At 42.7% G+C, this 216,252-nt stretch overlaps 1 protein-coding gene across 3 annotated transcripts; it reads left to right on the top strand.

Annotated features, from left to right (window-relative positions):
* Positions 1–26,088: 26,088 nt before the first annotated feature.
* Positions 26,089–170,561, top strand: DAPK2 (death associated protein kinase 2). 3 transcript variants are annotated; one of them, XM_073619163.1, is made up of 12 exons: positions 26,090–26,241; positions 32,559–32,652; positions 78,251–78,472; positions 94,770–94,908; positions 99,323–99,452; positions 105,672–105,720; positions 105,808–105,834; positions 110,661–110,813; positions 113,791–113,836; positions 151,995–152,084; positions 165,883–165,966; positions 168,471–170,561. In XM_073619163.1, exons 2-12 carry the CDS (start codon positions 32,591–32,593, stop codon positions 168,549–168,551), a joined length of 1,083 nt encoding a protein of 360 aa, XP_073475264.1. In that variant the 5' UTR covers positions 26,090–26,241; positions 32,559–32,590; the 3' UTR covers positions 168,552–170,561. The 3 variants fall into 3 exon arrangements, with proteins under 3 accessions (XP_073475262.1, XP_073475264.1, XP_073475263.1); XM_073619161.1 differs by lacking the exons at positions 151,995–152,084; positions 165,883–165,966; positions 168,471–170,561 and adding an exon at positions 118,793–120,789 and having other exon boundaries at positions 26,089–26,241; XM_073619162.1 differs by lacking the exons at positions 26,090–26,241; positions 151,995–152,084; positions 165,883–165,966; positions 168,471–170,561 and adding exons at positions 26,810–26,951; positions 118,793–120,789.
* The last annotated feature ends 45,691 nt before the right edge of the window (positions 170,562–216,252 follow it).

Here is a 216,252-nt window from a genome sequence, read left to right as displayed (position 1 = left end):
GCCCCACTGCAAGGGATGACTTTCAGTCTCCCCGGAGTTCAGCTTTAAAGGTAAAGCAAGGTAAGAATTGCTGAGAAAGGTAATATCAGGTTCTGTTTCCTGTGGATGCAAATTTTCTGCACCAATAGCATTTAGTCTTTTGTGGCATGTAACAGACATTCAACAAAAATATCAAAATTGTACACGAATTAAACACTGATATTTTGTTTTATGTGCTCTTTAGGAAATGCAATCAAAGGAGTGTCAATTGCATCTAACGTTTTCACTGAGCCTCTTTCATTTCACGATGAACAGAGTTTATAAAGGATTTTCTCTAGCTATGCAAAAATTAAAAGTCAGCAGCTACAAATACTGCAGTTGCTGACTTTTAAAAAAAACATACTTACTAGCCCAAAAAGTCCAGCTCTGTGTTGCGAGAACCCACAGTTTCCATTGCTGTTTTAATTTCTGTGCCACTATCTTGGATTCGGGAGCCAGCTATGACTCCCAGATCACCCACAGCCAGCTCCCCTACTGTGCATGCACAAGATCCACCAACTGGAAAGAGACTGTGCTGAAGCTCCCTGGGATGTGTGACGTGTATTTCAGGAGGCTGCAAAATGGAGGGACAGACCAAGAGCTACATCATCCTTTGCCAAGGAAAGGAATGAGGAAGTGTAAGGAGGTACCATGAAAAAAATGTACTTCCTAACCAAAAAAACTTCCAATCGGATAATGTGATGTCTTAAGTGTGAGTAAAGGTCCACTTTAAATGTCCTTGCTTTAACAGATATCCAAGCTGCAAAACAGAAATGTAATTTATTGAAACTTATCAGTCCTTAGATATGGTGGCCGTATTAGTTTTCACTTTTTAGGCTAAATACATTTTCTGCAAGTACAGAAAAAAAACCTGTTGATCTTACAAGAATTCAAATGACCTTGTAAGCTCCTGTGCACTGAACTGATATCTCAAATAATGTTATCAGCTTTCCCAGCTATCTTCTATGAACTACAGAACACCTTATCCCTATTTAATGATGATGGGGACGTGTTTGTAGTCCAAATCAGGAGAGCAGATTAGGGTTACAACATTACTTCTACATGAAGTGCAGTGAGTTAAAGAGGTTGTAAACCTCAGGGAAATACTTACCTTAGAACGATGCCCTTGATTGGCGTTGGCCCTCCGAGTTCAGCGTAGACATCTTCCACCTGAGTTACTTCCGGGTTCGCGGCTCTGTCACTGTGATTGGCCAGAGCCGTGATGACGTCGCTCCCGCACATGCTACTGGTCACAGCATGACTCCTGAAGAAACGGCACCAGTGGCCCGTTTCTTCAGTGCACATGTGCCGATGACGGCAGCAGCGCATATACTGAATGTCTCCTAAACTGTGCAAGTTTGGGAGATATTCAAGGTACCTAGAGGTAAGCCTTGTTATAGGCTTACCTGTAGGTAAAAGTGATGTAATTGGGGTTTACAACCATTTTAAGTGTTGTCAAGACAGGAAGTGTATGACTTGCAGAGTAAATAGGTGCAAGAAAAGAAAAAAAAAATCCTAAAAAAGGGAAACCAATGCAGTCACAGCATATATGGCTGGTAATTTGTAATATATGACGGGAATGTGGAGGGTATGACAGTGGGCACTATGTACATGAGAGAAGTGTGAAGGGTATGACAAAGGGCAGTGTATGTACAGGAGAGGAGTGTGGAGGGTATGACAGCTGGCACTATGTACAGGTGAGGAGGATGAGGAATCCGGGAAGGTAAAATGTAAAGGTTTGTGGAAGAATGTTTAGGGACTGCGTAGTGGTTTAGTGGGCCATACATGGATTGAAATTAGGCCAATTAAGCAGAGACCAGCCATAGATGATCTATGTAAGGGCTAGCTGGTTGTACTCAAGTCAATCTATTAATCCAGTGGTCATCAACTCCTGTCCTCAGGGCCCACTAACAGGCCAGGTTTGCAAGAGAACTAAAATACATCACAGGTGATATCATTTGCTGCTCAGTGATTGCAGTATTCTAGTCTGCATCTCCCCAAGGCAATACATAAAACCTGGGCCTGTTAGTGGGCCCAGAGGACAGGGTTGATGACCACTGTATTAATTGACTTGAGTACAACTAGCCTGTCAGGTTTTTCCCAAAACAATCAGTACTGCCACCTATAGTTAGCAGCACTGATCTTTGTATTCCGTGGGTAGGGAAGGCTCCCCACTGGCAGAACACAATAACACTGCAGGAGTGATTTCCCCATCCACAGGTCAGCAGGTGTGTGGGGACAGGCTGGAGAGAGAGGTTTGTCAGCAGGGGGGGGGGGGTGTGAGGTGGTCATGGAGGGATATCAATCAGTGGGTGGGGGGAGTAACTGGGAGTGATATCTTTTGGAGTAGGGTCTGTCATTTGAAGGTTGGGAAATTGTCACCTGTGATATAAGTTGAAGGGAGATGGCTAACATGGGAAGTGGCTGGGGAGTGACCTGGTTGGTGGTGAGTATGAAATGGATGATGTGTTTCAAGTTTCTTTCACATTTGCAGTAATGCTTTCTGCCCTCTGAAAAGTGGTGGATTGTTGATTTTCAATGAGTGGTATAGCAGCAGCTGACAGGCGTTCATGAGATGCTACTGCTGCCTCCTTGTGTTTTTTTTTGTTTTTTTTTTTTTTTTTTTTACATTGCTGGACTATGATGCTACTGCGAGCGAGTTTGACTTGCAGTTGCAGAGTGGTCCCATTGAAATCAAAATCAGTAGGCGAGTTTGACAGGCAGTGCTGTCTGTCAAACTCTGCAGACTGCATGCTGTCCATTGAGCTCAGTGCCTCTGACAAGAAGTGAGAGGCACTGTGAGCTCTTCCTCTCAGTCTGCTATGAACAGAGTGTGCCAGCTTGTTTAAACTGGCTGCTCTGTATGTAGCTTCTGACAGGCTGCACAAGGAGCCCTGTATCCCTGGAACCATGAATGATAGGAGCCCCTGTGGTGGGATAGGTATTTAGCTACCTAACCCCCAAATTTGGGGTCTCTGTGACCCCTGGTCGCCGAGCCACGACCCTTGCAGTCAATTGTTTTTTGTTTTTTTTTTTGTGATTTTTTTTTTTTTTTTTTTTTTGCAAATGGGCCTATCTTAAGATAAGGGGCCTGGAGCTTCAGCTCCAGTAGCCCCTATGTTAATCCGGCCCTGACCATTACAGTACATTTGTTTTGATACAAGTAGGTAATTTGTGTAATACACAAGATAAAATGTCTGTTATATAATCCGCCCAGACAATGAAAAAGTCTCACACGTGTGGTAGCGCCGTACTCAGCAGTAGCAGAATGTGTTTTGGGGTGTAATAGTAAGTATGCCCATGCTGCGTGTGAGAAATATCTTATTACGTTGCCAACTAAAAAAAAAATAATTTTCATTTTCTTTACACTTTTTCCAAAATCCTGTGGCAAAAGACTCCCTATGCCTCTTTAAAAATACATTGGGGTGTTTACTTTCCAAAATGGTGGTCATTTTGTGGGGGTTTCCTGGTGCTCCAGGTCTTCCAAAGATATAAAAGGTAGTCCGGAAATTAGATGTGTAATTTATGCCCTTAGAGCATCTGAAGGTGCTTCCTTGGATCTTGGGCCCCTCTCTCTGGCTAGGCTGTGAAAAAGTCTCATAAGTGGTATCACCGTACGAGGGAGAAGTAACAGAATGTGGGGGTGGGGTGTAATTCTAATTGTAATAAAACATAAGTGGCAACTTAAATTGATTGTAAAGTCTCTTTTTTTTTTTTTCTATTAAAATAAACATGTTATACTTATCTGCCCTGTATAGTGGTTTTGCACAGATTAGCCCGGATCCTCCTCTTCTGGGGTTTGACAGCAGCGGGAGCCAATGGAGCTGCTTTGTCTCAGCCAGTCAGGAGGGAGAGTCCCAGATGACTGAGGCATTTGTGGACATCGCTCGATTGAGAGGGGGCTCAGGTAAGTATTAGGAGTGCTGCTGCACACAGAAGGCTTTTTATCTTAATGCATAGAATGTATTCAGAAAAAATAATCTTCTGCCTTTACAATCACTTTAAAAACACTCTAGTAGCGCTCCATCAATAATGTAAACATTACTTAAAAACACCCAATAGTGAGCTGTGACCCTATCAAGTCTATTACTCAAACAGGTGAAAGTGTCTCTGGGAGAGTTACATCCATAGGGTGATAATTGATCTCTTGATGCTCTGTGAATCCCAGAAATACGCCAAGTGAGTCCCCCCCTTTAACTCAACACTCACCAAAAGGCATGGTATAGTAAGCCGTTGATCAATGTCACACTCAAGATGTCATTCAGGGACTGGTAATCTGCAATCACAGGATCTACATCAAGTGCTGTAAAAACAAGGAGTGTTTACAATAAATCCACATATGAAGCAGTCAGATATCCACCACATGTCTAACTGGCATCTCACCACACGTCACATCCAGCGGCGTGCTGATGTCACTTCCTGCCTCCGTATGGTCTCCATACTGTTGCATTTCATCATTACAACTTCGTCTGAGTATGTGGCTATACAGCACGGCAGACCTATATTTGTAAGACACCAATCACAGCCCTTAACTCTTTATGGTACAATGCGCTCGGGGTTCAGAACCTTGGCAACATCCACCGGAGCTGCCTGAAGCACAACTGTGTCCTTGCAGTACAATCAAACATAGTGGCTAAATGAGTAATTGTCACAAAATGTGTCAGGGCTAAAATAGGAAAATTGGCTTGGGCGGGATGGGGGTGAAAGTGTGCAGTATTGAAGTGGTTAAGGTAGGGATATACACAGTGTAAATGTTTTGTACATTATATATATATTATATGTGTAGAAAAACATTTGTAATACATTTGGGGTAGGACCACATTAGTACTCCTGTTCCCTCAGCTTGTTTTATGTTAGACTGGTGTAAAATGTGCCACCAACCAGGTTTTTTTCTTTGCTCTTCGTAATGTGTGTTAGACAATGTGCACTAAATATGCCGTTGGAGTTTAGATAAAGCGGAGGTGTTTGTTGTTTTGCTGAGTTAGCGGTTTGTTGCACTCGTTTGCATACAGTAATCACGTGACCAAATAACTGCCAAGTCTTCTGCTGCCAAATCGAAATTGACCTAATTCCATAGCTGCGTGCTTACTAATTTTTTTGTGTTTGTGCAGACAACCACCATCTTTGCAAATCTATCTTGCCCTCATTTCCTACTTGTTGCTAAGCATACTGTGATTCTTCACCAACTAAACCACAAATTTCACTATTATTATACAGGATTCATATAGCACTAACAGTTTGTGCAGTGATTTACAACGTTAGGTCAGACAATACAATACAATTCAATACAGGAGGAATCAGAGGACCCTGCTCGTTAGAGCTTACAATCTTAGAGGGAGGGACAAGTTATACAAAAGTTAATAACTATGGGGGATGAGCAGGTGAAGAAAAGCAAAGTACAGGTGTTAGGAGGAGGCAGGATAGGCTTTTTTGAAGAGAAACGTTTGCAGGGATCGCCTAAAAGTGGATAGAGTTGGAGATAGACAGATTGGGGTAGGGAATTCCAAAGGATGGGAGAGGCTCTGGTGAAGTCCTGGAGGTGAGTATGGTGGGAGGTGAAGAGGGAGCTAGAGAGTACGAGGTCTTGGGAGGAATTAAAAAGACGATTTGGGGGGAGCTGAGGGGTGGAGCCAAGTGGAGCAGACATACCTGCCTGAAGCTCTGTTCTCTGAGAGAAAGATAAAGCGTTCGCCGAACACCTGCACATAAAATATATCAATTAGTGCCCACAGCACTCCTGAATTCAGGGGTCTCGGTCCTGGTGTCGCTGGACAGAATATGGGTCCCAAAATCAACAAAACGGCACAGCCAAAATGGCGCTGCAGCGGTTTGTCTCAGGTACCTCCAGCGGTAATTATATCAACTTAAAGGCATATACTGTCACATAGACTGCACCATATGATTCTGAATTACACTGTGAGTATTTGGAAGATTCACCACAGAATGAAATTACCTCACCAGTTACACTGAAACAAATAGAAAAACTGCTTCAAAAAGCATTGAAAAGCATCTCTGACCATATTACTACTAGCCTTACCAAAGGAAATAAGAGAGCAGGGTAAGCGCTTATCCACACTTGAAACCAGAGTAGATGACTTAGAAATTAACAATGTAGAATGCTATAATGAAATTGACGACCTTAAAGAGGAAAATGCAACATTACAGACAAGATTGGAAGACTACGAAAATCGTGATAGACGCTCTAATTTGCGTATTAGAGGTGTTCCCAAAACTGTAATTGACTTACAAGCTACAATGACAGCACTTTTTCAGGAACTACAACCAGCCATCCTGATAGACCAGGAATCTTCAAACTATGGCCCTCCAGCTGTTGCAGAACTACATGTCCCATGAGCCATTGTAAAACTCTGACTTTCACAGACATGACAAGGCATGATGGGAATTGTAGTTCCTGAACAACTGGAGGGCCATAGTTTAAAGACCCCTGCGATAGACTGGAAATGGACAGGGTTCATAGAGCCCTAACACCTAAAAAAATCTGATGGTCCTCCCCGCGATATCATTGCAAAGTTTCATTTCTACAGAACAAAAGAACAACTACTATCTGCAGCAAGGAATAAAGAAACTCTTAACTTCCAAGGACATAATTACCAGCTTTTTGCAGACTTGTCCCAACTTACAATAAATAAAAGAAGGGCCTTAAAACCCTTACTACAAGTATTACAACGTAATCAAATTACATATGAATGGGGATTCCCCTTTTCAGTCCGTTTCGCATTTCAAGGCTCTAAATTTACATGTTGTTCTGCTAACGAACTCCAAACAACCCTTTAAGACATGCATCTGCTGAACTCGACACAGAATCACGAAACCACTCGATGAAGACTGACATCATCTTCTCCAAATAAATCTTTTGCGTTGCCAAAGGGAAATGAACACCAGAGCTCACATAAAAGGGGCCGATATTGATCATCTGAACAAGTCCCTGACTCTATGGACTGAAGATTACTATATACTCATATTTCTCTCTATACTCGATGGATAAGTTCACCAATCCTTACTATTTCACATTTTGCATCTAATTAATTCTTATTATATTTAGACACACTCCGTTATGATAATGTGAAAATTAGCTATCTTTTACATTTTCAGAACTTCATACTTCTAGGATCCATTCTTCATCTATCTCTTGATTAACCACTTGCCGACCGCCGCACGACGATGTACGTCCAAACTTTGAAGGGGGATATCATTGTTATGGCCGCAGCTAGCTGCCATAACCCCGGTATCCCCGTTTTTGTGCGGCGGCCGGCTTTCAGATAAAAGTGGTCCCTGCGGCGGATTTGCCGCGAGATCACTTTTATCGGTGGTGGGAGAGGGGCCCCCCCTCCCGCCGCGATCCGGTGCCCTCCGACGCTTACCGGAGCCGTCGGTAGCGGCGGAGGCGATCGCATCCGTCTCCGTCCTGTGCCTGGAGACGAGTAAGGCTAAGATGGCACCCACTCATCTCCATGACACTGGAGCGACATCAAAACCTCTTAAAGGCATATTTTTTCAAATGTCATTTTTTTAAATGACTTTTTTTTTTTTTATTGCATTTTAGTGTAAATATGAGATCTGAGGTCTTTTTGACCCCAGATCTCATATTTAAGAGGTCCTGTCATGCTTTTTTCTATTACAAGAGATGTTTACATTCTTTGTAATAGGAATAAAAGTGACACAATTTAAAAAAAAAAAATAAACAGTGTAAAAATAAATAAAATAATGTAAAATAAATAATAAAAATAAAAAAAAATTTTAACCCCCCCCCCCCTGTCCCGACGAGCTCGCGCACAGAAGCGAACGCATACGTGAGTAGCGCCCGCATATGAAAACGGCGTTCAAACTACACATGTGAGGTATCGCCACGACCAGTAGAGCGAGAGCAATAATTTTAGCCCTAGACCTCCTCTGTACCACAAAATATGCAACCTGTGGAATTTTTTAAACGTCGCCTATGGAGATTTTTGTGGTTAAAAGTTTGACGCCATTCCACAAGCGGGCGCAATTTTGAAGCATGACATGTTGGGTATCAATTTACTTGGCGTAAAATTATATTTCACAATATAAAAAAAATTGGGCTAACTTTACTGTTGTCTTATTTTTTTTTTTTTCAAAAAAGTGAATTTTTTCCAAAAAAAGTGCGCTTTTAAGACCGGTGCAAAAAAAAGTATTGCAACGACAGCCATTTTATTCTCTAGGGTGTTAGAAGAAAAACCATATATAATGTTTGGGGGTTCTAAGTAATTTTCTAGCAAAAAAACCTGTATTAAACATGTAAACAGGGCGTGGCCTGACACAGCATGGAGTAGGACGTGTGGACTCAGAGCTCCGTCCATTACTCCTGTTTTATTATTAATCCTGGACTGCAGTGGATTGCACTTGGTCGCCGGCTGGATTGTCCCCCTGGGACACCTGGGACAGAAGAATCTGGTTCCTGAAGAGGGGGAGCGCACGGCGGCCCGAACGGAGCGGCGATCTCCCGCTCGGCAGGCAAAATAACTTTAGACCGCGGCTTCGGCCTACAAACGGAGGTGGCGGCCATCTTGGTCCTCTCACCTGCGGCCCTGCCTGAGACCTGCTGTATTATACAGGTACCCTGCTCCTGGGTAGCTTCCTGGGTGAGCTGGACTGCACTTCTCCCTGAGATACCTGGGACAGAAGAATCTGGTTCCTGAAGAGGGGGAGCGCGCGGCGGCCCGAACGGAGCGGCGATCTCCCGCTCGGCGGGCAAAATAAATTTAGACCGCGGCTTCGGCCTACAAACGGAGGTCGTGGCCATCTTGGTCCTCCTCACCTGCGGCCCTGCCTGAGACCTGCTGTATTATACAGGTACCCTGCTCCTGGGTAGCTTCCTGGCTGAGCTGGACTGCACTTCTCCCCCTGTTTACTGGCTTATTTACACATCAGAGACCCAGGGAGACTGACGACTATAACCGGCCTAGATTGCGGCCTGGGCCCACATGTATTGAATGGCGGCCATCTTGGTACACCTACCTCCTTTGCCTGTGCTATGAACACTGACTGTGGCTCTGCTATTCCCCCCTAAACAGTGCCTACTTGGTCCCCTGTGTCTTGCAGGATACGGCTTCAGACTGCCAGTGCCTCCGAGAAGGGAGGGGTGGCACCTCACACATTAACTTTACAAGATCAGCTCCTGTCCCCGGGCACCTGGGTGAATATTAAAAATAGGACTGCACCCTTTTCTGATTACCAAGCACGTCAGTCTGCTATCTTGAGTTGGGAGCTATCAGAGTTTTTCAGGATCTTTACAGTATGTCACCAACTAAAGCACAAAAAGCAGCGGCAGCAAAACTTGATCAATACCGCCGGCACGAAATGGAGGATGGGGTTGCTGAGGGGGCCGGGGAGGGAGAGCGCGCTGCGAGTGACACCGACAAACTCCTTGAAGCAATCACCTTTTGTAGAACTTCTCTCACGGCGCAGATAGAGGAGGTCAAGATGGATATTTCCCTCATTAAACAGGACTTTCAGAAACTCAGAGAAAGAGTGAAAGAAACCGAGACCAGATTGAGCGAGGTGGAGGATGCTATTCCACCCTTACAAACATCCTCAGACCGCGTGCAAAGACAAATACAACAACTCCTTATAAAGCAAGATGATATGGAGAACAGGTTGCGAAGATGTAATATACGCCTGATAGGCTTGCCGGAGGGGTCTGAAGGTAAGGACACTACCACATTTTTGGAACAACTCCTGATTGCTACCTATGGGAGAGAAGTCTTCTCCCCTATGTTTGCGGTGGAACGGGCACATCGCATGCCGGCAAGACCCCCCCCGCAGGGCGCTCCTCCCCGCACGTTCATAGCTAAACTCCTTAACTATAAAGATCGGGACACTGCTTTACGAATGGCAAGGGAGAAGGGCAACATCCCAGTGGGGAACGTGAAAGTGGCCATCTTCCCGGATTTCTCCGCAGAGGTGCAGCGTCGTCGCCAGAGCTTTACAGAAGCGTAAGCTAAGAAATCTGCAATACAAGTATTCAATGCTCTTCCCAGCTCGTCTCAGGGTGGAGCATGACGGACGTGCGGTCTTCTTTGAGGATCCAGAGGAGGTGATCTCTTGGTTGGAAAGACGAGCTAATCCTCAACAAGCTGATTGATCAAGAGTCACTTTTAATACAGTCGTGACCAGGAAATGTTTCTAGCCGGCGCAAGTTTACAGCATAAATCCTGGATACCCACAGTGCAAGAGTCAAAGTACCTTTCGGGGCTCCGGAGAAGACAAAGTCCTACAGATAACATGCACCGTGCAGCGAGACTTTACCCCACATAGTCCTGGGAAACAGCACCATGAGCATTGGAACACTCTTCGGAACATTGTTGTTACAGCCAAACGGAAACAAGAAGATCGAGAAATCATACTACACCTTCTGCGAGCGATATGGCTGATATTACCCATGCTATTTAGCTTCCGAAGACTCAACCAACTGTTCTACATTCTATTGATTAATAAGAAGTTAGAATGTTTCCCAGTTCACAACCAGTTAAGGGATTATGACCACACAAGTTTGGGTCAGTGTATGGCAGGGAGGGGGGTGGGTGTTAGAAGGTTTACGGTTCGGTTACACTCTGTTGTGCATATTTGTGATAGAAAACAGGTAACATTACATGTGTCCTACTTTGTTCCTCCCTCATCTTTTACAGGTAATCAAATCACATAACATAGGAACGTTACTTTTATGTGCAGATTCCAATCTAACTCTCTTGCCCTTCCTAGACAAATCACCTATATCTCAAATGTCCCTTATAGATACTCTTTTTCACAACTTATTACAAAACATAATTTAGTAGACTCCTGGCATGAACTGAATCCAATTAAAAGACCATTTACCCATTATTCATATCCCCATCACTCATTCTCAGGAATAGACCACATATTCCTAATTACTGGTATGGTGCCTGAAATCTTAACATCCAAAACTTTACCAATCCCATGGTCGGATCATAATGCAATATTTACCACTATAGCCTCTACCATTTCAAAAGAACATGATCCGACTTGGCTTCTTGGAGATTACTTACTTAACCACTTGCTTACAGGGCACTTAAACCCCCCTCCTACCCAGACCAATTTTCAGCTTTCCGCACTGACGCACTTTGAATGACAATTGCACGGTCATACAACACTGTACCCAAATGAAATTTTTATCATTTTTTTCACCACAAATAGAGCTTTCTTTTGGTGGTATTTGATCACCTCTGCAGTTTTTACTTTTTGTTAAAAAAATGTAAAAAACTGAATTTTTAAAAAAAAAATTTTTTTCTATTTTTTTATATTTTGTTATAAAAAATTTAAAACGGGTAATTTTTCTCCTTCATTGATGTACACTGATGAGGCGGCAGTGATGGGCACTGATGGGTGGCAGTGATGGGCACTGATGGGTGGCAGTGATGGGCAGCACTGCCAGGTGGCACTGATTGGCATTACAGGTGGGCATTGATAGGTGGCACTTGTGGGCATTGATAGGTGGCACTGTGGGCACTGTTAGGTGGCACTGTGGACTATTATGGTGGCACTGATGAGGCAGATGTGCCTCTTCCACTTGGGGACCGATGTCCCTCACATCTGAGCTGGTGATCGGCTTTTTTTTCTACTCACGCTGTCAGCGTGAGTAGAAAAAAAAAACGATTACCAATCTTTTGTTTACATCATGTGATCAGCTGTCATTGGCTGACAGCTGATCACATGGTAAGGGGATGTGTAGTGGTTAAAAACCCAACACATAAACTTAATATTGAACTTGCACTGAAAGAATACATTGTAGACAACTATACCCCTGATATATCCCCGCTCACTCTGTGGGAAGCTCACAAACCAGTTTTACGTGGTATATGTATGAGACAAGTGGCTCTTTTTAATCGAGAACGTAGAGCTTTATATAACAAATTAGAAACAAACTTTAACACTTGCTACATGGCATTTCAATCCAATCCTTCCCCTTTGTTACAATTGCAATTGGATAAGGCTAAACTTTTATTTGACCTGTTTCTCACAGAATCAGCAAATAAAACTATCAATCGATCACGCCACAATTCTTACATGAAAGCTAATAAACCAGAAACTCTATTATCCCGCACGTTCAAATCTCACAACTCTCCCACTAAACCGATTCACCTCAAAATATCTAAAGATGTATACTCCAATAACCCAAGGAAAATACTTCAAAAGTTTAAAACACATTTAAACACTTTATATTCTTCTGGCACTGAGCTGGATACATCCAAAGCAGATGAGTTATTTTCCCACATTTCCTTCCCTCATTATCCACAACACAGTTAGAGCTACTAGAGAAACCTGTATCGGTTGAAGAGGTGTCCAGTGCTATCAAAACACTGAAAAAAAACAAAAGACCTGGCCCTGATGGATTTTCTGCACTATATTATCGTACGTATATTGAAACATTATAACCCACCTTAACTGATGTCTTCAACTCTATACTATCAGGTCACTCATTTAGACAGGAAACGTTAACAGCAATTATTTGTATGCTTCCCAAACCAAACTCTGACGATAGCATCTGTTCAAACTATCGTCCTATCTCTTTACTAAATGTAGATATTAAAATATTAGCCAAAATCTTTGCTACTAGACTTAATACATTAATTGGTAAAATTACACATAAAGACCAAGCAGGATTTATCCCTATCCGACAAGCATGTGATAATATTAGACGTGCCACCCTTCTATCACATGCTGCGAAATTACACCGCATCCCAGCCTGTTTCCTCTCATTAGATATAAAAAAGGCATTTGATTTCATTTCATGGTTCTATATGCACTATACTCTTAGTAAATGGGGATTTGGCCCTCATTTCTTACAATGGATCTCAGCACTTTACTGCAAACCGAAAGCGTACATTAAATAGGCAGGTTACAAATCTGAAACATTCAACATAGAAAGGGGCACACGTCAAGGATACCCGCTCTCACCTTTCACCTTTATTATTTGCTTTGCTTATTGAGCCTTTAGCACAAAGAATAATAATGGAACCTTCTATAACAGGCATAGAAATGGGAGGCTGTCACCACAAGATATGTTTATTTGCAGATGAAATCCTTCTATTTTTATCTTCACCTCAAATGTCAGCTCCTAACCTTATGAATATACTAAAAAACTATTCGATCATCTCAGGCCTTACGGTTAATACTCAAAAATCTACAGCACTGAACATCTCGTTAACCACAGCAGAAAAATTAATTGTACAAGAATCATTACCTTTTAAATGGGCTACACATAGCATTCCTTTTTTGGGTATCCAGCTCACTGCCAGCCACTTGGATTTGTTTTCCGCCAACTATCCTTCTTTACTAAAATTAACTACAAACTTGCTTTTAAAATGGTCATCCATACCGACTTCATGGGTTGGGAAAATAAATATAATAAAGATGGCCATACTTCCTAAATTCCTGTACCTTTTCAGAGTTCTCCCAATATACATCCCGGCCTATTTCCTTAGAATAACACAACAAAAATTTATAAAATTTACTTGGGGGAAACTCAAACCACGAATATCTAGAGAAACCTTATTTCTTCCCAAAATCCACGGTGGCCTAGGATTTCCAAACATTTCATTATATTATAAAGCCGCTCAACTAGCACAATCCATAAAATTTCACTCCAAAACAGAGATTGTTGGTTACCATTGAAGCAATAGATTGTGACCCTCTCTCCATACACAATATTTTATGGTTACGTCCCATAGATCATAAAACTTTAAAAAACCCAATCACTAAACATTCTCTAGCTATCTGGGATAGACTCAAAAACTCTCATGGTCTGCAATCCAAACATAGTCCACTTCTATCTTTTCTCAAAAACCCAGCTTTCTATCTAGCATGGACTTATCCCAGATCTTATTGGGCTTGGTCCAAAGCAGGTATAACATGTTTACATTACATGATCCTAAATACAACAATCTGTCCCTTCCCAGACTTATGCAAGTCTTTTGGGCTCCCCGATCAGAAATATTTTGTTACCTTCAAATTAAAAACTTTTGTATTCCTTTCCTAAGCATTGACGACTCTGTAGATGATTTTACTAAGTTTGAAAATATATGCATGAAAGACCCTCATGCCAGAGGTCTCATATCAACAATATACTCCACATTGCTAGTTAAATCAGATGTTAAATTACCATCTTATGTGGGAAAAAGATCTTGATCGAACTATAGATAAAACAGAATGGTCTGCAATCTGGTCCAATATCAAATCATTTTCTCCTAATGTGACAGATATTGAAACCACCTACAATGTACTCTCACGCTGGTATTTGGTTCCTGCTACAATAGCTAAATTTGCGCCTGATTACTCAGGTCTCTGCTGTGGTGGAATTGTTCTATTATAAACAAATCTAGAAAAAAGGGTTTTTTACTCGCTTCAGAAATGTTTGAAATAACAATAATACCAGATCCAGAAATTGCACTTTTAAATATAAAACCTGAATACGTGACTCGTAATTAATTCAAGCTATTCATACAACTTATGACGGCCATGAAACAGACAATAACTAAAGCATGGAAAAATCCCTTACTAAACATAGCAGAAACCAAGCACAGAATCAATCGGTCATTGTTGCATGCAAAAATGGAAGCCCTAGATAGAGCAAATCTGAAAGCATATGAAGGTCTATGGAAACCATGGATCACACATTGTTTACCTATAAACTTTGACCAAAAGGTACTCCAGTCATGGTAACTAACATTTTATATACAACAATGATAAAACTATAAGAATAATTAATGCTTTTGGAACACCCCATGCCCTCTGTCCCCCCACCTTTCCTTACCCTTATGTTCTACCTTTCTTTTTTCTTCTCTTCCTTATTTCTCTCTTATTATCATTTCATAAGGTACCTAACAGCAACAGGTGATATTGAATATATTTAAAATATCACACTCAGTAGTTTGATACATATACTTTATTCAACTGTTTAACAAACATCAGAACTCAGACACAAATAGACCTAATTGTCTTTCATTAACTGATAATGATCCTCTAAATATTAATGTAAGCTAATATTGAAACAGTCTGAAAACTCTATCATTTTGATAAAAAGTGAACTTATCTAACATTAATTTTACCATCCGTGTGTTATATTAATACAATGCCGTAACCTGCTTCTTTAATTTACATGTAACTACTAAAATAACTTTAATTCATACACTTGTTACTATATGTTGATCTTTCAATAAAAACCTTTCAACGAGAAAAGGACGATTTGGTTGTTATTTAGAGACTAGGTTAATGAAGTAACTCACTAGACCTCAGTTGCACCTTACAGACATACAAGGAAATCTTCCACATTTGCACGTTATTGCATTACCTTCTCTTTGTTCATAAAAATTGAAATTGACAGTGATGCACTCGGTCTTATTATTGGAATACCAAAATCATAGAAATTGGAATTGGCAATTATGCGCTTCACCAAAACACACATCTTCACCCACTGGACAATGAAACCTAACCTTATGGATAATTCTAAAAATCTTCTATAACCCTCAGAAATCACTTCTATAATTGTCTACCAAAACAAATATTCACCACTTCAAAGCGGAGTTCCAGACGTTTTTTTGTGTTTAATAAAAGTCAGCAGCTGCAAAAAGTGTAGCTGCTGACTTTTAAGAAACACACACTCGCTTGTTCCATGATCCAGCGATGCGGCTGCCTGAACCCTCGGTTCTCTGCTTCTCCTCTCCCTGGAGTCACCATGTCAATCCTGATGTCACTGCTTGGCTGGAGCAGCGGGTCTTCGGGAGACCCAGACACATTTGCTGAAGCTAATGGCATCCTTTTTTTTTCCCCCTCTGTCTACCTTTGTGGAGTCATCCTCTCATCTTCTTGTGAAAGCGCTTGTTTGGGACCCCTTCTGTGTACCCCTAGGAGGGACTGAGGCTTTTTGGTTTGTATTCAAGCAGCTCACTCTGTTCAGGTTGTTTTTCTAATGGTATTTGATGTCAGCAAGACGGTATGTCGATGAAAGTCTCCCCTTAGCCTGAACACATCTGATGCTCCATTTAGAGACTTTTTGAGTCAGACACGGAGAATGAAGCCCTGAAGAAGAAGCCTGTGCCATGAAACATGTAGGCAAGCTCCAAGTGGTACACCTATGCCACGTCTGACTGCTTCTAATACACGTGTATTCTTTTATCCATACGTGGGCTTGTCTATGCCCCTTTTTTGAACTCCTGTCTTTTATGTAATAATGAAAAACATTTTCTACTACTTAACCACTTCAATACCAGGCACTTTCCCCCCTTCCTGCCCAGGACAATTTTCAGCTTTCAGCGTTGTCACAATTTGAATGACAATTGCGTGGTCATGCAACACTGTACTCAAACTGAATTTTTATCACGTTCTTCCCACAAATTGAGCTTTCTTTTGGTGGTATTTGATCACCACTAGGGTTTTTATTCTTTGCTAAACAAACTAAAAAAAACAAAATTTTTGAAAAAAAACAGTTTTTCTTCGTTTCTGTTATAAAATTTTGTTTTCTCCTTCACTGACAGGCACTGATGAGGCGTCACTGATGAGGAGGCACTGATATGTAGAATTGATGGGCACTGATAGGCAGCACAGATATGCAGCACTGATGGGCACCGATAGGCTGCACTGATATGTAGAATTGATGGGCACAGATAGGCTGTACTGATATGCAGCACTGATGGGCACTGGGAGGCGGAACTGATGGGCACTGACAGGCGGCACTGATTGGCACTGACGCACACTAATAAATGGCACTGATGGGCAGCACTGATGATGAGGTACTGACAGGTCTTTCTGATTGGCACTGTGATGGGCACTGATTTGCACTGTGGTGGGCACTGATTGGCACTGTTATGGGCACTGACAGGCATTCCCGATGGGCACTGACTGGCAACTGATTGGCATTGTTGTGGCACCTCTTCCTTTCTCTGACAGGGAGAGCCGCCGATTGGCTCTCCCTGTCAGCACGAACCGATGAAAGCCGTTTACCGTCACTTCCTGGTTCATGCTGTGATCAGCTGTGATTGGTCACAGCTGATCACATCATAAGGAGCCTCCATCAGAGGCTCCTTTCCACGATCGGAGATGCAGTGTGTCAGCGCAGGCGCACGCCTGCATGTTATCCTGTTGGACTTCATGTGATGCCAAGTCAGGATAACTGAACCACCGCCCGGCCAACATTCTGCTATAGTTCGGGCAGGAAGTGGTTAATATATGTGTATATATGTGATATTTACTATCCAGGGAACTACCATTTAACGCCCATTCTACCACTTCTCCCCTCTTTTGATGTTATTTAGGTCGCTTTTCTTTTTCACTGATATGCACTGATGAGGCTGCACTGATGGGCACTAATAGGTTGTAATGATGGGTACTGATAGGCTGCTCTGATGAGGCAGCACTAATGGTCATTGATGGGCACTGATAGGTTCCATTGGTTGGCACTGATGAGGCTGCACTGATAGGTGGCACTGATGGGCACTGATAGATGACACTGATGGGCACTGATTCGCGGCTTAGATTGGCAGCACTGGTGGGCACTGATTTGCAGCAGTGATGGGCACAGATTGGCAGAACTGGTGGACACTGATGGGACTTCACTGATAATTGGGACATTGATAATCAGTGCCCTGATTATCAGTGTACATGTCACTTTTACACAAGCAAGTTATCGGAAAGGAGTGCCAAGAACCGTCTTCTGTTTACCTCCATGATCAGCTACTGATTGGACACAGCTGATCACAGCTGACCACTGATTGTCTCTTTACCTCAATCTGTTATCAGCAGTGTCTGGAGGACACTGTGATCACAGAGCGTGCCCCCCGCAGTGGGCGCGATCACAGGAAGACTTCATGTGACAGCCTCCCGGAACTGGACCCCCGCGCTGTAGTTGTCATTCGCCTATAACTTGCAAATGGAGGGAGACAACAAGAAATCTACTTCTAGGAAGGGAAATTTACTCCTGTAATGCCCCGTACACACGGTCGGATTTTCCGATGGACAATGTCCGATCGGAGCGTGTTGTCGGAAATTCCGACCGTGTGTGGGCGCCATCGGACATTTTCCATCGGATTTTCCGACACACAAAGTTGGAGAGCAGGAGATAAAATTTTCCGACAACAAAATCCGATCGCGTCAATTCCGACCGTGTGTGGCCTGTTCCGACGCACAAAGTGCCACGTATGCTCAGAAGAAATTCCGACACGGGACAGCTCGTTCTGGTAAACTTAGCGTTCGCAATGGATACAGCACTTTCGTCACGCTGCAATGTTAAAAATGGTTTAATACAGCACACTCTCTTCTTCTTTATAATGTGACAAGAATTAAGTAGTTTTGCTGCTCATATTCACACACACTTCTCACAAACTTTTATTTGTGTTTTTTTAGTGGGATTCCCTGAATATATTGTTATTAGTTGTCACATCTGACAGTTTTATATTTTTTTTATATTTTTTTTTTTGGATTTTCAGCCTTCTTTTTTCTTTAATATTTGGATTTTTTCCAAGGCTGATCTTTGTTCAATGTTATTTTTATTTTTACTCCAGAATATTTTTGTCTGTGTTTTGTGTGTCAAGTTACCCCAACACTATTGATATCTTTTATTATTTAATCTCAAGGAGATTGTTTGGTGTTGGTGACCCTTGTTCATTTCACATTGTATATTTGAAATGTACCTGAATCCTCACAAACAAACTGTCATTTTTGAAGTAAAACACATAGGAGAGTATAATTCAAAACAAAAATCCTTTATTAAGGGATCAGAACCAAACAAAGAGGAAGGCAACACTGGATCAACAGGAGAAATTAGTGAAGCCTGGGACCCCCACGGCAGACATCAATTCTTGAACATCAAAATTGGTGGCCTGAGGAGTCCATATGTAAGGGAGGGCAGTCTGGTCCGGGATTCGCAGAGATCTGGATAGCAGCAGATGACATCTGTGTCCCCAGGCTGTGGCACCACAAGAGGCTGCATCTTTTGGCCGACCAGACTGGATCCAGGGCAATCACTGTCTGGTCTTCCTTCCACGCTTCCTTCCGGGCTGTGGCTGTGCAGTTGGAGATGTGGCAGGAGGAGGAGTAGGACCTGGAGGAGGAGGAGGACTGGGGGGACCTGGAGGAGGACTGGGAGGACCTGGAGGAGAGGGAGGAGGAGGAGGAGGACCTGCAGGAGGAGGAGGACCATCCCAAAGATGTGTGTGAGGTGTAATTTGGCCCCTCATACCTTTCTCCAGAGCCTCCGATATGAGGGCCTCACACAAGACTTTTTGGCCCTCCTCCATCCTCTGCATTTTATAGGCTATGAAGGCAGCAATGTTCTCCTCCATGGTGTGGGGTGCTCCCAGGACCTCTGTAGCCCTCCAAAAGAATGCTATAGCAGCCTCCTCTAGGGTACTCCTCCTACTGCCACTTTCTATTTTCAGGGGGGGGTGGAGGGACCTTGATATCAGCCAGCCGGCTCGGCCCGGCCACCTCCTGGCTGAGACTTCCCTGTGTATGAAAAAGGGACATAGTTGTAATGTTTTGCATCATCAATCACAATCCTAAATTAGTACTCCCAACTAACATCTAGTTAACATCATTGATTGTACAAGCAGAAATATTTAGAGGAATGCTATACCTGGCTCAATCTGGGCTCCTCCACATATCGCCTGGAAGGCCCAGGTTGGGCATCAGAAGCCTCAGCCGGGGGGGAAGGAAGCGTGGAAGGAAGACTGGAGAGTGCTGGCCTGGGTTCAGTCTGGCCTGCCAGAAAGTGCAGCCTGTCGTAGTACAACATCCTGGGAACATAGATGTCATCTGCTGCTCCGGATCTCTGCGAATCCTGGACTTTCTTGCGCTCCCTCAGATATGTGCTCCTCAGGCCACCAATGAAAATCTTTAAATAAGTGATGTCTGCCGTGGGGATCACCTGCTTCACAATTTCACACAATTGCTCCAGTGCTGCCTTCCTCTTTGCTTGGTTCTTGAAATGGGGGTGGGTAATCTCCCACAGACAGGGCAGCTCACTTAGCATATCTACGAATACTGACATGACGTCATTGTCTTTCATTAAGATATCCATGTTCACTGCAAGACACAACACAAGACAAAGCCTAATGTCAGACAAAACTCTCCTAATCTTGTTACAATATAGGCCTCAATCTAGAAGCAGTATAGGCACAAGTTTGTCTCTTACCTTCGTTCTTACGATCAGCGCGTCCAATGCTCCTTCCTCCGCTCACAGATCGTACGTAATACGCACGCGTGTTATGCTTTATACACACTGCGCATGCGTGTAACTCCGCCCGCCCCTGACGTTCTTTCTAGTCTATTCCCCGCCCCTTTTCGTTCGGCGCAGTGGGTGAAGAGCATGATGGCGGAGTTACAGCAGGTGCATGCTAATTCTAGCAACGAGGAGGAGGAGGAGGAAAGGCCGGATCCAGGCATGTCCCGATCCAGAAGGAGACGTTTTAAGGCCACAAATATGTCATTTGGGGAGATGTTGGAGATGGTCGACATCATGAGGAAGTCCGACTATGACGGAAAATATGGGCCTTACCCCCACCCCAACATCCGAAAGGCCAAGATCATGGCGAAAGTGGTCAGGAGTCTTGAGAGGAATTTCGGGGTACGAAGATCGAAAGATCAGCTCAGGAAGCGGTGGTCGGACCTGAAGTTGAGAGAGCCAGAGCAGTACCGAAAGATCCGGAGAGTGCTGCAAAAAAGTAAGTAGTTGTGCTGTGTTCCTATTCTTTCTGTCTTTATTCCGTTCGTTCTGCTCCATATGCTTTTATTAATTGTAACGTTTAAAAGGGCAACTTTAATGTTCATGGGCCCATTATTCGTTCGTATCAAACATTTTTCTTTCGGCCTCTAGAACACCATTGTTTAGGCCATATGCATTTTCCCACATTTTTTGGGGCCTACTTGGATGCCAAATATTTGTTTGTGTAGATGGGTTTGTTACTAGAATGAAATGCCAACTAGATTGTGTGTAAGGAGAAGACACTGAGCAGCTGTTTTCACATCTGGACACTGGAGCACTAGTGTGGGACACAAGAACACCATTTTTATTAGGGGGGGCACACAGGTGCTCCAGTGTATACTATAGGGGGGTCTCCATCTGTGAAGCTTGTACCAAACAGGTAAAGTATTGCAGCTTGACAAAGGGCAATAAAAAATATACATCTTGGAACTCGGCCAAAATAGACAATTGTACCCCACTTCCAAGCAATGTTTCCTAGTTCTAGTTCTGCCATCAAATATCTGTGTGCTTAGTATACCATTTTTGTTTTACATAGGGGAGAAAAGACTCGGAGGACACCCCTCATCCCAGGAGAACACAGACCCCCCACCTCTGAAAGAAGGGGAAATACCGCAAACACAAGAAGCTGAGCAGGAGGAAGAAGAAGATGTGGTGGAGATTGGCACCACAACAGGTGAGTGTCTGCGACCACAGGCTCAGGTAAAAGAGATGGATGGTGGCAGATTTTTGAGACCTTGTTTTTTGTTCTTTATCTCTTTTTAGGTGATCGTGATGTGAGGGAGAGAGAACGTTTCACATCTGAAAGTGCCCAGATACTGATCGGGGAGATCATGGGGTGTAATCTCGAATTGCACAACATACAGCAACAAATCAGTGATGTTATTAAAACAAATAATAACATCATTGATGTTTTGGGGCTAATTTAAACCCCACAAAATCACCTGTTTTATTGTGGTCCAATCTTCCAAAAATTTTTTCAATGTTTAGAAAAACCAAATTTGGAGGATGCACACAGTGTGCCAACATGTGCTATCTACCATCACAGGAGATCAATGGACGCGTTTTGGGGGTGCAACCCCTTCCTCAATTATAAAGTCGCGTTGAGGAAGGGCTTGCTCCCCCAAAACATGTCCCTTGATCCCCCCTGATGGCAGATAGCACATGTTGACATTCGTAAATTGGTGTGCATCTTCCAAATTTGGCTTTTCCAGGGGTGATTTCCCCCCATCTGAACGCTATATCAAACACAGTTCCTAAATACTCATGTCTGATATAGCCTTCAGGTTTTACCATATGTGAACTTTGTAAGTTCAAGTTTTTTGGCTTTCTTGTTGGTTTTACACAGGCCTGTTTTATCTGAAATGGATATTTCGATTTTTGATAATGCTACTGCAAAAATTGTTATACAACAAACATGTTGGTTTGTTTTAAAAACCTTTGGTAAATGCACATGTGATTGTGCAGGTATAAAAAAGTGCCTTACTCAAGAATGTGTGGATTATTGTCTCAACACTACAACACTTTGGGGTGATGTAATTGCTGTTTTATGCAAAAATGGGGGTTATTTCCTAAGGGCAAATACACTTTGCACTACAAGTGCAGGTTCAGTGCAGTTGCAAGTGCACTTGTAGTGAAATGTGTTTTTGCATTTATGAAGTAGCAGCCAACACTGTTTTTTATAAGGTTACCCAATCACGACATTTTCTGCACTCAACACATTTCTGTCAGGGTCAGCTAAAACAAACACAAGCAGTAAATGTCCACAAAGAATTTCTTTTGGTTGTTTTTTATTTGAAAAAGGTTTCACAGATTGTCTGGCATATTGATAGCCCCCCTACCCGCAAAGAACTCCAGGTAGCGTAACCGGACATCACGGACATCACGGGCACTCAGGGAGGGCAAGCCAGGACGGCCACTTTCAAGCGCCGTCAGTGTTGATGGATTTGGGATTCCGGCCTCAGGCCCAACTGAGCCAGCATAGTTGGCTGAATGTTTTCTTAAAAAATTATGGAGAACACAGCAGGCAAGTATTATATGGTTCAGTTTATACTCCGCCATATGGATGGGTGTCAGAAATAATCGGAACCGACTGGCCAGGATTCCAAATGTGTTCTCCACCACTCTTCGGGCTCTGGCCAGCCGGTAATTAAAAACCCTCTGTTCCGGGGTGAGGGTCCTCATCGGGAATGGCCGCATCAGGTGGTCCCCCAGCGCAAATGCTTCATCAGCAACGAACACAAATGGGAGAACTTCAACATTGTTCTCTGGAGGTGGCAAGTCCAAGCTGCCATTCTGGAGACGCCTGTAGAACTCCGTCTGGGCGATCACTCCACCATCGGACATCCGGCCATTCTTCCCCATGTCCACATACAAGAACTCGTAATTAGCCGACACCACCGCCAACATCACTATACTATTAAACCCCTTGTAATTATAATAGTACGACCCCGAGTTGGGTGGTGGGACGATGTGGATGTGTTTCCCATCAATTGCCCCTCCGCAGTTAGGAAAGTCCCACCGCTGGGCAAAGTGGGAGGCCACAGTCTGCCATTCCTGTGGCGTTGAAGGAAACTTGAGGAAAAAACAATAAACATTACTATTTTTTCACAGAAACATGGCAAGCAGATTAGACACAAACATTATGGGGCAACCTCCAGATAGCATTTATTAAGGGGAATTTAACAACAACAAAGTATAAGGTACACCTATCATATTCCCCCTCCCCCCCTCATGGGCCATTTCTAACATTATAGGGGGGGGAACTCTTGGACAGGTAACCCTCTTCACTTCATTGAGAGATGAATGCCTAAATACAGGGTATTACTTGGAACAGACCCTCCTTAGTTACACTATTGGCAGACCACTGGACAGGTAAGAAGTGTCATAATACAAAGATATAAATACACACTGTACACATTTGAGCACATTTGAACATTCTGTTATTACCTATCAAGATAATAATAGGATACAAAAACTTTAAACAGTACCATTGGAAAGTATACAGGCAGGCCCTTGCACTACATGCTTTGGGGAATTCATCCATAAATCTGACCAGTAAAGAGGTGGGTATAGTGTGTATGGGTTTGGCAAAGTCAGCAGATAGATGATTGATGATAGAGAATTGGGATCAGCTGACTTAGCAGTTGGGGGAGGGAGGGTTACGAAAAATTTGGGGACACCACAAAAAAAACTCTCTGGCACTCTGCCTGAATTTAAATAAAAAATAACATTTCCAAACATTTTAGGGGGTGTTTGGGGTAAAGCACTACTATGGAGCTGATAAAATACATTGTTAAGTGACTACATGAGGTGAATATAGGGCAGGAGACACCATGCTGGGGAGGTTATTGAAGGGCAAATATGTATGAAGGACCTAAAATAATAATTACATAAAAATCCAGCATGCATGAGGACAAAGGGGACATTCACAGCATATTACAATCATGGTAATTAGGGAATGAGGAAAGAAATACCATATATTATCAAACATTAAATACAATAAAATGTGATATAAAAGGATAAAAATCTTACCTTCATATACTCCTTCTGCAGGACCTGGATGATGGCAGAACAGGTCTCTGGGATAATGATCCCCAGAGCCTGGGGGGAGATGCCTGTCGAGAACTTGAGGTCCTGCAGGCTTCTCCCTGTGGCCAAATACCGCAAGGTAGCGACCAACCTCTGCTCCGCAGTGATGGCTTGCCTCATGCAGGTATCCTGCCTGCTGATATAGGGGGTCAGCGAAGCCAACAGACGGTGAAACACGGGGTCCGTCATCCTGAGAAAGTTCCTGAAATCATCAGGATTATTCTCACGGATCTCACGGAGCAAAGGCATATGACAGAACTGGTCACGCTGAAGCAACCAATTCTTGGTCCATGAACTCCTCCTCACCCTGTTCATGGACTGGACTTGTGTCAAGGTCAGGACCCCAACACCAAGCCCCCGCACAGCACGAACTCTACGAGGAGTACGCATACGAAACATGGCTAGAAAACGGTCGGCTGCTCAGAACGAAGTAACAGAACGCACTGAAGAACAGCAAGGCCTGTGAAGAGCGACCTGAAATCCAGTAACGAACGAACAAGAATACAATGACTACCTAAAGTCACGCGGAACTTGCTTGCACGCACTGAAGAGCAGATACAAACCCACAAGCACAAACTGAACGGCAGAAAATGATCTGAAAGCCACGAGTCTGAAAAAGCGCGAATCGTCTCTCACCAAACTTTTACTAACACGAGATTAGCAAAAGGAGCCCAAAGGGTGCCGCGCTTGGTTCTGAACCGGCCTTTTCTAGTCTCGTCGTACGTGGTGTACGTTACCGCGTGGTTGTCGATCGGAAATTCCGACAACTTTGTGCGACCGTGTGTAGGCAAAACAAGTTTGAGCCAACATCCGTCGGAAAAAATCCTAGGATTTTGTTGTCGGAATGTCCGAACAAAGTCCGACCGTGTGTACGCCCTATAAGAGTTATTATGGGAAGAAGGTGTCTCCACAGAAGCTTTATCACCAATCCTTGTTTCCACAACAACCCAATTTTTTTAAATGCAATTGTCATTGGGACAGAAATTAAGGTGAAATCTTCTGAACAGGAGCACAGACAGCAAAATAAACATTACAGGGGTGGTAACCCTTTCCTATGCTATCCTAACAAACATAATAATTATTTTTTTGGCTGGAGCTACACTTAAAAAATGTACCTGTTCCAACTTACATACACATTCAACTTAAGAACAAACCTACAGACCCTAACTTGTTTGTAATCCGGGGAATGTCTGCATTTTGAAAAAATCCTTTTTAGGTATACCGAGTGAATTGGAACACATAACAAAAATAAGGCGGGGGTTACTCAAACTTGACTGCAAAGGTGGAGATCCACTTTATGGGGGTGCGGGGCGTTAGTGATGGGCACCAAAGTGTGCTCATCCTGAATTTGAATTCCAGAGGTCGCTTCCATTCATCATTACACATATATACTCACAATTTCTTGTCCCATAGTTTTATTAGGTGTAGAAATCAAAGTGGAGCTGTGAAAAGTCCCATTATTATTCCTGAGTCAGTTTGGAATAGAGATGGCACTATGAATAATCAAATCTAGTGTCAGAACTGTACTCCCTGGGCTGGTACTGCAACCATTGGTCACACTGCCTTGCTTTTCCTTTTCCTTTTTAGTCTGAGCAAACATTGGTCACATATATGAATATGGAATGATGTGTTTTGCATAGCAGGGAGGAATTCCTGTGCTCACCCAGATCTGGTGATGAGAGAGAGCCCCATTCAGTATTGCTCAGGCACCAGAGGTTCATTTCCCTAAATGTCCGCTAGGTGTCGCCTGGGCCGCATCATTCAGCTCCCTTGGCTGAATGCATTAGGAGAGCAATCATAGAAGGGTTTCCCTTGTGGGGGAGGGAGTACTAAGTCTCTGCAAGTTCTCTAAACTCTCCGGACCATCCTGACAGCTCTCCCAGGTAAGACATCTGTCCAGATCCATCCCCAGTGAGCTCCTTGTGTCTGGATCTGGTACAGACTCAGATCATTTAGCTGATCGATCATTTATAATGTGGGTGATGGGAGGTGGGTGATAACCTTCATATACTGAGCTGGGTGATCTCATATAACCAACAAGGAAGGACATAAGTCATCTGTATACTGGGGTATCTTACTTCTATGTACTATAAACTTTATCCTACTGTACAAAAAAAAGTATATATATATATATATATATATATATATATATATATATATATATATATATATTTTTTTTTTTAATTAATTATTATTTTTTTGGGGAAGGCTGTATTATTACTATTGAGCACCTTCACTTCTATTGCATATTGTTATTTTCTGCATGCCGAGATCTCACTTATTGATCCACAAAGATGACACCTTACTACAAATCAGATGGGGGAACTTCAGCATTGCAGAGTTTGGTTTGAAGAATTATTTGTATTTGTTCCTTCTCTTATGTTGTGTGACTTTGTTGTGTTCTGTTTAATGAAATGTGTTCATATAACAGCTGACTTTCCCCACCCAAATGATCCTCTGGCCACACCAAGCTGCACCGTGGTAAATTCTGCAATCCTTTGCACCTTTAATCATAACCGGGGTGGAGGACGGTACGCGTCCCATGAGCCGTGATGATTATGATCCCATTATCAGAGAGAGTTTGCAAAGGAACGTGAGCAGTTTTTTTATGTATAGAGCTCTGTTATTAAATGTGTGATCTACCTACAAAAAGAAATATATTATGCAAAAAAAATTCCTTAACTAGTATAATGGAATAGTCTAATAACAGTGTCAGGGAGTTTAACTGATATTTTTCTTTTGGGTTTATTCTTCAAGATGTGGATACCTGGGGCTGTGGTAGATGGGGGTGATCCTTGTCCTGTATACTATATGCTATAAAATGCTGCTCTATACCTTATTGACAAGGTACGGAGGTATGGAGTATGTTTTTTTCTGTAATCCAGAAGTAGAGTTTTAACCCTGTTTAATGTTCAAAGAAAGCCTAGAGATTGTGTGCTGGACATCTCATAGTCAAAAGCCTTTGTCAGCCAGGGTTCCTCCAGAGGGTAATAGGGGTCCCTTCGGCATTCAGCTAAGGGGACACAATAGTGACCACCAATATAACAAAGAATTCTTCCAACTTACCCCCAATACAAGAACCATTCTTCCCACTGACCACCAATGCAAGAACCATTCTTCCCACTGAACACCAATCTAAGGACCATTCTTCCCACTGAACACCAATCTAAGGACCATTCTTCCCACGGAACACCAATCTAAGGACCATTCTTCCCACTGAACACCAATCTAAGGACCATTCTTCCCACTGAACACCAATCTAAGGACCATTCTTCCCACTGACCACCAATCTAAGGATCATTCTTTCCACTGACCACCAATGTAAGGATCATTATTTCCACTGACCACCAATGTAAGGATCATTCATTTCACTGATCACCAATGTAAGGATCATTCTTTCCACTAACCATCAATGTAAGGATCATTCTTTCCACTGACCATCAATGTAAGGATCATTCTTTCCACTGATCACCAATGTAAGGATCATTCTTTTCACTGATAACCAATGTAAGGATCATTCTTTCCACTGACCACCAATGTAAGGATCATTCATTTTTTCCACTGACCACCAATGTAAGGATCCTTCTTTCCACTGACCATCAATGTAAGGATCATTCTTTTTACTGACCATCAATGTAAGGATCATTCTTTCCACTAACCATCAATGTAAAGATCATTCTTTCCACTGACCATCAATGTAAGGATCATTCTTTCCACTGACCACCAATGTAAGGATCCTTCTTTCCACTGACCACCAATGTAAGGATCATTCTTTCCACTGACCGCCAGTATAAGAGTCATTCTTTCCACCGACCCCCAATGTAAGGATCTTTTTTCCACTGATCACCAATGTAAGGAACATTCTTTCCACTGACCACCAATGTAAGGATCCTTCTTTCCACTGACCATCAATGTAAGGATAATTCTTCCCACTGAACACCAATGTAAGGATCATTCTTCCCACTGACCACCAGTGTAAGGGTCATTCTTGTCACTGACCACCAATGTAAGAGAGCATTTATGAGTGCAGATATTATATCATACAGAACATCACAAAGGAGGAGAGTGTTTGCAGGCTGCAGCTGGGCCACCCATAAAAGGTATACAAGTTGACCATATGAGAAGAGATATATATTTCCTGAGGATGTTGTCATTCTTTCATTTTGTGATAAATAGCCTTTCTAGTCTGGCCAGTTGATTGTTTATGCAGATTGTAACTGGCCAGAAGGATCCAGGACCAAGTGGAGGGTGTAGGGTTCCTCTAGAGACCTCTCACTTGATGGCGCCTGCAAAGTTTTGGGGCCAATGCGTGACACCAATGATCTTTTTGATCTTTTTACCTGCCTGTATGTGTGGCATTTTGACCATTACTGTAATAAAAATGGGGGTGGCATTCTCACTGGCCACAAATGAATTGATTTTAGCAGGGGTTCCCCAAAAACTGAAAATGAGTTCAAGGGTTCCTCTGGGGTAACAAGGTTGAGAAAGGCTGACCTGGAGACATGAGATCATTGAACAATATGTGGGGAAACCTTTATGTCATCTAAAGAAAAGGATCATAATTTAATTTCAGTTGTTTTGCTGTTGTGTTGGTGACACTGTGTATGGTGTGCCTGGTTTATTATCCGTATTGCTCAAACTGGAAATCCAGCCAAAATTGTATTTTAGCTTTGAATAAAGAGGGTAAGGGTCAGAAATCTTACATTCTTATCAGCATCGGTTTTCCCAGGAAGAGATTTTCTTCATTTTCTGTCCCAGTGACCACAAAGGAAGTGGGGGGCATCTTCTCAGCGGGGACACACACAACAGTGAAATCCTAAAACTTTCCACACTTCACCCCAAAATGATGTCTTATTCCTTTTCACTAGCCAGATAAAAGTGGTGTACAGTCAGTCTGACGTTCCTGGTAGGCTTTCTAGGGTTAGATAGAAATCCTTTTACAAACATGGATATTGATATTAGTCAGTGAACTGCAACACTGGGCGTCAACGTAATGGTCCCTTTATCTGTAGATATAGCAGGGATGGACTTTCACTATGGCATACATACAGGCCAAAGGAAAATACTTCTCGCCTGTTAAATGCCAGGTGAAATGCTGACTCATACATATAATAAAAAGAATGAATATTTTGTTAGCTTAGTATGTGAATTTAACCTGTTATGAGCCTCTTGCAATCCACTGTATAGCGGAGCTGGAGTATGAGAGGAAATCTATATAGATTGTATACAGATTGTACGGTCAAATTACAATTTTGTATGTTGCGATCTTAAAACAATCACTGTTTCATGATGAGCCGGTATTCTTTTAACACAAGCTACTTTTTCAAGACAATTTTGAACCATGATATTTATGCACTTTATACATTGCTTGGATAAGTGACTCTAACCTTTGTGGTCATTAAAGGAGATTCAACCTTTGGGGGTCAAAGAGGAAAAGGCCCCAGGTGCGAACTCAAGCTGCATTTACATGCGTAAATTTACATTTGCGTGTGTGCATGCGCATTTACAGTGCGTTTGCGGTGCATTCTAGTGCAAAAAAATACGCAGCACCATAAAAATACTGCAGTGGTGTAAACTTAGCTCATTGAAATACATTCTTTTTTTTTTTTTGCTTATGTGTTCGTACTAAGTTTATGCTGCATTTAAAAATACCCCTGACTGCATCTGATGTAAACGAGCCATTAGGGTTCAGGAGCAGTGCCCTCTATACTTTTGTTGTGGTCATTAGAGTCCGCTGGGTTGGGATTGAACTGTTTCATACCCACAGGGCTGCTAATAGGAGGAGACCACCAGTCCTCTTGTAGTGGGCCTGAGCACACAGGGGAGCCCACGCAGGGAGGGGGATTAGTGATGTACAATGAGAGAGAGAGATGATTCCTGCATTGTAGCCATTTGGGAGGATGTACTGATCTGTACAATCTGTTATCTGGGAAAAACACTTCTAAACGAAAACGCTCATGAACGCCGTTAATCGCAGCATGTAAAAGTGGCCAACCTGTTAATTTTTTTCATCTCATCTTCATTTTTATTTATTAAAGTGATTGTAAAGTCTAATTTTTTTTGTTTTTTTAAAAATAACAGACATGTTATACTTATCTCCTCTGTGCAGTTGGTTTTGCACAGAGCGGCCCCGATCCTCCTCTTCTCAGGTCCCTCTTTGCTGCTCCTGGCCCCTCCCTCCTATCGAGTGCCCCCACAGTCAGCAGCTTCCTGTGAGGACACTGGAGCCGAGTCACAGCTCCGTGTATCTCTCCACTGACTGGCTCAGTGACTTTGACAGCCGTAGGAGCCAATGGCGCTGCTGCTGTGTCTCAGCCAATCAGGAGGAGTCTCCCGGATGGTTTAGACATTCATGGATGTCGCTGAAGAGAGATGGAGCTTAGGTAAGTAATTAGAGCGTGCTGGGGAGGCTGCTACACACAAAAGGTTTTGCATATGCATAAAGATAAAAAAACCTTCTGCCTTTACAACTCCTTTAACTCAGTTTTATCTTTTAGATTTAGCAGGAATTCTGTGAGTTATGTTGTATTAGTGTCTGCTAATAATTTTATTGTATTTTTAGCGAAATATAACTTTAATATTTTCTTGGGAGGGGGCACTGTCTGGTAATCTGTACGGGGCCCTACAATTTTTATCAGCAGCCCTGCATACTCATAGGTATTTAGGAATGTGGGTACAAGGGGCAAGTATAGGACTTTGGAAAGTAAAACTCCCTGCATATCATCCCAGGATATATTTGAGACCATCCCTTAATTTTTCACCACGGAGCGCATAACTGATCTCCCTTGTGGATATCATAGCAATGTATTAGTTTAACCGTAAGAAGGAAAACAAAGAGGAACTTGAATATATAAAGACATAATTTATTGAATGTACATTCATTTTGCTGCCCAATTGGGTTCACACATAAAGGGGTTGATTTATACATTGAGTAATATATAGTATATAATATATAATATATAGTAAAAAAAAACTAAAAGAAGAATAACAGAAGAGAACAGTATTCTTTAAGCCCCCGTTCACACCTGTGCGAATTAGATGCGGCTTCCACCGCATCCAATTCGCAGGACATTTTAAAATACGTTCATTTGAATGCATCTGGTTCACATATGTGCGTTGCATTCGCATTGCGCATTGCACAAAAAACGTGTGCGTTTTCTGGGCATTGCGGTGCGAATTACAAGCCCATTATCTTCTATGGGAACGCATCTGATTCACAGATGCATTCCGTTCTGAACACAAATTCTCTCCTTCTCCTCACTACACCTCCTCCCTCTCCCCCCGCTCCCTGCTCACTGATCCACAGCTAAAACGCAGAGAAACCTCTGAACAACTGATTTTTATCTTCCCAGTGAAACCGGAGCTTCAATTCGCAACGCACATGTGTGAACCCGGACTTAATATTTGTTTATACAGACCTAGTCATCAACTCTAAATGCATACCTCCCAACATTTTGAGATGAGAATGAGGGACACCTACTAGCAAACGTATGTAGGCATAGGACACGGCCCCCTGCCACACCCCATTAAAGGAGAATAAACTAAAAAAAAAAGGGTAATTAAATCCACAAGGGATTTTTTTTGCCACTACTATTCCTTTATATTGGCTTTTAAAATTTACAAATGCAGCAATTTAGAATTTGGATGAAAGGTTTAGCACTGGGAAACTCTTTTTGAAAGATAAAAAGTGCATTTTATATACAACTCTATAAAGCAGACCAAATGAGGGACAAATGAGGGGGAAAGAGGGACAGAGGGACATTGCTCCTAATCAGGGACAGTCCCTCGAAATCAGGGACAGTTGGAAGCTATTTAAATGATAGAAAAAAGGGGTAGTTGGGAGCTGTGATGACATGAGCGATGGTAGGGCATTACCCTTGATTATTCCACATGCACAGTTTCATTCATTATAAGCCTTATGAGGAGTTATGGAGTTATGTGGTGCACACGTAGCGACATGATATAACTTGACTGATGAGAAGAAAACATGTGAGATATGTGCTCAGTGATGAGCGACACATTATGATTCAAGTTTGTGCTGGTAATATTAAGGAGAGGGCAGTTTTTGTGCACTGTATGCCAGCCAGAAGCTCCCAGGGTACCAACTCCTGTGCCCCGGAATCTGCTTGTCATATGTGGAGATTGAGTGTTACCAACCCTGTTCCTATCCGTACTATATACTCTTCTCTGATCTCTGCAGATCTCTCCAATGATGTCCTTGTGAGAGCCAGCATGGCTGTATTCAAACAGCAGAAGGTGGAAGACCTGTACGTCATATCAGATGAACTTGGAAGGTAACCTGAAGCTTATTTACTATGATTATAGAGTCTAAAAAAATAACCTGACTCATCTGACTGCTTCACATATTGCTTCTGTAGTTAAATGGGGTCTGATCTCTAAAGGATGAAAAACACGTTTTCCTGCATTCAACAGTTGCACAGAATATATATTAAAGGGATTTTCTTTTATTTGATTTGCAAATTCTTGCTTGGGATTGTTCCTTGTAGCATTGTAGGACACTTACCAAAATTAACCACTTAAGGGCCAGGTCTATTTTTCCAGACTTGGTGTTTACAAGTTAAAATCATTTTTTTTTTTTCTAGAAAATTACTTAGAACCCCCAAACATTATTAGACACCCTAGAGAATAAAGTGGAGGTCGTTGCAATACTTTATGTCACACCGTATTTGCACAGCGGTCTTACAAGCGCAATTTTCTTTGAATAAATACACTTTTTTCAATTAAATTAAGACAACAGTAAAGTTAAAGTTTTATATTGTGAAAGATAATGTTACGCCGAGTAAATTGATACCCAGCATGTCACTATTCAAAATTGCACCCCCTCATGGAAAGGCGACCAACTTTTACCCTTAAAAATCTAGTGCCAGGAAGCTAGCTGTTAGGTAATTTGGACAGGGTAAAATCCCCAAATCCTCACTAAATTTAATAGGTACGATGCCCGGCGGGTGTGGAGAGGCGACTCTTTGTACATCTTGCTGCATGTATGCATTCCTTTATCATCCGATCGAGGGCGAATACTGCTGTGCAAAATGTAAGCACATTGTTTCCCTGGAAGCCCAGGTTCTGAATCTGGGGAAGCTACTGTCAGCACTGAGAAGTCCCTCCATACTAAAGGAGAGCCAGGAACGTACACGGCAGGTGCTGGCAGGGGCCAACACAGAGGCAGGTGGAGACAAAGAGGTGCAGGCACTAGCAAAGAGTAGATGGGTGACAGTCAGGAGGGGTAGAGGGGGAAGTGCCAGGGAGGCCGATCCAGGACTGGAGCATCCCAATAAGTACATTGGTGAAACCAGTCAGGGACCAGCACTGCTGGAGCTGAGGGACTCTCCTAGCTGCCGGGGGAAGAACTCCTCCAGTGAGAGTGGGAGGGCAGCAAAGGGAAAGGAAAGACAGATTCTGGTGGTAGGGGACTCAATTCTTAGAAGGACAGAGAGGGCAATCTGTAACAAGACCTGAAGCACCGAGCAGTATGTTGTCTACCGGGCGCTCGGGTTCGGCACATCACGATCTTGTGGACAGATTACTGGGAGGGGCTGTGGAAGACCCGGCTGTCGTGGTGCACGTTGGCACCAATGACAAAGTCAGAGGCAGATGGAGTGTCCTAAAGAACGATTTTAGGGACTTAGGAGCTAAATTGAGGAAAAGGACCTCCAAGGTAGTATTCTCAGGAATACTACCGGTACATGAGCCACACCAGAAAGGCAGAGGGAGGTTAGGGAAGTAAACAAGTGGCTGAAGAGCTGGTGTAGTAAGGAGGGGTTTGGGGTCCTGGAGGACTGGGCTGACTTCTCAGTCGGTAACCGGTACTATAGAAGGGACGGACTGCACCTAAATGAGGAGGGTGCAGATCTGCTGGGAATGAAGATGGCCAAAAAGTTAGAGGGGTTTTTAAACTAGGCGATGGGGGGGAGGGTCCAGAGACAGAGATAGCCAGCGCGGAAGATATTCCAGAGGGTAGTATTGGGGGCATTAGTGGTAGGTTAACCAAAGCACAAAAACACAAGGTGAGTATAGTAGCAAGTCCTAGTTGCAATCTCGAAACACCCAATACGAGGACAATATGCGACTGGTCTAAACTATGTGGCATGTTCACCAATGCCAGGAGCATGGCGGACAAGATGGGTGAATTAGAGATACTGTTGTACAAGGAGGATTTGGATTTTGTGGGAATTTCAGAGACCTGGTTCAACAGCTCTCATGATTGGCTGGCAAACATTCAAGGGTATACCCTATACCGCAAGGATAGAGAGGGTAGAAAAGGGGGAGGGGTATGCCTATATATCAAGAATAATGTACAAGTGAATGTGAGAGATGACATCACTGAGGGAGCTAGAGAGGAGGTGGAATCCTTATGGGTAGAGCTCCAAAGGGATGAAGCTAAGGGGAAAATAATACTGGGAGTATGCTATAGGCCCTCTAACCTGAGGGAGGAAGTGGAGACGGATCTCCTATCACAAATTGGATTAGCAGCAAGGATGGGAAGTGTTATCATAATGGGGGATTTTAATTATCCAGACATAGACTGGGCGGAGGGAACCGCGCATTCATTTAAGGCTCGCCAGTTCCTTAATGTCTTGCAGGACAATTTTATGGGTCAGATGGTAGACGCACCAACTAGAAATAAAACATTACTGGATCTACTGATTACCAACAATACAGACCTGATCACGGATGTGGAAATATGGGGCAATTTAGGTAACAGCGATCACAGGTCAATTAGTTTCAGTATAAATCACACAAATAGGAAACATAAAGGGAATACAAAGACACTGAATTTCAAAAGAGCCAACTTCCCTAAACTACAAACCTTGCTAAAAGGCATAAATTGGGATAAAATATTAGGAACAAAGAATACGGAGGAGAGATGGGTTTGCTTTAAGAGCATATTAAATAAGGACATTAGCCAATGTATCCCATTAGGTAATAAATTTAAAAGAGCGAACAAAAATCCTGGATGGCTTAACTCCAATGTAAAAATGCATATAAAAGCAAAGGAGAAGGCCTTCAAAAAATACAAGGTTGAGGGATCATTCTCAGCATTCAGACTTTATAAAGAATGCAACAAGAAATGTAAGGGTGCAATTAGGACGGCTAAGATAGAACATGAAAGACAAATAGCAGGGGAGAGCAAAAAAAATCCCAAGAAATTCTTTAAGTATGTAAACAGTAAAAAAGGGAGGACAGACCATATTGGCCCCATAAAGAATGAGGAAGGACATCTGGTTACAAAGGATGGGGAGATGGCGAAGGTATTGAATTTATTCTTCTCCTCAGTCTTCACGAGGGAATCAGGGGGCTTCAGTAACCAAAACTGCAGTGTTTATCCTCATGACACAACACAGGAAGCACCTCCATGGTTAACAGAGGACAGAATTAAAATTAGACTTGAGAAACTTACCATTAATAAATCACTTACTTAGGAAACTCAGTCAAGTGATTGCCCGACCGTTGTTCCTAATTTTTACAGATAGTCTACTGACTGGAATGGTACCAGCTGATTGGAGAAAAGCCAATGTAGCACCAATATTTAAAAAGGGCCCAAAATACATCCCTGGGAATTACAGACCAGTTAGCCTAACATCAATAGTATGTAAACTCTTGGAGGGGACGATAAGGGACTATATACAAGATTTTAGTAATAAGAACAGTATCATTAGCAGTAATCAGCATGGATTCATGAAGAATCGTTCTTGCCAAACCAATCTATTAACCTTCTATGAGGAGGTGAGTTGCCATCTAGATAAAGGAAGGCCCGTAGATGTGGTGTATCTGGATTTTGCAAAAGCATTTGACACAGTTCCCCATAAACGTTTACTGTACAAAATAAGGTCCATTGGCTAGTGGGTAGTGGAGTTCCCCAGGGTTCTGTGCTGGGACCAATCCTATTTAATTTGTTCATAAACGACCTGGAGGATGGGATAAACAGTTCAATCTCTGTATTTGCAGACGATCCTAAGCTAAGCAGGGCAATAACTTCTCCGCAGGATGTGGAAACCTTGTAAAAAGGCCTGAACAAATTAATGGGGTGGGCGACTACATGGCAAATGAGGTTCAATGCAGAAAAATGTAAAATAATGCATTTGGGTGGCAAAAATATGAATGCAATCTATACACTGGGGGGAGAACCTCTGGGGGAATCTAGGGTGGAAAAGGACCTGAGGGTCCTAGTAGATGATAGGCTCAGCAATGGCATGCAATGCCAAGCTGCTGCTAACAAAGCAAACAGAATATTGGCATGCATTAAAAGGGGGATCAACGCCAGAGATAAAATGATAATTCTCCCACTCTACAAGGCTCTGGTCCAGCCGCACCTAGAGTATGCTGTCCAGTTCTGGGCACCAGTCCTCAGGAAGGATGTACTGGAAATGGAGCGAGTACAAAGAAGGGCAACAAAGCTAATAAAGGGTCTGGAGGATATTAGTTATGAGGAAAGGTTGCGAGCACTGAACTTAATCTCTCTGGAGAAGAGAGGCTTGAGAGGGGATATGATTTCAATTTACAAATACTGTACTGGTGACCCCACAATAGGGATAAAACTTTTTCGCAGAAGAGAGTTTAATAAGACTCGTAGCCACTCATTACAATTAGAAGAAAAGAGGTTTAACCTTAAACTACGTAGAGGGTTCTTTACTGTAAGAGCGGCAAGGATGTGGAATTCCCTTCCACAGGCGGTGGTCTCAGCGGGGAGCATTGGTAGCTTCAAGAAACTATTAGGTAATCACCTGAATGACCGCACCATACAGGGATATACAATGTAATACTGACATATAATCACACACATAGGTTGGACTTGATGGACTTGTGTCTTTTTTCAACCTCACCTACTATGTAACTATCTCCATCTGCGACGTTTAAAAATTTCTACAGGCTACCAGTTTTGAGTTACAGGGGAGGTCTAGAGCTAGAATTATTGCTCTGATGATCACGGCGATACCTCACATGTGTGGTTTGAACAACGTTTTCATATGCGGGCGCGACTTACGTATGCGTTCACTTCTGCATGCGAGCTCGGCGGGAAGGGAGGCTTTAATTTTTAATTTTTTTTCTTATTTATATTACTTTTTATTTTTTATTTTGCCACTGCCCTATGTAAACATCCCTTGTATTAGAAAAAAAGCATGACAAGACCTCTTAAATGTGAGATCTGGGGTCAAAAAGACCTCAGATCTAACATTTACACTAAAATGCAAAAAAAAAAAAAAATTCCCCTTTAAGACTATTGGGCGGAAGTGACGTTTGACGTCGCTTCCACCTTCCAATGATGTGGAGCTGAATAGGAGCCATCTTTCCCTCACTCAGCTCCATTCCTGTCAAGGAAGAGGACCCAATCGTCTCTGCCGCTACTGGCAGGTCCACCGGAGCGCGGCAATAAAAGTGATCTTGTAGTGAATCCGCCACAGAGACCACTTTTATCTGAAAGAGGACTGCCGGCTGATGGAGAGGATACCGGTGTTTTGGCAGCTATCTGCTGCTATAACAATGTTATTTCTCTTCAAACAGTCGAAGTAAAACGACGGCGGGCGGTCCACAAGTTCCTCTGCCCTTAGCTCAAGCATGCATTCAGGAGAGTGTGCTTAGCTGAGAAAACCCCTCCTCTCCTCCTCCTCTCTTCCCCTCCTGAAGACTCCTGGGATGTATGACATCATTTGCCTAGGCAAGAAACAGGGAAGTAAATGAAGAAATTTAAAAAGAAAAAGATTAAAACTAGTAAATATGATCTACTTTTCTATCTATTTACTAATGGCAGCAGCATAAGGAAGAAAAATAATCAATGTTAATTGAGAGAGTGAAGTTCCACTTTAAATATACAATTAAAATTCATATTAGGTAGCTGTATTATATTTCAATTAATTATTTCTGGCCATCTAGTCCTGAGGTTTACAGAACAGTGGATAGCCTGTCTGAAGTTCAGCTTTAGAGCAGGGAGAGCTGGAGTTATGCCTGCGTCAGATAGCAGTCATGTTGACACTGCCAATAGGGTTCAGTGAACTCAATAGTTGAATTTGACAGACAGCGCTGCAGCTCAAACTCTGCAGTCTGAGTTTAAAACACCATGGCAAAGCAATGCAGTTGTGGCTTGTGTGAGTGCTGGTGGGGGGGACAGGTTTCTGCTCACGGAGAACTGAGAACCGAGCGATCAGCGGTCTTTGATCACTCAGTTCTCAGTCTTAGAGCCGGGGGGGGGGGGGGGGGGGGGGGTTGAAAGATGCAGCATCAGACCTAGGTAAGTATGATTTCTCAAAAAAAAAAAACTTTTTTAAGCGCTTGTCTATGCTAGTCTAATTTTGTTGAGTTCATTTCCTGTAATTATTTTCTCTCATAAAGTAATTATTATAAAGCATTATGTTTTCAGACTTATGTGGCACATAAACATGTAGGTAGTAAGGCTACTTTCACACTGAGGGGCTTTACTGGCTCTACAGCGCTAAAAATAGCACCTGTATAGCGCCTGTAAAGAGCCTGACCTGTGTCTCCAGTGTGAAAGCCCGAGCGCCGCTGCAGGCGGTTTTAACCCTTTTCCGGTCGCTCGCGGGGGGGTTAAAACCGCCCCCCGCTAGCGCCCGAATAGCGCTGCTAAAACAACGGTAAAGGACTTTCACACTGGAGCGGTGCACTGGCAGGACGCTAAAAAAAGTCCTGCTAGCATCTTTCCTTCACCGCTCCTGCCCATTGAAATCAATGGGGCAGCCCGGGTATACTGCCAGCATAGCACTGCTGCAGCAGCGCTTTGCAGTGGTTTTAACGCTTTCTCGGCCGCTAGTGGGGGGGTAAAAGTGCCCCGCTAGCGGCCGAATAGCGCCACGAAATTGACGGTAAAGCACCGCTAAAAATAGCGGCGTTTTATCGCCAACGCACCCACCGCCCCAGTGTGAAAAGGGTCTTATTGTTGTATTTGATCATGAAACCTTGAAGAAGGGGACATACCCCGAAAGCTTGTCCTGAAAAATTGTATGTTAGACCCCTTTCACACTGAGGCGCTTTTCAGGCGTTTTCACACTAAATAAAGTGCCTGAAAGGCTCACGAAAACCTATTTTCATTAAAATCAATGAATGCTTTCACACTGGGGCAGTGCGCTGGCAGGGTGGTGAAAAAACGCCCCTCTCCATTCAAATGAATAGAAAGCGCTTCCAAAGCGCCTGAAAAGCTCTTCCAAAGCGCCTGAAAAGCTCTTCCAAAGCGCCTGAAAAGCTCTTCAAAAGCGACTGAAAAGCTCTTCAGAAGTGCTCAGTGTTTTACTGGCAGTTTAAGCGCCTCAGTGTGAAAGGGGCCAGCTATTCAGTCACTAGTAGGGCGGTTTTAACCCCCGCTAGCGGCCGAAAAAGGGTTAAAACCGCCGGCAAAGCGGCGGTGCTGCCCCATTGTTTTCAATGGGCAGGGACGCTTTAGGAGCGGTGAATACACCTACAGCGCTGCAAAGATGCGGCTTGCAGGACCTGCACTCGGGCTTTCACACTGGAGAGACAGGAGAGGCTCTTTACAGGCGCTATGCAGGCGCTATTTTTAGCGCTGTAGCGCCATTAAAGCGCCTTGGTGTGAAAGTAGCCTAAGGCCCCTTTCACACTTATACGACTTTCCCACGATTTTGTACTGCAAAATCCTATGACAGTTCATTCTCCATGATTTTCAATGACTACCATTCATATTGGCAAGACTTTAAGTCGTGCCGACTTGAAAGTAGTCCCTGCACTACTTTGGTCCAACTTCTATGCGAGTTGTACTCCATAGACCTCAATGTTAATCCCTCAAGTAGCATGCAAATCGTGCCTGAATAATATAGACAAGATTTCAGTACGACTTTGTAAACACAAGCCTGGCTCTCTGAACGGGAAAGGAAAACTTTTTTTTCCTTTCGCGATGAGTGACAGGCAGTGCTGACAGCTGTCTGGTATGAATCCTGAGGGGGAACCCCCGCCTGCAGACCCCGACAACCAACGGCCAGGGTTGTCGGGAAGAGGCCCTTGTCCTCATCAACATGGGGACAAGGTGCTTTGGGGTGGGTGGGCCCGCAGGGCGCCCCCCATGCCCCAAAGCACCCACCCCCCATGTTGAGGGCATGCGGCCTGGTACGGTCCAGGAGGGGGCGCTCGCTCGTCCCCACCCCCATTCCTGACCGGCCGGGCTGCGTGCTCGGATAAGGGTCTGGTATAGATTTTGGGGGGACCCCCACGTCGATTTTTCGTCGTAGGGGGTTCCCGTTACAATCCATACCAGACCTAAGGGCCTGGTATGCCCCTGGGGGGGAACCCACACCAGTTTTTTTATTTAAAACTTGGCGTGGAGTTCCCCCTTATGATTCATACCAACTACTGTATGTTTTCATTTGTTAATGCCAAAAATGTGACAAAGTCGTACAGAGTAGTACTGCTCCCAAAACGCGGTAAAACGCGGCAAATCATGGTAAAATCACGGCGAAATTGCGGTAAAATTGCGCGACTTTGAAGTCGTATAAGTGTGAAATAGGCCTAAGTGTTAATAACAAAAGTATCATGGACAGTACTCAATTGTTTCTATCATGAAAGGGAAACTAAACCCATTGCATTCAGTTCTAATCACTACAGCAGCATTGAGATGTGGGAATTTGCTTCACAACATGCTGCGCAGAAAGAATGTCCTGCATGTAATACTTTTTTTAAAGCGCATATCACCACAATGCAATAGTGTGTACTGGCTCCTTAGAAAGCAAGGCAAATTGCCTTGTCTTTGTGTTGGTTGCCTTACCCAGCACAAATCAATGCAAATGGTGTAAACAGAACCTAAAGGCGGAATTCCCCTAACTTTGGGATATTTCTCTTAACTTCCTGTTTTAACTCTGGAATAGGAAGTGAAGGGAAATTGACTCAATGGTACAGAGACAGCAAAAAAAAATATCCTGGAAGGTGTTTGAACTCTTCCCTACTTTATTTACCACTTAAAGAAAAGTTTTAGCTACACTTTGTTTATATATTCAATATACTGAATATATGACCAAGTATCATTAGAAAAGAGATTCATAGAGTGACATGTTTGCACATAACTAGGCAATTATTCCATAGAACGGATTGTTTGATATAGTCAGGTAGAGGCCTAGAGATAATGGTGGCAGTACAGGTTATGTACTGAGAGAACTATATGCCAGGTTTACATTTCCATCTGAAAACCCTAATTTCTTGGCTGTCATGCTAGCCCAGTGTGCAGATCAGAACTCATGACATGCATGATTGTTCTGGGTCAGTGACTCAAAGTATTAAACCAGGCATAGCAAGGGGACTAGTATTTTTGAAAGGGGGTCAGTAATGGCCACAACTTAAATCTCTGGGTCAGCCATTTTAACCAGGGTTCTTTGGAAACCTAAGGTGCCTCCGGAGGTTGCCAGGGGTTCTACATAGTTCCAGTCAGCGGCATGACACCAATGATCTTTTTAGCTATCTGAAAGGGGGGAAGAGAGGGCAGTCTGACCAATGACCACCAATGTAAGGAGCATTCTTCCCACTGACAATTAATACAATGGGTATTCTATCCACTGACCACCAATGTAGGGGGGTATTCTTCCCACTAGCTAACAATTTAATGGTCATTCTTCCCACTGGCTACCAATGTAGGGGTAGTTTCCCCAATGATCACCAATGTAAGGGGGCATGCTTCCGACTCACCATCAATGTAAGAAGTAGCCTTCCCACTGACCCTCAATGTAAGGAGCATTCTTCTCACTGACCCCCAATCAGTGTTAATTTTGGCAGCAAATTTCGATTTAGTTTTAGTCTTAGTCTTAGGACTAAAATGGCATTTTAGTTTTAGTCTTCTGCAATTGTTATAGTTTTAGTCATATTTAGTCGACTAAATCTCCAGTACATTTTAGTCGACTAAAACTCATTTTAGTCATCTAAAATCTAATGAGTGTAATTAAATTGTAATGCATTCGTTAAAATTTCTCTACAATTTCCAAACTCATTATATACTGCTGGAGTGAAAAATCTCATATATTATTTAAAGTATTGAGGTATGAACATGCACTACAGACCAGTGTTCATTTTGAAGTAAAATTTCAATTCAGTTTTAGTCTTAGTCTTTTGACTAAAATGCCATTTTAGTTTTAGTTGTATTTTAGTCATCTCAATTGTTTTTGTTTCAGTTGTATTTTTATTCAACTAAAATAGTATTCATTAAGTCGACTAAAATGTTTTAGTCGTTTTAGTTGACAAAATTAACACTGCCCCCAATGTAAGGGGTATTCTTCCCACTGACCCCCAATGTAAGGGGTATTCTTCCCACTGACCACCAATGTAAGGGGTATTCTTCCCACTGACCACCAATGTAAGGGGTATTCTTCCCACTGACCGCCAATGTAAGGGGTATTCTTCCCACTGACCACCAATGTAAGGGGTATTCTTCCCACTGACCACCAACGTAAGGGGGCATGCTTCCTATCCACCATTATTGTAAGGAATAGTCTTCCCACTGATCCCCAATGTAAGTAGTATTCTTTTCACCGAGCACCAAGTAAGGGTATTCTTTCCACTGACCACCAATATAAGGGGACATTCTTCCCACTGACCACCATTGTATGGATCATTCTTTATTCTTCCCACTGACCACCAATGTAAGGAGCATTCTTCGCACTGTCCACCAATATAAAGGGACATTCATCCCACTGACCAACAATATAAAGGAATATTCTTCCCACTGATCACCAATGTAGGGATCATTCTTCCCACTGACCACCAATGTAAGGAACATTCTTCCCACTGACCACCAATATACAGGGACATTCTTCCCACTGACCACCAATGTAAGGAACATTCTTCCCACTGACCACCAATATACAGGGACATTCTTTCCACTGACCACCAATATAAAGGGACATTTTTCCCACTGACCACCAATATTAAGGGATATTCTTCCCACTGACCACCAACGTAGGGATCATTCTTCCCACTGACCACCAACATAGGGATCATTCTTCCCACTGACCACCAATGTAGGGATCATTCTTCCCACTGACCAAGAATGTAGGGATCATTCTTCCCACTGACCACCAATGTAAGGAGCATTCTTCCCACGGACACCAGATGAATTGGTTTTAGCAGGGTTTCCCCAAGACCTGAAAATTATTTCAAAGGTTCCTCTGGGGTAAAACGTTTAGAAATGCTGCTCTAGGTAATATGGATGGCATTTTCATGGTTAAATGTCCTTGTAAATAAAGTCACAATGATGTCATCACACTAACTGGATTTGTTTTTGTGTTAGGCAGGTGAAAGCTACACTTCTGTTTCCATCTCTGCTTTGTGGCAGTCGTTTTTTTATTTTTTTATTTCTAGAAGCATACTGAGGATTATAGATATTACTAAGAAGTACATTAGTTGCTGATCCTTATGCTTTGCAGCTGTGGTTATCCCACAAGCTTAGAACACGATGTTTCAATGAGTTCCTGTGTTGTTGATGTCAAGGCTGTCTTTCCTGTCTTTTGGATCCTCCGCTCAGTCTTTGTGTATGATTCATATGGAGCATTCAAAGCACACCAGACCACACACGGGCTTAATGGCTTATGTGAATGAGCTCTTAAGTGAGGACACCAATAAATGCAAAAATCTGAGCTGATAAGCAGGCAGCTGACATTACAACGTGTTTTTTTTTTTTTTTCTATTTTCTAAAATATGAAGGTGTGACGCGAAACTGCTGTGGTTTGAAATCGCTCCGATGAAGTTGCTGATACTAGAAATCCCCTTTTAGGAGAACATTTAAAGAGATAGCGAGTGTTTGTCATCATTGTCCCTGTGCCATGAGACTGTGGTCACCATGATTTATAGACGTCTGTATTACATCAGATAGTGTGCTTGTTGGACAAGAGGAAAGAAAAGCCAGTGCCCCGGCTACAGGAGGAAGATGTGCAAGAATGTGGTAAATGCTGAGATAATTTACATCAGGGCTGCGACTAATCTAAGGAGCCACATTTGACCCTTGTCCTGTCACCCTCTAATTTAGAAATAGCAGAGTATGACCTTTTCTGAGCTTGCAATAGCGAGGGGACTTTCCATACTCACTAACTCATTAACCTATCTTTTCTGTCTGCTGTTATATTTCAGTCTTATCTAAATACATGTGACTTTAGAAGTCCTATGGCAACCTGGTATTAACCTCCTGCTGCCCAAGTATCGCATACGGCGGCAGAGAGGGTGGGCTTTTGCCACACATATGTATCCATGGATGAGCGAGGTTTCTGCACTGGGAGCATGGTCACTGCATGTTACTACATGTTACTGCATGTTACTACATCTCTAAAATTTGCCCCTTTTTAACAAATGAAACCACCAAGCTCCTCATTCACTTCCTTGTTATCTCTCGCCTTGACTATTGCAGCTCCCTTTCCATTGGCCTACCTCTCCATAGGCTATCCCCTCTTCAGTCTATCATGAATGCTGCTGCTAGACTTATACACCTTACCAACCGCTCAGTGTCTGCCAACCCTCTCCTCCAATTCCTACACTGGCTCCCAATCACCCAGCGAAATAAATTCAAAATACTAACCACAGCATACAAAGCCATTCACAGCTCTGCCCTGGGCTACATCACCAATCTGGTCTCCAAATATCACCCAAATCGTCCTCTCCACTCTTCTCAAGACCTCCTGCTCTCAAGCTCTCTCATCTTCTCCTCCCATGCTCGTCTCCAGGATTTCTCCAGAGCATCTCCCATCCTCTGGAACTCCCTACCTCAACCTATCTGGCTATCCCCTACTCTTGCTACCTTCAGGCGATCCCTGAAAACTCATCTCTTCAGGAAAGCCGATCAGGTCTCCAACTAATCTTCTACCACTTCCAACAGCTCATTCCCCACAGTTACAACCTTTTGTACCACCTGCCCCACTCTATTAGATTGTAAGCTCTTCTGAGCAGGGCCCTCTTAATCCTCTTGTATTTTATTGTATTATAACTGTATTGTCTCCCTTTTATATTGTAAAGCGCTGCGTAAACTGTTGGCGCTATATAAATCCTGTATAATAATAATGTTCCCAGGGCAGCGACTAAGCTGTCAAAGACTCCAGTAATAATTGGGAGCTGACGGGGCGGGCTCCCGATTCTGTAATCACTATGCCAACCAGTCATGATGGTCACGTGATTGGGCAGTCCATCCCACCACCTGGGCTTAAAGACCTACTTAAATTAAACCAGGCTGGGCGGGAAGAGGTTAAGGAAAAGAATGCTACAGAATCTGTTTTATCTAGTGGCTGCTATGGTAAGTGGACCGTTAAAGAGGATCTTTCTCCACTTTTGCCAATATTTATGTAGCTCTGCATGCTAATGTGAAATTATCTAACAGTTATGCTGCGTACACACGAGCGGATTTTCCGTCTGAAAAACCATCCAAGAATTCCGCTCAAGCTTGGCTTGCATACACACGGTCACACAAAACTTCTCTGAACTTTCGACCGTCAAGAACGCGGTGACGTACAACACTACGATGAGCTGAGAAAATTAAGTTCAATGCTTCCGAGCATGCGTCGAATTGTTTCCAAGCATGCGTGATTTTTTGCGTGTCCGAATTGCATACAGACGAACACATTTTCGGATAGGAACTTTTTGCGACTGAAAAATAGAGAACCTGACTCTCAATCTTTTGCTGGCTGGAATTCTGCCAGCAAAAGTCCGGTGAAGCATACACACGGTCGGAATTTCTGACCAAAAGCTCACATCCGACTTTTGCTGGCGGAATTTCTGATCATGTGTACGGGGCATAACTTTAAAATATTCTTCTTATGCCCTGTACATATGACCATTTTTCCCGTCGGAATAAACTCTGAAGGTTTTTCCGACGGAGTTCCGATGGAATTCCGCTGAAACTGTCTTTCCTACACACGATCACACCAAAGTGCAACTGTCAAGAACGCGGTGATGTACAACACGTACGACGGGACTAGAAAAAGGAAGATCAATAGCCAGTAGCCAATAGCTTCCGTCTCGTGCTTGCTTCAGAGCATGTGTCGTTTTTGGTAAGTCGGAACAGCATACAGACGAGCGGTTTTCCCGATAGGAATTGGTTCCGTCGGAAATATTTAGAACATTTTAGAACAGTTCTCTTTCTAGGTCCGTCAGAATTTTCAACGTAAAAAGTCCGATGAGGCATACACACGATCGGAATATACTATGAAAAGCTCCCGTTGGACTTTTTCTGTCGGACATTCCGCTCGTGTGTACGGGGCATTAGGCTCTGGTGATGTAGCCAGAGTCTCTCAGATGCCCTCTGGGAAGGCTACGTGACCAGTGCCTTCCAGGAAGATCTTTTTCCTAAACTTTGGGAAGGGAAAGACTTTTTCAAAAGATGAGTTCAATATTGTAAAGCCATGCTGGCATTATTGTGCAAGCTGCCCATTCCATAGGCACTAATGCACCCCCATACCATCCGAGATGCAGGCTTTTGAACTTAATGCTGATAACAACTCAGAAGGTCCCTCTCCTCTTTAGTCCGGAGGATGCGGTGCTCATGGTTGCCAAAAAGAATGTCAAATTTAGATTCGTCTGACTACAGAATGGTTTTCTACTTTACAACAGACTCTTTTAAATGAGCTTTGGCCCAGAGAAGATGGCAGCGTTTCTGCGTCACGTATGACTTTTTCTTTCCATGATAGAGTTTTACCTTGAATATTGGAAGGCACGGCGAACTGTGTTCACAGACAGTGATTTTTGGAAGTATTCCTGAGCCCCCCGCAGTGATGTCCATCACAGAATCATGCCTATTTTTAATGCAGTGCCATCCGAGGGCCAGAAAATCACGGCATCCAATATTGTGTTTCACCGTTTGCCTTGTACCTTGCGCACAGAGATTTCTCCAGATTCTCAGAATCTTTTTATGATAATATGTACTGTAGGTGATGATACATTTAAAGTCTTTGCAATTTTACCTTGAGGAACATTTTTCTAAATTTGTCAGTTGTTAGACGCAGCTTTTTACAGATTGGTGAACCTCTGCCCATCTTTACTTCTGAGACACTGACTCTGGTGCTCTTTTTATACCCAATCATATTACTGGCCTGTTGCCAACTAACCTAATTAGTTGCAAAATGTTCTTCCAGCTCTGTCTTGTAGCACCACTTACTTTGCCACCTTTTTGTTGCCCAACATTTTTTTTTTATGTTGCTGCCATCAATTTCAAATTTACTTAAATTCTTAAAATGGTACATTTTCTCAGTGTAAATATATAATAGGCTTTCTATTTTCTATTGTGGAAAAAAATGGCTTTATGAGATTTGCAAATGATTGTATTCTGTTTTTATGTAGATTTTATACAATGTCACAACTTTTGGAATTGGAGTTGTACAACCCATATAATCAGTAAAGTAAAACAAACGTTTGGAATGTATTACACTATATTGCTGTGCTTATATGGTTGGGTTTAATGTATAGACAGTCTGCCTCCAATTGGCAGAATTCACACAGGCGCAGAGGCCCATCCAGTATGCAAGAGTCCTTTGTTAAAGTATATGTAAAGCCACAACTTATAAAACAATCCATTCAGTTTAAAATATAAGGGAAGGGCAAAACATTTGTGTATAGATACATTTAGAACATTATAAACATATTTTTTCCCCTTTTATAAGGGAGCACACACCCTCTGATCTCAGCTGCATAAGAGCTAGGGGAGGAGAAACAGCAGTACACGGGTCTTCCCATTGAATGGCTATGCGGGGGGGGGGGGGTTAGGCCAAGCCTCATCATTGGAAGAGTTCCCAGCATAACTAGAGAACTGACAATGTTGTGCTCTCATGCCCTGACGTGGTCAGATTTAATAGGAACGCAAAGGAACTGGCAGGAACACCAGGGATTTCACATAAAGGAAGCAATAAAAAGAGAACAGGATACTGTTCCATACAAGTACATGGTACAGTAGCCACATATCAGGAATATGAAATGTTGGATTTACATATTCTTTAATCTGTTCACAGTTTGACAGGCCATATTAATTGTTGTTAGAATGACAAATGCAGTAAAGAAACCCTGCCTGAGATTCAAGCTTAGTATGTTTTTCAACTGTGTGTCTTTCCATGCATAAAAATGCACATCTTGCATGTCACTTTTGGGATGCCCTTAACAGTGAATGGCCCCCAAGTGCAAAATTTTTTGCGCAGTTTGTGAACGCGCGATTTTGCGCATGTCCACAATCTACATCGGTGTGAATGAAGCCTTGTGTACATATACTATATTACCAAAAGTATTGGGATGCCTACATTTACATGCACATGAACTTTAATGGCATCCCAGACTTAGTCCGTAGGGTTCTATAACAGCTTCAACTCTTCTGGGAAGGCTGTCCACAAGGTTTAGGAGTGTGTCTATGGGAATGTTTGACCATTCTTTCAGAAGCGCATTTGTGAGGTCAGGCACTGATGTTGGACAAGAAGGCCTGGCTTGCAGTCTCCACTCTAAATCAACCCAAAGGTGTTTTATTTGGCTGAGGTCCGGACTCTGTGCAGGCCAGTGAAGTTCTTCCACCCCAAACTCGCTCATCCATGTCTTTATGGACCATGTTTTGTGCACTGGTGCGCAGTCATGTTGGAACAGAAAGGGGCCATCCCCAATCTGTTCCCACAAAGTTGGGAGCATGAAATTGTCCAAAATGTTTTGTTATTCTGACGCCTTAAGAGTTCCCTTCACTGGGGCCATGCCCAACCCCTGAAAAACAACCCCACACCATAATTCCCCCTCCACCAAATGATTTGGACCAGTGCACAAAGCAAGGTCCATAAAGACATGGATGAGCAAGTTTGGGGTGGATGGAATTGACTGGCCTGCACAGAGTCCTGACCTCAACCTGATAGAACACCTTTGGGATAAATTAGATTGGAGTCTGCGAGCCAGGCATTCTCGTCCACATCAGTGCCTGACCTCACAAATGCGCTTCTGGAAGAATGGTCAAACATTCCCATAGACACACTCCTAAACCTTGTGGACAGCCTCCCCAGAAGAGTTGAAGCTGTTATAGCTACAAAGGGTGGCCAACTCAATATTGAACCCTACGGACTAAGACTGGGATGCCATTAAAGTTAATGTATGTGTAAAGGCAGGTGTCACAATACTTTTGGTACTATAGTGTACCTTCAGCCATTTGCTTTTTGTTTTTTCACAACGCAGTCTCTTTACAATAAGTATTTTTAGCAAGGAACCCATTTGATTGAGATTTGTTTCTGATCATCCCTCTGCACCAGAAGTTTCACGTGGCTTTTTCATTTTGTGACCCGAGCCATTTTCTTTACATATGCAAAATGTGCATGTAGTAAGTTTGTACTTCTCCAAGACCCAAACTCAGCAGCAGTTGTGAGCCAAAATGCTGATGCTGTGTCCAGCGCAGACACATGATAACCCTGCCATGTCAGCTTATGTAACCTACATACCACTCATAGCAGTGCTACTATATTAGGATACCCATAATCCTTTTGGGATTTGGAAATTGGTTACTAACTAAACACTGTAGTAACCATTTTGTCATTGAAATCCATAAGCTGCTTCCTGGTAAAGTGGATGTGATTTAGTCTCTTTTACCTAACTTGGTATGAACAACTGCTACCTATTAATACACAGAGGAGATAGAAGAGACTGACAAGGGGACAGCCAGGGGACACATTATTTTCACATCCTGAATTTATCCTGGCTACAGAAGTCACAGGGAAGGGTGAGATCAGCTTATCATATTGGAGATCACTCATTACCACAATAGTTAAAGAAGAACTCTGGTCTAAATAAAAACCTTGGAGTTAGTTTGTTAGCAGGAGGAAAGTAGCTATTATAGAAAATAGTTGATCATACTTATATAGAATCATTTTAATTACACAATCAGCTAATAAAGAAATAAAACTGGAAATCAACCCCCCCTCCCCAATATATTGTGAGTGCAACATGGCCACAAACAAGAACAAGAACTTTACATTTCTGCCAATGTGTCTGGTAGATGAAGCTGGACACATAAACTTCAATCTAATGTGTAATTCAAGGTCATCCCTAACTAGCTTTGAAACTGCCAACCCCACCAAACACCTATCCTAACTAACTGCAGCTCACTGAGAGGCTGAGCCGGGTGCTGGTGCAGGCATGTGGGCAGATCCCGACTTCATCATCGCGATCTTGCCCGAGCCTGGACCTGCTCTGTGGCATCAGCTGACAGCGGACTTCAGCCCACTGTCAGCTATAAAAGGGGTCACAGGTGTGCAGAACGGACTGCACTCCTGTGATCCACAGGAGAAGTACAGCCAAATGATCTTTAGCTGTACTTCTCCTTTAAAACACTTGAAGACCAGGCCTTTCCTGATACTTTGTGTTTACATGTGAAATTCAGTATTTTTTGCTAGAAAATTACTTAGGACCCCCAAACATTACATATTTTTTTTAAGCAGAGGCCCTAGAGAATAAAATGGTGAGTGCTGCAACTTTTTATGTCACACGGTATTTGCGCAGCAGTTTTTCAAACTCAATGTTTTTTGAAAAATACACGTTAATGAATTCTAATGTACAAAAACACAATATAATACCAAATTGTTTAGTAAAATATAAAGGATGATGTAACGCTGAGTAAATAGATACCAAACTTGTCATGCTTTAAAACTGCACATATACCAGATCAATGGTAACAAACTACATAAATATTATTATCCATTGGCAACACTTTAGCAAATGCTTTACAGGTTACTACTTTAGATATACAAAGGAAGTCTGGGGCTAGACATATTGCTCTGGATCTTATATTCGTGGTGATACCTCACATATGTGATGTGATCGCTGTTTACCTATACACGTGGGGCCGATGCGTGCGTTCGTCTTTAGGGGGAAAGGGGCGCTTTAAATTTTTTAATATTATTTTTTACTTTTTACACTGTCCCATTTATGTAAATATCCTTTGCAATAGCAATAGGCAGTGGCAGGTCCTCTTCACTGAGAGATCCATATTTATCGGCATATAACACGCAATTTTTTCCCCCCTGAAAATAGGGGGCAAATCATGGGTGCGTGTTATACGCCGATAGTGTACCTCGGAGGGGAAGGAGGTGGACAAGCACCACCGGAATTCACAGAGCCATCATTTCCTGTTTACTTGGCTGTGACGTCACACACACAGTCCCGCCTCCATCACCGGCATTGGACCAGTGTTCTGTCTATCACAGAAGCTGGTCCAATGCCGATGGCGGGACTGTGTATGTGCCTCTGAGAGCCGAGTAAACAGGAGGTGACGGCTCGGTGATTTCCTGCACTGCATTGATGAGAGATGGTGAGCCTGCAGATGGGCATTAATCAGGCAGCTGCATTGATGGGAGATGGGCTGCAGATGGGCGCAGATCAGGCTGCAGATGGGCACAGATCAGGCTGCAGATGGGCACAGATCAGGCTGCATTTAAGCTGCAGATGGGAACAGATTAGGCTGCATTTAAGCTGCAGATGGGCACTAATCAGGCTGCATTGAGGTTGCAGATGGGCACTAATCAGGCTGCATTGAGGTTGCAGATGGGCACTAATCAGGCTGCATTGATGGGCACTGACCATTATTTTGCTTCAAAGTGGTTTATTTAAAAAAGAAAAAAAACGTTTTTTCCCCTGAAACTTCCCTCTTAAATTGAAGGTGCGTGTTATACGCTGATAAATACGGTAATTCCCATGGGCAATAAGTTTAAAAGGCTAAAAAAATAAAAACTATGTGGCTCACGGCCAAAGTTATAAGCTATAAATAATAAGAAAATAGCTTTTAAAAAAATATAAAATGAAAGAACACAAGAACACTATCATCGTTTAAATGTTACAAAGAATATATCAGAAAATGTAAAAAGGAAATCAAGGCTGCAAAAATTCAAAATGAACAACAGATTGCAAAAGATAGTAGGACAAACCCCAAAAAATCGTTTACATATTTTAATAGTAAAAAGGTCCGGTTTGAGCATGTGTGCCTTTTACAAAAAAAAAAAAAAACTAGAGTGGGTGACTGGGGACAAAGAGAAGGCAAATTTATCAAATAATTTCTTCAGCTCCGTGTATACAAAGGAGCATGGGGGAGCTCATGTCCATAATGGGGATGGTATTGACACAGCCCCAAATGATCCACAATGACTCAAAATTGATATGGTCCAGATATATTTAGACAAAATAAAGGTGGATAAAGCACCCTGGACCAGATAACTTACATGCACAGATCCTAAAAGAATTGAACTTTGTCATTTCAAAGCCATTGTTTCTAATTTTTTGGGACTCTTTAACCACCTCAGCCCCGGAAGAATTTACCCCCTTCCTGACCAGAGCACTTTTTGCGATTCGGCACTGCGTTGCTTTAACTGACAATTGCGCGGTCATGCGAAGTGGCTCCCAAACAAAATTGACATCTTTTTTTCCCCACAAATAGAGCTTTCTTTTGGTGGTATTTGATCACTCCTGTGGTTTTACTTTTTTTGCGCTATAAACAAAAAAAGAGCGACAATTTTGAAAAAAAGGCATTATTTTTTACATTTTGCTATAATAAATATCCCCCAAAAATATATAAAAAAACATTTTTTTTTTCCTCAGTTTGGGCCGATATGTATTCTTCTACATATTTTTGGTAAAAAAAATCGCTATAAGTGTTTATTGATTGGTTTGCGCAAAAGTTATAGAGTTTACAAAATAGGGGATAGTTTTATGGCATTTTTATTAATATATTTTTTTTACTAGTAATGGTGGCGATCATCGATTTTTATTATTGACTGCGACATTATGGCGGACACATCGGACATTTTTTACACATTTTTGGGACCATTGTCTTTTTTACAGCAATCAGTGCTATATAAATGCACTGATTCCTGTGTAAATGACACTGGCAGTGAAGGGGTTAACCACTAGGTGGCAGTGTAGGGGTTAAGTATATCCTGGGGAGTGTTTCTAACTATGGGGGGGGGGCTGTGTGTGGCACGTCACAGATCTCTGCTCCCGATCACAGGGAGCAGAGATCAGTGACACTGTCACTAGGCAGAACGGGGAGATGCTTGTTTACATTATCATCTCCCCATTCTTCCTCCTGTGAGACATCGAGTCCGCGGGACCCGCGACCCGACTCACGGAGCTTGCCGTGGGTGCGTGCGCCCACAGGCCGCCTCTTGAAGGACAACGTACAGATACGTGATTCTGCCTGTACGTGCCCTTCTGCCACAGTATATCTGCGTGAGGCAGTCGGCAAGCGGTTAATGACTGTCATAGTACCACTGGATTGGCATAAGGCCAAAGTGGTGCCTATATTATATTTAAAAAGGGATCAAAGTCTTTACCAAGTAACTTTAGACCTGTTAGTTTAACTTCTATAGTTGGGAAGATACTGGATAGATGAATTCTTGCTGGAAGAAAATATTCTAAGCAACAGACAGCATGGAGTCATGAAAGACAGAAGTTGTCAAACAAATCTGATTTCTTTTTATGAAGTGGTAAGTAAAACCTTAAACAGAGGGGTGGCGGTGGACGTGGTGTACTTGGATTTTGCAAAAGCATTTGACACAGTTCCCTACACACAGCTAATGTGTAAAGTAAAGTCTACAAGCTTGGACAAGGTTCAGTGTTGGGTCCCTTCCTATTTAAAACAATTATAAATAATATAGGGTCTGGGATTAAAAGTACAATTTCAGTCTTTGTAGATGACACCAAGTTATGTAATGGAATAACGTCCTTACAGGATGTCTCCAACTTACAAGCCAACCTCAATGCACTGTTTAACTGGGAAACTGTGGCAAATGAGGTTTAATGTTAAAGTGTAAAGATGTAAACGTGAAAAAAATTTTTAATTAAGGCTTGTAACTTGTACAGTATATGATTTCATATTATATGTGCCCAGTCTTGCCACAAAGAGTTAATCCAGCTCTGAGCAATCCTCTTATCTTTTTTCAGTGGGAAAACTGACAGACAGAGAAATAGGAGTCAGTTCTTCCCCCCTTGCTGTGAGTGACAGGTGATTTACATATCTCATGCATGAGCCTTAGAGAGGCATTATGTGTAATTCTCATCCCCTCCTCCTGTTTTCTCCAGCTCTCCCAGGATTGGCTGCTCCACACCTCAGCATGATTGGGCATGCTGAAGTCATGTGGTGACTTTTCTGGGTTTTGACTGGATATTAGTGATCATAGCAGAAGTTCAGTGTAAGAAATACACAGGAGAAAATTCATGTTGACAAGGGAAGTGTAGAGGTGGGCGGGGAGTCTACTGACATCACGACTCCACCCACCAGAATCTGCAGTTTTTCGAGTCTCATAACAGACAGAGGGGAGACATTTGACAGGTAAAGATACATGCAGGAGGCATGTATATCCTTATAGATAACCCCTATGGCAGTAGTTTAGAAAGGATGAGAGTGGGTTTACATCCACTTTAATAAATGTAAAGTTATGCACTTGGGGGGGGGGGGGGGGGCTAGGAGTATGCATGAATCATACATGAGCAAGATTAGAGGAACTGAATTTATTCTTGAGAAGAGATTAAGGGGGGGAATGATCAATATGTATAAATATATAATTGGTCCATATAGTGAACTTAGTGTTGAGTTATTCACTTTATGGCCATCAGAGGACAAGGGGGCACTCTTTATGTCAGAAGAAATATGGAAAGGTTTCTTCCCAGGAAGAGCTATGAAAATGTGGAATAGACTCCCTCAGGAGCTGGTTCTGTCCAGCTCAGTAGAAAGGCCTGAATTCTTTCCTAAATGTACATAATATAACTGGATACTAACTTTTCAAGGTAAAGTTGACCCAGTGAATATCTGATTGCCTCTCAAGGGTTCAGGAAGGATTTTTTTCTCCCACTGGAGAGAATTGGATCGTGCTTTGCTGGGGTCTTTTGCCCTCTATGTATCAACTGTGGGGATAGGATTGTGTATATAGAATTGTATAATTAATTTTTTTACCTTTTATTGGTTGAACTGGATGCACTTTTTTCAACAAGACTAACGATGTAACTATGATCAGGGCAGTTCCAGTCCCCATTCAGGTCTATGGTCAGCCACATTCGGGTCTCCCAATGGAGCAGTGGAAGGTGGCGGGAGGGGGGGAACATCCCCTCCGCCTCTTGTAAAAGCAATCCAGTGCCTAATTAGCCACTAGGATAGTTTTTACAAGTAAGCCAGCTAAAAAAAAATAGCAGGATGAGGCCTGCAGCTGTAGGTGTCATTCCGGTATAACCACTCAAAGTCCATCAACCTACCTGTACGTCGTGGGGGTCGAAGTGGTTTTGAATGCATGCCTCATTAGTCACAAATAGTATAACTATAATTGTGGGAGGGACCCTCTGCAGGCTGCTTGCAAAACAATACGGGAGGGTGCAGATAAAAGACCAGTCACCCTGCACAAGTAGAGAGAGCTGAGGTGACTGGTTTTTATTACAGGAAGTTCCTAAGAGGCAAAGTTTCATACTGTATTACTGCACAAGTAAGAAGAATTACACAAAGCACACCAAGATTCAGGTAAGAATATAGATGTTCCTTGTATTTAGACAGTTTTGACTTATCCCAGAGTTCAGTTTTAAAGTGGTATTAGATCCAAAAATAAAAATAAAAATGTATTATATTGCAGCTTATCAATCCTAAGCTATGATGGTTGCATCTGTTTTCTTTTTTGGGGGGGCTTTTTTTTCTTTCACCTGGTGTTTCAGCCAGTAAGTCTGTTATTTTCCAACTTCCTTTAACAAACCACGCTGACCACTGGACAAGAGCTGGTCCTTAGACTGTTACTGTTGAACAGAGATGAGTTCACATGTACTGTATGTGTATACTGAGCTTTATTGTGCTTTACTCTTTCTCAGCAAGCTCTGAGCTTTCTCAATAGGCTTTCTGAAACAGAATCCAATGATCAGGAAACATGTTCTATCTCTCCACAGTCATTCAGTGTAAAAAGAGCTTACACTATGATGCAGGAATTCCATAGATTTGGAGAACTTAGTCATTTTAAACTTAATATGTCCAAGACAGAGGCCCTCAATATATCCTTACCACCCACTACCCTTACTCAAGTACAGACCAATTTCCCATTCTAGTTGGGATCCAAGGGCATTTACTACCTTGGAATCACAATCCCATCCAACTTATCAGATCTATATAACCTGACCTCAACTATCTCCCTTTACTATCCCAACTCTGGAAGGAACTAAACACTTGGAACACGACACCATTGCCCTGGTTTGGCCGCATTAACACACTCAAAATGGACACCCTTCCCAAATTACTTTACTTATTCCAGACAGTCCCTAAACAATTCTTTAACTCCCTAAGAACCGTGTCCATACACTTTATCTGGCCCCAAGGGATGTCCCGTATCCGCCATACCTTGTTAACACACCCCAAAATACGAGGCGGAGCAGGTCTCCCGGACTTTAAATTGTACCACAGGGCTGTCATACTCTCCAGGATCCTGGAATGGTTCCCCCGACCCTTCCCCAAGGCATCCACCATTATAGAACAAGATCTCTCCACCCCCAACCTCTGGGCTTTGCTATGGGGATATGGACAAAAACTGTTCCTCCTATCAAATTCCTCCCAGTTAACAGTTGCAGCACTACACCTATGGTACAAAAAAGGGACTGTCATTGCTATTATCCACAGACCCTTCACCACTCACTTCACTATTTGACCACCCTACCCTCCCCCAGGGTATGGGATCCAACACGGTGGGCCCATATCTCCGTTCTACATGGCCTATAGCAAGCTCATCTATACACCCATCCTTGGGCACACCCATTGTACCAGGAGAACAGGGTAACTGGCTTACAGCTCCCTGCATATCTTCCTTCTATTCGGACCTATTCTCATCTTCTCAAATACACAGGCCCTTAACGGGCTACGAACAGCTGTGCACTCTCTCAGAAACACCCAAACATCTACTCTCCACCATTTACAAATTACAACACTCACTGCCGCAGACCTTTGAAGGGATCTCTCTCTGGCTGACTGGCAAAAGTCATTCCACTTCACGCATAAATCCTCCATCTCTTGTTACACACAAGAGAAGAACGTTAAACTCTTATCTAGGTGGTACAAGGACCCGCAATCACTCCATAGAATCCTACCCTCTACCCCCACTTCATGTTGGAGATGCGGGGACACAGAGGGAAGCTATCTCCACATATGGTGGGAGTGTAGAGCCATTCAACCCCTCTGGTCCCAGGTTTTCACCATCTACAGTAGCTTGTACGATCGACCAACAACACCCACACCAGAGGTAGCTCTATTGTCTATGCTCCTGGGCTCCATACCCTCGCAAAAACGTACTCTGCTCCGATTTTTCCTATTGGCGACCAGACAACTTATACCCCTTTTTTGGAAAACCACTACCACACCTCCCCTGTCCTCCTGGGTTTCAGTGGTCAATGACATCATGCGTATGGAAGAGATGATAGCCTTAGACAATGATACCTTCGATAAATTTAAAACTCTGTGGCTCATCTGGATCGAATACTCTGCCTCTGATGCCCTGAAAACCCTATTGACCCCCCTTAACTGAACTAACTATATCCTGTCCCCTTGACCCCCCGGCATGTTGCACCAAGGTCTGCTCATCCCCCTAACATCCCCTCCCCCCCTACTACTTCCAGACCTTTTGATTTCTCCCCCTTCTTTCTTCTCCCCTCAATCTTATGTTATAATGACTTAGACCTGGAGGTTCTAATTTTTTTTCTCCACCAGATGTTCTGCAATACATGGCGGGCTAACCGACCCATACTAGCATATGGTTATATATATAAATTTCATCGGTTTATATTCAAAAATATACCTACTATGTTTTGTACTACCCCTGTATTGAACATCCAGTTGTAATGTACATTGTATTGTTTCACCCTGTTAAACGCAATAAAAATATATTTGACTCTAAAAAGAGCTTACAAATTCACATATCAATCATTGTAACACAGCAAGAATATAAAATACAAACATTCGAGAATTACTTTTGGGTACATTTTATAATAGTTTAGAACCTGAAATGTCTGAAAATGTAAGCTCATTTAAAGTGATACTAAAGTCTTTTTTTTGTTTAAAAATAACAAACATGTCATACTTACCTGCACTGTGAAGTGGTTTTGCACAGTGTGGCCCTGATCCTACTCTTGTCGGGTCCCTCGTCGGAGCTCCTAGCCCCTCCCTCCTGCCCCATAACAAGCAGCTTGCTACCCAAGCCGAGCCGCTGCTCTGTGTGTCCATTACATAGTTACATAGTAGGCGAGGTTGAAAAAAGACACAAGTCCATCAAGTCCAACCTATGTATGTGCTTATATGTCAGTATTACATTGTATATCCCTGTATGTTGTGGTCGCTTATCTAATAGTGCTTATCTAATAGTTTTTTGAAACTATCGATGCTCCCCGCTGAGACCACGGCCTGTGGAAGGGAATTTCACATCATTGCCGCTCTCACAGTAAAGAACCCTCTACGTAGTTTAAGGTTAAACCTCTTTTCTTCTAATTTTAATGAGTGGCCACAAGTCTTGTTAAACTCCCTTCCGCAAAAAAGTTTTATCCCTATTGCGGGTCACCAGTACGGTATTTATAAATTGAAATCATATCCCCTCTCAAGCGTCTCTTCTCCAGAGAGAATAAGTTCAGTGCTCGCAACCTTTCCCCATGTTTAACAGGGGCTTGTTATTCCAAATCTTGATATAATATTTCACAGCAGGGCCCGTTCCTGCATCCAACAAGATTAACTGTGAGGGCTTACAGTGTTCTGGTACCACCACCACCACCAAAGGCCCAATTTTTTTACCCCTGTTTAACAGGGGCATGTAATTACAATTTTTGATATAGTATTTCACAGCAGGGCCTGTTCCTCTGCTCACCAAGAGTAACTGTGAGGGCTTACAGTGTTCTGGTACCACCAACACCTAAGGCCCAATTTTCTGCAGAGTAGATAGGGCAGGCCGTATAGTATATATACTGCTGTTCAGAGTATATAGAGCCTGGGGGACCCCACAACATTTTTTTTTAATTTGGGGGCGGGGTTCCCCTTAATATCCATACCAGACCCAAAGGGCCTGATAATGGACTGGGGGGGGGGGGGAATCCATGCTGTTTTTTTCAATTTTCATCTATATTGCCGGGACCCGACAATACATTATAGCTGCGATCAGTTTTAAATTCCTTTAGAAATGTAATTTTGCTGTGGTATTTTTCTAAACATGGGAAAACTGCGCCACTTTACAGGCATACTATAGACACCCCCAGGCACGATATTTGAAGGATTATTTAATTTGTATTGTTTCACTTTAAGTATTATTAAAATCACTGCTCCCGAAAAAACGTTAGTTTTTAAACCTTTTTTTTTGCATTGATACATGTCCCCTGGGGCAGGACCCGGGTCCCCAAGCACTTTTTATGGCAATAACTTGCATATAAGCCTTTAAATCTAGCACTTTTGATTTTTCATGTTCGTGTCCCATAGACTTTAATGGTGTTCACGTGTTCGAACAAATTTTTTGCTTGTTCGCATGTTCTGCCGCAAACTGAACTGGGGGGTATTCGGCTTATCCCTATTCTTTACTTCTTTGAAAAATGTGATCTGGCTTTGAAGTTTTTTTTTCCAGTAATCTGTTCAAATATTGGTTTATTTTTTTCCACCAATGACGTGTTTAGCTTATCCTGAGATTATTATTATACAGGATCTCTATAGCGCCAACAGTTTGCGCAGCACTTTACAAAATGAGGACAGACAGTACAGTTGCAATACAATTCAATACAGGAGGAATCAGAGGGCCCTGCTCGTTAGAGCTTACAATCTAAAACAGAGGGTCAAGTGATACAAAAGGTAATAAATGTGGGGGATCGAGCTGATGGAGACAATAAAAGTACAGTTAGGTGGACGCAGGATAGGATTCTCTGAAGAGAAGGGTTTTCAAGGATTGCCTAAAAGATACTCTGGACTCCCTACCAGGGCGCTCATCTCTAGAACTCATTGGCCAAAAGTGCACATTGTATGGGCTTCCAGGTTAACTATTTCAGCTTAAAAGTAGAACATCTTTTTTTACCTGGGATTCTTTGAAAAGTGATGGAAAATATAAACTAATTACTGGAGACCAAGTTCAGAAACATGAAGCGGGGCTATATATTTAGACTAAATTTAGATAACATTCTAGATGAGGATTTGCGGCTTACCTATTGTTTATTTTATGTTACATGTAAAATCTGATGTGAAAATGTTGGATTTGTTCAGGGCCTGACTTCTGCTTGAATTAGATTTCTGTAATTTCCATAGTTACATTGTTAAACTGAAATGCCTTACAAACTGTTTATCTGCCAAGGGTTTCAATCATGTGATTCACATTCTACTGTCACTGTGAATAGGCAGCCATGTCCTGGTTCAGTAATGGCAATGCGCTTCACCTCTAGCCATTGCTGAGGAATCTGCTGAGGAAGCTGCCAGGCTGAGAGAGGTACACTGACAGATGTCCATGTGGAGAGCTGCAAGAACTGGAAGGAGAGAGCCTGATCAGTACAGCAGGGAGGCTTAGTTCTGTTGTTAGAACATTGGCTAGGAGATGTCCCCGATGCTCTCCCGCCACTCTGCTACCCGGCCAAGTTCTACCAGTGTTAATGCCGGGACAAGGTCATCTAGAGCCCAGGACAAACATGTCAAACTGCGCCACCCACCCTCCTTCTCCAGATTATATATGAGCATTACGTGTCAGCAAAAATCCCCCACAAAAACATTGAGCACTAATTACCCCCTAAACATAAATTCCCCCTCCTCCCAGTACAAATCTACCCCCTGCTGAAATCCCCCCTTTCAGCACAAATGTTTTGCCCCCCCATTCCCCAAATGCCCCCCCCCCCTGCAAAAAAAAAAAAAATTCACCCCTCCTAGCACAAATCCTTTACCCCTAAAATTTCCCCTCCTAGTACACATCTACCCCCCCCCCCCCACACACACACACACACACACACATCAAAACCCCCATTCCCAGCAAATTCCCCCCTCCAAGCACAAATCTTCTTCCTCCATCCCTACACAAATCCCCCTAAATCACCTCTCTTCACCCCCCGCTAAGGCACCCCTCCCCCACCAAATATTGCCTCCTAGAACAATACTTACCCCCACCCCCCAATTACTCCTTCCAACACAAATCCAACCCGTTCTGCCGACCCCTTATCCCGCTACTGGTGCCTGCACACTGCAAAACCCAGGAGCCGAGCACCTGTTCTTCACACAGGTCAGGATCTGCAGAAATCCTTGCTTTATCTATCTCAGGCTCTCTCCTTCCAGTCACATTGCTTGCAGGCCATCCCCCTGAGCCTGCCAGTCTCACATTGGGACTCAGAACAGAAGATCAGTTAAAATGGTTCTAAAGCCTTGTTTTTTTTTTCTTTAAAAAAAAAATTAACACATCATACTTACCTGCTCTGTGTAATGGTTTTGCACAGGGCAGCCCCAATCCTCCTCTTCCCGGGTCCCCTGTCGGCACTTCTGGCCCTTCCCCCTTGCCAAGTGCCCCCAGAGCAAGCTGCTCGCTCTGGGGGCACTGGTGTGTGCTCACTCCCGAGCTGCCTCTAAGTATCTATGGGACACACAGAGTGGGGCTCAGTCCTGCCCACCACTCCGTCCCCACTGGCTGTGATTGACATTGGCTCCCGCTGCTGTGTCTCAGCCAATCAGGAGAGAGAGTCCAGAGAGAACTTCAGCTGTTGTGCACATCGCTGGATCAGGCTCAGGTATTAGGGGGGCTGTCAGGGGAGCTGCACCTGAAGGTTTCTAACTTCATGCAAAGAATGCACGAAGGTAAAAAATCTTTAGCCTTCACAACCACTTTAGTCAACCCCTGGGCCTGTCGACTCCCTCGCTGCTTTTGCTGGCCTGCTCTACACCAACATTGTGACCAGCAGAAGACATTTCTTCTCTACTGCTTCTAATACTTGTGAGTGTGCACACTATTTCATGAGCAGTTGTATCTATTATTCCCAGTGCCATTTTTTGTTTTCTTTATGGTTACATACTTACTGACCTTCCCAGTCCAATGTTTTTCACCTAAGGCTGCTGATTAAGGGTCGGTTCACACCACATGCAGTCCAGTGCGTCTTTTTTTCTGCATCAAGAACACATGGATAGTAGGTTATATGGTTTCCAGTGGTATAGTTCACACCAACATGGTCCATTCCAGTACATTACAGTTCCAGAAAAAAAAGTGGAACATGCTGCATTTTTTTCTGCACTGAACTGTACTGGAACATGGTAAAATGCATAAAAAACAAACCAGACTGCACCTAAACGCTCCTAAAATGCACCAGACCACACATGACCTTATTTAAGATGAAGAAAAAAAAAGAGGGGAAAAAATACACTGGAACGCCTCGAAAATGCACCGGAACACATCAAACAAACGCATAAAAAACGCACTTGCAGAAACGCATCTGGACTGCGTTATTATGGTATGAACCGCCCCTAAACAAAATATTTTTTACTACACAATTAACTTTGCTTTGGTCCTCCACAACAGTCCCAGTTTCTCATGTGGCCCCTTGGGAAAATGAATTGCCCATGCCTGAATTAGAAGATTAAGCCATTATAGGATAAAAACTTTTTTTTTTTCCCTTGCTTTTTCCTTGAAAATGATGTTATTGAAACAAATTATTGGAATTTGCTAAATAAAGCGTTTATTTTTGAACACTTTGTATTCCTTTTACATCATGTTTCTTTTTGAAAAGGATCAAAAGAGAAAAGCAACCTTTACTAGGAACAGTGTTGCAATTGTATGAAAAGTTCAATAAATAATGCATGACACAAACCAGGTCACTTTCATAAAGCTGTTTTGTCCATGTTCATATCTGATCTTGTACACATAATTTCATGAAGAGTCATGGAAGATACTAGGGTTGTGAACAGACTTTTTAGTACATTACCAATCAGCTTTTTCTAATAAAAAAAAAAAGACAAACACCTGTTTAAATCTGTGGAATTTTTCAGCTGTAACCAAGGTGGTAATTACACTGCTATGGAAGAAAACACACAGTGATTTACAGCTAGATATCTACCAGCAAGGACAGTGAAATAGCGAGGAACCCAAATAGACTCGTTTTAACTAGAAAGGACCTTTACATAAATAGAATGTGACAGAGAGGCAATTTAAATGCTTTGGGTGAATCCAACCCCATGCACTGGTGTTATTGCCAAATTTATGACTGAGCTGAAGCTTTATGTTTAACCACCTCAATACCGGGCACTTTCACCCCCTTCCTGCCCAGCCCATTTTTTAGCTTTTAGCGCTTTGAATGACAATTGCGTGGTCACGCTACACTGTAACCATGTGACATTTTTATCATTTTCTTCACACAAATAGAACTTTCTTTTGGTGGTATTTAATCACTTCAGTTTTTTTTTCCAAAAAAACACAAAAATTTGAAAAAAAAAAAGTTTTTCTTAGTTTCTGTCAGTAAATTTTGTAAATAAGTAATTTTTCTCCTTCGCTGATGGGCGCTGATGAGGTGGCACTGATGGGCACTAATGAGGCAGCACTTATGGGCACTAATGAGGCAGCATTCATGGGCACTGATTAGGTGGCACTGATGAGGAGGCACAAATATGCCGCACCTATGGGCACTGATATGTGGCACTGATGAGCACTGATAGGCGGCACTGATGGGTGGCACTGGTGGGCACTGATAGGTGGAACTGATGGGCACTGATCGGAGGCACTGGTGGGCACTCATTGCTGACAATGTGGGGAGCTGCGGCCGCCGCGATATCACTTTCATCAGGGACAGGAGGGGGCCCCCTACCCGCCGCACTCCGGTCGTCTCCGCCACTTACCTGAGCCGTCGGTAGCGGCAGAGACAATTGGGTCCTCTCCCCTCAACAGCCTGGAGCCAAGTGAGGGAAAGATGGCCCCCACTCAGCTCCATACCATTGGATGGTGGAAGTGACGTCAAATGTCACTTCCGCCCAATGGTCTTAAAGAGGAATATATTTTATTTTTTTTGTTTATTTTATTGCATTTTAGTGTAAATATGAGATCTGAGGTCTTTTTGACCCCAGATCTCACATTAAAGAGGTCCTGTCATGCTTTTTTTCTATTACAAGGGATGTTTACATCCCTTGTAATAGGAATAAAAGTGACCCAATTTTTTTTTTTTTAAAAAAGGACAGTGTAAAAAAAAAAAGTAAAATAAATAGGAAAAAAAAATATTTTACGCGCCCCGTCCCGCCGAGCTCGCACGCAGAAGCGAACGCATACATAAGTCACGCCCGCATATGAAAACGGTGTTCAAACCACACATGTGAGGTATCGCCGCGATCGTTAGAGCGAGAGTAACACGAAATTGGTAACCTGTAGAAATGTATGAATCCGCCTATGGAGATTTTTCAGGGTCAAAGTTTGTCGCCATTCCACGAGCGGGCACAATTTTGAACCGTGACATGTTGGGTATAAATTTACTCAGCGTAACATCATCTTTCACAATATAAAAAAAAAATTTGGGCTAACTTTACTGCTGTCTTTTATTTTTTAATTAAAAAAAGTGTATTTTTAAAAAAAATTTGCGCTTGTAAGACCGTTGCGCAAATACAGTGTGACATAAAATATTGCAACGACCGTCATTTTATTCTCCAGGATGTCAGAAAAAAAATATATGTATATATATATATATATAATATATATGTATATATATATATATATATATATATAATATGTTTGGGGGTTCTAAGTAATTTTCTAGCAAAAAAAATTGTGATTTTAACTTGTAAACACCAAGTAAACACCAAATAGGCCCAGTCCTTAAGTAGTTAAACTGCCCTCATCTACAGACAGACGTTCATTCCTTTGATCTAAAGAACAAAATGTTAGAATGTTTCTCTTTATCTCGCCTGAGCGGTGCCTGGTTTTTTTTTTTTTTGTTTGTTTTCTTTGACAGCTGTTGGCTTGAGCAGAGAACTCTCTGCACTGAAAATGCTGTGTCAAGATCGCGAGGGGGGTAGAATTGTGATCTTGATTCTTTAATAATTAATCATGCAGCTCTACTACATGCTAATATTTGAACACAAACAGAAACTGCTGACACAGGAATGCTAAGATTTACTCTACTACAGGCTGTGCATACATGGAACCAAATGACACAATGAAACTACAAAATAAATGCACATCCTGTGCAGATAAAAAACACAAGGTGTAGGTAGGATGGATTATAATGCCTTTAAATGGAAAGCCTATAGCTGATTCCTATTTGACATTAGACAAAGCTGGGTCAGTTTGCATAAAGAGATAACTAAGGCACATGCTTTAGGCCAGATTTATGCTTTTGTGTTGCGGTAACATGTCTTACCTCAAAGTGGAAACCCAACTACGATGCAGTCTTGCAGCTGCAGATGAGCGGGTCCCGGCACCGCCATCCTAGGTAAGGGAAACAGGCAGTGGAGCCTTGTGGCTTCACTGCCAGTTACCTATTGTGCACGCGTGAGCGGCGCTCTGTGAATGGCCCCGTGGTGTTCTGGGAACACACGCAGTTCCCAGAAGACAATGGGGCCGCTCACCGAGGAGCTGAACACGCCGCGGAAAAGGAAGAGGCAGATTAGGAAGACTGCCTAGCAACAAGGGTTTAGGGAAGTTTAAATTTTATTTTTTTCAAATGTTTTTTTTTTTATTTATTTTAGGATTTTTGGTGAATTTTTTTTTCAGGGTGGCCCTCCACTTTAAGAACATCATGGGCCTGGTGCTGAGGATTTTGGTGGGATAAAAGTGGGAAGCATGTGCAGGTGAAGGAGAGAAATGTGGAGGGTATAACAATGGGCACTGGGTACAGGAGAGGAGTGTGGAGGATATGGCAGTAGGCACTATGTACAGGAGAGGAGTGTGGAGGGTATGACAGTGGGCAGTATGTACAAGAGAAGAGTGTGGTGGGTATGACAGTGGGCAGTATGTACAGAAGAGGAGTGTGGAGGGTATGACAGAGGGCAGTGTGTACAGGAGAGGAGTGTGGACAGTTTGATACTGAGCAGTATGTACAGGAGACGATGTGGAGGGTAAGACAGTGAGCAGTATGTACAGGAGAGGAGTGTGGAGGGTATGACAGTGGGCAGTATGTACAGGAGAGGAGTGTGGAGGGTATGAAAGTGAGCAGTATGTAAAGAAGATGAGTGTGGAGAGTATGACAGTGGCCAGTATGTACAGGAGAGGAATGTGGAGGGTATGACAGTGAGCAGTATGTACAGGAGAGGAGTGTGGAGGGTATGACAGTGAGCAGCATGTACAGGAGAGGAATGTGGAGGTTATGACAGCAGGCACTATGTACAGGAGAGAAGTGTGGAGGATATGACAGTGGGCACTATGTATAGGAGAGAGGTGTGGAGGGTATGACAGTGTGCACTATGTATAGGAGAGGAGTGTGGAGGGTATGACAGCGGGCACTATGTATAGTAGAGAAGTGTGGAGGGTATAACAGAGGGCAGTATGTACAGGAGAGGAGTGTGGAGGGTATGACAGTGGGCAGTATGTACAGAAGAGGAGTGTGGAGGGTATGACAGAGGGCAGTGTGTACAGGAGAGGAGTGTGGACAGTTTGATACTGAGCAGTATGTACAGGAGACGATGTGGAGGGTAAGACAGTGAGCAGTATGTACAGGAGAGGAGTGTGGAGGGTATGACAGTGGGCAGTATGTACAGGAGAGGAGTGTGGAGGGTATGAAAGTGAGCAGTATGTAAAGAAGATGAGTGTGGAGAGTATGACACTGGCCAGTATGTACAGGAGAGGAATGTGGAGGGTATAACAGTGAGCAGTATGTACAGGTGAGGAGTGTGGAGGATATGACAGTGAGCAGTATGTACAGGAGAGGAGTGTGGAGGGTATGAAAATGGGCAGTATGTATAGGAGAGGAGTGTGGAGGGTATGACAGTGGCCAGTATGTACAGGAGAGTAGTGTGGAGGGTATGACAGTGGGCAGTATGTACAGAAGAGTAGTGTGGAGGGTATAACAGTGGGCAGTATGTAGAGGAAAGTAGTGTGGAGGGTATGACAGTGGGCAGCATGTACGCATGTACAGGAGAGGAGTGTGGGGGGTATGACAGTGGGCAGTATGTACAGGGGAGGAATGTGGAGGGTATGACAGTGAGCAATATGTACAGGAGAGGAGTGTGGAGGGTATGACAGTGAGCAGCATGTACAGGAGAGGAATGTGGAGGTTATGACAGCAGGCACTATGTACAGGAGAGAAGTGTGGAGGGTATGACAGTGGGCACTATGTATAGGAGAGAGGTGTGGAGGGTATGACAGTGTGCACTATGTATAGTAGAGGAGTGTGGAGGGTATGACAGCGGGCACTATGTATAGTAGAGAAGTGTGGAGGGTATAACAGAGGGCAGTATGTACAGGAGAGGAGTGTGGAGGGTATGACAGTGGGCACTATGTACAGGAGAGGAATGTGGAGGGTATGACAGTGGGCACTATGTATAGGAGAGAGGTGTGGAGGGTATGACAGTGGGCACTATGTAATGGAGAGGAGTGTGGAGGGTATGACAGCGGGCACTATGTATAGTAGAGAAGTGTGGAGGGTATGACAGTGAGCAGTATGTACAGGAGAGAAGTGTGGAGGGTATGACAGTGAGCACTATGTACAGGAGAGAAGTGTGGAGGGTATGACAGTGGGCACGATGTACATGAGAGAAGTGTGGAGGGTATGACAAAGGGAATGATAGCTGGCACTATGTACAGGTGAGGAGGATGAAGGAATCTGGGAAGGAAAAATATAAAGGTTTGTGGAAGGATGTTTAGGGACTGCGTAGAGGTTAAGCGGGCCATGCATGAATTGAAATTAAGCCAAGTAAGCTGGTTGTACACAAGTCAATCTATTAATCGACTTGAGTACAACCAGCCTGTCAGGTTTTTCCCAAAACAATCAGTACTGCCAGCTATAGTTAGCAACACTGATCTTTGTATTCTGTGGGTAGGGAAGGCTCCCCACTGGCAGAACACAATAACACTGCGGGAGTGATTTCCCCATCCACAGGTCAGCAGGTGAGAGGGTGTGTGGGGACAGGCTGGAGAGAGAGGTCTGTCAGCAGGGGGGGGTGTGAGGTGGTCATGGAGGGATATCAATCAGTGGGTGGGGGGGGTAACTGGGAGTGATATCTTTTGGAGTAGGGTCTGTCATCTGAAGGTTGGGAAATGTTCACCTGTGATATAATTTGAAGGGAGATGGCTAACATGGGAAGTGGCTGGGGAGTGACCTGGTTGGTAGTGAGTGTGAAATGGATGATGTGTTTCAAGTTTCTTTCACATTTGAGGTAATGCTTAATGCCCTCTGAAAAGTGATCTGTGGTGGATTACTTTTAAACGAGTGGTATAGCAGCAACTGACAGGTGTTCATGAGGTGCTACTGCTGCCTCCTTGTTTTTTTTTTTACATTGCGGAATGGTAGTTTTACATTGTTGGACTATGCTGCTATTGCGAGCAAGTTTGGCTTGCAGTTGCAGAGTGGCCCCATTGAAATCAATAGGCAAGTTTGACAGGTGGTGCGGCCTGTCAAACTCTGCAGGCTCCAAGCTGTCCATTGAGCTCAGTGCTTCTGACAAGAAGTGAGAGGCACTGTGAGCTCATCCTCTGTCTGCTGCAAACAGAGTGTGCCAGCTTGTATTTAAACTGGCCGCTCTGTATGTAGCTTCTGACAGGCTGCACAAGGAGACCTGTATCTTCGGAACCATGGCTGATAGGAGCCCCAAATTTTGACCAGTGGTGGGGTAGGTAGCTTAATATCTACCCCACCACTGGTCAAAATGTGGGGCTCCTATCATCTATGGTTACAGAGATACAGGGCTCCTTGTGCAGCCTATCAGAAGCTACATACCCCTGGTCGCTGAGCCACAACCCTCAAAGTCGATCGTTTTCCTTTTTTTTTTTTTTTTTTTTGGAAAATGGGCCTATCTAAAGCTAAGGGGCCTGGAGCTCCACTAGCCCCTATGTTAATCCAGCCCTGTTTGTGTATTGCAGTGTCCTGGAAAAATAAGGTGCATTAAATGTTTAGTCCCATTTTAGTGTACTGACAGCCCATTTAATATAAACCGCCATACTAAAAAACATTTTTAAGCTGGCCATACATTTTACAATTTTCTTGTTCAATTTCCTTTAGATTTACCATCAACTATGTAGTACAAGAGCCTGCCTGATTGCATACATATTCAAAGTGTTTAGGTTTGACCTCCAATTATATGGTTTGGTCAATCTACAGGAAAATTGTACAAGAAAATGATATAATGTATGGCCAGCCTAACTCAAGCACAATGGTCTGCCCCCAGCATTTGAGTTTGAGTGCTGATCACCTAAGAGGCTGATGCACATTGAGGTAGATTTAATAAAACTGGAGCACTCAGAATCTGGTGCAGCTGTGCATGGTAGCCAATCAGCTTCTAACTTCAACTTGTTCAATTAATCTTTGGCAATAAAACTTAGAAGCTGATTGGTTTCTATGCAGGTGTGAGCCTGATTTTACACTCTCTAGCTTTAGTAAATAAACCACATTGTGTCTTTGTGTAAAGAAAATACAGAATTCTCTAAGCCTGGGTTTACACTGACAACGGGAATGAAATCATGCGAGTTCAGCTGAACTTGCACGATTTCATTCCCGCATGTTAGTCTGACTTCGGGGGTGATTTCAGAGACATCTGCGCGGGTTTCCCCGAAGTCGCCAAAAGTAGTACAGAGACTACGTTTGGGAACCAGTATGTCAGCAGGTGCAAAGAATGCAAGAAAAAAAACATTCAAACCTAAATCAGCACCTACTTACAGAGCAACATTCCATAAGTGTGAAGGAAATACTTGTTTCTATATTAAACCAATAAGGAAAAGTCATCACAGATAAAACTATGTTCATTGGTGGTGTATAGACAGCAAAAAGTTTCAAGTAATACTTCATCACAGGTGTTGATCCATGTCAGGCATTTGTTGTTCACCTATGAAAAACACTAATTTCAAGTATCAATGTTGTACGCTCTCAGCTACTGACAGAGAGGTACTCAACCTAAAATACCTGACCAAGGTGACAAAGCATTATCAAAGCTACAGGAAACAAAAACAAAAAGACAACTGTAATTCCAAAGGCCTGCCTATGTTTCTTTAGTAAAAATCAATCTAGCTATTTTTTTGTTAGGGGGTGGTGTTGTGTTAGGAAGTTTTTGTTTTATTTAAAGTGGAACTTTAGTCAGAAAATTGAGTCCTGCTAGATCACTTCATGCTGGCACCTTTTTCAGGTATAGCTATGTAAAACATTAACAATAAGTGTGTACAGGGCTTTTTTTCTCAAACAATAGGTGCTGGAACTCATCCTTGACCCCCAAAACCCCTCAACCCACACACACCCTCCAAATCACATCAAATAGTGGGTGTGGTCAGTCAAATTTCACAAACAGTAGGAGGGTCTTAAAGGGGCATTTACCAGGATTGCATTACATAAAGAGCGCAGAGCTGTCACTTGTAAACACAGAAACCAGACTTCTGTGTTTACAAGTGATTGTGGTGAGCAGGCCCCCCACAAGGGTCTGAGCCAGAGGTGGTGGAACTGAAAAAAAGCCCTGAGTGTGTATACTGTTCAAAATCCAGTAATACACGGTCTCACCCTGCTCTGCACATGCTCAATTGCTCTGTATTTTTAGGCACTGTGCCGAATTTGTAGAGGTCGATCTGCTGACAGCCTAAAGATTTAATGTTTAGGGGCTATGGGCTTCAGCAAAATGGTAGCCTCCTGCAAGAAGGAAGAGTAACAATGCTGAAGGCAATTTACAGCACTAACTCATTTTGGTAGTAGAATTATTAATGTAGAATATACAGTATGTTCCTTGCTAAAAAACATTATTTTTAAGTTGTTATGAGTAAAGTTCCACTTGTGCTATCCCTGGAGGAGCCACTTTATTGTCTGGGTCCTCTTGTCCTGCTGCTTTATTAACAGGAAAGGCCATGAAAAGATGGGGAGGGGTTAGACAGTTGTACTGTATAACAGCAATGCATATTCAGTTTGACATGTGACACAGATTGCCAATCAGCTCATTCCCCACCTATGAAGTAACCGGTCAAAATAATATACACTAGGGAATGATACTTTCCTCAGCACTGTTGAACAGTATGGTCACTGATGGCAAATACAAATACCAGCAGCAATAATAATACAGTCTACCTCATACTTTACAACCCTGCCTACTTCACTTGCTAGTGGAACATGATCTTAGTCCTGCCCCTACTGGGGCCCTTTCCTCACAATGGAGCCCTAACTGCCCAACTGGGAGATTTGTTATCCACACAGTAAAATAAAAATTCAACAGTTCCTTCAAGCATGCTGCATATTGCCTTCTCGGTGGGTAATAGGCCATTCACCACTCTTGTGTAGGGATGAAGGATGAAGTCCTCCCTGATGCAGTTCGATCCGGCCATGCCCATGCCCACATTCAGGACCAGGCTGCAGCTCCTGAGTATAATTAGGCAAAAGGTATTGTGCCTGGCCTTGGGCCTACCACTCAAGTCTGTGCATCTATTTCTCTGCAGTCTGCTCCTCACTGTAAAGCAGCTACAGTAGAACTAGAACAGTAGTATAGCACATGGATCAGATACAGAAACACAGTCCCTGAATGATCAACTTACAGCACGGTCCCGGATACCAACCTCTGGGTCCAACATAGTTACATAGTTAGTAAGGTTGAATAAAGACACCAGTCCATCCAGTTCAACCTGAGTGAGTGTGGGTGTGTGTCTACAATTGTCCCTATCCCTATACATTGTGTCCCATTAAGATGCTCATCTATTATATTATTATTTATTTAAGGTACCCATATAGAGCTGTCAATTTACACAGCGATCCACACATACATCACACACTCACATCGGTCCCTACCCTCAAGGAGCCCACAATCCAAGGTCCCCAACTCACATTCATATACTAGGGCTAATCTTTGGACAGAAGCCAATTAACCTACCAGCATGTCTTTGGAGTGTGGGAGGAAACCGGAATACCCGGAGTAACCTGGGAGGAAACCGGAGTACCCGGAGGAAACGCACGCAGGCACAGGGAGAACATACAAAATCCAGGCAGGTAGTGTCGTGGTTGGGATTCGAACCAGCGACCCTTTTTACTGCTAAGTGAGAGTGCTACCCACTACACCACTGTGCCGCCTCTACATTTAACAGGCTCCCAGCCCTGTGTTTCCTGGGCTCACTGCTCAGTCCTTAGCTCCCTCACCTGGTATCCTCTAGGTGTTTTTTTTATAATCTTGGATAAAATTGGTGAAGTAACTAATTTGTGTTTCCAGGTTTATGGAATGGCGTTGTTAGGGCAGCATTTCCCCAATGGTTGGAGCGCCCTCATGCCACACTCCTAATGTCAGATCCAGTGTTTGAACGGTTGAGCCACAATGCCTAACTTGACAACCGCAAAATGTCCATGGTCAGATCAGTGGGAAGCTTTTGGCAAAGGTCAGAATCACTTGCCAAGGCCCTTATTTAAATGTAAGTTTGAACATTGGTTTCATGCAGCAATAGGTGATATAGTTGCAACATCATTGTCTCTGATGTGGAATAAGTATGGAGTTTAGAAGTTCAGAGTGAAATCAGAACTCCTGGTCTGCATACTTGTTCCAGGTCAATGATCCAAAAGTTTTGAAGCCATTTGATGAGAATTGATGACAGAGAGCTACCAAAAGAAGACATCAATGGTAGCTTCCAGAGTTTTTTAGTATAGTTTTCCTTTATGTATCGCTTTCTCCTGAAGGAGCCGCTTTTTTCTAGGGTTCTCTGTTTCCAGAGCCCATGACTCTGTAAGCAGCATCAAGCTCTCTGACACATCTGGGCTGAAGAGGGTTCTTTATGTGAAAATATACTGTATATATATATGTAGCAACCAGAGAAATTAAAATGGCAATAACCCCTCAAACAAATATATAAAACAGCTGCAAATAGAGTATACAGTTGGTAAACAAAAATATGTATAGAGTAGCTCAATGTATACAGTTGGTTAAGAAAATGGACCACAGAAATTACCCCTAATATCTATACTAGGGAGGGTCCTGCCTAAGCGAAAATTTTGCAATAATAGTCTGTCAGTGTGTATTAAACCCTTTCCCTGCTGGTCAGCATGCTGGGGCCCAGTTCCGGTGTGGGAGTGCTCAATATAAGTTCCTCCTAACCAGAGTACAGGCACCTGATGCAATAACGAATAATGTTCTGTGGTGGCTGGGGCTTTCCTCTGCTCTCTCTGTGGCTGCATACATTCCTTAAAGTGGTATTAAAGCTTTGGTTTTGCACAGAGCAGCTCTGAACCTCTTATTTTTGGGTCCTCCGCCGGCGCTCCTGGCTTCTCCCCCTCGAGCAGTGCCCCCAGAAAAAGCTGCTTGCCCTGGGGGCACCGCTCCGTGCTCGCTCCTGCTCATGTTTGCTTGCTGTATGTGTCCATAAGACAGAGCCGTGCCCCCCACACTCTTTGCTTAGTGGATCACTGGCCTCATTGGCTCCCACTGCTGTCTCGCCCAATGAGGAGAAGAGTCCCAAGGCAGCTGAGGCTATTGTGAACATTGATGGATCGGCGGAAGCTTAGGTAAGGATTTGGAGGGGCTGGGGTAGCTCTGCATATTTATGTCTCCAACATCTACCAGAAACTGAAGGAAAGGGTTTAAATAAATTGACTCTTGAAGAGTAAACCCCATTTATATGCAAGCAGTTATCCTGCATGTGTGAGATCTTCAGTTAAAATCATCATATTGTAGTTCCAATGTCCTCTCTTGCCCTAGCTGGCCAGAATCTGCATAATTCAAGATGAGGCCTGTACTCTGAAAGAGCATACATGGACTTTTAAATTTGACACATTGATCATGTTGATTGTTTACGTGTTCAATACTTTGTGTTCTGGCAGCTTTTATCAGCCTCTTTTTCAACAGGATAGGTCTGTAGATGCTAATCAGTGATACCGAAACCCAAACAGCCTTGCATACCTTGCATTTTAACCTCCATAAGCAAAGAGATTGGTGATAGCAATCTTCATGATTTTGTTCTTTTTGAAACACAACTTGAGTAAAACTGCATAAGGCCCATGCACAAGGGCATATTAAAAAAAAAACTATCTATGCTGTATTTTTCTGCCAAGTGATGCCATTAAATTTAAGTGTAAAAATGCTTGTTTTGGTGTGTAATTATGCATGTTTATACACATTTAAAGGAGTATGGTGTTTAGAATTATACTGGCCTGACTATTCATTTATTCTAGCTACTGGAATAAATTAATGCGTCTAAACATGCGTAAATTATGCTTATAAGCTTCTTTCTGAAAACAGCTTTGGGGCATTTTTTTAATGCCCTAAATGCCACATTTCTTCCTACTTAAGCCGGCCATAGACGGTTTGAACCATGTATGGGAAGGCTGATTGTATCCAAGTTGATCAATCCATCAGCTTGGGTACAACCAGCATGTCGTATTTTTCTACATACAGTTACTACCAGCGGCTGTATTCTGATGGCCTGTGACCCCTGCTGGCAGAATACAATAGCATAGCGGGAGGAATTCGCCCATCAACACTGACTGTGTTAATGGGGGTTATCGGGCGTTTTCCTTCGTATCATCTATGGTCAGCGTTAGACTAACTTTTAGGTCCACCACAATGACATCTGGACTCTAACTGGTTACTATAGACAGCATCTGCATCTGCTTTCTTAGGCTGGCCATAGATTATACAATTTTCTTGTACAATTTTCCTTTAGATTTACCAAAACCACATAATATGAGGTCCAACCTAAACACTTCCATATTGTTTGCAGTCAGGCAGGCCCTTGCACGACATAGTTGAAGGTAAATCTAAAGGAAAGTGAACAAGAACATTGTATAATGTATGGCTAGCTTTAGTTTCTTTCTTGTTTTCATAAATAAATAGTCCTTTTGACTACACTCTATAGTAAAGGAGCACCATATAAAAGCAGTAACAGGTGCCTCTATCTGTTAGGTGAAAGGTGATATGGTTGGGGAACTGTTTGCTACGTGACGACACACCTGTTGTTGGGCAAACAAAGTAAATAAGTATTGTGAATAATACTTTATGAGCACACAGTACAGTACATCTAGACATCATACTACTTTATTGTACATACTATAGTCTAATCTTGCAGCAATTATCTTGTTACTGATTACAGAAAAGTTTCGGAAAGGACAGACAGCTGCATGATTTGGAGAAATATTAAATACACACCAAGAGCATTATACATATTACATGAGAAATGTGTATTCTGCAACGCTGCATTCCAGGCAACAGTGAAATGCACAATATAATACATATAAGGAAGCTGTTTTCCTCCCAAAAGATGTTTTTGCTTTGTCCGGTCAGTCCTGAGATTTACAAAACAGCACAAGCCAATATTGTGCTTTTTTTTTTTACTGCACTTAAAGTTGAGCTTTTAAATACATGTCCAAACGTCTTGTGTTCTGCACTAAGCCTGCTGCTATAGACGATCCAGACACACTTGTGTTGTGATGGGCACTATGCTTGCTACTATAGATGAGCCATAGACATTTCCTGTGTTGTGATCTACACTGCGCCTGCTGTCATAGACGAGTGCCGGAACCACTCTTCTCTTCTGTGTGCGCTGTCTGTCACCGCCCCCTCTCATCTGTTAGTACTGTCACTCAGACCTCATTAAAACGTAGTCTCCTTCTGAGCAATGTGGTCAAACAGCCAGGGGAGAGGAGGGGGCGCTGTTGATCACCCTGGCTCAGCAACGCAGTACAGATCAGTACGGAACCAAGCTACATGGAGTATTTGATAACGATTTTGTACTTATGGTGATTCTTCTTCTTTAATGTCCCAATAACCAACTGTCCATCCAGAACTAACGGTTTAAAGCACCGATATAGCTGTTTATCTAACTTCATGCTAAAAACAAAAATCCAGGCGCACAGACCAGAGGCCAAGCAAAAAGTCAAAAAGAAAAATTAAATGTAGCTGTGGCCGCTGCTGTCCAAAACTCATAGACAAATGAGGACAGAAGATATAATCAAAGGGGTGAACAGCGCTGATCAGCAGACATAAATAGGACCCTAAGTAAAAACTTTTTATTATTGTTAAAAAAATATTATACAAAATACACATATATATTTGAAAGATTTTTTTATGCATGTGTATTATTAGGATTATTATTATTGTTGTTTTTAGTTTTATTATTTTTTTTATTATTATTATTAATATTGTTACTTTTTAACAGTACATTTTTAAGATATGCAATTATTGATAAAGTATTGTGCACTGGGTATTGTTACTATCCACTCGGATGGGTGGGGCCATACGGATGACAGGGGCTGCTAGCTCCTCCCCCTCCCACACTTATACTTCGGGTCATTTTTCCTATTTAATCTTCACACTCAGCCGATTAACCAGTAAACCTGAAGAAGGGGCATGTCCCCGAAACATGTAGTGTCTACAGTCGGCGATGTGTGACTCTCTTTGGTCCCTTGGCATTGGCAGTTCCTAATTGGCTCCAGCAGCAGGGTTTGCCCATACTCTTCGGATTCCTTTGGCCGACTTCTGCCAGGCTGTGACATCACTTCCGGGCTTCGTACACAGTGCGAGCGGCCGCTGTATACTGGCCCCAACAGTTCCTGTGCCTGCAGCTTGGTTGCCCCTTCATCGCACCCCTGGCCTTACGGTCCTGGATGACCCCCCGCCCCCCCCACCAGCGAGATGCTCCTGTGTTCTTTGTCCAACGGCTTTGTGCTGGGTTTCCCTAAGCTCCTGTGTCATCCATGCGGCTCCAGCCTCCAGGTACTGTCAGTTTTTTAATTCAAGTCTCTGTATGACCACCAATTGACTGCTGTATGCCTTGATGAACATTTTATTATTTTTTTAACAATAATTAAAAGTTTTTACTTTGCCTCTGAGGGTCCTATTTATGTCTGCTGATCAGCGCTGTTCACCCCTTTGATTATATCTAACTTCATACAATTGTTTCAGCCCATTGTCCCTCATCATGAATACTGATGAGGAGTAAAAAGATAGCCTAGCTGTTAATAATATTGATACATGCTCAAATTTGTAATCCAGAACTGAAGGTTATACCTAAATAGACTGCAATATGTTCTCATCTAGGATAAGGACAAGGTGCACCAGTGCAGTATTTAGGTATTCATTTAATCAGAAAAACAAGCCAAATGGCTACTCATTAAAGGAAAATGATATCAGGCACATAAGTAAGGGGTCCGGGGTACGGGGTCACTCTGCGGTCCGTTTAGCAGTCCGTGTGATGGATAAACGGCTTGGTCCCAATGATGCAGATCTGAAGAAACAGCAGAGGCTGTGAAACGTGTCATCTGATTGGTTGCCCAAAAACATCACTTCCGGTCCTTGATGCTTGCGTTCCACGCTGACACGCATTTCCGGTTCCAGGTCCCTGTTTCTGGATGTCACAGAGAGCTACAGCATGCTGGTTATCCAAGCCTTCCGGACATCCATAGAGGCTTCACCTCTACTCCATCTCCTAGCGGCTTACCATCTACATCATTGGGACCAAGCCGTTTCTCCATCACACGGACTGCTTCACGGACCACAGAGTGACCCCGTACCCTGGACCCCTTACTTATATGCCTGATATCATTTTCCTTTTGTGAGTAGCCATTTGGCTTGTTTTTCTTATTAAATGAATACCTAAATACTACACTGAGTCTGGCGCACCTTGTCCTGTTTTGTCTTCCAGAGTTGTGCTTCTACTCTCAAGGTTGCTGCCGCCATTGTATATTGGAACTGAATATACCTGAACTGATTTTTTTATAAATATCCCCTTTCGCCTTTTCCTCTTCCCTCTATATTTATTGTATTTCATTGGGGACCTTTTAAACATTTATATAGCTATTACCCAGTTGGTTGTTGCGCCATCTTTCTCTTATCTACTGATATGTTGTAATCTAACCTCCCCTCTGCATAGCTCTGGACTTACAGCTTGTTTTCTGTTTCCCCAGTGGGCAATTTGCCATAGTAAAGAGGTGCAGAGAGAAGAAGACTGGCATAGAATACGCTGCAAAATTCATCAAGAAGAGACAGAGCCAGATTAGTCGTAGAGGTGTAACTCGGGAGGAGATTGAAAGGGAGGTGAACATACTACGTGGTATCCAGCATCCTAACATCGTCACCCTTCAGGATGTATATGAGAACAAGACTGATGTGGTTCTCATCCTGGAGCTGTAAGTTTCATGGGTTAACGAAGAGAGAATGTCCAGTACACCGACAGTACAATGTGACCTAGTGACATTGTTTTATGTAATGGGGTAGTAGAAAAAGTATGTAAAATCTGATGACCATGGCATGTTTGACGGAGCCCAAGACTAAGTAATTAAATGGTAATGCCACATAGGAAAACCATATTTAGGCATATAAAAGCTGTCAAGGAAGGGAATAATAATGCTAAAATGAAGGAAACATTAAACACAGAGACAGGAAGCACTACTGGACAAGTCATAGTGCAGAAGGAAATGAAATAATTCTTCCTTCCTTTAGCTTCCTCCTCATCTTCCTATGTGATGTCTTTCACATAATATCTTTTGTACAGAGGCCCAAGGATCACTGGGGGAGGGTGCGTTTCATGAAAGGACTTTGCTTACAGAATGTCAGGATGTTGATGAGGTTATTTTCATGATGTTCCCTTGTTAAGGTCATAGAACCACTTAAACTGGTATTTACCAAGCTGCAAAGATAATGGTCATACAGTATCAGTGCTGTAGCAGAATTTGACACTTTGTGAACAGAAAACCATCTTTCTGCTAATTAATATTTGTTTTGCAAATAGGACATTGTATGAAAAGCTCCTAGATCTTCTAAGGCCTCGTGCACACTGCAGCTGTCAATCACCCCTCTTACAAGCGTTTGACTTTTTTTTTTTTGCCTTTAAATGCCCTATTATATTAGCCAATGTGTCCACGCACACATAGGCGTTTACAGGTGTTTAGAGGCAGGGGCGTTTAGGGGCACAAATCTGAATGCACCAAAATCACATTGAGAGAGGAACATTTGGTGAGAAGAAATGCCCAGCACGCCTAAACATGTCTAAACACGCCTAAACGCCAGGCTCATTGGGCACTTGAGTGTTCATTCACTTCAGTGGCCAGAATAAATGAATATTCTGCCCAATGAAATGAATAAATGCCTGAACACGTCTAAACTCACCTAAATGCATTTTAAAAATGCAGCTTTAGACGCGTTTTTAACTCTGCCTTTCTCCTATCAGGAGAAAGACGTTCAGAAGAGCCTAGTGTGCATGATGCCTGAGGCGTATACATAGAAAATCAAACATGTTTTTGTGACACTTATGCCGCGTACACACGATCGCACATTCCGACAACAAAATCCGACAACAGATTTTGTTGTCGCAAAATTTGAGATCCAGATCTCAAATTTTGTTGATCGGAAATTCCGACGGAAAATGTCCGATGGAGCCTACACAGTGTCGGAATTTCCGACAACAAGCTCCTATGGAACATTTCCCATCAGAAAATCCGACCGTGTGTACGTGGCATTAGGGCTCCTTCAGGCCATACCTGCATGAAAACTCATGGGAAAGCCGTGCAGATTTCACTTGCAGAGACATCAGTTTTCAAGCGTGTTTCAGTTAGTTTTTATGCACATTGACATCAGTTTTCATGCGTGTCAGTTATGTGCCCTGTTTGTTCATACCAATGTTGATGTCACGTCTTTTTTTTTTCTTATGCAGAAAACTGCATACACGTTGCAGATTCCTGCGCAGAAAAAATCTGCACGTTGTGGTGTAAAGAGGGCACCAGTGTTGTTTTGGCAGCAAATTTCTATTTAGTTTTAATCTTGACTAAAATGCCATTTTAGTTTTAGTCGTATTTTAATCGTCTGAATTGTTTTAGTTTTAGTTATATTTTAGTCAACTAAAATCTGCAGTACATTTTAGTCTACTAAAATCTAATATATTTTAGTCAACTAAAATCTAATGGGTTTAGGTAAATTGTAATACCTTATTTAAACATTTCTCTAAATTTTCCAAACTCATTACAGTGTCTCACATAAGTTTTCATGTGACAACACTGAAGAAATTATACTGTGATACAATGTAAAGTTGTGAGTGTACAGCTTGTATAACAGTGTAAATTTGCTGTCCCATCAAAATAACTCAACACACAGCCATTAATGCCTAAACCGCTGGCAACAAAAGTGACTACACCCCTAAGTGAAAGTCTCCAAATTGGGCCCAAAGTGTCAATATTTTTTGTGGCCACCATTATTTTCCAGCACTGCCTTAACCCTCTTGGGCATGGAGTTCACCAGAGCTTCACAGGTTGCCACTGGAGTCCTCTTCCACTCCTCCATGACGACATCATGGAGATGGTGGATGTTAGAGACCCTGCGCTCCTCCACCTTCCGTTTGAGGATGCCCCACAGATGCTCAATAGGGTTTAGGTCTGGAGACATGCTTGGCCAGTCCATCACCTTTACCCTCAGCTTCTTTAGCAAGGCAGTTGTTGTCTTGGAGGTGTGTTTGGGGTCGTTATCATTTTGGAATACTGCCCTGCGGCCCAGTCTCCAAAGGGAGGGGATCATGCTCTGCTTCAGTATGTCACAGTACATGGTGGCATTCATGGTTCCCTCAATGAACTGTAGCTCCCCAGTGCTGGCAGCACTCATGCAGCCCCAAACCATGGCACTCCCACCACCATGCTTGACTGTAGGCAAGACACACTTGTCTTTGTACTCCTCACCTGGTTGCCGCCATACACGCTTGACACCATCTGAACCAAATACGTTTATCTTGGTTTCATCACACCACAGGACATGGTTCCAGTAATCCATGTCCTTAGTCTGCTTTTCTTCAGCAAACTGTTTGTGGGCTTTCTTGTGCATCATCTTTAGAAGAGGCTTCCTTCTGGGACGACAGCCATGCAGACCAATTTGATGCAGTGTGAGGGGTATGGGCTGAGCACCCACAGGCTGACCCCCCACCCCTTCAACTACTACAACTCTAGTGTTGGCTGTGTGTTAAGTTATTTTGAGGGGGCAGCAAATTTACACTGTTATACAAGCTGTACACTCACTACTTTACATTGTAGCAAAGTGTAATTTCTTCAGTGTTGTCACATGAAAAGTTATAATAAAATATTTACAAAAATGTGAGGGGTGTACTCACTTTTGTGAGATACTGTATATACTCTTGGAGTAAAAATTGAGTAATATGTTATTGTTTATGGCATTAAGGTTTGAACATGCACTACAGACACAGATTTAGCCTTTGTGATATATAATGTCTTTATAAATTAAACCAGTTTTATAAACAAACAAAAATATTGTTTTTTGACAAACCTGAAGTGTAACTTTAAAATACAAAAAAACCTAAAAAACTGTAAACTCTATTGGCTGTAATGCCATTGCACATTCTATCTTTTCATGTGACAACACTGAAGAAATGACACTTTGCTACAATGTAAAGTAGTGAGTGTACAGCTTGTATAACAGTGTAAATTTGCTGTCCCTTCAAAATAACTCAACACACAGCCATTAATGTCTAAACCGCTGGCAACAAAAGTGAGTACACCCCTAAGTGAAAATGTCCAGATTGGGCCCAAAGTGTCAATATTTTGTGTGGCCACCATTATTTTCCAGCACTGCCTTAACCCTCTTGGGCATGGAGTTCACCAGAGCTTCACAGGTTGCCACTGGAGACATGTTTCCTAGGTCTGGAGACATGCTTGGCCAGTTCATCACCTTTACCCTCAGCTTCTTTAGCAAGGCAGTGATCATCTTGGAGGTGTGTTTGGGGTCATTATTATGCTGGAATACTGCCCTTCTGCCCAGTCTCTGAAGGGAGGGGATCATGCTCTGCTTCAGTATGTCACAATCAGGGGCGGATCCAGGGGGGGGCAATGGGGCAATTGCCCCTCCGAGAATGTGGGTCAGTAAATGTGCTGGCAGGCGTCGCTGTGGGTGAGAGAGCCGGCGGGTGGCTCCGAGGCTGAAAGACAGCGGTGGGGAGAGAGAGACAGCTGGTCTGGGCGGCTCCGGTGGGGACTGGGGAGAGACAGCAGGCGGCACCGGTGGGGACTTGGGAGAGACAGCAGGCGGCTCTGGACGGTGGGGACTGGGGAGAGACAACAGGCGGCTCCGGTGGGGACTGGAGAGAGACAGTGGGCTGCACTGTTGGTGAGCAGCTGTGTGGCTCGGTGACAGCGTGAGCAGCTGCTGGCCAATCAGGGAGCCGGCGGGCGGAGGAGCAGAGAGATAACACCATCTCTCACCACCTAGCGCCCGCCCTGCATCCCTGCAGTTCCACCCTCCTCACTGTGTGTGCAGTGTGCAGGCAGCCGCGGCAGCAGAGAGATTACATCATCTCTCTGCTGCTTGACTGGGACACAGCAAGAAATGATTACAGCAGGCAAGTAACAATCCGCAACGTGTGGCATGGGACGTGGCAAGTAACAATCCGCAATGTGTGGCATGGGACGTGGCAAGTAACAATCTGCAACGTGTGGCATGGGACGTGGCAAGTAACAATCCGCAATGTGTGGCATGGGACGTGGCAAGTAACAATCTGCAATGTGTGGCATGGGACGTGGCAAGTGACAATCCGCAACGTGTGGCAAGTGACAATCCGCAACGTGTGGCATGGGACGTGGCAAGTAACAATCCGCAACGTGTGGCATGGGACGTGGCAAGTGACAATCCGCAACGTGTGGCATGGGACGTGGCAAGTGACAATCCGCAATGTGTGGCATTGGATGTGGCAAGTGACAATCTGCAACATGTGGCATGGGACATGGCAAGTGACAATCTGCAATGTGTGGCATGGGACGTGGCAAGTGACAATCTGCAACGTGTGGCATGGGACGTGGCAAGTGACAATCTGCAACGTGTGGCAAGTGACATTCTGCAACGTGTGGCATGGGACGTGGCAAGTGACAATCTGCAACGTGTGGCATGGGACGTGGCAAGTGACAATCTGCAACATGTGGCATGGGACGTGGCAAGTGACAATCTGCAACGTGTGGCATGGGACGTGGCAAGTGACAATCTGCATCTAGTGACAGGCGACATGGCAAGTGGCAATCTGCATCTAGTGACAGGCGACATGGCAAGTGGCAATCCGCAACGTGTGGCAGGTGACAGTGGCAAGTGACACGCTCGGGGCTCCCACTGATTCTGCATTATGGTGAGTTGAACTATTTCTTTTTTTATAACAATGTAATAATAGTAACAATGCGCTTCAATTATCCTGACACCATAACAACCATGGTGCCGTGATGATTGAAGCGCTAACACCAACCATTTCCCCATTAAATTTACCCCCAAAAAAGTATTCTCTGGCAGTGCCCCTCCCGAGACTAGGCTCTGGATCCGCCCCTGGTCACAGTACATGTTGGCATTTATGGTTCCCTAAATGAACTGTAGTTCCCCAGTGCCGGCAACACTCGTGCAACACCAGACTATGACACTCCCACCACCATGATTGACTGTAGGCAAGACACACTTGTCTTTGTACTCCTCACCTGGTTGCCGCGACACACGCTTGACACCATCTGAACCAAATAAGTTTATCATAAGACCACAGGACATGGTTCCAGTAATAGATGTCCTTAGTCTGCTCGTCTTCAGCAAACTGTCTGCGGGTTTTGTTGTGCGTCATGTTTAGAAGAGGCTTCCTTCAGGGATGACAGCCATGCAGGCCAATTTGATGCAGTGTGCGGCATATGGTCTGAGCACTGACAGGCTGACCCCCACAACCCTTCAAGCTCTGCAGCAATGCTGGGAGCACTCATACGTCTATTTCCCAAAGACGATCTCTGGATATGACGCCAAGCACGTGCACTCAACTTCTTGGTCGACCATGGCAAGGCCTGTTCTGAGTCCTGTTAAACTGCTGTATGGTCTTGGCTACCCTGCTGCAGCTCAATTTCAGGGTCTTAGCAATTTTCTTATAGCCTAGGCCATCTTTATGTAGAGCAACAATTCTTTTTTTCAGATCCTCAGAGAGTTCTTTGCCATGAGGTGCCATGTTGAACTTCCAGTGACCAATATGAGAGAGTGAGAGCGATAACACCAAATTTAACACACCTGCTCCCCATTCACACCTGAGACCTTGTAACACTAACAAGTTATATGACATTGGGGAGGGAAAATGGCTAATTGGGCCCAATTTGGACATTTTCACTTAGGGGTGTACTCACTTTTGTTGCCAGCGGTTTAGACATTAATGGCTGTGTGTCGAGTTATTTTGAGGGGACAGCAAATTTACACTGTTATACAAGCTGTACACTACTTTACATTGTAGCAAAGTGTCATTTCTTCAGTGTTGTCACATGAAAAGATAGAATAAAATATTTACAAAAATGTGAGGGGTGTACTCACTTTTGTGGGATACTGTATTACCTGAATATATTACCAACATTAAATATTAAGAAAAAAATATAAGAAACGCCTTTTTCTTAATTTTTGTCTTTCAGCAGCTTAGTAGATGCCCCTTACTTATCCTTATCCTTATCCAGTGGAATAGTGCAATACATGTTTAAACTTTAATGTGCTATTATTATAGGCTCTGGATGGAATTGTGTTGCCAATTTAGAAATGGCCAGCAGAGTAGTGTTATTTTGATGTCAATTTTTGATTTAGTTTTAGTCATACTCTTTTGACTAAAATGCCATTTTAGTTTTAGTTGTATTTTAGTAATCTGAATTGTTTTAGTCGTATTTTAGTTGACTAAAATAGTGTCAATTTAGTCAACAAAAATATTTTAGTAGACAAAATTAACACTACAGGGCACATAGAGAACAATTGTTTTTTGTGCCCTTGCAAAATGCATGCAGAAAAATTTACGTTTCTGCACCACGCTGTGAACAAGGCCTTATAGTTGTTAAAAACAAAACCATGAACCCTTAGGATTTTTCTTCTATAAAACTAGTTTATAATTATGGAAGAGCCCTGGGGCCATCATAAAAAAAAATACAGAATTATGAGTTTGAAAAAAAAAATAGTTTTTTTTTTTTTTACAGAATTCTGAGTTTGAAAGTCAGAATTCTGAGATTAAAAGTCAGAATTCTGAGTTTCAAAGTCAGAATTCTGAGTTTATAAATATAGTAGTCTCTATTAGGAAGATTTTAGGACCAATGAGGTAGTAACACCCACAGATCATCATTCTGCAGACATACATGTCTTCTGCTCTGTATATGAATATGTAAATTTATTTTATTTATTTCAGGTACTTATATAGCGCAGTCAATTTACACAGCGCTTTACATATACATTGTACATTCACATCAGTCCCTACCCTCAAGGAGCTTACAATCTTCGTTCCCTAACTCACATTCATACATACTAGGGACAATTTAGACAGGATCCAATTAACCTACCAGCATGTCTTTGGAGTGTGGGAGGAAACCGGAGTACCCAGAGGAAACCCACGCAGGCACAGGGAGAACATGCAAACTCCAGGCATGTAGTGTCGTGGGTGGCACACAGTATAGGGAAGCAGGCAGTGCTGGGTTCTCTGGTTCCTCTACTGTATTGATTGTAATCTACTGTATGAAACACCTTATCAGCCCACACAATTAATTGCTATGATTAATCTGTTATGACCATAGACACACATTGTCCTGCTGCCTTCTAGCCATTCACAATTCCCTCATGTAGGGGCAATAGTGCAATGTGACCTACAAGTTGGGGTACAGAGCTGTGCTGGCCATTGTGTTCTGCTATCTATAGAGGCTGTGCCCCCCCCCCCCCCGTGCATGGCTCTTTATGTTGGAGCAGATGACAGAGAAGAAGGATAAGACAGCAAACCGAGGAACTAATTAATACAGTAGAGGAACCAGAGAACCCAGCACTGCCTGCTTCCCTATACTGTGCGCTGTAACTAAGATAGATTTACATATTCATATTCATATACAGAGCTTGTATGTCTGCAGAATGATGATCTGTGGGTGTTACTACCTTATTGCTGATTGGTCCTAAAATCTTCCTAATAGAGACTACTATATTTATAATCTCAGAATTCTGACATTGAAACTCAGAATTCTGACTTTGAAACTCAGAATTCTGACTTTTAATGTCAGAATTCTGACTTTGAATCTCAGAATTCTGAGTTTGAAACTCAGAATTCTGACTTTGAATCTCAGAATTCTGACTTTTAATCTCAGAATTTTGACTTTGAATCTCAGAATTCTGACTTTGAATCTCAGAATTCTGACTTTGAAACTCAGAATTCTGACTTTAAATCTCAGAATTCTGACTTTTAATCTCAGAATTCTGTAGAATTTTTTTTTAACTCACATTTCTGACTTTGAATCTCAGAATTCTGACTTTAAAACTCAGAATTCTGACTTTGAATTTCAGAATTCTGACTTTCAAACTCAGAATTCTGACTTTCAAACTCAGAATTCTGTAAAAAAAAAACAAAAAAAAAAAACAAACAATTTTTTTTTGTTCAAACTCATAATTCTGTATTTTTTTTTAGGATGGCCCCAGGGCTCTTCCATATTGTTCAAACTCATAATTCTGTATTTTTTTTATGATGGCCCCAGGGCTCTTCCATATATAATTTGTTTTTTTACTCAATCAAACTAAAAAATAATATAAAAAGGAAGCAAATCAACCCATACTTTTTAAGTTACATTTTTGTATTAGACACAATATAAAGTACAATGTACAGAAAGGAGTACAAGGCTGTAGTTATCCATCAGGAAAAGACAAGTTTCAGACCTATTGACCTCCAGAGTTAGCCAGACCGATAGGGAACTAAGAGGACAGCTGGACAATCATATATTGGGCCCACTTATAGTATGATTCATTATACTCGTTATCTGTTCATGGGTCATAATCCATGATATCTTATGTTTGGCTTGTGCGAAGAAGACTGAAGTTTTCTTCTACACTCCAGCTATAATAGTTTTTGCTGCCAGAGACCCACACTTTTTACATTGCCATATTTATATTGAACTAATGACTTAGGTAACAACCAAAGGTAATAATTGAACCTGTACAGTATGTGAATTTGTGTGAATCCTTATATTTACTACTATAAATCTTCATTGGCAATAGTCTCTGTTAAAAGAGAAGTATGGGATTTTTTTTTATCCCATAATCATACTTACCTAGGTGGACCGATGCTGCATCTGTCCCCCGCCACGTCTTCACTGAGAACCGAGCCACCGAACACCACCGATGGCTTGGTTCTCTCACCTCCCCCAGCAGAGAGCTGCTGCCTGTCAGTCAGCAGCTCTCCTGCTCTGCTCCTCCATGCTCACTGGAGTGCTGAGCTGTGGAGGGGGTTGAGCGGCCATCTCAGCCTCTCAGCGGCTCGCTGAGAGGCTGAGACGCCTATCAGTCCAGGCACGTGGCGGATCCAGACTTCCAGAGTTAGGAAGACGCGGAACCTGGACTGATCTTGGTGATATCAGCAGAGGGCAGACTTCAGACCGCTCTCTGCTAAAAACAGATCACAGGAGTGCAAAACAAATGGCACTCCTGTGACCCAGAGGAGAAGCCCAGCCGAATGAGCTCAGGCTGGACTTCTCCTTTAAATGTCTTCTTTAGCTGCTGATCTTACCTATGTAGCACTAAGGAGGAATTCTGGTTTGTTTTTTTATTTCATTTTTTGTACATTTTTTCAGAAGTTTTATTTAAACAGTCTTCTTCAGCATTTCAATGGAACTGAGTTCTAGACCTAAGCAAACTAAACAGCATAAAGACAACAAACACATAGCAAATTACATAATACAATACAATACAATACTTTTTTCCTGTTTAAGGCCGTGTTGATATGGCCTATTACATGTCATACTTTACAACACCTGTTTCCACATCTGAGACAGATAGCTTATTACACATGCCTCCATAATATATTTCGGGGTATATTTGTAGATGTTTTCACAAAAGAGTCACACAACTTTCACCTATAATTCACACATTTTCCAACTAAATTCCCTTAAAAATGCCTGATTCTTGGGTAAAATTTGTGTGAATCTTGTGTAAAATGTTGAAAACAGCTTTCCAAAAGGGTTGGATTGAGTTACAGCATCACCATAGGGCAAAAAACAGTAGACATCTCCGACTCTGCCAGGAGCCTGAGGAGTGTGTGCTGGACTTAGCACCATGCCTCAGAGGAGGTCAGATACCATCTGACTACATGCAGTCCCCGGGTTACAAACAAGATCGGTTCTGTAGGTTTGTTCGTAAGTCGAATTTGTATGTAAGTTGGAACAGGTACATTTTTTTTTTTAGGTGTAACTCCAGCCATCAAAAAAAATTCTATGTTTTTTTGGATAGCATAGGGAAGCGTTAACACCCCTGTAACGTTCGTTTTGCTGTCTGTGCCCCTGTTCAGAATATTTCACCTCACTTTCTGCCCCTGTGACAATTGGATTTTATAAAATTTGTGTTGTTGTGAAAACAAGGATTGGTGATAAATCTTCAGCGGAGACACCTTTTTCCCATGGTAACTTGTACAGGAGTGAATTTCCATTTCTAGGGGTAGATTTCCTCTCACTTCCTGTTGTCTCCCTGTGTTTAGAAGTGTGAGTCATGTGTAAATCGGATGTTTGTATCTTGGGTCTGCCGGTATTAGTTTAAAATTGTCTAGCTAACTAAAACTTGTCTATTATTGTTGATGATTCCTTGGTGGGAAAAATCATACCCTCAATTAGGGTGGTTAATCTGAAAAGCTTCGTCTTATTTTATAGTAAAAGGAGGTACAATATATTGGTAAAAACACAGCCAGGGTAGCAGTAAAAAATTGTTTTGCATTTAGCTCTCTACATATTTCTCATTTTGAATCCTGTTAACGTTTTTATAGGAGGGAAAAACCCTGAGCAAGTGGCAAGTTGATCCTAGTTAGAGCTTACACAGGGCTGATGACTCTCTCTCTGCCCCATGTGACAGCAATGGTACCTGAGCAGCCAGCTGCCAAGCACCAGCTTTGCCATGTGAGAGGAAAGGGTCACTTACTTCCTATATCCAGAAGTACCAGGTATTTCTCCTGAAGTAGTTGGAAGTACCCAGACATACTAAATATTTCCCTATTTCACTTTCCTGCTGCTCTGAAAAGAAGGTGAATATGTGCTACCACGGGAAGCTGCATCAAACTTAAAGTGGTTGCAAACCCTGACATATACCCAGTGAAGTGACAGGCCTTGGGTGAAACGCAGAGATTAAACAAATCCTCCTACATAAGTTGTACTTGTTTATCTTCATTCTTCTCTACATCTGTTCAAAGTCCAGAATTTATAAAGCTTGTCTGAGCTGTCAGAAAAAAAGGGGGAGAAGAGCTGAAGTTACACTTTGCATAGCCCAGGGAGGAGAGCTCTGAGAACTGATTGGATGAAAGGGACACACCCCCTTCATACAACACACAAGAACAGAGCTGAGGCTGTCAATCAAAGGCTGTGTGCTGGCGATCCCTCCCCTGCCACCATTTTTCTTTTGTTGTCAGGAAAACATGTCAGAAGGGACTTATGCACATAGCAGAGGAACGAGGCAGCAGAGAGAAATGACATTTAGTGTTCTGGAGTGAGACAAGTACACACTATAGAGGGATATGCTTTGTTAATATTTCATGTCTGAGGTTCACAACCACTTAACCCCTGCAAAAAAAAAAAAGCTTAGATTTTTTTAAAAGATACGTCAATAAAAACTATTATGTATGTGTACAGTAATGCCAAATTTATATTTAATTAGATGTGGATTAGATCTTAGTTTGGGAGCCATTCATACAGAAATCAAGTAATTTGCAAAAGGTTTATAAACTTTTTCACAAAATCTTTATTGGAAATAATTGAGTTAGTCCTACAAATGCTTTGTGAAAGTGTCATGCACTTTGCTCTTTTCTGTTCTTTTATATTTCTGCTATACTTTACTATTTGCTTTTTGTGTCATCGGAAGCAGAACTAAAAGCCATAGTTCCCTTTTGCTTTATCAGAACAAAGATCCCTTTAATTTTATACAACCATCATCGGTCCCTGTCAGCAATTGAGGTAAATAAAATATATATTGAAAAAAATGGGATTCAGGTCCTTGTTCATCAACAAATCTAATCCACATCCTAGAATGTATAGGAATGTGAAGAAAGGAGAAACAACCAATATTTCACATATTGAGAAAACATGAAATGTATCTCGGCGCCATTTTTGCTTATGTAGCCTTGTGGCAGAAACCAATATCTGCATTTTCTATGCAGGTGGCATGCATTTACCTCCTGCTGTTCTGCTCAATACACTGTTTCAGACCTGGCAGTTGGGAGTGCTTGGTTGGAACTGAAGCCATATTACAGCAGACTGTGAGCATACAGGTTATTATCTCAGAAGAGACATGCAATGTGTCTTCTGCAATAAAATACACCTACTTGCTGCACACAGTTTTCTGCGACATGTAGGCTGAGCTGCTTATGCAGTCCCTGTGTGCCAGGATTACTGATTTCTGCACATGCACGGGAGTTAAGTCATCCTGCGCCGCCCAGTGGAAGTGTCCGAAGGCCGGCACTAGGGACCTGAACTGTTAAGGAGGAGGTAAGTACAATGCCCTTAGTTCTGCTTTAATGCCTTTGCCAACTTAGCCTAAAGCTTGCCACGCATGTTCCAATCTGACTGTAGAGTCTCCTTTAGATCTACCAAAAACTATGTAGTACAAGGGTCTGCCTGACTGGATGCAGATTGATTGAATAGTTTAGGTTGGTCCTTATATTACACAGCTTCGGTAAAGTTGATTGTACAAAGATTGTATAGTCAGATTATAAAGTGTAATGCGAGTTGGTAAATCATGTTCAGTATAAATAAGCCCACTAAATCACTGATGCGTGTAAGAAACAGCAGATTCATAAGCGTATTTAATATATTAACGCAGAACTAAAGTTGGCAATACTTACCTTCTCTCCAATTGTCTGGAGTCCACGAGGTTCCTCTTCTACACTGACATCTCCCCCCCCAGCCTTTTCCAGATGCCAGTCTTTTCCATTGATTGGCAGACACTGGTTGATGAAACTCCTGTGCATGCATAGGAGTTCAGTTATCCCGACACACAGGCACCGTGCTGGAAATGTAAACCTGGCTGTGCATGCGCAACTCAATGCACCTTCTACAGAACACTTTGAACAGGCGGTTACATTTATTTTCTTGAAGAAGAGACATATCAGGTCCCTTCTGAATTAATTATTAATGAATTAATAATTTTGACTTGAGTTTTGCTTTAAGCAGTATTGGTGTTCAGAGAGGTAACCCCAGTTACATGTAATCCCATGTACTTGCCTACAGAAATGGATATGCATTTCTTTGCTTCACAAAGAAGTCAGACAGGGATGGTGTATTACCGATCTTGACAACTGTGCTATATCTGGTCTGTGGTTCACCAGGCGGATATTGCAGGTTCTTCACTTCCCCCGGTAATGTTATCCTCTGTTACATTACTGTAGAGCATGATGTTCTATTAACTGTATACTGCATCAGTATAAAGAGAAATGACAATACATCTAACAGTTAATTTGTGAAATGGGCAGCCTATGGTATTTTTATTTTATTCTGTATCCTAAATTGTATAATTATATGTAGTTCATTATATAATGACAAATAAGCTTAGTACATAACAGCAAATAAGCTAAGTACATCTGTATTCAGTGTTACCACTTAACTAGAATAAGGAAATCACTTAAATGTGTTTTATGTCACCAAGAAAAGGGTACCTGGGCATTAATAGTTCACTAATTGGATAACATTGTTACATTTCACTGTCAGTTTTCCCCATTAATGTACAATGTAATAAATGCACTTCCTTTGGAAAACCCTATGTTAACAATTAGTAAAATGCTTTAGCTTTAACTGGTTGGATGTAGCATACAAAGCCGTATTTATCTTATCAATATATACCCATCATCTCCCTCTAATAATCGTTGTCTTTGTATGTACTGGGCAAAGGTTTTAGGTAGGCTTCAAGAAATGCTGTAAAGTAAAAATGCTTTAAAAAAGATAAACTTTTGTTGATTCTTATAAATTTACAAAATGCAAAGTGAGCAAACAGAAGAAAAATCTAAATCAAATCAATATTTGGTGTGACTACCCTTTGGCTTCAAACCAGCATCCATTCTTACACTTGCACACTTTGTACACTTGCACCAAGTCAGGGATTTTGTAGGATTAGAGTCAGATGTATGATTAAACAATTATGTCAAGCATGTGCTAATGATCATCAATTTCATATGTAGGTTAAAACACAGTAATTAACTGAAATAGAAACAGCTGTGCAGGAGGCTTAAAGGAACAGTCAAACTTCGCTACTGCTGTGGAAGACTGTTTCATGTAACAGGTCATACACAATGGCAAGAGTGAGCACAGCAACAAGACACAAGGTAGTTATACTGCATCAGCAAGGTCTCTCCTGGGCAAAGATTTCAGAGCAGATTGGGGATTTTAAGATGTGCTGTTCAAGCTCTTTTGAAGAAGCAAAAGAAACTGGCAACATTGAGGGCCGTAGACGCAGTGGTCAGCCAATGAATCTCAATACAGCAGATGAAAGACACATCGTGCTTACTTCCCTTCAACATCAGAAGACGTCCAGCAGTGCCAATAGCACGGAACGTGCAGAAACCAATAGGACCCAGGTACACCCATCTACTGTCCAGAGATGTCTAGCCAAAAGTTGTCTTCATGGAAGAATTGTAGTCAAAAAGCCATACATCAGATGTGGAGACGAGGGTAAGTGACTCCACTATGTATGAAAACATAGAAACGAGGGTGCAGAAAAATGGCAGCAGGTGCTCTGGACTGGTGAGCCAAAATTTGAAATACTTGCCTGTAGTAGGAGGTAGTTTGTTCACCGAAGGGCTGGAGAATGGTAGATTAATAAGTGTCTGCAGACAACAGTGAAGCATGGTGGAGGTTCCTTGCAAGTTTGTGGCTGCATTTCTGCAAATGAAGTTGGAAATTTGGTCAGGATCAGTGGTGTCCTCAATGCTGAGAAATACAGGCAGATTCTTATCCATCATGTCATACCATCAGGGAGGCAAATGATTGACCCCAAATGTATTCTGCAGCAGGACAATGACCCCAAACATACAGCCAATGTCATTAGGAACTTCAGCATAAAGAAGAACAAGGAGTCCTGGAAGTGATGGTTTGGCCCCCACGGAGCCCTGATCTCAACAGGCAGCCAACATCCACAGAAGATATGTAGTTAGTTCTCTAAGATGTTTGGAACAACTTATCTTCCAAGTTCCTTCAAACACTGTCTGCAATTGTACCTGGAAGAATCGATTCTGTTTCGAAGGCAAAGGATGATCACACCAAATATTGATTTGATTTGGATTTCTCACACCAAGTATTGATTTGATTTGGATTTTTCTTCTGTTCATTTGCTTTCCATTTTGTTAATTGATAAAAATAAACAATTAACACTTCTATTTCTGAAAGCATTCTTAATTTACAGCATTTTTTCAACCTGCCTAAAACTTTTGCACAGTACTGTGTGTATCTCGATATATACAGTATATATACTTATATTTTAAGCAGTAGCTGAGTATCAGTGTTCCTGTTTGTTTATAAAAATAAACCCTTCAGCCCCCTTTCCATTTTTTTTCCAAACCCCTCTTACCCTTTTCCAAGGATTTTCTTTCATCATAATACTCACAAGCCCAGCAAATCAAGCATTGCTCTGCAGTTTGATTGCTGCTCAACTGTCCCATATCACCATCTTCACCATCATCTATGACCCATGATTATGTGCCGGGGTACATGCGCTGTAGATTGCTGAGAAGCCTCCTGGGATGCATACAATGTGATATCCCAGGAAGCTGCGGACAGCCAGCTGACATTCCTCTTGCTTAGGTAAGGAAGCTGAAAATGTGAGGCCAAGTCCCGCCAAAAAGGTATTTCCAAAAATAAAATATGAAGGAGAGGAGGAAAATTATGGAAAATGACTGAAGAGGGTGAAAGTCCGCTTTAATCTATCGTTTGCTTTTCTTTCTGGTTTGCTGCGTGTGTTGGTTACAAACATGAATAGCAGAGTGTGTAGACATATGGAGGTCATTGTGGCAATGCAGCTAGTATTATACCACCAGAGTGCAAGCATCAAAAGTAGACAGCAGTAGAAGCTAATACACTTACTTTCTTTATAAGGGTTTCAAGTTTTAAATAGGTTTGATATGCATCTTAAGCTTTGCTGTTACATCTTCAGCTGTACCAGAAACGTGGCATGATATGTACTACTGTTAAAGGAGAGGTGCCACTTTTAATGTGATTTTCTTAGGAAATAAAATAATTTTGATTTCATGATTACTACTGTTAAAGGAGAGGTTCCACTTTTAATGTGATTTTCTTAAGAATTAAAATAATTTTGATTCTATGATTACATCTGTAACGTGATGCTTTAAAGCCTAGTTAAACATGTTTAGTTTAGCAGTCATTGGTGTTGATGGAGAAAAGTCGACCTACCATGTATTTGATTCTAGATCATTTATTACCAGTGCCTTACATAAAGTGTTTTTCTTTTGCCCCTGTTTAGGGTTTCAGGAGGAGAACTTTTTGATTTCCTGGCACAGAAGGAGTCACTAAGTGAAGAAGAGGCTACTAGGTTTATCAAACAGATCCTGGAAGGAGTTAATTACTTGCACACCCGTAAAATTGCACATTTTGACTTGAAGGTAAGAAACCCTACATAGTTACCAGCGTATAATGGCAATATTTAAAGTTCACAGTGGTCCATAACAGATAATTAGTACACAAAAAGTAAACCTTAATCCACAGTCTTATAGGAAGGCCTCACAATATAACCATTACCATAGCCCAATAGTTTTGGAAAAAAGTCTTACACTGTGGCGATACATTTAAAAGAAAATATTTCTTCCTAGTCACAAGTCACCTAGGTCTTTTAAATACACACAGAGCAGCCTTTTTCAACATTTTTAAAACAGAGGAACCCTTGAAAAAACGTTCTGGTTTTAGGGAACCCTTGCTAATAATTACCGTATTTACAGCGCAATGTACATTAATGGGATGGCCAATGAGAAAAATGCTCCTTACATTTGAGGTCAGTGGGAAGAATTCCTCTCTAACAGGCAGCTAAAATGAAGGCCTCTTGGGAAAGAGAGTCTTGACTGATGGGGGCATAGCCAGGAGGTGGGAGTAAGCAGTATGGAAGTCGTCACAGAGGATTCGATTGAGTCACGGGGTGATGGGGTTGGGCCTGAGCTCAATAAAAGACTGCCCCCAGGGAATTCTGGGCCTTTTGAAGAACATGTGGCTTTGAATGGTCTGTCACAGCTTTAGCAGTGTTTTTTTGACCTTGCCAGCATTTAAAGTTGCTGTAATGGGCTATGCATTTGATTGGATATTGGAAGTATGCTGTCTGTCCAGCACTTATGGTAAGGACAAGCCCTCTTTAGAATTTGTCTGGGTAATGTTAAAGTGTGCTCACAGTACAATTGTGACTGGCAGTGGTTTAAAGTGTTTACATGTTCTATGTAGGAAATTAAATAAAGCTGTGGTCTTGCCCTTTTCCAACTCAATGGTTGTAAGTGTGGTTTCTTATACAGTGGGCAAGTTTTTTTTAATGATGTTAATAGTTGGTTTTGCCTATGCCTATGTGCCTCAGCAGTCAGGATCATTGTTGTCTGTGGGAAGTTATTTGAGAGGAAGAAAGCTCCCTTGCTCAAGGAACCCCTAGCAACCTCTGGAGGAAACCTAGGGGTCTACGAAATCCTGGTTGAGAAAGGCTGACCCAGGGAGATAGATATCAGCAGCACGATCCATTCGGTGTTGAACATATTATGAGGCCACCTATAGGATTGTGCATTGCTTACTATTTGGGATCATTTACACTTTGCCATTCTTGTGCATTGTCTTAACACATGTACATTAATGCATGTTGTGTCACACATTACCGTGTATTGCGGTGAGGCAGCCAATGCATAACAGTGGACAAAAAACACACATGCACAATTATGTGATGCAGCACACCACAATATGCACAGGAGCACCTTACTATGTGTTATGGCATGCTGCAATGCATGCACATCACAGCTGCATTGTCTTAATGTGACCATCAAAATGAATGCAATACTGTATGTGTTAATGTACAAGTTACTGCAGCCCACTACAATGGAAAATGTAATTTGGCTCTAAACTTTAGGTCTGGCTTAAAACCAGATTGCAATTTCACTATGTAGCAGATGTATCAGACCATTGCCGAGAGACTTCTACTGCCACACAGAGAGCAATGATCTTTAAGCTAATTAAAGCTGTTTTTACCTTAAAGTGGATGTAAACCCGAAAAAAATGTTTTAATAAAGGCTTGCACCTTGTATAGTATAGGATTTCATGTCATCTGAGCTCAGTCTTGCCACAAAGAGTTAATCCGGCTCTGAGCAGTTCTCTTATATTTTTTCAGTGAGAGAAAAATGGTCAGACAGAGAAATATATGTCCGTTTCTCCCCCTTGCTCTGAGTGACAGGTAATTTTCCTTATCTCATTCATGAGCGAGCGTGAGAGAGGCATTATGTGTACTTTCCCAGTGTCATCATCCCCCTCTCTGAGCATCTCACAGCTGTTACCACAGCTCTCCAATACAGCCTGTGTTTTGTAGCACATGCGCAGGAGTCACAGGGGGGCTGTGAGCGCGCTCTGCTTATGTCCAGAATGCTCTGTGTCCCCTGTGCGCACACTTTACACATACCAAGCGAGAGGTTCGTCCTCGCAAAGCTGCCTGGCCAAAGGGGAGTGTAGAGGTGGGCGGGGAGTCTAGTGATGTCACGGCTCCACCCACTGAGCTCCGGAACATAGCACCACCCATGGATTTCGGAGATTTGTGGGGCTTGATGTGTGGTAGGGGGGTGTGCAGAAGGGGGTGATTTTTAAAAGGTAGGGATACATGCAGGAGTTGTATACAGATATACTTTTGAAAGGTGGCAATAGTTGATTATCATGAGTAGTGGGTTTACATCCACTTTTTAGTCTGAAAAGATTTTATTATGTCATAAAAAATAGATGTACATAGTATACAGATTCATAGTAACAATTTTTTTTAATTTTTAGGATATACATTAGCAACAGTATTTTATACAGTTGATGGTTTAAAGCATGGAACTTAGTCATGACAATTCTACCAATATACTTATAGCAATTACGTTCCTTCTATGCTTTTGGTTCCATATAGTACTGCTAGTAGGTTGGTAACAATGTACACGACACACTGAAAGTTCTAAATCAAAAGAGGAACTGTTAATGGACTATGTTCCTTCCAACGGGAAGGAAAAACTGAATGATACCTTTACTCACAACCGGACCCTGTTAGGTCACAACGGACCATATTGCTAATTAACCCCCAGGATAGAAAATTATAGAAATACACCCTAACTTTTAAAGTTGACTCAGGGCTTTGTATTATTGTGACACGGTATAGGTAGATGGTCACTACCTTTATGGAGCCAGAAGTTTACATTTGGAGTAGTCTATCAAGGACTAGCTGAGTCGGTGCCAAACCTGGAGTGTCCAGCCAAGGCTGCCAGATTTTGTAAAACGTATTAATCGCATTTCTGTGTTGATACGTCAGTTTTTCTTTAATTAGAATATTATTGACCTGTTCGATCCACTGTTTCGTTGTTGGGCTATGTGGTGATTACCATAGGTGAGCTATCTGCTTACGTGCAATATATAGTAATCTAGAAACTGCTATATTGGCCGGGGGGACAACAAATTCCTCGTCCACCGCACCCAACAAGCATGTAACCGGGTGTAATGGAACAATGGATGGATATATTTGTGATATGGTGTTAGTTACCTTACTCCAATATCTGAACAATTTCGGGCAGCTTACATCCACTTTAATGCATTCACTGCATTAAGGTAGAAAACCTTCCAATATATGTCCCCTTCCCCCCACCCATCTCTAAACACTTACCTGACTCCTCCACCAATCTAGCAATGTCCTGTGTGCAGCAGATGGTCTCTCTTTTCCTGCTATCACAGGATACACTAAGAGCAGCGGAAGTCATAGGCTCCTGCTGCTGTCAGCCAAATCCTATGAGGAGAGAGCGGAGAGCATGGCAGAGCCACGATGTGTATGTCTAAGGATACACACAGCAAAGCTTGGGCGCACACCCACAAGGGTGCCCCCTCAGAGGAGAGGAGGAAGGGACAGCACCAGTGGAAGACTCCAGAAGAGGTAAGGGACCGCTCTGTGTAATATCACTGCAAAGAGCAAGTAAGTATAACATCTTTTTTATTTTAATGAAGAAAAATTAAGGTTTACAATTACTTTGTTTAACAATTAGCTAATATAATAACAAATGTCCATTGGGCTTACACATTTACAGTATTGGTATACTGTATAGTAATACTGAAAATAAAGAACATATCCAGGAGTCTTCAGCTATGATTCACAATTTCCTGATTATATTTATTCCAATGGAAGGGATTATCATTATTACTTCACAAAATACAAATTTATGGAGGTTTTTCAAAGCTGAGCAGCACTAATCCTGAGTGTTGGGTTGGCAATAGTTGGGCAGATTTCTTCCAGAGAATGATGAGCAACGAGACATCTGCCAATCCTCCCAACATGCCGGGACACATCGCAGTGTAGCTTTTAATTTAGCTAATAAATGGAAGCAGCACTGGTGATAAAACACATCCTTACCTGACAAAAGAAGTGAATCGAGTCAATCAGCAAAATGAAATTTCCCTGTGTATATAATAATCATGCCTAATGACTGGAATCAGCATGGAATCAAGCCGTATATGTTAACACCTAGAAATTTCCTGTATGTTTTCCATATATATTAGTAGTTACAATGGGTAATATTGCAAACCAACTATGTAGTTTGCACTTAAATTTTGAATTTCTGTAGGGGAAAGACAGCTGTAGATAAACAGGTCCAACTTATATAGGATGATTTGTTTAATCTATGTGTATCACCCAAGGCCAGTCACTTCACTGGGTATATGTGAGGGTTTACAACCACTTTAAGTAAGTAAATTACTGCCCAATTTAACTTTAAGGTGATATAATGTGAAATTCCACTTACTTGCTTGATTCTAATATATTTCTTTTTTTTTCAGCCAGAAAACATAATGCTGTTGGATAAAACAATTCCTGTACCCCACATAAAACTTATTGACTTTGGTTTGGCACACAAAATTGAAGATGGAGTAGAGTTTAAGAATATTTTTGGTACACCGGAATTTGTAGGTTTGTATTAACTTTATTTTTTATATATATGTGACCATGAAAATATTTGCAGTGTATTCCAAATACTGTGCTATTCTCTAGATGTGGTTCCTAATACATGTGGCTTGTCCCCTTAAAAAAATTACATAATAACATAAGTGACTTTGAACATATACAAAAACCCTTCATAATAAATTACATCAAATACAGGACAATATGTGACCATATTAATTCTGTGATCTTAACCATGCCCCTGATAACTTCCACTTGTCACCATGTATGGAGATTGCCGACCGGCACCTGGTACATCATTTACCTGTACAGAGCACATTTTGTCCATTGAGAATGTGAATTTTAACCTGCTTATTAATATACTCTAATTTACACTATTGGGAGCGTTTCACTGTGATTTTTTTATGTGGCTAATTGAATGAATAATGAATACCTGGAGTAGATGGAGGATACCATATTGTCCATAGGGGACTATCCACATTTCTGGACGCTGTTTGATCACTCATAATATGGGGGTCAATATTTCTTGGTAAGGTTGAGTCTTATCACAGTGGTGATGTGGAATCACAGACCCAATTTCTGAGTATTTTTTGGATTGCACTTCTGGAAAAATTTCTAGTGTTTATTGGACGTTTGGATAGACTAAATTAAAAGCATTTTATGCACATGTTGGTTTTGGTTGCATATTATGGTCACATATTATCCCGTATTAGATGTTTTTTATTGTGGAAAAGTGATGGTGCAGCGCTAGTAACAATTTGAAATTTAAATGGGTGATCTAAAGTGCATAGATAACCTGACACACATCTAAATGTATCAAAGTTAGAATAATTGCGAATATATCAAACTAACAGTATACATGTACAATATTGAAATAATGATAAAAGGTGATTAAACCAATATATACCATACATATAAATGCAGTGATATCAGGTGATTAAACCAATGTATATCATACATATAAAATGCTGTGATATCAGGTGATTAAACCAATGTATACCATACACATAAAATGTAGTGAACAACTTATTATAAACTCAAAAGCAATAATAGAAAAAATTAATAAAGGAAAAAGTCCACTGAATGAGAAAGAGTGTTTGATGAAATGGAAATGTCCAAAACATATGTATCTTGACACCCCAAATGGTAATTTTCAAGCCACCGCTGAACGTGCATGAAAAGGGGAGATGGAGCACCGCCACCAGTATCACTGAGGCTTACCGGAAAGTATGGATTCAATAGGACATACGCCCTATGAATCAAACAGACTTGTCTGTGATTCTTCACCAAAAATAGTAGAGAACGGATGGATATAGGCGTTGATACAATTGGATAAAATAATCTTCTCACAAGGACCACCAGTCAACAAGAAAGGAAGCTCCAAGATATATAAAACGTCATGTGGATTCAAACATATAGGGCCAAAAAGGAATAAAAGACGCACATAGCGTGAATCCACATAACACACAATTTATTATTAAAAATTAAAGATTTACACTCACATTTTAGAAGAGGTAAAACAAGCGGCTTATTAATCGATAAAATGACGCAATGGGAACAGCAGGCTCGAACCGATGAATTTCATCCACAAAGATATCGTCTGGGGTGTCATCCTGCCTGTCCCACTGAATATATATATATAAAATATCCAATAAATTTAGGAGACAAACCTGTGCGTGCTTGTCCTAATTGTTCCTGTATTTCTACTGTGGACAAAGATGGCGGCATGGCTTGAGTTTCAAGCCTCACTGTGGTATCATCACAACGTATGGTAACAGGAAAAAGGAAATGACACGTGCCACTCCAAGCCTCGCTCTGAAGGGCTAAGGATGGAGTGTATCAAAGATGGCAACATGGATTGAGTTTCAAGCCTCACTGTGGTATCATCACAAAATATGGAAACAGAAAAAAGGAAATGACACGTGCCACTGTAAGCATTGCTCTGGAGGGCTAAGGATGGAGGGTATCAAAGATAGCAACATGGCTTGAGTTTAAAGCCTCACTGTGGTATCATCACAACATATGGAAGCATAAAGAATTGATGTCCCATTCTACAAAAATACAAAAAGTCTCGAGGCGAGACACTAGTCTTGAGACTTTTTGGATTTATGAATTACAGTGCCACTCCCCCAGGGAATTAATGTAGAATGGGACATCAATTCTTTTATAAATAAATCATAGAGGTCCTTACTGTACTCTACTGTCTGTACAACATAGAGTTTTTTTTTAGGATTATGAGGTCACAATACTTACTTTCTATCCATCTAATATTGTTAAGTTGTTGGATTCCTTATGGATTTTTATTTTAGTCAATAGGTCTATTTTCATATATAGTTAATATTTAAGGGTGATCTTTTTCCTTTCAGATTGTATTGATTTTATGCATATATTTTCCAATGTGGTTTTATGTAATTCACTGATATTTGTATTTATGCTTTATCATAATTTTTAGGATTCAACCCAGTGTGGTACAAAATGGAAAAAATCCTAAATTTTGTATTAATATATATATTAATATGTGCAGATTCATATATAACACATACTTTGCACCTACCTTTTGGGTAGTGCTTCGCATATATTCAGATATTTAGTCTGTTTTTCATTAAATTGGTTGTATTGATTGCATGTATATCAATCAACAATAATCAAACCAACCATTACTATTGAGGGTATACACAATTTATATTTACATACAGTATATGAGTTGTTTGCCCATGTGATAACACCACTCAAGTATTATGACATATGTTTCTTGTTCTCTAATTTATTTTCCTTTTTTTAGTTTATTTCTTACTGGGACGCACTGTTTATTTTTCAATATAACAATTAGGTCTGTACAAGCCTCGATCAATCAAAACAAGGCTTGGAGTTTGTTGTTCTGCGTTCCAGATACCATTTCCGGTCTTTTAACATAAGTCACTTCCGTTTTTTTGCGCCTGCTTATTCCCAGCCATCTATAGCGAGGCTTGGCTTTTGCCCGGATGTGCGTTCCACCTGCGCACTTCCTATTTGTTTTAATATGTCATTCATAACTTTTTTAATTCATTTATCTTTTCGTTTTAGTCCTGGCCTTCCTAGTGGGTCTATTTAGACCTATCCTACTTAGTTCTAATATGTAATTCCATGTTTCCAACCATTTTTTGTTTCCAGTCAATTGATACACTCCATCCTTAGCCCTTCAGAGCGAAGCTTGGAGTGGCAAGTGTCATTTCCTTTTTCCTGTTTCCATATGTTGTGATGATACCACAGTGAGGCTTGAAGCTCAAGCCATGCCGCCATCTTTGCCCACAGTGGACATACAGGAACAATTAGGACAAGCGCACACAGGTTTGTCTCCTAAATTTATGGGATATTTTATATATATATATACGCAGTGGGACAGGCAGGATGACACCCCAGACGATATTTTTGGGGATGAAACACGTCGGCTCGAACCTGCTGTTCCCATTGCGTCATTTTATCGATTAACAAGCGCTTGTTTTACCTCTTCTAAAATGTGAGTGTAAATCTTTAATCTTTAATAATAAATTTTGTGTTATGTGGATTCACTCTATGTGCGTTTTTTATTCCTTTTTGGCCCTATATGTTTGAATCCACATGACGTTTTATATATCTTGGAGCTTCCTTTCTTGTTGACCGGTGGTCCTTGTGAGAAGATTATTTTATCCAATAGTATCAACGCCTATATCCATCCGGGCGCTACTATTTTTGGTGAAGAATCACCAACAAGTCTGTTTGATTCATAGGGGGTATGTCCTATTAAATACATACTTTCCAGTAAGCCTCAGTGTTATTGGTGGCGGTGCTCCATCTCCCCTTTTCATGCACGTTCAGCGGTGGCTTGAAAATTACCATTTGGGGTGTCAAGATACATATGTTTTAGACATTTCCATTTCATCAAACACTCTTTCTCACTCAGTGGACTTTTTCCTTTATTAATTTTTTCTATTATTGCTTTTGAGTTTATAATAAGTTGTTCAGTGCATTTTTTGTGTATGGTATACATTGGTTTAATCCCCTGATATCACTGCATTTATATGTATGGTATATATTGGTTTAATCACTTGATATCATTATTTCAATATTGCACATGTATACTGTTAGTTTGATATCTACACAATTATTCTAACTTTGATACATTTAGATGTGTATCAGGTTATCTTTGCACTTTAGATCACACATTTAAATTTCAAATTGTTACTAGCACTGCACCATCACTTTTCCACTTTTACTCTTTGCAATTGTCATTTGCGGTGCTGGCAGCTTCCCCCCCTTTGTTTGGACAGCGCGGTAATTAGCACATTTTTTTCAATGTTTTTTTATGTGAAGAGTCTTTTGAATGCACTCAATGTCACATATGTTATATATGCACATTTTATAGAGGAAAAGGCCCATTTATCAGGGAGCACATCTAGAAAACAGCAAAACATGAATACACTATATTTATACAGTATATCTTACATCTGGATATTGTGCTTTTCCCTTGGGGTATTTTTGCTGAAGTGCGGCATTGGGTCATTATATATTTGAATGAAAATAATGAATTGATACACATAAACTACAGCCTCAGTTACAACACTAGAGTATAAATCTTTTTTCCTGATTCTTGTTTTATACTATTGGGGTTTTGAAGCACTGCTTTAGTTGATACAAATCATATTCTCTCTATATATATATAAATAGATAGCTCTCTTTATACTGCAGATGATATCAACATATATAATTGTGCCTAAAGATCTCACTGGTATAAGTGCCAATCCCAATTGATAAATTACAAATAAATACAACCATTGGGGGGGGGGGGGACTTTGAGGTACCAATAACCATTGACAAATGTTTACAAAATTATAAAGATTTTATTAAAGCATAATTAAAAACATCCCACGCTTTTCAACTCGAGGAGTCCTCTTCAGGGGATGTTATAACTCATTTGATTCGAAACATGACTATTCAATCAAGAAACAAGCTAAGGCAAGAGAGATACAGCCAGTGGATATAAAAAAAATTGATTGTATATGGCTCAATAGCAGTAAGTATGTTTCAGAGGAAATATTATGAATCATCTAAGCCAAACAAAGCTTGAATATTGAGGGGATCTCCTTAAGCAAATCATATAGGGAAAGACAAAAGGATCCCTTCCCAAATAGTGAATGAACAAAGGTTTCTTTAAGCGTATTACACCACCAGAATTTGTATGTGCTGTAGGCAACTACTCTAAACCATTGTCTCTGGCCACTGAGCCAAGCTTTGGCTTAGATGATTTATAATATTTCCTATGAAACATACTTACTCCTGTTGAGCCATATACAATCACATTTGTTTTATATCCATTCGCTATATCTCTCTTGCCCTGGCTTGTTTCTTGATTGAATACTCATGTTTCAGATCAGGTAAGTTATAACATCCCTTCCTGAAATATACTTGCCTCTGTTGAGCTGTGTGCGGTTAAATTACTCCAATATCTGCTGGCTACATTTCTTTTTTGGTCCCAATTTGACTCATGATTGAGCTCCTCTCCCTTGTGCTATCCATTGATATATGGGCATTTGGATATCCTCCGGCAATGCTATAGGATGCTCAATCTCTTGCTGATGTTTTAACTTACTACTATCTCTGTCCACCAGAACCCTCTGAAGAAGACTCTGAGTTGAAAAGCATAGGGATCACCATTGTGCTTCGCAGCCCTTGTGGCAGACCTAGAGTAACATGTGTTATATCTTTATTCTACATTGGATATAGTGGTCCTTTTTCCCTTTGATGTTTTTAATTATGCTTTAATAAAATCTTTATAATTTTGTAAACAATTGTCGATGGCTATTGGTGCCTTAAAGTCCCCCCCCCCATGGTTGTATTTATTTGTACTGTAGATGTAATAGACGTATGTCTTCAGCTCAACTTACCACATGTCAACTATCAAACAGATAACAGGCCTATTATGTAAACAGTGCAAAGTGCAGTTATGGTATACCGCATTTAGTAACCAATCAGTTTTCAGTTTACTGAAGTCTGAGCAGTTAATAGAAAATGCCAGACTGCTAACTGTTACCATACTTCATCCATCATTAGGGCTCTTCTATTGATCGATTTAAAAATATTAATTTTGTACTGAACTAGTAGCAGCTGTTTATATTCCATCCATATAGCTTAGCAACCACTACTGCACATTTCAGAGTCCTTCAGAGCACAAGCTATTCTATGTAACCATTACTGTAATTATTGTTGTTACAGCTCCTGAAATAATCAATTATGAGCCACTTGGTCTGGCAGCAGATATGTGGTAAGTTTGCATATAAATAAGTCACAGATGTCAAATGAGAATGCTCTTTAATGAAGGATATAATATAAACATCATTTTCTGTTTTAGGAGCATTGGAGTGATCACCTATATATTGTGAGTATCTGGCTTATTTCAATCAGTTTTTAGAAAACTAAAATGCCGAAATTATAGTTACAACCATTTTACATACAAACATATTAAACAGACCAATACAAACAAATATGATAGAAGTAAAGAATCTGAGAGTCTTGTTAAGTATCCATATAGTACAATAGTAAGGTCCCATTCACACCTGAGCATGTTGTATTTCGAAGCTCCCAAAATCTCACCATCCAAAATTTCATGATTTCGATGTGCATGTTCACACCTGAGTGCAGTGACACTTAAATCTTGACACTTGTAGCTTAAAAACTGCATGAGCTTTTTTTGGGCTACAAGCTTCAAACCTTTTGGGCCCCACTAGACTTTAGTTGGAGCACCTGAAAAACATGGGAAAAAATATGTAAAAGCACATGCTGCTCCCTTTTCCCCTAGTAACTAGATTTACATTGGTTAAAAATAATTTTACATCTATATGATAGATAATATTCAATGTTAGAAAACATGCTCTTAGAGTTTATATACAATACAGTTTCTTTTTTCTTTTTTTTCCTTCTATTTATTTGGACTCTATTGACCAAATAGTAATATGTCAGACAATCATCCAGACCAAGTGATGCTGTTAACACTGATCTTTTTAATAATTAGCATATAAAGAAAATTTTGACACTGGGGAGGCTGCAATCAAGGGCCTCGGGTCCAATGGACTTGCATGGAACAAGGCCTTAGTTCTAAGCTTCTGAGTAAGTCAGACAAATATGTGAAACCGAAAAAACCCAGGAGTCACCTGCAGGGAAACTAAACATAAGGGCCTCATTAAATATGTATTTTTTATATAAAGACAAGAGAAATGTGTGGGTGAGAGAGTAGGATATGATGGGGAAAAGGAGGAGGGGAAAAGAAGAAAGAGAATGAAGGTAAGAAGAATAAAATAAAATAAATTAAAAAAGGGTGTGGGGGGGGGGGGTAGAGGGTGCTGGGGGGAAACAAATAGGTAGGTAATTAAACAAGAAAGGGGAGAAGATGTAGTCCACTTAGGTGGAGTCCGATGTGGCAAGATCCCAAAATCTCTCAGAAAAGATGAATTGAATCCAGTAAGACCACGTTTTGTTGAAGCAAGCTTCTTGCTTACGTAAGGAGGCTGTAAGGTCCTCCATATGCCAAATATCGTTCTTCCTGTTGATCTAATGTCTGACTATGGGTGGTAGTGGGTTTTTTATTATGCTGGGATGCATGCCTTGGTTGCGTTTACGAGTTGTCTCACCAAAGAGTTATGATTACAATATAATACATTTTCTTAATGCTGACTAGACAGTGCATGCATGTTGAGCAAATGAAAGACAATTAAAACAATATCCTCACTGACTTGCAACCAGAATTCCTTAACCTCCCTGGCGGTATGATTATTTCGGATTTTAGGTGCTGAAAGCGGTACCATTATTTTGCATGGAAATTTGGCGTTTTATATTGTAGGTCTGTAAATCTTAACAATAACACACTTAAATCTGTCCAAACCAGAGTCTAGTAGATATCCCGGGTATGATAAAGTTTGAAACACAAAAACATAAATTATAATATAATAAATAAAAATAAATAATTAAAAAAAATTTAAAAAAATAGTAATAAAATAAATTTCCCCACAATTCACTATCGCTCAATTCTGCAAGTGTTCTAATTTATTATCGCTGTTTTCTAGCTGGTCTAAAGCCACTTTTGACGTAAAGGGACACTTTTTGGTTGCTATGGACAATCTCCAGTTTCCAGGCAGAAAGAACAGTGTATATCATGTAAAACTGCATGCAGGGCATGGGCCAGAGCACTGGGGACAAAAGGGATGTGAAATCATTTCATACAGTACTGTAATCTGTAAGATTACAGTACTGTATGTGTTATGATTTTGACAGTTTTTTGAATTTGCCGCCAGGCTCCGCCCCCGTGCGTCGCGCCGCTCGCAGGGAACGGAGCCTGGCACGGAGAGGCTTCGGAGGAGGACGGAGCCCTCGGACACTGCGGGGGACATCGCAGGATCCCGGGGACAAGGTAAGTAACGCCGCCCCAGGATCCTGCAATGCGATCCCGAGTGTGGCTCGGGGGTTACCGTTAATGGTACTGAATTTTAACCCCGAGCCACACTCGGGAAAACCGCCAGGGAGGCTACAGTCTAGGAACCCTAGCTTGGATGCTTGTTCCCTACATTGAATACATTTAGCCTAAGTGACCTATAATCATTTTAACCAGCTTCTTGAGCTGGGCCTTTGGGAGTTGTTGGCCCTCTTTTCTCTTTTTCTTTCTTTTTTACTGCCCCTTGTTTCCAAAGCCACCCCCTTCTTACTGCCCCTCTCTCTCCCCACCTCACTTTCCTTTCACCTATTGCCATGAATGACCTTTTTTTTTTTTTTTTTTGCATCCAAATTTGCATGTAGAGCATGGAATGTGGGCCATCTATTTTGATATTCCAAATGTTTTATATTGTATTCTGTTTCAATATTTTTTATTGTTTTTGAAAAAGCACAAATCAGTACAAACATGCATGGAAGACAAAGGTCTAAATAAAGCACCATACAGTATAGTTCATCCAGATGGGGCATGAACCAGATTCTTATCAACAACACAGCAAGATAATACAGAAATAAATTGCTACGATATATGTAGATAAGAATATATAGTGGATAAGGAACTACAGTCTTGAGTTCAAAACATTTAAAGAGTAATGTTTTATATTGTATTCTAATTACCTAATACTAGCTATTTGCTTTCCTGTATGTCTGTTACTTACTACACCTTGCAAAATTTTGATTTCTGGTTTCTGACAGGTTGGCTCAGCCCCTGCACAGGCAATACTGGTGTTTTGTGTCTTGAAAATAAAATAGAAAGACAATTAAAATAAACAATAAAGCCACCAATGATTTACCTGGAACTATATATTTAGGTTGAGCAAGCTATGTAACTTTATGAGCATTAAAAAACATCTTGAATTTATTAATTTCAGATAATTTCATATATGTCTCTCTTAAACACAATAATGTATAATTTAAGTGTGAACAGTTTCAAATTGTTGTAATTAGTGATTTTTCAAAAATTACACCCAATGCATGTCGTGCAGCTATTCAACACAACACTATTCTAAACTTTCTTCTACTTGGGGAAAGTTGCTGAAAATTATTGAAGAATATAGATTAAAAGGTTAATAAACATTATTTATTTTTTTAAATTTAAATAACAAACATGTTATATTTACCTGCTCTGTGCAGTGGTATTGTAAAGAGTGGCCCTGAACCTCCTCTTCTCAGGTCCTCCACCAGCCCTGTCCACTACTCCTCTCCTGTGTCTGCCTCCATAGCAAGTGCTGAGTTGGGCTCTGTGTGTCCATAGACACATGGATCTCGGCTTGGCGGAGCCCCCTACTCTTCACTGGATTTGATTAATTGGCTCCTGCTGCTACCTCCATGTCCAGTAAGGAGAAAGGAGAGAGCACTGATGCTGCTCACGAGCACAACGCTGGATTGAGATCTGGCTCAGGTGGGTATTTAGGGAGGCTGGAGGGGGCTAATCTTGGAAGGTTTTTTTTCCTTAATGCAGAAAATTCCTAAAGGTAAAGAAACCTACTGCTTTTACAACCACTTGGTGAGTGCCAACCCATTGCATATCATCAGTGGTATACTTGCCTCTCTCTTCCTACCTGAGCCCCTTATATAGTACACATTGTTACTGGCATGCCAACTAGACAAGAGGTCTTTACCAGGATGCTGTGCATAATCGAGTCATTAGTCAGTTTACATTGCTTGTAAAGGTGGTTTAGCATTTATTTGGTGGAAATCCTTCACTTGACAACATGGCTTGGAAAGGAAAGGCCATCTTCATGTTTTTTTTTGAGGACATAAGAGACTCTCCTGCCAATTACCTTTCTCAAGCCTGGATAATTTTTAGGGATGTCTGCACTACTAAAATGAATGTGTATTGAATAAAGAACATATATCAGTTGGGTAAAATCAAAAATATTCTGGTTGTTGTTGCTCATCACACGAAGAAGAGACAAAGCCATTGGACAGGTTTCTTGTGGAAGCCACCTGCCTGCTGTATGTCTTCCGTTCTGCAGATTCATAAGGCATACTACTGTATGGCAGAGCTCCATTATACTGTACATGTATGATTTGGAGGACAAACAACTTGTCATAAATTTGTTGGGGACAAAGGGTATTCCCATGAAGAGGATGTGAATGGTAAGAAAGAATGGACAGTCTTAGAGCTTGTTCATGTACTATCTTATTCAAGAACTATCTGTAGCTCCATATCTGGTCCAGACATATTCTGTAGATTTAGAAATAGGGTTTGAATCTGTTAACAGTAATGCAGCTTTACCCAGGATCATTGTCAGAGCTTGGGATTATTTGGTGCATAGTTCTTGAAACCCTACAAATGATAAGTGGTTATTAAAGGGGTAACTGGAAAAGGAGAATTTTCAGTACATATATCCTTGTTTGGAAGGTATGAATGACCATGCAGAGCAGATATCTGAGAGATGAGTATTTAAATGATTAAACTATAATTAAAGGCAAAACTTTTTTTTTTACTTTTGGGTAGAGTGGAGAGGGATTAGAACAACTAGTTCTGGTGACTTTGGGGGTCCTTAAAGAAATCCCTTAATTTGCAGGGATTTCCTCTTTCTTCCAGTTTTGGCTGTGGGACAGGAAGTGAAGGGAAATCTCCCCAATGGGACAAAGGTGGCTAAAAAAAACTGACAGGGGTTATAACCTTCCCTTAATCTAAAATGAAAAGAAAAGTTTTGCCTATAGTTCTACTTAGTGCTAATTGTTTATATTTTATGTAATTGTATCATTCAGGCTGAGTGGAGCATCGCCATTCTTGGGAGAGAATAAGCAGGAGACTCTCTCTAATATTACTGCTGTTAACTATGAGTTTGATGAAGAATTCTTCAGCCACACCAGTGATCTGGCAAAAGACTTCATCAGGAAGCTTCTTGTGAAGAACACAAGGTGATATAAATGTCCATGTTATGTTAATGCCACTTGAGTACACCCAAGGAAAAAAAATTGGATAACTAGAATGAAAAATCCATTATATTTAAGTGGCTTTCCAGGATAACCTTTACGGCACTTAAAACTGTCCCGCCCCCCTCCTAACACCTATGCTTACTAACTTGTGTAAGAAAGATGTGCACACCTACTTGTTTTTGGGCTACTCTGGTCCAGTCACATAATCCTGCTCCCCTGAGTCAGCCAGCATCTCTGCAGGGGAAAGGAGGGAGTGCCGACAGCAGATGGGCCATAGTAAGCCTATAGGTGACGTCACTGCTCCAGGCTGTACTAGCCTTGTTGAGCGCTCTCTCCTATCCCCCATAGCTGGCGTTGGCTGCCACAGAGGAGATCACGAGAATGAAGTGGTGCGCTCCTAAAAATAGATAAGTATAAACTGTACATCTTTATTATGCAAGTTAGTAAGCATAGGTGTTAGGAGAGGGGAGGGGACAGTAATTAGGGTATCCCAGAATTCAACTTTAAGGATAATGTTTATCTTGTTTATATGGATTACCAGTTTTGTTAAAATAAAAATGAAAGGGTATAAATATGGTATATTTACCGTAATTTACTGTCATTTCTAAAAATGCATTTAATTTCACTGAAAATTAATTCAATATTTAATTTTTGTTTGGTTCTGTAGAAATTTCAATAAAACCGTTTATAACACAATTTATGCCCCTAGTGTTCAGAAGAAACATGTATTAAAGTATAACTAAAAGCAAAACTTTTTTTTCAGAATGGGATTAGAACACCTATTAGGTTTTTATTGCAGTCTGTGCCCCCCGTTAGGGAGATTCACCATGGAAAAAGATTTTGCCTATAGTTCTACTTTAAATCTTTACCCTATATTATTTAGGGGCTCTCGAGCCCTCAAGTGTAAAGTTGTGGGAGCAGCAACTAAATTAAAGCATATCTAAACCCCAAAAAATGTAATTTAGTGTATTGCAGTTTAGTAGTCCTTAGATGTCCAAATTTTTCATTATTAATATTATTGTTATACAGGATTTATATAGAGCCAATAGTTTGCGCAGTGCTTTAAAACATGAAGACAGACAGTACAGTTACAATACAGTTCCGAACTGGGGGAATCAGAGGGCCCTGCTCGTTAGAGTTTACAAGTTTAAAAGGAAGGGTCAAGTGATACAAAAAACTTGTTTAAGGTGATATTAAAGTCTCATTTTTTTACATTGAAAAATAACAAATGTGTCATACTTACCTTCTCTGTGCAGTAGTTTTGCACAGAGCAGCCCTAATCCTCCTCTTCTCAGGTCCCTTGCCAGCGCTCCTGGCCCCTACCTCCTGCTGAGTGCCACCACAGCAAGCAGCTTGCTATGGGAGCACCTGAGCCCCTGCTCTGTGTGTCCATTCAGACACAGGGCGGTGGCCCCTCTCTCTCTCTGTTGGCTCACTGACTTGGATCGTCACCAGCAGGACGATCCAAGTCATCCATTCATAAAACAATGTGATGGATGTATGCAATAAAATTCTTAGGTGCAAAAGCTATGGAGTTACCTGATCTTTCTGTTTTTGAAACAGCATGCATTAAATACAAAATGTTTTGAACAGGGGAATTGGCGCTGTCCGGCTATATGTGCATAAATGGTGATTCATACAAGTGCAAAAAAAATATGAACATACGTGTAAAAAATTATATAATAAAGTTATTATAAATATTGTGCGTGTAACCAATGTGTTGCGAGGGCTGAGGTATATCAAAGTGCAAACAACACACCTGGCAGATGTAATGTAATAAAGTGCAACGTGCTCCTAAAATATATGTATATATGCCAATATCTCAATATATACCAAATATCTATATGTGTATAGGGGAATGTGCCCACCAGTTGAGAAAGGGCAAAAAAGGGAATCCAATATACAAACAATTATGGCAATCAAAACAGTATTAGCAATACAAACAAACAGTTTTAGCAATAAAAAATAAAAGTAAAAGTAAAAATAAAAATAAAAATCCCCAGGCGCCTCAGATGACGTCTTGATGACGCAACGCGTAAGGCGTGGCCTCGTGATACGCACACGTCAGCATCTCTCTGCTTGTGTTTGTTCCGGTGTATTGTTTGCACTTTGATATACCTCAGCCCTCGCAACACATTGGTTACACGCACAATATTAATAATAACTTTATTATATAATTTTTTACACGTATGTTCATATTTTTTTTGCACTTGTATGAATCACCATTTATGCACATATAGCCGGACAGCGCCAATTCCCCTGTTCAAAAGATTTTGCATTTTGGATTTCACCTAGGTGATTTTCATTTTTAGGGGGGCAGCAGTCCTTTCTTGTCTCTATTCTCCTAAGCGTGGAATTACCATCATACATTTAGCATGCATTAAATACATTATTCACTTTATTCATCAGTCACTTGTTAAGGAAGAGTGAGAGGAAGTTGCTGCAGTGTATTGTAATGACAGCATCTGTCCTAATAGGGACAAAAGTGTCACATACGGATACTGCCCACCCTCAGGCTTACATTTCTCCATCTGCTGTCACCAGTAATAGGTGTGCACCACTGATCTCAGTCCTCAGTGCTTGTCACTGGGAGAGAGTTAACCTCACCAGCATGTAATAGTTAACACACAATTACTCATTCTTAGTTAATAACAGAAACAGTAGGGAGCTTTTGGTATTTTCAGAGAGTATGGTACTAATTGCTGCACAGAGTTTTAGTGTAGGAGTTTGAATTTTGTATTGCTGCATCATACTTTATTCTTTCAAGCATTGTTTGCTCAAAGGTAAAAGAGAATGGACTTTTACAGCTATACACTTTAATTGCACAATAGTGGGTTTTCATCTGATATGTTATTCCTTTTCTTTTTAAATACCCTTGGTCACTATAGTACATGTGTATGTGTTATGTATATATATCACCAGTAGGATCCATGCTCATTTGTTTTACTCTTGTTTTCAGGAAGCGTCTCGCTATCCAGGAAGCCCTGCTTCACCCATGGATCACGGTGAGTAGAATAGGATGTCTCTGCATGAAAATGATATATTACTTGTACAAGCCGGCATGCTGACTAACGTGAAGAGCAATAATTCAGTGTTTTTATGTGGATGGAAATTTGTATTTATAACAACAAGCAGCTTAATTACCATCATCCTTTAGTAGTTTGGGTAGTTGTTATGCATTTAACCACTTGCAGACTACCGAGCGCCAATATACGTCCTCACTTTAAGGATGGATATCATTGTTATGGCAGCAGCTAGCTGCCATTACCCCAGTATCTCCGTGTTCAGCCGGCGGTCGGCTACAAGATAAAAGTGGTCTCTGTGGAGGATTCGCCGCGAGATCACTTTTATCGGTCACTTTTAAAGGGCCGTTTTTTTTAATTCATTTTTTTTTAAATGACAATTTTTTTCTTTTTTTTTATTGCATTTTAGTGTAAATATGAGATCTGAGGTCTTTTTGACCCCAGATCTCATATTTAAGAGGCCCTGTCATGCTTTTTTTCTATTACAAGGGATGTTTACACAATTATTTTTTTTTTTTTACTGTAAAAATAAAAGGTAAAATAAATAAGAAAAAAAGATGGTTAGATGGTGAGGGAGGAAGCGAGATGCGTGAGGAGATCACATAATAGGAAGAGGGAATGGGGGAGGGGAAGGTTCCCCCAGGCACATTTTTCTTTTTTGACCAGTGTTCCTTTAAAAAAAATAGCATAACTGAATAAAAAAAATTATTTGTTCTGTTTAAAATTACACTGAAATTATTATTCTTGTACATAGCATTACAAAGTTATTTACAAATGAAATTAAGGGATTTTTCAATTATGCACTTTTTTAACAGTGACACTAAAAAAAATGAACAAATAAAACAAATAAAAACAAAAAAGTGTACATATTAATGGGTAATGAAATAGCCCTCAAATTTATTGTTGCAAGTGTACTAATATGACTACAATAACCTTAACCATTAAAGAGTACTAAATCTAAGAACAGAAAATGAATAGATTGCAGCTTGCCAGTCTTTAGATGTGGTGGCTGCATGCTTTTTTTTTTTTTGCTTTCTTATTTTACCTAGTGATCCTGCCAGTATCACACTTCCTGTCCTATGGTAACAACACTTACTCACTGTATGGCATGTCTATGGAAAAGTGGCTCTATCAGCCTAGGAAAAGATTACTGAACAACCTCCACTCTTCCATAACATAGAGGGGATGTGTTCAGTAATTCTCAGAGATAGCTGGGAACAATGTAACTAAGAGTGCAGCATCGGCAGAGATCAAAGGAAGTAATTAGATGACAAGATTTCTGTCAGGATCAACAGGTATTTTTTATATGTATCAAAAAAAATGTTTTGAGAAGTATAGTTTTTTATATTAAAATGGAGAAATAAGAGAAGTTTATTGTTCAGGTTAACATATCATTTAAAATAGTTGTGAACATACAATGTTATAGACACTGGCTAATACAGTTATAACTATGCAGGTACCATAACTGCTTGTGCTTAGTTGTTTAAATTATCTTTTTTAAAATGTTAAAAAGTTCTGTCATATGACCATGCATCTCTTCTTCCTGATAGTGGAGGGTGGGTTACAGGACACAGTGCAGACACTTAGTGTGCCTGTATTCCATAGCCTGAGGCAAAGATGCAGACATACTTGAGCAGGGAATGTGTTCAAGAGGCAGGCTGTGATTGGGAGGGGGTGTGTGCCAGAGCCTGGCTGTGATTGGGAGTGGGTGTGTGCCAGAGCCGGGCTGTGATTGGGAGGGGGTGTGTGCCATAGGCAGGCTGTGATTGGAAGGGGGTGTGTGCCAGAGGCAGGCTGTGATTGGGAGGGGGTGTGTGCCAGAGGCAGGCTGTGATTGGGAGGGGGTTTGTGCCAGAGGCAGGCTGTGATTGGGAGGGGGTTTGTGCCAGAGGCAGGCTGTGATTGGGTGGGGGTGTGTGCCATAGGCACGCTGTGATTGGGAGGGGGTGTGTGCCATAGGCAGGCTGTGATTGGAAGGGGGTGTGTGCCAGAGGCAGGCTGTGATTGGGAGGGGGTGTGTGCCAGAGGCAGGCTGTGATTGGGAGGGGGTGTGTGCCAGAGGCAGGCTGTGATTGGGAGGGGGTGTGTGCCAGAGGCAGGCTGTGATTGGGAGGGGGTGTGTGCCAGAGACAGGCTGTGATTGGGAGGGGGTGTGTGCCAGAGGCAGGCTATGATTGGGAGCGGGTGTGTGCTAAAGGCAGACTTGATTGGGAGCGGGTGTGTGTCAAAGGCAGGCTGTGATTGCAAGCGGGTGTGTGCCAGAGGCAGGCTATGATTGGGAGGGTGTGTGTGCCTGAGGCAGGCTATGATTGGGAGTGGGTGTGTGCCAGAGGCAGGCTATGATTGGGAGGGTGTGTGTGCTAGAGGCAGGCTATGATTGGAAGCGGGTGTGTGCCAGAGGCAGGCTGTGATTGGGAGGGGGTGTGTGCCAGAGCCGGGCTGTGATTGGGAGGGGGTGTGTGCCATAGGCAGGCTGTGATTGGAAGGGGGTGTGTGCCAGAGGCAGGCTGTGATTGGGAGGGGGTGTGTGCCAGAGGCAGGCTGTGATTGGGAGGGGGTGTGTGCCAGAGGCAGGTTATGATTGGGAGCGGGTGTGTGCTAAAGGCAGGCTTGATTGGGAGCGGGTGTGTGCCAAAGGCAGGCTGTGATTGCAAGTGGGTGTGTGCCAGAGGCAGGCTATGATCGGGAGCGGGTGTGTGTCAGGGGCAGGCTGTGATCGAGAGGGTGTGTATGCTAGAGGCAGGCTATGATTGGGAGCGGGTGTGTGCCAAAGGCAGGCTGTGATTGGGAGTGGGTGTGTGCCAGAGGCAGGCTATGATTGGGAGCGGGTGTGTGCCAGAGGCAGGCTGTGATTGGGAGCTGGTGTGTGCCATAGGCAGGCTGTGATTGGAAGGGGGTGTGTGCCATAGGCAGGCTGTGATTGGGAGGGGGTGTGTGCCATAGGCAGGCTGTGATTGGGTGGGGGTGTGTGCTATAGGCAGGCTGTGATTGGGAGGGGGTGTGTGCCAGAGGCAGGCTGTGATTGGAAGCGGGTGTGTGCTAGAGGCGGGCTGTGATTAGGAGGGGGTGTGTGCCAGAGACAGGCTGTGATTGGGGGGGGGTGTGTGCCAGAGACAGGCTGTGATTGGCAGGGGGTGTGTGCCATAGACAGGCTATGATTGGTAGGGGGTGTGTGCCATAGAAAGGCTGTGATTGGGAGGGGGTGTGTGCCATAGACAGGCTATGATTGGAAGTGGGTGTGTGTGCCAGAAGCAGGCTATGATTGGGAGCGGGTGTATGCCATAGGCAAGCTGTTATTGTGAGGGGATGTGTGCCATAGGCAGGCTGTGATTGGGAGCGGTTGTGTGTCAGAGGCAGGCTATGATTGGGAGCGGGTGAATGCCAGAGGCAGGCTGTGATTGGGAGGGGGTGTGTGCCAGAGGTAGGCTATGATTGGAAAGGGGGTGTGTGCCATAGGCAGGCTATGATTGGGAGCGGGTGTGTGTGCCAGAGGCAGGCTGTGATTGGGAGCCGGTGTATGCCATAGGGAGGCTGTGATTGGGAGGGGGTGTGTGCCAGAGGCAGGCTGTGATTGGGAGGGGGTGTGTGCCATAGGCAGGCTGTGATTGGGAGCGGGTGTGTGCCAGGGGCAGGCTGTGATTGGGAGCGGGTGTGTGCCAGAGGCAGGCTGTGATTGGGAGACGGACATGGTGGCTGAACAAACTACCCAATACAGGCATGCTATTTGTCTGCACAGTGTTCTGTGTCTCTGACTGGCCACACATAACACAGGTCAGCTTCTGTACTTTGTGAGGTCAGTTTAGAAGGTGACTTTCAGGATCAACCAGGTACTTCAGATGGAAGAAGTACAAGAAAATTAGATTATAATTTATAAAATAAATGTAGGTTAGAAAAAAAATATTTAGGGTAACACAGACTTTAGGGGTTTCATGCAACTAACTTAAATGGAAGGTGGATGTATCCAATATGCCGCATACAGGACACACTACACACTGCAATCCAATGTAGTGGTGTGAACAGGTCCAGTAGAAAGCTGGGCATTGAACAGACATTTGAACATGCAGAAAAGTTGGCTGCAGTGTCTCTGCTGTAAATAAGCCTTATGGCCTGGCAGGGTGTTACTCAATATACTCATTGTGTGTGATCTCTTACAAAAGAGGTAGCAGAGACAGGCAGTGAAACCTATATTACTTCATTGTTTCATGCTGAAAATATTGAGCTGCTTTGCAGAATACTCGGTGTTTATATACAGCAGAGAATATAGGAGACTGTCCCTAATCACAGCCTGCACTGAGTTAACTAACCCTATACATCGTGAAAATGTCACTGATTCCTGGAGTTTTACTTTTGATTCTACTTTTGCCAAGACTGCTTTGGATGATGGTGTTTGGTCCATTAGTGCTGTGAAATCTTCCACACTTTTCTGTATGCTGTGAAATTATAATACACGATTGATCACAATCTTCTGCATGTTTGCTTAAACTATAGTATGATGCATATGATAGCCGAGCAAGTACTGTAAACATTACTGTTCTTTATAGTATGTCATTATAGCAGTGTTTGCTTTAGAAAACATAAGGATTGTGCGGTAATACTTAGAGATTAGAATTCACGCTATGCATCTGGATAATCAAGAAAAACTATAATATTGGGGGAAAACATTATGGAAATATGTTGTAATCCTTGAATTCAGAATTTCCTCACAACTGATACATACTAATGATATGATCACATTGCTGTGGTGTATTGTGTGCAGTGGAAAACTACTAAACCTTTTACTAGGTGTGGATTGCACCCTGTCTTGATCCTGTTTTGATGCATCCATGGATGGTGTGACTTTCATACTGGAGACCTCCTTGGTATGAATTTGTGCACTTAAGTGTGCAGAACCCGGCATGGTCTTTTTCTCCCTTCTTACGTTTTCTTTTTTACCTAAAGACCCTCCAATCCAAAGAGGAGAACAAAGTCCATGATACAAAGAGAACGGCCATGAGAAAACTAAAGGCTAAGAGACTAAAGGAATACACTATGAAGTCTCATTCAAGCATGCCACCGAACAACACTTACGTTAATTTTGAGCGCTTTGCTAAGGTAGTTGAAGAAGTGTCTAGTGCAGAAAAAGAGCTCAGCTCATTGGCAGTCAACTATGACTCAATGCAGGAAGATGTGGAGGCCTTGATATCTATCTACAATGACAAGGAGACCTGGTACAAAGAGGAAAATGAGAATGTCAGACACAACCTGTCCCAACTCCGGTATGAGTGTCGTAAAGTGGAATCTATGAAGAGAAACCTTCATCATGACATGCTCTTGGTGGAAACTAGTATTGTAAATCTGTCCGGGCGGTACAACGAATTGGAGGTTCATTATGAGGCTTTGAGCATAGAACTAAAGGAGGACATTAAGCAGATTCAGGACTTGGTGGATGGATTCTATGATGGAAGTGCAGATTATAGCTGTGGAAGCTTTGACTCGGTTTTCAACAGAGATTTAAGTGAGTCATTTGTGAACTTTCTGAATGGCCCATGCAATGAAGATCTTTTGCAGAGACCGAATTTGCGAGTAACAGAACCTCGGTTATAGGGTACCCTCACAGCAATATGTAATTATATATGTGAAAATAGCTAGAAAATAATGTATTTGAACACAGTTTGTTCAGAAAGCATCTTGTTTTCATATTTGTAAGTGGAGTAGCTAAATGATTAGTACATTTTGTAATGTAAAGGTTTTTAAAGGGAAACCTGCACTGAGCTCTGCTATCATTTAAAGCGGTAGTAAAGCCCGCTTTGTGATTTTTACCTACCGGTAAGCCTATAATATGGCTTACCGGTAGGTAAAATGAATATCTCCTAAACATGCACCATTTAGGAGATATTCACCCTGGATGCAACTGGTGACATCACCAGTGCATGCGCTCTAAAGATCTGGCATACCGTGCCTTACCTTCAGAGCACCGTGCCATAACTGAGGGCTCTCGTGCATGCACGGGAGTGCTGGCATCGCGGCTCTGGCCACTCACACAGCTGGAGTATGCAAACGTGGAAGGAAGCCTGGGGGTGGTTGGAAGCCCTCTCAGCCATGACCGCGCTCAGCTGGAGGGCTTCATTTTAAGGTATTTCATAATGTGCAAGTATGCGATCCATACTAGCACATTATGCTATTATTTTGCAGGGGAAAGTTGTTTTCTTTTTTATTGCAGCGGTTTACTACCGCTTTAATATTTTGCCAAGAGTAAACTAACATAGTCTGACACTTATTCCACCAAACAAACACAAAGAACAATTCTACTTTCTATGGTAGCTGCGCAGTAGGAAACAGGTCATTCTGTACTATAACTGATAAGGTCTAAAGCAGCAGGGAGATATCGATCTATCTTGTGAAACAACAGCATTATATAAATGCACAGATAACATAATAATTTTCTTTTAATATGTTTTTTAACTTAGTTTAACTTTTTTTTTTAAATAAATGAAATCAAAATTTTAAAAGAAGGTGGCATATAGGCACATCTCACTCTCAATATAAAAAAAAAAAAAAAATAGCCTTGAGTATAGATGTGTATTCATTTAAAAAATGCAGCTAGCATAGCTGCTTTAAATCTGTCTTTATGTTATCTTTCCCCAGCAAAGTGGACATTAGATGGAATAGGTGGGTATAAACTGTATGCAAAGCAGGCTCTATTGCTTTGCACAGTGCACACAATCTTATATGTTTTAACCCATGAAACACTGGAGGAAGAGGTACATGCGGTGTGATGATGCGCTTTCATAGTTCAGTGATCAAAGTGACACCCAAAGCTGCATTAGGAAAAAGTAGTCTTGCCATATAATGTGGCTGAGAAGAATTGGTGGGTGGACTGTTCACATGTGTATTTCAACTGTATATTCAGCTGTTTAGATGGAGTCCAAATTTAATAAAAACCAGGTTCTGTGCTTTTTGAAGTCTATTTTTTTTTACCTTTCAAGATTTGGCACTGCACTCTAGAACAGACGGACACACTTCATGATATGAAGTAAATATATGGACACAGATTATGCCAAGTTTCAGCCTCCAAGTAGTATTAACAAAATGCAAAGGACATTATTACAGTTTATTTCATTAAACATTATTTTGTTTCTGCAACATCTATAATTTTTTTTAAACCACAATTTATATGTAACATTTTTCCCTTACACTCAAAGCATGCATGCAACCGGGTGAGGCTCCAGAAATCACCATCAATTAAACAAAAGAAAGGGTAGGGGCTGCAGCACAATGAGTTTTTGCTCAAGAAGTAGAAAACAGCAAGTTTCAGGCATCCTTGCCCTTTGTCAAGCTTGACAAACGCAGAGATGCCTGATGTTGTTGCTCTACAACTTGAACATTAAAACAACCCATCATGCTGCAGCCTAGTATTTGTTTTAGTATATATATTATATCGCTTTGTTTGTTCAGTCCGTTACGCTGCCTCTCAACCCTAATAACAGCCTCAGCCCCCTCTGGCACACCTGGCAATAGTGTAAGTGCAATGACCTATGCGAAACACACACGTTATGATAAAACACAGAAATTGTCTTTACTGCAATATTTCTGTGAAAGAATAACAGACAGTAATAATATATATTCAAGTAATCAACTAGAGAGCAATAACTGAGATTTGAGAGCAATATAGCTCTCAATCCTATATTCAAGCTGCTTTCAGGGGATTCCAGGGGATTTCAGGGCTTTCAGGGGATTCCAAACCCAAATTGGCTCTTTGAGTCCAGGCAGGAGGAGAGCAGAGGAATGACTCCCTTTGTGTCAGGCCTCTCTCTTCTGTCCTCTGACACCACAGGCCCAACATTAAACACTTTATTCAAGTCAACAAGTAATGACTTAACTTTCTAGATGAACTGTCCCACACATCCAATGCATATGCAGAGCCCTGAATATGTGTGTGCGGGTTCGTATGGCACTAGTAGCTTCAGTCCTTTTGAAGAAAAGATAAGATTTGGTGTCTTCAGCTAGCCACTCTCGTGGGTGCAATTAAACTCCTGTATTGTGGGCCCAAACACCACAACTCGCCCAGCTTATCAAGTGAAACAGGCAGGATCCTCCTCAGCAAGGTGAGAGGACAATGATGTCTGTATACAGTGTCCCAGAGATGGATAGCCTTATCCCTTATCCATGTGGCACTACAAGTGTCAACAAGATGACTACCAGCAAAGATGTCTGTATACAGTGTTCATACTCCTCCTGTGGTGCAGTGTCTCTGTTCCCTGCAGATGGGCAAAATGCCCTCTCACCAAATCCTGTGGTCAAGGCCCAAACTAACGTCCTGGAACAGCAGGCTTTCCAGGTGACCCGACTAGTCACCTCACACTGGAATGCCTCAACGTTGATGTGGTGCGCCTCGATATGCACCTGGAATCCCCCTCTCTCGGGCTGGATGTCCCGACTGGCGGTGGAAGCCTGGATAGCGCTGGGAGATCATCTGAGAGACAGCATCTCTCCTTCAGGTCTGATCTCTTTCACTGCCTCATGGTGACTGAAATCTCTTCAGGAATTAAAATGGAGTCTTTTACTTTCCTCCCACAGAGAATGCTGGTCTTGGTAGTTTCAGTCCTATACAAAGCTATGGGGCCGCTCTGTGCTGGAACTTCATATTCCAGAATCCTTTGCAGCTGCTCCCTGCGGCTTGTTAAAGTCCCTCTGATTGGCTCCTGTAACTGCTCCTTTAATTGACTTTCTTCCTCCTGCCAATAGGGACACAGAAGGAGGCTGCAGAATGAACAGCTGCTCTATGTAAGTCAGCTCATATTACATTAGATTCAGTCAGTGAAACAGGAAGAAGGGGGGGGTGAAAAAGTTCATGCAGATGGGACAGGCAGCTCTCTCCCTCTTTCAGGCTGGAAAGCCTGTGTACATGACGGCGGCCAGCTTGGCGGGGTCGCAGGAGATACAAGACACCTACATAGTTACATAGTTACATAGTAGGTGAGGTTGAAAAAAGACACAAGTCCATCAAGTCCAACCTATGTGTGTGATTATGTGTCAGTATTACATTACATATCCCTGTATATTGCGGTCATTCAGGTGATTATCTAATAGTTTCTTGAAGCTATCAATGCTCCCCGCTGAGACCACCGCCTGTGGAAGGGAATTCCACATCCTTGCCGCTCTTACAGTAAAGAACCCTCTACGTAGTTTAAGGTTAAACCTCTTTTCTTCTAATTGTAATGAGTGGCCACGAGTCTTATTAAACTCTCTTCTGCGAAAAAGTTTTATCCCTATTGTGGGGTCACCAGTACAGTATTTGTAAATTGAAATCATATCCCCTCTCAAGCGTCTCTTCTCCAGAGAGAATAAGTTCAGTGCTCGCAACCTTTCCTCATAACTAAGATCCTCCAGACCCTTTATTAGCTTTGTTGCCCTTCTTTGTACTCGCTCCATTTCCAGTACGTCCCTCCTGAGGACTGGTGCCCAGAACTGGACAGCATACTCCAGGTGCGGGCGGACCAGAGTCTTGTAGAGCGGGAGAATTATCGTTTTATCTCTGCAGTTGATCCCCCTTTTAATGCATGCCAATATTCTGTTTGCTTTATTAGCAGCAGCTTGGCATTGCATGCCATTGCTGAGCCTATCATCCACTAGGACCCCCAGGTCCTTTTCCATCCTAGATTCCCCCAGAGGTTCTCCCCCCAGTGTATAGATTGCATTCATATTTTTGCCACCCAAATGCATTATTTTACATTTTTCTACATTGAACCTCATTTGCCATGTAGTCACCCACCCCATTAATTTGTTCAGGTCTTTTTGCAAGATTTCCACATCCTGCGGAGAAGTTATTGCCCTGCTTAGCTTAGTATCATCTGCAAATACATAGATTGAACTGTTTATCCCATCCTCCAGGTCGTTTATGAACAAATTAAATAGGATTGGTCCCAGCACAGAACCCTGGGGAACCCCACTACCCACCCCTGACCATTCTGAGTACTCCCCATTTATCACCACCCTCTGAACACGCCCTTGTAGCCAGTTTTCAATCCATGTACTCACCCTATGGTCCATGCTAACGCACCTTATTTTGTACAGTAAACGTTTATGGGGAACTGTGTCAAATGCTTTTGCAAAATCCATATACACCACGTCTACGGGCCTTCCTTTATCTAGATGGCAACTCACCTCCTCATAGAAGGTTAATAGATTGGTTTGGCAAGAATGATTCTTCATGAATCCATGCTGATTACTGCTAATGATATCATTCTTATTACTAAAATCTTGTATATAGTCCCTTATCATCCCCTCCAAGAGTTTACATACTATTGATGTTAGGCTAACTGGTCTGTAATTCCCAGGGATGTTTTTTTGGCCCTTTTTAAATATTGGTGCTACATTGGCACCTGCTACATATATATATATATATATATATATATATATATATATATATATATATATAGTGTACATATATACACACACACACACACACCCATATGTATATGGGGATTGGGGAAATTAGGTGTCAGTAATACAGGCTTGTGAAAATAAAAGTCCCTTCATTTCTCTGCTAAACAAACAGAAATTCCTTTCTTCAGTAAAGAGGCTCAACTTCAGCACACAGCACAAAGTCAGAGGAAAGCCCCAACAGAATAGTAGCACTGACCTGTGTGTATCAAGGTAGTTCCCAGTATACTCTGGCTGTCAGCACAGTCCTCCTGGTTCTTTAGCAACAGAGATTATTCCTCCTCTCTGAGGGGTCGTTCACACTATCCTATATGTGAAAATGCAGTGCTTTACTGTGCAGGCAGGGTACAATGCAATGTTTGTTTCAGCGTATTTTACGTTTTACTTTTTTTAACCATATTTGAATCACATAGTGACACTTCATGCATGTATCTACATATAGATTAAGGTCAGATAGGAGGGTATGGCAGCAGACTGTATGCACGGGAGAGAAGTACAGCGGGTATGACAGCAGGCAGTATGTACAGATTAGGATTGTGGATGTGCAGGAGAGGTATGCAAGGGCAATATATGCAGAAGGAGAGTGTACACTGTATAACAGCGGGCAGTGTATGCAGGAGAGGAGAACAAAGGGTATTACAAAGTGCAGAGGATACTGCAGGGGGGAAATGTGTGCAGGAGAGGAGCATGGAGGGTATGGCAGTGGCAGGAGAAGGGTATGACAGTGAGCAGTATGTGCAGTAGAGGAATCTGGAGGTATGGCAAAGGGCAGTATGTGCCAAAGAGAATTGTGGTAGGTATGTTATGTAGGTATCAGGTGTTATGTGCAGGAGAAGAGCGTGGAGGTTATGACAGTGGGAGGAAAAATTAATCTTTTGACTCATAAATGTTGGTTATTGACCTTTCCTAAGCAACAAAATCACTAGAAAATGATGACTGAAGCCATACAGATTACAGGGGTATGTGTCCCTTAATGCTTTACAAAACAGAGTTGCTGTATAACAGCAGCCGTGGAGCTGAGGTTTTTACACAGACTGAGAAGGAATAGAGATTTAAATCAGTGCCCAGGAAGTGGACCTGGTAAGATTGAAGCAGGTTATTTGGCGACAGTGGAGGATTGTGGGGATCGTGTCAGCAGCAACACGAATTGTGAAGGTGGTGGGGAAGACACTGAAATTAAAGGAGTGTGTCAGTGGAATTTGGGAGATTGAAAAGAAGACACCAAAATATAATCAGGATTATTAGCTGGGACTGCGTCATGAAGTCCAGGAACAATGGAGGTAGTGGTGGGATCTGGGAGATGGAGCAGGGCTTTGTTGCTGTGGATTTTTCAAATATGATATTGGGCAGAGGAGCTGATATTTGGTGTGGTACGCTTAATAAATGTGAGGGATTATCACACATATGCTGGAGACTGTGTGCTGAGGGTTACGCATAAGACTTGAGGGGGTAGCTAAGGATGCGCTAAGAGAAAACCTAGGGATTCACTGGTGGTTGGGGGGTGGGGGGGTGAAGGTTCATCAAATCCAACTTAAAAACATTTGCAAACCCTGAACTTTCCAGCATACCCCACTGAGGTTTAATGGTGGCGCAAGGCGGCAGCGGTCGATTGCCAAATCTTGATACTAAATTCTGCTCATTTTCAAGGCTAGTTGGCAAGCTATTGTAAAAATAAAAAATAAAAAAAGACACAGGGAGTTGGTCACTGCGAAGGGGGACATTTAACAATCCAAAACAGTTGTTAAAAATACCATACAACAGAAAGTGTCCTTTAATGCGACTTTAAGGGTGACATGGAAAATTAGTTCTTTGAATACTACACTTGGGAGATGCCTTAACCACCTCAGCCCCGGAAGGATTTACTCCCTTCCTGACCAGAGCACTTTTTACAATTTGGCACTGCGTCGCTTTAACTGCTCATTGCGAGGTCATGCAATGCTGTACCCAAACGAAATTTGCGTCCTTTTCTTCCCACAAATAGAGCTTTCTTTTGATGGTATTTGATCACCTCTGGCGTTTTTATTTTTTGCGCTATAAACGGAAAAAAAAACAAACATTTTGAAAAAAAATGATATTTTCTACTTTTTGTTATAAAAAAAATCCAAAAAAACACAATTTTAGTCATACATTTAGGCCAAAATGTATTCGGCCACATGTCTTTGGTAAAAAAAATGTCAATAAGCGTATATTTATTGGTTTGCGCAAAAGTTATAGTGTCTACAAACTAGGGTACATTTTCTGGAATTTACACAGCTTTTAGTTTATGACTGCCTATGTCATTTCTTGAGGTGCTAAAATGGCAGGGCAGTACAACCCCCCCCCCCCCCCCACTGACCCCATTTTGGAAAGTAGACACCCCAAGGAAATTGCTGAGAGGCATGTTGAGCCCATTGAATATTCATTTTTTTTGTCCCAAGTCATTGAATAATGACAAAAAAAAAAAAAAAATTACAAAAAGTTGTTACTAAATGATATATTTTATATGGAATATTTTATATTTTGACACAAGTTGCAGGAAAGTGACAATTTTTTTTTTTTTGTACAAAGTTGTCACTAAATGATATATTGCTCAAACATGCAATGGGCATATGTGGAATTACACCCCAAAATACATTCTGCTGCTTCTCCTGAGTACAGGGATACCACATGTGACTTTTTGGGAGCTTAGCCGCGTACGGGGCCCCGAAACCAAGCACCGCCTTCAGGATTTCTAAGGGCGTAAATTTTTGATTTCACTCCTCACTACCTATCACAGTTTTGAAGGCCATAAAATGCCAAGATGGCACAAAACCCCCCCAAATGACCCCATTTTGGAAAGTAGACACCCCAAGCTATTTGCTGAGAGGCATGTTGAGTCCATGGAACATTTTATATTTTGCCACAAGTTGCAGGAAAATGACAAACTTTTTTTTTTTGCACAAAGTTGTCACTAAATGATATATTGCACACACAGGCCATGGGAATATGTGGAATTGCACCCCAAAATACATTCTGCTGATTCTCCTGAGTACGGGGATACCACATGTGTGGGACTTTTTGGGAGCCTAGCCACGTACGCCTTCAGGATTTCTAAGGGCGTAAAGTTTTGATTTCACTCCTCACTACCTATCACAGTTTTGAAGGCCATAAAATGCCCAGATGGCACAACCCCCACCCCCACCCAAAATGACCCCATTTTGGAAAGTAGACATCCCAAGCTATTTGCTGAGAGGCATGTTGAGTCCATGGAATATTTTATATTTTGACACAAGTTGCGGGAAAGTGACAATTTTTTTTTTTGCACAAAGTTGTCACTAAATGATATATTGCTCAAACATGCCGTGGGCATATGTGGAATTACACCCCAAAATACATTCTGATGCTTCTCCTGAGTACGGGGATACCACATGTGTGGGACTTTTTGGGAGCCTAGCTGCATACGGGGCCCCGAAAACCAATCACGCCTTCAGGATTTCTAAGGGAGTAAATTTTTGATTCACTCCTCACTACCTATCACAGTTTCGAGGGCCATAAAATGCCAAGATAGCACAAACCCCCCCAAATGACCCCATTTTGGAAAGTAGACACCCCAAGCTATTTGATGAGAGGCATGGTGAGTATTTTGCAGCTCTCATTTGTTTTTGAAAATGAAGAAAGACAAGAAAAAACATTTTTTTTCTTTTTTCAATTTTCAAAACTTTGTGACAAAAAGCGAGGTCTGCAAAATACTCACCATACCTCTCATCAAATATCTTGGGGTGTCTACTTTCCAAAATAGGGTCATTTGGGGGGGGTTTGTGCAACCTAGGCATTCCATGGCCTCCGAAACTGTGATAGGCAGTGAAGCGTGAAATCAAAAATGTACGCCCTTAGAAAGCCTGAAGGCGGTGCTTGGTTTTCGGAGTCCCGTACGCGGCTAGGCTCCCAAAAAGTCTCACACATGTGGTATCCCCGTACTCAGGAGAAGCAACAGAATGTATTTTGGGGTGTAATTTCACATATCCCCTTGGCAATATATCATTTAGTGACAACTTTGTGCAAAAAAAAAAAAAATTTGTCTTTTTCCCGCAACTTGTGTCACAATATAAAATATTCCATGGACTCTACATGCCTCTCAGCAAATAGCTTGGGGTGTCTACTTTCCAAAATGGGGTCATTTGGGGGTGGGTTTTGAACTGTCCTGGCATTTTATGCACAACATTTAGAAGCTTATGTCACACATCACCCACTCTTCTAACCACTTGAAGACAAAGCCCTTTCTGACACTTTTTGTTTACATGAAAAAATAATTTTTTTTTGCAAGAAAATTACTTTGAACCCCCAAACATTATATATTTTTTTTAAAGCAAATGCCCTACAGATTAAAATGGTGGGTGTTTAATTTTTTTTTTTCACACGGTATTTGCGCAGCGATTTTTCAAACGCATTTTTTTGGGAAAAAACACACTTTTTTAAATTTTAATGCACTAAAACACACTATATTTCCTCAAATGTTTGATGAAATAAAAAAGATGATCTTAGGCCGAGTACATGGATACCAAACATGACATGCTTTAAAATTGCGCACAAACGTGCAGTGGCGACAAACTAAATACATTTTTAAAAGCCTTTAAAAGCCTTTACAGGTTACCACATTAGATTTACAGAGGAGGTCTACTGCTAAAATTACTGCCCTCGATCTGACCTTCGTGGTGATACCTCACATGCATGGTGTAATTGCTGTTTGCATTTGACGCCAGACCGACGCTTGCGTTCGCCTTTGCGCGAGAGCAGGGGGGGGGTGCTTTTTTTTTACTTTATTTTTTTTGCTTTTTTATCTTATTTTTAAACTGTTCCTTTCGTTTTTTTTAATCATTTTTATTGTTATCTCAGGGAATGTAAATATCCCCTATGATAGCAATAGGTAGTGACAGGTACTCTTTTTTGAAAAAACTGGGGTCTATTAGACCCTAGATCTCTCCTCTGCCCTCAAAGCATCTGACCACACCAAGATCGGTGTGATAAAATTCTTTCCCAATTTCCCAATGGCGCTGTTTACATCCGGCGAAATCTAAGTCATGAAATGCTCGTAGCTTCCGGTTTCTTAGGCCATAGAGATGTTTGGAGCCACTCTGGTCTCTGATCAGCTCTATGGTCAGCTGGCTGAATCATCGGCTGCATTCTCAGGTTCCCTGTTGGGACAGGAGAGCCAGAGAAAAACATGGAAGACGGTGGGGGGGGGGGATTCCCTCCCACTGCTTGTAAAAGCAGTCTAGAGGCTAATTAGCCGCTAGGATTGCTTTTACATGAAAGCCGACCTCTGGCTGAAATCCTTGGCAGGGTCTATCAGGCATGCAGATTTTTGCCCTCTGCTCATTACATGGTCCCTGCAGAGGGCAAAAATCTGCATGCCTGATAGACCCTGCCAAGGAGGGGGTCCAACACGGAGGGTAAGAGTCCACCTTTATCACTTTCTTACTTATTGGAGTCACCGCCAGTGGATTTGCACCATCCTGCACATCTCTCTCCCTTGTTAATCCACTCATAGGGGGATTAGTTGCTGCTGAGCTGTATAGTGGATGGAAGCTTTTTTTCACTGATGAACTTTTTATATTTGAACCTATGGACTGAGTTTGTTTGATTTTCAGATTTTCATGCTATTAATATCATTGTATTTCACATGTACACATTTTTTGTTTCTTCTTTTTATTTGAGTTTTTATGTTTTGCACTTATATATTTTTACCACTCATGGAGTCATTTACTTGCTCTCAGTAGATTGTGGTTTTTACTACTACCCACATGTATTCACATCTATGTGTGTATTTTCATATAATTAGCGCACTTTATTTATTTTTTATTTTTCATGGTATACACAGATATTGGTGTATTTTGTGTGCAGCTTTTACCTTTGACCTTTTTTGCTCTGCAGCGCAGTTTTTCTTTTTATAATTGAAATAAATAAACTGACACTTTTTTGTACCAGCGTCTGGCCTTACGGCAACTAGGTACGGCGCCAACAACTGGTTGTTGAGGTCCACCCCTCCCATATTTTGGTTATATTCGTGGATACAGAGGGGTTTCTCCACAACACCAGTCGCCGTAGTAATTTGGACTGTCGTGTCTGCATGAAGGGAGGTAAGAACGAAAACATTCTTATTATCCCTCCACTTCATAGCGAGCAAGTTATTACACTGCAAGCAGGCTCTCTCCCCCAGCCTAAGACGGGAATCTACAAGCCGCTGGGGAAAGCCCCGGCGATTAGGTCGCACGGTGCCACATGCTCCAATCTGTTGATCAAAAAGGTGACTAAAAAAAGGCACACTCGCGTAATAATTGTCCACGTACAAGTGGTACCCCTTTCCGAATAAGGGTGACACCAAGTCCCACACAATCTTGCCAGCGCTTCATATGTAGTCAGGGCAGTTTGTCGGCTCTATGTGACTATCTTTGCCCTCGTAAACCATAAATCTACATGTATAGCCTGTGGCCCTGTCACAGAGCTTATACATCTTGACCCCGTATCTGGCACGCTTGCTGGGAAGGTACTGTTTGAATGACAAGCGGCCAGAAAATTTAATCAGGGACTCATCAACGCAGACAACTTGATGGGGAGTAAACAAGTCTGCAAAACGTTGGTTGAAGTGGTTTACGAGGGGCCGAATTTTGTAGAGCCGATCGTATCCAGGGTCTCCATGAGGACTGTTGAAGTGCATGAACCGCAAAATCTGCTCGTATCGTGCCCTGGTCATGGAGGCAGAGAACACGGGCATATGGTAAATTGGGTCAGTGGACCAATATGACCGCAACTCACTCTTTTTTATTTATGCCCATGTTGAGGGAAAGGCCCAGAAAGGTCTTAAATTCAGAGACCGTAATTGGTCTCCAATCTCTGGCAAGGGAGGACTGGGGAATAGTGGCGATGTGTTGACCAGCGTATAAATTGCTTTGGTCCACAATAGATCGATAGAGATCTTCGGTGAAAAACAGCGAATAAAAATCCAGTGGCGTAAAATCATCTGTTTGCACCTGAATTCCGGGTTGGCCAGTGAATGGGGGAAGTACGGGTGCTGCAGAAGTGGTGGGTTCCCAATTCGGATTGGGGAATGCAGCAGGAAGGGCACTATGGGCACGACGGGGCTGTGTTCGTCTTCTTGGTGGCAGCGGGTCACTACTAGTGCTTGCCACCTCGCCAGCTTGAACTGCACTTATGGGACTCGCCACGTCACCACGTGATACTGCAGTGCTGGATGTACGACCAGGGTGTACTAAGCCGCTGGTGCTTGCCAGTTCACCAGAAGGAATAGCAGCGCTAGTACTTCTCTGCTCCATACGAGGGACCTGCGGTTCTTGCACTTCAAGGACAGAAGAAGAAGATTGGGGTCTGGTACGCCTGACCTTGGCAGGGACCACAACTCCGTCGTCAGAGCTATCTGTCATGGAGCCGCTGTCCTCTACAGGATCGTATTTTGAGCCTGAATCTGACAGATGAGTGACTTCCTCTTCACTATCTGTCATGCTCAGAAACATGTAGGCCTCTTCACTAGTGTACCTTCGATTTGCCATTTTGGGCTCTAAATTTAGGGGTACACTAGTGAGACTCACAGGCAAAAAAGCTCCTGACTGTTAGCGACTGATTCAAAATGCTACCAAAAAACTGTTAACGATCGCAGGGATCAGGCCTGACTCTGCGAACGCTGCAGTTATGTGTGCTTAGTGTTTTGTAAGTGTCAGTGATCGATCGATACTGCACTTGGGTGGGCTGGGCAGGGCTGGGCCGAGGGGCAAAATGCAGGTGCTAGCAGGTATCTGGGCTGATCCCGCTAACACTGAGTTTATGGGAACCCTAAACTGCTGGGGACGCTAGTATAGATCTGATCGGATCAGATATCGATCCGTTCAGATACTATACCACTAAGGGAGGTGTATGCTGCGTGCATGGGTGTTAGCGATACTGGCACTAACCTGACGCTGCCTGGGGCGACGCAGACCTTATCTGACCCTAAAAACAAAACTTATATCACCGCCGGGCAATTAGAGGGTTAAACCTTTATTAGCTAATAAACGGCGGGTGCCCTAAAACTATAATAAACTATAATAAACAATCTAACTAACCAGCGTCACCCATAACACTTATACGGTGATCGCTAGTGAAAGGGTTAACTAGGGGGCAATCAAGGGGTTAAAACCTTTAGTAGGTAGTATATGGGGTCCCTGTCGCTATAAAACGCTGACGGCGAACCTATATACTTACCTCCCTAACTAGCGTCACCTGTGTCACTAATACAGCGATCAGAAAAACGATCGCTTAGTGACACTGGTGACGGGGGGTGATCAAGGGGTAAACCTTTATTAGGGGGGGTTAGGGGGGTAACCTAGACCTAAAGGGGGGTACCCCAGACCTAAAGGGGGCTAACCCTAACTGCCCTACCACTTATAACTGTCACAAACTGACACCAATGCAAAAAAAAAAAACTGCTATTGGTGTCACTGTGACAGGGGGTACAGGGGGGTGATCGGGGGGTGACTGGGGGGTGAAAAGTGTGCCTGCGTGTTCTACTGTAAGTGTAGTGTTATCAGATCATCAGAGGAATGATCTAATTGGCCGTGAGCGATCGCGAGGGGGTGGCCACGAATGGATGGCCTCCCCCTCACCTCTGACCACCCGGGAACAAATGCCGGCTGCCTCTGGCACCGGGGGGGGGGTCTGATTGGACCCCTCGCCCGCGGGAGGCAGATCACGTACAGGTTTGTGATTCTGCCTGCCCATGCCATTCTGCCAACGTATATCGTCGTGAGGCGGTCGGCAAGTGGTTAAAGCAGTTTGTGGTGATGTTCACAGTCAGCATCAGTAATACCATATTCTGGCATCACTTATTTTGGATGTGTAATTGTTGTTTTAAATTTTCCATTTAGCTTGGCTTAAAGTGATTGTAAACCCTCTTTTTTTTATTTTTTTAAAATAACAAACATGTCATACCTCCATTGTGCAGCTCGTTTTGCACAGAGTGGCCCTGATCCTCGACTTCTGGGGTCTCCCGGCAGCTCTCGTGACTCCTCCCTGCATCAGATAACCCCCTAGGAGAAGCGCTCTCCCGGGGGGTTACTTTGTGGGCACGCTCCCGAGTCCAGCATTTGCATCCATAGACACGAATGCCAGACTCGGCCCCGTCTCCGCATCATTGGATTTGATTGACAGCAGCGGGAGCCAATGGCTGCACTGCTATCAATCTATCCAATCAAGAGCCAGGACCCCATGGAGAGAGGGAGAGCGCATCTCCACTGACGGAAATTCGGGGCTCAGGTAAGTAAAACGGGGGGGCTGGTCACTGTCAGGTGTTTTTTTTTAAGGTGAAAAAACACAAGGGTTTACAACCTCTTTAACCACTTCCCGCCCGCCAGCCGTCAAATGACGGCTGGGCAGCGTGGCTCTTGTTCTGGGTGGACGTCATATGACGGCCCTCCAGAACGACCTCTCTTGTACACCCGTCGGGGCACGCATCACGGCGATCAGTGATGCGATGTGTCAGTCTGAAACACCGCTACACCGATCTTGGTAAAGAGCCTCTGACGGAGGCTCTTTACCACGTGATCAGCCGTGTCCAATCATGGCTGATCACGATGTAAACAGGAAGAGCCGTTGATTGGCTTTTCCTCACTCACGCCTGACAGACGCGAGTAGAGAAGAGCCGATCAGCTGCTCTCCTGACAGGGGGGGGGGTCTGTGCTGATTGTTTATCAGTGCAGCCCCCCCTCGGATGCCCACCCAGGACCACCAGGATGCTGCTAGGACCACCAGGGATGCCACCACACTGGACCACCAGGTATGCCACCCTAGACCACCAGGGAAATGCCAATCAGTGCCCAGGCAGCTGCCAATCAGTGCCCATCCCCAATGCCTGCCAGTGCCATCAGTGATGTCTATCAATGCCATCTATCAGTGCCCATCAGTGCTGCCTATCAGTGCCCATTAGTGCCGCCTATCAGTGCCACCCATAAGTAGCCATCAGTGCAGCTTTTCAGTGCCTATCAGTACCATCCATGAGTGCCCATCAGTGCCACCTATCAATGCCCATCAGTGCCACCCCTCAGTGCTGCCTACCTGTGCCCATCAGTGCCACCTATCAGTGCCCATCAGTGCCACCTCATCGGTGCCGCCTTATCAGTGCCCGCCAGTGCCGCCTTATCAGTGCTCATCAGTGAAGAAGAAAATCTACTTATTTACTAAATATTATAACAGAAATAAAAGAAAAACTTTTTTTTTCCAAATCTTTAGGTCTTTTTTTGTTTAGCAAAAAATAAAAAATGTAGAGGTGATCAAATACCACCAATAGAAAGCTCTATTTGTGGGAACAAAATGATACAAATTCTGTTTGGGTACAGTGTAGCATGACTGCGCAATTGTCATTTAAACAGTGACAGCGCTGAAAGCTGAAAATTGTCTTGGGCAGGAAGGGGGTGTAAGTGCCCTGTATTGAAGTAGTTAAATACAACAGCAACACCCCAATCTGATCAATTTTCTCTTGAAAAGGGGCTTTTTGGGGTGAATTTGGCTGTGACACCTCATTTTATATTAAGCAGTAATAAGTCTGAATTGACTGGTGGAAGTAGGAGTCACAACAAATCTTAAACCCCATAAGTCCAGGTTATAATGAACTTTAAATAGTGTGTTTGGACCAAACTGGTCCAGAGAAACTATTTCTTTCACTAACACATGCAGATGTTTGTTGTGTGCACTATACAGTGCTGTCTTCTGGCAGAGGGACGGGAACTTCCCATCTCCCTCCCAAAACAAAATCGAGTCAGACTGAGCACTGCTCGGCCATTCAATAGAAGCCTTGTATTTTCTGAATGGATACAAGGTTTCCTGTAATTGGTGATCGTGATGTCATCCACCTGCCTTTCAACCCCAGCCACTGAGAGAAAATCCTATATTCATTCATAAAATACAAGACTTTCTGTGAATAGCTGAGCAGTTCTCAACCCAACTCAATTTTGTTCTGGGGGTGGGGCAGTTAGTTCCCTTCACTCTGCCAGAACACAGAGCTGTATACTGTATGTAGCTGATGCCACATTCAGTTTATACAGCGCACACAGCAGTTTCATGTGTTAGTGAAATGAAGGGGAAAATATCTCAATTATTAGATAAAAAAAATAGCTAAGATGTTGAGAATTGAGAGCTATCAGGTGTTGTGGACAGATAGATAATGGTCTTTAAAAGGATTTTGGGTGTACAGATCTGTGCATGAAATGTACCCCAGCACTGCAATTCAAAGAACTTGTGTAGTTTGTTAAATTATATATAAACCCGATCACTAAGATCTCATATAAGCTGTAACATGATAATATTACTTCGAAAGCCTTTTTTATTTTAATCGCTAGCTTTATTAACAACTGATGATACAGATACCCCTATTTGTGAACGTTGTGTTTTGGGATATTTCTCACAATCTCCTGCCTATAAATCACCCTGTTACATGCTCTCCCAAAGGATCTGTGCTGATGCACATTGCCCAAGCATATTTCACTGTTGTCACCATTTTATAAAAGCCCTTAAAAATACAGCAACAATTAGGAAATAAGCCCTATGAAAAAACACATGTAGCCTGCTGTTACTGAAGTTCTTGTGGACAGGGACAGGCAGTAAATTGGCAGCTGGACATTAGCATTAAAATGTAAAAAAAGCATACAAAAAGGTAACAACCCCCCCCCCCCCAGTTCTCTAAAATACACAGCATTTTGCTACCTACAGGTATATGACATTCAATAAAGGTTTACAGGCCTACAAGCCCAACACTAATCTCTGCCAATGCAGTTTGTCAGTAGCACTTCCTATGCTTTCCTTATCAGAACTAAAGCACATTGTTAAAATAGTTGCTGTGGCCTCATCTTTTTATAATGAGGGGGTTGGTTTGTCCAAAAGTCTATTGAACCAGCCAATACTTCCTGATGTTCACCCCGAATGTAAAGGCAGCCAGTCCGAAAGAAGCCAGCCGAACTAAAGGTCTGGCAATTGATACCTGATCAGCACTCTCAGTTTTTTTTTTTTAATTCTTTAAATAATGTTTGGGGGTTCTAAGTAATGTCTACCGATTTCTAGCAAAAAAAAAAAAAAATGATTTTAACTTGAAAACAACTGTCAGAAAAAGGTTTAGTGTTTAAGTGGTTAAACGTTCCTAATTTACATACAGAAGTCCATTCCTTTGATGTAAAAGACAAATTGATACAATGTTTAGACTTAACATTCCACTGATAGAATGTTTTAAAACTTGGCAGACTGCCCAGACTTTGACATTTGACTGCTGAGAGCAGAGAGAAAATTCTCTGCATACCAAAGATCAGGAAGATTGGGAAACCCTTTGTTAAGATTGCAAAGGGGAAAAAATTGTGATAACGATTCTTGACGATTAATAGTGCAGCTCTAATGTGTTCTGGTGGGGGGAAGAATACAATAGTTCAGCAGGGGAGATCGCTGTACTGACATTGAATTGGATTTGAAGAAAAGATAAGATTTGGTGTGTTCAGCTAGCCACTCTTGTTGGTGAATGAATGAATGAATGATTTGTAAAGCGCTGCAAATGCGAACTGAATCGCCTCAAGGCGCTAGAGCCGTTCTGTGTTGTCAGCTTCTTAGAAGAGGTAGGTCTTGAGTTTTTTCCTGAAGGCCTGATAGTTTTCTTCCATGCGGATGTAAGTCGGAAGAGCGTTCCATAGCCGTGGTACTTGGACTGCGAATCTTCGTTCTCCCTTTGATTTGTAGCGGTATTTGGGAATGAGGAGGAGGTTTTGGTTAGATGATCGAAGACTGCGATTGGGTGTGTAGTGTTTTATTTTCTCTCGGAGGTATTGAGGAGCATTTCCTTGTATGGATTTGTGGGTGAGGCAGAGGGTCTTGAATGTGATCCGATTCTTTATGGTTAGCCAATGTAGGCTACTCAGTGATGGGGAGATGGATTCCCAGGGTTTTTTCCTGTTAGTGGTCTTGCCGCCGTGTTTTGGATGAGTTGTAAGCGCGCAAGCTGATATTGGGGTAATTTTATGTAAAGGGAGTTTGCGTAGTCGAGTCGGGAATTGATCATTGTTCCAACTACTGCTGCTTTGTCCTCTTCTGGGATGAAGGGGATGAGTCTTCGTATTAGGCTGAGGAGATGGTGAGATCCGCTAACTACTGATCCTATTTGTGCATCCATTGACATTTCTGAGTCAAAGATGACTCCAAGACTCTTGGCTTTGGTGCTTGGAGAGATGGTCTGTCCAAAGATGGTGGGAGGTGTCCATGGGGTCTTAGTTTTGGAATTTTGGTTAGCATGTAGGAGAAGAAGTTCTGTTTTTGAACCGTTGAGTTTGAGGGAGCTAGTGGTAATCCAGTCGTCTATCAAAGTGAGGCATTTCTCTAGTTGCTGATGATGGTCTTTTTGTCCGGTGATGCGAAAGTAGAGTTGAGTGTCATCAGCGTATGAGTGGAAGCAGAGGTCCGATTTTCTGATGATTTTGAGGAGTGGGCGGATGTAGATGTTGAAGAGCACTTGTGACAAGGGTGAACCTTGAGGGACTCCACAGGAGATTGCGCGGGTTTCAGAGGTGAATGCTCCTAGTTTCACTGTCTGAGAGCAATTCTCTAAGAAGGATGCAAACCATTGTAGACCAGAATCTGTGGCTCCTGCTACTTCTGTGAGGCGGATGAGTAGAGTATTGTGGTCCACTGTATCAAATGCTGCACTGAGGTCTAACAGTACCAGGAGACATGATTCTCCGTCATCTGCTGCTTCGAGGGCGTCGTCCCATATTTTGAGAAGTGCCGTTTCTGTGCCATGGCCTGGGCAGAAGCCTGATTGCAGAGGGTCCAGGAGTTTGTGTGTGTCCAGGTGGCGTTGTAGCTGTTGTACTACTGCTTCCTCCATAATCTTGGAGATGGTGTTGAGGCTTGTTATCGGTCTGCGGTAGTTAGAGTCCTTAGGGTCGAGGTTGGGTTTCTTTAGCAGGGGTTTGACGATGCCTTGTTTGAGGGTGGTCGGAACAATCCCTTCTTTGAATGACTGATTTATGAGGTGTGTTATAGCAGGAGCAAAGATGTCGGAACATTCTTTCAGGAGTTTTGTGGGAATGATGTTGTTTGGTGATGTGCTATCTCGAAGGCTTCTGATGATGTTTTTGGTGGTGTCAGAGAGAAATTCGGTGATTGTGTGATGTTCGTGTTAATATTCTCTTTTTGCTTTGGTTGAGTGAGGTTGGTTGTTTTTTTCTGTTGAATTGTTTTCCGAATGTTGATGATTTTGTCGATAAAAAAATTTGATAACGCAATTCTTTCCTCCCACAGAGAATGCTGGTCTTGGTAGTTTCAGTCCTATACAAAGCTATGGGGCCGCTCTGTGCTGGAACTTCATATTCCAGAGTCCTTTGCAGCTGCTCCCTGCGGCTTGTTAAAGTCCCTCTGATTGGCTCCTGTAACTGCTCCTTTAATTTACTTTCTTCCTCCTGCCAATAGGGACACAGAAGGAGGCTGCAGAATGAACAGCTGCTCTATGTAAGTCAGCTCATATTACATTAGATTCAGTCAGTGAAACAGGAAGAAGGGGGGGGGGGGGGGTGAGATGCAGATGGGAAAGGCAGCTCTCTCCCTCTTTCAGGCTGGAAAGCCTGTGTACATGACGGCGGCCAGCTTGGCGGGGTCGCAGGAGATACAAGACACCTGCTACATATATATATATATATATATATATATATATATATATATATATATATATATATATACCCATATGTATATGGGGATTGGGGAAATTAGGTGTCAGTAATACAGGCTTGTGAAAATAAAAGTCCCTTCATTTCTCTGCTAAACAAACAGAAATTCCTTTCTTCAGTAAAGAGGCTCAACTTCAGCACACAGCACAAAGTCAGAGGAAAGCCCCAACAGAATAGTAGCACTGACCTGTGTGTGTCAAGGTAGTTCCCAGTATACTCTGGCTGTCAGCACAGTTCTCCTGGTTCTTTAACAACAGAGATTATTCCTCCTCTCTGAGGGGTCGTTCACACTATCCTATATGTGAAAATGCAGTGCTTTATTGTGCAGGCAGGGTACAATGCAATGTGTGTTTCAGCGCATTTTACTTTTTTTAACCATATTTGAATCACATAGTGACACTTCATGCATATATCTGCATATAGATTAAGGTCAGATAGGAGGGTATGGCAGCAGACTGTATGCACGGGAGAGAAGTACAGCGGGTATGACAGCAGGCAGTATGTACAGATTAGGATTGTGGATGTGCAGGAGAGGTATGCAAGGGCAATATATGCAGAAGGAGAGTGTACACTGTATAACAGAGGGCAGTGTATGCAGGAGAGGAGAACAGAGGGTATTACAAAGTGCAGAGGATACTGCAGGGGGGAAATGTGTGCAGGAGAGGAGCATGGAGGGTATGGCAGTGGGCAGGAGAAGGGTATGACAGTGAGCAGTATGTGCAGTAGAGGAATCTGGAGGTATGGCAAAGGGCAGTATGTGCCGAAGAGAATTGTGGTAGGTATGTTATGTAGGTATCAGGTGTTATGTGCAGGAGAAGAGCGTGGAGGTTATGACAGTGGGAGGAAAAATTAATCTTTTGACTCATAAATGTTGGTTATTGATCTTTCCTAAGCAACAAAATCACTAGAAAATGATGACTGAAGCCATACAGATTACAGGGGTATGTGTCCCTTAATGCTTTACAAAACAGAGTTGCTGTATAACAGCAGCCGTGGAGCTGAGGTTTTTACACAGACTGAGAAGGAATAGAGATTTAAATCAGTGCCCAGGAAGTGGACCTGGTAAGATTGAAGCAGGTAATTTGGCGACAGTGGAGGATTGTGGGGATCGTGTCAGCAGCAACACGAATTGTGAAGGTGGTGGGGAAGACACTGAAATTAAAGGAGTGTGTCAGTGGAATTTGGGAGATTGAAAAGAAGACACCAAAATATAATCAGGATTATTAGCTGGGACTGCGTCATGAAGTCCAGGAACAATGGAGGTAGTGGTGGGATGTGGGAGATGGAGCAGGGCTTTGTTGCTGTGGATTTTTCAAATAACAAATTGGGCAGAGGAGCTGATATTTGGTGTGGTACGCTTAATAAATGTGAGGGATTATCACACATATGCTGGAGACTGTGTGCTGAGGGTTACGCATAAGACTTGAGGGGGTAGCTAGGGATGCGCTAAGAGAAAACCTAGGGATTCGCTGGTGGTTGGGGGGGTGAAGGTTCATCAAATCCAACTTAAAAACATTTGCAAACCCTGAACTTTGCAGCATACCCCATTAAAGTTCAACGGTGGCGCAAGGCGGCAGCAGTCGATTGCCAAATCTTGATACTAAATTCTGCTCGTTTTCAAGGCTAGTTGGCAAGCTACTGTAAAAAAAAAAAAAAAAGACACAGGGAGTTGGTCACTGCGATGGGGGACATTTAACAAGCCAAAACAATTGTTAAAAATACCATACAACAGAAAGAGTGTCCTTTTAATGCGACTTTAAGGGTGACATGGAAAATTAGTTCTTTAAATACTACACTTGGGAAATGCCTTAAAGCCCCAGACCCCCCCCCCCCCTTACACTGACACCAAGCCGTTTTTTGTTTTTTTTTCTGATTACTGCATTGGTGTCAGTTTGTGACAGTTAGTGTGGTAGGGCAGTTAGTGGTAGCCCCCTTTAGGTCTAGGGTACCTCCCTAACCCCCCCTAATAAAGTTTTAACCCCTTGATCAGCCCCCGTCGCCAGTGTCACTAAGCGATCGTTTTTCTGATCGCTGTATTAGTGTCACTGGTGACGCTAGTTAGGGAGGTAAATATTTAGGTTCGCCGTCAGCGTTTTATAGCGTCAGGGACCCCCATATACTACCTAATAAAGGTTTTAACCTCTTGATTGCCCCCTAGTTAACCCTTTCACCAGTAAATCACTGTGTAACTGTTATGGGTGACGCTGGTTAGTTCGTTTATTTTTTATAGTGTCAGGGGACCCGCCGTTTATTACCGAATAAAGGTCTAGCCCCCTGATCGCCCGGCGGTAATATGCGTCGCCCCAGGCAGCGTCAGATTAGCGCCAGTACCGCTAACACCCACGCACGCAGCATACGCCTCCCTTAGTGGTATAGTATCTGAACAGATCAATATCTGATCCGATCAGATCTATACTAGCGTCCCCAGCAGTTTAGGGTTCCCAAAAACACAGTGTTAGCGGGATCAGCCCAGATACCTGCTAGCACCTGCGTTTTGCCCCTCCACCTGGCCCAGCCCAGCCCACTCAAGTGCAGTATCGATCGATCACTGTCACTTACAAAACACTAAACGCATAACTGCAGCGTTCGTAGAGTCAGGCCTGATCCCTGCGATCGCTAACAGTTTTTTTGGTAGCGTTTTGGTGAACTGGCAAGCACCAGCCCCAAGCAGCGTCAGGTTAGCGCCAGTACCGCTAACACCCACGCACGCACCGTACACCTCCCTTAGTGGTGTAGTATCTGAACGGATCTATATCTGATCCAATCAGATCTATACTAGCGCCCCCAGCAGTTTAGGGTTCCCAAAAACGCAGTGTTAGTGGGATCAGCCAAGATACCTGCTAGCACCTGCATTTTTCCCCTCCGCCCGGCCCAGCCCAGCCCACCCAAGTGCAGTATCGATCGATCACTGACACTTACAAAACACTAAACGCATAACTGCAGCGTCCGCAGAGTCAGGCCTGATCTCTGCGATCGCTAACAGTTTTTTTTTGGTGAACTGGTAAGCACCAGCGGCCTAGTACACCCCGGTCGTAGTCAAACCAGCAGTGCAGTAACACTTGGTGACGTGGCGAGTCCCATAAGTGCAGTTCAAGCTGGTGAGGTGGCAAGCACAAGTAGTGTCCCGCTGCCACCAAGAAGACAAACAGGCCCGTCGTGCCCATAGTGCCCTTCCTGCTGCATTCGCCAATCCTAATTGGAAACCCACCACTTCTGCAGCGCCCGTACTTCCCCCATTCACATCCCCAACCAAATGCAGTCGGCTGCATGAGAGGCATTTTCTTTATGTCCTCCCGAGTACCCCTACCCAACGAACCCCCCCAAAAAAGATGTTGTGTCTGCAGCAAGCGCGGATATAGGCGTGACACCCGCTATTATTGTCCCTCCTGTCCTGACAATCCTGGTCTTTGCATTGGTGAATGTTTTGAACGCTACCATACATTAGTTGAGTATTAGCGTAGGATACAGCATTGTACAGACTAGGCACACTTTCAGAGGGTCTCCCAAGATGCCATCGCATTTTGAGAGACCCGAACCTGGAACCGGTTACAGTTATAAAAGTTAGTTACAAAAAAAAGTGTAAAAAAAAAAATATATAAAATTAAAAAAAAATAGTTTGTTTTATTGTTCTCTCTCTCTCTCTATTCTCTCTCTATTGTTCTGCTCTTTTTTACTGTATTCTATTCTGCAATGTTTTATTGTTATTATGTTTTATCAAGTTTGCTTTTCAGGTATGCAATTTTTTATACTTTACCGTTTACTGTGTTTTATTGTTAACCATTTTTTTGTCTTCAGGTACGCCATTCACGACTTTGAGTGGTTATACCAGAATGATGCCTGCAGGTTTAGGTATCATCTTGGTATCATTCTTTTCAGCCAGCGGTCGGCTAATTAGCCTCTAGACTGCTTTTACAAGCAGTGGGAGGGAATGCCCCCACCCCCACCCCCCACCGTCTTCCATGTTTTTCTCTGGCTCTCCTGTCTCAACAGGGAACCTGAGAATGCAGTCGGTGATTCAGCCAGCTGACCATAGAGCTGATCAGAGACCAGAGTGGCTCCAAACATCTCTATGGCCTAAGAAACCGGAAGCTACGAGCATTTCATGACTTAGATTTCACCGGATGTAAACAGCGCCATTGGGAAATTGGGAAAGCATTTTATCACACCGATCTTGGTGTGGTCAGATGCTTTGAGGGCAGAGGAGAGATCTAGGGTCTAATAGACCCCAATTTTTTCAAAAAAGAGTACCTGTCACTATCTATTGCTATCATAGGGGATATTTACATTCCCTGAGATAACAATAAAAATGATTAAAAAAAATGAAAGGAACAGTTTAAAAATAAGATAAAAAAGCAAGAAAATAATAAAGAAATTAAAAAAAAAAAAAAAAGCACCCCTGTCCCCCCCCTGCTCTCGTGCAAAGGCGAACGCAATCGTTGGTCTAGCGACAAATGTAAACAGCAATTGCACCATGCATGTGAGGTGTCACTGCGAACGTCAGATCGAGGGCAGTAATTTTAGCAGTAGACCTCCTCATGTCATGTTTGGTATCCATGCACTCGGCCTAAGATCATCTTTTTTATTTCATCAAACATTTGGGCAATATAGTGTGTTTTAGTGCATTAAAATTTTAAAAAGTGTGTTTTTTCCCCAAAAAATGCGTTTGAAAAATCGCTGTGCAAATACTGTGTGAAAAAAAAAATGAAACACCCACCATTTTAATCTGTAGGGCATTTGCTTTAAAAAAAATATATAATGTTTGGGGGTTCAAAGTAATTTTCTTGCAAAAAAAAATAATTTTTTCATGTAAACAAAAAGTGTCAGAAAGGGCTTTGTCTTCAAGTGGTTAGAAGAGTGGGTGATGTGTGACATAAGCTTCTAAATGTTGTGCATAAAATGCCAGGACAGTTCAAAACCCCCCCAAATGACCCCATTTTGGAAAGTAGACACCCCAAGCTATTTGCTGAGAGTCATGTCGAGTCCATGGAATATTTTATATTGTGACACAAGTTGCGGGAAAGAGACAAATTTTTTTTTTTTTTTTTTGCACAAAGTTGTCACTAAATGATATATTGCTCAAACATGCCATGGGAATATGTGAAATTACACCCCAAAATACATTCTGTTGCTTCTCCTGAGTACGGAGATACCACATGTGTGAGACTTTTTTGGAGCCTAGCCGCGTACCGGACCCCGAAAACCAAGCACCGCCTTCAGGCTTTCTAAGGGCGTAAATTTTTTATTTCACTCTTCACTGCCTATCACAGTTTCGGAGGCCATGGAATGCCCAGGTGGCACAAAACATCCCCAAATTACCCCATTTTGGAAAGTAGACACCCCAAGCTATTTGCTGAGAGGTATAGTGAGTATTTTGCAGACCTCACTTTTTGTCACAAAGTTTTGAAAATTTAAAAAAGAAAAAAAAAAAGTTTTTTCTTGTCTTTCTTCATTTTCAAAAACAAATGAGAGCTGCAAAATACTCACCATGCCTCTCAGCAAATAGCTTGGGGTGTCTACTTTCCAAAATGGGATCATTTGGGCCACCTGGGCATTCCATGGCCTCCGAAACTGTGATAGGCAGTGAAGAGTGAAATCAAAAATTGACACCCTTAGAAATCCTGAAGCCGGTGATTGGTTTTCAGGGCCCCGTACGCAGCTAGGCTCCCAAAAACTCCCACACATGTGGTATCCCCATACTCTGGAGAAGCAGCTAAATGTATTTTGGGGTGCAATTCCACATATGCCCATGGCCTGTGTGAGCAATATATCATTTAGTGACAACTTTGTGCAAAAAAAAAAAAAAAAAATTGTCACTTTCCCGCAACTTGTGTCAAAATATAAAATATTCCATGGACTCAACATGCCTCTCAGCAAATAGCTTGGGGTGTCTACTTTCCAAAATGGGGTCATTTTGGGGGGTTTTGTGCCATCTGGGCATTTTATGGCCTTCAAAACTGTGATAGGTAGTGAGGAGTGAAATCAAAAATTTACGCCCTTAGAAATCCTGAAGGCGGTGATTGGTTTTCGGGGCCCAGTACGCGGCTAGGCTCCCAAAAAGTCCCACACATGTGGTATCCCTGTACTCAGGAGAAGCAGCTGAATGTATTTTGGGGTGCAATTCCACATAGGCCCATGGCCTGTGTGAGCAATATATCATTTAGTGACAACTTTTTGTAAAATTTTTTTTTTTTTTTTTGTCATTATTCAATCACTTGGGACAAAAAAAATAAATATTCAATGGGTTCAACATGCCTCTCAGCAATTTCCTTGGGGTGTCTACTTTCCAAAATTGGGTCATTTAGGGGGGGTTTGTACTGCCCTGCCATTTTAGCACCTCAAAAAATGACATAGGCAGTCATAAACTAAAAGCTGTGTAAATTCCAGAAAATGTACCCTAGTTTGTAGACGCTATAACTTTTGCGCAAACCAATAAATATATGCTTATTGACATTTTTTTTTACCAAAGACATGTGGCTGAATACATTTTGGCCTAAATGTATGACTAAAATTGAGTTTATTGGATTTTTTTATAACAAACAGTATAAAATATCATTTTTTTTCAAAATTTTTGGTCTTTTTCCGTTTATATCGCAAAAAATAAAAACGGCAGAGGTGATCAAATACCATCAAAAGAAAGCTCTATTTGTGGTAAGAAAAGGAAGCAAATTTCGTTTGGGTACAGCATTGCATGACCGCGCAATTAGCAGTTAAAGCGACGCAGTGCCAAATTGGAAAAAGTCCTCTGGTCCTTAGGCAGCATAATGGTCCGGGGCTGAAGTGGTTAAACCCTAAGTCCAGGTTATAATGAACTTTAAATAGTGTGTTTGGACCAAACTGGTCCAGAGAAACTATTTCCTTCACTAACACATGCAGATGTTTGTTGTGTGCACTATACAGTGCTGTCTTCTGGCAGAGGGACGGGAACTTCCCATCTCCCTCCCAAAACAAAATCGAGTCAGACTGAGCACTGCTCGGCCATTCAATAGAAGCCTTGTATTTTCTGAATGGATACAAGGTTTCCTGTAATTGGTGATCGTGATGTCATCCACCTGCCTTTCAACCCCAGCCACTGAGAGAAAATCTTATATTCATTCATAAAATACAAGACTTTCTGTGAATAGCTGAGCAGTTCTCAACCCAACTCAATTTTGTTCTGGGGGTGGGGCAGGAAGTTCCCTTCACTCTGCCAGAACACAGAGCTGTATACTGTATGTAGCTGATGCCACATTCAGTTTATACAGCGCACACAGCAGTTTCATGTGTTAGTGAAATGAAGGGGAAAATATCTTAATTATTAGATAAAAAAAAATAGCTAAGATGTTGAGAATTGAGAGCTATCAGGTGTTGTGGACAGATAGATAATGGTCTTTAAAAGGATTTTGGGTGTACAGATCTGTGCATGAAATGTACCCCAGCACTGCAATTCAAAGAACTTGTGTAGTTTGTTAAATTATATATAAACCCGATCACTAAGATCTCATATAAGCTGTAACATGATAATATTACTTCGAAAGCCTTTTTTATTTTAATCGCTAGCTTTATTAACAACTGATGATACAGATACCCCTATTTGTGAACGTTGTGTTTTTGGATATCTCTCACAATCTCCTGCCTATAAATCACCCTGTTACATGCTCTCCCAAAGGATCTGTGCTGATGCACATTGCCCAGGCATATTTCACTGTTGTCACCATTTTAAAAAGGCCCTTAAAAAATACAGCAACAATTAGGAAATAAGCCCTATAAAAAAACACATGTAGCCTGCTGTTACTGTAGTTCTTGTGGACAGGGACCGGCAGTAAAGTGGCAGCTGGACATTAGCATTAAAATGTAAAAAAGCATACAAAAAGGTAACCTCCCACAGTTCTCTAAAATACACAGCATTTTGTTACCTACAGGTACATGACATTCAATAAAGGTTTATATCCACTTTAACAGACCTGCCAGTGCCTACCAGCCCAACACTAATCTCTGCCAATGCACTTTGTCAGTAGCACTTCCTATGCTTTCCTTATCACAACTAAAGCACATTGTTAAAATAGTTGCTGTGGCCTCATCTTTTTATAATGAGGGGGTTGGTTTGTCCACAAGTCTATTGAACCAGCCGCTACTGCCTGATGTTCGCCCCGTGTGTACGGCAGGCAGTCCGAAAGAAGCCGGCCAAACTAAAAAGGCCTGCCAATTGATACCTGATCAGCACTCTCAGCCAATGGCTGAGAATGCTCACTGATGTGTTCTGATGGGAGGAGAATACAATAGTTCAGCAGGGGAGATCGCTGTACTGACATTGGATTGTTAGTACAGCGGTTCCTTCTGAGCTCTTCAGTTTCTTTTCGCTCAGCCCGCTGGGTTGAATGAAAAGAGAATCACAGTGTGTACCCGGCTTTAGTTTTAAGGTGGGGCAGTGCATTATGGTTAATATGGTGACTACCCATGCTATTTGCTGAGTTCATGAACCTTAAACATGGAAGATTCACCAGGAAACCATGGTAATGGGAACTTGAACCTCATAATTAGAGTTAACCTAAAAGAGGTGGGTTCTGAGAGCTGAAAAGTTACCGTACATGCCTAAGGACTGAGCACTGAGGAGATAGTGCTGAGGATTGGGCACTGTGGGGTTATCACATAAACGCAGAGAAATGAGCACTGAGGGGTTAATGCACCCTAGCTTCTTCTTTGTGGGGCTGATCACTCATGTCACGTCTATCCCAACGCAGGTGGTCAGACACTATAGCTGGCTACTGTGTGCTTCACCCATAGCAGTCCCCTTTCCCATAAGGCAAGCAAGCCTACCGTTACTCGGTTGCCCCCAGGACTTATACACAATGCTCTTGTGCCTGGCCAGCACACCAGGGAACTGAGCAAAGCAAATAGATACTTGTGGTTAGCAGAGAGATAACGTGGTTCTGTGACAGTCCAGGTAAAAAGGCAGGCTGAGTTCAAGGAATAGTCAAATAATCCGGTCCAAGGTCATACACAGGGAAATCCAAACTAGCAAAGCAGGGCAGACAGACAGGGCGCTTGATCAGGAACAACACACTTATCACTCACTATCACAAGCACCCAAATGAGGCTTGAGTTGGCTTATAACAGGCTTGGTCTCCGCCCAGAGACTAATCACATTAATCAGCCCGCAGAAGGACAGGCAGACAAAGAGAGTGCCATTGCCAAACCCCGGATGCTGGAATGAAGATCAGGAGCATTGACAACTCAGTGGTTAATGCACATACACTATAGACTGTTTACTGGTGGATGCATGCTCATACTGTGCTAGTGTAAAACTGGCACAAGAGCTCTGTGTACTGGAGGCACATCTTAACTCTGGTATAGGCACTGGGGTGTGATGTGTTTGTGCTGGGGAAGTTTACTTTCCATTGTGTGGCTCAGGATTGTGTTTGTGTGTGAGACCAGTGTAACTCCTAGCATGCACAAACACAATTCTGAGCCACACAATGGGAAGTAATGAAAAAACTTTACTTCTGCACAAGCACAGGGGACAGGGACTGGTGTTGACTTGAGCTTCCCTGTGTGTTTGATAATGTCGCCTGAGCCAACAATGTTGTTGGGTACAACTTGGTCCAACCGTTTAACACTAGGTTGTTTGCCATCTTGGATCTAGCAGTCAGGATTAACCAGCAATATGTTGTACCAACATCACCACAAAGGTACAACTTTTTTTATCATGATAAATGTATTGATTATGAACATACTGTTTTCTTGGATACTCTGTTACTAAATTACTAATTACTAAAAAGAAGACCTAATCACACAGGAATACCGTAATTACCTGGAAACACTTCCCGAGCCCACCAATTGAACAAAAGGTAGACAGAGTGAGTACATTTTACTGAAGCGGATGGGCCTCTTGGTCGGTTGGAGATGCCAGAGAAGAGTCCAAACCTGTTTTTTTCCACCCTTTTTCTTTTTCCTTTTTTTTTTCCTCTATAGTCAATAAAAATGCAGTCCATGCTGTTAATACTGGAAGTTATATTAACAACACACATGCTAGACGTGGGTGTTCTGCAAAGACCTAATCTGCGACCTAGTTTTGGTTTTTTAATTGCTATTTAAGATGTGCTTCCCATTTACAGCATGCCTGGGACAATTATAATATGTTTGTACCTGACTGGTTATGTTTGTCTTGTAATATCTTTTTCTTGGTGGATTGTATAAATAAAGGATTTAAAAAAAAACTAAAAAGGAGAAGATATAAATATTCAGGACTTACAGGAAATATTTTTTTACCTTACAAGACAATATTTCTGGGATAGCTATATAAGCACAAGCTTTTTATGTTAGAGTTGCAATTATTTTTAGCCTAGGCTAGGCTGGATTTGCCACGTATCACTGATGTTCATTTTAAACCCGGTGTATGATAATTACAGTTCTTAGCACTGAAATTCCTTGTCAAGTGGTGCTAAGCACTTGTATCTGTAAGCAGAGTTTAGTATTTTCTGATGCAAAAAGAGACGCTTATGTAATATATAGTCTCATTCTCTTCTGTTGTTTTGTCTACTGTTGAGGTTCACCTGTACAGCACATGTCCAAGTGACGTATGATCTCGTCCAAATGAGATCTACACATGGACCTCATCACATTCTAGACTAATTCAGCTGCTCCCTCAAGGTCATACACGAGGACAGGAAGCTAAGCTAATCTAAGGAATGTTCTCAGAACTTTTTTGGATAACATTCAATGACTGTTCTCTTTCTGCAATTGCTATAGTAAATTTGATTATGTGAACTTCCTACTTCCACTTCAAAAAATGATAATTTTATCAGATATTTATATATATATTTTATTAGATTCCACCCATTCAAAAAAGAGTTACTTTTGGGCTGAACTCCAGGCAGATATAAAACACTAATTATCAAAGTTATGTATTATTAAAAAGTCATTTTTGCATTTAAATGCAAGTATAACAAGTATTCACTTTGTATCAGCCTCCTGTAATCCCTATTATCAAAAAAACAGTAGTTAACTATGTAAATGTGAGAACTCCAGGAGAAAACTGAAGCTAACCCCTACTCAGAGGTATATAAATAAGTACTGATATATCAAGAAGAATGAATGCAGGATAGCTCAGCAATAATATGCACCCTTCTCCATTCTTCAAAGGCTGTGAAGATTATTATTATTATTATACAGGATTTATATAGCGCCAACAGTTTGCACAGCACTTTACAACATGAGGGCAGACAGTACACTTACAATACAAATCAATACAGGAGGGATCAGAGGGCCCTGCTCGTTAGAGCTTACAATCTAGAAGGGAGGGTCAAGTGGAAACAAAAGGTAATAACTGTGGGGGATGAGCTGATGGAAAAAATGAAAATACAGTTGTTAGGTGTGGGTAGGGTAGGCTTCTCTGAAGAGAAGAGTTTTCAGGGATCGTCTAAAAGCTAATAAAGTAGGAGATAAGCGGACAGATTGGGGTAGGGCATTCCATAGGACTGGAGAGGCTTTGGAAAAGTCCTGGAGGCGAGCATGGGAGGAGGTGAGGAGGGAGCTAGAGAGCAGGAGGTCTTGAGAGGAACGAAGAGAACGAGTAGGTTGGTATTTAGAGACTAGGCTAGTGATGTAGCTGGGGTCGAAATTGTGGATGGCTTTGTACGTAGTTGTTAGTATTTTGAATTCAATTCTTTGGCCGAGGGGAAGCCAGTGGAGGGATTGACAGAGAGGAGTGGCAGACACAAAGCGATTGGTAAGGTGGATGAGTCTGGCAGCAGCATTCATGATGGATTGAAGAGGTGATAGACTGTGTAGATTATAGTTTATTATCTGAATTCTGTTTTTTCGAGTTTAAAGGTAAGGTGGAAAAATATTATAAGTTATATTTAATACAGTATTTGTAACATTGTACCTAGGTGGGGAAGCAAAGCTAGTCTTTTATTTACCTGTTTCCGAATCAGTGAGATATTACCGTTAGGTCATACAGCACTCATTCATTCCTATGGAGGGTTCTAATTTGTTCCATAGAAATATAGAAGAGTAAAGAATAAAAAAGTGGGCCCGACTCAGAAGATGTTTACAAGCTGCTGTATGATCTAATCAGAAATATCTCACTGGATTAAGGACAAGTGAGTATAATAGATAGGAGGCTGAAAGCTGGAGGCAGGAGGCAGGAAAAGTTACAAAAAAAATTGGTCTATGTTGATGGGCTTTGGGTTTGTATTGATACTCTCCTGAAATCTTCAGAATTCATTGACAGGTGCATTTGACCTGCAGTTGATCTCCTCTGGACTTGAATGTCCCTGCTTCAATTAGATTTTGCACCCCTATAGATTTCTATGGGCATGCAAAGCCCATTCAAAGCCCAAACAAAAGCCCATTGACACAGTCCCTAACTGTGACCCACACATCCCAGCTCGGAATCGAGCCCGCACGAGTGCCCCCCATAGCATATGGGGGCACTCATGAGGGAAGAGGAGGAGCCAGGAATGCCATTAGGGGATCCCAGAAGAGGAGGATCGGAGCCTCTCTGAGCAAAACCATTGCACAGAGCAGGTAAATATGACATGTTTACTATTTTCAAAAAAATGTACCTTTACAGTCACTTTAAGCTGGCCATAAGCTAGCAGATTTTCGAATTAGCATTAGTATGACTTTCCTGATTGAACACCGCATACACTGTTAAAAAATAAGTTGTTCAAGAATAGTTTACCATTCTGCTCCTTCAAGTTGCTGTCGACTATTTGTATTGCCCCACATCTACAAATCAGATGCAAATGGGTGTATTATCTGAAAATATGCTATCTTTATTTGTTGTAGGCAACATAGACAGTTTTTATTTGAACACATGTTTAAACTGCATTCAATACAATAACTTTGTGAAAAAACATTCTATTCTTTATAAAGTTCCATGTGCACAATAAAATATATACACACAGATGCATAGGCACACACACATATATATATATATATATATATATATATATATATATATATATATATATATATAGTATTTAATCTTAATGTACAGTATAACTGATCAGGTAATATTTTTGCTCTCTCCTTTACAGCCGAAAGATAAGCATCAACTCTTTGTAAGAAAAAAGTCCATTGTAAACTTGGAGAACTTAAGGAAGCAATATATTCGGAGGCGCTGGAAGGTAATAAGTTGATATAGTGAATCAAATACTGTACAGACACGTATAATACCATATATAAAACATCACTTATCCCTTTTTATTAGATGACACAATTTAATTGGATGTACCCCAATGGCTTTTTAGTGACATGAAAAGGGCAACGATATGCTTCAAGCCCTAGTAACCAATCACAGATCAGCATGTAACAGTTTAATGTATAACGTAGATTGACAAACCTGTGATTGCTTTATGTAGCACCCTCCTAGTTAGGTTGCTATAGGTGGAAAACTTAATTTTTGGGTCCCCTGTAACAGAGGAGCAGTGCTTAATTGCTTTTGGCTGTTTTAGGTTCTGCTGGTGCAGGCTCAACTACTTTCCCCTGCAAAATTCCTGTAATTTCTTGAATAAAGTGAGTGGGAGAGGCAGACCCTTACCTGCATATTCATGCAGCCTCAGCCAATCCCTGGCAGGAAGAATAGCTAGTAAAGGGCAGAGAGGTGAATAAATAGGCTAGGGCCTTGAACAGCAGGTCCTTGGTCCTCTGGGAAACAAGACGACCCGAGGGCTGAGGCCCTCTGTGCTGCTAGCTACAGAGAAAAATAAATCCTTTTTTTGGTCCCAGCTCCATCTAGAGCTTAGGGACCCATGTCCAGAGCCCCCTGAAGCAGTTCAGGAAGTTATTGCAGAGGATCCAATCTGAAGGCAACCAGTACAGAGGCTGGCTGGTACTACAAGAAGCATTACAGTGCCCAAAGCACAGTGAGTACTAGCTTTAAAGTGTTACTAAACCCAGGACACTGCATTCACTATATCTGGTCTCCCACAGTACACAGAACATGGAAATGCAACTATTTTAGTAAATATAGACAGCTAAATACCTTTACTGATCAGCAGTATATAGCAGTCTTGTGACTTCTATCAGTTCCTGGTGAAGCCTGTAGGAGGAGTTTTTATACTGCACTGAGCTGTTCTATCAGGATGCAGGGCTCTTGACCCTCTGTCTGGACATGTCTGGACAGTGCCGATTGGCCCTGTGCTGATCACATGCACTCTCCCAAGAAAAAAAAAAACCTCTAGCAATGCACACCAAACTGAGCATGTGCAGCCTGACTCCAAAGACTCTGTCTTATCCGGACTTGTCCAGGGGGATAGTGCAGGGAGGGGAGGATCTGTGAATACAAGATCAAGCAGCCTTTTTACACAATGCAGAGGATTAACCCCTTCGGTTCCACAGTGAGTATAAAAAGCATGCTTTACTGCATATACAGACTGATTTTACTGTTGTGGGTTTAGTAACACTTTAAGGATCTTAAAGAATTTCCTTACCATGTTTGGGAGAGCTCACTACAGTTCTGACTCAGGTTGTACCTCTGCGTTGTAGTTCTCTTATTCTGAATTCAAGAGGGTGGTTGCACCCTGAAGAGACAGAACAGTTGCAGGTGTCCTCCTTTGTGTTTCTACTAGTTTTGGAGGATTCCTAGGCTCACCCACACCCTACCCAAGTTAAACCAGCAAATAAACTGAAAAAGACATGCACTGCCTGATTTCTGACTTGAGTGATTGTGAACTACTGTGTGCCTGGCTGCCATATGCCTCACAGGAAATGGAACCTGGGATATTACAGACAGCCCAGTCTGGAACCTGTACTACATTAGTATGGTTACTGCATTACTCCTTCCATAAGATCACAACTCCCCTTAGCTCTGCTTGGTGGTTTCACTTAGTTGTCTATTCTTTACAAGTCTAAAATCTAAGCAGTGTATATCTTATTTCACCCTTTTATGACCAGAGGTCATTGAAACTTAGATGCCCTGACAAAATTTAGCAGTCAGAATGTGTAGGTTAACTATACAATAACTCTGTAACTAGCTTGTTTACCTAACTCCGTTTTAAGGACATATAAGATTTTTATTTGATACATGGTTTTAATCATAGGTGTGCTCAGCGTATTGCATTAGGATGTGCACCCCAAAGCTCAAATACAAGAAAGGATCGTGCAGCAAGCAGCACCATTTACATTTACAATAAGCTTGTCACCCGAACAAAAGCAGGAGCTTCTTTTTGAACGACAAACATGCATGGGGCAGCCCATTCAAGTGAATGAGCTGCTGTATGCGACACACAGAATTGAGTAAATGATGAAAACCCCACCCCCCCAAATAAAAAAAAATGGCTTGGGGTCCCCCCAAAATCTATACCAGACCCTTGTCTGAGCATGCAGCCCGGCAGGTTAAGAAAGGGGGGGTGAGTGCCCCCCCGAACCATGCCAGCCCACATGCCCTCAACATGGGGGGGTAGGTGCTCTGCCCCCCTTTAAGAAGGGGGCCCCCAGATCCCAGCCTCCCCCCCATGTGAATAAGTATCGGGTATATAGTACCCCTACCCATTCACCAAAAAAGTGTCAAAATGTGCTAAAAACACAGAGACAGTTTTTGACCATTCCTGTATTAAAAAATAAAAAAACAGTGTCCCCCGATGTAAATCCACTGTCAATCACGCCGACTGCCGCACACGAAAAAGAATACAAAAACAAAAAGCTCCCACCGTCGACGGAGGCTGGCTGCCTACTGCAGACTCCGCCGTTTGACATTTCTTATTTAGGTAAGGGGTGGGGCCACCTGGCTACATGACTTTGTGGTTCTGCTGTTTTTTGTTTTTTTTTCTTCGTTTTTTTAAATTTGCGGCTTTTCTTTTACAGTCAGCTGTCAGCGGGGAAGCCGCAGACAGCTGATGAGTCATCCGTTAAGGACAAGGCGGTTGGCTTCCTGGCCCGCTGCATGGCAACCAGGTATTTGTCAAAAAACAGCATGGGGGTCCCCTGCATGTGATACCCCCAGCAAAACCCTGGTGGTAAATATCACATGTTTTTTACTCTCTGGTCCGTTTGTGAATTTTTTTTTATGAATTGGACTTAATTTACCGCATGTGATAATTTCTGCAAATGAGTAATATGATACCCTTATCGTATGCGGTAAAGTTTAGTGAATTACCCCTATGCTCTGCTCTATACGTACTACAATTCCCATAGAACTGAATGAATCTATATATAGATATGTAGTCCATCTCGGGAAAAGGATGGCTGGGAAAGGATACATACATAATGAGGATGCATACACTTGCATACATAAGGGGTAATGGAGAAAGGATGTAGCCACCCTAGAACAGGAAGTCTGAGAACAGCAGAAAAAGCTTGCATTTGAGAGATGAAAAAATAACAAGAGAGAAATAAAAGGTACATTCTACAAGGGTATTTGATCCCCTGCTGATTTTGTACATTTGCCCACTGACAAAGAAATGATCAGTCTATAATATTAATGGTAGGTTTATTTTAACAGTGAGAGACAGAGTAACAACAAAAGTATCCAGAAAAACGCATTTCAAAAAAGTTATAAATTGTTTTGCATTTTAATGAGTGAAATAAATATTTGATCTTCTATCATCAGCAAGATTTCTGGCTGATTTCCAGGTGTCTTCTATACAGGTAACAATCTGAGATTAGGAGCACTCCCTTAATTGGGGGGAGGGGGGGTCACGGGGGTAAACGATTTTTCGTGGGCAATGGTTGGTGTTAGCGCTTCAATCATCACGGCACCATGCTTGATATGGTGTCAGGGTGATTGAAGCGCATTGTATCTAATATTACATTGTAGTGATAAATTAAATAGCTCACCATAATGCAGAATCAGTGGGAGCCCTGAACGTGTCACTTGCCACTGTTGCCTGTCACCAGATGCGGAATGTCACTTGCCATGCCATCTGCTACCTTGCCTGTCACCAGATGCGGAATGTCACTTGCCACGTCACCTGCCACATCACCTGCCACATCACCTGCCACGCTGCCTGCCACAAGATGCGGAATGTCACTTGCCACGCCGCCTGCCACAAGATGTGGATTGTCACTTGCCATGCTCCCTGTCACCAGATGTGGATTGTCACTTGCCACACCCCCTGCCACAAGATGTGGATTGTCACTTGCCATGTCACCTACCACAAGATGTGGATTGTCACTTGCCACATCACCTGCTACGCTGCCTACCACAAGATGTGGATTGTCACTTGCCATGCTGCCTGCCACCAGATGTGGATTGTCACTTGCCACGCCACCTGCCACACTCCCTGCCACAAGATGTGGATTGTCACTTGCCACGTCACCTGCCACGTTGCCTGCCATAAGATGTGGATTGTCACTTGCCACGTCACCTGCCACCAGATGTGGATTGTCACTTGCCACGTCACCTGCCACCAGATGTGGATTTTCACCTGCCACGCTGCCTGCCACAAGATGTGGATTGTCACTTGCCACGTTACCTGCCACAAGATGTGGATTGTCACTTGCCACGTCGCCTGCTACCAGATGTTGATTGTCACTTGCCACGCCACCTGCCATGTTGCCTGTCACTAGATGCGGAGTGTCACTTGCCACACTGCCTGCCACCACTGCATTGGCGGCAGCACTGGTCCATTTAACTGGGTTCCGAATGAAGGCAGGAGAGCGGTGATGCATGGCAGGTAGTGAGAGATGATGTCATCTCTCTGCTCCCCACCGCACCTCCGACGCTGAGGCTGACAGAACACCGGCTGTGAGGGCGGAAGAGCGGTGATGCGGAGGGGCGGAGAGAGATGTCCTCATCTCTGCTTGCCCGCTCGCTCCTTCCATCCATCGCTCTCTTATGCCGCTCGCCCACCCAAGTGTCTCATGCTGGCCATCCGCACCCGTGGCCTGGCTGCAGAAAGGCCGTGGCCCAGGGGTTGACGGCCCCTGGACTACAAAACCATCGCCAAGCAGCTTAGTGAGAGGGTGACAACAGTTGGTGTGATTATGCGCAAATGGAAGAAACACAAAATAACTGTCAATCTCCCTCGGTCTGGGGCTCCATGCAAGATCTCACCTTGTGAAGTTTCAATGACCATGAGAACGTGAGGAATCAGCCCAGAACTACACAGGAGAATCTTGTCAATGATCTCAAGGCAGCTGGGACCATAGTCACCAGGAAAACAATTGATAACATACTACACCGTGAAGGACTGAAATCCTGCAGCTCCCACAAGGTCCCCTTGCTCAAGAAAGCACATGTACAGGCCCGTCTGAAATTGCTAATGAATGTCTGAATGATTCAGAGGAGAACTGGGTGAAAGTGTTGTGGTCAGATGAGACCAAAATAAAGCTCTTTGACACCAACTCAATTCACCATGTTTGGAGGAGGAATGCTGCCTATGACCCCAAAAACGCCATCTCCACCGTCAAACATGGAGGTGGAAACATTCTGCTTTGGGGGTGTTTTTCTGCTAAGGGAACAGGACAACTTCACCGCATCAAAGGGACGATGGATGGGGCCATGTACTGTCAAATCTTGGGTGAGAACCTCCTTCCCTCAGCCAGGGCATTGAAAATGGGTCGTGGATGGGCATTCCAGCATGACAATGACCCAAAACACATGGCCAAGGCTACAAAGGAGTGGCTCAAAAAGAAGCACAATAAGGTCCTGGAGTGGCCTAGCCAGTCTTCAGACCTTAATCCCATAGAAAATATGTGGAAGGAGCTGAAGGTTCGAGTTACCAAACGTTAGCCTCAAAACCTAAATGACTTGGAGAGGATCTGCAAAGAGGAGTGGGACAAAACCTCTCCTAAGATGTGTGCAAACCCGGTGGCCAGCTACAAAAAAAGTCTGTTCTCTGTGATTGCCAACAAGGGTTTTTGCCACCAAGTACTAAGTCATGTTTTGCAAAGGGGTCAAATACTTATTTTACTCATTAAAATGCAAATCAATTTATAATTTTGAAATGCGTTTTTCTGGATTTTTCGTTGTTATTCTATCTCTCACTGTTAAAATAAACCTACCATTAAAATTATAGACTGATCATTTCTTTGTCAGTGGGCAAACATACAAAATCAGCAGAGGATCAAATACTTTTTTCCCTCACTGTATTTATATTTAGACACGCTAGGTCTACAAAAGATCTGGGGCTAGAGCTTATAGGAGCAAAGTAAAGAAAGTCATACGCTTGGGCAGGCATACACATGTATATAATATGCGGCTGTGGACATGGTACAGGACAGAGGCTGGGGACATGGTACAGGACAGAGGCTGGGGACATGGTACAGGACAGAGGCTGGGGACATGGTACAGGACAGAGACTGGGGACATGGTACAGGACAGAGGCTGGGGATATGGTACAGGACAGAGGCTGGGGACATGGTACAGGACAGAGACTGGGGACATGGTACAGGACAGAGACTGGGGACATGGTACAGGACAGAGGCTGGTGATATGGTACAGGACAGAGGCTGGGGATATGGTACAGGACAGAGACTGAGGGCATGGTACAGGACAGAGGCTGTGGACATGGTACAGGACAGAGGCTGTGGACATGGTACAGGACAGAGACTGGGGACATGGTACAGGACAGAGGCTGGGGATATGGTACAGAACAGAGGCTGGGGATATGGTACAGGACAGAGACTGTGGACATGGTACAGGACAGAGGCTGGGGACATGGTACAGGACAGAGGCTGGGGACATGGTACAGGACAGAGGCTGTGGACATGGTACAGGACAGAGACTTTGGACATGGTACAGGACAGAAGCTGGGGACGTGGTACAGGACAGCGGCTGGGGACGTGGTACAGGACAGAGGCAGTGGACATGGTACAGGACAGAGGCTGGGGACATGGTACAGGACAGAGGCTGGGGACATGACACAGGACAGAGGCTGTGGATATGGTACAGGACAGAGGCTATGGACATGGTACAGGACAGAGGCTGTGGACATGGTACAGGACAGAGGCTGTGGACATGGTACAGGACAGAGGCTGTGGACATGGTACAGGACAGAGGCTGAGGACATGGTACAGGACAGAGGCTGTGGACATAGTACAGGACAGAGGCTGGAGACATGGTACAGGACAGAGGCTGGTGAAATGATTCAGGACAGAGGCTGGGGACATGGTACAGGACAGAGGCTGTGGATATGGTACAGGACAGAGGCTGTGGATATGGTACAGGACAGAGGCTGTGGATATGGTACAGGACAGAGGCGGTGGACATGGTACACACAGAGGCTGTGGACATGGTACAGGACAGAGGCTGTGGACATGGTACAGATGTCAGAGGCTGTGGAGGGGTCTTACCGGGCTGTGATGAGAGGCACGCACCACCGCCAAGATCTCAAAGAGTGCCACTGCTACCCTACATTTAAAAATGACACCACCCGGTGCTATTACGTCACTGTGCATGCGCCTACCTGTCCAAAACTGACCGAACATGTAAGGGGTTGCCCGAGCGGCAGTGGCGCATGCGCAGTTGACATGCCGACCCGGGCCAGCAGCCAATATTTTTTACAGGCGCCGCTGCCCTCAAAGCGGCCCCAGGGCAGGCGGCCCTGTATGCTGGTAGGCAAGTCCGGCCCTGGGTGGCAGTAAGCACCGCTGCACCCGGTAACAGGGCCGTAGATAATCTTTTGTTCTGGGGGGGTTCAGCAGCAGGTTCTAAGTAAAAGTCTTTTTAAATGAAACAAATTGCGCCACATTCATAAAGACTGTAAAAGCAAAAACTATGTGTTGCTCATAGTAAGCAATAAGATCCTTAATTCTTTTTTCTCAGATCCTCTTGAAAATTGAACCTGATTTCAGTTTTGCCTTCCTCCAGTTTTTATGAACGTTGCCCAATGATGTTGGCCATTGTCCAGTCTAATGCTGGCCATACACTATACGAAAAATCGGCCGAAAAATCGTTCGTATGGACACTTCGTTCGTTTTTCGGCAAGTTAGTGGGTACAAATCGATAATCGTTTGTGACGTTTTTGTGGAAAAAAAACGAACGGCATGTTTGGAAAATTTCTGCCGAACGTACGATAAATTGCAAGGTTAATGTGTTTCCCGTCCGAACTGCCTGCACTAGGTATATGTAAAAAAACGAACACAAAATTATTTATTCATGTCCACTGAACAGATTATCGGACATTATATGATGGCACGATCGTTTGCGGTCACGGTCGAACGTTCGTTTTTCGAAAATGGGTTCGGCCGATTTTCTGTATAGTGTATGGCCAGCATAAGGCCTGGTACACACTGTCAACTTGTTTTCATTTAGCCCGGCGGGCTGAGCGAAAAAAAAAAACTGACAGATCACTGTACTAAAACACGCAGTGTTAGTACAGCAATCTCCCCCGCTGTGCTATTGTGTTCTGACAGGGAATGGCCCCTCCTAGCAGAACACGGCAGTCAGTGCTCTCAGCCATTGAACTGCCTATCACAAGGTGGTGCACTGTAATAGCCAATCTTACTGGGCAGGTGCAAAGGGCACCATCTTGTGGAAGGCAGAAAACTCACAGTTTTTTGTTACCCAGCATACCAGGCAAGAGAAGTGGTACTGTGCATAAATATAAAACATACCTCTCAACTTTTGAAGTTGACAATGAGCGGTAAGCCAGGGAGATAAAGACCACCATAAAGTGGGTATGGCCTAACATGATAGTGGGAGGTGCTTAAGAGACTACAGATGGATTACAGGAGATAACCAGAGACAGCGGATGGACTACAGAAGATAACCAGAGACTGGGGATGGACTACAGGAGATAACCAGAGACTGTGGATGGATTACAGGAGATAATCAGATTGCGGATGGACTGCAGGAGATAATCAGAGACTGCAGATGGACTACAGGCTATAATCAGAGACTGTGGATGAACAACAGGAGATAACCAGAGACTGCGGATGGACTACAGGAGATAATGAGAGACTGCAGATGGACTACAGATGATAATCAGAGACTGCGGTTGGACTACAGGAGATAATCAGAGACTGCGAGTGGACTACCCTTATCTTAGGGTCCCTACTCCCCTCTTACATCAGTGACCCCCTGCGGATTCTTTTCAGCAGATGACAGGTCAGTCTGACTGTGGCGTGAAGCTGTCATGCACTGACCTTAACTTTCTGGTGCATTTCAGGGCACTGAGGGTAGGAATTGGTCTTCTTCTCCTCCCACTCCTTGCAGTACATTTTACATTGTGAAAAGGCTCCTTTATGTCACCGAGCCCAGCTGGGAGGTCAGCGGACCGATCCGCCCCCCCACCTGAGCCGAGATGTCAGCGCACTGCACCGTCCCACCCCACCCGAGCCTAGACGAACCTAGTTGAGATGTCAGCGGACAGCCCGCCCCCCCCCATGGAGCTAAGTCGAGTTCTAAGGCGGCCTGGAGAGAAGAGGGGGGAGCAGGGAGCATGACAGCGGCTGGATCTACACAGGAGCTTGCCATTATTCCCGTCCCTTGACAATTATGGACCGGACTGGGACGAGTGCAGTCTACATCTATGCCCAGTAAGAGACTCGGGGCTATGGACCCCAGATTCGGGGCTATAACCACCGTGAAACCACCCCCTAGCGACACCACTGTTTAGACATAATAGATTTATTTTATAAAAAATGTAAGTTTAATGTCACTTTAAGCTTAGTCGGTGCAGGATAAGACTATTATTTCTACAGTGTAGGGCTTAGACCCAAATACATGAACCCTATGGTGACGTGGACCATGGTGGTGGTGAGGGAGCAGATCATCCCTTTGATAGAGGATTTTTTTTGTCACAGCTTGTAAGGGCAGCTGCCCTAAAGAAGCAATTGGCAAAGTGTAAACCTTTCCTAATCTCCTTGCTTGGATAAAAAGTCAGCTATGATATAAAATCATGGGTATTGCTGATTAAAAGAGGTGATCAGTCTTGTTCCCTAAGCTGAGTTTGCAAAGTTTCCTTATGCTATACCTCTTTAATGGGTTATTATAAAATGTCATGCCTGATGACTATGAATGCAGAAATAGGCAATGAAACCATTAACAGTGACTAATACATGTCTCACCCTGAGGGTTAATCTAATTGCTTGTAATCAGAAGTATCAGCATCACAGTTGCAATTCAGATTGCATTGTGTAGTCAATTACAGCTAGCATTACATTTCCTTATGGAAATGAAATGAATTGTAATTTAAAATCTAGCTATGCTTCTGCCTGTATATGATCTAGTCTAGAAACTAATGTCATAGCTGGCTAGGAACAGAGATAGCAGATTGTACACAAGATGTTATGTTCTGTCTAAAAGATATGGAATTGACCACAGATTGCACTATAAAAGCAGGCATAAAAGGAAATCGGTATACCGTGTAAAAGTGTGTTAATGAGAGGTGGAATGTATGAAAAATATACAATCATCCATATGGAAGTCTACAGCAGTCATCAAATAATTAATGATCATTTTGTAAGGTGCTGATGTAGGAGATCTCTTAAAGGGTATGTAAGTCTTTTCAATTATCAGAATATCCATATGAAAGAGATCAGTTAGCCATACTTAATCATTACATATCCAGGCTCTGCTTGCTACTTTGTAGTGCTACAAAGTGATTGAGCTTTACTGCTTCTGGATTTTCTCAGTCATATAATGCTTTCCCCTAGAGATTGGGCCAAGATTATGCCAGCAGTGTGGGTATATAATTATTACATAAACATGTATGCTTGGGTACTATGAGCATATGTACCGAGGAAAGATTTTTCTGCAGTCATATCATGTGTGCATGATCCTATACCATTAAAGCCTAAGTGCAGCCAAAAGGAAAAACAGAAAAATCAGCCAGTCAGGTTCCTCCACCCCAAACTCACTCATCCAGGTCTTTATGGACCCTGCTTTGTGCACTGGTCCAAATCATTTGGTGGAGGGGGGGTTATGGTGTGGGGTTGTTTTTCAGGGGTTGGGCTTGGCCCCTTAGTTCCAGTGAAGGGAACTCTTCTCTTCAATTTATTTATTGGATTTTGGAACGAAAAACAAGTGTAAACAACAGATACATCAGCCTGCCTACATCACAAGGCAAAACACAGAATTAGTAACTTAAACATAACTATTATCACCCTGAAGTAATGGAAGCTACTTCTATGACTGTATGTATTGAGCTGCTCCTATGAGCCAGAATCCAAAGGAGCCTGATCGATTATAAATGTCTGGGTGAGCAATTATCCACAGCTCCTGAATTATGTGTGATGCCCAGACAGAGCGATATGTTACTGTACGTCGCCCAGGGTTGTGAAGGCACATACCAAGACATTTTGGACAATTTCATGCTCCCAACTTTGCGGGAACAGTTTGGGGATGGCCCCTTCCTGTTCCAACATGATTGCGTACCAGTGCACAAAGCAAGGTCCATAAAGATATGGATGAGCGAGTTTGGGGTGGAGGAACTTGACTGGCCTGCATAGAGTCCTGACCTCAACCCGATAGAACACTTTTGGGATCAATTAAAGCGGAGACTGCGAGCCAGGCCTTATTGTCCACATCAGGGCCTGACCTCACAAATGCACTTCTGGAAGAATGGTCAAACATTCCCATAGACACACTCATAAACCTTGTGGACAACCTTCCCAGAAGAGCTGAAGCTGTTATAGCTGCAAAGGGTGGGCCAATTCAATATTGAACCCTACAGACTAAGACTGGGATGCCATTAATACTTTTGGTAATAAAATATATATATATATATATATATATATATATATATATATACTGTATATATATATATATATATATATATATATATATATATATATACACACACACAGTATCTCACAAGAGTGAGTACAACCCTCACAATTTTGTAAATATTTATTATATCTCATGTGACAACACTGAAGAAATGACACTTTGCTACAATGTAAAGTAGTGAGTGTACAGCTTGTATAACAGTGTAAATTTGCTGTCCCCTCAAAATAACTCAACACACAGCCATTAATGTCTAAACTGCTGGCAAGAAAAGTGAGTACACCCCTAAGTGAAAATGTCCAAATTGGACCCAAAGTGTCAATATTTTGCGTGGCCACCATTATTTTCCAGCACTACCTTAACCCTCTTGGTCTTGGGCATGGAGTTCACTAGAGCTTCACAGGTTGCCAATGGAGTCCTCTTCCACTCCTCCATGACAAAATCATGGAGCTGTTGGATGTTAGAGACCTTCCGCTCCTCCACCTTCAGTTTGAGGATGCCCCACAGATGCTCAATAGGGTTTAGGTCTGGAGACATGCTTGGCCAGTCCATCACCTTAACCCTCAGTTTCTTTAGCAAGGCAGTGGTCGTCTTGGAGCTGTGTTTGGGGTCGTTATCATATTGGAATACGGCCCTGCAGCCCAGTCTCCGAAGGGAGGGGATCATGCTCTGCTTCAGTATGTCACAGTATAAGTTGGCATTCATGGTTCCCTCAATGAACTGTAGCTCCCCTGTGCCAGCAGCACTAATGCAGCCCCAGACCATGACACTCCCACCACCATGCTTGACTGTAGGCAGACACACTTATCTTTGTACTCCTCACCTGTTTGCCGCCACACACACGCTTGACACCATCTGAACCAAATAAGTTTATCTTGGTCTTATCAGACCACAAGACATGGTTCCAGTAATCCATGTTCTTAGTCTGCTTGTCTTCAGCAAACTGTTTGCAGGTTTTCTTGTGCATCATCTTTAGAAGAGGCTTCCTTCTGGGACAACAGCCATGCAGACCAATTTGATGCAGTGTGTGGTGTATGGTCTGAGCACTGACAGGCTGACCCCCCACCCCTTCAACCTCTGCAGCAATGCTGACAGCACATATACGTCCAATTCCCAAAGACAACCTCTGGATATGACGCTGAGCACGTGCACTCCACCTTTTTGTGGCCGAGGCCTGTTCTGAGTGGAACCTGTCCTGATAAACCGCTGTATGGTCTTGGCCACTGTGCTGCAGCTCAGTTTCAGGGTCTTGGCAATCTTCTTATAGCCTATGCCATCTTTATGTAGAGCAACAATTCTTTTGTTCAGATCCTCAGGGAGTTCTTTTCCATGAGGTGCCATGTTGAACTTCCAGTGACCAATATGAGAGATTGAGAGCGATAACACCAAATTTAACACACCTGCTCCCCATTCACACCTGAAACCTTGTAAAACTAACGAGCCACGTGACACCAGGGAGGGAAAATGGCTAATTGGGCCCAATTTGGACATTTTCACTTAGGGGTGTACTCACTTTTGTAGCCAGCAGTTTAGACATTAATAGCTGTGTGTTGAGTTAGTTTGAGGGGACAGAACATTTACACTGTTATACAAGCTGTACACTCACTACTTTACATTGTAGCAAAGTGTCATTTCTTCAGTGTTGTCACATGAAAAGATAGAATAAAATATTTACAAAAATGTGAGGGGTGTATATATATATATATATATATATATATATATTTACAGTGCTGTGAAAAATATTTGCCCCCTCCCTGTTTTTTTTGGGGGGGGGGGGGGGGGTTTGCATATTTGTCACACTTAAATGATTCAGATAATCAAAAAGTCCAAAAGACCTCAGACTGTTGCTGGGCTCTGTCATCTTTGATGTGATCTCATCAGCCCCAACAAGATCAGAGCTGTTACTCAAGTGAAACTCTATAGTATTCTGCTTTGCACCACCCCACCAACTACATAAAAGGTTATTTAGGGTGGTAAAGGGGGGTGGCAGAGGAGCTGAGCCAGCACAGATAGTAATTAGAAACTCCCAGAAGAGGAGAGGACTGTAATGTCTCAGAAAGGAAGGAATAGGCTAGGCTAGGGCATTGTGTCTTCCTGGCCATGTCATGTTTTCTAGAAAGTTCAATGGTACATTGCAAGTAATTCAAAAATCAGTTATGGAAAAAACATTGCAAGTATGAATTTAAAATACTTGATTATTCTGTGCTTTTACCTGACATTTTGTTGACAGAATCTGTTTAACATTCTTCAGACTGACCAGAATTGTGCACAGTGACAGTGCATTTTGTAAGCTAATGTGAATCCCTCTTCAGCTTTCTTACAGTGTTGTATCTCTCTGCAATCACCTGAGCCGCTCCTTGAAAAAGAAAGTACTTCGTGAAGAGGACAGTAGATTGGTAAAAATATATATTCTAGTTACTGTGATTTTTGAGCTGATCTTATATTGTTGTCTTTGGACTCACATTTTGCTACACCAATCAGTGATAACATCATGACCACCCACCATAACCCATTGAGGCACAGACTCCACTAGACCTTTGAAGTTATGCTGTGGTATCTGACACCAAGTTGTCAGTAGCAGATTTTTTAAGTCGTGAAAGTTGCTAGGTGGTGCTTCCATGGATCAAACTTGTTTTTTCAGCACATCCCACAGATGCTCAATTAGATTGAGATCTGGAGAATTTGGAGGCCAAGTCAACACCTCAAACGCGTTGTATTTCTCTAACCATTCTTGAATTTGACAGATCATGCCACCTTCTTCCATTGCTCTGTGGTCCAGTTCTGATGCTCACATGTCCATTGTAGGTGCTTTTGGCATATTGCAGGTGCTTGGACAGCATGGGCACCCTGACCGGTCAATGGCTATGCAGCCCCATATGCAGCAAACTGCAATTCTCTGTGTGTTCTGACACCTTTCTATTGGAACTTTTATTAACTTTTTCAGCAATGTGAGCTACAGTAGCTCTTTTACATCGGCCAGCCTTCTCTCCCTATGCGTATAAATGAGCCTTAGCCATCAATGACCAATGACTGGTTTTCCTGCCTTGGAGCACTTTTGGTAGTCCTGATCATTGCAGACCGGGAACATTCTGCAAGAGCTGCAGTTTTGGAGTTGCTCTGACCCAGTCATCTAGCCATCACAGTGTGGCCCTATTCAAATGCAATCAAATCCTTACACTTGCCCATTTTTTATGCTTTCAACACATCAACTTCAAAGACAGCATGTTCACTTTCTGTGTAATATATCCCACCCACTTTCAGGTGCCATTGTAATGAGACAATCAGTGTTATTCACTTTATCTGTCATAACGGTAGGGCTGATCGGTGTATACTGGTTCAGTGGTCCAACTTACTGCGTAATGCTTGGATTCCTAAAGTGCAACTCCAACCAAAAGTTATTTCATAACCCATCTTCAGTGTTCTGGCTGAGGGAAGAAGGTTCTCATCCAAGATTTTACAATATGTGGCCCCATCCATTGGCCCCCCCAATGCGGCAAAGTCGGCCTGTACCTTTAGCAGAGAAAAAGCCCCAAAGCATAATTTTTCTTCCTCCAAACACAGCGAGTTCCCCTCCTCAAGAAGGCACATGTACAGTCATGCCAATGATTCAGAGAAGGATTGGGAGAAAGAGTTGTGCTCAGATGAGACCAAAATTAAGCTCTTTGGCATTAACTTGACTCGCCTTGTTTGGAGGAAGAAAAATGCTGACTATGACCCTAAAAACACCAGCCCTTCAGTCAAGCATGGAGGTGAAAACATGATACTTTGGGGCTGTTTCTCTGCTAAAAGTGCAGGCCAACTTTGCAGAATTGAGGAGCCAATGGACGGGGTCATGTATTGTGAAATCTTGGATGAGAACCTTCTTCCCTCAGCCAGTACACGGAAAATAGGTCATGAATGGGTCTTCCAGCATGACAATGACCCAAAACATACCCCCAAGGCAACCAAGGAGTGGCTCAAAAAGAAGCACATTAAGGTAATGGGGTGGCCTAGCCACCTTAATCCTATAGAAAATGTATGAAGGGAGCTGAAACTTCAAGTTGCCAAGAGACAGAAACCTTAAGGATTTAGAGAAGATCTTTAAAGAAGAGTGGACCAAAATCCCTCCTGCGATGTGTGCAAACCTGGTCACCAGCTACAAGAAACGTCTTAATTCTGTGCTTGCCAACAAGGGTTTCGTCACCAAGTACTAAGTCATATTTTGCTTGGAGGTCAAATACTTATTTTACTCACTGAACTGCTACTTAATTTACAGCATTTGTTTTATGTGTTTTTTCTGGATTTTTGGTTGATATTCGGTCTCTATCATTTAAAATACACCTATGATAAACATTATAGACCCTTCATTTCTTTGTAAGTGGGAAAACTGACAAAATCTGCAGGGGATCAAATAATTAATTTCTCCACTGTATATGTGATCTGGCGCAGAGGTGCCGCCCTGTAGCAGTAAAACCACTATAGGGCGAACTTAAAGTGTTAATGGATTTGCATATTAAGAATACAGTAGATATCATATATGGATAGAGAACTGACACCATTAGATCAGACTGTGAGCCAGGCAACCAGCACCTTCAGAAGGTGGTCAACAATTCTTCCAGTAAATGTTATGTGGCATAGGCAATACAAGAAATTGTAATAAATTTTATAAGCTCTTTTTTTTGTTCACAGTCACAGTTTTTTGTAAAAGTATTTTTCTAGTAATTTTGCCAAGTTACAGTTGTTTTTATATTTTTAATGAGCAATTATGAAGGAAAGACACCCACAGAACTTCTGGTCTATTCACAAGCCTTTCACTGAGTATTGAACACTTTTTTTATTCTGTCTTCAAACATCCCTGATGAAGATAGATCAGCACAGAAATGTTCCCTAGGTACACATACATTTATTTCCTTTATTTCAGAGGAACTGTGAAAGTGATGTAGAAGATGAAACAGCAAGACGAAAAGTAGTACGACCAAGAAGAAGAAGCAGCATCTCCTGAATACTTTTCATGCTGAGCAGGAGTAAACAGGATGAAGGTCACCTCATCTTCTCTGAAGGTCAAAGAGCGTTGTAGGTGGTAGAGCTGGAGGGATGCTGTGCATTCTGGCGAGGCCGGTTACATTGCCTATACTCACACTGTTCGTGCAGGATTTACTTCTACTTGGAAACATTGTGACTCTTACATAACTACACGGTTTTTCTGTATTTAAAATATATAACATTCAGCAAAATCGTCACAGACTCATTTAAACAGAATGGTACACAAATACCAACCTACTATGTATCTGCTCTTACTAAACTGATTGCTTGTTGATGTTCATTATATTATTTTAAAATCCTATTTAAATATGGGGTTGATTTAGTAAAAGCAAACAGGCTGTTCACTTCACAAGGGAAGATTCAATTTGCAAGGGAATTTGCCCCAGAACTTATTGAATGAGGTAAAGTTTCACTTTGCAAAGAATACCCAATCACGATCAAGGTGGAAAAAAAAGCATTTTTTTTTCTTGCACGTGATTGGATGATAGAAGTCAGCAGAGCTTCACCTCATTAACAAAGCTCTGGAGCAAATTCCCATGCAAAGTGCAATGGCTCTTGCAAAGTGAACAGCCTATTTGCCTTTCATAAATCAACCCCATGCTGTCAGTGGACTGTGTTATTATCATATCAGGAAACTGGAACACCTTGGGTTGATTTAGTAAAGGCAAACAGGCCATTCACTTTGAAAGGGAATTTTTACCTGGTTTAGTGAGTGAGGTAAAGCACTAAAGCTCTGCTGACTTTCATTGTCCAATCATGTGCAAACCAAATACTGTTTTGTTTTAATTCTCCTTGCAAGTGATTGGATATTCTTTACATAGTGAATTTTGACCACGTTTGCTAAGCTAAGAGAAAAATCCCTTGAAAAGGGAACAGCCTTTTTTGTCTTTGGTAAATCACCCCCTTGTCACTCTTTATTATTATGTATCAACATTACCTTCCTTGCAGACTTACATGAAAATGGGCAAGATGCTGTACCAGGTATCTTACTGCAACAAATAGTATTCCTTTGAAGTAGCTGAAAGATGCATGTTCTGAAAGACTGCCTTTACATTAGTCACTAGTCTCCTATAACACTGACTGCATTGAAAATGCTACAAATTCTGTGTTAATACATATTTTTTATTCACTTATGTTACGAGATTTGAAAGCCAGCTGGCTCTTGGACAAGGATTACATAGAACTAGGCTAGCACAGGAGCAATTAGAGGCACTTTGTGAATTGGCAGCACCCACTGCACACAGATTTCCCAGCGCAATCCCAGTACACATAGTGTGAACATACTCACCATTTGTTAATCACACAATTCTTTATCTAAAATTATATACTGCCCTGTGATGATGTCACACACAGATCACCATCAATGTGCCTACTATAGTCACTATGAGGAATGCTATTAAGTAGGTTGCAGAACAGTATTTTTCTATAACATATTATAAATGTAGTTGATACAGTAAATGATCACTGCAGTAATAAATTATTACCAAGTGAGTGAAAGGCCAAAACAGTTTGGCAGTAAAGTCGTTTCAATGACATCGATATATCTTTACTCAGATATGATAATACATAGATAAGATATTTCCATGGGTTATTTCCACATTCATGGTCATTTCTACATAGAAAACTTAAAAAAGTTGGGCTTTCATAATACAACGATTACTGAATTAAAAGGAAGATAATGAAAAAGTATAGAGATAAGAAAATCCAGTTCAGTTTTACAAGTCAGGTGCATTGACAACACAAGGGAATTTTTATTGTCACATCTTCTTAGCAGGGAATGAAAGTCAAAAGCATGATTTTGCACACCTGAAGAAAACAAGTTTGTCATTACCTGTTTGAATGTGTATGTGTTCATGTACCCATGTAGTGCATTTACCTATGTAGTTTATTGAGTGATGGTAACCTTTATGTTTTTATTTTTCTTAAGATATACCTGCATTTTCAATAAAATTTTGTACTTGTTCCTTTAGCTTGTGAAAAAACTTGTATATTGCAGTTTTTTCAAGAGTGCTGGGGAAAGAAAAAATGTATAATTTTCAATGAAAGTGCAGCTACATAACATAACGCTACATTCACAATATATATATATATATATATATATATATATATATATATATATATATATAGATCTATATATAGATCTATATCTATCTATCTATAGATAGATAGATATACACATATAGATATATATATATACACACAGTATCTCACATTTTTGTAAATATTTTATTATACCTTTTCATGTGACAACACTGAAGAAATGACACGTTGCTACAATGTAAAGTAGTGAGTGTACAGCTTGTATAACAGTGTCTGTCCCCTCAAAAAAACTCAACACACAACCATTAATGTCTTTAACCTCTGGAAACAAAAGTGAGTACACCCCTAAGTGAAAATGTCCAATTTGGGCCCAAAGTGTCAATATTTTGTGTGGCCTCCAATATTTTCCAGCTCTGCCTTAACCATCTTGGGCATGGAGTTCATCAGAGCGTCACAGGTTGCCACTGGAGTCCTCTTCCACTCCTCCATGACGACATCACGGAGCTGGTGGATGTTAGAGACCTTGCGCTCCTTCACCTTCCATTTGAGGATGTCCCACAGATGCTCAATAGGGTTTAGGTCTGGACACATGCTTGGCCAGTCCATCACCTTTACCCTCAGCTTCTCTAGCAAGGCAGTATTCGTCTCGAAGGTGTGTTTGGGGTCGTTATCATGTTGGAATACCGCCCTGTGGCCAAGGGAGGGGATCATGCTCTGCTTCAGTATGTCACAGTACATGTTGGCATTCATGGTTCCCTCAGTGAACTGTAGCTCCCCAGTGCCGGCAACACTCATGCGGCCCCAGATCATGACACTCCCACTACCATGCTTGACCTGAGGCAAGACACACTTGTCTTTGTACTCCTCATCTGGCCGCCGCCACACACGCTTGACAACATCTGAACCAAATAAGTTTATTTTGGTCTCGTCAGACCACAGGACATGGTTACAGTAATCCAGGTCCTTAGTCTGCTTGTCTTCAGCAAACTGTTCTGCAGGCTTTCTTGTACATCATCTTTAGAAGAGGCTTCCTTCTGGGACGACTGCCATGCAGACCAATTCTATGCAGTGTGCGGCTTATGGTCTGAGCACTGACATGCTGACCCCCCACTCCTTCAACCTCTGCAGCAATGCTGGTTGCACTCATACATCTATTTTCCAAAGACAACCTCTGGATATGACGCTGAGCATGTGCACTCAACTTCTTTGGTCGATCATGGCGAGGCCTGTTCTGAGTGGAACCTGTCCTGTTAAACTGCTGTATGGTCTTGGCCACCGTGCTGCAGCTCAGTTTCAGGGTCTTGGCAATCTTCTTATAGCCTAGGCCATCTTTATGTAGAGCAAAAAAAAAATTTTTCAGATCCTCAGAGAGTTCTTTTCCATGAGGTGCCATGTTGAACTTCCAGTGACCAGTATGAGAGAGTGAGAGCGATAACACCAAATTTAACACACCTGCTCCCCGTTCACACCTGAGACCTTGTAACACTAACAAGTCACATGACACCGGGGAGGGAAAATGGCTAATTGGGCCCAATTTGGACATTTTCATTTAGGGGTGTACTCACTTTTGTTGCCAGCGGTTTAGACATTAATGGCCGTGTGTTGAGTTTTTTTGAGGGGACAGCAAATTTACACTGTTATACAGTGTATTTTCGTCCCCACTGTATATATAGATATATATATATCTATATATACAGTCAGGTCCATAAAAATTGGGACATCGACACAATTCTAATCTTTTTGACTCTATACACCACCACAATGGATTTGAAATGAAACTAACAAGATGTGCTTTAACTGCAGACTTTCAGCTTTAATTTGAGGGTATTTACATCCAAATCTGGTGAACGGTGTAGGAATTACAACAGTTTGTATATGTGCCTCCCACTTTTTAAGGGACCAAAAGTAATGGGACAATTGTCTGCTCAGCTGTTCCATGGCCAGGTGTGTGTTATTCCCTCATTATCCCATGTATAAGGAGCAGATAAAAGGTCCAGAGTTAATTTCAAGTGTGCTATTTGCATTTGGAATCTGTTGCTGTCAACTCTCAATATGAGATCCAAAGAGCTGTCACTATTAGTGAAGCAAGCCATCATTAGGCTGAAAAAACAAAACAAACCCTTTAGAGATATGGCAAAAACATTAGGTGTGGCCAAATCAACTGTTTGGAACATCCTTAAAAATAAAGAACGCAGCGGTGAGCTCAGCAACGCCAAAAGACCCGGAAGACTACGGAAAACAACTGTGGTGGATGACCGAAGAATTCTTTCCCTGGTGAAGAAAACACCCTTCACAACAGTTGGTCAGATCAAGAACACTCTCCAGGAGGTAGGTGTATGTGTGTCAAAGTCAACAATCAAGAGAAGACTTCACCAGAGTGAATACAGAGGGTTCACCACAAGATGTAAACCATTGGTGAGCCTCAAAAAGCAGGAAGACCAGATTAGAGTTTGCCAAACAACATCTAAAAAAGTCTTCACAGTTCTGGAACAACATCCTATGGACAGATGAGACCAAGATCAACTTGCACCAGAGTGATGGGAAGAGAAGAGTATGGAGAAGGAAAGGAACTGCTCATGATCCAAAGCATACCACCTCATCAATGAAGCATGGTGGCGGTAGTGTCATGGCGTGGGCATGCATGGCTGCCAATGGAACTGGTTCTCTTGTATTTATTGATGATGTGACTGCTGACAAAAGCAGCAGGATGAATTCTGAAGTGTTTTGGGCAATATTATCTGCTCATATTCAACAAAATGCTTCAGAACTCATTGGACGGCGCTTCACAGTGCAGATGGACAATGACCCGAAGCATACTGCGAAAGCAACCAAAGAGTTTTTTAAGGGAAAGAAGTTGAATGTTATGCAATGGCCAAGTCAATCACCTGACCTGAATTCGATTGAGCATGCATTTCACTTGCTGAAGACAAAACTGAAGGGAAAATGCCCCAAGAACAAGCAGGAACTGAAGACAGTTGCAGTAGAGGCCTGGCAGAGCATCACCAGGGATGAAACCCAACGTCTGGTGATGTCTATGCATTCCAGACTTCAGGCTGTAATTGACTATAAAGGATTTGCAACCAAGTATTAAAAAGTGAAAGTTTGATGGATGATTGTTAATTTGTCCCATTACTTTTGGTCCCTTAAAAAGAGGGAGACACATATACAAACTGTTGTAATTCCTACACCGTTTGGATGTAAATACCCTCAAATTAAAGCTTAAAGTCTGCAGTTAAAGCACATCTTGTTTGTTTCATTTCAAATCCATTGTGGTGGTGTATAGAGCCAAAAAGATTAGAATTGTGTCGATGTCCCAATATTTATGGACCTGACTGTATACTGTATATGTGGTTTTATTGTGTATCAACAAGTGTGCACTTTAGACACAATTTTAGACATGCTTACATTTAAATGTATAACAGCCAATACACATTACTTTGAGCATTTATCTACTAGAGCCTGCATAATTATTTAAGCTGGCCCTACACTATGCAAATTTTAGGTGCTTCCCAGTTCGCCACCCTCTCATATGACATCCTTCGATTGAAATATCGAAAGAGCTGGACTGGAATTTATCGGCTGAACAGCGGCTGCTTCCACTCAAATGCAGGCGGTGTTCTGGTGTACACGGAGATTCGTCTATCCATGCTGTATAGGGTAGATGGAGGAATCTGTTGATTTTTTTTGTTCAGCCTGCAGGATAAATGAAAAGAATCCAACTGTACGGCCAGCTTTAGTTGTCCTGCATAGCTCCCCATTAACCTAAAAAGTGCACAGGATTAGGAAAAGGTCAACCAGATGTCTCATGGTCAGTGTGTAGTCTGCAATTGCCTGCTCTCCTTACTTCCTTACTGATTTGTATGCCTGATTTGTCATCTTTTTTTCCACTAGAGAAAAATTGCTTGGCTGCATCCTATGCTTTCATACACTGTAGCTGAAAAGCTGATCCATACATTTGTGTTCTCCCGACTTGACTACTGCAATGCTCTACTCGCTGGTGTACCTAAATCCACAATTAATCAACATGTTCAAAATTCTACAGCCAGAATCCTGACAGGGTCTGGTACAAGTGATCATATTACCCCTATCCTGGAGTCCTTGCACTGGTTACCCATCAGGTTTCGCACGGACTTTAATATCCTCTTGCTCATCTATAAGGCTCTTCATGGCTTGGCACCCCATTATCTCTCTGAACTCGTCTTCTCTAAACTCATTTAAATCAAATTTAAAAACATTTTTCTTTAGACAAGCTTTCATTTAATTGTCCCTTCTTCTTTATGTTATCCTGTGTATTCCTTGTGTTTTCCTTGTAAAGCGCTTTGAGAAGCCACCTTTAAAGGCTATATATAAAATAACGTTTATGTTTATTATTATTATTATTGAATGGGTGCCTATCATACTTTGTAGCTAAGATGGAGATGGGGAGAGCAAGGAGTGGACCATACAGCGACCATCAGATACAGTACCTGGCCTCCTTTTCCCTAATACAAGTAAAGCTAAGTCATAGCTACATCATCACTTTAAGAAATGGCAGAAAGCTTCATCTAGGTTAAAATAGAATAGCCACAATCTTGTGGTTTACATATCCATCACGTAATATATGTAATATTTTCATTTGAAGGGTTTAGGTTCTCGTTTTAAAGAGATCAGTGAATGACAATTTGGCATTGTTTTCAGAAAGTGGAACTCTTTAGTATAGTACCTGGGTGTGGTATTGGATGCTAGCCTACTATTATAATGCATGTAAAGCTTCCAGTTTTCACATGGAGAAAGATCACAAAGAGGTAATGTCTGTGATGTAAAAGAAAACAATAAACCCAATGTTTAATTTTATTAATGTAATTTTGTGGCTTGCCTGTCTAGATATGTAAGCAGTATGAATCATAATTTTTTTTAAAGCTCCTGCACCTACCTGGTCTTACTATGTGCATATAGGAGCCTGCGAAACATGTACAGTGAATGACAGATCTTCCCTCGCCAAACAAACAGCAAGGATAGGAAGAGGGAGATTGAAAATTTAAAGCATATGTAAATCCAAGAACAAATATGACAGTTTACCAGCATAGTGCGGTAGGTCAAATCCAGCAAATATATTAAAAACCATAAGAAATGCACCCACAGAAGTTAAAGTGACAGATGGATGGTGGAATACCACTGGGTCATTGCACTGTGAGGAAGCAAACAATCCCTGATAGGGATACCCATTCTTTGGCTGAAAGCATAGATCCAGTGATAGCGGAGTGCCAAGACCGCTGCAAGATGGTTAGGACCGCCAACAAGCCGTGAGATCAAGATCCACTCTCCTCTGACGTTATCCTCAGACATCTTTACCAAGAATTATGATTCCCTGATGGGGTGGGCCTTTAAAGGCTCAAAAGAATGTTTGTTATTCTTGTTAAAATGTATACATTTTATTAAAAGGTACAATAAAATTGGGTACACAAAACAATATTAAAATTCCATATACTGTAGTAGAGCGAACACAGATTCATCTCTACTATATAGCTTTCTATATGGAATTTTAATATTGTTTTGTGTACCAAATTTTATTGTACCTTTAATAAAATGTATACATTTTAACAAGAATAACAAACACTCTTTTGCCCCTTTAAAGTCATCATAATTCTTGATAAAGATTGCAATAAAGGGATGTGGCCAACACAACAGGAAAACCTCTAAACCATACCTTACCCTCAGACATGTGCCTCTTCCTCAGCCTAACTTTAGGGCTACCCACACACAGTAGTAAGTGGACCAGGGGCCAGCCAGGGACAGATTTATAGTGGACTGACAAGGAAAGACTAGTAACACTGCCGTCCACATGCCAGAAAATCGAGGTCTGTCATTAATAGGACATGTAAAAAAGGTTATAAGAATTAATATGTTCTTTATGATTTGATGAATGATACATACAGTTTATGGATTGATATCTCAGATTTTTTGATCATCACTATTTATGATTCTTACCCCTTATCATTATGAAAATATACCAGTTTATATTGGTTTCATATTACTATTGTGTCTTATAAGCATACCTTCTTAACATTCTTATAAGCATACAGTGCCTTCTAAACATAATATAATGCTTTTAACACGTCTTATTTATGACAGCCATCAATTTTGTGGCATGTGGGCAGTGGTGTTATTAGTCATTCCACTATGAGTCTGCTCCTGACCAGCCCCTGGTCCACCTAATCTATATGGGTAGCCTTAAAGTTAGGCTAAACAAGAGGTGAGACACTTTAACCACTTGACCACTGGGCACTTAAACCCCTTTCCTAACCAGACCAATTTTCAGCTTTCAGTGCTCTGACATTTTGAATGACAATTAGTCAGGCAACATGCTACCCATATGAATTTTTTTCCTTTTTTTCACACAAATAGAGCTTTCTTTTGGTGGTATTTGATCACCACTGGGTTTTTAATTTTTTTGAGCTATAAATTAAAAAAGACTGAACATTTTGTAAAAAAAATGCATTTTTCTTTGTTTCGGGTTTAAAATTTAGCAAATTAGTCTTTTTTTTCATAAATTTTGGCCAAAATTTATAGTGCCACATATCTTTGGTAAAAATAACCCAAATCAGCGTATATTATTTGGTCTGTATGAAAGTTATAGAGTCTACAAGCTATGGTGCCAATCACTGAAAATTGATCTCACCTGAGCACACCTGATTTACTGACTGTCTTGAGACACTAACAAGCCAGGATAGTACCCCCCAAATGACCCCTTTTTGGAAAGTAGACAATCCAAGGTTTTTAGTAAGAGGCATTGTAACTTTTTTGAAGTTGTCATTTTTTCCCACAACTCTTTGCAACATGAATATTTTATTAAAGTTTTTTTTTTCACAGAATTGTCATATTAACAGGTTATTTCTCTCACACATCATATGCATACCACAAATTATACCCCAAAACACATTCTACTACTCCTCCTGAGTATGGCGATACCACATGTGTGAGACTTTTACACAGTGTGGCCACATACAGAGGTCCAACATGCAGGGAGCAACATCAGGTGTCCTAGGGACATAAATTACACATTTCATTTTTCGAATATCTCTTACACTTTTGAAGGCCCTGGAGCACCATGACAATGGAAACGTCCACAAAATGACCCCCATTTTGGAAAGTAAACACCCCAATGTATATTCTGTAAGGCATAATGAGTCTCTTGAACATGTCATTTTTTTCCACAAGTTTTTGGAAATGTGGAAAGAAAATGAAAATGCATTTTTTTTACAGAAAGTTGTCCATTTATAAGATATTTCTAACACATAGCATGTACATAGCAAAAATTACACCCCAATATTTATTCTGCTACTCCTCCTGAGTATGGCAATACCACATGTGGGAGACTTTTCCACAGCCTGGCCACATACAGAGGCCCAACATGCAGGGAGCACCATCAGGGACATACATTTCAAATCTAATTTGACTACCTATTACACTTTTGTGATTCACTGATGGGCACTGTAGTGGCAAGGATGCGGCATGGATGAGAACTGATGTGTCATGGATGTGGCATGGATGAGCACTGATGTGGCACGGATGAGCACTGATGTGGTATGGCTGTGGCAAGGATGAGCACTGCTGTGGCATGGAAGAGCACAGATGAGGCATGGATGAACATGAATGAGCCATGGATGGGCATGGATGAGCCAGGGATAGATGGAGCATGGATGAGCATGGATTGAGCATGGATGAGCCAGGGATAGATGGAGCATGGATGAGCACGGATGAGGCAGGGATGAATGGAGCATGGATGAGCCAGGGATGGATGAGCACAGAGTGAGCATGGATGAGCCAGGGATGGATGGAGCATGGATGAGCAGGGATGAGGCAGAGATGAATGGAGCATGGATGAGCCAGGCATGGATGAGCACGGATTGAGCATGGATGAGCCAGGGATGGATGGAGCATGGATGAGCACGGATGAGCCAGGGATGGATGAGCATGGATGGATGGAGTATAGATGGGCACATATGGAGCATGTATGAGCACATGTGAAGCGCATGGATGGGCACATGTGGAGCATGGATGAGCCAGGTATGTAGCATGGATGGGCACAGATCAGCACTGTGGGCACTCCATAGACAACCCACAGCGCTGCTGCACCCGGCTACCTCCTTTCCTCGCACACTGTACTGATTGGTGTGAGGAGAGGGGAGGAGCTGCACCGGACAAGCTCCAGTTTGTTGACAAGTGATTGTTCCGTCATTGGATGGAGCGATCACATGGTAAAGGGCCGCTGTCATTAGCCCTTTACCCCATTCTGTGACGCGCCGGGCCCGGAGGACCCGGCAGTCACGGACATTTCCTGGTGCACACCCCTGGGGGCGCGCGGTAGCATGATTCTGTGTGGACATCCATGGACGCCCTCCCAGAATAAGCCGACCGTGCTGTAGCCATCTTGGACGCCCTCCCAGAATAAGCCGACTGCGCTGTAGCTGGCATTTGGTTAAATCACGTCCCATTGTGGTTGTTTGAGGGTGACGCCAGAGGAGGGTGGATCCTGATCTTGTGGCCACATGTCCTGGCTTTTCGGTGGTCCTAACTAAGGATGAGATGAACACCCCTCCCAGTTCGGTTTGCACCAGAACATGCGAACAGGCAAAGAATTCGGGCGAACACGCAAACACCATTAAAGTCTATGGGACACGAACACGAACAACCAAAAGTGCTCATTTTAAAGGCTTATATGCAAGTTATTGTCATAAAAAGTGTTTTGGGACCCGGGTCCCACCCCAGGGGACACGTATCAATGCAAAAAACAGTTTTAAAAACTGACATTTTTTCGGGAGCAGTGATTTTAATAATGCTTAAAGTGAAACAATAAAAATGAAATATTCCTTTAATACTGTGCTTGAGGGGGTGTCTATGGTATGCCTGTAAAATGGCACAGTTTTCCCGTGTTTAGAATAGTACCACAGCAAAATTACATTTCTAAAGGAAAAAAGTAATTTAAAACTGATCGCGGCTGTAATGAATTGTTGGGTCTTGGCAATATAGATAAAATTCATTGAAAAAAAACCCCGAAAAAACCCAGAACCAAAATGTTAAAAAAAAAAACTGCGTGGGGGTCCCCCCAAAATCTATACCAGGCCCCTCAGGTCTGGTATGGAAATTAAGGGGAAACCTGTGCCAAATTTTTACAAAAATGGCATAGGGGTCCCCCAAAATCCATACCAGACCCTTCGGATCTGGTATGGGTTTTAAGGGGAACCCTGTGCCAAAATAAAAAAAATGGCGTAGGGGTCCCCCCAAAATCCATACCAGACCCTTATCCGAGCATATAACCTGGCAGACCACAGCAAAAGAGGAGGGGGCGAGAGAGCACACCCCCTCCTGAACTGTACCAGGCCACATGCCCTCAACATGGGGAGGGTGCTTTGGAGTAGCCCACCAAAGCACCTTGTCCCTATGTTGATGGGGACAAGGGCCTCATCCCCACAACCCTTGCCCTTCACATAGGGGGAGGCCAGGATCTGGGGGTCCCCTTGTTTAAAGGGTGCTTCCAGATTCCAATAAGCCCCCCTGTCCACAGACCCCCACAACTACTGGGAAAGGGTGTTTGGGGGGGCAAGGTGCTTTGGGGGGCTACTCCAAAGCACCCTCCCCATGTTGAAAGCATTTGGCCTGGTACGATTCAGGAGGGGGAGGGGGGCACTCTCTCATTCCCCCCTCTTTTCCTGTGGCCTGCCAGGTTGCGTGCTCGGATAAGGGTCTGGTATGGATTTTGGGGGGGACCCCTACGCCATTTTAAAAAAAATTTTGGTGCAAGGTTCCCCTTAAAACCCCTGGTATGGATTTTGGGGGGGACCCCTACGCCATTTTTTTTTAAATTTGGCGCAGGGTTCCCCTTAATATCCATACTAGACCGGAAGGGCCTGGTAATGGACTGGGGGGGAGCCATGCCGTTTTTTTCAATGAGTTTTATCTATATTGCCGAGACCCGACAATTCATTACAGCCGCGATCGGTTTTAAATTACTTTTTTCCCTTTAGAAATGTCATTTTGCTGTGGCACTGTTTTAGACACTGGAAAAATGCGCCACTTTACAGGCATACTATAGACACCCCCCAGGCACAATATTTAAAGAAATATTTTATTTTTATTGTTTCATTTTAAGCATTATTAAAATCACTGCTCCCGAAAAAACAGCCGTTTTTAAAACTTTTTTTTGCATTGATACATGTCCCCTGGGGCAGGACCCGGGTCCCCAAACACTTTTTATGGCAATAAATTGCATATAAGCCTTTAGAATGAGCACTTTTGCTTTTTCATGTAAATGTCCCATAGACTTTAATGGTGTTCTGCGGCTTTCGAATTTGCCGCGATCACCGCATGCTTGCTGTTCGGCGAACACCTGATGTTCAAGTCGAACTTACGTTTGACTTGAACATCAGGCTCATCCCTAGTCGTAAGCATCTCACATCGGTGCTGCCACTCTGCTATCACTGGATCATCTATGCCAGGGATATGCAATTAGCAGACCTCCAGTTGTTGCAGATCTACAAGTTCCATGAGGCATAGCAAGACTCTGACAGCCAAAAGCATGACACCCAGAGGCTTGATGGGACTTGTAGTTTTGCAACAGCTGGAGGTCCGCTAATTGCATATCCCTGATCTATGCTTTCAGCGGAGGCACTGGGGTTCCAATCAGAGAATGTCGACTTTCTCACTGTGCAATGACCCAGCAGTATTCCACCATTCATCTGCCACTTTAATCCCTGTGTGTGCATTTCTTAAAGTTTTTAATACATTTTCTGGATCTTACTTTTTACACTATGCAGGTTTTGCACTGTCTTTCTTCTATTTTTGCATTAGATGGAGCTCCTCCTCCAGATCACCCAGCAGCATTCCATGCTTAATTAGATCAGTCTTTTCCTAATTAGCATTGGGCTCCCCATACACCAGTGTGTTCTCAGTTTGTGTTCATTTATGATCCTAATGACTACCTGTTACATTCATCATGTTATATATGACAGTCTATGTTATGACATGGCTGGGCAGCTTTCACTGATGGCTAGTATGATGAGCGCTGTTGATCCTGTAGAGGTTATCAGGGGATCTCACTTTTTTTTAGTTTACAATAACAGCTTACCAGTCCTTACATGTGGTAACTTCATTCGTTTATTTTTTTCCAGACTATTTCCCTCAATGTTTAAGGCCTCTTTCACATGGACGATCCGTATGTCCGTTTTTCATCCTTCCGTTTTCGGATGAAAAACGGACATACATTCATCCCTATGGAGCGTCGGATGTCAGCGGTGACATGTCCGCTGACATCCGACCCCGCTCCGATCCGAAAAGTGTAACGGAGGAAAAACCTACTTTTCCATCCATTTTCGGATCGGATCAGGTGACGACGGACACTACGGTCCGTCTTCATCCAATCCCCCCATAGGGGAGAGCGGCGCTCTGACAGGTCCGTCGCTGCACAGTGTGCAGCGATGCACCTGTCATCTTCCTGCTCAGCGGGGATCGGCGGAGCGATCCCCGCTGAGCCAGCGGATGTTCACGGGGCGGATCATCACTGATCCGCCCCGTGAGAAAGAGGCCTAAATGTAGATGATAGTGCCCTCATTATGCTAACCCGCCTGTGAGGCACCGGTGGTCTGTCCAGCCAGCCTGTCCAAATCAATGACAGGCGGACGGTTGCATGAATCTTCACACCTATCCATGAGTGTACATGCATGTGAGACAGATCTAAATGCAATCCATCTAAATTCTGAGCTTGCATCAGTCCTGCAAGCTGCATGAAAGATGACTCTCTGAACAGATGTACTGAATAACACGCCCATGTGAATGGATCCTAAACGTAAACTGCCATTTCCTGGGACTTGTTCTTCCCATGTTTTACTGTCTATCAGCCATTTGGTTCACTACTAAGCTCATTTTATAGTATCATAATCAAATGGTATTGTAATACATGGTCTGCTCCCTCAAAAATTAAAATAAATAAAGTCAATATTCAGCATTTTTAGACATCCTCCAAGCTTTTGTGGTGGAAAAAGTGTTGATATTAGTGCAGGGTTACTGCAGGTCATACTTCGTTATTCAGATGTCCCATTTAATGTCACCCTAACACGCCAACAATGCTTTAACAGCAGTGCAGGGGTGCTTTTAACCCCTGCAAGAGGCCAAATAAAGGGTTAAATGCGCCTGTGTAGTGCCGCTACCAAGGCGCTTTGCAGGCGATTCGGCAGAGGTGCCCATTCATTTCAATGGGCAGGAGCAGTGTATACACCGCTCCTTCACCGCCCAAAAGATGCTGCTTGCAGGACATTTTTTAGACCCCTTTCACACTGGGAGGTGTTTTTCAGGCGGTTTAGCGCTAAAAATAGCGCCTGTAAAATAGAGCTGCACAATTAATCGTTAAAAAATCGTGATCTCGATTCAATCCCCCTGACCATGTCTATTGCAGAGTTTGCCGATTCTTTCATATAACAAGTGGAGAGGCTTATCTGCTCACTCAGCTGTCAAAAGAAAACAGGTATCTGTACCCCCTCCCCCCTGAAAGGTGCCAACTGTGTCACCGGAGGGGGGGAGGAATCTGATGAGTGGAAGTTCCACTTTTGGGTGGAACTCCACTTTAAAGTCTAAATCTTTTTCTGACACTTGTTTAAGTTAAAATCAATATTTTTTGCTAGAAAATTACTTGGAACCCCCAAACATTATATATATTTTTGCAGAGACTCTAGGGAATAAAATGTCAATTGCTACAATATTTTATGTCACGCTGTATTTGCCCAGCGGTCTTTCAAACACATTTTTTTGGGAAAAAATACACTTCAATGAATAAAAAAACAAAAAAAAACAAACAGTAAAGTTAGCCCAATTTCTTTTGTTTTAATGTGAAAGATGATGTTACGCCACGAGAATCGTGAGAGAATCGTGATCTATCTTCTAAGCAAAAAAACAGTGATTCTCATTTTAGCCAGAATCGTGCAGCTCTACTGTAAAAAGCCTCATCTGCAATCCCAGTGTAAAAGCCCGAGTACTTTCACATTGGGGCACTGCGCTGGCGGAACGTAAAAAAAATTCCTGCAAGCAGCATCTTTGAGGCGCTTTAGGAGTGGTGTAAACACCACTCTTAAAGCACCCCTGACCATTAAAATCAATGGGCAACACCGCCAAAGCACCTGCAAAGCGCCTCGGCAGCGGCTTTTGCGGGCACTTTTAACCCTTTATACGACCGCTAGCAGGGGTTAAAGGAGCCCCGCTAGCGACCGAACAGCGCCACAAAAACATTGTTAAATCGCTGCTAAAACTAGGGCGATTTACTGTCGACGCCCGGGTGCTGGCAGTGTGAAAGGGCTCTTAATGTCCTGCCAGTGCAGAGCCCCAGTGTTAAAGCACTCTGGCTTTCACACTGGGACTGCAGGGGAGGTGTTTTTCAGGCACTTTACAGGCACTATTTTTAGCCCAAAAGCGCCTAAAAAATGCCCAAGTGTGAAAGGAGTCTAAGGAGTACAGTATACAAGGTGGTTCACTTACTGGAGGCAGGGTTATTCTATATCATTGATGAGTAAACATGGATGCATTATTTAATCCTACAAACGTGTCATAGACGGACAACTGCCTTATTATAAAGTTTTAAAAAAAAAAACACAATGCTAACCAAGTTATAAATACATGAATTAGCTTCCAGTGAACCCCTGCTCTTTAAGGGCCAGTTTACACCACAATTTCTGCGTTCCAGATGTGCTTCTGCATGCGTGTGTTTTTTTAATGCATTCTGATGCATTTCTTTTCCCTCTTTTTTCTTCATTTAAATTCAGGAGATGTGCGTTCTGGTGTGTTTTTGATGCATTCCGGTGCATTTTTTTTTTTTTTTAATTCTTTATTTTATTTTAGAAAGGTAATCATATGAAAACACAGATACATTCTGGATGAAACGTACAGACAAAACAATAGTTTCTCCAATGGCACTCAAAAGTATAGTCATTTTATACATAAGGAAAACTTACGTTATCCATGGGGTACCACCAGTTTGTAGAAGGATAGAGAGGTTCTGTATGACACATGACCACTCTTTTAATGGCAAATACCGCATTTTATGTAAAAAGGAAGGTAACGTGGACCACTTTGGGGGAGGAGAAAAAAGGGGGGGGGTGGAGATGCATGTACCTCCGTCCAGTCTCATCATCCCCGTCCGAGGAACACGCAAGGTCGACGTATCGTGGGAGGTTAAACCATCAGCTCATTGTATTCCTCAGAGTATACAAATTCGTGCCAACAAAACCATTTTTTTGAAAATTGTTCACTGAGGCCCTTCTCTGTGGCCACCAAGTCTTCCATTGCCCTTATCTCCGACACTTTTCTCAGCCACATGGCCACCGAAGGGGACTGCGTCTGCTTCCAAAAGCAGGGGTATGCAACTCTTTGCCGCTGTAAGCAGGAGAGGGATGATTGATTTCTTATAGGCTTTGATGGGAATCTCATGGTGGTGAAGAAGGAAGAGTTCAGGGGTCTCTGGTATCTCTCGGTCTGTGAATTTTTGCACTATGCGATGCACTTCCGTCCAGAAAGGACGGAGGGTTCGACAGGACCAGAAAACATGGAGTAGCGAGCCAGTCTCCTCCCCACATCTCCAACAAAGGCTTGTACTCTGATGTATTCTTTCCGGGGTGTAGTACCACCAGGCTAGTAGCTTGTATCCCGCCTCTTGGTGTCTGGCGTAGATGGATGTCTTATGGGTGAAAAGAAAGAGCCGATCTATTTGTTTCTCTGTAAATTGCACCCCTAGGTCCCGTTCCCACTTGGATATGTAAGGAGGTCTAGAGTCTTGGGGTTGAGCAAGTAATAGTTGGTAGGTCTGGGAGATAGTATGTCTCAGTGGAGTTTGTTCCAAGCACAACAGTTCAAAGGGGATTAATTGCCTCCCAAACGACGCGTGTGGGGGCAGGGAGCCAATAAAATGGGTTAACTGAATCTTTTGCCAAAATGATAAACCCGCCAGGGCTGGATCCTCTGTGATTTGTTGCCTGTTCTTCCACCGGCCATTGATAAGAAAATGTCTTGCTGGAGATCGCTCGACCTCCAGCAGCTTCAAGAATCTGGGGTCTTCGAGACCCGGAGCAAATTCTGGAATTCCAATAATGGGAGTGAGTGGAGACGGAAGTGGTGCGACCAAAAAATTGCGGAAAACTTTGCGGACCGGTTGCCACATTTCCCCCACCATCGGGTGGTTAATTATTCAGTTAGGCATGGGCTTATGACACCAAGGCAACGATTCCAGTCTGGTCTCTGCTAAGGCATATTCTATTTGCACCCACTGCTTCAGGGCACTATGCCGACACCAGTCTAGGACCCTGGTCAGATGGCATGCCATTAGGTAGAGATTAGCATCCGGCAGGGCAATACCCCCCTTCTTAGCTTGTCGAAGGATGGTCTGGGCCAAGCGTGGTGGCTTTTGAGCCCAGACGAACCTGACAAAGGTTTTGTTGACCGCTTTAAGGAAGGATGCGGGAATACGTATAGGAAGAGCCTGGAAGTGGTACAGTATTCGAGACATGATCATTTTTAATATGGCACAACGTCCAAACCAGGTGAACATTAATTTCTGCCAGGTCTGGAGATCTTTTTTTATGGCTGTTAAGAGGGGAGGGAAGTTGAGAGGGAAGATTTCTTCTATTCTGCTGGGCAGATAAATGCTCAAGTATTTAATGTGGGATGAGGCCCAGTTAAAAGGGAAATCTACTCTGATCAACCCAGCTAAGGATGGTGGTAAAGCGACCTCTAATGCCTCGGATTTCTGGTAATTAATGGCGAAGAACGACAGTTTTTCATACATCTTCAATTCTGCAAGTAGATTTGGGATCGACGTCAATGGACTGGCCAGGAAGAAAAGCAGATCATCTGCAAATGCTGCTATTTTTGGGGAAAGGGTGGCATTCAAACTAAGCCCTGTGATATTTGGGTTGTCTCTGATAAATCTTAGAAAAGGTTAGAGGGTCAGGATAAATATCAGAGGCGATAGGGGACACCCCTGCCTTGTCCCATTTGTTATCAGAAATGGTGAAGATAAGTGACCGTTCACTTTGACCTGTGCCGAAGGGCAAGAATAGATTGCTTGCACCCAGTTCATCATGCGCTCTCTAAGACCTATACTCCGAAGGGTTTCAAATAGAAATGGCCAACTTACCCTGTCGAACGCTTTCTCAGCATCCGCCTACAGGAGCACCATCGGGGTTTTAAGTTTCCGTGCTGCATATATTAGGTTGATTGCTTTAGTTGTGTTATCACGTGCCTCCCTCGTGGGAACAAATCCCACTTGGTCGGAGTGAATCAATTGAGGGATCAGATCTATCAGCTGGATAGAGAAAATTTTTGTGAATATTTTCAGATCTATGTTTAATAATGAGATCGGCCTGTAGCTTTGGCATAGTAGGGTGTCCTTGCCCTCTTTCGGAATTACCGTGATGTGTGCGCGTAGTGTGTCTCTGGGAGGGGTGAAGCCCTCACCTGCAGCGTTGTATGATGAGATGAAATGTGGGATCAAAAGTCCCCCAAAGGTCCTGTAGTATAGCAGGGAGTATCCATCTGGGCCCAGGGCTTTACCCAGCTGCATGCTCGCCATTGCTCGGGTCATTTCGTCTGCCGAGATGGGTTTCTCTAATTCGTTCAATCCCCGTCTGATAGTTGGGGGAGGCCGGATCTTTGAAGGTAATCTTGTATATCACTCTGTTTAACGGGCGTCACCCTTTCTGAGGATGTACGTGACAGGTTGTATAAAGAGGTGTAATACTTTTGAAACTGTTCTGCTATGGCTTCTGTGGTAAGGACCTTATTGTGGGTTTCATTATATATTTCGGGGATAAATGTTCATGCTCGCTGGGCTCTAAGAGCCTGTGCCAGCAGTTTGCTGCTCTTGTTACTGTGCATATAGAACGTTTTCCTGCATTTGGCTATCACCTCTTTAGCCCTGTGTAGTGCCAGGGTGCGCAATTGATTCCGCAAGGCAGTTAAATCAGGCAGGGCTTGTTCGGCGAGGGATTGTTTGTGGGTGGCCTCCAAGGACGGAATTTTACCTAAGAGTTCAGAGATCTGTTGCTCTCCGGACTTCTTGTTGCGGAACCCTATTTTTATTAAGAGACCCCTGATGTAGCTCTTGTGAGCCTCCCACACCATTGTTGGGGCTGTCTCTGAGTTTGTGTTTTTGGCAAAAAACTGCCTCAGTTCCTTGGACACTTCTTCGGCTACCTCAGGCACTTGGATCAATGAGTCATTGACCTTCCACGTCCACTGCTTGGTTGTAGGTGTTAGGAGGTCTATATCCACCATGACATGGTCCGAAAATGTGATGGACCTGATCGATGCTGATGTAACCCTAGACAGGAGGGATTAGGGGATCATAATTAGGTCAATTCGGGTGTATGAATCGTGAGGGTGTGAGTAGAATGTGTAATCTCTTTGGTTCGGATGAAGAATCCGCCATACGTCTACTAGGTGGAAAGCATAGAAGCTTTTCTTTAGGCATTTCAGCGCCGCATAGGAAAGCTGAGAGGTTTTCCTGGATGAATCTAAAGTAGGGCCCATGATGAAATTCATGTCACTTCCCAGAATGACTGCCCCTTCAGCAAACTCTCCCAGCTTGGTCAAGACAGGTTCTAGAAAAGTGATCTGGTTTATGTTTGGGAGATATAGATTCACTAGAGTGACCATTGAGCCCCCTAGTGTCCCCGTTACAAACAGTGCCCTACCCTCTATATCGCTCCACTGATCTTTCTCCTGCCATGGAGTTGTATTGCGTATCAGAACGCTTACCCCTCTGGATTTGGAGTCAGACGCGCACCCATGGTAAGGCATCGGAAAGAGGCGATTCTGGAGAACTGGTATTCTGTCGGCACGAAAATGCGTCTCCTGTAAAAAACAAATGTGAGCTTTTGTACGTTTCAGGTTAGACAAAACAATATTGCGCTTCTCTGGGGTGTTCAGTCCCTTTACATTAGTAGAGAGCAAGCGAACTGGTTCCTGACCTCTCCTCGTCATGACTAGAGCTGGCGGAGGCAAAGGGGAAAAAAAAAAAAAAGGGGGGGGGGGAGGAAGTGGGGGGGGGAAGAGATGGAAAGAAAATGTGAGAGGATAGAGAGAACAGATACAAAAACAGCTAGCACGCTAAATGCGTATGTGAGACCTAGTCTCCAAACACCCTAGTGACCTCAAATGTGAAGCCACTAAATGGGTGTAACCCTATGTGGGGAAAGTGGTTGTGTACAACAGGGTACATAGACTCCCTATCCCCACCCGTCTTTTAGATAAAACCGTAGTTATAAATGGCTGATATGTCCAGCCAAGTCTATGTAATGGCCCATACCAACTGCGCGGGCTAAGGGCACAGCCCTGGCTGGATGCTCAACATTTCAAACCCTTAAATCAACACAAAGAATTAAACGCAACCAAAATAAACTTGTGTATATGGGAAAATCCCTCCACCTCACACCTTGGGAAGAGGGATTTACCAACAGAGTGGGGGATGTCACCCCATTGCATGAAGTCCCCGGGATAATCTGCACTCCCGCAGCAGCTGCTTGTTATCTAAATACCTGACTTGTGTCCCCCACACCCACAGTCCAGGCCCCCACGGAGCCCCCCACCCCAAAGGAGGGGGGAAGGGGAGGGAAGAACAGGGAGGGGAGAAGGGAAAAGGGAAGGAGGGAGAAGGAGAGGAGAGGGGGAGGAGAGGGGGAGGAGAGGGGGAAGGGGGGGAGGGAAGATGGGGAGGATAGGGGGCAGAGAGAAAAGGAGCAAGAGGGGGGATGGGAGAAAAAAGGAGAATGAAGAGGGAAAGGGGATAAGGGAGGCGCAGGGAGGAGGGAGGGGGAGGGCCCGCAGCCAGTGGGTCTGCCCATACCCCATCCCCGAGACAGGCAGCGCAGCACCTCCAGTGTTTCAGTGCAGTTACCAAGGTCAACCTCTTCTGGGTGCCGCGCCAGCCTGCCCCAAAGGGGGCAGAAGACTCAAGACACACCCCCCCTTTAAACAATACAGTTAATATCCCCTCCAACTCTCCTGGCATCAAAGCAATGGGTCAAAATGAATACGTCCTATTCAGAAGGCAAATTATCTCCAACCTAATTGTCCCTCTGTGCAGAATCCTCTGCACTTGGTCTGCAACACCCACTGTTGCCGCTGACTCCTGGCCTCTCTTCCCCCCCAGCCAGGTCCCAACCACCCCCCCCCCCAACTAGAAGCAAGAGGCCTCTGTGCAGACCGCTATACCATCGCTAGTCATACGGTACCATCGTGGCAACCCCTGGGATCGCAAGTCTGAGTGGACGTCAGATAGTTAGAAGATTCTTGTGCAGACCATGCAGAGTGGAGCGAGGTATCACTGCATTCCCAGAGTAGGGGAAAGGTGCACACCAGGGAGGGGGGGGGCAATGCAGTCTCTCATGTCCGATGGGGGAGGGGGGCCAGGGGGAGCAAGAACAATCCAGGAAGCACTGGGGCCAGTCCGGGGGCCGAGGGCATAACATGCAGGCAAGGCGGGGAAGGGGAGGAAGGGAGGAGGAGGGGCAAGTCAAACACTCAAGCAGCCATCATCGCAGGCCCCGGGACCACTCACTTGTGAACCTCCGCTGGTGTTACGGCTCAGGCTCCTGGGCCCTGATCGGTGTATGCTCTCTCCCCTGCGCCTTGATGAGCGGCGGAGCTGTCCGGGTGGAGGCGCCTGCGGCCCCATACTTGAATCCCCCCCAGACAGAGGGCGCAGCCAGTCCTGGAGGGGGATCACCTCCATCCCCAGGAATCTAAACAGCTCTGGAAGATCCGAATAGCGTCTCAGGGTGTAGGAAGAGCCCGCCTTACGCCAACTGTAGAGGGAACCCCCAACGGTATTGAAGCTGAACGCTGAGCAGAGACTCCAACAGGGGTTTAAGCATGGCTCTCCTCCGTAGGGTTGCCCGGGAGATATCCGGATAGACAGAGATAGCCACCCCGTCAAAGTCCACCGTTCCTTTCTGCCAGGCGGCTCTCATGGTCATCTCTTTCTGAGCATATCTGTGCAGCCGGCAAATCACATCATGGGGGCGATCTTGTTCCTCCGGCCGGGGGCCGAGCGCCGTGTGCACCTTGTCGTCCGGTGCATTTTTTATATGTTTTTCAGTGGTTTGGATGCATTCCGCTCAGAAAGCCGGCAGCATGTTCTTTTGCTGACTGCACTTGAACACACTGTAAACCTTTTTCTGACATTTGTTGCTCAAAAGTTAAAATCAGTATTTTTTGCTAGAAAATTACTTAAGAACCCCCAAACATTATTTATATATATTTTTAGCAGACCCTAGAGAATAAAATGGTGGTTGTTGCAATATTTTTTTTTTTTTGTATAATGTGAAAGATGATGTTACTCCGTGAGAATTGTGATCTTCATTCTAAGCAAAAAAATTGTGATTCTCTGTGATTTTATCCAGAATCGTGCAGCTCTAATGTAAACCAAAAATGTGACTTAAGTGGATATAAAGAACTGATGGAAAAACTGATGAAAAACTGATGTAAGCTGATCCGTTTTTTTTCCTTGAAAAAACGTGACTGAACTGATGAAACAAACTGAAGGCATGTGTGAAAGGGGCCTTAGTCTTTAAGTGGTTAAACTGCCCTCATCTACAGACTGAAGTTCTTTCCTTTGATTTAAGAACCAAGAGATGCATTGTATCTCTTCATTATCTCTCTGTGCTGAGGAATGTCTTTGTTTTGACAGCTCTGGCTCTGCACTGTTTATATAGAATCGGGGAAATGTCAGTTCAGATGGAGGAGGGGGTCGAATCCAGATCTTTTTTTAACGATTAATCGTGCAGCTTTAGCATGTCTGTGTATGTGGGGGTGGGAAGGCTCAATTTTTTTTTTTTTTTTTACTTTTCATGTGTTTTTTTTTTTTTACTTTTGATTTTATTGCTATCACATAGGGGGCTAATAGTCCCCTATATGATAGCAGGTATGTGACAGGTCCTCTTTCAGGGGGTGGGGGGGTGGCAGTGTTGTGCAAGGAGAAGGGCAGGACAAGGTAGTATACACAGTGAGGGGGCAGTCTGTACAGACAGGCTCCCTCACTTGCATTCAATTATCGGCTTTTTTTTTTTATATACTTAATAGAGCCGAGAAGGAACTGTCATTCGGCCCACCACTAAATTAAACAAAGGGGCGGGCTGATCTGTCCACCACTGGATCCATGGCGGATGCAACAGGTTACACATTTCCTAACCTCCCTTAATAGGGGGAAAAGGTCAGACCGCTTAAATACACCATGGAGTATCGGAGGTATATAAAATATTAATAGATCCCCCTGAAGACTTTGTCCCAAGATTTCTTTCGAAATGGGAAAGAGATCTGGACATTACACTCTCCAAAGAGCAAAGGAGCTATATTTTACACTTTGCTCATTACTCCTCAACTGCCAGCAAATACCAAGAGTTATGCTACAAAATTCTTACAAGGTAGTATAAAGTTCCATCATTACTACAAAAAATGTACCCAGAGCGGACAAATAAATGCTGGCGATGTGGAGAATCAGAGGGTAATATGCTCCACATCTTTTGGTCATGTCGAAAGTTAGTAGATTTCTGGTCTAAAGTACGAGATACTGTAAGACAATTAACAGAGTATGACCCGGGGTCTGACCCAGCAAGATATCTTCTTCATCTTTCAGATCTCTCAAAGTGTGCATATCGGAATTCTCTGGTGGCCCATCTTTTGAATGCGGCAAAGGCCTGTATCCCGGCCGTTTGGAAGCAAGAATCACCCCCCTCGATCTCACTATGGTTAAAAAAAGTAGCAGATATATACGCCATGGAAAAAGGCATTGCGATTACACAGGGTAAGGTGGAGAAATTTTATAAAAAGTGGAATTCATGGTCTCTTCTGGTCTGCACCAGGAAGTAACAAGTCATATGTGTCTACTAAAAACGGAATCACAATGTGCTAAGTTATACTCTGCAAACTGGAAGCAGCAATAACGATATTTGTTTTATTATATATATATGTAAGAAAATTTATTTTTTTCTTTTTCTGTGTTTGAAAAAATAAAATATAGAATTAAAAAAATAAATAAATAAACAAAGGGGCGGGTCACCCAGTGACATCACCCAATGAACCCACCCCTTTGTTTAATTAGTTGGCGGGCTCCTTCTCGGCGCTATTAAGTATAGAAAAAAAAAGCCAACAATCACAATGACAGCCGACAAGTGAGGGAGAATGTCTGTACAGACTGCCCCCCCTTACTATATGTACATTTCTTCTCCTCTCCTGTCCCCCCCAAATCACAGCTCCAAAATCTAAGGGAAAAAAAAGCCGGCTATTACATTCGAAAGCCGAAAATGACAGTCAGCGCCAGCAAGTGAGGGAGCCTGTCTGTACAGACTGCCCCCTCACTTTGTATACTGCTCTCCCGCGTTTCTCTGCCACAAACCCCCCCTCCCCCACAGTGACTGGTTTCTCCTAACACTCAATGCAAAAACGAATGCAACAACAGACCGTTCGTCCATTTACATCCATTTTTCATCTGATCCATTTTTTGACGGATGAAAAATAAGGCTTTTGATGGGGATTGTAGATGGAAGTGGATGAAAACGGATGGAAATAGATAATCATCCATTGTCAGGCAGATGCGCATTACTGAGAACGTCGGTGTGAAACCAGCCTAACACTGGTAGCTTGTTGACACCAAAAGAGAACAGTGTGGTGATAGTGTTTCATCGTGCAATCAGCAGCCTTATAGAAGATCAGTGACCAAGTTATCTTGTTTAACTAGTGGACTAAAAAATCTGGATGTAGTCTTTGACAGGGTGCCTGAGTCACAAGACTGACTGAACAGAGTTAGAAGTTCTTTGCTATGTAGGACGGTTTACATTTAGCTTTTTCTCTGGAGTTTAAGAAATGTATTTTTTGACCATCCAAATCTCTTTCAATAGCTGTAAACTTGTGCTTCTCATACAATCACATTGTTCCAGAACTACCACTCCCTTAACCTCCCTAGCGGTATGATTATGTTGGATTTTATGTGCTGAAAGCGGTACAATTATTTTGCATGGAAATTTGGCGTTTTATATTGTAGGCCTGTAATTCTTAGGAATAACTCACTTAAATCTGTCTAAACCAGAGTCTAGTAAACACCCCGGGTATGATAAAGTTTGAAACACAAAATTAATAAATTATAATATAATAAATAACTATAAATAATAATAACAAATAATATATAATAATAATACATTTTATTCAATACATTTTAGTCAATAATATAACCAAATCAAAAACACTGAATGTTTTTTGGGCCAAACAAGAGTGCAATATTACTAGTCATATTGCTTCAGTAAACATCCCGGGTATGGTAAATTTTGTAACATGGGACTGCACAAAGTCCAACATCACAATCAGGACAATAGTACCTGTTTTTTTTTCGGATTTTCCTTCCGGTGTCATCATCACTCTTTGAACAACAAACTATGCACATCCTTGTGGGTGCTGCCTTTTTTTCAGTTGGTGGGATGTGGTCCATAAAGTGACGACCAGTCAGGCGTTCCGGGTGGACAACACCAGCAGCACGACGTCCAGCTCTTTTTGCAGCCGTTGGTGTTCGGTGGTCCGGAAAGATACGTTCTGCAACTTTCCAAACAAAGTCAGTATGAACCACAGGCTTGTCACTCTTTTTTTTTAGTAGAATGAAGGCATTCCATAGGCATTGTTCAAGAAGCTGCCTGAAGATCTTCTTATAATATTTTATATTTTTTTTGTTTTCTCATGGCTGGATAAAATGTTATTGCCTGGTTGGCTCTGTCAACGCATCCCATAGTGTTGTTGTAGTCTATAATCACTTGAGGTTTCATGATGTCTTTCCCACCTTTTGTGTGTACCATGACAGTGGAGGTGTTATGGATTGTACTCATTAGGCACACATCTTTTTTGTCACGCCATCGCAGTGCCATCATTTTGCCTTTCTGCCAGGCAACCATTTCTCCCGTCTTGAGCTTCTTATTGCCAAAGGTTGGCGGCATGTCACGCCGGTTAGCCCTAACGGTTTCATAGGCATCCGTTTTGTTTTGTAGAAGGAACTCAGAGTTCAGGTGATGTGTAAAAATTGTCTGTGGTTACACAATAGCCCTGATTCAGCAATGGCTCAATCAATGAAAGAACTGAAGAGGTTGCCATTCCATAATGACTGTATTTTTGGTTGAATTTGGTTCCTTTAACGGTGTATAGGACAGAGTTCCAAATATAACCAGTGCTCGAGTCACATAGCATGAAAGATTTTATGCCAAATCGTGCCCTCTTTGACACTATATATTGTATCCAGCTGAGCCTTCCCTTGTAGGCCATTAGACGTTCGTCTATGCTGATGTCTCTATGTGGCACATAGCTCTGTTGGAAATTTTTCATAATCATCTAATATACCTGCCAAATCTTCTTGAGTTTGGGGGCTGGATGAGTAGTTTCATCAAATACTTCATTAATTTCAAAGTGCAAATATTTCATTATCAGGGAAAATTTGTTCTCCGACATGACCGTGCCAAAAAATGGAGTGGCTAGTAATTTATTGGTGGTCCAATATCACTTCTGCAGGGGTTTCCACACCACTCTCTGAAGAATTATTAGGCCCAGAAATTTCCAGATATCATCTTTGGTCACTGGTTCCCACTTTCTGCTCCTTGAAAACCTCTGAGGTGTAGCAGCTTGTTGCTCCTGGTACCGGTTTGTCTCCGTAACTATTTTCTCGATAACCTCATCAGTCAAAAATAGTTGGAGGTATGCCAAGGGGTTGTCATGTTCCACATCCACTTTGATACCAGGTGCTCCATTGAATGGGAATCTTGGGGGCGCTACGTGATCCGTACCGCAGTCGATAGAGCACCAAGTCTGCACATCACTGATGTCAGTCGCAGGATCGTCACAGAAATCACTTTCTGTGTCTGATATGAGGAACTTCCCTACGAATCACTATCACTCAATTCTGCAAGTGATTCTGTATCGCTATTGCTGTTTTCCAGCACATCATAAACCATTTTTGAGGTAGAGGCCTTCTTTTTTGATGCCATGGTCGATCTGCAGTTTCCAGGCAGAAAGTTAAGTAAAACTGCAGGCAAGGGCACTGGGCAAAGCACTGGGGGGCAAACTGAGGTCAATTTATTAGATACAGTAATGTAATCCAATAAGATTACAATGTATGGTGTGTGTTGTGGTTTATACTTTTTGAATCTGCCGCCGGTTCCACCCGCCTGCATCGCGACGCTCGCAGGGAAGGGAAGCCGGAACTCACAGAGGATTGAGCGAAGGATCCGGTCGTCGTACACAGTGGGAGTACTTCGCGGGATCCCGGAGACAAGGTAAGTAACCTCTTCCAGGATCCAGCGAAGCAATCCCGAGTGTGGCTCGGGGTTACCGCTAATGGTACTGAAATCTCACCCCGAGCCACACTCGGGAATACCGCCAAGGAGGTTAGGAGCCAGGGTTCATGAGAAAATATCTCTTAGGTATCCAGTTTAATTAATTATTCTCAAAAACACATTTGTAAGCTCAGTATGAAAACAATCATACTGTATTACCTATAGGTTTCATAAACAGACTATGCTAAGGTGACCAGATTTTTAAAATGAAATCCAGGGACATTTTTTTTTTTTTTTTTTATTGACTACCAAATGGTATGAAGATAAGTGCAGGGCCCAGGAGTGTGCTACATAAAGAATGCAGGGCTCAGCTGGGCCCATCTATGCAGCCTTACCAGTGCCCATCAAATGCAGCCTCACTAGTGCCAATCAATGCAGCCTCACCATTGCCCAGCAATGCAGCCTCACCATTGCCCAGCAATGCAGCCTCACCAGTGCCCAGCAATGCAGCCTCACCAGTGCCCAGCAATGCAGCCTTACCAGTGCCCAGCAATGCAGCCTTACCAGTGCCAGCAATGCAGCCTCACCTGTGCCGGGGATCAGAGAGAGGAGGGGAAGAGGAGAACTGGGCATATCATCACACAGGCTGGCGTCACCCGCTGTGAGTTTCAGCAGTGCAAAAGGTCCTCTTTAGCAAGAACAGAAATAAAACATAAAAGGTTGTCACCAGTACACAATATTGACTGGTTTGTATGCAGCATAGAATACCGGGTGTGAATACATCTAGAAACCAGCAATATATTTGGGTGGGACAGCCCCAGTTGAAGTTTGATACTTACTTCTTCACCACTCTTCACCTTTAGCAGCCACCATTACAGTATGCTTTTTAACATGGAATGATACTTGGTTGTCCCTGGATACTTATGCAATAGATTATGTAGGTTGAACAGGGCTACCATATCCAAAGGGAGGTCAGGCAACATAACTATAAATATATATAATTGGGATTATTCTGTGCTTACCATACTAGTAATGTGATCAATATTATATGTGACGAAAAAACTGTGAAAAAAATAATGAAAAAAATAATGAAAAAACTAATTTGTATGGAATCTGATAGACCCCCCCCCCGCCAGCAACAACATACCCGACCACAGCAACAATAGATCCCCCACACAACAACAGACCTCTCCCCTAGCAACAATGGACTCCCTGCAACAAAATACCACTCAAGCAACAATAGATCCCCCACACAACAACATTAGACACCCCCCCCCAGCCCCCACAAAAAAAGATTCCCACCAGGGACAATAGATCCCCCAGTAGCCAGCATCAACATACCCTCCAGCACACCTTGCCATAAAATACATTCAGTTTTGGAGGTGCCAGACCTGCGTTCCCCCTGAAAAGAAGCCCTGCCAGCAACAATAAACCTCTCCCTTAACAGTAGATCCCCCCATCAACATAAGACCCCCCAGCCAACAACAATAGACCCCCACAAAAAAAGATCCCCACCAGCGACAATAGATCCCCCAGTAGCCTGCATCAATAGATCCTCCAGCACACCTTGCCATAAAATACATTCAGTGTTGGAGATGCCGGAACTGCGTTCCCACTGAAAAAAAGCCCTGGTGTCAACAGACAAATAGAAGTGTAGTACATAAGCTCTGCATTATTTCTTCTATGTGTAACTGGATCAAAGTGGGGATTTGGAGCAAACGTTTGGACAGACAGCTGGACAGAGTTCAGGTTGGTAAGACTAGCAACAAGGACAGTCCAAGAAACACAATAAAAATATAATGTACACAAACCAAACACTCCAAAGGGCAACCAGGCTTTAGTGCTTTTTACTGGTGGATAACTAAGGGGGCATGTTGCCATATGAATTCCAGGCAGCAGGAGAACAGGGCTTTGAGGAGACAGCAAAGAACAGAAGAGTATAAAAGGAGAAGCAGTAGAGAAGGCTACAGGGGGCCCACAGGACGAAGATACGGTTCTGAAGCCTACAGTCAGATAGATGAGCTCTTTGCAGATGAATGACCATCAGATACCCAGCTGGTTAGGTAAAACGTTTTTTTTTTTATACTTTATTTGTAATGACAAAGCGTACAAGGAAACGAGAAACAGGGAAAATGTAAGAAAAGTACACTTAACAGGCATCAGAGTAGCTGACCAGTCCATAAGAGATCCGGTAACACATTAGCAAGAGAGCATTACACCAGAAAGGAGAGTACTTCGTGAATGGAACAAGATCATAGGTAATGGGCTAAAACTGAAATGGTGAAATTGATGTAATTAGGACGACTCCTATTGTCTCAATCTGGAGTACAGCCTATAAGTGTCGACAGGGGCCTTTGTCACAGGCAGGAAGGGAATCCCAATTCCCCTCAAAAAGGTTTTTGTAAATTTTTGGGGGAAATTTAAGAGGGGGTGAAGAAGTGCAAGAGGGAAAAAGGAGAAAAAAGGGGGAAAAAACATAGGCGGGAGTAGTAGTTCTTCCCAAACTCATCATGTGTCGGATCACACACAACTAGGTGTGATGAGCTCAGGGTATCTCTCAGAAAAGGTGAACTCGGTCCATAGAACCCTGTCTTACAAAACTGGGCATCCTGTTTCCTCAAGAATGAGGTAAGGTCCTACATTGGAATGATGTCATTCACCGACTTTAGGAAATAAATTCTAAGTGCCGGTTCACACTAGAAGCGGCACGACTTGCAGGTCGCCTCACCGAGGCGACCTGCATACGACTGCCGCGGCGACTTGCAAGACGACTTCTGTATAGAAGTCTATGCAAGTCGCCCCCAAAGTAGTACAGGAACCTTTCTTCTAAGTCGGAGCGACTTGCGTCGCTCCGATTAGAACGGTTCCATTGTACGGAACGGGAGGCGACTTGTCAGGCGGCTAGGTCGCCTGACAAGTCGCCCCCGTGTGAACCGGCTCTTAACAATGAGCTGGATTTACTAAAGACAAATAGACAGTTCACTTTGCAAGAGAATTTTCCCCAGAGCTAAGTGAATGTGGTGAAATATCTCTTGGTAAAGAATACACAATAAAAAAAAAAAACAGCCTGTACATGATTAGATGATGGAAGTCAGCAGATTTACCTCGTTCACTAAACTAAGTGAAAATTCCCTTTCAAAGTGAACAGCCTTGTTTCCTAAGCTCTGGAGAAAATGCTCTTGCAAAGTGCAACTTTCTTTGCGAAGTGAAAACTAGGGATGTTCTGATACTGGTGTTAGTGCCGATACTGAGTATTTTGCACGAATACTTGCGAAAATGCTCCGATACCCGAAACCGAATACTTTTCTGTGAGATTTCCACCCATACACAATGAATCGCCTCAAATCGCACTGTAAAGAATCGCTTGCGATTTGAACAGGAATGCGGTGCGATTCCTATCCAAATCCCATGAGGTTTCCCACACTGCTCCTGTGTTAACCCAGGCTGAAATCACTATGACAAGTCTGGGTTCACACAGGAGCGGTGGGGAAACCGCATGCCATTCGGACAGAAATCGCACTGCATTCCTGTTCAAATCGCAAGCTATTCTTTACAATGTGATTTAAGCCCACTCAATTTGTATGGGCGCATATCGAACCACAACATATTGGTACTCAGTAGGGATGAGCTTCGAGTTCGAGTCGAACTCATGTTCGACTCGAACATTGTCTGTTCGCAAGTTCACCGAACAATTTGGGGTGTTCGCGGCAAATTCGAATGCCGCGGAACACCCTTTAAAAGTCTATGGGAGAAATCAAGTGCTAATTTTAAAGGCTTATATGCAAGTTATTGTCATAAAAAGTGTTTGGGGACCTGGGTCCTGCCCCAGGGGACATGGATCAATGCAAAAAAAAGTTTTAAAAACGGCATGGGGTCCCCCCCAAAATCTATACCAGACCCTTATCCGAGCACAGGAGCAGTGATTTTAATAATGCTTAAAGTCAAACAATAAAAGTGTAATATCCCTTTAAATTTCGTAGCTGGTGGGTGTCTATAGTATGCCTGTAAAGGGGCGCATGTTTCCCGTGTTTAGAACAGTCTGACAGCAAAATGACATTTCAAAGGAAAAAAGTCATTTAAAACTACTCGCGGCTATTGCATTGCCGGTCCGACAATACACCTAGAAGTTCATTGATAAAAACGGCATGGGAATTCCCCACAGGGGAACCCAGAACCAAAATTTCAAAAAAAAATGACACGAGGGTCCCCCTAAATTCCATACCAGACCCTTCAGGTCTGGTATGGATTTTAAGGGGAACCCCGCGCCAAAATTAAAAAAAAAAACGGCGTGGGGTCCCCCCAAAAATCCATACCAGACCCTTATCTGAGCCTGGCAGGCCACAGGAAAAGAGGGGGGGGATGAGAGAGCCCCCCCCCCTCCTGAACCGTACCAGGCCACATGCCCTCAACATTGGGAGGGTGCTTTGGGGTAGCCCCCCAAAACACCTTGTCCCCATGTTGATGAGGACAAGGGCCTCATCCCCACAACCCTGGCCGGTGGTTGTGGGGGTCTGCGGGCAGGGGGCTTATCAGAATCTGGAAGCCCCCTTAAACAAGGGGACCCCCAGATCCCGGCCCCCCCTGTGTGAAATGGAAAACCTCCCCCCATGCCATGGGTGCAGAGCGGCCCGAGGAGAAGAAGATAGAAGACACCACGGAGGAGATGCTGGACGAGAACACCGGAGGAAGAACCAGAAGAGCCAGAAGAAGAAGAAGAAGAAGAAGAAGAAGAAGAAGAAGATGAAGGAAGATAGAAGAAAGAAGAAAGAAGAAGCATTTAAATAAAGGAATTGTCAAAAACTGTCTCTTGTCATTTTTAACATTTTTGACAGTTTTTTAGTGAAATGGTAGGGGTACCCCTTACCATTTCACACAGGGGGGGCGGCGGGATCTGGGGGTCCCCTTGTTAAAGGGGGCTTCCAGATTCCGATAAGCCCCCTGCCCGCAGACCCCCACAACCACCGGCCAGGGTTGTGGGGATGAGGCCCCAAAGCACCCTCCCAATGTTAAGGGCATGTGGCCTGGTACAGTTCAGGAGGGGGCCTGCCAAGTTGCGTGCTCGGATAAGGGTCTGGTATAGATTTTTGGGGGGACCCCACGCCTTTTTTTTTTTAACTTTGGCGCAGGGTTCCCCTTAAAATCCATACCAGGTCTGGTATGGAATTTAGGGGGACCCCCACGTCATTTTTTTTTTTTGGCCGGGGTTCCCCTTAGTATCCATACCAGACCTGAAGGGCCTTGTATGGAATTTAGGGGGACCCCCACGTCATTTTTTTTTTAAATTTTGGTTCGGGGTTCCCCTGTGGGGAATTCCCATGCCGTTTTTATCAATGAACTTTTATGTGTATTGTTGGACCGGCAATGCAATAGCCGCGAGTAGTTTTGAATGACTTTTTTCCTTTGAAATGTCATTTTGCTGTCAGACTGTTCTAAACACGCAAAACATGCGCCCCTTTACAGGCATACTATAGACACCCCCCAGCTACGAAATTTAAAGGGATATTACACTTTTAGCCTGGTTTCACACATGTGCGGTGCGAATTGAAGCTCAGGTTTCACTGGGGAGATAACAATCTCCTGTTCAACGGATTCATTGCGTTTTTGCTCAGGATTAGAGAGCAGGGAGAGGGGGAGGGAGGGGGGGGGAGAGGGGGAGGTGTAGTGAGGAGAAAGAGAAAATACATGTTCAGAACGCAATGCATCTGCGAATCAGATGCGTTCCCATAGGAGATAATAGGCTTGTAGTTCGCACCGCAATGCCCAAAAAACGCACACGTTTTTTGTGCAATGCGCAGTGCGAATGCAACGCACATATGTAAACCAGATGCATTCATATGAATGTATTTTAAAATGTCCTGCGAATTAGATGCGGTGTAAGCCGCATCTAATTCGCATAGGTGTGAACCCGGGCTTATTGTTTGACTTCAAGCATTATTAAAATCACTGCTCCTGAAAAAACATCCGTTTTTAAAACTTTTTTTTGCATTGATCTATGTCCCCTCCAAACACTTTTTATGACAATAACTTGCATATAAGCCTTTAAAATTAGCACTTTTGATTATTCATGTTCATGTCCCATAGACTTTAACGGTCTTCGTGTGTTCGAACAAACTTTTTTCCTGTTCGCATGTTCTGGTGCGAACCGAACAGGGGGGTGTTCGGCTCATCCCTAGTACTCAGTATCATCGACTACTTGACCTGAAAAGTATTGGTACTCGTACTCGCCGATAAAAACAAAAAGGGTATCGGTGCAACCCTAGTGAAAAGCCTATTTGCCTTTAGTAAATCAATCCCAATATATTTATTCTTTTTTACATAAAGTGATGCTTATATATACATTTCTCATAAGTCATTAACAGAAGAAAAATTGTACTAATATAAATTGAAACACTAGGCTTCTACAGGTATTCATGAAATGATTCCGTCCTTGTACTGTTGTAAGCCCTGCCTACATTTTTTATAATCTCCACAATTTTCCAGCAAGGAAACTGGGGGATGGTATTGGAGTATAAACAACAACGATATCAAGGGAAATATCAAGGGAATATGACGATACAAGAGAATGTAAAAAAGAAGACAAATGGCAAAGAAAGAAAAGGATGCAAAATAAACTGTGCTAAACCAGTGGCGGCCCATCCATTAGGAGCGCCCCGGCGCTGCCCCCTCTACCCTTGCAACCCTGTACATAGCATGAATCTATCCATGACCGCCGCGGCCACCCCCTATTCAGGCGTCCGGCCCCTTTCAGGACGCCAGGCGCTTGAATTACAGCAGCGTGGGTGGTTTTTTTTAAGCACCTGATTAGAACCATAGGCTCTAATAGGCTTCAAAATAGGATGGCTTATGGCGCAGAGCATTGTGCCATGAGCCCACCCAAGTGTTACAACAGCAAATGAATATTCACTGTTGTAATACTGATCCTCAATCCGGCCAATCAGAAGTGGGTGTAAGACCCATTTTCTGATTGGCCGGAAAGAGAAGACTCCCGATTGGCCACTAAGGAGGAGGAAACGGAAACCTGTGGAGAGCAGGGGAACGGGAGGCCACCGCCAAGCATGGGATGCTGCGATGGGTTAAGTGCGACCGACCGTCCCACTGACCAACAGACCGACGTGGTGGGGGGTTTGTCGTAGCATACTGTTTGCCCCCCCCCCCAAAAAAAAATTCCACTGGCCGCCACTGTGCTGAACACAAAGGCCACATTCACACCCAGTGCTGGGACAAGGTCATTCAGCGCCCAGGGCAAATATGCCAAACTGAACCCCCCATTCATGATGTTTAAGCTTAGGGGATCCTATGCCCAGCAGTCAATCACTTGTCAAAACCACTGTGCAGTTTTAACACTGAGCACATGCTTGTGTTGATGGCTCTCTCCTCCACTCATGGCTCTCTCCTGGACACTTCTGCCCTCAGTGGTGCATGCTGTGCTCTCTCTCCTACTCCTCCTTCCTCTAGTGCAGCTCCTGTGTGTCTGTGAACACAACCACCTGCTTGTTAATACAGGAGCACTGCACTGGCAGGAAAGAGGAGGAGAAAAAACACAGCCTGCACCACCTCCCAGCTCTCCCCTCCTCTTTTTGCTGCTCCCAGCGTTGGCTGACAAGAGTAGTGATGCCGTTGTCATTACTCCTGTCAGTCTTGTAACAGAAGGAAGGTGCCCCCCCATCCCTACAGTAAACCATTGTGCCCAGGGCAGCTGTCCCTTCCACCCACCCCTTGTCCCGGCCCTGTGCACACCTGCCTTTTTGCCCAACAGCGTGAAGATACATATCGATTGCATGCGATCGGTTACAATTAGCTGTGGGAGCCAGCAGCCTCCCATTGCTTTCAATTAGGCAGCTTCCCACAGCTAATCGCTGGGAACCCCTGGCTAATTTGTTTTGCATCTGCACGCTGTCAGGCAAAAAGGCAGGTGTGAATGTAGCCAAAGCCAAATAGGAGATGTTATTTTATTGATAGATTATACATTTATCACCAGCTAAAGTACTTTCCTTGAACCATTCCTACCATGTTGCATTTTTGTAGAATTCATTAACATTGTACTTTATATTAGGTAACATCAATGTAATAAAAACTATCCCACAACTGTAATGCCGCGTACACACGGTCAGACTTTTCGTCTACAAAAGTCCGACAGCCTGTCCGACAGACTTCCGGCGGACTTCCGGCGGACTTTCGGCGGACTTGCAGCAGACTTTCTAACGAACGGACTTGCCTACACACGACCACACAAAAGTCCGACGGATTCGTACGTGATGACGTACACCGGACTAAAATAAGGAAGTTCATAGCCAGTAGCCAATAGCTGCCCTAGCATGGGTTTTTGTCCGTCGGACTAGCACACAGACGAGCGGATTTCGGGGTCCGTCGTAGTTACGACGTAAAGATTTGAAGCATGTTTCAAATCTAAAGTCCGTCGGATTTGAGGCTGAAAAAGTCTGCTGAAAGTCCGGAGAAGCCCACACACGATCGGATTACCAGCCAGCTTTAGTCCGTCAGCGTCCGTTGGACTTTTGTAGATGAAAAGTCCGACCGTGTGTACGCGGCATAAGAAGTGTTTTCTGTGTGTTTCTTGATAAGTTGTGTCTAGGCAAGCCCTGCTAAAGAAGAATGTAAACTTTTCTTTAAAGAGAGTCATTAACCACTTCAGCCCCGGAAGGATTTACCCCCTTCCTGACCAAGCCCTTTTTTGCAATATGGCACTGCGTCACTTTAACTGACAATTGCGCGGTCGTGCGACATTGTACTCGCACAAAATTGACGTCCTTTTTTCCCCACAAATAGAGCTTTCTTTTGGTAGTATTTGATCACCTCTGTGGTTCTTATTTTTTGCGCTATAAACAAAAAAAGAGCGACAATTTTGAAAAAGAAGCAATATTTTTTACTTTTTGCTATAATAAATATCCCAATTGATCTGCGCAAAAGTTATCAAGTCTACCAAAATAGGGGATAGATTTATTTTTAATATTATTTTTTTTTTTATCAGTAATGGCAGCAATCTGCGATTTTTATCTTGACTGCGACATTGTGGCAGACAGATTGGACACTTTTGAAACTATTTTGGGACCATTGGGGCTATAAAAATGCACTGATCACTGTGTAAATGTTACTGGCAGGGAAGGAGTTAAACACTAGAAGGAAATCAAGGGGTTAAGTGTGTTCCCTCAGTGTGTTCCAACTGTAGGGGGGATGGGCTCACTAGAACATGATAGAGATCACTGCTCCCGATCCCTGGGAGGAGTAGATCCCTGTGATGTTGCTAGGCAGAACAGGGAAATGCCTTGTTCTGCCTCTCTGTGCCACGATCGCAGGCCACCGCCGGACATCGAGTCAGCGGGACCTGCGGGCACGCTCCCACGGCGTGTGTGCGCGCCTGCTACCCGCCGATGACAGAGTGACGTATGGGTACGTGGTTTTGTGCACCTGTGCCATTCTGCTGACGTATATAGGCGTAAGCTGGTCAGCAAGTGGTTAAAGGAAGTGTAGAACGTGACACATTGCAGAATAAGTTCACCTTTCCCGTGAGACTGCGTATATCTTCGGATCAGGTTATCTGAGTGCTGCCCAACAGTAAGGAGTCTATGTGACTAGTGAGACATATTTGTAAAATGTGTACATTATTTCATATGTTAAAGACATGAACACTGCAGAAATGTAAAGAGATATGTACAGTGAGAAATGATAGAATAATTCCTAGTGAAGCTAACCCACAATTATTTTAAAAAGACTTCATTCTTCGTAAAGTAAACTGGAGGGGATGAATCAGGTATTCATTTGTTTATGAGAAAATCTTCTCTGTAAAGCTAAGTTTACATTAGTGATAGCCTTTGCTGCCCCTCTGAAAAACGTTCCACAGTGGATCGCTTTTTAGAGGCATTTCAAAGGCAGTGAGGACCTGCGGTGAGGTGGGTGGCTGGTGAGGCACTAACTAGTATCAGAGCCAGATACACACGCTTTTTAGAGGCATTTCAAAGGCAGTGAGGAGGCAATATGTCATCTTCTCACTGCCTGTTTCAACCTTGAAAATGCTGCACCACTACCCTGCAACCGCGTGCGATACATCTCTCTTTTAGTCTGTTAGCGCCTCTTGTCAGCATGTTGTTAGCACTGCAGCACAGCTGATTGCCCCCTTTCCCAGTCTGAGCTTTACTTAGGCCTGGTTCACAGGTTGCAGTTTGCGTGTTTCAGGTGCATTTTGTGTTTTTTAATAAACGTTTTGGATCCATTGACGTCTATGGAACCAAAAACGAGAAAAAAGTCCCTGGGCCTTTCCATAAAACGCACAGATGTCAACTTCCATTTTTCCAAATTTTTTTTATTTGTCTGGAGGTGGGAAAACTATGGCATAAAAGAATCTTACAAGAGTTATAATAGCTCTTACAAGAACTCTTACAAAAACTCTTACAAGAGTTATAATAGCTGAACTTTACCCATAAAAACTTGATAAAAAAAAATAATGTTCTGTAGCAAGGAGCATACATTCCACATTAATAATTATGCTACCAAAATTAGTGTGCGCTGTAAATTGCCTCCAGCATTGCTTCTGTTTATATTTGCTGGAGGTTGCCGTTTTGCTGAAACCCAGAGCCCCTGAGCAACAGTGGCTGTCAGCAGATCAGCCTCTAGTGGTTCTGAATTTTGGCACAATGCCAAAAACGGAGAACAACTAAGCATGTGCAGAGCAGGGTGAGACAGCATTTTAATGTTTTTTTTAAACAGTATAGGTATTTATTTTTTTTTATATTTTACTTTATTTCAGGTACTTATATAGCGCAGCTAATTTACACAGCATTTTACATATACATATATATATATATATATATATATATATATATATATATATATATATATATATATATATATATATATATATATATATATATATATTACATTATTACATTCACATCAGTCCCTACCCTCAAGGAGCTTACAATCTAAAGTCCCTAACTCAGATTCATACACACACATCAGGGACCTGCGGTGAGGTGGGTGGCTGGTGAGGCACTAACTAGTATCAGAGCCAGATACACACAAGTTACATACGCCACGAACGTTAGAGCGAAAACAATTCTAGCACTAGACCTCCTCTGTAACTCAAAACATCTAACCTGTAAAAATTTTTAAAGCGTCACCTATGGAGATTTTTAAGTACTGAAGTTTGGCTCCATTCCACAAGTGTGCGCAATTTTAAAGCATGACATGTTAGGTAGCTATTTACTCGGCGTAACATCATCTTTCCACTACACAAAAAAATAAAAAAAAAATAAAAAAATCGGGCTAACTTTAGTGTTTTTTTTTTAAATTTTTTTATTCATGAAAACAGTTTCTTACCAAAAAAAAAAAAAAATGTGTTTTAAAAATTGTTGTGCAAATACCGTGTAACATAAAAAGTTGCAATGACCACAATTTTATTCTCAGGGTATCTGCTAAAACAATACATATAATGTTTGGGGGTTCTGAGTAATTTTCTAGCAAAAAAAATATTTTTACATGTAGGATTGAAGTGTCAGAATTGGCCTAGGTGGCAAGGGGTTAAGTACCACAAGTAATATACAAATAATTATTATATATTATTTTTAAGGTAATTTACTATATTTTCAAAAACTGTATTCAAGCAGGTCACTTAACCGACAAATTACTGAAGTTTGAAGTTATAACTTCCAACCAGTAATTTCACAGTAAGTAGATAAATAAATGATTATCTTATAACATATAGCATAATATAGGATTTAGCTTGTACCTTTTCAGCAACAGCAGCAGATTCTCATTCTCCCTCTTAAAGCGGTTGTATACCCGCTGACACTTTTTTTTTATATACCCCTGTAAGGCAAAAGGCATAATGAGCTAGTATGCAGCGCATACTAGCTCATTATGAAATACTTACCTTAGAACGAGGCGTAGGTATCTTACCTGGTCCACGCCGAGGTACCTGACATGTTGCCTCAGGGTGTCTTCCGGGTATCGCGGCTCCAGCACTGTGAGTGGCTGGAGCCGCGATGTCGTCACTCCCGCGCATGCGCGCGGGAGATTTCTTTCCGGCAAGGTCCGGCATCTGCTGGGCTTTCAGCCGAGAATCCCCTGTGCGCATGCACCGCTGCAGTCAGCGGCTCATTGCAAGGGGAATATCTCCTAAACCATACAGGTTTAGGAGATATTTCTTTTACCTACAGGTAAGCCTTATTATAGGCTTACCTGTAGGTAAAAGTAAAAAAATTGACTATACAACTGCTTTAACTGTGTGAGAAAAACATGTGTTTATGTGTATAAGATGTACCCATAATCCCATGTTTTCCCTTGTAGATAAGAGGGCTGGAAGGGAGTATTTGTCTTTTAGCCACATGCCCCTTCTATGACACTGCAGGGAGAGGTGTGCCTCCACTGCAGCATTTTTATTGGACAGCTGGGGCTAATGGTACTTTACCATTGGTCCAAGACTCCAAGCTGTCCATTGAGCTCAGTGCCTCTGACAATAAGTGAGGAGAGGCACTGTGAGCTCATCCTTTCAGTCTGCTGCAAACAGAATGTGCCAGCTTGCATTTAAACTGGCTGCTCTGTATGTAGCTTCTGACAGGCTGTGCAAGGAGCCCCATATCTCCGAAACCATAGATGATAGGAGCCCTAAATTTTGACAAGCGGTGGGGTAGGACATCAGCTACCTACACAACCCCACCCCACCCCCTGCCATTTTTTTTTTTTTTTAATGTCTCCCCTGACTGCACATACTAGGGCCAATTTAGACAGGATCCAATTAACCTACCAGCATGTTTTTGGAGTGTGGGAGGAAACCAAAGTACTCGGAGGAAACCCACGCAGGCACAGGGAGAACATGCAAACTCCAGGCAGGTAATGTCATGGTTGAGATTCAAACCTGCTATACCTGCAAAAGGGGCCAGCATGAAGCGATCAAGCCTTTTTTTAAGCTACACTGCAAGACCTGTCACTGCAAGAACACAAGACTGATGTACAGGTCAGTGAAAAAAAAAAAGTTTCACAGATACATTCTATTTTATTTTTGCTCCTTTTTTCTTTGCAGTGGAATTCATATAGGAGCCCCTGCATATGTTGTAACAGCACCCAGCCCTTAATACATGATATGATCAATGTATATTAAACTTGAGTTTTTTGAAGATTTTCACATTCAGACTACACTATGCAACTGAAGCATCTGCCAACAAAGCAACCTAGGTCTTAATCACCTTGGCTAACCTCCCAAGTTTTGTGCCTTTTACTGGGTAAATAACCATGTGACTGAGTATTAAAGAGCAAAGGTAAAAAAAAACAAAAAAACTTTAATCTCGGATAGTCCTGAGACTATTCTTTCCTAGCCTACTTTCAAATTGTCTATATAACAGCAAACTGTCCAATGAAAAATAGAATTTGTGAAAATTGTAATGAATGCACCTGCGAATAACCAAATCTAGAATGTATTATCTAAGTATGACATAGTTGAGGTTGTGTGCCAAGACCAGCTGCCAGAGGGACGCTGTCTGCATGGAGTTTGTATCTTCTCCCAGTACCTGCATGGTTTATCCCTTGAGTGCTCTGAATTTCTTTCACAATCATGACTGTGGAGTGGTTGGGACTTTAGACTGCATAGACTGTATGCGTCTTTGGTGGTAGAGGCTTATGCCAGTACATGGTGTACTTACTAAAGCATGGTCGACCATGTCAACACTGTATAAATCAATAATAAAAAAAAAAAAATCAGGGTCCTTTATGACAAAATTGCATAACTTGGGGAAAACAATGCCAACACCAACATGTCCATTGGAAATGAGTTTGAAACAAAGTGCAAGTATACATCATTTTCTATGTAGTTTCCATGTTGTAAAGCACTGTGCAAACTGATGGCGCTATATAAATCCTGTATAATAACAATAGTTCCCTTAGTTGATACATTTAAACAAACAAGAGAGCAAATCAAATCATTAAGTACTTAACTCTACCAACAGACCCAGAAACTAGAAATGCTGCGTTGTAGAATTAGAACTAAAGTACATTTGCACTGTGTACTGCTGTCCTATGTATTCTTGGAACACACTCAGTTGGTGTAAGTGAACAGCTTGTGCCTATGCTGGGGTCTATAATTATGCTACCCAGAAACCACTGTAGAATTCTAGTTATCTCTTCATCATGAACATGTGTGTGCTTGTAGTGCCTCCTAATGGTGCTTTCTGGATAATGCATGCAACAATCATTTTTTTTTTGCACGATAAAATCAGACTAGTCAGCACCATTTGAGTCAGAATAAGAATATATATTATTTCAAATATCTGAGATAACAAACAAGCAGTAGCTGGGGACTAGGGGAGGACTTGGCTTGGAGGCAGGGGTCATTTTCTTCCTAGGCCAGTACTAATAAGATATGTTGGGTAGGTCCCTCAGTGGAGATACTTCACCATTTTAATGACAGTCAGAGTTGGACCTGCAGGCAGTGACACATGGATGCAAGTCATTATACAGTTACCCACTTCCCATGCAGGCCTGCAATTACAGCATCTGTCAGAGAGAAGTCTTCTAGCACCTTTTTTTGTGGCTCATGTGGCTGAATGCTGAGAGCTGCAAAGGAAGCTGATGTGGAAAGATGTCAAAAGATGTGACAGAATAAGGAGAGTCACATGCTGCACATACCCAGAAGCACTAGATACTTCTGCCAGCATTGAATGAAGAAGAAAAAAAAAACTGCTTGTGAGGGCAGCAGTTAAACTCTTTTGTCTATCCAGCAAAAATGACATAATTTGGGTTGAGTTGTGCAACAGTTTTTTTAGCGAATGGGAATACCATAGCTCCCAACTGTCCCTGATTTCGAGGGACTGTCCCTGATTTGGAGAAATGTCCCTCTGTCCCTCATTCCTCCTCATTTGCCCCTCATTTCGGTCTGATCTATTTAGATGTATATAAAATGCACTTTTTATCAATCAAAAAGTGTTTTCCAACACTAAACCTTTCATCTGATTTCTAAATTGCTGTATTTGTAAATTCCAAAAGCCAATATAAAGGAATAGTAGTGGTAAAAAAAAAGCACTTGTGGGTTTAACCAATCTTGTTTTTTTGTACAATTCTCCTTTAAGGGGGCGTGGCCAGGGGTGTGCCCTGTTCCTGCATACTTTTGCTGATAGGTGTCCCTCATTCCCATCTCAAAAAAGTTGGGAGGTATGGAATAATTGATCTTCAAATGAAAAGAACAAAAGATCACTGTCTCTGGCCTGGCTTAGAATGAGATCCCCAAATTTCTGGCAAAATTTCACTATGTATTGTTTTGCCTCAAGTATATGTTCACCTTCTGCTAGCCCTGCAAGTACATGTCCATCTTCTGCTGGTCCCACAACTATATGCCCACCTTCTGCTTGTTCTACAAGTACATGTTCATCTACTGGCCCCACCAGTACATGCTTGTCATCTCTTACCCTCATAAGCACATGCTGATTTGTTGGACCCATAAGTACATGATCATTTTCTGCTGGCCCCATAACTATATGCTCATCTTCTCCTAGCCCCACAAAGTACATGCTCATCTTCTCCTGGCCCAGCAGATACATGCTCATCTTCTGCTAGTCCCACAAGTACATGCTCATCTTCAGCTGGCCCCACAAGCACATGCACATCTTCTGTTGGCCCCACAACTACATGCACATTTTCTGTTGGCTCCACTAATAAAGTCTCATCTTCAGCACCTTCCACAAGTACAGTACATGCTTACCTCCTGTTAGTCCCACAAGCACATCATCAGCCCTACAAGTACATCCTATTTTTTCAGTTGGTCCCACAAGCACATGATAATCCCCTGCTATCCCAAAAGTAAATACTTATCTTCTGCAGGCCCCACTAGTACATGCTCATCTTTTCTTAGCCCCACCTGTACATGCTCATCTTCTGCTTGTTCCCACAAGTACATACTCTTCTTCTGCTGCCCCCACCAGTACATGCTATCCATAACTGTCCCTGATTTAGAGGGACTGTCCCTCTTTTGTAAAAAAAAAAAAAGTCCCCCTGTCACTCTTTTCTCCTCATTAGTCCCTCACTTTGGTCTCAAGTGTTTATACCTGTTTAAAAATAATGCACTAGTTATCTATCAAAAAATGTTTTATAGTGCTAAACCTTCCATCCAATTTTCTACATTTTTGCATTAATACATTTCAAAAGACAGTATAAAGGAATAGTAGTGGTAAAAAAAAAAAAAAAAAAAAAAGATTTTTATATAGAGTTGAGTAATAGGTGGTTTATACACAAGGAAAGCACTGAAGGTTTTTGCATCTGTACATATTCTGTTGAAATTGGACGTATGTCCAAAGATAGGGCATGGTTGTATCTTCTTTGCACATACCTGGTAAAATTTGTGCGTGTGCAGATACCGACAAAATCTCGCCTAGAAGAGAAAAGCGGAAGCACAAATAAAATGCTTCAATAAAGAAGATCGGAAGGGGAACGAAAAGGCAGGTGAGGACAACTTCACAGTTAGGGTGATGATCTGTTTTAACCACATTTTTAGGGGTATTATTTTCCAATGTAATGAAGGTATAATAGCAGTGTATTCTACATCCTTTAGGCTAATAGGTGTTCCTCTTTCCCATCTTAGAAAGTTAGGAGGTATGCTAATGCTCTGCTGGTACCACATGTAATACATATTTTTCAATTCAATTGTCTATTTGTATTACAATCGTTCACTTTCTCCTTACAGTGTCTATTTTTTTTTTTTTTTTAAAGACTTGTACAGACATACCTCCCATGTTACAATTTACACCAAATGATTGGATTTGAAAAACAGAGCATTTCACTACTGGATTGTAATTCTATTAGGAGAATGTAATAGGAGGGCACAATTATTTGGGCGCACCTGCATGGGGTTGCCTCTGCTTTCCCCCCAGGTCTTAGCTGATTAGGATGGTCAGATTATTCAGGTAATCAAGGGACGTTTGGCCCTTCCTGCTCACCTGGGGCAGGTAGGAATGGGCCAATGAGAGTGAATGGAACTCTCTGGAAGCAGTGGGGTTCATTATATAAAGGGCCCACTGTCCCAGGAGTTTTGCTGAGAGGCTGAAGGTCTGGTAAAGAAGAGATTCCCACCCCCCCCCCCCCCCCCCCCCACTCCCATCGTGTGCACTTTATGTGCTATGTCACCTTACATATAAGGGGGACTGGTTATTATAAAGTTGAGGAAATATAATTTGCTTGAGTCCTCAAGGCTAAGCAATTTTGAGAATGATAATTTGATTTGAGTTAGAATTGTGATATGGTTATGAAAAGTGAGGAATTTATTTGTAAAACAATAAAGGTGCTACGGCCAATTTATGCCAATATTTGAGTGTTGTGTCCAGGGCCGGCCCAACCATGGGACCCGATGGTACCATCATCCCAGGCAGCACTTTCAGGGGGGCGGCAAATTGCTGCCCGCCAGCCAGTCCGTTCCGCCTGCTCCACTGCGGATCCCACTGTGAGGAGCCCGGCGCCGAGGTGAAAGGAGTGTGCGGGCAGAACAGGGGAACAGGCAGCAGGCGGGACAGTCGGCTGATTGGCTTGCTGGCCAATCAGCGGGCTGGTGTCTTGTCGATAAATGCCCCCTTTCGAATAATGCCCGCCTGGTACTGCGCATGCGCAGTAGCGAGCCACCGAAAGCATCTGAACATCCGAATTGACGATCAGCTATAGCCGACATAGTGTCACACGCTCCCGATGCACGTGCAAGTCTGCAAGGGGCGAACTTGTAAATGACGGGGGCGTGTGAGGGGCTGATGGCAGCACAATAGGGCGTATTTAGTAATGATGGGCAGTGCTGTTAAGATGGGGGCGGATTTTGTCTTGACACTCAAACACATCTCCTAAACAAATATATCTCTGGTATTCTTCCTACACGTGTTGCCCTTAACTTGTGTAGGAAGAATAGCAGAGATATATTTGCTTAGGAGATGTATTTCAGCTTTGTGACATATTCAGCCTCCATCTTAGCAGCACTGCCCATCATTACATAATACGCCACCTTCTGTTGCCATCCGCCCCTCACACGCTCCCATCATGAACAAGTCTGCCCCTTGCAGACTTGCACGAGCATCGGGAGCTTATTCCAATGTTCGGCGGCTTTCAAACGCTCCGTATTGCGCAAGTTCAGTACAGGGCATCGACAGGAGGCCTTTCTCGTCAGAACACCAGTGGGCAGGGGAGCAGAGAGATGACATCTCTCACCACCCGCCCTGCATCACTGCAGTTCCGCCCTCACTCTGCAGCCGCGGGCAGCAGAGAGATTACATCATCTCTCTGCTGCCTGCCTTTACTCTGGGACACAGCAAGTGGCAATCCACTACGTGTGGCAGGTGACGTTGTGGCAGGTGATAATCTGTAACGTGTGGCAGGTGATGTTGTGGCAAGTGACAATCCGTAATGTGTGGCAGGTGACATGGCAAGTGACAATCCGCTACGTGTGGCAGGTGACGTCGTGGCAAGTGACAATACGCAATGTGTGGCAGGTGATGTGGCAAGTGACAATCCGCTATGCTTGGCAGGTGACGTCGTGGCAAGTGACAATCTGCAACATGTGGCAACTGACAATCCGCAATGTGTGGCAGGTGACGTTGTGGCAAGTGACGATCCGCAATGTGTGGCAGGTGACGTCGTGGCAAGTGACAATCCGCAACATGACAATCCGCATCTGGTGACAGGTGACGTGGCAAGTGACAAGCCGCATTTGAAGGCAGGTGACGTTGGTAAGTGACACGCTCAAGGCTCCCACTGATTCTGCATTATGGTGAGTTGAACTATTTTATCTTATATAACAATGTAATAATAGAAATATTGCACTTCAATCATTTTTTTTGCGATACGGCACTGCGTCGCTTTAACAGACAATTGAGCAGTCGTGTGATGTTGTACCTAAACTAAATTTACGTCCTTTTTTCCCCACAAATAGAGCCTTTTTTTGGTGGTATTTGATCTCTTATGCGGTTTTTATTTTTTGTGCTATAACCAAAAATAGCGACAATTTTGAAAAAAAAATTTTTTTTTTTACTTTTTGCTATAATAAACATCCAAAAAAATAAAAAATTCTTCATCAGTTTAGGCCAATATGTATTCTTCTACATATGTTTGGTAAAAAAAAAACGCAATAAGTGTATATTGATTAGTTTGCGCAAAAGTTATAGCGTCTACAAAATAGGGGATAGATTTATGGCATTTTTAATTTTATTATTTTTTTCTACCAGTAATGGCGGTGAACTGCGATTTTTAGTGAGACTGCGACATTGCGGTGGACAGATCGGACACTTGACACATTTTTGGGACCAGTGACATTTATACAGCGATCTGTGCTATAAAAATGCACTGATTAATGTAAATGTCACTGTCAGTAAAGGGGTTAAATGTGTTCCCTGGGAGGTGTTTCTAACTGGGGGGGATGGGACTGACTGGAGGAGGATAGAAATCTCTGTTCCTAATCACTAGGAACAGCAGATCTGTCTTTCCTCCCCTGTCAGAATGGGGATCTGTCTGTTTACATTGTGAGATCCCCGTTCTGGCACTCTGTGGAGCGATCACGGGTGGCCGGCTGACATTGCGACCCCCGGCCACGCACAGGTCCTTTTATACTCCTATATACATGTATAGAGCCATGACAGGTCCTCTTTATACTCCTATGCATGTATAGAGCCTAGACAGGTTCTTCTACCCCTATATACATGTATAGAGCCATGACAGGTCTTCTTTATACTTCTATATACATGTATAGAGCCATGACCGTTCCTCTTTATACTTCTTTATACATGTATAGAGCCATGACAGGTCCTCTTTATTCTCCTATATACATGTATACAACCATGACAGGTCCTCTTTATATTCCTACATACATGTATTGAGCCATGACACGTCCTTTTATATTCCTATATACACATGTATAGAGCCCTGACAGGTCCTTTTATACTCCTATATACATGTATAGAGCCATGACTGGTCCTCTTTATATCTCTATATACATGTATAATGCCATGACCAGTCCTCTTTATACTCCTATACATGAATAGAGCCATAACAGGTCCTTTTTATGTTCCTACATACAAGTATTGAGCCTTGACACTTCCTTTTACACTCCTATACACATGTATAGAGCCATGACAAGTCCTCCTTATACTCCTACATACGTGTATAGAGCGATGACAGGTCCTCTTTATACTCCCATATACATGTATAGAGCGATGGCAGGTCCTCTTTATACTCCTTTACATGTATAGAGCCATGACAGGTCCCCTTTATACTTATATATACACGTATAGTGCCATGACAGGTCCTCTTTATACTCCTTTACATGTATAGCGCCATGACAGA

The sequence above is a fragment of the Aquarana catesbeiana genome, linkage group LG03, assembly GCF_042186555.1.
Source record: "Aquarana catesbeiana isolate 2022-GZ linkage group LG03, ASM4218655v1, whole genome shotgun sequence".
Lineage (NCBI taxonomy): Eukaryota > Metazoa > Chordata > Amphibia > Anura > Ranidae > Aquarana > Aquarana catesbeiana.
Note: the sequence above shows the minus strand (reverse complement) of the source record. Positions and strands in the feature narration are given on the sequence as shown.

Excerpts from the sequence above, each read along its gene's own strand:
- DAPK2 (XM_073619161.1), top strand. The coding sequence starts at position 32,591 with ATGGCTGTATTCAAACAGCAGAAGGTGGAAGACCTGTACGTCATATCA. Across the intron at positions 32,653-78,250 it reads ATATCAGATGAACTTGGAAG|TGGGCAATTTGCCATAGTAA; the intron begins GTAACCTGAAGC and ends CTGTTTCCCCAG. Across the intron at positions 113,837-118,792 it reads TGCTTCACCCATGGATCACG|ACCCTCCAATCCAAAGAGGA; the intron begins GTGAGTAGAATA and ends TTTTACCTAAAG.